The following is a 256,195-nucleotide window of genomic DNA, read 5'->3' as shown; positions in this document are numbered from 1 at the left end:
TGGTTGAGTGGTTGAGGTAAAAGTGGTATTTATAATTTTGTTAGGACATTAATTTTATGTAATAATTCTACGCCGACTAATAAATATATAATTATCGAGTAAAAAACAAAAATAATCACTTCCGATCGGAATATACTAAGGAAAATGAAATAATACCTCAGTCAATGAAATCCAAAGTAGTCGGAACTTCTTATCAGTAGAGTTTTTCCGGTGTATTATCCGACCGGACGGGATTTTTTCAATTTTTCTTCGATAATTATATAGGTATCAGTCGGCGTTCAATTGATATCCAAAATCAATGTTCTATTATAATTCTAAGTACCACTTTTACCTCAACGATTTTAATGTTTTTTTCTCGATAATTATATATGTATTAGTCGGCGTAGAAACTATATAGGCCTATGTATAAAAGAAAGTCGTGTTAGTTACACTATTTGTAAGTCAAGAACGGCTGAACCGATTTGGCTGAAAATTGGTAGGGAGGTAGCTAAGAACTGGGAAAAGGACATAGGATACTTTTTATCCCGTTCCCGATTCAGGATTCCGTTACAGAAATAGCCGTAAGAAATGCATTGCAGCATTTTATTATAATTTTAAATTTCTTGACACTTATAGTTTGAAAGCATAGAGTAAGCTTAAGAGAAACAGCAAATTTTGTTTCAACTGTTTCTGCATATCACTGTTAAACATAGACTTTACTATCCAGATAATACAATTCAAATTTGACGTAAAAGTTCACCTTTAACTGCAATATTTATCTAATATAAACCATGCTCGCGCTTGATCAGAAGAGCAATGCAGATATCAAAATTACTATCTTACGTTGGCTACAAATATAAAGAATGTTATTAAACCAACCTTAGTTGTTTTTTTGACAGAAGTATGGTTCTCAGAACTGCGTGCGTACATATTCTCTCGATCGAGACAACAAAGCAAGCTCAATCATGACATCGGAGATTTAACTAATTCGACCCAGAAGGCGCAAAGCCTAAAATAAAAACCATACGCGATTTCGCTTAACATCTGAAGCTCATAATCATTAGACTGTAATAATATGTCCCTAAAATATGCCTATTTTCGTTTCAAAATTACATTGAGCGCCATCATTTATTACATCGTATGTGCGCTAATGAATTCCGACTTTTTGACTCCTGTCCACGCTGGGCTAATAGTTCAACTGTATAAAAAAATCATAAAATGTTGGAGAAAAATTCCAGTTATTTCTCAGGTGTATATTGAGACTGTTTTAAAATTTAAATCTTAAATAGATCATGAACTTGGAGTATCTTTCAGTCACTATCATTTATCTCAGAAGGGTAATAACGACGTTCAAAAGAAATATGCCTCCTATGTCCCAATTTTTCTGTAGGAAATCGCGTGCGAAGCCGTGGGTAACTGGGTATCTGGTTGTAATTGGTATTTTATTGAAAATCAAGAGTTTTCGTTATAAAATACTACAAATTTATTGACGAACTAGCTGTTACCCACGGCTAATCGCGCATAATTACTTTTACTAAGTAATATAAGGACTTCGGTTCTAAAGATTGCGTGCGAAGCCGCGGGTAACAGCTAGTTAATACATAAAATCAACGTCCTAACATAATTCTAAGTACCACTTTTATTTACCTCAACCACTCAACTATTGAAATCCAAAATCGTCAAAACTTTAACCTATAGAGAGCTATTCTTCGGTATTTACCGACAGACAGAAAGTGATTTTTTTCTCGATAATTATATAGGTACAGTGTACAGTTTAATGATAACAAAAATCGTCGTCCTAACTCAATTGAAAACACCACGTTTACCTAAAACACTGAAGTCAAAATAAGTTCAGTAGAGTTTTTCAAGTGTATTTTCCGACCGAAAGTGATTTTCTATATTTTTTCGATAATTATATACACGTCTACAGTTTAATGACACCTAAAATCAACGTCGTAACTTAATTCTAAGCTGTCATTTTACGTCCCCAAGACGAATTTGAACGAAGTGGTCGCTAATTTAAACTGTTCGTCGTGTTACGGTTCAGGTTTTAGAAAAACTAAAATATCACTGAACCCCATCCTTTTACCACACCCTGTACACAAGAATGTGTCGTCATATTAAAAACTTTGTCATTTAATAGGCTTTAATGGTATGCCATATGACCAGAGTTAAGTATTCTGTTATCTACTTTTATCGGTTTGAATATATTAAAAACACGCAAATTACAAAAAGATTAAAACAATTTAATAACAACTGTACTTAATTTTTATGTTTTATAAAATGCCTCATAAAACAAGGAATTGAAGATTACAAAAAAGTAAAGCAGTTTAAAATAATTGTGTGGATGCTAGTTACAGATTAATGGTCACATCCTTTATCAATGTTTTAATTCCTTATCTTATCACTTTATACAGTATTATTCATTCCTTATCTTGTTTTGTAAGACCAGTGTCCGCATGAATTACTTCTACCTCCAATAAACTATTTTTCTGCTCAATTTAGTCAAGTGTAGGCTGCCATGGAGTTCACTACTGGAGAATACGCTGATATGCACTTTATTTACGGGTTTTGTGATGGAAATGCGCATTGAACTGCATGACAGATTTACGTACAAAAACACGGGTTTTTTAGAAAAACTGAAAATAATTAATTTTAGACCTAATTTTTGGAGTTAGACTTTTTTATAACCACCATTGTATCACATTTACATTGCATTATAACCCAAAAAATGTTGTCACACCAAGAGCCACTCATCCTGTATATACTCAGTGTAATATACTCAGGTAAATTTTTATCCTATACAATTTGCTAAGTAAAAACTGTAATTTCTCTCATGTTGGTCTTGTGATATTTTGCTTGATTGTAATTTTAATGTCTTGTTGTGACTTTGTTTTTTGTTGCTGAATTTTGTCATGTTACTATTGTTCAATTCTGTAAAGTTTATTGTTGTTACAAAGTTATAATTACATTCTAATTTGGCAGACGCACAGAGAGTGACATGTAGCTGTAAATATATGTATTAAGTTGTAAATATATGAACTGAGCTCATAAAATATGTAATTTTTTAATATACTGTTGCTGGTAGCGTGGTTAGTTAGTCTTAAAAATCTTATGTGATCTGATAATTCTAAAAACATGAAAGAATGATTATATTTACAAGAAAATGTGTGGGTTTACATTATGTGTCAAAGAATTAATAAAATTATGTTAGGTTTGTTGATAACATTACAATTATTTAAATTTTCTATGGTTTTCATAACAATTCTTGCCTTGCCCAGTTTTTCCACGTATTCCAGATCGGTAGACACTCTGACCTGACAATATCACTGGAATGATTACGTTTCTGTTCGTTTTCAAATATATTTTAAACATATTTTATTAAAACACAACAAAAATTAAATATATTTTACTAAAACGTTTTATTGCATAATAATAAAAGTATGTTGTACCAACGAGTAACGGTAGGAAAAGTACCGGTTAACAGTTTCATACTGATTTAGCCGATCTCCACACTACGTGGCGCGAGTGCGTTGTTACGAGCCGAACGCATTTTCTTTCGGCAAATAGCTGAGATGCTCGTAGTCCCGATACTCGGGTCCCTCGCTCGGCAAATGTCGGAGGCGCTCGGTAAGTTCCGATCCCTTCCACAGCAACTACTCATTGCCCTCCCTACAACCGATTTTGCCAGCGCTCCAAGCGGATTTTTGAAACATCGTACTGCGATTTCTGGCCTGTGGTAGAGCGCACCCTTAACAGTGATTCGTCTCACACCGCTCTGCACTACACAACAAACTGAACTGAACGTTGTAGTTCCTCACTGCTCCGTTGGTTGATTAGCGCTGCCCGCTACTGAAACCTGATTTCCGCACATTTTTATGCTATCCCACAACCTCTCTATTGAATATGTGCTGTGAATTAGCTTGCATTTTCTATCAAATATTAAAAAATGTTCTCTTTGTTGGGTTTTGCCACTATTAATCATGCCTTTGCTGTTAGTAATATACGTACCTAAACATAAAGTAGCGTAAAAGATCACTACTTCTTGTAAAATTATTCATTTCTCAGATAAACTTTAAAAAAATATAGAATAACTAATAGTACGTAAATAACATTCTATGTTGCTATGCCAACAATTTGTTTGACATGACATTCAGGTGAATTTGACAGGAATACGTGAATTGCTTGTACGAAAAGTACAAATTGAAAGCCTTGTATAAAAATTAAAATTACTGTTTCACTCACTTTTAATATTAGAGATTGTATTACTGTCTGATAATTAGCTAATAGTATTTTCGTAGTAAAACACAAATATGTACATTGTATTATTATTCATTACATAACGTTATAATGAATACGCCTGACATGTTATCACTTTAAAAGCACATGTACTCGTAGTAACACCAGTCTGTTACAGTAATTAAACTTCACTATCAGAGCAAAAAAGTGGAAAGAGCGAAAGCACTGTTAATCACAGGTTTAAATCGCAGGTGAGCAGATCGGTCATTGCAACTCGCTCAAAAGAACAGGCAATCCAATCAATGTAACTATATGACACTAGCGTTTTGTACTCGCTGAATATCTAAGCCAATTTTCATTAAGAAATGCAATCATTACATTATGTAGACATTGATTTGATTTCAATATGTAACAGTTAAATTTAGATAAATATTTACAAATAATTGGCTTGCTTGAAATTCATATCATGAATCACATTGAAAGGTATTGGAAACTAAATATTTACCAATGATAACATATGTCCAGGTATAATAAATAGTAAATTAAAATGTCTAAAATGTATAATTTGTAGATCTTAAAGTCCTTTGGATATGAATATCTGTAAAAGACACAACTCTCACTCATCGCCAATTCTTCTTTTACCAAACATTCTGAAATTAGACATAATTATTTCCTAAAAAATAAAAATAACTCGGTAGTGGTTATTACAATGTCATGAGGTCTCAAGAACTATGAAATCCTTGATTTGAACTATCATAATTCATTGCATGTATCACGAAAGAAAGGACGTAGCCAGTGAGGAGTCCAAATTTGTAATTCCTTTTTTAGCAAACAATTATTATTACTGACATTTACCACTGATAGATCGCTCTCAACATTAAAACGAGTCAAGAACTTTTTAAGAACCAAAATGAGATATATGAGTGGTTAACTGCACTTGCCGTACTTTCTGTCCACTTCGGGAAAATATCAGTCATCTTCATCCCGCTTCCCCAAATTTTTTCCTGGTTACATTCTTGCACAGAAGGTCTTGCCTGGATATCTCAAATAAAGTTACAAGTTCCTGAATGGTCTCAGCATTGTATTCATAAAAACAGATCTTTCTGATGATTATATATAAACATATATATATATATATATATATATATATATATATATATATATATATATATATATATATATATTTTTTTGTATAGGTTTCTGCTCTACAGTCACAGGTTTCAATGAGAGCCTGACTCCATCCAACTTCCAAAACCCAATTCTACTCACACCAGCACAAAGAATCCATTCAACAAAGAATTCCAGTCCATCCGAGAGACACCACCCACTATTTCTGTTGGATTGGGAATGAAGAACTTATGTCTGCCATCAGACGTATCCCAATACGTTATCCAGGTATTTTGACAAAATCGTTCCTTTTTGTCCTCTGTCATGTGGAAAAGTCTTGAAAGTTGGGCAATTCAGGGTTTGACAAAAGTGGTCATATTCTCTTTCCAGATGGAAGCACAATATTCAGCTCCAAAGTAGATCAGAGGCAGAGCTGACGTACATAAAACTTGTTCATTGCATCCCAAAATATTACCTAGCTAGGTGCTGTATTATGCTAGTTTTGATTCTGACTTTACTAGATAGTATTTTTCTATGTGGCTTTTAAATATCAGCAAGTAATCAAATGTGACTTCTAGGTACTTAGAATATTCATTGTGATTAAGTTGAACATCTTCAAAACCAAACTTTAGTTTTTACTCTGCCTGGTTGTTATTGAGGTGAAAGAAAGATATTTAAATCTTTGAAAGATTAGGATTTAGTTCCTATTTCTTAAAATATTCTTAGAGAATGGTGAGATTTTAAGTTGAAGTAGCTGAAATTTGATCAGAGTCCTTGTTTTGGGTAGCTAAAGCAATACAAACTGTATGTATGAACTTCCTGGACTGAAAGGGTGGTCAGTGGTTTACACATCAAAAATTGTAGGAACAAGATGTGACCCCTGAGTTAGGGATTCTGAAAGGGTTCTCCCTTTCTCCCAGGAAGACCTTTGACTGTCTGCTGCTCAACATAGAATTGAGAAGCCGCAAAAGAACAGGACAGAGGCATGGTTGTAAAATTTATAAAACAGGCCCTTACACCTGATAGTGGAATAAACTGCTGTAAGAAGGTGGCAGATTTCCTCTCATACTCCCCTTAACCCTACATCGGGCGCTAAACGGAGTTTTCCTCCGTGTATTTTTTATTATTAAAAATAGTACTACTTTTCTGATGTTGGCAGTCGTTTCCCGCAGTGTACTTCACGAGTATCTTTCGGGGAAGCGAAACAATAGCCTCCCGCTTATCTTCGTCAAAATCTGTCAGTATGACGTCTACTTCCGTGCGAGACTGGACGATTCCTCAGTGAGCGCCCGATGTTGTGTTTGTAGGGCTTGGACGAAATCTCCGTGAGCGCCTTATTGTGTTTAGTTTTTATAGAGTAATAATCCGTGTGCGCCTAAATGTGTGACCTGTGATGGTTTCTTTTTAAGTTTTACAATATATTTTATTTGAATTTTGTGAAATGGAGAATGAAGACGAGAGACTTGTCAGTACAGTACCCGTGTGCTAGGGAACATTTCAGTACTGTTTATGGAGTGAACATTGTCGTTATAATAACCAGAAGGAAAATATTTTGAAACTTTGTGTAGTATTAAAAGAATTGTTTAGTAAAGAATACATTTTTATTTCAGAGTAATAATTGACATTCATTGTATAATAACGAAAGAATTGAAGTAAGTTGTTTTTGTAAGAAGTTAAAAACTAAGTTAATTTCCAATTATTATTACAGTAGGTTAAACATTTTTAATATTAATTGCATTATTCCTTAAAGTAAATCATGTTATTACTATACAATAACATTTTTTAAGATTTTGAATTTCTTATTTGGAAAATTCATTACATAAGAGAGTAATTTTTATTTAACTTCTCAAAATGAATATGTTACATTGTAATTAAATCCGTATGAATATTTAAACAAATAAAAACAGTTTACACGACTATGATATCCATTATTCGCTAACCTGGAGGAAACCTCCGTGAGCGCCTGATGGTGTTTCTAGTTTTAAGCGCCTGATGGAGGGTTAATAAAAACTATTAATGCAAGAATCTGGTCACAACAATTACGACAATGTCTGACCCAGCTTTTTCAATGGGGAGAACTGGATTCACAATGGAAATGAATCTAGCATATTATTTCAAGAGAGTTTATTGTATTATTTCCACTGAAATATTTACTTCTGTTTTAGAAAAAGCTGTTTGTAACCATTCCCCAGTATATTCTATGAAACTGCATAGCAATAATATTAATTAGAAGTCATCTTTCCTTCACTTTTCATAAACTGTATTCAATTTGGATTATTTAATTGAATTTAGTGTGCTATACAGAAATAGGTTAATTAAAAATTAAGTCAAATTAAAAAATTTTGTCAATGTTTAGAAAATAAATATTATCTGTCAGGATATTGTTAATGTATGTAATGTAAGTATGTTGTGAAATCCTTTATTATTAAACCATTATTTAACACTAGCATTAAACTCTTTCCTTCCATATCAGACAGAATTTTCTATCTATCTAGTTATTGTGTTGTGTTTGTAATAACTCAATTGCAAAGTTGATGAGTTCAACAAACTAATTAGAATGTAAATAACATACTGTCTTTTAGATGTATTCCTATTATTAAAGATACAGTACATAGCCATCCTCTAGCTGTATTAAGACCCAAAAAATTAAATTGAATACAATTGTGCACACTATTATATGATCCCAAGCATCTCTTAGACAGTGCTTGTTATTTTTAAACATTTCTATATATTTCACTGATACTGTCTTACTGTATAAAATACGAATGCTCAAAGACAAACATCATTACACGTTTACCCAGATGGTCAGATAGTATTAAAAAATATTCATGTATCCGTACCACATGTCTACTCATGGTATTAGGCCCAATTAAGACTCTACATCTGTATCATCAGTAACCTCAATCTGAATAGTTAAATGCCATTTTAGAAATGTAATTAACCACTTTGTACAATAAGTAACCTCAATCTGGACAGCAATATGCGTCTAAACAGATGTTCACTCCAATATCTGCGTCATTAGTAACCACAATCTGGATGGGGAGATGTCCTGATATCAGTAACAGACATAGGCAGAAATCATTTCTCATCCGATCTTGCTGCACCTGGTCTGGAAGCTCCTGACCTCCAATAGGAATATTATTGGGTAACATCATCTGTGATGGCAAAATGTACTTAAGCATATGGAAATCACTGTGAACATTGGAAGGGATCCTCAAATCTTATTTATACCCTCCTGCCACTCCGCACCATGTCTAGATTCAGGATTTTTGGATTCAATGTCAACACCTAATCTCATTTCACTGCAATGAGATTACCGACTTCCAATAGGAACATCAGGCACGTTAGCTTGGATGACAAGATGTCAAGCTTCCCTGAGATCAGTTATGTACATTAAAGTAATCTTGAGACATTCCTCCGAGGGTTCTTAAAAATTTACATGGCATGGTGTCAAAATAGCTTATGGAAAGATTGTGCAATTCTATGGTCTGCATTTTCGCATATGATTTATATATAGTCTTGCCCTTTAGAGGTGGACTGAAACTGTATTTAATGGCATATCTTCCCCACTTGTGGTTAGTGTAAAGAGGGAAGATCTCTACCTGTTGTATTTGAAGTAAACTTGGGCAATCTGCGGCTTCCAACTAGTAAAACCAATCCAGAAATAATTTGGTTTAACCACAAAGAATGTAATTAGATCTAATTCAAATGAGAAAGTTGATGGGTTGTACCTCATCCAATCATTGCATAAGACAATCACAGATCTATGCTATGCGTTTCAGCTGCTTTACACTTACCACAGTATACAGATCAAAAAAGAGGAGTGAGCATAGAGAATACTACTTTGTTTTGACATAAATAAACCAGTTTTAAGAGGTTATTTGTAGTTGTATTTTCATTTATTTATTTCATTTATCGTTTTATAATTCTTCAAGTATGGCAAGATTTAGTTTTAACAGCGATGAGCACATTCTATCATATTCAGATTTGCCTGAATGCATAGTTCTCAATTAGGCATTCAGCATTGTAACTTTTTTTAAATGATGACAATTGGGATGCAGACCTCATTTGACAATGGGGATGCAGTCCTCATTTATCAACCAAAACCTAACAAGTTGATCATGGTAGACAACATATCACCACATGTATGCTATGTGGCATATAGTCTGACTCAACAACTGCCACTTACAGTCTAGTAATTTTAGCATAAAAAAGGGGTAAACCTCGGCATGAGAGATAATAAGCTCAATATGTGTACATCACTTAGGCATTCTAAAAGTCGTCACAAAAGTCTCATATAATCTCGTGTCTGCGTTGTTAGTTATTCACGGTCGAAGGTAAATAAACACAGTTATTTATTCGTGATTATCTCGGTTTCTATTACTCTAGTGATGTTATCATCTGTTATAAAAATTGAAGAGCATAATATTTGGGACAAATTTTATTTGTATCATTTTTTTATGTGAAAAATTGTTTTTGAGATAGAGGGCGATAAGTGCACAGTGCTCAACCATTTGTACCGTACTGTAATGCAAGATCACTTGAATTTCATAAAAAAGGGGTCAACCTCGGCATGAGAGATAATAAACTCAATATATGTACATACCATCACTTTGGCATTCTAAAAGTTATCACAAAAGTCTCATATATTGAATATTATTTTGAAGTTCGAATAGTTTGTATTATTTATCAGAAATACTTATTGTATATCTTAATGTATTGAAAATAGATTTAAGTATATGATATGACCTTCAATTAAGTATATACATTTTACATTAGGGGTCAAGATTGAGTGCAGTTGGCAGTGACCAATAGAATGGACAGGTCCACGCGAAGTTGGTTTGGTTGAAGTTCTGATAGGCTGGCAGACATCAAAATCCAAAAGAAATATTTAAGGATTATGACATTTTCAAATAGAAGAACTTCATCTGTTAAATCTGTTTACATGTCAATCGGTTTATGTACTGAGATGCTTATTGTTTGTAACGCAGAATTTTTAGCTCTTTTTTGCAAATCTCTATAACAGTAATTACTATACAAGAAATAAAGATATATTGCACTTTCCATTTCATAGACTTTGTTTGAGCGTTCACCACAGTATTTTAGAAGAAATTACACAATAGGTTTCCTACTAGATTTAAATCAATTAAAAAAACAATGAATTTAAAACAAATTTTCAGATTTGTTAAAAGAAAAAAAACATTACTCTATTGAAGAGTACCTATGTGATACAATAATTTAATAACAATATGAATATAAATACATAAATTTATACATTTTATTTTTATGACTGCTTTATAATTATAATAACATTGTACATATGTAATAGTATAATATTAAGTTCTATTTCATATTTTGACAATGTCACCCGTTCGTCCAGCTGTGCTGGATTTTAAAAATGTATATTATGTAAACTATGACAATAAAGAATTTGAAAAGTGACCACATAACACGACAACTGTCGTCCGGCACGGTACGCTGCAGTTACAGCGAGGAACAAGTTTGGTAACACCACTGTCCTCATTGGCTGCTCCAAGATCACGGGCCAAATAGGCTTTTTCGTGGTTCTTACTATAAGTATATGTTGAGACGCACTCAAGTACATCAAGAATACATTTTTTTTTAACTTGACTCAGGCAAATGTACAACACAAATCTAATCTTCAGAAAGTTTTGACAAATATCCCCTTTGAAAAAATAAGTTTGTTTTATCCTCCACCAATAAGTACAGGCCCATCAGTATATAAACCATGTCTATTACCAAGTTCAAAAATGTTTAGGGCATGATTTTGAACCCCAGGAATATGGTTGGGATAAATTCCTGGAGCCAATGACAACAATATTAGCGCCAGCTCCCAATGACTTACTAGTACTTTAATTTGTAATTGTAAGAATGGATGTGGTTCACTGTGCAGGTGTAGAAAATGGGGTTTGTAATACTCCTGCTTGCACTAACTTGTAACAAGTGTAAAGAGCAAGGCTTCAATGCTGTTAATTTTGACATTACATAATTTGAAATGATTTTTTAAATAAATATTCCTAATTGTACAGTGTCATGGCATAACATTGGAGACTGCAAAATTGCCACCCATGACTGCAATGTTTAATAACTATCTGACCTAAGCTTCTTTAGCTGCCTCAGGACTGCATACATACCTTTGAATGTCATATTTTGAGAGTGAACAATTAAATTATAATAATTTTCTTAGCTTGAAAGTAAGGAAAGGATAGGATAAGTAATAGTTTCTGTTTTTACCACAAATTTAAAAAAATCTTAGTTCCCTCATGATTAAACAACTGAAAAGAAACGTTTATTTGTAGGGATAGCGAAAAGCTAGTCCTTAAAAGATTTCAGGCATTTTTGTTATGCCTAATGAACTTGTAACTTACTCTGAATCCAGCTTCCATGTAGCTTGATTAAATTACCATTTTACCATCCTCAATAAAGACAACAAAGAAATTAAATCTTGAGATAAACACATTTTACAATGTGAATTTGTATTACAGGCATCAGATTTACAACATTAGTTTCTTGTTTTTGGTTTTGAAAACAGGACTAAATAATAATAAATTGAATTATGTTCTCATTATGATTATTAACATAGTTATAGCTTAAAGTACAGTTTGTCTTTTTACGGCTAAATAACATCAAATCGAGTAATTTATTATGATTATTTAATAGCAACTTATTGTACATTTATACTTATTTTATGGAAAATAGTGTAACATTTTAAAATAAAATATTTTAAATGTTTTGGCAGCTTTTAATTTTCAGTATTTATTGTTGACACAAAATAAATAATTACATTATAATTTAATTCTAAGACAGATATTCAGTCAATTTTCAACAATACAGAAAACTGTTGTTTATAATGTGACACAAATCATTTAAATAAACACACACACAAATCTCCTTTTGCAATATTAAATTAAAGAACCCATCTGAAGTTTACCAAATCAAACAATAACTATACAAAAAAAATCACTTACTGTACCTCAATAAAAATATAAAATAACTGTACAAAACAATATCTATGTTTAAACTGCAAATACAGTTTTAAAAACTGTTCACGTTAATTAAAGCATAAAACTATTTCATTAGGTAGTAAATCTATATTTCTCTAAACGGTGATTATTCATAGACTTATTTAATTACCAAAGTAAAACATGTATTATCAAAACTTGCTGAAAAGAATATACATGAGTCACTCACTATAATGGCTAAAAGGAAACAAATGATAGTGATATCTGACTGCAGATAGGACTTGCCTCTTTCAATCAAATTAAAAAATTAAAATAACCACAGTCCAAAACGATCTCTCACCGTCTGCCAGAAGGGGATCTAGACCTAGAACGCTCTCTTTTCTCTTCACTGTGATTTTTCACCCGCTCATTTCTATCCTTATCTTTCTGCTTATCATCTGGTGCATCTCCCCAATCACTCAAATCATACTTAGATAGATCTCCATCCTCGTCATCGTCTTCCTCATCATCGTCCTCCTCTTCCTCCTCCTTTCGGTCATCCACGTCTCTGTCACGGTCTTCATGGTTTGAATCCTCGTCGGTTCTTGATTTCTTCTTTTTCCTGCGCCCAAACTCATCGTACTCGTCGTCTGAGTCGGTCCGCTCCTTGTACTCCACAACCCCGCGGTCATTGTATCCTCCGCCGTACCCAGTCCGCTCCTCCACTTCTCCCCACTTTGGCGCGTTGCACATATTACACTGTTGGCGACGGGCCCAGTTCACATTTCCACATTTGTTGCAGGACCAATCGTCGGCGCTGAACAAACCCTTACTCTTCTCTGCTGCCGCCTTACCAATGGCTTGTCCCAGCTTCTTCTTCTGTTGAGCCTGATCAGCCTTCTCCTTGTTGCAACGGTTGCACTTGGTCCTGCGTGCGAAATTGATGTTTCCGCAGTGAGGATCCATGCAGAACCAGTCACCCTCGCCCATTTTAAAGCTCTTCCCGGCAGCATCCATTTTGGCACTGACTGCCAATGACTCCACCACTGAAGAGTCTGAAAAAATAGGAACATTATTCAATTTGATAATGAACAGATGTAATGAATAGATTTTCAACTAATTGGTTATTTCCAGTTGGTGTTTCAACTAATAATAATCAATTATTTGTGATCAATGGCAGATGCTTGTACATGACAAACAATGAATTTTGTGCCACTAATCAGCAATATTCAAACCAAATTAGTTTAGTTTAGTGAGTTTAAAATTTTGATTCTCTTAGTAAAAGAATCAGTTTAATTTTTGTATCCTTAACAATGTTAATCACTTTGAATTCATTTCTCAAAACAGCACAATGTTAGACTGACTTTTTACATAGCACTTTACCAAACTGACTAACATTTATTTCATAAAAACATAGTTCTATATTGGACCAAGAGGAACTCTTGTACATTTCAAGGGTCAAGGACCTTTCTATCTTGCACAGACGGAAAGATTGTTCTTTTAATTCCTGTTGAATTTTGTGACAAGATACTCATTATAAAATATGTTACAGTGTTTGTTGAGTATTTTACAACAACATGATTTTCATTGGGCATCTTCGAGTGAGGAAACAACCAGAAAGGACACAGTGCCATATCAGGGGAGTAGAAAGCCTGACGTAATTTACGAGGATACTGTGTTTTGACAAGTTATGAACAAAAAGGAAAGTATTGTCTTGATAAAGCTACCTAGATTTTGAGGTCCACAAGACAGGACGTTTCCGCCAAGATGCATCATGTATGCAATTTACAACTTCGAAGTAGTACTTTTTAGTAATAATCTGACCTTCAGGTGCATACTCATGATGACTACTCCATTGCAATCAAATAGTCACCATAACCCTAATTTTGCTTCAAACTTGACAAGCTATTTTCGGATGGGGCCGTTTTGTGTGTTTCCAATGGGATGACAGAACTTTGGTTTCTGGGTCAAAAACCCCATGCACCTAAGATTCATCACATTGTATGACTGTTTTGAAAAAATTATGGTAATTCTGCATGAAATCCTAGGAAATTTCAAGCCAAAACTGCTTCTGTTCTTCTGACAAATTGTATGGAACAATCTTTGCAGCAACTCTGCACATGGCAAAAATCTTCTGTTAAAATTGAATTTAAACTGAACCACTGTTGATGCTTATCTCTGTAACTATTTCACGAAACAATAATACAACGAATCCTGTCATTAAAACACATGAAATTGATAGATAACTTAATAATTTTAAATTATTCCTGGTCTTCCAGAACAAGTTTCCCTGTCCACTGAAGTGCAGCACTTTTTAAACCTGCTGTACAAATCCTTTATTAGTGTCACACTTCAAGCAGCTTCTCTGGAGGCCTATTGAATTTTTCAAAAGGGTTTCTTTCAATTTAGGAATTGACAAGTTTCTGCAATATTGTTGTCTTTAAATTTTCCGCAATACTGCATGCCAGCGCCTATCTTACTCCTTTCCTTGTATAATATAAAATAAGGTCAGATAATTTTTTATCACAGCCGTTATTTATTAGGTACAACACAAGTAGTAAAGAATTAAAACAATTTTACACATGTGTGCATTATGATAGAAAATTCAATGATTAACCTTGCCATACTATTATTGGAGTGATAAGGAACCATTAGAAAACAATAGTGTCTATTGTATTTACTTTCAAGATTATAATGAATACTTATTACTAGACAAATACTGTCAAATGTATCATTTAACGTGGGAGGAACACAGTTAATAGAGATTATAAATATTTTCTACTGACAAAATAAATCAAAGTAATAATGCACAATGTTTTATCTCTTTACTTTTACCACCATATCCTCCCAATGATGATTATTGCAAGTGATTGCAACATCATAAAATCTCCAAGGCAAACTATATTCTCTTTAAAATCAACATATTGTTCAAATACATCACAACTATGCCTTACTTATTACGGTTATTTTTAATGTTTTGAGATTTGGTCAGACAGGGCATCCTGTGATAGTCTATCAGTCCTATTTCTTGGTCCGAGGGCCAATAATTTTCAATAGCATTCTGGACTGAGGAGTTTTTGATTTGCTTTGAGGAAAAATATGTTCAATAAAGCTCAGATTGTGTCTGCAATATCATTCAAGAGGACAGAATATTGTATTTGTAACACGGTTAAAGTTTCCGATAGAATCAATCTGTAACAGTATTTTGTATGATTCTTAAGAGGTCAGAAAAATTGTTTCGTGTTGGGAATTTTTGTGTGTAAGGATCATTTCTGATATTGACATTGGTGAAGAGATACGTATACTCACCTTTTAATCCATTAAATTTTGCAAGGCAATTTCTGTATGGATGCTGAATAAGCCATCTCAGACTATGGTAAAAATGTTGATGAAATATAATGTAGGCCTACACCATTTTCTTAAGAGTGTTGAATGGGGGAACTTTTTAATAGGAAGGTTAGAAGACTGTCAAAATTTACAAGTACAGGATTGATAAAGTTTTTATTGGAAAGACAGAAAATTGACACGAAAAAGGACAATAAAGTTTGCAAGAAATCGTATCGGACTTGAACATAGGAGGTCTACTACTTCATTTCACTAAAATAGAATGCCTCATTTTACACTGTTATGACAACTTTGGAGTTTACTACAGAATTACTTTGCCATCAAGACAAAGAAAGAGCATCCACAGTATCCATCATTTGATCTTGTCAACTTTTGTTTATTTCTACAGTTAAAGAACACTTGTGCAACTCAGAGTGACTTTCATAAGTATTGGCTTGAAGGTAAAACATCTCACACCGTTAACTAGAGTTCAGCATGGTTGATGTGCGAGCTCAGTAAACAGCAAGCAGCTGCACATCACTACTTCAACAGAAACAAACTTTATAAACAAACTGCCTTGTTTAAACCACAGTATCTAATATCAGGCTCAGTTCCACGTATTTTACATTTGGTTTACATTATGAATAGTAAGTTACTGTTATGTTATTTTTTCAGTTTGAGTTTCACTTATTATTAACAAATAAACATCTTTATTAACATCTACATCTTTATTTTTGTATTTTATTATTTACAGGATGAGTTCAATTAAAGTTAATATTTATTTTTGTTTTTAATGTTTTGAGATTTGGTCAGACAGGGCATCCTGTGATAGTCTATCAGTCCTATTTCTTGGTCCGAGGGCCAATAATTTTCAATAGCATTCTGGACTGAGGAGTTTTTGATTTGCTTTGAGGAAAAATATGTTCAATAAAGCTCAGATTGTGTCTGCAATATCATTCAATATCATTGAAGTACTCCTATTACTTCAGCTGGTTAAATAACAAAAGACTAGTGAATTTTAATTTAATGAAATGAAATAAAAGTAAATTTTCTTTTTACACATTGTTTACCCATTTTGAAAATCGATGAATACATAATCAGCCCAAATACAACTAAAGAAATTAAATCAAAAATACATTTTGATTGGTAAGATAGCCCTTAAATATAATTATAATACCCAATAAAGGCCAAAAATAAATTCTAAACCATTCATATCTTCAAACGCTATTGACTGAAGGATGAAAGTACATGTCTGCAAAAGTTATGTTTAGTTCAAACAACTAAACTTTTGTTTTGTCTTAGTTTAAATATATTAATTTTACATAGAAGCATATTATTTTTAAATTTCATGTGATGCTAAAATATTATTGATTTTAATGAACAGCTCTTGAATCACACTGGGTAAAGGTAAAACAGATGTGTCACATCTGGAAACCCCTATGGGAGCAGAATAACTGCAAATGTTGAAATATTGGGGTAAAGGATTGATCAATAGGTCAGTCAGTTTACTGCGGAAGATGATACTGCTGGACTGGGTAGAGCTCCCTTAGTGTTAAAAGACTGTTGCTAGCCTAAACATGATGAAGAACTGTCCCCTACTCGCTTTGAATGGAAAAAGCTGGAACAGAGCTAGCCTCCTTTTCTTCCAAGGGCACATGACTGAGATGAAATGTCCACAATCCCTCATCATTGGGATCTTGACCGGAATATGGGATCTCCTCTACTCTAACTTTATCCGTCCTGAACATTGTGCCAGTCCAAAAGCAAGAGCATTTCAAGATGGCTGCCGCAGTAACCAAAGCTCCTTAACAGTTGTCCCCATATACAGACACCATTAAAATTCCTTACACCTTTCGACTTGATAGGAGTACATGCAGATTTGGCCTCATCCTGTACAAAAAAATAATGCTCCCTTGAAGGTGGCAAAACAAATGGTATTATAATCTAAATACATATAAATTTTGTCTGCTTACCTGAAGGTTGAGTTAATTCAGACGATCAACATTAGTGTCAGCAAAAATCTGCAACAATAACAGAGCATATAAGGTCTTTGTCACACTGTACATAAAAAGCTCTCACACCAGATTGTTTCAACTACCCTCAATATCTATATGAGTACTAATTTTAAGGGAGATTTCCAAATTTTCATCACAATGTTTCATACGATTGTTCATGTCTTGACATACAATACTCCTTCAGCATAAACAAAATTTTATTAACTCTTATCACCATTCATGTTTTATCATTTTCAAACCAAAGTTTAAATTAAATTTAGTTATTAAAATACACGGGTAGAATTGCTTTACTCTAATTTTATGGCTGGTATTAGACCACTAGCTTTGTCTGTCTATTTTTAAGTCAACGTAAACCCTCTGACTAAATTACCTATACTGTTATTAAGGAATTATTAAAAACCGAACAAACAATTTAAATCATTGCAATTTCACCCTCTCAATGATGATGAGGATTTTCATACTACTAGTACAGTCCTAAAAAACTGCACTTTCTATTTTACTATAAAGTCAAGTTGGATTTAAATCTGATCTTATCAACAAAAACAACATGTATGTAATACTACAAGAAAGACAAATGGTTAAACTTTTTTTTCAATTTCATCCTTTTCCAACATGCAAACAAACCACATTGAACAATAAACTTTAATACTATAAAATTTGTCACAAACCTATACTAATAAATGTTTTTAATTAACAACGTCAGAATTAAAGTATTAATTTATTGTACTTTTTCTTGATAAGGGGGTTCTTTCTACACCATTGGTATTTTAATTTTTATATAAACCGTTTTTAAGAGGAAAATGGTCCAACAAATTCATTTATAAATTTTTATGACATCCTTAGTTATTTTATTTAACCCATGAAATCTCAGTTATAGAGCCATTACTTAACTCTGAAGGTTTAATTTGTCCTGATAAAAATGTATTAGTTTTTAAACAAACTTGAGTAATAAAAGGTTTATATTGTAAAAATAATTATGTAAGGTGTACTAAAATAATTATTGAGATAATTTATTGACAACTAATTGTTCTGTGTGATTTTTCTATATATAAATAAACTGTTTGCAACCTTATATTTAGGATGTAGTGTCATCATTTACTTTTTATCCATAGCATGTTCTCTTAGAGTTGGTTTATTTTTGTCCGAGAGATATCTTGTAATCAAACCGAGGTCCCTTTATACAGGTTTCGGAGAAGAAACCCTACATAATAGCAGGATAGAGGGTAATGATATTAAGGCATTTTGCCAGTATGTCTTAGTTCCTATATTTGATCAAGAACATAATAGTGTATTCAATAAAATATTAATTACATGGTACATGCAGCATTTTAACATTTATTTATTTGCATATATTCTGGTTTTCATTCTTTTAATATCAGGAAGGTTTCTGTGCAAACAATACTTTTACACTAACTAAGCAACAAAAAGATTACACGTTGTACACAATATACAACTCAATGCAGGCAACAAGTACAGTTTTAAGCAGGTCGTTATATAAGTTAAAAATTTTGCACACTGTTAAGACATAATGGCAATGCAATTACATCCAGTCCTTGGACTCTTGTGAATCAACACAATTGTTAAGGAGGGAATTTGAAAATAACTGTATGGATTAAAATAATCTGTCATGGGACAAAAAACTAAATTTAGACCAAGTTGGGAAGGTAAAAGTTGAAGAGTATGAGGAGAATGTGAGCATCTTTGTCAATCTACTCTTCCTGGCTGACTCTCGTTTTAATAGTGTCATTAATTCAACAGCCCAAAAGCCATTGTAGTGTACTTTGTAGTGTAACCAAATTATCTGATACAACAATACAATCTGATGACACTAATAATGGCATTTTAACTTTTGTAGGTCTGTCACTGTACTAGCTCTAATTCGTCTATTTTAATGCAATTTCTTTATAATGTTCACAAGTTGTTAAAAATCATATTAACTTCAATTAATTGACTAAACAAGAATCAGGATTAGCTATGCAAAGCTGAATACTTTATTTCCAAACTATTCTTTGAGTATCCAATATTCTATGTAACTTTCAACATTACATTCACTTCAAAATGTTCCCCTTAAGTGCTAAACGCCTTCGTCAGCTTGACACTATCCAATTCTTGTCACAGCCTGAATTCCACACTCCTGTATTAAGGTTAAATATAGCGAGTGGACATCTCTTGATTAAAAATCTCCTATGCCCAGTTCTGAATACTTTCTTATTTTTCCACAAAATTTTAAGGAATATGTTTGAAAAAGATTGAAATGCATTGTAGTTGTTCAGAAATAATAAGAACAGCCTATTTTGTTCTAATTGAAATACATATTCGTTATGGCCTTGTAGTTTGGGGCAACTAAAAAAAAAGCAACTTGCAAATAGTGTTTTTACAACAGAAGAGAAATATCGGTGTCCAAAACAGTTAAGCTTTTGGGATTATTGATCAATGACCAAGTAACTTGGGTGCAACATACTGATTATTTACGCACAAGGCTCTCTAGAGTGATATTTATCCTAAGGAGACTATGATAATGTACCACATAGTTACCTAAGGACAGTGTATTTCGCTTAGTTTCAATCTATTGTCAGGCATGGGTTAGTTCTTTTTGGAAACTGTTCGAGAGTGGAGGATATTCTACTACTAATTCAAATAAAGCTTTTAAGAATTTTGTATAAAATCGAGCCTCTAACGCATTGTGGACCACTCTTTATTAACTTTAATATTCAAACTGTAATAAACCTGTATATTTTTGACACAGTAAATTATGCTTTTAAAAACCAATTTTTTATAAAATCTTTCGATCATGACCATAACACACGGAATAAATCAAAATAAAAAATTGATTTCTGTTAGTTGACTTAAACCTTAAATGGCCATATTGTGGTATCCTTAAAAATCTACAATGTATTAAAAGAAAAAATCTACTCCTACTCTATATAAAGTTTTCAAACTAAATTTTTTTACTAGCTACTTGTAAACCCATTTTACAGTTTGTATGTTTTTTTTTCTCATCACTGTTATTATGCTATCATATCCATAGATATACCTCTTCTGACTTTGACTTGTCTTAAAAGACTTAAGTGCTTATTTGACTTTGTCAATTACTGTAAAACTGATACGAAAATGAAGATCGGTTATTATTATTTAGAGCTGTGGGCAATTTGAAACTGTTGGAATCTTGCCTTGACGTAATTAAAGAAATGAAAATCCTTCAGCAGTCTCACTAAACATCTTGGGAACAATTCTTCATGCTTCAAAAATCACTATACCCCTGTGAGAGCAACAGACAAGTACCTGCATACCATTTTGCAACCTTTGAAAAGGAACCCTCTTACACAGGAGTTACATTCTCAAACTACCAACAGAGCTCAAGACTGTCATCAAGATCAAACATGGAAGAAGTGCAATCACCACAGGCTACAAGACCACCCATTCTACAGCATTAAAGAGTTCATGATACAGAGGAGAGTGAACATGAGGACAATGTCTTACTTCTATTCCTATTACTTGTTCATATTTATTCCTAAGTTTGAACTCTTGATTATTGTAACAGTAACTACATAAAATTAACTATTGTAAATCTCTTTCAAACTTGATTTTTATGAAATACAGAAATTAGATTCTGATTCTGGAAGTTTTGTTTTGTCGAATAGCAATTTTCCCAAATTATGAAGTGGCTCAGCACCATTTGTCTACTTGGCACAGTCACTACTTACTCCTCAAGACTGCTATTTCTCCAACCCAGTACCTTTGACCAGTCCTCTTCTGCATTTTGAGTTTTTCTGTCTCCATTGCATAAAAACACAAAACATTGCCAACACAATCCTAAGTTATTTTTTATCCACTGTATGCCGATACATCTTCAATCAAGAGCTGTTTCAGTGAAACATAGTGTTTAAGTAATGATGATAACAGTTTTACATCCCTTAATTAAAGATGATGCTCCTCAGAAGGCAAAATGTCAAAATCATAAATTTGTTAGCAAGTTTTGATACAGTATGAATCAGATAACTTAGATCACACAACTTCACCTATTCTTTAACACCTATCTTCCAATAATTAATTACAAATAATAAATTACTACAAGGCTGAGACTGGGAGATGACTTATCAGGCTGTCTCCCAAAGCTCTGATTTCTATTCCACATCTTATAAATTACAAAATAAAAATTTGGATTCTTCTGTTCTTTTCAGTGAATTTATATCCTTCCACAGAATAATTGAGTTCTCTCAAAATCATTGTCACCATTGTTTGATATCAACATTTTAGATATCCCAACATAACTTCTTTTATGTTTTCTTGTACTTAAAAACTATTATAACAAAGATCCAACAATTAAATAAAGTTTGTGTCCAAGAAATGACAAAATTCTATTATATCTAAAGATTCAAATAGCCCATTGATTATTTACATTCACAATGACTGTTAATTGTTCAGTTTCTTTCATTAATCAGTACATTATTATAATTATTATTAAAAAAATTTTTGTATGTGTTAAAAAATAAAACAGACTACAAATTGCATATCAAGTTTTTATCTATACTCATGATGAGATAAAAAAAAAACTAATTAGCAAGTCATTACGATCATTCATTACGTACAGCTAATATTAAATAAATGTTTGAAGACCTTAGAAAGTATAAGATTCAATACACACTGTAGGGATTTAAATAAACAATGACAAAATAGATTGCATTTAAGCCAAGATTTATTTTTACTACATTTCTACAGGTCAACAAATTCAACACTTCACTGTGTGTCTACATATTGATATATTTGCAGCAAAACATAAGAATTGTATTTTTGGCACAAAACGCTCAATAATTGTATTTGTTATACGTAAAATAATTACACAGAAACTAACAAGTTTTAAGTACTTAAATATCTAATTGGTGTAATTTTGCGTTTATACAAGTATAGACGGCACCATATTCAAACGCCATGAATCAACATTTTCATTTAACATAATGTTCTACACAAGTTTGATACCAAGAGTTTTGTATACAAAAAAACACACTATTCACAATGGTTTTTCAGAAAGGATGTTCAAATTCTTCTAGAATGGGAGTAATGTTGCTACATACATGCATTCACATAACCTACATCAAAATACGTTTTGGTAGTGCTTACTATTAAGTTAATCAACCACTTTACTCATTCTTAGGCTTTTAAAATTGTGAATTAATTTCCTGTAAAAAACTTTCCAACACTCCTCGTATCCACTGTGAACTTTGTGAGGTATATGTGGAAAGCAATCCTACTGTGAGACGAGCCACAAGCTATGGCAACAAGTACTCAATTTGTACTCAACTGAACAGTTTTAAGTGTGAGCTGTTTCAAAATCTTCAGTAGTGTCTCCTAGTGTTATTTGTTTTTTTTCTTTTTTAGAAGCCAATCATCGGAAAAAATGAAAAATAGCGAGCCAGAATTTTGAAAACGACGAGTTAAAAAAGATCATCATAACATAACTCACAGGCAACATTTGAGATCTTGAAAACCCGTTTACCAATTTGACAAATACATCATAGCTGTTTATGTATTTATTAAAATATACAGTAAACTCTTGATTATCTGTGGCATTAACCATGAATAAACGAATTTTGCGGGGTATCCGCAAGAGAGGCAATAATAGGTGAAAAACCAACTTGATCTAATTCAGTTAAAATGTATTGCGTTCTGTATCAAATCTGGAAAATTGTACTATAATAATGCCTATACTGAACCGTAATAATACTATAATGAACCGTACTGCAGTTTATTCTTCTATTATATCTGATCTCCTTTAATAAATTACAGCATTTAAAAAACTTAAATGGGTTTATTATTTCTGAGGTATTTTTAAATTTTAAAAGTTACATTTTTTAGAATAAAATACTATTTCCAAAGGATAATTTGCAAAATAGACAACCACCCCATGTATCATTGAGAGCTTACTGTACTAATTAAGTACAGTTAATAAAGTAAGAGTGAATATGCATTCCTAGTCACATACAGTAAAAAAGCTTTCAATAAACTGGTGCTTTTTAATCAAACAGAACTTGATTTCCAAACAACCCTAACTAAAACTCAATAATATTAAGAGTGTTTCAAAAGTTTAATATTGCGCTATAAAAAGAGGAAACTAGTACCAAACAGTTTCTGTTTAATCAAAGAGAAAGGAATTTAGAATTATCAAAGCTTTTAATTGAGACACCACCTAAAAAATATAAATGACTTAGAGATATATTTTTGAACATTTCAATGATCATTTCACTATTTAAGTTACTGCTTAAAAGCTTAACAATTATACTAATAAATGATGCATGAAATCTGATATATGTCTTATCACAATCCTTTCACTAACTTTAAACAAACACGTTGAAAGATTAAATTATTAAAGGGTTAATAAGTATTTTTGGGGAAAACTCATATGCAAAGACAGTTTATAGTCTTTGCATAGACAGTTTTAAGTGTATTGAACTTTAATTCAAATAATTTACTATACACAAGTTTATAGTCTTTGCATAGACAGTTTTAAGTGTATTGAACTTTAATTCAAATAATTTACTATACACAAGTTTATAGTCTTTGCATAGACAGTTTTAAGTGTATTGAACTTTAATTCAAATAATTTACTATACACAATCATTTAACAAAACAATTGCAAAAGTAAATTATAATTCATTATTAACACGTTCACGATGATGTGGGCCACCCGTGGCCTACGAACAACTTATATCTGTATATTACCTTTTTAATGTTGGAATCTTAGTTAATATGTTCAAAGAACTACACGGTTCTGCAAAACAACTGTGATGGGTCTTTTTTTACTGAAGAAAAAATACAACAATTGTAAAATATTTTCATGTCATATGTAATGTGTGGGTCACTATTAGTTGGTTGGTTATGGTTGGTATTATGACGCACCATAAAAGAAGAAAAAACTATTGAAAATGTTCTCTTTTTCAAAGAAATTGTGTAGATACAATACACATGAAAACTCATCAAATGCCAGATATTTTTAGGTTAAATGCATTTAGGTTTTTTGACATTTATTATGTATAATATTATACCCGTACTATGAAAGAATTCTTAAAATCATCGACGCAGACAAGTTAATGTGGCACAAAATGCATGTTTCATTGTTCAATATAACATTTTACTGTTAAATTAATTTACTGCACCTCAAGAGTAAAAAAAACTCCCTTAACTAAACACTCTTGAGCCCCAGATAATAGTGTGGTTTGTGAACATAGAAAGTTACAATGTTCTGTAGCTTAGTTAGAAGGGCTGCAGAGGATGGGTTATCAAACTTGTGTTTGTGTTATTTAAAATTAATACTAAAACATTGATTCAAAAATGGCTCTGTCACTTAATATTATCACAATGAGCTTAATGAAAGACCTGTACTGCAGACTAAATAAAACCACTTCACATAACACATTTGCAAGGCACAACAGAGTAAGTTCAATAACAAAACTCGATTAATCAACTCAAAATCACACAATCAATTCAACTAATCAGTGTATAAATACTAACACACAAAAATAAGAGAGCAAATACTGTTTTGAACAATACTATAAACATTTACGGCCAAATCTGATTTTTAATTAGCAAAAAATTCTGAAAATTTGGTCTTTACAAAATAAACTTGTGTATAATTAAAAAATCCGTAGTAATTGTGAAATAAATATAATATGAAATATTTAACTAATATTCAGTTAATAATAAAAACGTGAGAATATAATAAAACTTGAACGCCTAAATTTGTTGAATATCTATGATAACAATATATTATTATGAAGAACATCAAATTTATAATATTATTGAATATTTACTCACTACTGAATATTTGAATCAGTGTGAATATTTTAAGTAATAAACTAAATACTCCTTACCTAAATAGGAAATTAAGTTATATCAAATTATTGCATTCATTTTTTAAATTAAATTCTTCAACATAATATTATAATAATTAATAGCATAGAAACTTACAAATTCCTAAGGGACGACATTGATTCCTGGTGAAATAAATTTGGATTAGTAAGGTAAGCAATATATTAAATAAAAACTGTTATCTCCCCTCTAACTGTATTTTTATATCACATATGGTACACATATCATTAACATATCAATCAATGTTTAGGTTAATTTAACTGTAATATAATACCAAAAATAAACTATACATTAACCTACAATTATAAATACTTAAACAATAAATTCTTCATTTTATCATAGTAATATGGCAAGTATTTGATATTTTAGTATGCACTGATAACATCTTTCAGTAGTTGATTAACTTTTTACATTATTAATCCACATAATTTCGAGACTGGTGGTTTCATTGCTTGCAACTAGACTTAATTGTAATAATGGATATTATTTACAAAAAAATCAATTAAATCGAAGCAATTAGTTTTATCATCACAACTCCTAAAACTAATCTACTACAGTACGACTAACTAAAATGTTACATTATTTCTGTGAAAGACCTATCCAAGCATAAGAACAATAAATGAAAACTCAGCAAACTTGGCTTTAATTATCTTCCATTAGGTAACAATTACATACGTAATTTTTATATAGTTTAGAAAATTTTATTTTAAATTCACTGTTACAGCAAACACTCTTTTAGTTGGTATACGGCAGATTAGAAAATGGTTGGGCCAACGAAATTTAAATTATAATTAATTATTAACATGTAATAAATTAACAATCAATACAATCTATTATAAGATTATTTAAGTTATAGTGTTAAGAATATTTTACATAGCTTAATTAACCACAAACAAGAAATCATGATTCTCAATTGTACGATCGTTCCTGATCTGTAGTCTATTTGTTCCATCATATTACTTTATAAAAGAAGTATGACCAATCCGTTGATAGTATTGTTCTTATTTATTATTAAAAAATCTTTATAGTACTGATCACTGTATATAAGAGTGGTAGAATAAAATGCTCAAAAACAGTTATCCGTCAACAAATTAGAAAAAATTTCTGACTTTACATTTTGTAATAAGAGTTACTGCTTAATTTATTTGTTTCGTTATTATGTGTTTTTCTTTTTTAATTCCATAATGTAAAATAATGTTAATTCCATAATGTAAAATAATGTTAATTCCATATATATATATATATATATATATATATATATATATGCATATTGACATTACAGATAACTGACATCCGGACTAGGGAAGAAGATTTACTGTATTACAAATACAATAGTATTTCCTGCAAGAGTTAGATTAAAGCCTCAATACAAGATGTTATGGTTAATTAACTACAATGTGGATTTTAGGGACCGGCAGTGAAATAGTAAACAGAAGCTGAACGAGAGATTTAGGCCACTTTAGTAGCTACTTAAGTGTTAATTACATTCATAAATAATCAATAAAGCAGAACTTTATAGTAATAACTAACTTGGATTCCAAACAATTCTTTTTAATCTCATGGAAACGATTAGTATAAGGATTAGGATTAGTAATGGGGGAATATTAACAGTTTTATTTCTATCTGATGGCAAGATCCATCATTGTAAAAGAAAAGTAATAAAAATACCTTACATTTAAGAAGTCTTAAAGTGAGCAACTAGTCATCATAGAATGTATTAAAAATGCAAGAGGCTACGAGTCCACAACCCTACACCATACAAATAATCACTAATACTATGGCAAATTAGGGCAATATCAATTATATATTTAAAATTACTGTTTGGCAGTATCACTTAAATCAACAAATGTACTACATTTTTACTGGAGCGATTCTAGAATTAGAAAGTTTACTAAAGTAACACTTCTCTACGATTCCTTTTTACAAAAGTAATCAAAACCCAATAATGAAATGCTTCTGCAGTAAATACTGCATGTATTCACATTAAAATGTTTGCTTAATGTTATTTGTCTGATACTGTGTTGAAGCAAAGAAATAAAATGTACATAATTACAAATTTAAGAAAATTGATTGATTTGTATTCTTTTATTAAGTTAACACAAAAAATTTGTTTCATATGTAATAGTCTTAGGCAAAACTTTTTTGTAACTAGTTTAACACATTGTCTGTGATCATAAAACATTAACTTACTTTATGGGATTTGCATTTTATTTTATTTTAAGTAGAATCGACTCCAGTTTAATAAAAATTTTAGCAAATTATTTTGCCTAACGAGACAAAACAAAATTAAATTGAAAATTTATATGCCATAAAGCTCTTAGTGAGATAAGATGAAGCACTAGTCTTGTTGTTGGGTAAACAATAATTGACCGATAAAAGCACACACACCCAAAAACAAAAAATCAATCACAAAAGTGTCATTCAAAAATAAAATATCTAAAACTGATTTATGTGATGGACAAATAACAATAGCCTTATTGGTCGGAAGATGCATCGCTGTCTACATCAGGTGGTGCATGTATAACATGAATCTCGTTTTTCAGCAGGGGAGTACCCTTTCCTTTTCCTGAAAATAAGAAAATATTTTATAACTACAACAGTCCGGACCAGCTTTTTACGTTTTGTATGAGTTTATAAAAGGAAAGCTCTGCAAATCAACATAGATCTTAAAACAAAAATTGTTTGTGATATCAAAAACTCTTTCAGACATCCAATGAGACTGTGGTGGGACATCTTCAAAAGAAGGAAAGGTCAATTTTCATATGACTTAAAAAGAATTGATAAGACAAGAACTAAATTGTGAAAAATCTAATTCGAAAAACTCTGAAAAGATGATTATTTTATTTAAATTGTAAGTTGTAAGGTACACTATTTACAACGTATTCTTTTTAACACAGATTCTTCTTTCCAAAATTCATATTATGAGTTTGTTTTATCACTAATTACAGGCATAAAATGATGTAAGTAATCTGGTATGAAACATTGATTACAAATTTTAACTGCAGCCATATTTCAAACTAGCCAAAATTGTATATCACGTTCTCGTCCCTTCAAGATCATTCAATTTAAACAAATTTGATCTATGCATGGCTACTTTGAGTTATTAAATTAAACGGAATACATTTCTGAATTATGTAACCATTTTAGATAACACATAAAGAGTTAACATAATTAAATACTGATTATATAAAATACTACAATTCCTTTCCTATAAATAAAAGTAACTCTCTAGCCAAGAATGTTACCTAATGGAAAATTTCATCAATATGCCAAGGATATAAAAGTATCCATAAAATCTAATTCAAGTGAAGTAAATCTAAAAAAAATTGTTTAACATACAGCTGTATATTAAAATACTATCAAACTATAACATACATAAACCATAAGCGCTGACGAAAATTTTGACTCAATTCAATCAGTATATTTAGATTGTAAAAATTCTGTTTTTGTCAAAGATAAATTTATTTTCTGTTTCTTTGAAAAAGAAATAACAACATAATGTTTTTATAAAAATCTCTATTGATTTTACACGTAGACGCATGTTTGGTTATATCCGCATGCCACATTAATTGACGACTTTAATATTATACCACATATATTGCTTAGTTATGGCTAGTCCAATGATAAGTGTTAGAGGGCTTCTGATCCCCAAATTCACCAGATAAAATATGACATCCTTCAACCCTTTTGTTGATTCTAAGATTCGTTATTTACTATAATACTAGAATAATAAAACTAAGACCATTTTATTGGTGTACACAGCTGAGACAGTTTTGACTAAGTTTAAATTTTAAATTAATATGAAGCATTTTATACAGAATTATTAACAAGCTGTATTTTCCAAGTGTTATTAGGGATAAATATATTATTAATTGTAATGTAATGATGTTGAATAAATTTTGATCAGGCTCTAAAACCTTTAATGCAGAAAAATATTAACAACAGAATTCTACTAATTGTACATTGCCGCATTTTACATTTATATAATTTCTCGTTTCTGTTATAACTACAAATGAAACTTACATGCAATTTCTTTCCCAATCAAAACTGATGATGACAAGATTTAGTTTACTTATTAATTTTTTCCCCATGTGTAAGTTATGGGTGAATATACTATGGTGGCATAAGATATTAATTTTTAATTTCTAGGGTAAAATTTAATTTTTAAACTCAGTCTTTTCAGTCAAATAAGTGTATTTGATATAGAAATATCTGTTCATATATTAATATATATGCATGTAAGCATCAGCTGTTACCAAATAAATGGACAGATTTTAATCAAATTTAGAATGTGGATCTATTTTGTGAATACCTAAGGCAAAACCATTATTTTATTTTTAACGTTTTCATACCACTGATACCTCAAAAACATGTTTTGAAAGCCACAAAAACAGTTGAATTATTTTGAGTAAACTCTTTATTAATTTTACCCTTTGGTTTTTTTTAGCAGAAATTGTATCCCTTCAAAATGTATCATCATTCAAATGTTATAAAAGGTTTCATTTTCTTAAAAAATTTGGACTATGTATGGATATTCTTGATTTTTATGAACTCTGACTTGTAAGTATAATTATTATATATATAGAAAACCTTTCCATATTTACATTTCATTTAATTTTGTAAGTTTTAAAACTCTTTAAACTTAATAATAAATTATGAATTATGAATTATACCCCAAAAAAAATTTAGATTTTATCTCCAGAAAGCTGAATATAAATGTCTATACTTCCCTCTAGTGTGCTAATACCATAAAAAAACAAATTTTTAGTTTTACAAATTAAAATGCATAAAAATTTCAAACATGGAATTTACTAATTAGCGGCCCGGCCCATTAAAAAGTTAAACTAGGCACAGATCACACCAACAAATGATTTTCTTTAAAAATATTCCCTGTCCATAATTTGTAGGAGTGATTGAAAATTATGGAAACTGAAGAGCGTAGCGTTCCTTCTTACATAATTATTAAGTCTCTCTATAGTGTGCTAATTGTAGAATATAATGTCTAGTACAATATACAGTGTATAGTTCATGCCGTAATTACTTACAACTTACATATGACAGTGTCCAACAACTCACCCAGGACTCTAGCATTCAACGCCACTGTTACCGGATCTGTCACGTCTGTCAAGTGGAAACTGAACTCCTCAACCATCAGTTTCTCCTTGTGAGCGTAAAGCTCGAGATGCAGGTCTATCAAGTCCTGCGAACTGGTAGCACTGATCACTTGCAGGTGCGGGTTACTGACCCCCTGCAGTGACACCTGGCTACCAGTCTCACTCTCGCACAAGGACTTGGGGATTGAGAAGTTGATCTTATATCTGTGGTTTATTTGTAAAAATCCCAAATGAACATCAATCTTGTCTGCCTTCTTTTGGACAATGATCTCATTGTCCTTCCCAACCAGATCATCGTCCACATCGAAGTGAACTTTGTGGTTATCTGCAAAAACAGAAACAAAAATCAATGTAGCCATTGGAATCATGAGAGGGTAAAATTTTCATTTTAAAAGGCATGCAATCCAATTATTTGATTTCCTTTAACACTAAAATATATGTGGCTCAAAAATAAACTATTGAGACTAATAATCTACACCCGGGGGATATATTTCATCAATGTTGAGTTTCAATTTTTCAAAACCATCCAAATAATGAATCAAACATTTCTTAGAAACACTCAATAAAATATCTTTAACACAAGCAAAAGAATACTCTTTACCTTGTCAATGATATGCTACTACCAGCTGTTACATTCCAAAAAAGCAACCTCACTAATGTGGGAGCTGGATTCTAACTAAACAATAAAAATAAAGTTTCAAGAAAATCTCCTTAAAATACTTTTTACTGCAGTACTTTATTTGAGATAAAGTATACACAGTATATTGTATTCATGATATTCTAATTCTAACACATGTAGTCTATAATCCTCATTGTATTCCTAATTAAACTTTTTGATCCAAATCTTTCTTTATAATTTATCTAATTCAACATTGTAATGAATTTTTTTTTTTTTAAGTATCTATCGTTAAAACTTTAAAGAGTTACATATATTGACCACAAAACCCATTCTTTATTAATTTTCTAGATTTTTGTGTAAATGTTAGTTATTTTTTATTTCTCGTATAATAAATATAAATTTATGACTTCATACTAACAATTTAACAGGTTATGCATATTTCACTTACATTTACTAACATCCGAATAGTAGAATAAAAATTCCCTTCCAACAACAAAACAAAAGTGTTTATGAATTATTTGACAAAACCTACAAGGAAAGTATAACATATATGGTATTGAAATCAGTGAAAAATCTTTTTTGTACTGTGTAAAAATAGGTCGTTGTGGTTTAAAAATTTATTCAAACACTACAACCTCCCGCTTGCTGGTCTGGAAAGCTTTTTCATTATAATACTCAAAATCTAGAAGAAATGTCATGTAGATTTCATGTAAAACATGTTTCATTACAGGTACTAATAAGAGAGCTGTGAAAGCAAATTTTTACCAGAAACAGTTTGGTGAGCGCAGCGAGTGTACATTGCAACCATTAATCAACTTAACCACATTAATTTGTTGGTCTTGTTATTACGCACATCTTTTTCCATTTAATCTTTACTGTATCTCTTAGTCTCTAAGATCCCTTTAGTATGTATACAATTTGGAACATCCTGCAGATGATAGTAAAAATCTGTATTTAAAATCTACTTTTTTAAGTTCTTTGGGACCTAATTACTTGCACTATAATCCTCATTCAAGTATAGAATTCGGTTTCTTTTGTTTATTTTGAAAATAGTAGAAAGATTTCACAGATATATGATATCTTATTACAAATTTGACTAGATTTTCAAAATATCCCAAACTTTTGATAAAATATTCAATATTTCAATATTTGCTTTGCATTCTGTAAAGGTTAAATCTCCAGTGAGTAGAATATTTTATAAGTTTTGCAAATGACCCATATGTGTTTGTTATTTTAGAAAAAACCATAAACACCGTCTGTTGAGTCACTGCACTTGCCAAAAACTCAAAATTATAATTTTGTTTCTAAGAAACTATTTTGAATATAAATTATAAACCATTAGTATTAACATATATGCATATTTTTAACAGTGCATTAACATTGTTGAGACACTAACATTTCAGTTTCTGAGGTGAAGCACTTATGGATGCGAGAAGAGTTCCTAATTTTATTATAACACAGTTTTAAACTTTAGCCCCATTAATTTTAATATTCTTGAAGATATTTCATATGAACCAGAAGAGGATTTTGGTTTCAAAGAATCTAATACTTGAATAATTTCTTTAATTGATGTAGATTCCATGGGTGTAAATAGAGAGATATTGATGAGGTTGTCCTGTTGAGTTAAACAATAATTGGCTCTGTTGTAGAGTTTCTTCAGTAACTATTGTTGAGAAGAAATATTAATAAAGTATTTGGCAATATCTAAAGGGTCTTCTACTCTTTTTATTTTCATAAGTAATGCAACTAAATCCTAAGATTTCTTCATTGTGTGGTTTTCCTAAATGTTATTAATGTCCTAGACAGCCTTGTTTTTGTTAGTGGAGTAGATAATATAAAAGCATTAATTTCTTTTCTGAGTCCTTAGCTTTGAGCCATAGGCCTTCTTTAGTTGTATAAGTTTGTCTTCCTCTCTGCCAGAGAGACAGCATGCATCTGCTTTAAGAAACTCATTCTTTAAGCAGAGAACTTCGTCGTATTTATCTTATTTTTTGGTACCTTTGAATTTCTTGATCAGACAAGTAAGGTCTACGTAGTATGTAATTAATTATGCTTTTATATTTATTGTAAGCCTCTTCCACATTGTTTTGCCGGAATACATCAACCCTTCCATAGCCAAATATTTTTTGAGGCTTGACAGAGCACTCTGGGTTAATTAGTCGCCGGTGGTTAATTGCCAAAGGTCGTCGATTACACCAATGGTTATAAATTGTACTTGATATTCTTGTACCTATTTCAAAGTTGAGAAGATAAAATTCTACAACCAAACCATTTCTTTTGAAAATATTTTAAAATAACATAAATAATACATTCCATTAAAAACAGAGTTTAGTTAAAGTTCTTGTGCAACGCATATAAATTTACATCTAGGCTTTTGTTTCATTTTTTTAATGATGATTATATTCTTCTAATATTTTACCCCTAAAAGTATCCTATGTACAATTACAGGAACACACATTTAAATATATTTAAAGAGTTTAGTCCAAATTCTGAATATCTTCTTTGGAGGTAAGTCGAGATAACCATTTTTTTTTTTAGCTCCTGAAATATTCAGTTTTGGGTTACAGTCACAAATTGAAACACAAGTGGATAATTCACATGTTTCGGTATATTAATCAATAGGTATACATTTAAGAGATAGATTAAGAAACTTTGGATATTTTAAATGAATATGGCAGTTGTTTTAACTAAAAAATTATCCTTAAAAATAGGAATTTTTGAATATTGTCTGTAATTTGAGATCAATACACAGGCATTATACAATTGATGCCATGTTTCTTCAGTGCTAAATGCCTAATACTTGAGTCTGTGTATAAGGTCATTCAGCTTGATCCCAAAATATTTGTTTCAGAATATAATGCATGGAATAACTGAAAAATATTCATAATTATCTTGCTGAATGAATCTGTATAAAAGAAATTTAATTGTATCCATTTGGAGAATTAGGGACTGGTGAACTAAAGTGGGAGACTTCATAATTACATATTATTTTAATCAATTATTTACCATAAGTATTGATGAGACTGCTGCCAACAATGCTGGACACAGCAATAGTTGAGAAACCGATGTGCTTCCAACTAAACATTTACCATCCTTATTAACTTGTACGAAATATCCTTTATCAGGAGATTCAAACTTCTTAAAGGATCACTTTTCTTATAGTGATCATTAATGATCTTTTTTAAACTTCTGTTGTACAATACTTTTGTTGAAAATTGAAAATTCTCACTGCAATAGATAACATTTTTTGAGCCATTTGATACACGGAAGGTAGACTGTACCTTTAGCATAATGTTAAAATTATTTTATTTCAGCTTTTCACTAAACATTTTGATATTTTAAAATTAGAACTTTTAATATTTTCAGCTTGACATTTTGATATTTTAAAATTATAACTTTTAATATTTTCAGCTTGGAATTGAAAACTTTATTTAACTTTAATATGCAATAGGGTTCCAAAACAGTGTATGAGTACATATGTCAAAAACAGGCTACTTGACCTATAAACATATTTCCAAAAATATATCAAAGCGGACCTTATTGAAGTTGATATGAAAAGGTTCAAGAATAGATGAAACAAGAAAGGCTCTTTTTACTGAGCACTGAACGAATAGAACTGCTACTTGAGATACAAAACATTTAGATTCAATCAACACTCAGTTACACAATACGTCATTAGTAAGTTTAACACTTGTAAGAACATATGGATATCCCATTCATTAAATGACAAAGTTCCAGAAAACTAATATTGTGAAGATTGTGTCAGACATTACAAGTTATTTGAAACTCAGGAAGAAACAGTAAACCAGATAAAATAATCGTCCATTACAAAATGCATGTATTCACATTCAAAACCTTTTCACCTAACACTTGTACAATTCTTGCACTAACAATGTGGCATGATAATGAGAGACTAAACTGATAACTTAAGCAATAGTTCTCCTTTAATAAAAATGCAAATCCATTGCCATTGTGACACCTTTCTTATTTTCAGGTTTAATATTGCCAAGAGAATATGTAGTTTTTCATTAAATAGAATTCCCAGATGAATGATTTAACAATGGCAGAATACAACACATTGTTTTAAAAGAAAGAACTACCAAACCTGGGAAGCATCAGAATGACATACTACTGCAGATAGTGCAATACCAAATCAATGATACATAAGAACTATACCATAACTGTGAAACATCAAACTAAATTACCGAATCAAGATATTGCCTTGTAAGTGGTGGTCAGAATCAGTAACACCTCTATAAGACATATGAACATACTATATAACCAAGCCATTAAATTACAACATGGTAATCACAAAACCAGTGATGAATAAGAGTGAACTACCAAACCTGTAAGGATCAGAATAAGCTACTATAGCAATAGATCCCTGTGAACTAATAAACAAATGATACATCAGAACCTCCACCTCTTTGAGACATACGGACAAACTATACTACCACGCCATTAAATTACAACATGGTAATCACAAAACCAGTGATGAATAAGAGTGAACTACCAAACCTGTAAGGATCAGAATAAGTTACTATAGCAATAGATCCCTGTGAACTAATAAACAAATAATGCATCAGAACCTTCCACCTCTTTGAGACATACGGACAAACTATATTACCACGCCATTAAAGTACAACATGGTAATCACAAAACCAGTTATGAATAAGAGTGAACTACTAAACCTGTAAGGATCAGAATAAGCTACTATAGCAATAGATCCCTGTGAACTAATAAACAAATGATACATCAGAACCTCCACCTCTTTGAGACATACGGACAAACTATATTACCACGCCATTAAAGTACAACATGGTAATCACAAAACCAGTTATGAATAAGAGTGAACTACCAAACCTGTAAGGATCAGAATAAGCTACTATAGCAATAGATCCCTGTGAACTAACAAACAAATGATACATCAGAACCTCCACCTCTTTGAGACATACGGACAAACTATATTACCACGCCATTAAAGTACAACATGGTAATCACAAAACCAGTGAAGAATAAGAGTGAACTGCTAACCTGTGACTCATCAGAATAAGCTACTATGGCAATAGATCCCAGTGAACAACCAAACAAACAATGCATCAAAACTTTCATCTCTATGAAGCATAGGAATAAACCACCAAACCAGCAAAGCATCATAATGAAATACTAAAATGAAATAGAACCAGCTTCAACTACCAAGCCAGAGGGGCACCAGGATTAATTTACCATGCCAATGAAGGTAGGTAGCAGAAGGAACATTGTTGGTTGTGGAGAGTTCTCTTAAAATAGTAAAATCTGAGTATTAAAAAATAATCATCAATATATTAACAATACTGTCTACTATCAAATAATTTGTAAATGGCGTAATGCTTGTACACACTACGGAAACAAAATTTTTTTTATTTTTTTTATTTTCATAACTCAACAAGTTATAGCAATTACAATAACTACCACTATTGCAAGAAAAGTAACTAATAATAAAACTACAGTATCATGCATTATTCTAAGAATCCCTTACCTTTTAGTTTTCCAGATGAACCAATGTTACTCTCGTCTCAAAAATCTTCAGAACTCAAATCATCTCCCAAAAACCGGCAACTATGCACTGATGATTAAATTTTTACTGATATATCATAGTAAGTGAAAATTGTACAATACACGTTTTACAATTTGATAAATTCTAAAAGTGTATTCCTGAACTATAAGAACAAACTATAGGATCAATAAAATAAAATTTGAAGATAGCGGCAAAAGTTCACCAATAATGTTGTTATTACAGATGTGGAGTTTTACTGTTGACTTCTTTGAAAGAGAACAACATATCACTGTCAACAAAACAGCTGACTTCAAAACAAACACAGATGTGGTTACACCTTAGACTGATGACCATTGTATTCCTTTAAATGAAATTGATCAATTTACCCAAAGCCACCGGTGGTTGCTAAGAGGTCACATTTAAATCATTGATTCTAAGATTGTAATACATAGGGAACTTCTTAGCTCTAACTACAATTAGGTCTTTTTTAGCTTCTTCTAAACATTACAAAAATTAAAGTAATAATCATGTAATCATAAATAGTCTGTAGCTCATCCAAATTTTGAAGCAAAAAAATTATTTCAAAATCAGCTTGTGAATAAAATTAGACTGGAATGCCCAAAATTAAGTTCATGTTTAGTGACACTTATTTTTTAAACTATAACAGTAGGCACCCTCTTTACTGCCGCCCAACAGCCCATTAGCTTAAATGTAGTTGTTCCAGGAAGTGAGTTAGATCTCTGTTAGCCGCACTCAGTGTAATAACAATGAACAAGTCGCTACAGTCAGTTGTTTCTAGTATCTTAATAACGAGTTATCTCTTTACAATAGTGAGTACTACATAATATAGTTTCATGTGGTTACTCTGTACAATTAATTCATGCAATGAGCAAAGCGAAATGTAAATGAGTTGTAGTAACTATGAAATAAATATAGTAACAGTTATAAATAACACTGGTTAATTATGATATTTTGTACTCTATGGATTGAATAATGGTTTTATTTTTGTTTTAACCAACATTTTCCATATGTCATCACGCTTCAGTAATGTAGGCGGTTAGATAGAGGATGTCTACTGTGACTTAAACTTTGAGACTTTTTAGTCGTATTAGAAACATAAATAGCACTTTAACTTTCTCTACATGTAAAACCAGCTGCTTAAAAAAGTGTTTAAATAAATATGATTTCCAAATTATTGCAAAAGTGTAACTTAGGTGATTTTAATTATAATTTTCTAGATTTACCAAACGCAAATATCTACAAAATAAACAATGAGATTTAGTCAAATAATCCAGTAAGCTAATAATCCAAATTTACCATTTTTCGGAAAACAACAAAATCTGAATCTACGTTGTTAAAAGGAGACTGATTCTAAATCTGACTACTAACTTAATATAAGTTATAACATGTTCTTGTTTTATATCCTTTCAGCAACATAAATATGGAATTCACAAATAAAAGGACATGAAAGGATTGATAGGAAGAGCCATGGTAATTACAATATTTACTTCGCTCTGCTATATATGATAACCTGACCACATTGGAATAAAGGTGTTCTTTACTTTCTAAGAACTCTTACTGTGCAAAATTGGGAATATACTCAAGCACAGTTTCAACTTGAACTAATGCATTGTACAAAGCATCTTAACACATGAAATGGCCACTAAGATATCAGATAAATATCAATACTTAGCAACTGGTCCAGTACTGAATATCTAAATGCAGCTTTCCCTTAAGGAGAAATATATATTAACGATGCTATAGCATGGCGTTGGTATGGCATTGATTTAGGTGTACAGAATACAATTCCTACCAGAGACTGAAACAAAGCACTTGGTATATTTCTGGAACGATCCAATCTGTTAGGTTACTTTCTGTCAGGTTACTTTCATTCATGCTGAATTGGTGTACTGCCAGAATGATCCACTTTCTAAATTGTCACTTTATCTATAAAAAACTGGCAATATAGATATTCAAATTTTCTAGCATCGGTTCTTTCAGAATCCTTTGTTGTCCAACAAATATGGGAGAGAATTGTCAATCACCCTCTACAGTTTCAAATAGTATCAAAGACCATGCAGAAAAAATTGTCTTACACTTAGGAAATAAATGAACCTGCACCAAATGCTTACAGTCAGTACAAAATACATTACACTAGCATTGTCAGATTAGAGGCTCCTGCACTGATTTGTCTCTATTACATAGAGTAGTCAGAGAACTTCAACTCAGTAAATAAGGACATAGTGACTATCAAAGGTCAAGAATTGAAATTAGCTGGTAGAAAAACTCAAAAAGCCAACACATTTGTACAGAAAACTAAGAATAACAATAACAGACTAAACCAAAATCGACAGCAGATTACTTGCCTTACCATATGATGAACTTGTAATCTATCACGTACCACTAATGTAAAACTAGATTTAAAAATTTGCAACATGATTATTTCGAAATTTCAAAATGTCAATTCCTTACTCAGTCAAAATGGTAAAGAGACTCATACTGGCAACCCTTTGAAAAATCTGAAGCAGGCACTATTTTGATCGCACTTTCATTAAAATATCACATTTTTACATTTCTTGCAGAACAATTTTCAAAGTAATGATTAATAAAAAATACAAAAATAAAAAATTGATTAGCTCACCTTCTGAAGGAGTACGCTTGAATGATGGCTGAAGAGTACTCCAAACTAGCCAATGTTTGAATAAGATTATTAATGTCAATGACCAAATTTTTAATAAGAAGTGATAACTTTATTTAAAATATTTACTAAATTTTAAAAATATCTCTCCCCTGTGTATAGTATTTTGAATTTTCTTATGTGACTGGACTAACCACCTAGGTGTACTCAGTCAAACATGTTCACGTGATTTTTACCAGGGAGTACTACTCAACAGTGTAGTGTAAATCAGCAAACAGCTTCCACGGGCAACGGTTCACTTCACTTTAATGTCTTGTAATGGAGTAAAGGAAAATTAATGGCTTAAAGGAATATGACAGATTGGTCAGCTCACTAACCAAGATCTTCAGGCTATTAGCACGTCTACAATGAATTGCATTTTTAAAAGACTCGATGAACTTTGTCATTCATTCTTTTATTGAAAAATCTCTTTAACTACCAAAATACACTTAGTAGAATCAAAAGAAACCCCCTATAAAGGCTATTATGTTTTTCAGCCCGACTCATACTGATTTGTACAAACTTTGGTTTCATCAGTCCTAGTCTTCGAATGCCCTGAATATTTTATTTTACTTTAAAATTTATGATAGCTTTAATTCACTCTTGTTCAATCTATGAATCAAGGATTTCAGATATAACTGAATAAAATCATCACAAAAACAGTGGCAACAATCTTTTTGAATACTACTCACAGTAACTAAAATAAAATACTAAAAAAAAGAGTATTAAGAAGACCACAAAAGGCAACACTCAACATTAACAATATTAAAATTATTACTAATAATAAATACGACATAAATAACCAAGAACTTGCTTCTGGACAGAGACAAGAAAGGACTATCACTTCTATGATTTATCAAGTATCAAACACCTACCCTCTCAAACAAGATGGTACAGAAATCACTCACTATTAACCAAAAAACAATTACTCGATTGTTTCTGAGATCTAAAAAATGAGCAGAATTTTGGAGCAGATTGAGCATCTTATACTCTGAAATACAAACAGACTAAAGCAATAAACAGCCAGACTAAAAATATCCTAAGCTGGAAGAAATGAGTGTGACCAATGGGCCAAGTGTGAGAAACAATAATTATTATAACATGCAAATCAATTGTCTTAGGGCAGTGACTCAAACTCCTCAGTGGAATAATAAGAATTAACTTTGTTTTTTTAACAAAACTGCCACAAATAAATTGTAACACAACAAATATTCTGTTCTGTTTTAGGTCATACCAATCTTACCGATCAAACTGACCTTCAGAAGTAACTTAAATCATTCCGTACTTAGAGCAGCACCTCACTGGTGCTCTCGGACTCAATACTATAACCAAGTGATAACACTTTGACTCTCTAATTGAGATATCATGTGTTCAATTCTAGAGGAGGTCAATAATTTGGATTTGGACCATTTTCTCTTAAAAAATTTAGTATAACTTATTACAATGCCATTGTTGTGGATAGAATCCCCTTATATCAAACACATCACACTAATGTCCTTCTTTCTACCTAAGAAATTCATTTATTTTATTATGACTACAAATCCATTTCTGCATTGCAACTCATGAACTTCTTTTAGTGATTTTGGATACAGTAGTAAGCAGATGATGATGTAGAAAGTAATAGCAACTCTGAATCAGATATCTATTCTGGTAATAAATTAGATGATCCCAACCTTTCATAATTATAAATCAATACTTATATGAGCAGGACCTTTGACTGTTTGGGACATAATCTTATCTCCAAAAAAACTTGCAGCCTTGGAAGTAAGAGCCTTAGAAAACAAGTGGTTTGACAGCTACCTAAAAGGAAGATCTCAAGTTGTGGAGATTAAATCTGTAAAACTGCTGGGCATAAACCTGGATTCGAAGCTGAATTGGTGGGTTCACATAAACTCTCTTTGCTCTCGCTTATCGAGGGTTATTTTTCTATTGAAAAAATTAAAGTCCTGTACAAGCAAAAATCTAGTTATGAACGCTTACTTTGCTTTTTTTAATGCTCACATTACTTATGGCACTCTCTTGTGGGGCAACTCTGCTGGTGCAAAATTAGTTTTTAAGACTCAAAGAAGGGCATTACGAGTTATTGCAGGTATTGGTGAGAGAGATTCTTGTAGGCCTGTCTTTGTTGATCTAGGTATTCTTACCCTTCCATGTATATTTATTTTGCAAAGCCTAATTTTCCTTAAAGAAAATCTTAATTTATATAAATTTAGAAGTTATGTCCATAACTATAGTACTAGATCTCAGAACTTGATAGACCTCAAATACTTTAGATTAAGTAAAACCCAGAACAGCTACATGTACATTAGTGTAAAACTTTTTAACCTCCTACCACCAGATGCAGTTACCACTACTTTAAGGAATTTCAGAAGTTGTCTTGTGAAATGGCTGAAGCAGAAGGCTTTCTATTCAGTAGAAGAAATACTTTTACATGATTTAAGTGACCTTAAATTTTAATAATGCTATGTTTTAATTTTTAACATATTTATTATTTATTGTTTTTATTGTTATCTGTTGTTTGTTAATTCTATTATTAATTTATTATTATTTATTTTAGCATTAAGTTTTAATTAATAATATATTTTGACTATTTTTTAATTGTATATTTATTTGCATTTCTCTATAGAGATGGTGTTCTTGACTGTTGATGTAATAGTACATTATTGTAAACCTTATCTGACTTTGTCAATGCATACAACATATGTGGGACGACAATAAATGATTCTTGATTCTTGAAGCATACAACATCTAACCTCACTAGCATGTTAAGATCACACCCTAAACCAATTACAAGAGGAGTCCCAGAGGGATCTGTACTACAACCCATCCTGTTCATTCTACTGACTAAAAATCTCCCAGCCCTAATTTTTTTCTCTACAAAATGCCATCGCCTACAGCAAATTAAATGACTTGGCGATAAATCCTGACAAAACTACACAAGTGTATTTTAGCAAGAAAAAAGTCCTACCTGCAAGCATCCCCAATATATCAGTGCTTAATCAGACTAAGTTTTTAGGTGTAACTCTAGACAGCGGCCTTGGACAGATCACGTAAACAACATTTGCAGAAAGATCAGTACAGGTATCTATGTTGTTCAACGTATGGGTTGGCACTCTGGAAGCAGCGAAAGTAGCCTACTATGCTTTAGTAGAGTCTCACATTAGATACAGCCTCATAATCTGGGGAACCTCGTTAGGGAACCTTAAGAGAGAGCTTGTACTACAAAAGAAGGCAGTCAGGACCCTTGCAAACCTTGAGCCGCTGCAAAGCTGCCGACAGGCCTACCAGACCCTAGGCATACTTACAGTACCTGCACTCTACATCTATGAAGCGATCTTACACGTCGACAAATTACACCTCATGGACGTTCACAATTACCCCACATACCATGCCTCAAGGCTTACTATTCCGCAACACAGAACAGCCCTCTTTGAAAAAAAAAAAAACTATCACACTCGTACATAGGCCGAAAATTTAAAAACCTCCTTCCAGACTTCCTCCGAAACCTGACAGGCGACAGACTGAAGAACTCGCTTAGAGAATTTCTGCTTAAGAATCCTGTCTACATTATAGAAGAGTTTCTGGAATCTGTACAGTAAATGCAAGAACTACCATGACCTTCAATATTTAAACACCAACTTTTAATTCACAACTATTATATTACAATCATATTATAATAACTTTGTATTATAATCTGACAAATTACTGTCCTTAATGATCATGTAATAAAGATAATTTGACTTTGAGTATAATAAAGTCAAAACTAAAACCCTTTTTAAAATGTTTCTATTGCCATACACCTGTTTCGGTATTCAACCATCATCAGTGTACATTAACCTCTAAATAAATAATAAACAATTAGATATATACATGTGGACCATTTTAACATATATTAAATTTAAATGACATAGTTGTAATTTTGATTAGTAATCTGTATTTAATATTTTAATTTTTTTCAAAAATTGGGTTTATCTTATTTTTCACATTACTATTTAAAACGTTATGAGGATATTTATTACAATCTTGATAGATATGTAATTCTTCTTTTGTGTTTAATTTCTCTCCTTTCCTTTCGATATCTAAAATTTCCATGTTCTTTTCAATATTTGTGTAGTTATGATCAGTTTCTAATAAGTGTTCAGCAACATTTGATTTTATTGTAGACATGTTATTTATTTTCAAAGCTTGTATATGTTCTTTAAACTTTTTATTAACATTTCTACCAGTTTACCCAATATAATAGCTTTCACAGTCAGTACAGTTAATTGTGTAACTCCAGATTGTATATATAATTCTTCTTTGTTATCATTTTGGTTCACTTTGTTTTCAATAAGTTTAAATAAATTATTTCTTGTTTGGCATAACTGATGGAAAATTTGGAATTTTGAAAGGTTTTTCAAACAGCTTTGTTTAATTTAGTATTGAAAGGTACACATATATTTCTGAATTTCTTTAGTATTAGGATTAGGTAGTATTATGTTGGTTTTATTGATTTTTCTTGTTTTCTTCTTAATCATTTTGTCTACAATATAGGGTTGATATCCATTTTTGACAGCTAGATATTTTATTATTCTCATTTCTTTAGTTTTATTCTCATCACTCATTGGTATATTTAACATTCTGTTTAACATTGAGTGAAATGCTGCTAATGTGTATTTCCCAAGGATGGTTAGAGGATGATGGTATTAGAAGATCTGTTTGGGTTGTTTTTCTATAAATTTGAAATGAGTGATTTCCATTAAGACTATAAATGCTTATATTGAGAAAATTAATTTTGACTTTTTGGATTTCTTATGGAAACTTAATTTTTGGTGATAGAGAATTGAGGAATGTTAAAAAGTTCTGCTTAGTTCTCATCTCCATTGAAAAGCCATAAGATATCATCAACCTATCTAAACCAATAAATGATTTTGTCTTTAAATAGATTAATTAGTATTACTTATTATATTGTTTTTTTCTAAATGTTGCATATATATATATATATATATATATATACATATACAAGTTAATGGTACAGCAATGGGAACTAGGATGGCACCTTCCTATGCAAACCTATTTATGGGTAAGCTCGAAGAGGATTTTCTGAAATCTCAGCCACACAAACCTCTTGTTTGCCTTGAGATTTATAGATGATATTTTCGTGATCTGGGAACATGGTAAAACTTTATTGCAAACATTTTTAAAACAACTCAATTCATTTTAATTTTTAAAATTTACTTGGAATTTTTCTTCTAAAACTGTAACCTTTTTCGACTTAAGACATTTTTATACAATACGGCTATCTAAGGACAAAAATTCATGTAAAGGAAACTAATACCATGCATTACCTACACTATAACAGTTACCACCCTGTTCACATTAAAAAATCCAAACCAAAAAGCCTATCAATCCGAGCAAAACATTTATGTTCAAACAACTCGGATTACCATCATTATATAGAAACATTATCTAAAGCTTTTACTGCTAGGAACTACCCTACCAAGATTATTAGAAATCAAATTCAATAGTCGAAAATAAATAACAACAACAGCAGGAACAAAAAAATTACACAGATGATCCTAAATTTATCACGCAATATTTCCCAGGGCTACATAAACCTAACAATATATTAAAAACGGCCTACAACATTTTAGAATCATCCCCCTTGACAAATAGTTTGTTTTCAAAACCCCCAAGAATTATTTTTAGTAAAGCCCCTAATCTGAAGAACCTTCTGGTAAGACCTAAATTATTGCCTAACCAAATTCCAAATTCAGATGCTGATAAAAAGTTTTTAGGTTGCCATTCTTGCGAAGACAAGCGTTGTACTACATGCAAAATTCTAAATCCTTCTAAAACTTTTACAAGTAGCACAAGTAATAAAACGTAGTACCAGAAGATTCTTCCAAAATTCAATTAGAAAATTTAGAACAAGCATATCAATTAGTCTAACTAAGTCTAAATTACCTTTTGGATTAAATAAGAAATGATCTGTTAAAAATAGTGTTAAATTAATCTAGCAAATCTAAAAAAATGTATTGTCTATATTTTAATTATTTTTTTTATGAATGTACAACTCCAAAACAACAAAATTGTTAATACTTAATTTAATTTTAGCTGTTAGAACACCTTTTTATATTATTAATCTAAATTTTAGTATAAAGCCCTTTTCTTATAATATACCAAGGAGTTTAAAAAATTATACTATAAATCAGAATATAACATTTCAGCTGATTCTAAAAATTTATATGTTTACTTTTAATTCTTTGCTTATATAAACTTTTTGTATCCTTTTTGAAAACGACAATATTAGTCGAAATATTAAAGGATTTATGTGAAGTCTTTTTCTTTTATTGTTTAAAGAAGCCTCTGCGCATTTATTTTTTGCATACAGTATATACAGTAAAAGGAAAATGCATAAGGTTAAATAAAAACAGCAGAAACCAATTAACTTTTGTAAGACGAAACATAAAAAACCTAATAAAAGAAACCAGTAATTGAATGGGCTGACAGTAATGCGTCCAGCCAACAATTGCTGTCCGTTCTGATGGCAGATGATGAAAAACATACCTGGAGACAGTACCGATCAGTAAAATATAAAATTTCAAAAGGCTGACCAGAAATGCTTATCAGTTTAAAATATTAAAAACTCACCTAACCAAACCTTATTATTCTAAATAGCAGGGCATTGACCGATAATGGCTGCTACTATAGAAGTACACAAAGAATTTAAATTTTCATTATGGAGTTAAAGAAAATTCAACAAACGTCTTTGAATCTGTCTATTCTGACTAAACAATAGTTTTCTTTGAAATGCCCCTCACAATACTCTTATACACAATTTAATATAAAGAAAAAACTTACTATCACCACTAAAGTGAAAGGATACCTATATATTTCTTTAAATGACTGAACAACCAAATTTAACCAATCAGAGTAATCTACTCTGAATTGTCATAAGAAAATCACATAGCCAAACAGAACTGAAATAACAAAGGAAAATCAATGAATAAACTTCACTATGGAAGTAGAAACTGTGCCATAAATGTATAAAAACAGAAAAAGTACTGAACAAAATTTAAAATTATCCTCAAATGTATTTGGTACACCTAATCTTCCTGCCCTTTACACTGTTTATGTTGATAACTCTGCCTCTTATACCTATCCCTCCTTAGTTTGTTATCTCACCCTCCAACCCACAAACCATGATCCCTTCCAGCCCCCTAGACCAGTGGATTAATTTAGATATAACCTAAATTTCACACATGTTAATAGTCTGTATACATGGACCTCTCATTCTTTTACTGGATGAAATAATTTTGTTTTATTTTAAAATTAATAAATAATCACAAACCCGGTCAGTTGCCATATCATATCCTGGAAAGGCTATTTTTAATTAAAATTTTTTAGGTGAACACCATCATTCTTTTTCATTTTAAATTCAGTACGAATGGAAAGTTCAATACATGTACAATATACTACAACACTGTTGCCTACTTTTTTTCTGGCAATAATACCTGGCAACTAGGTGTGAACAGGTAAATGGGTGTGAAAATTCTCCATCATTCTTTTATCAAATATGAAAATGTAGGTATTTTTATTGTGAATTCAATGGTATATAGTTGTCTTTTTTAATCGTAACAAGTCTTAAAGTTGCCGCAATTTAAAATTTCAATAATTTTATTTGAAAAGAAATGCTGACAAAGAGCGCTATATATGTTGATATGTGCGTTAAAGAGAGCAGCAAGAAACAGCTGCAGAGGAGAAGACGGCCCAATAAGAGAGGGGCGAGCGTTCAGTTTTCCATTAGTTAGAGAAAGATGCCTATACTCTCCCACCAAAATTCTGTTTGGTGAGACCAGGTGTTCAATGTATGTTATATTTTTCAACTTGTTCCATTGCGTGTAATATTTGTGAATTTATGTGTGAATTTCGTTGTTAATATTTACAATTCAAAATGAAAAAGTGTTTTTTATGTGGCCCTCTCTTATTGGGCCGTCTTCTCTGTGGCTAAAGTAAACGTTGTCCAAATTAGTTTGTCTCCACCCTAAAAATGCTCAAAATACATTCTAGACATAGGCCTAGAATAGTAAACAAAATTGGGTAGTTTGAACTTTTATGAACCCTAACATAATACGAGCTTGAAATGGGGCAACTATATTGAGGGATGAGTTTGCTTTTCAACAAAAAGTACAGGGCTACTGAATCCCACACTAATGGCGAAGGGGCATTTCCGATTAGTACTTTCTGACCTCAGATCATGTGCCAAATCATCCAATGTGATCTGATGTCACAGGAATTAAAACAATCTGGGATGTGATCTGAGGTTTGGTAAGAATCGATTGGAAATGCCCCTGACCATTAGAGCCAGATTCTGTGGCACCTATCCGCACTTCTGGCATAAAAAGAACAACATCCCTTGAGATGGTACTTAAATTCAAACTCAGATCACGTGAGCGCTTGTTTTCTATTTATAATACATTATACATATGTCAATACTATATGTTTGATTTACATGTTATCTCAAATACAAATAAATGTTATCAAATTTACCTATATGCTGTTTAAGGTCAAATATCTAATGATGTTTGGTTATTACCACGGATTTTGAAACGGATCAGTAATTTTTCATACACATTTAACTGGCAATAATGTTAGACAGGGGTATAAGTTAAAGGTAGGATTGAAATGAAAGTCACCATCAAGCTATTTTGGTGCAAGCAGCTCTAGTTTTTTTTAGAGTAGAGCACAATAAGCAGATCCGGTTTTTATATCAATTAATATAATCATTGATACTAAATTTCATATATTGAATACAAGTCTATCAATCATATGAACATATCTATAGTTAAGAACAATCATATTTGAAATTATTACAATTAATATAATACAAATAGTGACAAATAACAACAAAATAAACATTTATAACAGAAAATAAGAATTATGCTTAAAATTTATGTTTTCTCCTGGGTAGTAATTATTAAACGCTTTCAAGTAGTTGTTGAAAGCATCCTCTCTATAAAACTGTACTTCTCTTCTGTACAAATACCAACATAGATGATCTGCTAGCAGATTGGCTGATATACTACTTTTTACACTTTGTTTTACAGTCCTTCAAGAGCTTCGACTGTGTTATTGTTTATAAAAACAATATGTTTTTTATATGAAAAGGTTTTAAAGTTGATACAATTGTTAAAAAAAATCAGTAGATTGGTTCATTATATCGATAATTATAATTATTAAGTAATATATAGTTTATCAATACAAATATAAAAAAATAATTCTGCTCATCATACTCTACCCTTTTTTGATGATGAAGTATGTTTATTTTCAAAAATTCAAAGTGAAGAAAACAAAGTTAAGATAAAAATTATCAAACCTAATATTTTTCACATTTTTTAATAAACAGTTATTTTAGCAGTGGTCTTCTTTGCATATCCCTTTTTATGACACAATAAATGACCGTCAAAAAATAACAAAAAGTTTTGGTCAAAAAGGGTTAGCTTAGGATCTTGTTCACTATCTTAGTAAAACTAGGATAAGGATCATTTTCAAATTGAGAGCAAATATGATGTAGTAAACAAAACAAAAATAAGTAAATAAAAACTATTTTAAAACACACCAGCAGTGTTCCTTAGTTATTGTAGTAACAGCTCCTGAAGTAGCAAAGCTTAATTTTTACAGTTGATATATATTTTTTTATTTGAATTTGAAGACGCCTGAAATGATGTTCCCTCAACGACAATATTAACATATTTATTTTTATAGTTTTATTACAAAGTTAAACAAAAAAAATGTATACTATTTAATGAGTTAATGTCATTAGTAAGATGAATATATAAGAAAACTTAATAAATTGTAAGAATTAAAGGTATTTTATTATAAAACCATATGCTACAATGCGAAAAAGTTTTTGAATCAGAAAGATTTTTTTTAAATACTAAAACAAGATATAAATATTGGTCAAAAATTAAGTAAGATTGCTTTTAGATGTTATCTATCTCAAAAAATACCAACACAACTTGTAGTTTCTATTACTTATGTTTCAATGTAAAAAAAGTAATCATCTGCAAGGAAATAAACGTCAGCTGGGGACATTGGCCATCGGTGAGGAGACAGCAGCCATCGGCAAAAAGACAACGGCCATTGGCATGTATCGACAAAGGGACCATTGCCATTAGCGAAGAGATGAAAATTGTCAACAATCCCTGACAATGTGATAGCTGTTCCTTGAGTCATGTTTTAACTTTTTATTTCATTATTATAAAAATAAAACAATATAGAACAGTGTTGTAACTTCCTGTACCAAAATCAAAAGTCGAAGTTGTGATAGGTTTTTTTTCAATGATTTAAATAATTTATTTACATATGAAAATTTCATAATATTTGTGAATTACAACAAAATAACATAACCTAAACTTAACATGAGTCTCATAGTTTGGTTTATTGACCATGTGCAAAAAACGCAAACAAAATTATCTATTTAAGGAAGAAAGAACATGCTAACCCTACGAATAAAATACATGAAATTTTTATGTTTGCACTTAATTGCAACCAAAGTCTAGAAACGAACAAGTTTTTCAAATTTATAATACAGTGATCTGACTGCAATATAACAAGCGGCCACCAACACAATCGAATTGATTATCGTATGATTTGAATCATCGATACTCATGGCCATCCAAAAGACTGAAAGTAAAATGTCGGAACAAATAATACGTAATATATCATTCAAAGAACAATATGGTTTTACTAGTTTTAAATCGTAGAAGTTAATGTATAAAAATATTAATGTAATTTACAAATTATACCATAATATAGAATTACAGCAAAACATAACATTTACTTACTTTATGTATTTTCAAGTATAAACGTGACTGCTTGTGAAACAAAGAAGACACGTACATCACTGTTCTTGCCACCATTAGTCAATAGTGAAACACATAATTTTAATTTTGAATTTATTTTCAAACACGATTTTACTTTGAACTAATTTTAAGTTATAATGTTAAACAGAACTAAGGTTTTGGCTTTTAAAATCGTATTATAGTGAAACTATACTTTTATATGTAAAATAAACGTATTTGTTTCAGATTACATTTAAAATAACAAAACTTTATTTAAATGACATTTGAGCAGTGTATATATAACATTATTACTCAAAATTAGTTCAAAGTAAAAATGTTTGGAAATAAATTCAAAATTAAAATTATGTGTTTCACTATTGAGTAATGGTGGCAAGAACAGTGATGTGCGTGTCTTCTTTGTTTCACAAGCAGTCACGTTTATACTTACGATTAGCCAATCTGAAATGGTATTTCTGCAGGTACTGATACCATTAAAAGTACATTCATTAATAAAATTAAAAGTATAGTTTGTTTGATTCCAACTAAAATAGAACAAGATTTTTCATTATATTCATAATACCAAATTTAGAATGTTCAAAACAAGTCTTCTCAAGATCGTTTTTAGATATGCCATGCTTGTTCTTACTTTTCTTGCAGCTAAACACTATTTGATTTCCACCTACATAGATATCATCTCGTCAATAAAATGATGTACAGTTCGTACTTAAAGGATCAAGGTTTCGGATCTTGTAACCATTTAGAACATTGCTCAGTGATTATAAAAACATGTTGAACCAATATCTGCATATTCATCGCAATAGTTTTTGTCATCACTAGCCTTCTCCTACATAAACGAAATAACAACAGCTGGTAATGACATCACTAGCAACAGTTGGTAATGATCAGGGTGGCCACTCAAAATCTCTTTTCAAATTCCTAGTTTTTTCCAGTCGAAAATTTCCGATTATCTAGTCTATTTCCAAACCAAATAGACAACTGTAGTACTATATTCAACCCTTACGCCAAGTGCAACAATGACGTTTTATCATCATTTTATCGTCACCATTAGTATTTGCAAGAAATGCCACAAAGCTGTGCGGTGCTCTAGCATTTCGTCACTAGCAATGTGAGAAATTCTGTGACAATTTATCTTATATATTTATTTATAAACTATTTAAACACCTTAGTTTTTATTTCTGTGTCTTTCGATGTGTCGACATAACATTGTGTATACCTAATAATTCTCTTTCTTGTAATGTTTAGAAAATACATCAATCCAATTCGGAAATACAAAGATAACAAATAAATACCAACACAGTGCTACCGTGGGGCAGACTGCAGCCCAGTATTGAGAATCAGAGATCTGGCGGGGGACGAACTTTCCGGTACACAAGGTCGGTTCAGTACAATCAACAACTAAACCAAATACTTTCATCGGAACTATACTTAATTACTTTATCTTTTGTAGGAGAGGGCGAAGCCTAAGAATACCACGTTCAAAGGAATTAGCAGAGATTCAGGGAAATGAAAATATATTTAAAATTCAAAGTCATTTTTCCTGTTAAGGAATAGAAATGGTACGTTATAAAATGAGCTTCCAGAATATATTACATTTACGTAAAGATGTATGGATGTATAATAGAGAATATATTATGAAAAACTACACATGGTACACAAAATATTATTTATTAATCACAATATTCTGTTGCTATATATTTCTAAATAGTTTTATACACAAGGAATTAGAAAAACATGTTTCACCAATCGGTAATTTGAGTACTGCTAATCTTTTTTTGTCCACGAATAGACAGTGCAGACTTTTGACGATGTGCCAAAATAAATAAACAAAAACTAATTATAACTCAAATATTATTTGTTAACTTATAGTAGTTTGTTACTTTGGTTATTTATCTACATATTTTCAAACAGAAAGTACAAAAACGTTTTAGCAAGACTTATTTTTGGATTCAAGATTTAGCTTCTCCATATCAGTAATGTTGTGAAATCGTGATCTTTCAAGCATAGTTAAGCACTTCTGGTGTATCAGAGTCGAGTGAAAACAGCCACAGTATCGAGTATTAGAAACGATCCATTAATACATTATAACGATCCACATTTTAGGCCTATGCTATCTTTTCAAAACACTTTTCAGACCTCACTTCCACGACTGAATAATACTTAAGTACAAAAACCTGTTTGTATCGCGGTTACTACCGCTCTGCCAATTTACCACTTAAAACGTACCCTTGTCTAGTGCCGAAGTCCGAAACGATCGGTTGACCGATTGTGTTGTCCTATACATTGTTACGTTTTTTTTTTGGGAGGGTGGAGGCTGGCCCCAGGAAAGGAGTATAACTAACGAAGATAAACACTACATTAGTAGAGATAACCTTAGATCAACCGGCGTCAGATGTAGCTCACGAACATATGTCGATCTTCATTCACAATTTCAAGATTCCCGTCGTGTAAAATACAATGTATCGAGATTAATCAGTTCTTGATTCAAGAAGCTGTCAAATTATGTTTTGATGTTATAAGTTCCTGGAGAAGGAAAAATTATTTTTGAAATTTTCCCAGTTCTCAGAAAAAGTCCCAGCTTATTCCCGGTTTTACGTCACTAGTCTAAATAAAGAAAGCTGGCAATGATTATTTATGAATATCTATAGGTCAAATGTCGTATTCAATAGTTAATGATATTTAAAATCGAGAGATAATCATAATCTGATTGTGTTGGTGGCCGCTTATTATACTCTACTGAAGCCATCGATTTCCTTGAAAAACCATACTTGGGATAGGCAGAGAGTCCCTGAATTTTATCACAACTAATCCATGCCGTATCATCTTTATCAGGTTGAAAGTCTTAGAAGTCATTACTCGGTTTCATAAAGAGGACTTCTAGCTTCCTATCATCAGAGACTTTCCCTTGAATTGTAGAAATAAAGTTTTTTTTCTTTTTTCCGATCAAAATAAACAAGAAAGCTTCAGGTTTAAAAGTAATAGTTTACATCATAAACTATTTCTTAGAATGATCCTTAATTTGTTTTCTGAACTTGAGTAAACATCTACCACAGAAGTTCAGGTGAGTTTTCCACTGCAGGGACATCAACTGGCATTAAAAATTCAATTAAAGTAATGAAAAGTCTGCTCGCCAAAGTTGGGAAATGTCCCTACGGCGACATCAGCTGGTAGATTCACGGACGTCTATGAAAAAAATATCTTAAGAGGAGACAGTCCGTGAGAAGACATTGTCAAGGTTTTCAGTTAAATAGAACAAAGAAATTTATTAGATGCGGTAAGATTTGAGGCCCTATTCTGTGACGGCTCACCACACCGATAATATGAACACAATTGTTTTAAAAATACATCGTTACATTAACGTCGGCGAGTAGACTTCCAACTAATGAACACCTGGAAACGAAAATAATTACCTGGAATTGGTTTAAAAGAATATTTTTAGAATTTGTCAAACTAGAACCATATAACCCTTTAACACTGAATGTCAACAACCCATCATAACATGTAAGACAGGGAACACTGGAACTGTATTCATGTTTTTGTGGAATTCAGAAAAATGGTTACTGTTTCAGAGTCGGTTCTAAGGACATAAAATAAAAGGAACAAATCCTTTTTTGGAAATAATATTGATTTATTCATAGGTTATAGTCAGATTATTATTGAAAGATTACTTAATCCTTGTATTACAACTGAAGAATGGTGATTTATGTTGAAGATTTGTAGATATATTCTCATGGCAGCTATTTGGGACCATCAGTTAGGGGTGCAATATGACATTTAAAACATTATTTATTGGAAAACAACAAATAATTGTTTTATTTTTAAATTGGTTTATCTAACTACTTAGCATACTTTTGATAATCATTAACCTATTATAATTGATATTTGTATATTTGCTAAAATGTTGTTAGCCTGAGAAGATATTTGCTCTCAGTTTGAAAATGACCCACAAGCATTAACAAAACTTAAGCTTACTTAATATTTTTAGATTGGTTCCATTCTTATTACAACTCAAAATAGATAGCTCAACTTCCCCTAACATTGCCTTCAAGCAATATTCAACAAATATACTAGTTAGTACGCCGATTCTAGAATTTCACCAACCTTTAGTATCATCCATGAAAGCTGCAATGCCCAAGCCCATTACACACCAACCATGAAGACGAGATAAACCTTATTTACTTAACTCTTATATACGTAAAGTCTATTTCGTATATTCGACACTAAAAATTTGAAGCCAACTTAGACAAATTCTACAAGAAACAACTGTTTATATTGATATATTCAACATAAAATACGTTCAAATAAAATTTCTTGCAAAATAATCATAAACTTGGTATACACTACACAGCATACGATACGACGGCTTTCCGGACCCCAATCCACGTCCAACTAGATAAACTAAAATGCAATTTACAAAAAAAAGTGTAAAGGCCATTAAGAGTACTATAATAAAGAGTAATGATAAACCATACTAACATAAGAAAAGGACGTTAATTTCTTAAATTTAGGAGTTTTAGTTAGGACAGCCTCTCACTATTTTCTACAGAATAAAGGTTATCGAAAATTATTGTTTTTGCCTTATAATGTATAAAATGATTAGAATATAAGATAGGAAATGTCATAAAGTTAAACTCACTGAAGTAGTACAGTGGCGCACTCAGAAAATAATTAGGGGGGGCTGACCTGGGGTCCCTGGGCCAACACACGGAAAACCTTTTAAAAAAATCTTTAAAAACCGGTATTTTAAGGCGTTACTTTAATTTTATTTTAGACGGTTAAATGCAAGTTTTGAGTAGGGTCTGTAGGAATGAATAATAAAACCCAGCAGAATAAATAAGATTTTAGGTTTTATTTTAACAATTTTTTTTTATATCAGCTGTCTTACAAAACAAAATTGAGTCTTCTTTGGGTCTTAGTCAGTATGGATCACTGTCTGTATCAACTGGAATTTCTCTGTGGATAATGAGATTGGCTAAGCCACTTAGCCTACTCTCAGACATCGTGTTTCTTAGGTATGTCTTAATTCTCCGAAGACTGGAAGAGGAACACTCTGCTGAGCTGGTCGATACAGGAATAGTAATGAAAATCTTAAGTAGGATATGGATGTTTGGAAAGATTGTTTTATAACAAATGTTTTGAAAATCAATTTCATTGACGTGGTGTGCCTTGTTTCGTTGGAGAAAAGCTTGCCAAACTTCCATTTCTGCCATAAACACGTTTAAGTTGTTGTTTTCCAAATCTTCTTCATAAACTTTCAATCAACTAAAAAAACGCCTCTTTTATCTCTTTAATTTCTTCAATATTTTCTGGCTAAGTATGAAGTAAGCAGTGAAACCCTTTCAAAAAGTTCTAGTGCTTTAAGAGACGTTCTTCGATGCAGTAAATAAAACTTTCAATCCAGGGGATACAAACGTTAATTCTATAAAATTGTTCTGTGCTTTCGGCTGAGACATTGCTTCTGTGTGTCTACCTCTCGACAATCAACTTTTTCTCTTAGTGACTTCAGGCTCTGAAGTACATAGTCAGCATAGTTCAAAGCAGCCCAGAGATCCTCATCACTTGACAGTAGGTTTTGACACAATTTCAAAGTGTAGCTGAGTAGCTTTGTAGCTGATACTAGAGCTACAATATATTCTGACCGACATATAGCTGTCAAAAGGAGCTGTCCCTGAATATGTGTCCTTATCATCCAAACACTTGATTTCTTCTAAGGATGAAATGATAGGGTTGTATAGCTCCTTCATGACGAGGACAGCATCATGACTTTGAACCCATCTGGTTGGACATGGCTGTTTGAGTTTTTGTTTCTTACTTTTTGGTGCTAGGTTTTCAATTTTTCCCTGGAGAACATTTTGCCTCTTTGGTGTGTTAAAAAAGACCACACTTTTAAGTAGTGTCAAAACCATTTCTGGTAGATCTGACATCTGCAGCATTTTGTAATGGCTAAGTTAAGACTGTGTGACGCGCAGTGTACATATACTGCCTTCGGGCAACGTTTCTGCACAACAGACTGAGCACCTTTGACCTTTCCTCTCATGGCTGATGCGCTATCATATCCTTCCCAAAAGATATATTACTCTAAATAACTTACTACTTATAATATGTACAGGCTTATGCCAAACTAACTTACTATCTAGAGTTATGCCCAGTAGGTTAACACTATCTTTAAAAATATTTACATTACTCAAGCTAAATATCATTCTCTGTGTTTTATTCATGTTAAGTATAGAAAGGTTAGGTCGGAACCAACTCAAGACAGAGTCAAGTGAGTCCTGCATCGATATAACCAACTCATGTATCCCAGCATTAACATCAATCAGAGTGGTGTCTTCAGCGTAACAAATTACATCAGAGCCGGTGTTACAAGATATGTCGTTTACCATAGCAAGAAAGAGTAATGGTCCAAGAACGGATACCTGTGAGACTCCGTGCAACCCAGCACCTACCCGAGAGCTACGACTATTTACTGTGACAATCTGATTTCGGCTACGCAAATAAGACCTGAAAAATTCCGAATTGGTGTGATTTACACCGTAGTGCCTTAATTTTTCAAGCAAAATACCATGTGATACTCAATCGAAGGCACTTACTAAGGTTACGGAATGTTACCCCCGCATTTAGACTATAATCCAAACCATCTAGTACGCCAATAACCAGGTGAGAGACTGCCCTTACTGTGGAAAGGCCTTTCCTAAACTCGTAATGGGCATCCGAGACTAAACCACCATCCTCGAGACACCTCTGGAATTGAACATTAATAAGAGACTCAAAATCTTTCCCAAAAATGAGAATATTAGAAACAAGCCTGTAGCTCTCGGGTAATGATTCTTAAAAATTGGAGTCACCCGAGTTACCTTTAACTTACTAGGAAAGATACCTTTATTTAGACATGCATTGAAGCAGGCTATCAATGGTCACAAGATATACCCAACTACTGATTTTATAAGGCTATTCCATAAAGAATAAATGTCCTTACTTTTAATGCCCTTCATCCGCCCAACCGTGTGAACAATCTGGTCCAACGTTATAAATGTCCACTTGATGTCTTCCACTGCAGCATTAGCTCTTCTGACCATGTCAAACGGATTCAAGGGAGCAGCCTAAACATTCTTGAGGGCCTCTTCCGCAACACCAAGGGGATATTTATTGAATTTATCCGGTGTAACCGAAACTGTCATTATATTTACACCCAACCTTTTTGCCTAATTATTACCTTCCAGGTAGCAGAACACTTGTTCACTGCACCTTCAATAAAAGCAGCACAAACTGAGTCATGGTCACTGAAACCATAATCAATTATTTCCGAGTCAGTCGATTTAGTCGCTAGGTCGGTTTTTATACTATCCAGACACGACAGTCCTCTTGTAGAATTGTAATTCATAAAATACATATTTAATGCTTTAAAATGATTTTCTAGCCTAACTGTATTAGTATTACGCTAGGCGATATTTACATTAAAGTCTCCATCTATAAGAAAGTTACATTTGTGTTTTTCCAAAGACAGAATCATTCTTTCGATGTGCTAGACATAAACAGATCCAGGTTACCACTAGATGATCGATAGATAACTATTACAATGATCTGAAATGTACAGAGTTTTACTTGAGCAAATTCACTATGCAATTCTATACAGTAATAGGAAACATCGATAGCTTCATAAATACACTGGAATCTGTCCGAAAAGAACAGAGCAACCCCACAATGTTGTAAAGTACTGCGAGCAAAAGCGCTTATAAATGTATAGCCACTAATATTAATTAGGCCAACGTATGATATTCCCAGGCAGTGTTCCGAGAAAGCCAATATATCAAAGGTACCCACCTGCTACAATCTCCAATTCCTGAATTATGTTATTCAAACAATGTATGTTACAAAAACGCATCTTGATTAAGTGTTGATTATTGCTAAGACCAGGTTGTGAGATATCCATTTTACTTAAACTTACGTACTTACTACTTACTTGTGTCATTCTTTCAACTTCTTGCCCATAGCTTTGGAGTTTATATTATACCTAAAATATTCAACAAAAGCACCTCTAGGTCAGAAGTCTGGCTGAAATGCCTTGTCACAGTCTGACTCTGATATACCGACCTTCAAAGATGAATATTCTGATGGATATTTAGATTTAAGTTTCTTTACCACAACATTATCACATTTATGGGTGTCATTTAGAAACAACTTAAAGTTATTTTCGGATATTTCAGGACTTACTCTGGACACAAACATGAACATTTTCTTGTCCACAAATGTTAGGTTATGGCAATCGGCAGAATTGCTGACCAAAAATGTTTTACTCTGGCGTGCACCACTGCCCTTTCGTACTTCTTGATAAGTACTGTTTTCATATTTGTTCAGCGCCCTTCGCCCATTAACAGCAGACATTCCCTGTTTGATAGCTTCCACCTGACTTATATCCTTGGCTTTCTCCATGACACTTGATGCCGTTTATTCCTATCACCTGTTTCATTAATTTTCCTTCTCTGTCCAAGAAAGTCATTATTCGAAATAGTGTCAAGTAATTCTTTCCCCACCAAGAAAAAGATTATTTATTTGATTTGCTACCGAATTTAGTGATATAGAATCCAACACGCAAAGCGTCTTCAATTTCATGGCATCAATTTTAATGCGTGCATTCCACAGGGACATTTTCCAAGGTTTGTAAGCATGTTGAAATTAATATTCTCTACATACCCAACAACTTAATATTACCCAAATAGCTACCGTCCGATCAATTTCTATGCTTTCGTCTATTTCTATGTTGCTTGACAAAGTTATACAGACAAGAATGTTGAAGTATTTAGTTAGGCTCATCCAATGTTATTCTTCATCAGAAATCTGAATCTTGGTTGAAGCATTCAACGACTCATCAAATATTAAGAAATAGTGAAACCATCAATAAAAGCTCTGAAAGAACACTTGATTCTATTGCAATATATTTACATGTTTCGCATTTTACAAAGTTTTGAATAGTGGTTTACTTTATAAATTATACTAACTTTGGTTTCGATTGTACCTAAGAGTTCTTTGACAATATCATTTAACTAATCTCATCTTTTTCTTGAAACTTTAGTGTAAGCTGTCAACAATTCGTCCAGTAAGAGCAGGAGTTCCTCAAGACTTAATTTTGAGGCCTATGTTTTTAAATATTTTGTGTCTGGTACCTATACCTATTTCCCCCCAAACATCTCTAGCTCTCTACTCTGATAACACAGCTGTCATAACTCAACACTATGACATAAATGAAGCAGCATTGTTTTTATAAATTAGTGTTACAACTTTGACAAATCGGTTTATGAGTTGGAGACTCGCTCTAAATCGAACCAAATGTGGGACTAAGGGATTTTCTTTGATATACGTTACGCCACAGAAAATGCATTAGTCCAGTTAAGAGACAATACCATTCTTCGGTTAAAATGAACAACGTTTGTTTATGTTTTTTTGTGTGAAAAGTTGATTATTATTTTTCTGTTATTCTAAAGCTGGACTCTTGTATCATAATGCAATGATGAAGCCTGCAACCTGGTTTAGCCTCGGAGGTTCTATTATTTCCTGAATAATATTAATACCATTTTCTATATTTTTCAAGATATTAAAGTAAACTGTCATTGTGTTATATTGATAAATTTAATTTAAATTTATTCTTAAATGCTGCTTATATAGCCTACAATAAACCTGGCAAAAATTGAACTTTATTTTTAATTTTTGATGAAAAATTAATTGCATGTAATTAAAAAATGAGGAAACTAATAAATTCTAATTACATTTTCAAAATTAACTATTGAGGGTTGCAAATAATTGTCCATGAGACATTAAAAATGCCTACACCCATGAAGAATTACGACTTCATTTAATTGGGGAGTTTATTATAATATTTCGCTAATTTAGACCGTGTTTCCGGAGTAGTTACATGCCATATAGGAGATGTAAGTTTAAGATAACTTCTGAAACTAAGATTTCATCCTGTGTTAGACGTACTGAAGGACATTCCTCGAGAGAGATAATGTTAACAAATTTTCTATCAAAATATGTATTCTATCAAAGACGATATTCCCCCCAAACTAAATGTTTGGTAGTTGTTTTTAAGTATTGCAAATATAACGAGAAATGGTATGATTTATGACTATTGATCGAAGATTTTGGTCAATGGTTATGTCGTCGGGCCGCACTCGACACAATGGCCGGTCTAGTTGTAGCCATTACCAATGTGCTCAGGCCACAACATCTTGGTAATCTGAGCACCTATTTAATGTATGCTGATGATATTACTCTTGTAGTTAGCGGTGAATCAGCTGCTAGTTTAAAGGAAAACTCTTCCCAAAGTTTGAATAAGGCCTATCAATATTGCAGGGAAAACGACTTGGTTGCAAACACTACAAAAACCAAGCAGATAATTTTTGGAAGGAGAAGTGTCACACTAGGTATAGACAATGTAGTACAAGAAGAGAAAGTAAAACTGCTAGGAATGACGATTGATGCAAAGCTCACTTGGACCCCCACATCGACAACTTGTGCAAAATAGTTTCCTCTGGCCTATACGCTGTGCAAAGACTTAAACAAATAGCTGATATCAAAACTGCCAAAACAGCATATTTTGGACTAATTGAGTCACATATTATATATGGTCTAATTATTTGGGGTGGAACCTCAATCTGTACCATGGAACGAGTGTTGATCCTGCAGAAACGAGCTGTGAGGATACTTGCAGATCTGCAGCCACTACAGTCTTGCCGTACATCTTTTAAAGAGCTGGGAATCATGACAGTGGTCAACCTCTACATACGAGAAGTGATCATGTATGCCGAAAATCAAGATCCACCTTGTAACAGCAACGTCCACAGCTACCCCACCAGGAATGCTTCATACTTTGCAACACCACAACATCGGCTCACTCTATCCGAGAGACAACCACTCTACATTGGCTGCAGACTCCACAACCATCTTCCAGATCAACTGAGAAGAATAAGAGGACAGAACCTGAAGAGAGAGCTCAGTAAATGGTTGGCGGAACGGCCTTTCTACAGCATAGCCGAGTTTTTCAATGACAATTAAACAATTGTATTTTGTGAAATATTTTTCATTGACTTAAGTATATTTTAACCTCTGACAAGCAATTGTTAACAAACTTCTTGTTATTCTGTACTTTTTGGAAAACAGTATTGACGCCTTTGTATTTCTCTACGATATAACAAATAAAGAGATTGATTGATTGACTGTGTCCGCAAAACGGTGCGGACTATCAATTGATTCGTAATTAAAACTGTATTTTCATGTAATTAGCTGGTGCAAGGCCTAGGCCCCATCGAACCGCCCTGAATAACCGGAAGGGAAGTACACAGAAAAAAATTCACCGACAATCATCGGCGTATGCACAGAGACATTGAATATTCATATAGATCTTGAATTGCCAGTATAATTCGTTGATGTTGTGACGCTCCGGCCGCTAGATATACGCGTAAATTTAGTTAGATTACTAGTTAACTTCATTCTTCTCCATTCAATTATCTAATTCTACTTGGTAGCAAGGACCGTTCAACGTCGTTTAGCTATGAATAAATAATAGTCATGATGACTGACCTCGTACTTTTCCTTTATACTTACGATAATGTTTCAACTTGTTATGTAAGTAAGTCTTATAGTATACGTAAAACAATGTTAATTTGGTACTCATTCTTATAACGAATCGTTCTGCCAAAAGAACGATGCACAGAAATGAAAAACAGTTAAGTCTTGTTTCTGTTATGTGAGTAATATTTTATAGTAGTTATCAATCGTCAGCATATGTAACATACCGCTGTTCTTTACTCTTTGCACAGTGCAGCTGCTGCAGACAGACCAATTCATTTTACTTCCACCCAATGAGAAACGAAATATCAATCTCTGATTCTCTTCTCCGTGTCTGTGCAAACTGCAAACGCCAAGTCAAAGTCGGAGTTGCTTGGAGTCAAACCACGGTTGGACTGTTTCTTCATCTGATATTTGACCCTCAACATTGTTGCTGTGTTGGAGACTGTGTTTAGTCCATATTGAAATTTTGTTTCATAAGTTTTCGATATATTTTGATTGAACGTGTGTTTATTTTCCGAATTTACATAGAAATGGCAACGGTTTTGTGTCAGCGTCCACGATCTACTGTGGGAATGGGAGGAGACATGAATGATGGTAAATTATTTTCAGGTTTTTTCTTGTATATAAGTTTTAATTTATTATTTTACTAGTTTGCTTGTCCTGCAAATAAATTAAGATAGGTGTTATATTTTTCTGTAAAATATTTGAATTTTATTAGCAAAATCAGGCCTAGCCTAAATTTTTTATTATCTTTGTTTTCTAATTTTATGTCAAGTTTCCTAGTATTGTCTTCCTCATTTGCCAGTTAGCTGGTTAGACTGTTGTCTGTTTGGTTTGCCAATTATGTAGTTAGGCTGTTAATGTATAACTTATTATTGATTAAGAAATCCAGGGAGACTAATAAGCGACCTAGGCCTACATGATTGCGGCGTTATTCAATTGCTATTATCGAATAGTTCTGTACCTATTATCCAACTTCGATATGTAAAAATTTTACATAATAAGAGTTATAATAAAATTACCTAACAAGAAGAATCTTGTACTTAACAATTTTAAAAACAAATTTAACAATAACATTACAAAACAACAAAACCAACTACGGCCTAGACTTAGATATCAAGGAAAATGTTTGTAACTTGCCCAGCTTGATATCAATGAATAACCACTTTTGTGAAATGGAGGAAAAAAAATTCTCCCCATGTTGAAGACATTTAAGCAAATTTTGTCACTTGTCAGAAACACATATTTTCCTCATATTCATCACCATTTTCAAAGTCTCAAAATATTGGTTACTTCTTGTTGTTTATTGTGTACATTAAAATTACTATAATCGATTAGTTTGTCACATGCTACGTTAAATAAGTTGTAATATCGAATTATTCCTTCAGATAAAAACAACCGAACCCTTTGATCAGAGCAATCGGATAATGAGTGTAGGCTATTTATTAAACCCTTTGCTTGTTGCTAATAAATTCATTGATTTCCCTATAACGCCAATACATCTACAAGTATGTTTTTGTTCAAAGCTAATTTTTTTATTATAAATATGATATAAGAGGTAAATGCAAGAAATAGGCTATTAAACATGGAATTTTGGCTATAGTTAGCATATATTTATTGATAAAAATGTAAAATAATGATTGACTATATAGGCTATACTGTGAATTTGATCTAAATTTAAATTCTTGGTACAAACTAATAAAACTGCTAAATTATATAAACTACTAGTTATTAGAGCATTTTCTAACCTAATGTGGAGGTGGATGGTGCTAGACAAAGGGCACCCCCCTTCCCCTGCTGCGGTGTGAATGTCGTCTATAAATACTTGGAGCATGCACATGCCATTTCGAAGGTCTTTTGTGAACTATAAAACTGTCTAAGAGGCACAATGTGTAATAATCGGTTATACTCATGGTTGGTTGGCGTTTTGGTTGAAGTCTACCATTCTGACATATCCATCTACAGCGTGGGAAGGGTTAAAGTCTACCCAGAAATTCACTAAAAGTGTCGAGCAATGATGACCTAAGAGGTTTTTTTTCCTTTAAAAATCACTGATAATAGATGAGAAAATTGAAATACGGTTACCTTAAATGTAGTGGAGCCCCTACCCTAGGTTGTGGATACGTTTTTCTTAATTGTAGTCAAGTCCCTTCTCTAAGTTGACAACCCTCTTGAACCCTTCAATAATAAGCATGGACTCAGATTTCTTTTGGTACTTTGGGATTATACAGACCACACCAGTATGAAGAACACAAAAATATAAATTTATAGAAACAAACATGATAGAACGAAAAAACAACTCTTTAATTACAAAATTACAAACTTACAAGCATTTCCAGGTATTGTGATCGGTATTGTTGTCGCTGTTATCTTATCTTTCTCGAGAATCCCGATTACGGCAGGCCGCGCGGCATCACATGATTTACACGGTAGGCTACATAATTGCCTTTCCATTACAATTCAATTTATATTTCTGATCAGCCCCTCTAGAATTTGATATTATACTGATAGGTACTATCTTGAGGGATGTTTTTCTTTCGTCAACATCAGCACGGGGCAGCACCGTGAAGCCCGCGCTGATGGCCGGAGGCACTCGCATTTTGGGTGGCGGAGTGTGATCAAGAATAAAAACAAGTTTTGAGTGTTTTTTCAATAAATAGTTTAGTTTTAGTTTGGTAATTTTTTTTTTATTGAATTTTTGTGTTTGGAGAAATGTAGAGGTACAACAAAGCGACGCACCAGCTGAACAGGCGGCGAGACTCTGCAATCACGTTATCTACTAGACCGCTCGACTTTGACCTCTGTCTGAGGATGGGGAGGGGTTTGCGATAAGACAATTCCTGTTTTATATTGACGAAATATTCTTCTACGCTAATCTAGTAATCAGTAGAAGCAAAATGTCAAATAACGATTCATGTCTGGGTGTGGTCGGTATAATCCCAAAGTACCTTTCTTTCATTTAGATAGGCAATGTTTGCTTTTTTTTTAAGAGTTGCCAATTTCTTCTACTTTATGTGTTTTAATGAATCATCAGGCCAATGGGCAGGTTCTGTGCTGATTTTCTGGTAGTTATTTTACTATAGCCACTTCCTACTATTTGTCAAAATTTGAACTTAAAATGAGAAAATGAACGTATAGAATATTGGTATAATAGGTAAAAGAGAGGGAAGCCTAAATAATAACAGAGATTAAAATGGAAACGTCCATGGCCATCATTGTGTTCTTCACTGGTGCCAGCGGTAGTCAGGTAAAAAGAAAGAAAAACATCCTCGTGATAGTACCTATCGTACATTCGAGCTCAGATTACATGAGTGCCCGTTTTCTCCCTAAGTTAACTAAAATTTATTAATCATGATCTGAGGGTACCCAGGAGCCAGACAGCCAACACAAGAAATACAGTAATAAAACAAAATTTTGAACATAATGAAAGTAAAAAATAAATGAAGAATAAAAATAATAGACTTACAAAATATTGAATGAAGAAGAGGATATAACTTCTCGGCTGCTCTTGGAAAGTTATGAAGCTGGTTTATCACACAAGGAAAACCGTTCAAAACTCCATGTCAGACTGAAAAGGATACAATTTATGAATTGTTCATTGTAATGCAGTCAAACTTAAAAGAACACCCACTGTGCTTATTTATCACAGTTTGTATGACTTTACTACTTGTAGAAGGTAACCTCATTGTTCTACTTGGAGAACCAAACTTCACTGAAAAAACAACCAACACAAAATGCTAATGGCAATGCCAAAATACAAAGCAAGGCTGCAGTATAGTAAGTGTCCAACACTCGAGTGATCGATAATATAGAACCATTGATATTCATGAGTAAAGGATCCTTGCTAAAGCTACTTAAACTAAATTATATTTTAATTACAGTGCATTTCAAATTATAGTATAAAAAATAATAATGTTGTGGTGAATAAAAAATAATGTAGGATAAATTTATAAAATAGACTATAGCAAGGAAAATAGTATAACATTTATTTACTTTTTATTATTTTGAAGGATAAATGTGTCTGACACAAATAAACCATGTGCATAACCACTGCACTTGCTGCCATTATAGATCTGCAGTATTAGTGTCAATAACAGGTAATTCAGTAGGATACTATTGTTTCAGTAACAGCTGGGCTGAATGAGTTGTTCTCATAACGATTATTTGGTTTTGGGTTATTAGTTAACTAGTTACAGCCCAGGCCATTTCGTATCAATCAGACACATATTAGCAATGGAAATATTACTACACTATGCAATGTTATTACGTGATCTTAAATCACATCCAAAATCGCATAATTGCATATAGTCAGAGAAGTTGGACAATCTGGGGCGTGATCTGAGGTCAGATAATACTACTCAAAAATGCCCCTGGCCATCAATGCGGGCTTCGGTGGTGCCACCCCACGCTTCTGGCAAAATAAGAAAAACATCCCTCATTAAGATAATACCCAAATTAAAGCTCAGATCGCATGTGCGCTTCTTAAGGTTATTTATATATTTTTTATATTTATAATACATACGTATGTATAGTCAAATTTGAATTACCCTGTTTATAAATTTATTAGTACTAACATGCTACCACGGCAACAGGTTTTTTTTTCTCTTAGGACAAGAAGCTTATAAATTGCACTTAGTCCTGTAAGAACCTTTGAGCTGCTTCTGGAGTGACAGGATATTCAGGATGGGTAAGGTTAGGGAGTAGGGGTTGCCTCCTATCGAGATCCATGAGAAAGAATTAGGGCACTACATCTCAAAGTCATGTCTCCCCGGAAGAAGGGAGGCCAGCTCTCAACCAGCCTCTCCAGTCAAAGTAGGCAGGGGATGGCACACCCTTGTTGAGGCTAGCAAGAACCTTTGAGGTTAGGGAACAAACCCCACTAACTCCAACAGTCATCTCCCACAGTGGACTAGACCTATCGAATTGCCCATGAACCCCAGAATCTTGACATTTGTAGTTAGTGATGTGCCACTCCTGGACATCCATAAGGTTGCCCAGATTTAAGTGACACATCGGTTTTTGCTGTGCCCAGAGGTAGGTTCAACTGGAAGGTATAAACCAGTCAGAAGTGAACCCTGCTGGGATACGGTAACAGGTTACTGGAATGTAATAACTGAACATGTTATTTTGTAATAGCTAATGACAACAGTATTAGTTAATTATCAGTATTTCCCGTCTCTAGCGGCCAGTATTCAAATACCATATATAGTTTAACTGTGTTTCAGTTACTTTGCAACAATAATGTCGAATTGAATTACATTATAGACTTTTATGATTGTATAATAGTGAAGCTACAGTTTTATATCTCAAAAGAATTATATGCATTTGGGTTATAGAAAATAGAATAACTTTCTTTGTATTAAGTTTGAGAAGTTTCAATTACTTGAAAGGATAAACAAACATGTCTGACAGCATTTAAATTGTTCTAATTGATGATTCAATATTATCAGTAATTCGGGTGTTTGACGCTTATTATACTGTATTTTAAACAGGATGGCCACCGGACCGGGAATTTATCGGACCGGAAAAAACCCGGGAATTTTTCTGACAATTGGGAAATATTACAAAAACAAATTTTCCGTCTCCAAGAACTTATAAAATCAAAACAATTTGACAGCTTCTTGAATCGAGAATTTATCAACCTCGAAACATCGATTAAACGCGACATGGATCGTGAAATTGTGGATGAAGATCGATCAACATATGTTCGCGAGCTTTTCATCTGAGAGTTACCTCCACTAGTGTAGTGGAGTATTCTTGGTTAGTTCTACTTCAGTTCCGCGGCATCCCCCTCCGCCCAAAAAACACATGACAATGCATTGGACAATTTAAAATCGGCCGATCGTTCCGGACTTGGGCACTAAACGAGCTATACGCCTTAAGCGGTAAAGCGGCAGAGTGGTAGTGACCGCGATACAAACGGGTTTTATATATTTAAGTATTATTCAGTCCTTAAAGTGGGGCTATAAACAGACTTAATTGTTCGGTTTGTTGAATAATATATGTTTTGACGACCGGTTTTTTTAATACACCAGAATTTCAGTTGAATGTTGCCAGGCCTGATATGATACCTGTTGGAGAAGAAAATAGTGGTTAAGCTATAACAAATAACGACAAGAAAGGTGCGCTGGCGTCCGACATGTTGCACAGCAATGACAGGATGAGCTTAGGGCTGAACGGCAGGAGAAACATTTATTGTCTGGAATTGGTGGCAGATAAGCGGTATCTTGTGGTACTGCCCTGCCGCTCACGTCTGTTGTGTTTCCCATAAGTACAACACAAACATTAAATTGTATTGCGCCGCTCGATCCAGCGCTCACCGCCCAACGCTTACCACTTGTATCGCGGCCGAGACCTCGGTTGGTCTACGAGTGATTGCTCCTCGCACACGTTCTGATTGGTCATCAGATTACACAGGTTAAAACAAAGAAAGTGATGTTATGTTTTGATCTCACGGTCACATCCAAGCCTTGACTGAACTGCGTTTACACCGGCAAAAGATTGCAAGTTTTGTTTCAGACTGTAAAAATCGTATCTCAACGGGTGCAAGAGCTCTCGCAAGCGCTGTCGAAACCAGTGTCGGACAGTTGTTTGCAAGAACTGGAGATCAGTCTCGACTATTTAAATTTCAATAATAAACATTGCCGAGACATCACTGCCGTGTGTAAACAGACTTCGTATTGACTCCCGGAACAACCAGCGGTACAACTGTAGCAAGTTGTACAACAAACACTTGCGACAGTTTTCGTGAGTAAAATTGTTTATCTTGTTCACATTATGCGACAGTAGTTGTGCAAATTCTTTCGCAACTTTACTTGCAAGTGTAAACACAGCTTGTGTTGTCGCCAGTCTACAGACGGCAGATGGCCAGCTGACCGAATCAAACATGCATGTCAGTGTCGTCGTCAGAGCGGGATTGGTTGGACGACAGCTGAAAATCCCGTAAGTTTTCCGATCAACTATTTACCTGAACGACTTCGCCGCACACGTGACGATCGGTCGGACGATTCGAACTGTTAAACCAAATAGTCCAACATGTATAAGGAGCCTTATATTATGTTGTTTCGTAGTCCATGACTACAGTCTAACGAACACGTGACGAACCAAAGTCTTTCGTGCGTTTATTTACTTTGCAGTTATGTTTTGTGATGGGGTGATTCTATTCTTGCATTATATTAAAGACTGACACAAAATATTTTGGAGCCAGTAATTGATATCATCAATTGTGCTCGTATTCTGGGTGCAACTGTAGAAGGTACTGGTGTCTATGTACTTATTCTACAGACTGTGAACTAACCGCAACTCTGTATCTTCCGTAGCAGATAACTTTCTGATGCATTCTTCATGTATTGGCCATTAGTGGGATGTATATTGAGAGCCACGATACTTTCGCGGGACTCTAACCAGGGCTACCACCAACGATTAGAATCTGGAAAAGCGTGCACTACGCATGAATTTTGGACTCCGGGAAACGTGTGAATTTTTATAATGTCCCTGGAATTTTTAGTAGGGATGGATTGTTTTCGATACTCGATACCGGGGTTCTTTTTACTCGATTCCGATACTAACAGAAGTACGCAAATACGCTTGAAAAATCACGATTTCACAATATACTAACTCATATGGGAAAGCTGAATCTCGAATCTAAAAAATCTATTCCCGGATGACTACTGATCGGCTGTAATCAAATTACCCATTACTAAAGAATTTTCGTACTTTCCGTATGAAGAAATGTAGATATACAACCAAAGTAAAAACAAAAAACTACTGTAGTTTAACAAATAATATTTTAGCTATAATTTGCATTTTTTATATTTATTTTGACGCATCGTTGAGAGTCAGCTCTGTCTGTTTATTTGTGGACAAAAACGATCGGGAGTGCGCAAACTACCGATTGGTGAAACGAGTTTTGTAGTACTTGGTGTATAAAAACTATTTAAAAACATTAGTAACAAAATACCAGGATGTATTAATATTATTTAAATGGGTGTTCATATTTCTATGTCTATATTTGTCAACGCCATTGTGTCTCAGCTGGTTCTATGCGCTGACATTAGCTGCTCAGTGGAAAACAGGCGATTGCTATTTTTTATTTTAAGTATGTGTCGTACTTCGAGTTGTTGTACATAAATAGATTCTCTATAAATGTAAATATATCCATACATTTCTATAATTTAAAAGGAAAATCTCTGCAAATTACTTTAAAGTAGCGTGGTATCCTCCCTCCCCAAAGATATATTAATTAAGTAAGCTTAGAGTTCATATGAAAGTATTTGATAAAGTATTAGATGGACCGAAAGTTGTCCACCGCAGACCTCTGACCCGCAATGCTGGACTGCAGTTTGCCCCATGGTAGCGCTGTGTTGGTATTTATTTGTTATCTTTGTTTATTCCATATTGGATATGTATTTTTCCAAACATCACAGGAAGGGAAGTTATTAGGTATACACGATGTTTCGTCAACACACCGAAAGACAGACATAAAAACTAAGGAGCTTAAAATAGATAATAGCGAGAAATCGTCACTGAATTTCTCGCATATCGCTAGCGGCAAAATGTTAGAATGTTGCAGCATTGTGGCATTTCTTGCAAATATTGCTAGTGACGATAAAACGTCATCGTTGCACTCTGCGTAAGGATTAAATACAGTACTACAGTTCTCTATTTGGGAAATAGATTAGTGAATCCGACCGGGAAAACCGAGAAAAAACCGGGAATTTGAAAAGATGTTTTGAGTGGTCACTCCGAGACATTGTAAATTGAAGGTATAAATATTTACACCAGATAAAGTTATTTAGAGACAAAGGGGCTAAAGTGTTTTATCTAAATAAAACATGAATTGATGGAAATTTCCGAAAGTGTTTGAAGAATAATCCTAGATGGTGTTTTACCCGATATAAACTCATTTAACTTATAGTTAACTCAATAGTTGTAAACTACTTAATAGTTGTAGAAATAGGGTCAGAAGATGGATTTTTTGGCTTGTGGACATCAAAGTTACAAGATTAACACTGCATGCAGAGAGTATTACATTGAATGAATCGGTCAATTTTGGTAACAATGACTTTGACATAAAGTTCTTGCAAATTTGCCTCCAAGCTCTGAGCCGATCATGGACAACGCTTCATATTCCGTGCAAAATAACAAAGTACCAAATAAATCGCCGGCAAAATAATACATCTGGCTGATTACATGGTTAAAGCCATGAGGAACTAAGCACCAGTAAAGCAACAGTACATGAAGCAATCCAATGTTTGAAATCCCTCGAAAAAAACCTTCAAAATTGATATCATGTAAGGGAGCCTCACAGTATTAGATTTCTTCGATATAAACGCAATTGAGTTTATCTTGCCTAAAAAGAAAAACCATATTTTATCCAACAATACATTTGGCAACAGTTCTACAGCTAGTACTAAATGAGGTTTTGATTTCTGTCAGGCCCTCAGACTAAAAAAAATGTATTATGAAGATGTAATAACAGATTTGAGAGAATTCTGGATGACAGATGTAATTATGTAGGATGCTGTTGATTCAAGTTTTTACTATTGAAACATATTTTAAAGTGAATGGTTTTTTATAACATTTGAAGCGATTACAGGTTTTAAAAAGATAAAATAAACTAAAATAGTAATTTAAAAATATTGAAAGAAAAAAGTAAAGATAATTCTTTATCTCTATCTATTATTTGTAGCACTAAAATTTTATACTTACACAATAAGGTAGATGTACATGTTATAGATACAAGCGTAAATTAAACCTTACATTATTTATTTGATGCAATACACATTGAGACTGTAGCTTGAATGTAGTCTGAATTTGAATTTAGATACTACCTTTCTTGCCAGAAAAGTGTAGGGAGGCACAGGCTCCAAAGCCTGCACTAATGGTCAGGGGCACCTTTGATGTGTACTTTCTTAAGTGGAAAATCGTTCAATGTGATTATCATGGAAAAGTACCGACCACAAATGCTTGTGGCCATAAGTGCAGGCTTATAACAAAACATCTTTTGATATAGTATCCAAAAATCAAGCACAAATCCTTGAGCGTTTGAACCCCATTTTAGATAGGACGAGATAAGATGGGAAGCGGGATGTGGACAATGAACATCTTATCGCTATTTGTATGTCAATTTATCTTATCATCTTCAGTCAAAGTCTGGTTTTTCTTTACTTTTATTAGAAACAGCAAGTTTGGGGTATAATAAAAAACATGGGATAGTTTATTCATATAAATAAAAATAAATAATGGAGGTGTAATACTATTTTATACTTTGTATTCCTTTGATTTATTTCATCTTTGTGACAATTAAAATGATCTGAAATATAATTTCACACGTTCACGACGACATGTACCTCATAGGGTAGATGCAATCTTTCATAACTGCCGTTGTGTACCCAATCAGGTACACACTGGGCTTTTGTAAAGTGCCTCATGCACCCGATGGAGTACACATTGCTATGCATTTCCTTATTGCATATTTATTGTTTGTCTGTCTTGGTGGTTTGTTAAATGTGATGCCTGTGCTTAAATAAATACCTTATAGACTATCTTGTATCCCGTTGGGGTACATGGAGAAACATTGAAAAAACATATTGAAACAATTTTTTGTGCAGAACTACGAAGCCTATATACCATTTCTCGTTATACATTAAAATTTGACGTAAAAACAGATTACGGTTTTTTACCATTATTATTGATGTGGTATTATTGTGTGCAATGTATTGCAGCAAATAAAAAAAGTCCGCAAACAAGCCGTTGTCGTGAACGTGTTAAAATTTTAATTTTATAATATATTTCAATGGTTAAAAAACTGAAATCCATCCCATGATTGCACAGTTATATGTACATATCTTCAATACTAGTTAAACATTTTGTTTAGGGTTTAATTTTGTTAGTTTGTTTTAACCCTCCAACTGGCAGTGTTAACAACTGCTTAGTGGTAGACATATTTTAGCTAGAATGCAAACGTATAAAAAAATATATTACTGGTAATAAATAAATACTAATGCATAATAAATACGGTTTGACATTTAAACATGTAGTCATACATGAAAGGTATCATTATTTAAGTATATAAGGAGTTATGGTTTTGAAGAAATAAAATGATTGGTTTTTGTTATCGTACAATGTGTTTTAAAGTATGTTATTAGTAGATTTATAAGTAGATTGTTTTGTACATGGAAAATTAGTAGAATCATGGTTATGTTAAATCACTTGTTATTCAATGCATAGACCTAATGATTTTTTTCTCACTTAAAACACCCAACAAATCTTTATTTTTGCAGTTATTTGAAAAAAATACTATAAATATAGCCTATATAATTCTCATGTATCAGCAATAACTTATATTTTTAGTTGATAGACTTATAAGAGACATTCAGGAATAATCTTTCAAATAGGTACAGACTTTGTGTATACTTAAATTTTAAGTAAATTAGGTAGTTATGGGGTAGTTATTTGGTCAAATTCAATTTCTTTCATATTTCATGATAAAATAATAGTTAATAAAATAAGAAACACGTAAATTAAGTGTGGGAAGTCATTGTTGATGTTGCCAAGCAATAAGAAGAGAGTCATCATTGGCATCTGGTTCAACTTCAATTTGTTTTATAATTTTAACCCTTTTAGTCCCTACATCGGTATATACTAATGTTCACACAAAAAAAGTGCCACGATAATGTTTAACATATTATAAATTTGTTAATATATAATCAATCAGACTGAAACAAAAATTACTGTAGGGATCACCAGAAAGTGCAGTTGAAGGAGAAGCCTATTTGGCATTTCACCTTAGAACATGAACAAGATCTTAGCTAACAAATTAACTACATTAGTTTAAGGTTTGTACAGTGCAACACTGATAAATGGTTTGTGTGGATCGCAGCATATGACAACTGCACTCTTTCGTTGCCCAGCAATATTGTAAGATCAGTTGTTTGGTTTTAAATTTTTTGTAGAACAACACAAATAAGTGAAAATTTAGTTTTCTAAAAAACTGTATAATTATTACTTTTACAGTTTTTAAAATGTGATCCAAAACTTAATTAAATGTTAATTGTTAGTTTAAATGTTTGTGTTGAGTCTTTTTTTTATCTCACTCAAGTGATACTATGTTTTATAGTGAAATATTTTTCTAAGCACTGTGTATGTATATAAATTTCTCATGTGAAACTGGAAAAAATATTCACTATAAGTAAATATTGTAAAAAGTACATTATGTAAAAAAATAATATTAATTTTTTAAGTATAGTGCAGAATTAAAAATTTTTTAAATTAAAAAAATGTTTATCTTGTAACGAGTAACGAGTTACTCATGCCGCACTTTGGTAATAGAATCAAGAACTTTATTATCTTTAAACACAATTTGTACAATGGGCAGTCAATATTACATTGCATAATAAAAATAACAATAATAATAAACAGTCAAAAATTTAATAAATAAACTGTTCAAGATAAGGAAATTCTGACAGTGGTTTCTCACTACATTCTGGCAGTGATTTCGTCTGCCTGTAAAAATGGACTTCAAAGACTTGCTGCTATTCATCAACACAATACCAGATTTGCCAACAACTGGAATCTTCCATTTCACTGCACAGCATTGTACACAAAGAAACCAGCATACGCTCAGTTTTACAACCTTCTCCCAGATGAGTTGAAGTGTCGAAACAACCATAATCTCAGAGTCTATTTGAAAAAATGGCTTACTCAACAATCATTCCACACAGTGGATGAGTTCCTGTCCTGGAGAAACTTAGACAGATATATTTAATGTGTTCTTGTAAAAATGTGATGTAATGTAATTTTTTGACGCCTTTAAAATCTTAATGATATTTAATGAAGTTATTCTCTCTCTCTAAATCTAAAATAGTCAATATTACCAACAAGTCCAGTTTTATATTACTACTTTAAAGCTATGTAAAGATATAGACTAAGCTTTCTCAAGCAACTTATTAAAAAGCATTATTTTCATGAATATGTGGCTGCTTTTTTTTATTAAAAAATTTATATCTTCTGAAATAATAAATTAAATTTTACCAAATTTGGCTCAAATGTTAACGATACCAAGACCAGTTACTGAAAAAAATATTAAATTATCTTAAGTATTTTCAAAATGGCGGCCATTAAAACTTTTAAACTTTGAATATCTCAAAAACCAGCAATTTTACTCAAGAAGTACAAGAATAGCAGTCTTTAGAGGATATTATCACAAATCTAATGATACCAAAATTATTTAAATCGAATAATAAATAACTTATTTAGAGCAGATTTACTGTGACAACACATGGTCCACATTGATAGCTGTAGTTATTCAGTTTTGAAATTAGCTGAGAACCACAACGTGGGCCATGTCTTGACAGAGTAAATCTGCTCTAAATCAGTTATTTATTATTTGATTTAAATAATTGTGGTGTCATTAGATCTATTATCAAGGGATACCCTTAACAACTTAACAAGTTTAATAATTTATATACAGTATTGCATAATTTAAAGAAAATGTGATTTTTTTCAGATTTTTTAATCATTTACTAGTAAATAGGTGGCTTTGAACCATTCTAAGGCTCATTTTAATGCATGATTTTCATCTTGGATAAGTTTATCTAGACTTTATTACAATTTATAAGTGTCGTATCATATACATACAATACTGAAAAAACTCCACTTAAAAAGCAAAATAATTTACTGTAGTTACAAATAGGAAAGGTCAAAGACCAGATCCCTGTGGTACACCAATTACACTATTTTCTAAATTAGACTTATCTGTGTGCTGTGCTACCATTTTTTTTTCTATCCATTAAATAGGATATGAAAAGGTTAGGTTCATTGTATCTGACTCAATAAGAAACCAATTTTTTTTACAGTAACTCATGGCATATACAGTCTACAGGGTGTCCAGAGTGCGGGAAATGGGAGAATTGTACTTAAATTTACTATGTATGGAGAAAATTTAGGGTATATACAGGAATTTTGAGCAAAATGTGTAAAAAAATCCAAATAAATGAAGCACGCCTAACGCTGATTTTTTTGTGTGTGATCAACTTCAAGGATAATAGATGTCGTCTTCGTGAAAGAGAGAGTAAAGGGTTGAGGTGAGTTGACAGTGAAGGCCACTTGCCACTTGTAAAAGTGTCATGATTTCGTGCTGGCCCACTGGCCATCATATCAGTAGTGATCCCCTGCTTCTACCTGCTAATGTGACTTTTAATAAATGAGATTTTTATATGCTACTCCGCAATTTCATGATTTGACTTGTTAGGTTTATTATGAGCTGTTGGTGTGAATAATGACTTTGTATATATATATATAGAGAAAGAGAGAGAGAGAGAGTCTGAAATATGACACCAAATTAAGTCATACTTGTAAAATTATTGAAATTGCAATAAATAGTGAACAAACAAAAATGTAGATACATAAGCATGTATGTATATGACTACCATCTTTATATTCATTTACTAAAAAGTCCTATTGACTCTGAGAGAACAAATAAAATAACATCATTTTCTTATCTGCTACTTTCGTTCAGTTAATAATAACGATAAAGTCGCAGCTGCAGTTCGCGATCACTGCTGGTCTATCAGCTACCGCAGTTTCTTACTTGCTACTTTTGTTTAGTTACTAATAGCGATACTGCTTGTTATCATGTGCTTTCACTATTTATACTAATACTTATTTATTGTTATTATTATTTGGGGATTCTTACTCTAATTATTATGTTACACATTGTTAGTAATATTTGTTATGGAATTTGTTTTATAAAATAGCTTCTTTACATGATCTTTTTTGTTTAAGTAATGAGAAGTGTAAGATTAATTATTGTTGATTATCTTATTAATTTTGAGCTAAACAAAAAATTAAACTGTGTTAAATTGTTAAAAAATTGTTTGTCCGTAAATAAAGAATGATTTGTAAAATCTTTGAAATCTATTGACCACTTAAAAGTCACATGCCAGCTTTAGGTTAAAAATTAATTATTTTCTTTTTTGTTATTGAGCAGAGGTTTACCAATCATCATATTAGTTTTTACAACCTGCTATATTTAGTATTTTGTAATGGATTTTGTTATTGAAATAAATCAAATTGAGTAATTAATTATAGTTGTTACTGTCTCACAGTGATTAAATTATTTTCAAGACTGTTTTCTCTCCAGGATTCTCGAGCTCAAGCCAGACTGGAAGTGAGGATGGCAGTAGTTCACTATCGTCCCAGGTGTCGAGCTTGGTAAGTGGAATTCTTATATTACTGTATTAAAATGATAATGGGATTTCTGACATTTCCTACTGTTATATGTTACAAAAATTGAAATGCTATCAGAACTTATATCTGTCCTCTTCGTCTGGGGCCAAAACTGTCCAAATTTTAATGAATACAAGTCAAGCTGACTGATTGTTTGAGGACGTAGAGGAGTAGTAGGAAGCAGTTTTTATTGTTGAGACATGCTTGTAAACGGCAAACTAATATTGGGGCTTTTTAAAACACAAAATGGAAAACTTGCACTGTATTATCATATAAACTAAAGTTAAATAAGATTTCTTTATAAATTCAGTAAATCCAAGTCACAGTAAGAGACACATCAGATTAATATATGCTCAATATTCCAAATTGATTTTCAAATCTCGTACATTTTCAAGTATTTCATTTTACTAAATAAGTTACAGCAATTCTCTGCAGGTTCACTCTAGTCTAAATCTGTGTAGCATTTGCTGGTACTAATATTAATAAAATCAGATGAAAAGTTCTAAAAAAACTGTTACAAATTAATGTTATAAGTTACAAAAAATACTAAAAGATTATCAATATTAGACAATTATCATATCATTTAATAAAATCAGTTAAAAATTTCTAAAAAACTAGTACACATTCATAACCATATAAAAAATAACCTTTTGTAATAATGAATAATGTATATTTATTGTCTTTAAGCATTCATTGCAATAATTGACAAGGTAAAAATTGTAATACATAATTCTGTACATCGTTTTTATAGAACTTTACTACCTAATTTACCCCTGGAACTAGTGTTAATATTTTTTCAGTTGGCAGGCTATTTAATTGTTTTTATCCGTACTTTGTAAAGTTTTGTAAAGAATAAATTTGTGTTATAAACCTACGTGTGTAACACATTATTTTGTAAAGAAGATGTGAAGATAATCGTGGTATCTGCATAAACAAAATTTTTGAAAAGTTGTTATACTGTAAAAAGTGGTATAAAAAGTATTAGCATCTAAGATAGCCAATCTTTCTTCATTTTATCTAGTTTGAGAAAATATATAATGGTATACAGGTTTGAGTACGAACATTTTCAAAAATTATAAAACAATATATGACACTAAATGTTTACAAAATATACCAGAGAATTATGTGCACTACAAAGTAATCAATAAATTAGTAATCATTACCTGTAAGTGTAGGTTCATAGGTGCATAGGCGTAAAGTGGTGGTGAGAGTGATTAGTTTCAAAGAATCTAAAGTTTCTCATGTAAATTTTGATGTAGAAATATTTCACTGACTATTAATTTTGCAATAAATAAATACTAATTTTGAACTTTTGCTGAAATATTGGCTTAGTTTGGAGTTCCAGAAAGTATACTGGGAAACCTGAATGTCACTGTCAAGGCCTAGGTTGTCTGAGTCTGACAGGTCAACAAGTTCTCTAAAGTCAAAAATCAGTAAAATTTTGGGACATCTTTGAAACGAGAGTCGAAAACAAAGTTGTAACAAGCTGTAAACAAACATGATGACCATACCCATGATATATCACTAATATTATGGCTCCAAAACACTTTCCCTGCACTACACAGTAGGTGTACTAATTACACCAAATCATGTATAAACCATGAAATTACAAACAAAAACGCTATATATTGATTTAAAAGCATCCATAACAAACTTGTATATAAACAATAAAATATATAAACAATAAAATAATATTGTTTATAAGTAATTAACAATATTTTGTGAAATAAATACATTTTATGACTAAATATAAGATTAAAACATACAGACACTAGCGTCAAAATGACTAGACGAAGATGAATGTTTTGGCAATTTTATGACTCACTGTGATATCACTGTTTCCAAAACAGCAAAAAAATTCACCATTGAGATCAACAGTTCTTTCAGTTTTAAATGGTATATAAATAGTGGTGGTAATGTTGATATATGTATTATATGAACTGTCAAAACTGGTGTGTGTCAGATCAGTATTATAATGTTTGATTGCCACTACAGAATGATTTGGATTGACATTATAATGTCAATTGCCAGTTCCAGGGTTAACAGCAACTGTAGTACATTGGTTTTGATGATATTGTCATCATCATGGGACTGACCCTCAAGATACTTCTTCAATTAGAAAAAGAGTGGTAGGGTCATCCATGTCAAATTAACGAATGATATGAACCTTGACCTCTCAGATTTTGACACTATTGTGGAGGTTGTAATTACCAAGACTAGCTAAAATGCAACATATTTTTTCTGTCTTTTGGTTATTGAGTGATAGATAGATTTTTTAATTCCATACAAAAGCAGTTTTTGGTCATGTCTCATTACGTTGTTTATAAAGATAATTCTTCAAAACAAGACAAGACAATTCTTTATTTTCACATTCATCAAGAAGGAAATGGCGTCAAATACATATTATCTTAAAACATTTTCCCAGGTTTGTTGTCATTAGCTGCCTAGGTCTTCATATTCTCTGCGAGTCGGCTCTCCAATTCAAGAATTCTTTTACTGAGTTAAAGGGTCTCTCTTGGAACCAGGAGTGCAGGCTTTTCTTCAACTTCCTTCCTTCTATTTTCTTCAGCTCATCAGGAAGATTATTGAAGAATATTGCTCCAGCATAGGTTGGTTTTGTTTCAGAGAGAGTTAACTTGTGGATCGGCAAAGTAAAGTTATTGGCATGCCTAGTATTGTAAGAGTGAATGTCGTGATGCTGTTGGACATTATGAGTTGTAGCTATCATGATACACTGTACAATATAAAGGCTGACTACTGTTGATAACCACTCTTTGAATACCCCTCTACAGCTCTCTATAAATCCCAAGTCTTAGAGGCTTTTTTTGAAGAAGGAGGATTCGTTGGAGATTTCTTTCAGTTGAACCACCTCAAACCGCTAAGTCATATCTCATATGGCTTTCAAACATAGCATGATAGGCTGTTATTGTGACTTTTGTCGTGCTTATAGCTTTCGCCCTTTTTATGGCATAAATTGCTGAGCTAAGCAGGCATAAGTTATCAATATGATTTAGCCAAGAGAGTTTGTCATCAACAATGATTCCAAGATAATTAGTTGAGCTGAGAGATTGAAGATTTGGTAGATCTGAAATGTCATCCTTCTTGTTCCCAAATGAAATTTGTTTCATCTTTGATTCATTGAAAACCAGGTCATTGTTTCTACAGTAGTCCATAGCAATGTTAACAGCAATGTATGAATTTATTTCTAGATTTTCCACTGAGCTATTGGCAGTTAATAGCATAGAATCGTCAGCATACATGACTAAATTACTGTAGAATGTAAAACCTTAGGAAAATCATTAGTAAATAATATAAAAAGTACAGGCCCCAACATAGATCTTTGCGGTACACCACGGTCCATTGACAGGACCTCAAATCTTGAAATTGTAGTAACTCTTTTTATGGTCTGAGTCACTTCTACAACCTGGTGTGTTCCTTCGAGGTATGCTGAGAACCATGAAAGTGCTGTTCCTTGGATTCCTAGATGGAATAATCAGGTCATGGCTTAGACAATTAAATGCCTTACTCAAGTCAAGTTGCACTCCCACTACATTATTTCCAGCCTCGAATGTTGTCAACAATGTGCTCAAACAGATCTACTATTGCAGTCATGGTGGATCGTCCCTTAATAAAACCATGCTGTTTCTCTGTCAAAAGGTTGTTTAGTTGAAGATGCTTGAAAAGTCTAGAGGGTACAATTTTCTCAATAATTTTTGGTTCAGTTAGAATCAAAGATATTGGCCTAAAATTTTCTATAAATAACTTTGGAAATTTTCATGCTTAAGGGGAAAGTACATATGCAGAAGAGACAGTTGTGTGATATGAAGAAGCGGTACCGCTACTTCATTTTTACAAAATTTTAGAATTTTTGAGGATATTTCATTTAAGCCAAAAGAGGATTTTGTTTTTAGTGAGTCTATTACTTTACTTATTTCTTCAATTGATGTGGGTTCCATAGAGGTCAGTGGCATTTCAACAGGTGGGTTCTGAACAAATTGTATTGTTGGGTTGATTCACAGGTTCTGTTTGAGAGTTTCATCAGCAATAGTTGAGAAATAGTTGTTAAAATGGTTGGCTATATCTTTAGGGTCGTCAATTTTGTCTCCGTTTTTAACTATGAAGTCAAATCCAGAAATTGTGTCCTTGTGCTGATGATTTCTCTCGCTGTTTATGATCTCCCAAACAGCCTTATTTTTGTTAGCAGCATTGTCAATATGAGCAGCACTAGCCTCTTGTCTTAAGGTCCTTGGTTTTAAGTCATAAGCCTTCTTTAGCTGCATAGAAGTTTGTTTATCCTCTTGGCTGCCAGAAAGACAATATCTCTCATTTGCTTTAAGAAAATATTTCTTTAAGCGGAGAGCTTCTTCGTCATAGCACGGTCGAGCTTTTAGTTTTGCCACAACTCTGAATTTCTTGATTGGACAAGTGAGATCTAAAACGTATGTTATTGTCATCACTCAAAAACCCAAGGCAGAAAAATGTAAAATTTGGTATTGTAACTAGTCTTGGGTAGGTACAACTTCCATACAAAAAAATCATCAGAATATGAGAGGTCAAGGTCAAAAATTATTTGTTCATTGGTTGATTCAAAATGGAATAACATGGTAGTCACTGGGCACTAGATTTGGTTTGTATGGATAATTTATTTTCCCCAGCCAGGTATTGTGAGAGATCATAAGTTCATTTTGCCATATTATCATGGGGAAAAATTACGTCATGCTAACGTCATTTTAAAATTACTCAGCTGTCATAGAACAATAAAAAAAAAACGAGTACTGTGTTCGGCAACTCTTTGCCTTTCTAATGGTGTATGAACCACGTTGATACTTGATTGTTTATGTACTATAACAAATGAGATTAAGCAGGGGATCCAAATCATTAGGTATCCAATGATTGGTATTTAAGGAACAAAAATAAACAACGGATATCTGTTGAATGGCAGTTGGATGGTTAAAGCTCTTACCCATTTGTGTGCCATTCCATCACTCATGTCCGTACACTTAATAATTAATTTTCAACTGTTTTCATGCCTTTAGAGTCAAGAAAACAAATAACATGTATTTCACAGGCAGAGTGATTCTCAGTTGATGGAGACATTTTACATATGTAATAAACAGATATAAACAAGATTGACTTTTGGATGTATAGAAAAGTTTACTATACAAATAAATTAAAAATTCTAAGATAACCAAAATGTTCAAAATTTGTGTTAGGTTTAGAAAAATATATATATTTGTTTTTTTCAATATGGCACAGTACATAAACTGGAAATAATACATGAAATTTATAATTTGTTACACTGGAAACATAGTTTTTAGCATGTAACATCATATTATAATATATCTTTTATCATTATAACATGTTCTTAAGTACCTAAAATTATATCAATAAAGATAAATCACTTGACATGATATATTTACGTCAAAACACCACATAACAAGGTCAAGTAGTGCCGGATCTCTCAATGAGTATAAAGGAACAAAAATAGAGATCCCGCTATTACATGTGACAGAGAGACAGGCAGGTACACGTGAGATAAGGATTGATATATATATATACATATATATATAACATGTTTTTTTTGTATAAGTAAACAATTTTGGTTTGGTTTAAGTTGTACCTGAAAATCAAGAAAAGGTTTGTTAACATTTATATATATATATATGGAAAACATCAACTAACACAATAACTTCTCTCCTTTACTGAAAATCCAGCATTGCATTCCTCAGGGATCTATTTTTCCCTCTACTTTTTTCTTATGCTACATAAGGGAATGACCTAGTTTGCTGAATGGAAGCCCTCATAATAAAATATGTATGTATATTTAGAGACGAGCAAGTGTAAATCTGAGCACTTAAAATTTAAGTAAAATAACATTTTTCTTAATCAATTTGCAAATCAAATTAAAACCAATTTTATAGTATTTTCAACTATTTATTGTAAGACAGTGAACCTCGTATAATATTTAAAAATAAATTATAAAAACAAGTAGATTTAATAAAAACTAACATTTTTTATTAAATGTTTGTTAAACATTTAACTTGGGATCTACATATTGACCAAGTTGTTAACCTTTAGGATGCTAACGTCTGATTGAACGGACCATCAAAGTTTAGTCGAAAAATACTAATGTCCGGGCTGCCAAGGTCCAGTGAAAACTGTCTACAGCCAATTTATCAGCCTTTCAGGGGGAAAAAAATCTTTATAAAGTTATTTATGATAGGAACTTGAAAAATTTGTTTAAACTGTTTTGGATGATTTTTGAAGTACATAAGACTATCTGTACTCTATTTCAAAGTTGGTAGTCTAATGACCTGGACATAGCTGTTTGTTCTTATTTGTCTATCTCACCAAGTAAGTTCTCAAAAATGTGCTTTTAGTAGCCAGCTGATTGAAAAAGTCTCCCCCAAAAAAATGTTGAGGCCAAAAGTGAATTGAAATATAAGAAAAAAAAGGAAATAAAGTGTTTATTACCAGTGAGCCCTCTATCATCTGTGAGTACAATATTCCTTTATCGGTGGAGTAGACATGTCAGACCAGATGTTGTATTAACTGTATTTCAATAATCATGAACTTGTATTGAACAAGCGTCGTACACTTAAATATTGGCTGAAAGTGCCATTTCACATTTTTTGAAGGATGATTTTAAAATTATGTATCTTATATAAAAACAACACAAACAATCCTCTATCAAGACTCAATTGCACTGGTTGATGGACTTGCAGCTGAGTGGCTTGGTGACCAAGTGCCAGTTCAAGTGTAATGTGCTGGTGATGAACCCCTTGACAAATTGTCGAATGGGAAGGAACGGAATTGTTTTGTGTACGGTAGTTAAGTGCAGCCCAAGGTGGAAAAAGAAGAAAAGTAAGATATTTTTGTAAAAATTGCAAAAAATGTTTCCACTCATTGTGTTTTCCTAAACACGCATGTTGGAAGTGATGTAAACAAATATATATACATATATTTTTAAATAATTTTTTGACACAGATTTACCTTTATGGTAGTGAGAAAGCGTCTCATTTTAATACTATGTAAGATTTCCTAACTTATTTCCCATTGTAAAAGTAATTTTAGTTATATTACATTTGTTCTAATGTCAAAACTAACTAAAAATATATTTTGTGAATTTTTTCAAATTTCAAGTTCTTAATATTTGTGAGAAGTCTCAGATATAATACACTACCACATAAAAGTATTACTGATTGACAAAATTTTGTTTACGTAGCTATATTTTGGTCTAAAGTGAACTCTTTGTTTTAATACAAATGTTTTGGTTTGCCATTACCACATCATAAACACATTTGCCTATACAAAGTGCTATTCATATTAACACTATTCAATAGTGCATATAATCTGCTACAAAATGTTAAAAATCATTCAATTTAAACATACAAACTAGGGATAATACAGAGCAAAGCATAATAGGTTGCAAATATGTCAAAACAGGGTTGGCGGTTTTTGGCTAGGACAGTTTTTTTCAGGCGGGACGGGTCAGGTCTTAGGCTTTGGCGTCCAAAGGGTTGAAAGATTTAATTAGGCCTAATCTGTATTGTTTGTAATTCATAAAAAAAGATTCTCGACTCCGTAATGTTATTTGAGCTATGCATCTATGGAAGTACTTCAAAATTGTATCTAAATAGAATACTTTTATTACTAAAACATATTGTACATCTCATTTTAAGTCTGAATTGGAATGAGTCAGTGAGTTCCTCGCTTGGGAATATTGACTGTGTACAGTCATAATATTTACAAGCTATCTTATACTCAAAACGGTTATGTATGTATTTCAAATAAATTGCCCATATTGGGTGCTAACCATGGGTATTCGGCTCACATCTATGGAAGTACTTCAAAATTGTATCTAAATAGAATACTTTTATTACTAAAACATATTGTACATCTCATTTTAAGTCTGAATTGGAATGAGTCAGTGAGTTCCTCGCTTGGGAATATTGACTGTGTACAGTCATAATATTTACAAGCTATCTTATACTCAAAACGGTTATGTATGTATTTCAAATAAATTGCCCATATTGGGTGCTAACCATGGGTATTCGGCTCACATCCATGGAAGTACTTCAAAATTGTATCTAAATACAATACTTTTATTACTAAAACATATTGTACATCTCATTTTAAGTCTGAATTGGAATGAGTCAGTGAGTTCCTCGCTTGGGAATATTGACTGTGTACAGTCATAATATTTACAAGCTATCTTATACTCAAAACGGTTATGTATGTATTTCAAAAAAATTGCCATATTGGGTGCTAACCATGGGTATTCGGCTCACATCTATGGAAGTACTTCAAAATTGTATCTAAATAGAATACTTTTATTACTAAAACATATTGTACATCTCATTTTAAGTCTGAATTGGAATGAGTCAGTGAGTTCCTCGCTTGGGAATATTGACTGTGTACAGTCATAATATTTACAAGCTATCTTATACTCAAAACGGTTATGTATGTATTTCAAATAAATTGCCCATATTGGGTGCTAACCATGGGTATTCGGCTCACATATGGAAGTACTTCAAAATTGTATCTAAATACAATACTTTTATTACTAAAACATATTGTACATCTCATTTTAAGTCTGAATTGGAATGAGTCAGTGAGTTCCTCGCTTGGGAATATTGACTGTGTACAGTCATAATATTTACAAGCTATCTTATACTCAAAACGGTTATGTATGTATTTCAAATAAATTGCCCATATTGGGTGCTAACCATGGGTATTCGGCTCACATCTATGGAAGTACTTCAAAATTGTATCTAAATAGAATACTTTTATTACTAAAACATATTGTACATCTCATTTTAAGTCTGAATTGGAATGAGTCAGTGAGTTCCTCGCTTGGGAATATTGACTGTGTACAGTCATAATATTTACAAGCTATCTTATACTCAAAACGGTTATGTATGTATTTCAAATAAATTGCCCATATTGGGTGCTAACCATGGGTATTCGGCTCACATCTATGGAAGTACTTCAAAATTGTATCTAAATACAATACTTTTATTACTAAAACATATTGTACATCTCATTTTAAGTCTGAATTGGAATGAGTCAGTGAGTTCCTCGCTTGGGAATATTGACTGTGGTGTACAGTCATAATATTTACAAGCTATCTTATACTCAAAACGGTTATGTATGTATTTCAAATAAATTGCCCATATTGGGTGCTAACCATGGGTATTCGGCTCACATCTATGGAAGTACTTCAAAATTGTATCTAAATACAATACTTTTATTACTAAAACATATTGTACATCTCATTTTAAGTCTGAATTGGAATGAGTCAGTGAGTTCCTCGCTTGGGAATATTGACTGTGTACAGTCATAATATTTACAAGCTATCTTATACTCAAAACGGTTATGTATGTATTTCAAATAAATTGCCCATATTGGGTGCTAACCATGGGTATTCGGCTCACATCCATGGAAGTACTTCAAAATTGTATCTAAATACAATACTTTTATTACTAAAACATATTGTACATCTCATTTTAAGTCTGAATTGGAATGAGTCAGTGAGTTCCTCGCTTGGGAATATTGACTGTGGTGTACAGTCATAATATTTACAAGCTATCTTATACTCAAAACGGTTATGTATGTATTTCAAATAAATTGCCCATATTGGGTGCTAACCATGGGTATTCGGCTCACATCCATGGAAGTACTTCAAAATTGTATCTAAATACAATACTTTTATTACTAAAACATATTGTACATCTCATTTTAAGTCTGAATTGGAATGAGTCAGTGAGTTCCTCGCTTGGGAATATTGACTGTGTACAGTCATAATATTTACAAGCTATCTTATACTCAAAACGGTTATGTATGTATTTCAAATAAATTGCCCATATTGGGTGCTAACCATGGGTATTCGGCTCACATCTATGGAAGTACTTCAAAATTGTATCTAAATACAATACTTTTATTACTAAAACATATTGTACATCTCATTTTAAGTCTGAATTGGAATGAGTCAGTGAGTTCCTCGCTTGGGAATATTGACTGTGTACAGTCATAATATTTACAAGCTATCTTATACTCAAAACGGTTATGTATGTATTTCAAATAAATTGCCCATATTGGGTGCTAACCATGGGTATTCGGCTCACATCTATGGAAGTACTTCAAAATTGTATCTAAATAGAATACTTTTATTACTAAAACATATTGTACATCTCATTTTAAGTCTGAATTGGAATGAGTCAGTGAGTTCCTCGCTTGGGAATATTGACTGTGTACAGTCATAATATTTACAAGCTATCTTATACTCAAAACGGTTATGTATGTATTTCAAATAAATTGCCCATATTGGGTGCTAACCATGGGTATTCGGCTCACATCCATGGAAGTACTTCAAAATTGTATCTAAATACAATACTTTTATTACTAAAACATATTGTACATCTCATTTTAAGTCTGAATTGGAATGAGTCAGTGAGTTCCTCGCTTGGGAATATTGACTGTGGTGTACAGTCATAATATTTACAAGCTATCTTATACTCAAAACGGTTATGTATGTATTTCAAATAAATTGCCCATATTGGGTGCTAACCATGGGTATTCGGCTCACATCTATGGAAGTACTTCAAAATTGTATCTAAATACAATACTTTTATTACTAAAACATATTGTACATCTCATTTTAAGTCTGAATTGGAATGAGTCAGTGAGTTCCTCGCTTGGGAATATTGACTGTGTACAGTCATAATATTTACAAGCTATCTTATACTCAAAACAGTTCTGTATGTATTTCAAATAAATTGCCCATATTGGGTGCTAACCATGGGTATTCGGCTCACATCCATGGAAGTACTTCAAAATTGTATCTAAATACAATACTTTTATTACTAAAACATATTGTACATCTCATTTTAAGTCTGAATTGGAATGAGTCAGTGAGTTCCTCGCTTGGGAATATTGACTGTGTACAGTCATAATATTTACAAGCTATCTTATACTCAAAACGGTTATGTATGTATTTCAAATAAATTGCCCATATTGGGTGCTAACCATGGGTATTCGGCTCACATCCATGGAAGTACTTCAAAATTGTATCTAAATACAATACTTTTATTACTAAAACATATTGTACATCTCATTTTAAGTCTGAATTGGAATGAGTCAGTGAGTTCCTCGCTTGGGAATATTGACTGTGTACAGTCATAATATTTACAAGCTATCTTATACTCAAAACGGTTATGTATGTATTTCAAATAAATTGCCCATATTGGGTGCTAACCATGGGTATTCGGCTCACTATAAACACAACGTAGTAGAGTTTCACAGATTAGTGTTCTTTAAGAAGACATCCCATTTGGGAGCTAAATACTTAAACAACGGTTACTATTTATATTGTGTTTATTAATAACTTGGTGTAGTTAAAAATTAAGTGCTCTAAAAAATATTAACCTTTGCATGATTTTTCAGCTTTTATGAGAAATAGGAAGTATTAGTTATTTTAGAAAGAAAACTCTTAATTATGTCTGTTGATTATTGTTATGATTATAGATATAGAATATAAATGTTATGAATATGATGCCATACAATGTATAGACTATGTACTTTTATGTGGTTATTAAAGTGGTTTTGAATTCAATTCTCTTCAATTTTCAGGAATCGTCTCAATCATCTCTTGAAGGAAACTATTCAGAGGCAATGGACACCGCAGAAGTCAAACTGAAGGAAGAAGAAACAGCTCATGGTCACAAAAGACCTGCCCAACTAATAACTGCTACTGGTAAGTTGCATAGTGTTTGCATTTTAGAGAATTCGATTTAGATTGGACATAATTAGATGCTTGATGAATTAACAACACTGCTGATTGTAGTCTTGATGTGTTTGTATTAGGATTATCTATTCTGGTATGTATCATATGTTAAAACTATTTTCCGTTTTATTACGAGTTGTATGCATCACCACTAACGAGTTGAATGCTTTGTTTTATTTTTTGGAAAAGTTGTTTCAGATTTGTCTATTATCAATTGCTATATTAGAGTAAATACAACAGGTACGGTTATTAATTTTGGCATCTCAATGAAATAAATACTGTAAAATATGCTGTAATATGAAAAAAAGTAATAGCCAGCCATTTACGTGCCATCAATTAGCAATCATTCCAGGGAGCGAAATGTGAGCTCTGGTTTATGGAACACTTAACTGTGACATTTTCCCAGTTAGTGGCACACGGATATTATTAAGGTGTCGACTTAACTATATTAATACCTTCTGTATCTTGTGGAGTTGCTGTTTGATCGATCAATCAAAGTGTTTTATTCCCATTTGAAATAACCTAATAATACAAATTTTTAAATAAAAAATAAGTCGACAAACTAGTTAGTACAAACTACTTTAACTTAGAGGCAGAATTCTATGACAGGAATTTCAAAGGTTGTCCACCGCTATTATAAGTGCCTAAATTTGTGTGATGATTATGTAGAAAAGTAATATTTTACTTCATCTTTCACATGTATATAATAAAATGTTTTTCTTGTACTAGGTTTTTTAAAATTAAAAAACTGTCCTAACTTTCTGTATAGCTCTCGTTGTACTGTAAGGTTGCACAAGTTCAATTAATGGGGTGGGAAGTCAATCTGGATGGACTACATGAATGGCTGGAATTAAACATTCTTGTTATTGTGAAATCATTCTTAAAATCTAAGTGTTATATTGTAAGCTTTGTAATGTCTATATAAGAATTTGTATTTAAATAAAAATCATTCTTGGAAATAAATAAAGTTGTTTGATATTTATAACTTATTTAAATAGTAGACCTATTCATGTTTTACAACATGTTTATTTATAACACTTTAGGAATATCATACAACTCATACAATAGTAGTTCATTTTCAATATCTCTTGTTTAAAATTGGTGGCTGTTTAGGGTGTTGTTAGGTCTCAATTATTAAACTTAATAGAGGAAAAGAATATAGAGATTTGAATTCTCAGGTCAATAGACAATAGACTTGAGACTTTATTTGCACAATTCATAGAGAATAACATTAGCGTCAAATATACAATATTGAAAAATTAGAAAGAAAAAATAATTTAGTTGGACATTTATCAAAACTTGTTTATTTCGTGTCAGGTTTCAAGGTGTTCTTATAATGTTATTGACTGGTAGAATATAACAGCAGTAAAACGAATGAAAACTACAACACTGTCATAGTTGTTTATTTCGTGTCAGGTTTCAAGGTGTTCTTATAATGTTATTGACTGGTAGAATATAACAGCAGTAAAACGAATGAAAACTACAACACTGTCATAGTTGTTTATTTCGTGTCAGGTTTCAAGGTGTTCTTATAATGTTATTGACTGGTAGAATATAACAGCAGTAAAACGAATGAAAACTACAACTGGCATAGTTTCTAATTGATTCAAACTGGACTTGGTTTGAAGATAGTTCTTAGAAGTATTTTAAAAGTTTGTGTAAAACTGGTATCAAGGAAAAGATGGCCTTAAGATGGTGTCTATTTGCGTTTCTACATTTTTATCCCAATTATAGACTAAACCTAAACCAACATAGCTTACATATGAATTTTTTAGTAAATACTGAACCATCTAAAACTATTTTGATATTTCCACTTGTTTATCACTTAATATTCCAAGATGTCAGCCATTCAAGTTTGGAAAAGGAATGGTTGCATCTTAATTATTATGCATCATAGAGCAAAATGGTAATGGGTTTAGGATTTTCATATAATTTATAACAAATTTTGTTATTACAAGTATTTGAACCCCTCAATACCAGACCATAAGATGCGTTGGTTTTGTGCAGCTTTTAAAACATTTTCCTTCCTTTGTAGCCTTGGTATATTCTTCTGGAAATATGTGTTATTTATCCTAGACCTAAGCAACGTTATATTCAGAATGGTTACTCTACAATTTAAGTACAATTGTTCTAATGTATCTTGAAAGGTGAAATTTCAGTCATTTTGTAATGGAATTTCCTCTTTTGAATGGTAGTATGATCTTACTAAGGCTAATTTTTACCAATACATGACATGGCAATGTCGCGGATCAGGGCTACACATCAGTTGACAAATAAATGTTGGCTTAAGAAATTAATGGAATCTGGTTTGATAAGCAGTTAGTCTAATTGTTAAAAAAGTAAACATCAGTAACATGTACAAAATGTAATGTTATAAATAATATTTTATCATATTTACAAAATGTTACAGTAGATACCAAAGTAAACCCACCACAGATCTGGAATGTCAATGTAGATTGAACACATTTTGATACAAAATACTTGTTAACATACAAATAAAGCAGAAAGTGGCCTAACTCCTTTCCCATTGATGAAAGAAAAAAAGCATATCTGAATCTCTTTTGAATTCATATACTTGATTTAAAAATGTACAATAGTTCTAACCTTCTATATTTTGCATTTCATGTATTGATTGTGTTTCCATAAAGTATTGGAAATTGGCTTGAAAACATTGTTAGTACAAATTAATGGATGTGTCTGATAATAGCAATCATGAATTCAAAATGCATGAAGGTTTATTAATTTAAAAAAATAAATTATACAATTTTCTAAAATGTTATGAATTGAAGCACACAGTTTGAATTAATATGTATCTCTTTAATTTATTCATAACTTTAGTTGAAATTAACAAATGTAGTGTCTCCAGATTATCAAGACCTACCATCTTTGTGTACTGTTAAGTAAAGTGCTACTATTCAAGTCAGTTTTCTTTACTTTTACATATGAATTAAGTTAAATTACTGGAATTAATTTGTTTCTTATTAATGGTAGGATACGATTCAGCTTTATTTGTGTGATATTAATTTTATTAGTGGTATGTATTTGCTTTTTATGTTTAAAAAATAATATTAGATACTATTGCAATATTGCTATCATTACACCTGATTTCTTTGTATCCCTGTCCATTTATTTGGGTTGTTTAGAAGATGAAGTACGCATTTGTACCATTTTTTCTGCAAAAATATCACCACAGATAATTGCTTGTCAATCAGATTTCGCTTGTACTGAGTTTGTTGTGTAGCCTGTGAAATTTTAAAATAAATATGAGAAACTTTGCCCAGTCAAATTAGAATCAGAATCTTTATTACTTTTAGAGCATGTTTGGCAATCAACATCGTCAGGTACAGTACATACTTGATAGTCGCAATACAATCAGTGAGCAAAAGGAAAACAACAATTAATTTGTTTAGTGACAAATGCAATTTAGTAACATTGAACAATTTCGGTTTTTATAATTTATAGTTTTCCCATGTGATGCTGCTCAGATTTTGAATTGGTTGTAGCATATGCTCCGGTTCAAATAAAGTGTAGTGCCTCACGTTGGTTACAAGAAGTGTCGTGGGCCGGTTACTATACCGTGGGTTGAAGTCGCACCGTAGGTGAAATATATTAGGGTTGGTGTCATGGTTCGTGATCTAAATTATTGTCATTCAATGTAGGTTGGAATAAATGTTGTAGTTCACTTTAAATAATCTCAGGATCCAAGTAGCCTAAATCCTTGTGTAGATCAAAAACTCACTGTGTTGAATTTTGAAGATAAAGGTGATTGATCAATTGTATGTTTACAAGTGTTCACAGTACTTTCTGGATTTTCGCTGATTTAATAAACATTTAAATTGTATCAAAATGGCATTTTAATGTACGTCTTTGTCTTTACACTGAAATTTTTCAATCATCTCAGATTTGTCCAAATCGATTAATTTACTTAAAAGGTTTTAAATTTTACGAGTCTATTAATGTTTCCTGGCTTTAACTTATATTGACACTTACCAATTTTCTCGGCAAATGGGATAGATATTAAGTAAAGAAAACTCACTTTGTTATTTAGATTTATTTGCACACCATTAATAACTTAATTTCACTGATTTTGCTTTGTTTTTTATGTAACTTTATTGAATACACGTTATATCCCATCACCCTGTTGTAAATTTTTACTTTAAACAGATAATGTGTCCATGTCACTGTCAGGAGCATCTCTCCTATGTCTGTTTCGTTTGAGATATCCAGAAGGAGAAATATGAGATTGCAGCGTAGTGTCTAGGACAATGCCCCTCTCCACTCTCGTTCAAATCAGCGCCTTCACGCTTTAATTTAATCTAATTTGTTGTTAATAAATACGGAACTCCATTACGTCCACTATAATTTATCAATTTGAGTCTTTTCTATTTACCCTAATTATTTATCTATTAATTTTTTATTTTAATTTTTGCAACATGTGCTTTCTGAGGTCATTGCCCCTTCAACACTCAATTTGTCTCAATCCTCGAAATGAGCATGTTTGCCTAATTATATTTAGTACTTTTAATAAAAATGAATTTTACTTGTGTTTCACCCAATTTAATTATTTGAATTTGTTCCCATGTAAAGTTAATTTATTTTTCTACTATTAATTAAATAAAGCAAAATTCCGACAACACATGTTTTTCACTTCACCCTTTGCCAATTCCCCGTGAATATTTGAATATCGTAATTTGATCTATCACAACATAACTTAACAACAGTAACACACAAAAAACAACAGAATAATAAAATTTAGGACTAGTTTGAAATACATTAAACTAACAACTACTTAAAAATCTGAGTTAAAACCTTTTCAAAACGAAAACAAGGCAAAGAATAACATAGTATAAAGAGACTATTTTTAAGGAAATAAAATCGTTTTCTAAGAAATAAATAAATATACAGCTTTAAATAATTATTTTGGTCTCTTTTGGATATTAACTTGTTGCTTCAGTCTCAGCTTATGATTTTAGCTAAGATTTGTTGTGGACAACGTTAATTAAAACATATATGAGAAATCTTTACCTAGTCAAATAGTTGTCTCTAGAACATTGTGGATATTACTTTTTGTTGTCAAACTAAACAGGTTTGCTATGCATGTTTAATGAAAAAAAGCAAATCTGGATAAAAAAGAAAACAAAGTATTTTTTATTGCAAACAAAAACATAGTATTTTTTGCATATGTAAGCAATGAACACATTTGCAGCTCGAAGTAAGCTGGCATGACTTTGTAGTACTTTTCTGCACATACGGGATATGCTGACACGCAGCTGACCTATTTGATATTGTTTTGCTGTGGGTGGCAGTGTTAGTTCATTATTTACTGTATACCCTTCTCTTACGCATTTTGCCTCCCTTGGAGACATTTATTTAGATGTCCTTTGTAGCCACGTAGTGTTGGAAAATTGTTGTATTTTGAATTTGAATAACGTTGTTTTTAATTTGAATTTGAATTTTGTTTGTAATAGTTGAGTTACTGAGTAAATATTACAAGTTGGTTAGGAATTGAATCATAATGAATCAGATGATGAAGTGTACGGGGCTGAGAGTGAATCAGTCTGGTGGCTAAAAAGGGCTTACTCTATGCAAAAGTCCGCATTGTACCCAGGAAAGATGTAGTTTTTCCCATTACGATTTAATGGATTATTTCATATAGACTATTTTAATCAGTAGAAAGTGAAACGTTGTATTGGGTTGTTTACAGACAGTATTTTTGTCTTTCTAGAAAGTTTTTTTAATTCTCCATCTACAACTAGTGATTAGTCGCTAAAAATGTTTCTCCGATGTTGAATGACTAGTCACTAGTCGATTTTGCAATCATCTATTTTATCAAAATTTTTACACGTAAAAGTATTACAAAATACCAAAAATATTATTTTTACTTATAGAACTTTTATGCTCTACAACATAGAAAAGGTCTCAAAATATAATAAGCATACAGAAAATATTTTAAAATGTTAGAATATGACTTGTCATCTAATACGTTTAAACAACCAATGCTTTTATATATATATATATATATATATATATATATATATATATATATACGTTAAATTGTATAAATGGCAATATCCTTATTTAATTTCAATAAACATTGAATCACAAAAAGTACTTGCTCCGCTGGGAGTCGAACCCGGATCTCTCACTTGCCGGGTGAATGTGCAACCATTACACCACAGAGCGCTTACTTTTTCCGATTCAATTATTTTGTATTTGGCCGTATCTGTCACATATGCGTTTAAATAAGCAAACTAACATATGATCGGAAGACCAAACACCTGTCAAACGACATTTATTTACGTTAAATTGTATAAATGGCAATAGCCTTATTTAATTTCAATAAACATTGAATCACAAAAAGTAATTGCTCTGCCGGGAGTCGAACCCGGATCTCTCACTTGCCGGGTGAATGTGCTACCATTACACCACAGAGCGCCTACTTTTTCCGATTCAATTATTTTGTATTTGGCCGTATCTGTCACATATGCGTTTATATATATATATATATAATCTGAATCTTGGAAACGGATCTAACGATTTTCATGAAATTTAGTATGCCAGGGTTTCAGGGGCAATAAATTGATCTAGGTTTCATTTGTAGAAAACATTGTTTTATCCATGTTTTCAAGCAATGAAAAATTGCTACAAAGTCAATATTGATTTCTTTGTTTAAATTCTATAAACGTATGACGTATCATAACAAGAGTACTAAGCCAATTCTTACAGCTAATATGTCATCAGAAATGCCAAAGAGAAAAAATACAAATTTTGGTAAAAATTAATGAAAGTTCAAATCGAAAGTAAATTTTGATTGTAATATAAGCTGATGAATAATTTCACTTCTTTTAAAATAAAATCTATTTATCTATTTCATATACTTTGTCCCACACATACTGCTAAATTCAAATGCCTGCAAACCTTAACTAACATTATTCAAGCAGAAAGGTCTCATGATGTTTCAACGTCTACAAGATTTGCGGGAGCGTGAGTCACAGCATGTAGCTACTGAAAATGATGAGCAACAAGAGTGACGTCTGCAAGATATGTGGCAACGTGTGGCAAAATGTGAAACTACTGAAAATAATGAGCAACGAGAATACTGATTAGAAGAACAATGACGTCGAGACAGAAGATGTAGTAGGGTTTTAGAACTTACTAATTATTTACTAACACATAAATGTGCTTTTACTGCAGCTGTGCAATATCACGCCTTAGGACCATTTAAAATTTTGTGTATCCGTTGCGGTGCATTGCATTTCCCCAAGGAGTGGGTTTCTAATCGCATAAATAGAAATTCTTTTGGTGACTGTTGTTTGCATGGACAAATTTTAATGCACAACCAAAATTTTCAAATGAATTTGTGTCTTTTTTAAACCGTCACCCTTATTCAGAAGTTTCATAAAACAATAATAAACATAAACGCATATTTTGCTCTAGCATCCTTTAATGCAGAAAATGACAGAACAATAAATAGCCATGGCATTTATAGTTTAATCGTTTGCGGACAAGTATATCATAAAATGAATTCCAAAACACGATTTAGCAGAAAAAATACCGAGCAAAGTTCAGTTCTTTATATTTGTTTGTAAAAACAACACTTTACTATTTACCAAAAACAATTTACAAATTTTGGTAAAAGTAGAATTTTTGTGATGTTTCACATACAAAAACCTTTTTAAAAACATTTTGTGTACTTTGAAAAGTAATAAAAAAATTATTTATATTTGTTATAAGGCTTTACTTTTGGATATATTTTGTTTTACTTTTTGTTTTTTATACTTATAATGAAAAATAAAAATTTAAATTTAAAAAAATAAGCCAACTGTATTTAAATGTTCCTTGTTTTGTACTGAAAAATAAAATATGTAATAATGTATAATTTACTGCAATCATATCAATCAATATTCTACATAAGTTTGAATGAAGGTGTGCACAACTAGCAAAATAGTGCCTGCCATTATAGTAATTTCAACTGCCAGATCCAGTATTAAGAAGTCTAGCTATTTGGTTCAGCTGTATATGTAACCACAACCTTTTACGATTTAAAAAACATTGGGTATCAGAAATTTTCCTTTACTGCAAGTTGATACCCATTCAAATTGGTAAAAAAACCCATTTCATAAACTCAATAAATGACTAGCACCGATCTCAATACTTTATTTAAAATTCAATTAAAATTAATAATATCTTCATCAGTTTTGGTCATTTTATCCAAACAAAGAAAATAATTGCATTTTTTTAACCCTTTCATACATATTTTTGAAATTTCACATTGACTCTACATTTCTAGAGTTATCAAGATAATTTATTCACACAAGTCCAAGTAGAAAAGCTCTGCAGTGAAGGAAGTGTAAACATGCAAAGAATTATTTATTAGTTGGACAAGATAGTTGTTAAGATCACCACATGTTGGAGTGTCCATTGCAGAGGCATACAAAATAATAGATCAGGCAAAAAGTGAATTTTTTTCTGGTTGCTATAAAAAGCCATAAATATACAGTTTTTCTTATTCTTCAACCTAAAAAACACCTAGTTGTAGTGTCCGTTTTTTTTTTTTTAACTAAAAGTAATAACATTTAATGAGTATTTTGAATGAAGGCATATAAAATTGTGGGTTAAATCCAATGGTACAACTTGATACCAGGTAATAAGTGGTCTCTGAGTCACTTAATAGGCTGAACTAAATAAATTAACGTCAGCTGCTTAAAATTAAATCATGTCATTAAAATAACCTATGAGGTCACCACATAACGAATCACAGTCCATTCACCAATGTGTACTGTAGACAGGTCAGTTTGTTAGTAGTACCAACTGTGCGCTGAGACATAAATAAGAGAATGTCTTTCATTTATACTATTATAATGCTAGTACAATCTACTCTTTGTAGAAAAAAGAAATAGAATACTAGCTGTTACCCGCGGCTTCGCACACAATTTTCAGAACCGAAGTCCTGAAAGTCCTCCTTATATTACTTAGTAAAAAGCACCTATGATGAATTTTTCTAAAAACTTAAGGCATACATCAGGTAGATATTATTTAAGTTCATGGTGAATGGTATCAGATTGTAACTTAATTATTATATTATGTTTTGCACTAGGAAGAGCATTTCTGGTTCAAATTAATTAGTTATGTTTGCAATGTCACAGCTGAGCCTGCATTATTATTCTGATCAATAAAATACAAATACACAGGTCTTGGAAACCTACTTCGGTCAAAAAGTGTCTATTTCTAGCCTTTATCATATATTCTAGGTCTAAGATGTTTCCAGTACCATAGTAGAGTTTGCCTTGTCCTGACGAAGAAAAAATATATACTTACGTAGGACCGAGAAGTCTACTTCGGTTAAAAAGTGCCTACTTCAGATCGTTTAAATTCACTTAACATGTTACATTTCAGCTTGCAATATTTCCTCGATCAAATTCTAGATACGTTCGATTAGGCAGTTCTCAGAATTCTACTTTGGTAAAAATCATCTACTATCGGCTTCTGTAATCTATTATCAGTTTAAAGTATTTCCAGGGACATAGTTGTTTGTTTTGTTGTCCTGATGAAGAAAATATACACATAGGTAGGACCTATTACGGCCAAGGGGAAGTAATACCTACTTCCTATGTACTTTCGGTATAAGGGGGAAATCCTTATTAAGGTTATGCAACATTCCAAATTAATCATTATTAAAGTTTTGCATTACACTTGTTTTTATGGACTGTAGCCAGGGAAAGAATGAATCGTTGAGGCATTTTAGTGTTCATTTCTCTGTTTTTCCAAAAGTCACTGTTAAAATGCCATATCACAATGTCAAGGAAGCCCACCAGTTTAAAGTAACTTATGTGAAAACATTCATAACCTTGTTCATTAAGGTTGGTTACGTAACAGTGTTTAAATAATATTTCAAATGCATTAGATTATTTAAATCCATCACTGGCACAATCTGGATTAAAATTTATATATTAACTTCATATTTACTATCTGCATTACACTACTGATCAATCACTGTTTACTTAATATTTCAACAAATTTAAATTTAAACAGATGTTTCAGCCAATTTGTAGACATGAAACTGAAGGTTTGAACAGCTGTTTAGTACCAGTTTAATTTGTATTATGAAACGTAAAAACCACATTTTTTCTGAATTATGAAATATTCTGAAATATTCAAGGTAACTTTTCTTATATTTTGCTTGATAAAAACCTACCATGAATTTCAATGAACATTAAAAAAAATTGGCCAAATTGGTCCAGGCGTTGTTGAGTTATTCACTTACCAACACTTTTTGCTATTCATTTTTATATTATAGATGTCTCTCATATCGTCTGGGCAACCTAATTGATGTTAAGAAGTGGCACATCATTAACCACAAAGTGAGTTAGGGATAACTTGATCCGTAGTTCCAGTTTACTATGGAGAATGATTGTTGGAGTAGATGGGGTTCTCTTAGTGTAAAAGATTGTAGGAAGCCTTAAACGTAAGAGAGACTCTACCTTTGTTCACTTAATTGAAGCTGAGTTCTAAGAGCTGGAATTAAGTTTGGTCTTTCAAGGCGGCATGACTTATTTATAATTACCCATTGTCAATTTATGGTGGCAGTAGCATGGAATCCTAGCTTTTGCCTCCTCCCCCCACATAACCATCCTGAATATCTTATCACTCAAGAAGCTGTATAGAAGGCCTTATTGCTTTAAGTATTAGTACGGTTTTCCTAAGATTCGTGTCATTGTGAATAAAATTATTGCTTTGATCTCTGACAAACTTTCACAGTGTTTGCTCATATTTGATTGATATCCCTAATTTTATTGAGATGAATTTGAGAAACAAAGCCAAAACAATACATGTTTAACCCTTTGACACATTAGTTTTGCACAGGGATTTTCATGGTTTGGTTTAAATTGTTTCCAACACTTAAAAGCTACTATTATGGTCAGATAACTATAAAATAACGCAAATCAAGCTGTTTTCTTTTGTTCTTTTTCTCAACATGCAAACCATTAGACTGCCGAGGGCGGTATTGCCATGATCATCTGCTCTCTGTAAAAATATAATTTCAAGTTTTTAATTTTTGATATCCTCCAATTTCAACCAGCTCATGTCCTGGATTGCACAAAGAAGCCATGTCTCGTTGTTGACCATCTCTTATGAGGACTTTAGACCTACAATACCAGGTTTAAAGATGAATTGGTTTCTATGAAGCCATTTAAAAATACTTACATTGTTTTAAATATTTATTTTAGATTTGATTATGTGGCAGTACTTTGCAACCAGACAACAAACAACCTTAATGAGTAAGTTTTGATGAAGTAATTGACAATTTTGCCCAAGATAAAAAAAAACCATTATTCAAAGTAGTTTAAAGACATTTTAGATTCAAATAGAAATTTTTTTTAAATGTTTTTTTATGTATCACCTTTATCATTATTAATGTTGTCTGTAATCTTATTGAAATAAATAAGCCTGATTTTTATTTCCATGTTATAAGTATGTAAACTTTAAAACTGACAGTGGATTATTGAAAATACGACGCTTTTGTGAATATTAACCGGGCCGACCATACTGATTGGCAACTGTTTAGATTAATACGATTGTGTGCTATTACTTCAGTGGGATAGGTAATGTTGCTGGAGACCTCCTTATAAGTGTATTTCACAAGTTAAACAAGAGCCTGATTAGTTGGTAAAATATCTTTCACGTAAATAAAATTTATTTTAGCTTAATCTCAAAAATACATAAACTTGTATGATTTATAGTTTAAACAGAAAATATTGTTTGCCTAGACTGGTAGATGAAATATCCTCCTAGGAAAAACTATATCAAAACTTTGAGTATCTTGTATGAAGTCAAAATTGTTGGAGTATCTCATTTGAAATCAAACTGTTGGAGATTGAAGTCGGTACTCTTGAAGTGTCTAATTTGAAATCAAACTGTTGGAGTATCTCATTTGAAGTTTTGTTTCAGATATACAGGCTAAATTCAAAGTTCTGACTGAAAATAATTGTAGTGTGAGAAATAATTTTGTTGGGAGGAGAGTATCGCTTTGATGACAAACATAAAAAAAACATTTTTAAATAAAAAAGGAGCTACATGGAAATGGAAATTTCTGCAAGCTGTAAGCTGTTTGGATATCATGAAATTCTCTATCGAGCTATTCACATGCTTTATTGGGTGCTTTTAATGGGATTGATAACATCTCACATCACATGCAAAGATTGTGTAAGGACATTTTACCAGTTAGTAGCAAGCACTCGTACCAATACGTGAGCTATTATAAGAACTTTTGTGAATATCAACTTTACTACCATATAACCTGGCTGGCCGTATTGATTGGCAACTGTTTAGATTATGTTTTTCTGGAATGTGCTGTAATCTGTGGTCATTTTGCTGAACTATCAGCCATTTGCCATGTTTTTTGTGTTCTAAGGAATGATTCCCTTTGTGGTCTATTTATTTTGGTGTGCTAAATAAAAACTTCTGACGTTGATATTGTCAGCTAGAATTGGTTGGTAGAATTGGCATAGTTGTGGGATACAAACCTCAGTAGATGAAATTGATGTGCAGAAGTATGACAGAAGACAGCTGTTTAAGTTAGTTGGGGAGGTGCATCACCTATTGCAAGTTCTAGCAGACAAATTACTTGACAGAATATAAGAAATAAGCAGTGGTCAGATTTAACCTCTAAACCCAGACAAAGTTTCAATTAGTTTTTATCCACAAATGTCAAATCTTGTAAGGAATTTCAAATGGATGAGAATCGATCTTTTAATTCAGTTGTTATTATACTGAAGAATAATATTTCAAACTACAATATTCTTCTTGATTTTACTCATACCAGCAAGCAAAATTCAATAATTATTCATCTGGATGATTGTGAATTTAGTTTTCTTAGGTTACACTTCTTTTACTCTCTGAACAGCCCTTAATTTAAACTGTAGGAGTAGAATGTATAATATTGTGAAGGCACTTAATTGGTTGAGGGATAGTCAACTTGGTGAACACCTCGAGGCCCTCCTGGGTTTGTGGAATTATAACAGTGGATCTTCAGCTTTCAGCTTCTACGAAGAGTCAAAGAATGGACTTCTGATCTGCGCTATTTGTGGAGAATCCCTGTTCAATGAAGGATTAAATCAAAGAATTATGAAACGCCCTGTAATGCAACCATCGCCATCAGAATCTCCACCTCTCGGTGAGTTTCAAAGTTCATTCCTTATTTTGACATCTTATCACACAACAGTCCTGGAAAGTAGGAAAGGGGTTGTGGCATGAATTTAATTCCGTACTAGTGTGTAATTTGAATTGAGAAAAACTTCCTCACAATAGTCGGAACAGTAGATGATTAAAGAGCAAAAGAGAGAAGATTATAGGTGAAAACTGTTATCTGAGAATAAATTAAGACCAACTTAAGCTACATTAAATTTAGTTAAAGCAGAAGAACAAGCCTTAAATTTTAATGATACACGTGTCCATTAAAGATTGAAGAGCATTTATTGCAAAGAACAAGGCTAACTTTTGCCTTCAGGAAAAAGTGAAAAGACAGCTGAAATAGAATCTGTAATTATTTTAATGTTTAATTATTCATCGTTATGAAAAGAATGGAAATGGAGACGAGAATTGGTAATGCAATCATTAAAATGATACACAAAACTATTGGCTAGTTGCGGTTTGTGTTGGTAGTAAAACAAATGTAGCTCAAGATAACTCTCACACAGGCAACAGAAATATATGTGCTAATAAACTGTCTTCAAGTGTTCTTCTCAACTAAATGTATTGATCACTTATTACATCATATTTACTGTTAGTCCAAACACACTGCAGTGTAAAGCACCAGAGTCTTGTTTAGGATAACAAGTTTATATTTCGGTTACATTTTGTATGGTACGAATTTTTACAGATTCTAAATTAGTGTTGAACGTTCCAAAGATTCTAAATACCGTTCTCTAGATGCTTACGTTTTATATATGTGCGATAGGTTTCCAATTATTTTAAGTCTCATTTGTAAGTTGTCATTGTTATTTATTTGCTTTTTTCATGTCTTCGCTGTGCTGAGTGCCGGTCTTGATTTGTTTAGTATTTTTAAGCTATATTGTTATTTGTGTGTAAAGAAACGGTAGAATTGCTTAATTATTTGTTATGGAGTGTGACTATTTTCATCCTTGAATGTGTTATTAATTTGTAATAATGAAATTTAGTTATATATATACAAGATAGTAACAATTTAGTTTCTCTTAATTTATTGTCATAAGTCTGGTTTATAAATACTGTATGTTAAAGTTGTATATATTTCATAAGTTAATGTTCATTTTAAAAATGTTGTTTTTAAGAGAAGTTAGTAGTAATAATCATTGCAATAAAGTTACATTTATTGTTTAAGTAATAAGATAAGAATAAGAAAATAATATTAACAGTATTAAAAATCCAGTATTATGCTCTCATCTTAATTTAACGTTCCATTTTATTTGGAAGCCGTATCAATTGTATAAATATAATTTTTGCAGAGTATGTTATTTGAGGATGACTGTACTGAGACAAAATTGTGTTGCAGAACATTGGAAAAGAGAAATAAAGTTTTCTGTTATGTAAATTTCTTGATTTGAAGTAAGAAATATGTAGAATATACCTTAAATTCACTGAAAATTTCCAAGGGTCTATTCCTGGTTCTGAAACAAAACATTACTCGTAGTATCATACATTCTGTATTTCATCCTTTCTTAGTCCTGTTTTAACACTAGTGCAAATTTTAATGAGAGTACTAAACACTTTAGTAGAAAAATGTTCCAAATTTAGGGAAAACCAAGCATTTTCAGGGAATTTTACCATCTCTAGAAACCTCAACAAATTAAAAAAAACTCAAATTTCTCAAATTTTGTTGTTGCTGAATTTCTCCAGCTTACTAGGCAGGTTCAAGACAGATTAAGAGCAAGACATCATCAACCATTAAAAGTAGCTGCCGTGGTTGTTTATGTGTTGACAGATTTCGTTGAAAAAAGTACCATTGGAATTGTAACAAAAATAGCAAAATAGTATCTTGAGTTAGCTGTCGTGCTTTTATACTTTGATTCTCAATGTATAAAAAAGTTGTATTAGAATTCTTTCAAAAATAGTTACTTTTTTACACTTTTATTTAAGTATAGAACCATGTAGGAGTATACCACAACATGTGTCGTTTAGCAGGCTTTGCTGAATTTGCATATACAAGGGCTATCCAGAAAGAAACAGACGTTTTTAAATAAACAAATTTACCAACTGAAATAGGAACATTTTACTATATAAATTTAAAAGCTATACTCATAGGCTATTTTTTAACGTAATCTCTGTTCTATTGATACATAACGTTACACAAGTTTTTCGATTCCAGCTTTGTAGAAATCTTCTGCCTGAGATCACGCCACTGATTAACGCCAGCGTAATGTTCAGTGTCACTATCAAAGCACTGCATTGTGAGTCAGGTCTTCATCGCTGGAAAGAGGAGGTAGTCGCTTCTTGCCAGATCTGGGCTCAAACACTTAATCAACACTTCCCAATCAAAATTATCCAAGACTTGTCGTGTACGATTGGCTGTATGGGTATCACTCGCTGTAGCTTCTGCGTTGTTTCACAGTACCTCTCTGCGTTGATTGTTGATCCTCATTCAAGGAAATCAACCAGAATCACACTCTTAGCATCCCAAAAACAGTTGCCATAATCTCTCTTGCTGACAGGGTTTGGGTACAAAAGTTTGGTATCCAAGCTTCCCTACAACAATTTCATGAAGTAAAAAAAATTTCGTGAAATTTGTGGGAAATGTTCTGATAGTTCAGTCGTTGTGGGACGGCGATTTTCATGAACTTTGTCACTGATTTTCAACATCAAATTTTCAGTCACTAGGCTAGGCCGATCGCTATCATCATGAACATTGGTGCGGCCAATTTTAAAGTCAATACACCACTGCCTTACTCTGCTTTTACTCATTATTCCATTTCCATAACATTCACGCAGTTGGCAATAGATTTAAATTGGTTTGTGGTTTTTTCAACAAAAACCTTATTGCTGAACGCTTTTCACAAGTGGCTTGATTTTCAATTGCAGCACGCATTTTAATTAATCACAGTGAGAAATGTAAAAGAGATATAGACCGCACACGATTACAGCTCTATCGAGTGTTTTGACACCAAGATGGCGGTTGTAGTCCCATCCACAACCGCACCATTCAAAAACATCTTATTACTTTCTGGATAGCCCTCGTAAGATTCCAAATTTATAGCTCATTTCATTCTCGAGATGTGTTGTGGACAGATAGACAGACAGACACCTCATACAACCTTGTATAGGATACAAACAAGTAATGAACTGTTAGGCAAGCTAATCAGCTGAAGCAAACAAATGCTGTAAACCTTATAGTTGAATTACATTGTTTACAAAGGTGGTTGATATGTTTCCCACTTAAGATCACAATCAAGATGGTTGATTGTGATAGTAACTGATTGGTATTTTGTTTGTTATGGAATTATAACGTACATCTCTGAGACAGACTTTGAGAGCTTGTATAGTTTTTATTTTGAGATTGTGTATACATTTATTTTAAAGTTGCCATATCACCGGATTTCTCTGCAGACTACTCGATTTTGAGGGTAAAGATATGAATCTGAAAAATTTCTTCAAAATAAAAATAAAAAGTTTTAGTTTTATTTTCCTACTATAAAGCGGAAATGTTTTGTTTAAGTCATATTTGACAACAAAAAGAATTTATGTTCAGAATTTTACTGTATCTGTAGCCTAACAATTGCCAAAGCTAAACCTATCCTCCATTTAAATAAATGATTTGTTACTTTTTGGTTTTGTTTTGGTGGGAAGCTTTGTTAGCGTTCACCTAAATTAGTGTTGTCAAACACTGAGTATAAGAAGATTTACATTGCCACTGGCAGAAGTAACTCAAGTGAAGTAAACCGAGATGGAACTGTTCTGCTATCAATTCTGCACAGTTGTAGAGTATTAATAGTAATAGCGTTGTAAAAAGGTACGGCATTATGTTGTTTATGATGGCAATTTAGCTCACGTTGTAAATCTTAGTAATGTTTAATATGAGTTAGTTGTGACTGTGAAGTAGATAAATAATAAGGCAAAAGTAATTCATTTAAAATATTTAGCCTATTTTTTATCTGTAGAGTGGGTGTTTTCTTTCATTTGCTCAATGGACAAAGGAAAAAAAAGAAACTAACAGTAGAGTAAATTAAAAGAATTATTTGTGTCAATTATATCCTCATATTGTATTTTTTCAAGAGTTATATAGTATCTTCGTTAAATTTATTTTTTGAAAAAGATAGAGCCCTAAAACAAGTAGTCACTTGCCACTACCCATCATCTCTTGGATCTAGTACTACAAGTATATTTATTCCCAAAAATAAGTGGTTCGTCTTTTCAGGTAAAAGTAATAAAAGTGATCAAAGATTCAAAATTTTGTATCTTTACATTTGTTGGTAAGTTCATAAAAATAAAAATTACACAAAGCACCTTTATTGTTATATACATTTAAGCTTTTACTCCTTATATAATGTTTGTGCGGTTTGAAATTTAAATAGAAAATCAATTATTAAAAACTAGTTTGCTGAGGAAAAAAAATAGTTGTCTGTCAAGAAGCTACTAAGTGTGGGTTTGGTCACAACAGTGTCAGGGTCTGTGGCAGTTAGGTACACTTCAAGTGAAGTGCTATGATGGTCAATAACATGAGTGTAGATGAATAGTTGTCTGTCAAGAAGCTGCTAAGTGTAGGTTTTGTCACAGTAGTGTCAGGGTCTGTGGCAGTTAGGTACACTTCAAGTGAAGTGCTATGATGGTCAGTAACATGAGTGTAGATGAATAGTTGTCTGTCAAGAAGCTGCTAAGTGTAGGTTTTGTCACAGTAGTGTCAGGGTCTGTGGCAGTTAGGTACACTTCAAGTGAAGTGCTATGATGGTCAGTAACACAGTGTTATGATGCTGGCTCTTATCTTATCAGTTGTGTTGACATGGATCCAACTGTATTTATCACTGTTGTAGACATTTTCCCTCAGCTCACAAATCCCTGTTCACTAAGGCATTCCAAAGAATAACCCATAATTACTCAGCATGTCTAGTAATTTGGTCACCAATAAAAATGTACCATTAACCACTTTATTTCTGTCTGTAGTAACTTTCCCAAGTATCAATAAAGATGTCTTTAACTTTGAGTGTCTCACTCATGGTGGTTGGTGTATTACCAATAATTAACGCTTTCTTAGAATTCAAAAATTATTTCTTTTTAGAGCTACTTGTATGTTTGTCATTACAACTTCCATGCAAATATAATAATTTTACTTTATTTTCAAAATATTTTGGTTAAAGAATACTTGAATTATTATAAAATTGTGTTTGTTCTTTGTTGTTCCCATCCTAAAATTTAGAACACGTTGAAAAAACCAACCGAAGTGGTAAGGATTCAAAAATTTAGTTCCATGTCATTCCCAACTGAGTTAGGGTAATTTTTTTTTTGTTGGTTAGAGTGGCTAAAATCAAGATATTAAAAAATTAGTGAGGGTAACAGCTGTTGATTAAAAATATTTTTATTTTACTTTTCTTAGTTTGTGTGGCTTTTAGTGCTGAACATTAGAGTTTACAATATATCTTTTTTTTTTAAACAGTTACATTTTGACATTGGTTCTTCTGAAATAAATGAAAAAATCGTGCTAATAATCAATTTTGCATGTAAAATCAATTTTGCATGTAAAATCAATTTAGGTCATGGGGAATTTTCAAGTGCATTTGACTGAAACTAACTTATGTATGCTTATCTATGCTTAAACTTGAATTTAGCTTCATTTTCAAAGGAAAGAGTAGGCTAAAGTGTTTTAATGCAAAATAATTATTTCATAAAAATGGGATACACATATTTTGCCTTAGTTTTTCAGTTTGTTTCAGTAACTTCTCCGATATCTCAGATTCAGTTACGTTCTTGTATCCTAACAAACATAAAATAACATACATCGTGAATTTCTCATATATTACTGTTTTTGTAAGTATCTCAATCTCATGCAATTACATTTAGTACATCAATTAAGTGTAATTATTATACACTCTAACATCTGAAATTATGTCTTTATTACTTTTTGCAGTAAGGATAACAAAATATTTCTATTATAAACTACTGCTCTATTATAAATATACAGGTCATGTATATTTATGGAGCTTTCTATTGGCTGTTTCATTAAGTTTGAAGGTTGTTCACTTTACAGCTGCACTAAACAAACTAACTCTCAGCCAAACACAAGACTACAAGTTACTTTTTTCTTTTTTTTTTACTTACTATAATATTAGCTTAGTCTCTGTAGCAGTTTGCTGTTACTTTTTTTTTAAATACTAACAATTGGCATTTAATCCCTGTTCCAGTTATATTTGCTAAGTTAATCATAGCCATGTTTAGTACTATAGAATGTTTATTTTAATAAATTGGTCTCATTTTAAAACTTCTATTTAATATATCTACAACTAGGTCTCATTCCCTAGACTAGATTCAACCCCCTACTCTCTTTGACCCTTATTTAAAAAATAGAAAGAGCTACTTTTTAATAATAATATGTCAAGCATATTTTATATGGGTAAAGTTATTAAAAATTGCATATTGCCATGAAAATCTTAGCAAAAACTATACTGAACCACCAGAAACCTCAGCAGTTTAATCCAATTATGTATAAATATATTAACATTTATAACTAAAAATCTACTAAAATAAAAGTTCTATACTGTTTGAAAAGTATGTTTGTATAAATATATCGGTTTATATTTTAATAATTATAAATTAAAACTTAAAAGCCATCTAAAATCACAAGAAGCTTCAAGAGGTGTTGTTTGCAAGGTAACTATTTCAGAAATCAGTTACTTCAAAATACACATAACCTTATTCTCAATAAGAAATTAATTTCATTGTTATTATATCTTTAAAGTCAAAGTCTATGAACAATCTTGTTTGAATAAGTACAATTTCCAAATATTGAATTTTATGATATGATTATATTTTGTATTGCTTCCTGAGACTTAGAGTTGTACATTAAAACAGTATTTTAAAAATGTTTTAGTTTTATTTATAAAAGAGGTATTTAAAAAAAATATTATATGCAGGATAAGGTATTTTATAACAGACAGAAAATATTTTAAATATTGGTTTAGGACATTAAAACTCAATGGAATATATGTCCAAAAATGCTTTGACTGTCTGCTAATTGATTTCTTATTTACTTTGTTAAAATATATATATATAGGTTGGGACAGAACATTCACATTTTGTACGTATGGTTATTTACCAATATTACTACACGTAACAGAAAGTTTCCAACTTTAACATCCAACATGCAAGTCCTTCTGCTAACAGGGCTGCTAAACCGATCGTAGTTTTGTTTGTTCTTAGAGCTGAGTGGAAGTAATAGTAAAAATATCACCTGTAAATATTGAAATATTTTCGTTTCTAAACCTAAAAGTTCATAAAATGTAGAGAAGCAGATTGAATTATTATTTCTTGAGTAGGCATTATTATGAAGAGTATGCATATAGGAGATGTGATTGATTCATTGCTGGCACATTGGCCACATGATAAGTGGATGTCTAGGTGCAGGCTTTTTTTATCACTACAAATGATCTCATACAGTTTTCAAGAAGGACAACTTTCAAAAAAGTATGAAAATCTATGAACAATTATAAGACTTACTGATTCTGGTACTTGCTAAACTGCTAAACAATCAGAAAAAAATCATTTGGTAATGTGCCTGAAATTCAATAACATTTTCATAGTCCTCAACAAGGGATTAGAAAGGAAAATTTCTACATTCTCAGGGTTTTAGTGGTCTTGTGTGTAATGTATAATGGTTCTAATAGATGGGTGGCCCTGACTTTTATCTTATATCAGCAACAAAATTTATTGCTTTGTACCTGAAATTCACTTTTAGAGGTAGAGATGTAAGGGAAATAAAAGGCACTTCACTGACCAAAGAAGTAGGGTTTCTTCATTAATGGTATCCACAGCTCATAAAGGTATAAATGACTCCAGAATATTTCCTTTTTATTTATTGTTTTTATCTAAAGCTCTACCTCTAGCACAAAGCTGTTTATCACGTTATTTCAAGTTGGGCACAGATGATTATATCTTAGTATATGAAAATGGCATGCCAAAACATATAAAACATCGGAAACCGGAAATATTGGAACCTGGCCAGATCTCTTGAGATGGTAAAATCGTTTACTAGGGAATCTCAGTAAATTGGAAATCTCTTTTAGTTTATGGATGTCTTGATTGAGTACTGATGTGCTCATAATGTTCCAGAATGAAGCTGTTTAATTAATTCTTTTAGCATGGGACTAAAGAATTCTTTTCTAATGTTGGTTGGTAAGGATGATGTTCTTCCACTGGATTTACTTAGTTTCGTGCATGTAAGGCAAAACATGCGCTATTTAAAATAAATTTAATACAATAATGTAGTAAACAATCCAAACAACGTCCACTTGTACAAGCTGAGTGACGCGAAAGAAAACTTCTCTTACAACCGGTGGGTATTCTAATTCCTTGGTAATTAGGTCTATTTATTCTGATGACTCTCGATGTTCTTAATATTTATTTTATCTTTATTTAAGAAATTCTATAAATGTGTTCCTTAACATTAAATCCTTAGTTTTATTATGTTTGTTTTAGAAACGGACTCACCTGCAAGGAAGAAAAAGAAACATTCTGGAATTACATCGCTTCCCCGAAATGCTGTTTGTGTTTTGAACGAGATGAGACCGGGTTTGGAGTATAAGCTGGTATCGCAGACCGGTCCCGTGCATTGTCCCATCTTCACGATGTCAGTCAAGGTGAAGTACTACAAATTTAAAATATTTTCCAAAATAATCTAATGTGCTGGACATTTTTCCTTCCTCACATTGTCAGTTGTATTAAAGTTTTCTGTGGAACTATCGTTTTCTCAAAAGGCTTTGTCCATTCTAAATCAAAATCGAGATTTCTAAATTAAAATGTAAGTTGATAACACAGATCAGTTTCTTGCAGCTCGATCCTTACAAAGTACTCAGTCCAAAAAGGAGTATTATGTACTTTTGTACCAGGGTCAATGATGTTCGTACGTTTTAATTTTAGTTTCGCCAGGAAACAATGTTAGTGTGACAGCTGACTGATGTTTCAGATGGACGGCCAAGAGGTGATGGGTCAAGGACGCACAAAGAAGCATGCCAAGCAGGCGGCAGCTGAGGCTGCACTGCGCACGATCATACAGTTGCCTGAAATGCACGTTATGACGCTGCTCAATCCTCAACTGCAATCAGCTAACGTCGACTTTACCTCCGACTCCATGGAGTATGACGGCAGTGAGAACAAAGATGCAGGTTGGTATAGCGTTCTCTTCTTAGTACCACATATTTGTTCTATCGATTGCGTAAAAGTTTAGGATATCGATAACAATTGTAATGATTTCTGAATGTTGGTACAGCATGGGATGGGTCTTCCCATTAATTTGAAAACCCCATTTGTAAAACAAATCACGTAATTAAAACAATTAGAATTATTTTGTCTAGTAGATTTAATAATATTGGTTTTTAAGTTAGTTATTAGAAGATTTTTTAAAATCTCATTTAAGACTCAACATTAGCTATGCCGGCTTCAAAGTGCACTATTGGATCTCCCTGGGATTTGAACCCATGATCTCTCGGTTAGTGAGCCGAGACTATGACCATTAGTCTACGGAGGAGGACAAATTAGAAGATTTTACAGTTAATTTCTTAGTACAGGATATATATTAATATTAATAACAGTAATAAATTGTGAGTACACTTTCTGGTGGTTCTTTCTTTCAGAATTGTTGTTACGACATATTTTGTCAATATATAATAATATCACAATGTTGACAAATTGTGCCATAACATCACAACAATAAGAAACCATTGTGAGGAAAATTTACTATGTAGTACAAAAATTATTGTGATCTACAGAGAAATGTGGAATCCAACTCCCTCTAGGTATTAATCATGTGTTATTGACCAAAAGGGTATGATTTAAAGAAAAACTAATACTGAATTCCATTCCAGCCATGCTAGAAGCGAAGACAAACGCTTCTCCTGGCCTGAAGGTTCTCTCCCGTCATATGCTCGGAGTGGAGAAGAGTCCTGTCATGATTCTGAACGAGATGCGTCCTGGCCTCAAGTATGAGTGCACCTCATCCTCTGGCGAGTCTTATGCTAAATTCACCATGAGCGTATGCATAGATAGCAAGACCTTCGAGGGCACAGGTACTTAACGATTTAACGTACTCAATTTTGTTATTAGGGGTGAAATTTATAAGAATTATCGAGCATCATGCGGATGTGAAATATTGTATAACTATACCAAATGTTTTAAATTTCAAGGTCATCAAAATTAGTTATAGTAAAACTATAAATGGCTTCTCTTTTTAATACATAAAAATTATACTCTGTACTATGTTAATAATAAAAATAATTGAATAAATTTAATTGTAAAAATTCAAAAAGTGTTTAGTACGTAGAGGTGGAAACATAACTCTTCCCTCGTAAAATAGTCAAATTCTGTGAGACCTTCTTATTTGGTTTATGTATTGCTTCCATAACATGCTATATTCAATTTCTACTAAATGCATTAAGATTCCCATCTTTCTAATGATTTACCTCTTCTCCACAATTTACTCGATAGTCTCTAACAGATCTCCTTTCTTAAACACATAGCACATTGAAACCTTCTTAGCTTTGTTCTGATTTGAAAAGCATTTATTTTGAGGTTTAAGTAGATGTATTTTAATTATTATATTTTTCCCAAACATCATCCTCACCATTTTTTTATATTTTAAGGTAAACAAAATAAGTAATAGTAGGATAATAAACATTTTCTCATTTAAATCCCAAAAATACATATGTTTAATAAATTTAAATATAAGTATTCAAACCTTATACAAAATGTTACAAGTGGTATAAAATGTTTCTCAACCCTGTCACTTTTTTTAATATGCCAAAAGGTTATCACTGCTATTGTAAGCTTTTTTTTTTAAATTCATTAAAAAATATGTAATTTAATATTTTAATAGTTTTTTATGTGAGGTTTTCAGCTAAAGATATAGATTTTAATAATGTTTGTCTCATACCAAAAACGTGTATTAAAAAAATATTTTTTTTTTAAACATATAACATAATTTAAAAATCTTTAGTTAAAGTTTCGGTTGCCTCAAGGGTACGAAAGATGTGAAAATCAAAGATCCATTATTAATAATCTGTAAAATTCTACAACATCCTGCCTCAAGTCGTCAAGAATGAGAACCCCAGAACGCTAAAGCTTCATCTCACCAGGTGGCTTCTTGAAAACCCTTTCTACAGTGTGAATGAGTTTTTGAACTGGCAACACTTTCATCACTAATCATGGATTCAAAACCGAAATTGATTTGTGAAGTGTGAAGCAAGAAAATTGTTGTAATTAATTGTATTAATTTGTAACGCCATTTCAGGTCTTTGTGATTTTGAAATAAAGCTCTCTCTCTCTCTCTCTCTCTCTCTCTCTCTCTCTCTCTCTCTCTCTCTCTCTAATAATATTATGTGCTTTTTGGATCATTAATATTCTACTCTTTTACACATATTAGAAAATATTTTTTAATTTTACATTGTTAGCAGCAAAAAAAAAAATGAGTTACAGGCACAATTGTAAAAGTAACATAAAAAGTCAAAACTAATTTTTAATTAACTTAGTTTTGGGTTCTAAAGATTTGAAACATATTTACAACATTAATAAGACAACGTATTTAATATTTGGCTTATTTTGGCACTTAAAACCTTAAAGCACAGTATGACCAATTGAATGAGTCTCAGACTATGTGGCGTCACAGCTGATCAACCATGGAGCTTGTAAACACGAAACTCATGTCATAAACAGTGGAATAAAAATTTTAATACAAGAAAGCTGTAAAGTATGTATATACTATACAAAATGTCATGTGAAAATTCCAACTTACGTTTGAATAAATAATAAAAACTCATAGTGGTCCTAGGCAGAACCAATGGTGCTGATCGGCAGCTCCAGGGTTAAAGAACTCATTGAGTGAGTTTATTTATTTGATACAATTTACTTGATGAGGAAGATGTCTTTAGTGGAATATTTATATTGATGCTATAGATTTTATCTGTTATTTGCAATGTAAGAAACCTTATTTAAAAAGGAAAAGAAGGAAGTTTGGTTCAAAAACTTTCAAACCTTACATGCTTCAAGTCATCAAGTGTGCTAGGTGTAAACAAATTAAAATTATTCCCTTTTTTGTAATTTGTTACAGTGTGACAATTCACAAAGAATAGGATTATATCCTTGTGATAAAAACTTGGATATCCCAATGAACCTAAATGAAATCACTTGATCAGAAAAGAAAATATTGATCACGCATATATAATTTGGAATTCTGATATAACAATTTTAGTAAATACAAATATTGTAATAACAATATACTGTTACTTTTAAATTGTTCGATATTTCACATTTAGGTTGTTTAAGTAACTTATTTATTTTGTTTCTAAATGTATAATATAAATTTTAATTTACAAATGCTTGTTACAGCAAAAAAGATTAATGTATGCAGACAGTTTTTCACAAAATTTATCTACTTCAATCATATTTTAAGTAACTGGAAATTTAAAAAGTGGATACTAGAAGCGATTCGGATCGATGAGAGGTCGCTGATTACTCAAGCAGATATAGACTCAAAGTTATATTTTCAAAGACATCCTGGAACCTTCTCTATATAATCATGACATGATATGATATCTATGTCAATCTCACAAAATTGTTGTATCAAATGTAATTATTGTTTTAAAAAAATTGTTACAAAATGAAGTTTATTCAGAAAACATTTTATTTGCATACCATTTTAACATTCCTTAAGACATCACACTTGGAGAGAATTACAACTAATACCCTCTCAGCAACTCACATCAGGGCTGACTCGATTATCGCTTGACTGGTAACTGTAATTTGTTCTTTATATAGTGAAAAGTTATTTATCCACTTTGACAGGACCTAGCAAGAAGCTGGCCAAGACGGCCGCTGCCAGGGCCGCCCTCTCTACACTCTATGACTTCAATTTCAACATGCCCGTGATGCCAGTGAACAGTGCGCTCAACCCCCCACCCCTGCCGTTTACTACCCTCCAGTCCCACCAGGCTGATATCATCGCAAAGTGAGTTGTCTTGCCAAGAGATCACTGTTTACTGACGTATTTTTTTATTTAATTGACAAGTTACTTATGTTACTCTGATCAATGTTTTATTATATTATATTATTTGAGTTAATTGAAAACCAATCTAATTTAAGTAGAGAGACTTGTTGATCATTTATATTAAAACGTTTTGATTAGCTCACTTTCTTGTCTACCTGTGAAGTACAAATTTTGTAATCGGTTTTAACTCTCGAACCGACAATAAATTCTCTATAACTGGTAGGCAGTAGTTTGGATATGGATTTACAGAACTTTTTTTACAAAATGTGTAAATAAATCTTTATTTATTGTAAATCTTTCAATATTGTGTATAATTTTGTTCACAATATTTTGTCATTGGCAACCAATGGGTTAATTAGACAATACTAGTTTGTATAATTCTGTCCGTTACGTAAAAAAATTATGGAAACTGGTTGTAAAAAATAAAAAGAGTATAGAGATGTATCTAGGAAAGACACATATGAATAAAGACAAATTTTATAATAACTAAAATATTCCAAATTTATTCTAGTTTTAGAAAACGTTTTTATGTTTTGTTTTTAATACTAGCAGTTAGCTGCTTCACACACATTTCGTAGGCTTTGCACATGTATGAGCGCTCCTGATTCAAGTGAATTATATTTCTGATGCCAATGATGAATTGGCCTTGTTGCCACTATCAAGCAAATATGTCAAAAAGTGTATATTTACTCCAGTCAGTATTCTTGTATCATAGTGATTTTGCCTTGTTTCCCCAATAAAAAAAATATATATATATACACAGTTCTGATAAGCGTACTTCTATCAAAAGGCAACTAAGATGGTTTTACAACAGTCATAATACAACAGTAAATTTACAGTAAAAAATTAAGTAACAATGTATTTGATATTTGTGTTGATCAAAGACTGCATACTAGATATTTGCTCAAATGTATAATTAAAAGTATATTTTTACTAAAAGTTTTAGTTTTGTTATCTGGATATTTTCTTACTATATGCTTTCAAGACTATAAATGTAAAGAAATTTAAAATAGTGGTTAAATTAGTTAAAAATAGGGTTTCGCTGTCATAAAACAATGTTTACTCAGAACTTTCCAGAATATGCTTCCAATCTTGAAATCAGGTGACAGAAAAAAATGGCTGATATATTATATATATCATAATATATATATATATCAGTGTTTGATCAGCAAGTCATAATTTATATACATACTGTAATAAATTTATGTTGCCTTAATAATATTCTTCTTTAAATGACTATAATTCTTCATGAAGTGATAAAAAATATTAAACAGTTTTTTTTGCGTTTTAGAAAGTTATCTTTGAGGGCTATAACTGGAATTTAAAAAAAAAATTAATCTAACTAAAAATACATTGCACCACCTTAATAACCATTATTATTAGTGAATGTAACTATATTACGCACACAGCAATGCTAAGTGTGTTGTGAATACTATTCTTTGGCTAATTGTATGGTTTATATATTCACTTGCCTACCAACAGGCTGGTGTTGACCAAGTACAGCGAGCTAATGGAGGGAGATGCGACGCACGCGCGCGGCGCAAGGTGCTTGCCGGAATGGTTATGACACGAGGAGAGCTGACAAATGCTACCGTCATCTCTATCGGCACCGGCACCAAGTGCGTGGGTGGTGACCACATGAGCGTCAACGGCGCATCGCTCAACGACTCACACGCGGAGATAGTAGCAAGGCGGGGACTCTGTGTCTACTTGTACTCTCAACTAGCCCTGCATTCCAGCCCAGGTATTGGCATATATGGTATATTTAATATACAGTAATTTTTAGATATTATAGTCAAGAATGCCCAGATTTAGATGAACAGTGGATCACATGATTATCCCTAAACTTCATGTTCTATAAAAAGGTTAAGTTATGAGTTTAAAACTCTTATTCCATCTGTTGCCATAAAACATAGACTTGTATGAAGCTTTTGTGAATTTCTTTTATTGCTGGTGCTAATAGAATGTTTGTGAGAGATGTAATAGCTTAATATTTATAACTGTCTCTGTTATCTCGGGTAGCATTCAGATTTTTGGTACACAAACCATTATCCAAATATCAGCAATAACTCTCCTAGTGGTAGTAAGTTATTTTTTATATTAGCAGACGATTTTTGAGCTTTGTAAAGGTATTTTTTTTATTGATATAAATACATAGAATTAATATGCCTTATTTTGTACTTAATCGTACTTAAACTAAAATGTAGATTATGTATAAATAAAAAATAATTTATATTATGATGTTATATTCTGCAGAGTGAGGAAAATCTACGAATTTTGCTATGGAAATTAAGATAGTCTTTTGATTCCAAATTGTACGCAGTATCTAAAAAATCAATGGTTTATTGTTGTATCATGAATGTGCAATAGTAATGAACCATAATTCAATTGGTGTTAAAATATGTGTGAAAATGAGTCATTTTAGTAATTTACAATAATTCACATTAATACACTGTAAAAATCTTTCTTACAATGAGTAAAATGAAATTTAATACAATTTTACAGCTGATAATATGATGTGATTCCATTGACAGAGGAGAAGCAAACCTTGTGCAAAAGACAATCTAGAAACTGATGTTTGTAATGGTGCCAAAATCAATTCCCTGTTTCATAATCGAGCTTTATATCAGATAAAATACTGCTCCAGCTCCATCTAGGCCATTTGCCACCAGGAAGGTTAATAGGTTAATAAGGTTAATAATGCATAGAAATGAAGAGGGGGTTAGTGGTATCAGTCGAATTTAGTGGTGTGATAACGGTAGTAATAATGTAAGAAAATTATAGTTCAGAAAGATGAGTTGTCAGTACTACAAAACAAAATGCTGGAATAAAAGAGTTAAAGAATAATATTTAAAAACTATCAAATGCAGATTAATGGTAGTTATTAATGATAAATACAAGAATGAAGTTGGCATGGTTTTCAACAAGTTGACTCTGCAGCAACTTTGCTGTCCAAAAATATTACTGACTAATTATACACTTAATATATTTCACTTTGTCACAGAATCAACGAGAACATTATGAATCTGAATATTTTTTACTATGATTTATCATGTGGTAAATGAACTACATTATGTTCAGCTGGTCAACATAAACCTTTTTTCAAGAAAAAATATTTCAAGTGATGGAGTGCACTTGAAAAACAGAGGCAAACAAAACCTTTGTGATGTGAACTGCTTTATAGAGGTTACTCCACAAAATCTATGCATGCGAGGAGAGGTAACAAGTAAAATGAGGACCTAACCAGCCTAAGCAGAAACTGCAATGTTCAGAGATAATATCCAATATCTGGAAAATTAATCTCTGCAACACAATACTAACATCAGACCTCATCTATCTGATTTTAATATTGATCTTGTAGAAAATTAATAATTCTTCTAACAATTTTCACAATTTAATCGAGCAGTTTGGTTATAACATTAATAATTGACTCCAACAATAACACCTACAACTAGAAGCTTCATAGATAACATTTTTAACTAATGCTTGTTTTGGTCACACAGCAATATTTATTTATATTTATCTTGACCCTACACTATCTGACCATAATGCTCTTCTGATTACATTTCCAAAGCCCATTCCTCAGATGCCTAAAGTACAGAAAAAATGGTTTATCAATACGAGTAAAATTCCTTCATTACTAGTAAAGATTCATTATATTTACAATATTTACAATTTATTTATACTATTTACAATACAACATTTAATGGGCCAGTAGAAGAATACTAATCAAACTTTTTTTAATATTTACCTTGATATTAAATGATTTTTTCCCTAAGTAATCTGTGAATTGTGCTGTAAATAGGCATTAAAACATTAGATAACAAGAGATAAAACATTTCAAGCTGTATGTTTAGAAATATAAACATATTTTTTAAACTCTAGTTACGTGAGCAAGAATAGCAAATGATAGTTTCATATTCAAGTCCAACAATAAATCCAAAAGCCACATGGACGACTCTAATTGGGTGAATTAAAATCAAAATTGGGTGAAAATAATAAAAAAACAGGAAAAGATCATATTAAATGTCTAAAGTGTAGAAGTTTAAAATCCCATAGATGTCATTGAATAATTTTTAATTCACAGTTTGTTAATTTAGTTCAAGTTCCACTTGTAAAATACAAACAAACCTGAATTTGTGGTCAACGTAACTGTGAAAAAACTATGTATGAATTTAAATGTGTTCCTGTTAGTGAACTAGAACAAAATATTTTAAAATTAAATCGTGTGGCTGGGATGAAATCCCAATTATGGTGTTGAAAGCTTCTCCTAAATTAATTAGTGCAGTTTGATTTGCTACAAAATGTTTGTACTTCGTATATTTCTACATCAATTTGAACTGTCTTAAGTTATTCTAATTTACAAAAAAGGGTTCATAAACTGATGTCTCTAACTATCGTTTGATTTCTATTCTCAGTAATATCTAACAAATTATTGAAAAGGCACTGTATAATAGACTCAATAACTTCTTGGAATCTAGTAAATTATTTTCTAATTCATTTGGTTTTAGGATAAATAAAAGTATTGAGACGGTTCTTGTAGAATTTGTTAATGGCTCGTTATGGCCTTGGATGGATCACAGTTTATTGCTGGTATCTTCTGTGACTTGTCCAAGGCTTTTGTGTTGATCATAGGTCTTACTAAATAAGATTCATTAAAAATGTTTAAAAAGAGGCAAGACTTCCAGGATTATTCACTCCTACTTCAGGGATAGTTGAAAAAGAACTATAATAAGAAATGCCAACTATACTTTTCATCTCATCTTTGGTCTAAGGTTTCTTTTGTAGTCCCACAAGGATCAATCTTGGAGCCAACGCTATTTTTAATTTATATCCCTTTAGAAGTACCAAATAATGTTGTCTTCTGTGCTAACGATACAAATGTGTTGATAATTATATCAATACTTTTTTATTTAGGCTTGAATTCAATGGATACTTCAATGACAATCTTGATGACCTACATGCCATCAACCCTGGTTGATATAGTTTTACTTTTGTAGGTTTTTTATTTATAGTTGTGTATGACAATTCATCAGTTTGTAATATACAATATATATTTTATCAAATGTTTTGATCAAACAAATATTATTATTATTATAAAAATATTTTTGTTAATAGCTGTTCCAGCCACACTGACATTTTAAAAGCTAGTTGTACCAACTTGGAATTTCTCTGTGGCGATAGTCAGTTGTATGGAAAATTGAATATACTATGCCTATCAATTTTATGGCTAATTTTGGTTTATTTTAAGCTTTCAACTATGAGCTCAGAAAGTTGTGTGAAACCTTTACCATGAATGTTTGGCTGTTTTTGTTTTTAGAGTAAATATATTAATGTTTTTCATCAATTGCACTCGTGTCCTGGGAAAGCCAAAAATATTCTTATTTTCCATAAAATCTTATATTTTATATAGCTTTTTAAATCTCATAGCTGTCTACTTGATGTGTGGATTTATTGTGAAATAATTATGGTTCTCTAAGAGTTAACCCAATGTACTATAGCTAGTGAGGTATTGTCGTATAACGCTTTCAGTACTACCCTCAGTAGTATTGACTACAATATCGGTTTTAGAGCAGTTATCACTAAATTAAGAGTATCACATCATATACTAAAGCAACTGGGTATTGGTATAGTATGTTTCAGTACTAGGAGATTGTGATATCGATTGCAGGGATGTCACAGCGCCGTATGTCACTAAATTAAGGGTTAATACATTATATAGTTAATTAGGTATTGTTGTATAACCCTTTCAATATTACATCTGTCAGTAGTGTAAACTGCAGTATTGGTTGCAGAACAGTAGTAGAACTATATTACCACAGTAATAGTAAACACACCGTATACTATAGCTAATGGGGTTTTGTTCTATAACAACTATTTGCATATTAGTTATACCTGTGATGATATCAGTTGCAGGGAAGTAGCTGAATTATAAGTGTTAACACAGATTAGTAATTTTTACTATGTTTTCCAACTCTAATTAGTTATTCAAACCAGTAGAAATTTTATTTTTGTTTATTCATTTTCTCTTACAAAATTTGTGTCTAACCTGAATGTTAAATCAAATTTAATAATCCTTGTGTTATTTTTATTAGTTGTAAAATGAATGTTTAAACTTTTTCTACCAAATAAAACGTTTTTTTCTGGACATAGTTGTTATGTTGATTGTTTAATCATGTTCAAAATGTTTAATTTGGATTTTTTTATTCTTTAACATGCTCACATTGGCAGATGCCTTCTGGCGCAGTGACAGTGTGAGACTGCTCTGGCTCCCTCAGTATAGACCAATAGTGAAGATTTTATTAGTTTGAATAAATCAGACAAGTAAAATTGTACCAAATAAATGGAAATTAATATACATGACTTTGTTATTGCTAATTTTTTCCAATTAAACAGAATTTGCAGGTTATGTTTTTGATTTTTTTTATGGTAGACAGTAAAGTAATGTCATTAAGCTTTATCCATTATCATCTTTTTACAGAAACGGCAAGTGAATCGATTTTTGAAGTGAATTTGGAAGGAAAAGGATTCAAGCTTCGAGATGATGTAAAATTCCATTTGTTTATAAATACTGCACCGTGTGGCGATGCAAGGTTTGTACTTATTGCACTAGACCGGAGGTACAACGACACTGGAAAAGTTAACTAACTGAGTACGAAGGAGCATAGAGCCAAGCTTACAGCGAGAAATTGTTCAGAAATCTGGCATTGACTTATGTTCTAGATTAATAGCATATTGCAATGTTTAGGAAAACATGTTACTGTTCCTTTACCTTCTGTACATGCATCATATGCTGAATAAATCATTTAGACCCATAGATTGTGTCACAAAAGTTGTGAATATTGTAAAAAATAGTTCTGTAGTTTTAGAAAATAACCATTCTTTTTCTCTAGCATTACAAAAATAAAACTGTTACCAAAATATGATTACAAGAATATGATCAATTGTATATATGTAATATAATAGGCTATGCAGGCCCAGACTAGGTCATGTAATATTTTTTAAGTAAAACATAGAATAAACCCTCAAAATTACTGTAAATTAACTTTTTTTACAAATTTTTATTAAAATTTACAAAACAAACTACAATTGTATCTATTACCCCAACATGTTGGTGAAAAACATTGTTTTGAACATGATACCAGAATAATTACCCGCTTACCCTTTGGTAGGAGTCATAGAAAAAAGGTAGGGCAGTCTAGACAACGGGATGGTTTAATAATAAATCATTTAGCAAACTTCATCTACTGAACATTTTAAATTATTCCCATTAAAGTTTGTAAATGTTAGCAAAATAATTACCAGTAAACACAATTTCAATGCATAATAGCATATATCAAATTGTTAATTATTTTATTTTGGGATCAAAATCAATCAATAGAAAATTATTCAAATATTTGTCAATCTTGATGTGATTCACTTGTAAAATTTACCAAGGTCTTTGACAAAAAAATTCATTTATCTTTTAAACCTTCCCAATCGGTGAAGGGAGTCTCAGTATGTGTAATTTATTTTTGAGTTGGGGTAAAATAACTAATTTGTCTTTTTTACTGAGTTTTTTTAGTATATTTGTGGACAACAGATGATCTAGATTACTCGTATTATCAATTTGATAAAACATGTTTTTGTTATACTTTCTGTAGCCACTTCACTATTACATAATTAAAACTACATATACACTGCAGAAATAACTTTACAAAAACAAAATAGCTATACGAGTTTTAGCAGATATAATCGCTCAGTGCTTCGTAGTTTCAAATTAAGTAGCAGGGAGTTCACCACTAGGAGAAAGGTAAATTTGCATTTTCACTAATTGACAATTATTTACAATTCAACTCTCATTTTACGAAACATTCTACAACAGCTGTATAGCTTTTTCCATTGAATTCTGATATTGATTTTAATAAAGTTATGTATTAATGTTAAAAAGAAACAGCTGTAACAATTATCCAACCATTCATGATCATCGAATGTTCTCTAAGTGTTAAATTATCGAATCTACATTGAAGATGTAGTTTTTTTTATATTTGAGACTTGTTACTAGGATCATGGTGACAAATTTTGTAGCTTATACAGCAGTAATGCAATATGATACTTTAATAAAAAAGAATCGGAATAGAAATTTTACAATTTAATTCCTGTGCCTTCAAAATAAATTATCTTCACTACAATAGTAAATTAAACAAATATCTAACATTTAATTCATACCAGTAATTGTAAAACCTTTTTTCAATCATGACAAATAATGTTTACATGAATTACAGACATACATAGACTATTTTAAAAGACATTAAGTTTGGCAGTAACTTGTTATTTATGTCCAGTTTTACTTAAATACCAATATAATAAAAAGAGGTGGAACATTTTCTGAAATTCAGTTGTGGTAAATAATTAGCAATGGAATTATAATTAAAACCAAATTTAGAGGATCTGGCTTTCTTAAATAAAAAATGAGGTTTTTTTCTTTAGCGTTTAGCAAAATTAAACTGTACTGAAAATTGTGGATATAAAAACTTGTAATTGTTCAGTATTTAGTACTAAAATGTATGTAACTTAGATACTAGCTTGGCAAATAAAAAATGTTAGGCTCACTGTTCCTTTTTATGCAGGTGGGTAACTTTTCTAGTGTCTCTTGTATTCAGTTCAATGGGGGAAGCTTGAGTTCCGATGATGCTCCAATGAGTCCACCATCCTTGCTCAAGCTCCTCATGTTACTGTAAGTGAATGTAAATTTATTAACATAATCTTTTTTGGGTGTTACTTTCTTATATTTCTCTTGAATTTTATGTTGGGTTGGTTGTTTATTGTTGTATATTTAAACTCAAGTTTTCCATTTTGACAAGATGTTATTTATTGGTAGTGATTCATGATTAGTCTTTTGGTTAAATTTTGAACTTTTCTAGTGTGTGGAGTGACAATCATAAGGAGATTATGGCAGTGAGAAGTGAGTGTACATGCCTGTTGTAATCGTGTTAGTAACTTCAAATATTGTTTAACCCTTTGAGTGTCTAGCAGTTTTGGGGGAGTGGTGCTGAAATAAACAGTGCCAAGTATTTATGTCAGGTCACCTCTCTTAGTGCCAACCACTCTTTTGATGTTTGTAGTATTCCGCCAAATAATTCTTTTTCAAAATTAATCAAAATGAGATGATTTTTCTTTATTATGTAGGGCAAAAGTAGGCTATTGTAACTGAGTTTTTATTTTTTTTATATTTGTTATTTGTGTAGAGTTAAACAAAATAATTAGCATTTTTCAAAAATAAACGTTATGGGATGTTTTTCAACGAAATAATTAACATTTTTCAAAAATAAATGTTATGGGATGGGATGTTTTTTTTTATTATGTTAGGGGCAAAGTATAACATGTTGTATGTAGGCTATAAGGCTAGGTATAGTAGGCTATAACTTATTAACAATTTATTTGAATGACAATTTTTTAATTATAAAATTATACAAACCTTTAACTTTTTTTATGTAGAAAGATTTTAAATTTTTATCTTAATACATTTGTATGCACCTTTTCTATTATTCTCTATGTAAGTAGGAACAAGCATAACTTACCTAGTTTAGAGAAATTAACTATCTGTAGAACTAAGTTTTTACTTTTCTTATTATTTTCTTATGCAAAATATTGAAAATCTACTTTTGCATAGAAGTTGTCTCATATTTTGCAAATACCTTTGACTAGCTGTAACAAATCAAATCAAGATATATAATCTATTTTTATTTAATTTATTATGTATAAAATGAGACAGTACAATGTTATTTGTCAATATTTAGTAACAGAGTAATAAATATTCAAAAAGCCAATCTAGTCGGCTCTAGGCACTCAAAGGGTTATTTAAAATCAAATGTTCCTGAGGAAGAGTATGTATAATTGGCCAATAAGTCAGTTAGTGCAATAGGTTTTTGTGTTAGTTTTTTAAATTTCAGAATCAAATCCCTCTAAATTAACCTTTTGGAAAACAGCATCAAAAAGATAAATTTTTTAACATGTAGTAGACACATTAGTGTGTAGTGTACTGTTACGAGTAGTCATGATCACTCTACAGAGCCACAGTGAAGGTTTTAATTACTCCTTAAGGAATTATATGTATTTAAAGTAGTAATTTTGGGTAGTTCTGTAATCAGACTCAATGAAAAGCTGCTGAAAATAAGTATATAAACTTATACATTTTTTATATGAATTATGACTAAAGAGAAATATATGTTTTATAATAAATAATAACCTAAAGAAATTACATTTAAATATTAAATATCACTGAAGGAAGTTATATTTTGTTTAATGAGCTGTTGTTGCTGGGGAGAAATAAATACAAAAATTGTTATTCCATTAATTCATTATATACAGTACATATCATAAAAGGTTAATTTAATTAATGTCAGCTGTTATTGTGTGCGTATGATTTCAACATGACCCAAATTACTACTGTAAATGTCTACAATTCCATGTGGAATGATAAAACAGTTCTGTTTTTCTTGTCTTAACCCTTTTAACCCCGGCCATTAAATCAAGTGATGTGCCAGAAATCCCAAGCTATTTTCAGACAAAATGTAAGGGTTTTGTAAAAAATTCATAACTCAGTTATTTTTTAAGATATTTAGGTAATTCTTTTTTTGTTTTACTTCTTTATACATGTAGCTTACAGACATATACAAATAAAATTATTATTTTGAAAGTAATTTTTTTTTACATACATATACATATATAAAAAAATAAATAAAAATGAAAAAAATTCAAGTTTGATCATGGAAACCATATAGATAAACAAATATTTGACACAAAAATACCCATTTACTTTATGATATATTTAATCCTTAATAAAAGGAAACAAAAATTATAGGCCTACCTTATTTACAAGTGGAGTGACATCAATTTTTGTAAAGCTGTGTAAATTTTTCTTTTTGCCATTTCTGGGCAAGGCAATGTAACAAGACCTTTGAAATTCACAGTACTTAAAATAAGCATAAAAACAAAGTTATTTCTGACAAAATAACTAAAACTGTTCATAATCTAAATTTTAAAAAAAGTTTTAAAAACAATATTTACATCAGTACAAAATGTTTTAGCACTTGTGGTCACCAAAACAATTGGGTGCACATCCACACCATTTGCAACTAGGTTACTAATTAGTGTATTTTCCCTTACGGGAGACTTTGAACAATGTCTTTTACTCATTTTGAAATCAAACAAATAATAAACTAAACTTTAACTGCCGTACTTTACACTGCTTTAACCTAAAACTGTGAAGAAAACGGAATATTTACAACCACGTGATATACAGCTGTCTGCAACAAGCGTGAGCAGTCAGTCGAGACGAACTGCAATTGCTCAGTCACAGACTGACAAAATACGAAGTCAAACCATTACAAACTAATATATTTCGATGCAAAATATCTTTGTGCACAAGTCTGTGAAATTTCAAAGCATTTGGTGAAATAGGTGGCCAGTAAAGTAATAAAAAGTGCACGTCCGCACTATACGGACGTCGGGAGTTGACGCCATTTTTACGATGTCCGTATAGTACGGACGTCGGGGTTTAAAAGGGTTAAAGAGAGTGCTGTAACTGTGGATTTAAACAAAACTAACCCCACAACAACTGATCAGTAAAGATTTAGAACAAAAGGTTTAATATAAATTTACGACTCTTCCATTAGCCACATAATCTGAATTCTCCTTTAGATGAAGTTAGGATGAAATAGAAAGGAACTAAGAGATGAAAACAAATTTAAGGCTAGAAAGAAGCAATATATGGAAATACATTTATATTCTGTTGATGTAAGAGATCTGCTTGAGACTAATTATGTATTTTTATACTGCAAATAAAAATATTTTTAAATTAGGTAAAACCATAGCTTAAATTACCCACTACTTGGTACGATTAGAAGAAAAGAACAAAATAATTAATTCAAATAATTTAAACAAAGCCAGTAAACATAGTAAATATTTGAGAATTTCTTTTAAATCCTATTCATTTAAAGGGTTGAAGCTCAAATACTGTCAAGGGTTAAGGGACCCTACATTCTGAATAAACTTAGCTTTAGTAAATAAAAATATGGATTTGTTACTTTGCTCCAGGTGCTCTAAAGTTATTTTAAGTAAAGTTATTTATGATATCAGCCAAACAAAGGAAAAGTGATGCAGTTGAATGTTGAGCAGATGTGCAGTGAAATGCGATTAAGAAAAAAGGAGGAAAAAGAAAAGAATTCATAGGGTTTGGTAATTGAGGCTTTCTGTATAAAAGTTAATAATTTTGAATAAAATTTTGTAATTCTTACCAAAAGAATTTACGTTCAACTTAGACTTATTTCAGCGTTGGATTAGAAATAATGTTTCTGGGTGTCATGTGGTGATTGTGATTTTAGATGTATAATAAAGAAATTTGAGTGTATGTAGTGAATCTTTTCTACATTTAATAGTCTACGCAGGCATTTGTGTTATGTTTGTTTATTGTCTATCTGGATAAGGCTAAACATAATTATTTTACATTGTTCTACAGTATTGCAGGAATAAAAAAATTATGAAACAATGAAATTAACAAGCTAATAAGACTTCAAACTATTAAGATTCTGACAGTGGATGTGAAATGGACTTTGTTCATGAATATTCTAAAATCTAGGCATAGATGAAAAAGTGAATGAAATTGAAGTTCTGTTCCTGAATTAGCACATGGGAATGCAATGAATATGATGAATAGATGGGAATGCAATGAATATGATGAATAGATGGGAATGCAATGAATATGATGAATAGATTGCTGGGGCCTAAGCGATGAGTATGTGACCACTGCTTTTGTGATGGGCCCCTCCACAAGAGATGACACCACCTAGTAGGCACATTTTTTTGAACTTTCACTTATGCGACATCAAGTGGATGTCATGTCCACTATGCGGTATTGCCCACTATTGCCTTAGAGGCATTCAGGCATAATCCCACGGTTGGTTAGCTTCGCATCACATGCCATTCAACTGAGTGCATAAACTTGATGTATGAACCTGTGGTTTCTTTGTACTGAGTAGGATTACTATTGCTATAACTCGTTGTCAGTAGGGTAAAATTAAACTTTCTGACAATGGTTTAACTTAGCCAATTCAGACACAAGTAACCATCCAATTGTTACACTATTTACAATGTTGTAATAGACATATGAGGGGTTGATAACGGTAAATATGGAATATGTAAATGATTGGCTTCAGGCAGACATTAGCATTGGTGCGATGACTGATGTAGAAATTGTATCAGCAGCTTGTTCCAAAACTGTAACAGAAAACAGTGAAATGATTCTGATGATGAACCAGACTAATTCTTTAATAAAGAACCCATTAGCGTTCTGGAATGTTCAGATAGCTAGAAGAAAGTGTGTACAGGTTCAGATTATGATTTCAAGAAACATTAGAATATACTAAGAAGTCCCACAGGGATCTCTTCTGAGTTCTATCAAAATTCATGTACCAGTCTCAAGCAGGAAAATTTCACAATACACAGAATTACAACTCTGTTTCTGTTTCTGAGCAGTTTCTATGACTTCTTTAGGGAATTCAAATCTTTATCAATCTCAATTCCAGTAATCCAAATTTTCTATAACACCACCTAATGTAAGGGTGCAATTCCAATAAAACCCAAAAATTACAGTGTATAACATTATTCTGGTAGATATCTTTACTCCAGTATTCAAAATTTCAAGGTCAACAGTCTCAAAACTAAACATGAAAAGTACAATTCTAATAACTTTTGTCTATGAGGGCGGAATTCTAACAAAATATTATCTGTGGATGTCGTTATTCTAAGGTCATTATTCCACTAAATTTCTATAATCTCACCTAAATTAGGTTTGCACTGGTCACTCCTCATTAAAACTATATGTGCAGAAACAGCGTCCAGAATTTCAATTCAACATTTATCTAAGCACTGCATCTCTGAATCCTGATGATAGCTTATTATGGGTTATTTTCATGCTGTCCTATAGTATTCTCTGTGGACTAGATGTGTCATGTCCTACTTAAAGCCATTCAAATCATGGTGAACTTAAACTATATAATGTCAAAGTACTTTCATGGAACTGAGCCTGCTAATTATACCCTGTTTGTAAATCTTAGAAATTACTTTGCTGTAAATTTAGGTATACACAGTAATAAATATGAGACAAGTTTTATAGCTCACTTAAGAGCCCATCATCAGCCTTGAATAGCAGTATAGTTAGTGCATAATCAAGCTCATAAACAATCTCTTGGGCCATTAAAAATCTAAATCAGTCTCAAAAAGTTGATAGGTTGATTAATATATTAGCTGACATCCAAACCTTTTCACTCAATTTGATTCCTCAAGTGTCTGTATGATCATATTGTCTACATACAACTGTATGAAACGTTGAGTGAATGAATTTAGTGTATTAATATTGCTGAGAGTGGTGTTATGACTATCAACATACAATCTAAATGTCAATTGAATGGGTATACAGGGTGAAGTGGTTTGGTTGCTCTATAAAATTCGTTTGTGCGTGATCGACCGAGCAATAAGGTTCCTGTCATTATGGAAACGCCATTTGCTACTACTACTGATTGTAATATTTGATGATTAAAAAAAGTAAAATTCCAATTGAAATTTAATTCTAATTATGTAGGATTTATAGTGAATATATTAAGTTAGGACCAGTGATTTCTTGTTAACGCCAATCATTAAGGGAGAACAATATTACATGACGATCACAGAAGTATCCGCCTCTCCGCTCTCTGACTGTTAACAAAGATATCAGAAGGGTCATTGATACCAATCAGTTCCTAACACTTGATGAAATCATTTCTAGACAGTCTCCAAATATACAAACAAGCCATGTATCACTTTACAGGATCATTTTAGACAATCTGCACCTCTCAAAAATGTGAACACATGACAACTGAATCCAAAAGGCAAGAAAGTTTTGTGAGAAGGTAAAGACGAGCAAACACCCAAAAATAAGAGTTGTAAATTGTGCTGAAAAGGTCATGGCAATGGCTTTTTGGTTTTACAAGGGAGTATTGTTGACTTAATACCTGCCCCGTTTGTTCACGATGATGGCTGCAGCTTATTATGAGGTGCTGTAACATCTTAAGCTATATTGAAATGCTATTTTTAAACTGATAAGAAAAGTTGTGAGAGAACTTACGTGATTACTGTTGTTACATATGAACAAGGATATACAATTTTAACAGCAAAAACTGTTGCTACAGGGTGCGCCAGTGAAACGGGCGATTTGTAGACGAGTCCGGCTGCGTGATGGGAGGGGGGAGAAGTGAAGGTCACCGCTATTCTTGTCCTCCCTACTGGGAAGTTTAGTCGCTATGCAGCGTTGGTCCGGTGAAGAGCGTGCGTTCGCTGTTAAAGCCTTTTACACTGGCGGTGAAAGTTATGTCGGTGCTCAACGTGCTTTTCGCTGTCATTTCCGCCTGCCTCCTCGTGCTCCTGTGCCATCAGCCTACGCTATTAAAGGCTGGATTCAGAATTTTGAATCGTCAGGTTCAACAACCAAAAAAAAAGGCGGATCAATGAAAACAGTGCGAACACCTGAGAATGTGAATGCAGTGCGCACAGCAGTGGAAAGAAGTCCACGTCGATCTGCCCGATGCCATAGCACAGCATTAGGGATTTCCTTCACTTCGGTAAGAAGAATTTTGCATAAAGATTTGAATTATCATCCCTACAAATTACAAATTGTGCAAGCTCTAAACGTACAATATTGTGGTGTTCGGTTGCATTTTTGTGAGCAAATGTTACAGTTTGATTGAGGATGAACCAGAGCTCATCCATAATCTTTGGATGAGTGATGAAGCGCACTTTAATCTGAGCGGGTTTGTAAATAAACAAAATTTCCGGTATTGGGCACCAGAAAATCCTCAGTCCATGCATGAAAGGCCTCTCCACTCAGCTAAGGTCACTGTGTGGTGTGCGATATCGTCAAGAGGAATAATTGGCCCATATTTCTTTGAGGACGATAATGGGAATGCAATTACAGTTAACTCACAGCGTTATCTGTATATGCTGCAACACTTTTTTGTTCCTACACTTCAAAACTTTCCAGTGAATGAACAAACGTTTTTCCAACAAGATGGAGCTACCAGTCATACGGCAAGAGTGGTTATGAATGAACTGTCAGCTTTGTTCCCGAATCGTGTTATCAGCAGGAATGGGGACATTTCTTGGCCACCACGATCGCCAGATCTCTCCGCATGCGATTATTTCCTTTGGGGTTATTTAAAAGCAAAAGTTTTTGAAACCCGACCAGCATCTGTAATGGATCTGAAGCAACGAATTCGTGATGAAGTGAATGCTATTCCTTTGAGAATGCTCCGAGACACTATGGATAACTTTTGTTCAAGACTGGATCAATGTCTAAATTCTAATGGGCATCACCTAAGTGACACAATTTTTAAAAAGTAAACTGTAAATCACGTTTCGGTGAGTTTAAACTAAATTTCCAGTTCTGTACTTTAGATTTTTAGTATTAAATGATTTTTCCAATATGCAGGTCAAGTCATTACACCTCATTAAAAATCGCCGGTTTGACTGGCTCACCCTGTAGTAACATTTGCTCAAGAGTGTTGCAAATTCCTTCAATAGCTGTTGTTGCTGAAATTAATGAAGTCTGTTAACACACAAAAAATAGCTAAAATAAGGTGATCCTAAAGAAAATGAGAGAAAATTTGACAAATACTGACTTATTTCAAAACAATGTAGCACACATTGTGCGCATCTGACTCAACACCTGCTTTAGAATATTCGATTGAATGTTTTCACTCAAAATTATATTTTACTCCCATGACATATTGATAGCGACACAACTAAGCAGAAAATAATCTTTTGTCAATTGCTACATTTCATAATGCTCACCTCATGTTTGATGTAGAATATTTTCTCTCTTAGCTCTCTGTAATATATTTGACATACAACTCTTTTTTTAATAGTTTACAAAAAATTGAAGAAGTGAGGTTAAATGTAAGGATTAAAGAACATAAAGAAAACATGAGAAAGGGGCAAACAGAAAAGTCAAAAACTTGCTTGTTGGTTCAAAGACCATCGTATGAATTGAGATAAACCAATATATTACATCGGGAACCTCATTTCTTTAAAATAAAATTAATTAAGGCATCATACATTAAATTGGCAGACCAACCGTCGGTCGAGATTAGGCTGCTCAAGTTATCAATCCTGAAAGATGAATTAAAAAGAAAACCAAAAGTATCAAACAGATGAGTTATTTGTAATAAACCAATGCAGAGTCACAGTATGGTTTTAAGAAGTTCATCAATATGAACCAACAATAAAAAGCTCCACTCTTGTTCCCTCCGTCATTGCCACCATCTTGTTTCTGATGTGACAATTGCTATTTACTATTGGCCTCTGGTCAGTCATAGGTGGTTAGTCGGATGATGCAGACCTATTGTGACCTGTATTCTGTAGTTCAGTTTTAATAATTATTGTTGTGTTTATATTTTATTAAGTGCATATTTTAGAGTTAGTGAAGTTGATACACAACATGGGGGTTGTGATTCCTGACTTGTGCATGTCATAATGCTCTGGTATGATTTATTTATTTTAATGTAGATTTTTAATTATATGTTGGTTAGTTATTTACCTTATGAAGAGATTAGATTGCAGATCTCAAAACATAGTATTACAGATTTTTTATATCACTGAATGATAGCAAATGTCCGGATAAATCCTGTTTCCTTCACAATCCTTCCATCGTCAAAAGCAATAATACTAATTTGTTTTGGGAATTCAAAAATTGTTGGTTTGTAGAAATAATAGATTTATTTCTGGTCAAAAAGCTATCTTCTAAATGTACAAGAGAGTTTGTTACTCTTGGGTGCATAAAGAAGTTGTCAACAATTTTAAACATGCCTTTTACTTAGGAAGTCAATTAATACTAGGTACTTTGCTGATCGATGGTGCAGTTGGTGGGTGGAGTTTGCTATTGTTACTTTGGATCGTGTTTTAACTCGTACCAGACATGTTTACACAGTGAGTTCCACCGGCTACAACTGTTTCTCACATCTATACACTCCTTGACTATACAGTTTCATACTCGATCCACACAATCAAAACATTATGTAACCTGATCAAAAGACTTGAGAGATATCCCTTAATCAGTATGTGCAAAGTAGTCTATCTTCCCGAAAGCTAAACTGCAGGTGATTTAAAAGATTGTTGAAAGGTAAGCATAAATTTGTTGATAGACCAAATCTCTAATAATTTTCTTAAGACTGGAATATTGAATAGTAAACTTTGCTCAACATTGTATTTTCTTAGCAACTCATTTGAGCTGTTAGAAGTATTACCTCTATTTTATTTTATTTTTGTAACACTCAATTAAGTACGGATTGAAAATGTCGGGCTCATTCTAGTGTACTGTGTTTTACATTAAAATGTAACCTAAAAATGTATTCAGTTTTGGTAATAGGTTGAAAACAACCATAATAAACCAGTAAAAGAATGTTAGTATTTTCTAAACAGGCCACTAAAAAGTAGTAAGACAATACTTTTATATATTTACCATTAAATTTATCAATATGTTTTTAAAAGTTCTGATTTTGTCAACACTGATGGAATCGACAATATTTGTGGGCCTAAACTCTTTACATTCTAGAATAATTATTTAAAAAAGTACTATCTGGCTGGATTCTGATTGCAAAATGAACAATCTTGGTTTTGGTTGTGTAAACACATAGAGTGTACTGTTAATTAGAAACTACAGTGGAATCTTATATACACTTAGCTACATCATTCACCACTGCAAAACCTAAAATAGTGTAGAAATCAGAGTTAGTACTTTAAATGTAAGAAATTGCGATCAGAACACCACATCAGGAAGGAGTGCAAGTGGACCTATCTTCTGGATGTTCTTGGCAATTACAGCTGAATATGAAGTAATATAATTTGTGTTTTATCGAGTGAATTTACTGATTTGAATAATTTCTGGAGTTTTGGTCTGGCTTAACATTCTGTAAGCTTGTGTTCTGTGCAGAATTTTCTCTCCGCACGAAGTTGAGTGCAGCGGGACAGAAGCCCAGGACAAACATCCCAACCGCAACTCGAGAGGTCAGCTTCGGACCAAGATCGAGTCGGGAGAAGGGACCATTCCGGTCAAATCCAGCGGTGGTATTCAGACGTGGGATGGTGTCCTACAGGTAACGGCCATTAGAGTTTTCTTCCACTATATAGCATTCAATAAAAAATTAAAATGTTTTACTATTAATTGGTAAAGAATGCCTTTTGATGAATGAATTCATTGCAGAGATTTGCTGATGGCTTGTTTCAAGATATGCAAACAAAATAATTAATACCTAGATTATTTATAGATTTTTAAAGAGAGACAATCATGACATGGCACTGTCTTGTTGCAATGAGCACAGAATTTATGAACTCTACAAACCTTATCATATTATATCCACAGACGCTTTAGTACTATTAACAGGAAAACTGCACTACTAAGTAACAATAATATTTTGAATGAAACAACAATTTCAACGATATGCTTGCACTTGTCAGAAACCAAACCAAATGTTTGATATGTCAATTGTATGATTGCCTTCAAAGATTAAATATTTATACCTAACAATAGCTAATATTCTAATAATTCATAACTAAAGTATCAATCAGGTATATAAGTTTGTATTTGGATCTAAAACAAATATAAGAGTCAGTGCATGTTCACTAGATATTAAAGAATTGTTGCTGTTTGTACAGGGTCAGAGGTTGTTGACGATGTCCTGCTCAGACAAGATAGCTCGCTGGAATGTGTTGGGTATTCAAGGCTCTCTGCTCTCACATTTCATCGAGCCCATCTATCTGGAGAGTATCATTCTGGGCTCTCTCTTCAATTCGAGCCACATGTACAGGTAATAGTCATATTTTACAGACATATTCACTAGTGTTGAGCTGATTCTGAATCCGATTCCACAATTGTATTGTTTCTTACCAACAAATGTGAATATAACCCAATTCTGATACAACAATTTGGTGTTAATCTGAATTGGTACCAACTCCTATAAGAATAATAACAGGGTGGCCACCCGACCAGGAAATTGGGAATTTTACACACCTTACGTCTTGCCCTTAAAACTGTTCAAAGATTGAGAAGAATAAGTTTTAAATTAAAGTACTTTAACATATTCATGACAGGTTGTATTATGTTATGAAGGGACAAGCTTATGCTACTTGAGTTAGATAATTTATGGTATATTTTTCTTTTAGGTATTTTATTTCTGATCTGTATTCACACTGAAGTACGTTTGGTATGTGTTACACAGAGCGGTGTGTGGCCGGATAGAGAGCACGGTGCAAGGACTTCCACCTCCATTTCGATTCAACAAGCCTAGCCTCGGAGTCACCAGTTCACCCGAAACCAGACAACCGGGCAAGGCTCCCAACCACTCCGTTAACTGGGTCATTGGTAAGTCAGAAATCTCAATGGCTTTTGTTACAGTATATCTCCACACGTAAAATATAACTGTGCATATGTTAATCTGATTTGTTACCTACAGTTATCCTTTAAAAAAAAAAAAGTATTCGGTGATGATGTACTTGAAATGTTTTAACAATTCATGACCTGGTAGCTTATATGAACATTATATAAATAAGTACATTTGAGAAAATTTGTATTTAATAAGCAAATAAATATTTAGTAATTGAACAAGTGTTAAAACCGTGTTGGAGTTTGTGTGAGCCTAAATATAAGGCAATACAGTCCCCTGTTTGTATTTACTGGAAAATGCTAGCCATAGAAGACCTCTCTGTCTTCCAAGGTGACATGACATAGCTATAGTGCCTCTTTCTGGTGGATGTAATATTGAATCTCAAGAGGAGGTTGTCCTTACCCCCCAATATTACTCACCCCGAATGTCTTATCACTCTGGAAGCAGCTTAAAGGTCTGGTCTGTTGAGGACTAAATGCAATGAGAGGTCTCCTCAACTTCTTGTTCTAAATGAAGAGAAAACAAATATTTGCATATTCTAGGGCAGAATGGAAGATTAAATTTAAATACAACGTTTTAGGTTACTAAGAAACTAATAATGTATAAATATTATTATAAATAATATAAACATCATGTTTAATAAAATAACATGAAATGAATCATAATTAGTCATTAGTCATAATTTTTTTATTTGTAGGCAATATGGCCCTTTCGTACATTTAACCTCAAAAACTCAAACTACTAAACCAGTAGACAACCCCAGTAAAAACATTAATCAACTAAAATCTGTTTATAATATTTTTAAATTATTTACAAATTAAAATAAAAACTAAGACTAATATTACTTTGCATAATAACATATATTACATTACAAAGAAAATATATTTTCAAACCCATACTCAGTTATCATTCCGCCCGCTTACACCATGTCCACACCATCGATCTCGTCAGCCATGGTTGTCCCATCCAAGAAGAGTTTTTTCAAAACGAATCATTCAAGGATAGCATCAAATTGCTCAAAATGTTAATAACAAAACTAACTTCTGATTTTATTATAAATGTTTCACACAACTCAAGACTGAAAAGATGGAATGACATAACAGCATGTAATTTCAAAGCTTTCCGTGGTGTAATAATAAATATGAGTCTGATTCCAATTACCTCTATTGAAGAATACTTCAGTCCAAGATGGGAATCATGTATGAAGTTTATTAGTGATGTATTTTCTAAAACGAATTTTTCAACATTTTTTGGCAAATATGCACTTCAACCATGATCAGGGTGAGTGAAAACAAAAGACTTCCTCATAAAACCTCTAATTGATCGTATGAGGCAGATGTGTAAATTATTTTACAGTTCCAGTAGTTCTGTTGCTGTGGACAAGAGCACCATCTCGTTCAAGGGTACAGTAAGTTTTAGGATTTACAACCCTCAAAAACCAACAAAATTTGGTATGAAAGACTTTGTCTTATCTGATTGCTCAAATGGCTATATATATATATATATATATATATATATATATATATATATATATACGATTTCATCCCATATTTTGGAAAGCAAGAAATAATACCACATTCGACTCTTCTAAAAACTATACAGATGGTCAAAACTCTATGCGAGTCTGTAACTTTGAAAGACCTATCTCATCCTGCAACTGGCCTACATGTGTGACACCGACAGGTATTACAACCAGCCCAAAACTAGCCAGGGAGCTACTGAAATCAAATTGTTTCCTCACAGATATTGTTATACCAACTAGAGTGGGCATACCTCCTAATCTAAAAACAATAACTAAAAAAAATGAAAAAGTGGAATATTATTTCAAAGAGAAATGATAATATATTGGTTGTTTCTTGGCAAGACAATAGTTGTTCATTTACTTAGTACAAATAATAAAGGCAGCAAGACGGAAGTTACTGATGTACTCAGTAAGTGACCAAACAAACTTCCAACAGCCAAACCAAATGTAGCCTTAGACTATAATAAATACATGGGAGCAGTGGACAGGAGTAACCACTTTATATCATCTTATAACTTTTTGCAATGAACACAAAAGTGGTGTTGCAAAACTTTTTTGGAATCGTAAATTCCTACTTATTGTAAAAATGTATTAAAAAAACCAATAACAATTGCACAGCTTGGTGGGGGATCTCGTTGCAAGCAAACTGGCACAACCAATGTGCAGACACGCCTGCTGATGTCGACCCAGTCAAGGTCAAGGAGCGCCATCTGCTGAACAGCTAAACAAGAAGCTCTCTTCATCCAAAAAAGACTAAAGGAGAATGCGAGGTGTGTTGTTTGTCTGAAAAGGGTTTGAGATAAGAAACAATATACTCATGCAAGACATGCACCGATAACCCAGCCCTACATCCAGAAGTGTTTCATTCCATGGACGACTTTTATAAACAGAAAACAAAATCTGTACTTCATTACTTCTCACATAATGTTTTGTCCACGTATGTTTTCGTAATAATTATACTGTTTAATCAAAATAACATTGTTAAATTATTTCATATATCTACTGGTACTTAGTGTAAAAAATGCAAGAAATTGTTTGATAATACCCATAAACGCATTCAACGGGTGTTTTTATTCTTCAACTATTTAACTATGTTAACTATTTAACAAAAACGGCTTTAAGAAAAAAAAAAAAATATATATATATATATATATATTCTGTAATTTGGTGTTAGGGCAAAATACCTATATAAGAATTTGGCGTTTAAAGGCTTAAAATACAGTAATAAGGCGTTTAAGCAATCTGTAATTTGTGTACTGTCGATCAGCCTATAATTAATTATTCTTCGAATCTCTGCAGATTCTAATGTTGAATCTTGTCGATCATTTCTCGAATCCAAATCTTTGTTGATGATTCAGTGGATTCGGTATTCAGCTTTGACCCGTCACTAGTAGGAAGGAATCCAAACTTTTAAATTATAGCTGATTTAAATTGATTGCCTAAGTTCTAAAACTTCACAAATATGTTATTACACCTTCAAATTCGCATAATGAATTTTATTTTGTTTTGTCAGTTTACTCCTAAAAGCAACTATTTTTACTGTAGTCTCCAAACACGGAACATTGTAAAAGTATTAAATGTTATGCAGTCTTATGGGGACATCTTACAACAAGCATCTCACGTCACAGATATTCCTTAACTGATTGATCTTATCCCTTATTCTCCTCTCACTTGAATTGTCCCTACAGTATCTCAACTAATCAGAGCTGATATTACTTTATATGGACTTCTTTTTTCACTCTAATATGATATAAAATCCTCCAGTGCTGTATATTGTATTGTATTGTATATTTGCGGTGGATAATATTTTATTTTTATAGAATTAATGCGCTTTTAAGCATTATTGATTTAAATTATTTAGATTTAATTCATTACTGCTTTAGTTAGCTAAAAATCTGTTAATATAATTCTATTACATTATTAACTGTTACACTGTTTTAACTACTGTTCTTCTTTCTACAGTGTATTCAGTTTTTTTAAATACTTCATTTACTACAGAATAAAGACTAAGAATATTGTGACTTTCCAAATTAATTTTTTTATTATTTTGTAATTAACCCTAAAAGCGCTAATTTAAATTACTGTCAAACGCTAAGACATAAAAAATATATTTTTTTAAATTTCCCAATGCTAATTTTTGTTTCATATTCCTTGGTATTACCTTTAGAATAAATCATAATAGACATGTAAATTACACAATTTTGAGAATTTTATATGCACGAAAACATTTGAAATTGTGAATAAACTGCATTGCAGGATAATGTATATAGGAACACTATTTGGCAGATTACATTAAATTTATACAGGTTATTTATAATGAGTAAATTGTAACTGAAGTTTCTGTATAATTAGGACATAAAAATAAATAAGTTCAGTATACGGTTTTGAAATGTAATAATATGAAATTCAACACAAACTTATTTATACGATAGCCTACAAGGGAAATTAAACAAATATTGCACTTATAAACCTTATTTATTTAGAATAAATAAACTGGACTTGTATGGTGAAACAGGTATAAAATACAAAACAAATAATAGAAAAAAAATATTACACATAATATACCAAAAATGCGCTCAAACTAAGTTGTTCGTAGTAATCATTTGGATCATCTGGATTAGCCATTATAACAAACAATTACACTAAATGTTAGTAAAAACAAACTAAAACACTATTAGAATAACAACGGACTGATTCACTTTGTTTAACAATATAACCAACGTACGACCAACACACACGTAGTTAAACAGCTGAATGAAACGAACGCGTCTGTAGGCGTATGCCGCTTCACAGTCCATACAAAAAATGGCGGCGATTACTTTCAACCCGAGTAGATACCGTTAAAACGTCCACCAACGGTGACAAAGCGTTTTTTCTGGTCCCGACAGTCGAAAGGAACATCGACCTGCTCTCTTACGGAAGTTTTAACAACTAATTCTTCGCCATTTCAAAAGTAAAGCTTTTGCGTTTGTAGACGCTATCCGCGTTTAAAGCATCGGCAGTTCGCGTCTATAGGCGTTAGCCGCGTTGGAAGGGTTAAAATACTTTGAAAATATTGGTATTGCTATTTAAGTGAAAAGAGTTACAGTATCAAGAATTGTCAGTATTTCTTTATCACTAAGTATTGAGGTATTAGGTTATCATGTATCGGAATCAACCCATCGCTAATTAGAAAACATTATCCTATTTTAAAATGGGGGTTAGATGAGATAGTAAAAAAGTAGTATGCAAGACCCTTTGACAAGGTAATGAAAAGAAGGTTTTTAACAGTGCTTTTAATAAGTCGCCTTTGTGCTCAAACAACTTAATTAATATCCAAGAATAAGTCCAATACCTAACATTAGAACATGCAAGAGATAAATTCAGAATCAGTGATATTGTGATTTTTCTGACCACCAGGAGAAGAAAGGGTAGAAATAATCAACGCTATGACTGGTAAGGCCGAGCTGGGAGCTGCTTCCCGACTTTGCAAACAGAGCATGTTCCGGCACTTCTGTAATGTGGTGGACAAGCTACCGCAAGCCTCCAAATTCCTGGGGGAGGTCAAGGACAAGCTCTACAGTGAGCTAAAAGCCAAAGCAGAGGATTATCAGGTCAGTGGTTGTTACCATTTTATAATGTTCAAGTAAACTGTTAATAGGAAGGAATTTGCCAGATTGGACTCTCATCCATTCAGGTGGAGAAGGGGGGTGAAGAGTTGCACATGTGCTTTCTTCTAAGAGTTTTACTTAATTACAAATAATATGGTAATTTACAATAGGTCATATCACTCATTTTACTATATAACATTTTGGAATACCGCTTATGCTTAGTTAGGTTTTTCTTTTTCCAGTGTTGAATAGTAATGCAGTATTTTATTATGATAGATTTCTGTAGTAACTGGCATTAATTATTCACTCATTCACTGCAGAAAATCTGTATTAAGGTATGTACTCTAGATGTTAAGCAGTACGTATGTAAAAAACCTAAGTATAGCTTAAAAATTCAGTAGTACAGATTAAGGTTCTTTATTGTATTTGGATTGTTCTTTTTTTGTAGAAATAGGATTTATCATTTGTCACTGTACTCTTTCACATTGTGCCACAATCATACTGTATATGCTTCAATATCACATCACAGTCATAATGTAATATTCTACACAACATAATTAATTTGTAATGTCCAACAGTTCATTTTACATAGCAATTGATTACTTACTATTTATAACCTAATTTATCTCATAGCACAGTTCACATATTGGTGTGATGGTCTGGACAATTCACAATAATGAACAGTTTTGATTCTTTTTAAATGTATTTCATTCCACCTCATCCTTATCTTGCAATTGGCTACATGATACTGAAGTTTGCAGCTGTTACTTAAACTCTCTCCATTGTTAGAGGTTCTTATACCAGGTACAAACCCAGACAGGATTTCCAATCCATGGAAATTGTCATGTGTTGAAATTTAGTAATGGTGTTACATTACTGATGCTAGTTTTCTACAAGGATGACTTGGGCTTCAGGCTGAAGAAACCACTGGAAGAAGACTAGTTCTGTCTGGACTACTCGGTGTTTAAACTATCTATCCAGTGACAAAAGTTTTGTTCTAAACAGCAACTGATGCAGGGGTTTTCAAAGCTGACCTAGGCTCCTGGCTGAAGAAACCACTGGAACAAGACCAGTTTTGTCTGGACGACTCAATGTTCAAGCTATCTATCTCATAACAAAAGTTTTATTCCAGGTGGCCAAACAGCAACTGATGCAGGGGTTTTCCAAAGCTGACCTAGGCTCCTGGCTGAAGAAACCACTGGAACAACACCAGTACTGTCTGGACGACTCAGTGTTCAAGCTATCTATCTCATAACAAAAGTTTTGTTCCAGGTGGCCAAACAGCAACTGATGCAGGGGTTTTCCAAAGCTGACCTAGGCTCTTGGCTGAAGAAACCACTGGAACAAGACCAGTTCTGTCTGGACTACTCTGTGTTCAAACTATCTATCCAATAACAAAAGTTTTGTTCCAAACAGCAACTGCAGAGGGTATTCCATAGATGACATAGATTCCTTGCTAAAGGAACCACCGGAACACTATCTCATAACAAAAGTTTTGTTCCAGATGGCCAAACAGCAACTGATGCAGGGATTTTCCAAAGCTGACCTAGGCTCCTGGCTGAAGAAACCACTGGAACAAGACCAGTTCTGTCTGGACGACTCAGTGTTCAAGCTGCCAATATCACTGAGTCTCGCTCAATGAGTCCAACATGGATCAGTGTGAAAAATTAAAATCTTGTAGTTGATATGTATAGCTACTGTTCAACTGGAAAATAAGTACTCACCAAGTAATGATTTGCTTGGAGTGTATAAAACATGTTAAAATTTCACATTGTAAAGTATAGTTGTCCAAAAGAACTAACAAGATTATACATGTTAATCAAACCTAGTGAACTTGTTTCAGTGATTTTATGGGAAACTACCAAACTTAGCAATAGCTTTATTTAAAAAGTTTATATTAGTAGATAGAAATATAAATATCAGCTTATTGACAACATGACTATTCCTGTTATAGTCTGTCTTCAAATCCTCTTTGTCTGTTATGTCCTAATTAAATTAGGTATTTCTTTATTGAGTTACGTAACATTTCTACAATATTCTTGTGATACCCAAATTAATTTTTAGCAAGTTTTTCTTCAATATTTACAAGAAACTGGGAAAGTTTTTGTTGATTATTTCATTTCAAACAAGTAAAAAAAAAAAAAAACTACCTACTCAGTAATGTCAGCTACAGTAATTGTTGACTTTAGCTACACATATTTTAACATAAGATTTTAATTTTTTATAGCAAGACCTTGTGAAATGTTATTTTATTGAGATTAATTTTGGTATTAGTAGTGTTGATTTAGTTGCATTGTTGTTACCACTTTTGGAAAAGAAAATAGTATGGTTCCTCATCACTTGTAGCTCCCTAAGCACCGTAGTCATATCTCTAGTATCAAATACCATAGTCGGATAGTGTATTTTATCTCTTTCAGTTCATGTGGACCTTTCCATGTGTTTTTAGCCACATGTGGAAGTATCAAGTAGTACATGCTTGTATTATGTTAATATACCTTCAACTTGTCTTGAGTCAGAATATTCTTACAGGACAGCAGGCTGTTTTCAATTGTGTACGTAGATGCAAATTTGCAGTGTTATATATCTAGTAGTTTTGTGTAGAAATTGTATATATAAATAAATTATTTTAGGATGATATGTCTTTTTTAAGATCTCGCTTACGTTTATAGTTAAGTAAGAAAACATAATGGCTAGATACCTACTTGTATAAATTCATTTATGTACTTTTCTATAATTTATATAGCCGTAGTCTATTGTTTATTTTTAGAAATGATGTATTTAGTAGTGTTATGCTTATGTTTCTCTGTTGTTTACTGTTAATTACATTATCATTCCAATTCGCATTTTTCTTACCGAGTATACTTTAAAGTTTGGAGAAAATGCTTGGTGCTCTCTCTTATTCTGTGTGAAACGTTAACATTGTGTATTAACGGTTTGTTTATCAGAATTTGCAATAAAACACATCAGTGCCATTAAATATTACTTGTACACAACTATGTGACCTGTGACCTCTTTTGTGGCCAGATTGTGATAAATATGTGGTTAAATTGTTTCGTTATTACTTTGTCAGGGTTATCATTGGGTTGTATATGATAGTGCGAGGATCGGCTCATATTAAGAAATGTTGTATTTAAAGTGTTACAATTAATACTTTTTGTAAGTAAAATAATTATTGAAGATATTGGTTTCATAAAGTTGTTTTCAATATATAAGCTGTATTAAATATACACAATTAGTAAAAGAAGTAGTTTCCAAATGTAAAAAATGTCAAACATTTATAAGGATTAGTTTAAGATTTTTAAAACTGAAAATTCAAAAATGTTCAAACTGTTTATTAATATTTTTAGAAAAATTAAGTGAAAGTTATACCAATTTTTGGAGGTTTATTACAACATTTAATTTGTTTTAATGAGTAAAAATTGCAGCTAAATAATTTTTCTTTAAATAAGTTAAATTTTTAGGATAAATCAACTGCTTACACACCTGGAATGATGAGTGAAAGTAGAACTACTATAAGCTTTATTGTATTGATTGCTGTAAAAATCTTGTTTATGATCAAGTCAAACTAATCTAATGCTTAAGAATTGTTGTAAAGCACTTACAGTACTATGCACTTCATCTGTTAATGTGAATTGTCCCCATCTTAGATATTGTTATTCGTATAGATAAACCTGTAAGGTCTGTGTGATTGCTCTGCTCCAACTGAATTCAAAATTGTTACAAACCACTCTTGATCTGAGTTACCCCACACTTATCTATCTACACTTGCATCAGTTTTGCTGATGATGGCAAATGAAAACGATGAAGTAAAACTGATCTGCTAACCTAAAATTTATTTCACAACAGCATTATACTAATTTAGGCATTATTGTATTTGCTGTAATTGGTTGAATTATTTGTTCAATAAATATTCTGTAACATAAATATTTTTTTTTTCTTTAATATATATATATATATATATTTTTTTTTTTATCAAAATTCCTCATTTTTGTCACTCCAAGTTGCTTCTGTGATCCGAATTTTGTAGAGCAGAGTAGACAAATGGATCTTTTATTTCATCTGCTTAGCAATATTTCATTATCTTCATAAGCATAACAGATTCATCATCCACAATGTAGATAGACTATGATTTTTTTTAACTGATAGTGTTCATTAATTTTAGCCTGTACATATTTTGTGAATGATTTCTGATTCATTCAGAAATAGTCTTTAATTCTACGAAAGTTCAAAATAGTCAATGTCAAAATATTTTACATTTGAATTGTTAAGAACCTTTTCTTCATTTCTAAGTTTTAAACTACATATTATTGTGTAAAAATTGTACTTTTAATCATTTTTGGTATTTGGAAATCTAAAATCTTTGCTTAGATCTGTTATTACATATTTTTACACAATACAATTTCTTAATTTATAAAAGTTTTATAGCTTTGAACTGTATTTTTTTCTTTCCTAATATTTTTTTTCATCAGGTAATATTTAACCAGTGTCAACTGATTTTGTTGAACATTTGTTGGAAAACCACTATCAGTATTGTTCTAGAAAGTGTTCAAATTGTGTAAAAAGATCTAAATAGTTAAATAAATGTTAATACTGTGTTTGTGTTACTTTTATCTTTACTCATCCTTGTCCAGTTGAATGAGTAGAATAGTTAGATCTTGTTTCTAGGAGTGGTAAATAATGAACATCAGGATTGAATTGAATTAAATGCATTCAAATTAAATATTGAATCATATTAAGTGGTCTGCAGCTAAGGTATCTACTATTCTATGTACAGTTTTAATAAAAATAGGCTAATTTTGATTATTATGACTACGAGTTTATTTTAATTAAGTTTTAGTCAAGTTTACATATCCAACAGTAATGAAGCTTTAACCCATTAGCAAGGTTTCACTGAACACAATGTTTTTATGTAGACAGTATTCCAATGTAATCTACCGGTGGCAGTTCAAACTATTTCAAGTAGTCATTTATCTCACTAGTATACAGGCTGATAAGCCAACTTTAGTCATGAAATCCCTATACAATTCCTGTATTTTTCAATATTTAAAATTCCAAGACGATCGAACCAAAAATTGTAGTCCTTGCGAGTTTCCCAAGGCTAGATAATGTTTAGGTACTGCCTTGAAATATATCTGGTACATTAAAATGTATTCTTTTTTAAATTATGTTCTACTTAATTTTGATTAAACAAAATAAAATTTAAAAAATTTTGTCACAATAACATTATTAGCATATATTAACATTTATTTTGAACAAGTAAGGGATTTGAAGGAGTAAATTAATTGTCCTGTAAAACTTTTTTATCATCACAAATACAAAATAGCAAATGTATTACACCCCATACATTAAAATAGAAGATTTATTTATAGTAGTAAAGAAACACGATTGTATGATATTTCTTTTAAAGCCAGTAACAAATTATATCAACCAATGATTGCCATACACCACCATAAACTACACTTTACAGGTAGGGTGTCTAGCAATGTTGTTTGAAGAAATTCCCCAACTTTTCTAAAAGAATTTCCAGATCTTATTACCGATAAAATCAATGGTTTTTTAAAAGTTAGTTTTGTTTATAAATAATGTGAGTGTCAAAATATATAAAAATACAATAGTAAGTTTAAAAGTTGGTAAAAATCTAATATTTACTTGGACAAAGTTACAAGTAGATCAGTCAAATTTAAAATAATGATAGGCCATACGTGCAGTATATTGGGGTGTTTCGAATTATAACCCGACACCAGAAGATCTCAAAAACTTGTCTTTGATAACCGTTACAAACGTAAAGTACAAAAGCAACATCTTTACTAAGCAATATTTTAAGGCATATTTTGTTTGTTAATCTGGAAAATATATGCATATATTGAAGAGACCCATTTCACAACAATAATATTACTTACATATTGACACATATTCTGTACTCGATGTATATGAATAAAGTTCTCTTTGATTGATTTGATTGATTGATTGACCTTACTATGTGTGTGCGTGCATGTGTAAAATTCAGTTGGCCTAGCAATTTTAACACATAGCATTTTATACTTGTAAAAATCAAGATCATTTTGAAATTGCGACAATAACACATTTTAGTGATAATAAGATTACCATTATTTGAAGATTCCATGGATATTAGATCCAGCTTCATAGGTCAGTACTTGTGATATTGTAAAGACTTTGAAGTGTATTTTAACCACTTCTTTTGATTTTATTTAATACCTTTTATTCAAATACTTTGAAAATATTTGTATCAGAATCAAGGTAAAGAGTTTATCGATGCCGCGGGGATGTTTGGCAATGGAGCCATCCCTATTTGTGTGTAATGTAAAACATTATAAAACAAATGTAATGTATTAAGATTCCTTTCATTTTTACAGTCCCCTTTTTACTATATCTATATAACCTCAGAAATGGTATTTAACAATGAACATACGTTAAATAACGATGTCAGTGATAATAGATGAATAATTTCTGTGTTGGCTGGGAATAAGGAGTTTTCTGAGTAAGGTAATTGGGATAAAAATGAAACAACAGTTGAAATAAATGTGCTGTAAGTTTATTGGTGCACAGGTACATAATATTGTTTATCCGGGTAGTTGTGCATATCATTAAACATATCTGGTTGGAGTAAGGCAAGATTCAACAGAAACCAACAAGTTTTTACTTCAAACAGTAACAGTATTTAAGCATCTACATTCATTCCCAACAATAAAGAATGATGTACTGACTCGATCCCTATATTATTAGTGTTTGTCTCTAAAAGGTGTTTATATCTTTTTTGAGGTGGAGTTACGATTTTAAAGTTTTCTCAGCCTTGCCTCTTCTGAGGTTTTTACAGTTTAATCCAAACAAAACAACTTTTAACATTGTATTAATGTACTGCAAAATCAGATTTATACAATTTAAACTGCAGTGGTTTCTTACCATCTAATTAGGAAGTTAATTGTTACAACATACTGTAGAGTCTGTTGGTACAAAAACAGCATAAGTCCATTTTTGACAGCTGTGAGATTGAATAGATTGAAAAACGCTATAAAGCTTAACACTTCTTTGTTTTACTGTTGAAACGAATCTTTTGTTTACACGCAAACTATTCTCCGGAAGTGATTTCTTCCAAGCAAATTTTAAGATGTGACAACACTATTGTTTTATGTAGTTCTATTAAATGGGCATTTATTGATAGAATTATAGTTTGCAACAATTTTTCAAAGGAACATTCCAGGTAGTCAACAATTAAACAGAATACCTTAAAGGGTTCTCATTTGAATGTTAATATAATGTTGTTATTGCATGTAATTATAGTATTATAGAATAAAGTTTGTAATCTTGTATGTATACGAGCAAGAATACATAACAAAATGGATAGTTTGATCGAATTATATGTTTATTTTATAATGAAGCATAATTTAAATGATAATACAATAGACATGTACTACATTAGTACATTTTATAGTACTGAATTAAATAAAAATCACTAAATCAATCAAAACACTGCATTTCAGCTTGAAAACTACAATCATTATAAGAAGTGTAAAATGGAAAAAAATGCAAGACTATCTATTTACTAATAGATTTAATTTTATTTCATCTGTTAATTGGTTTATTGTGGTATTTTTTGTCAATAGAACCAGATTTTAATTGATGTTAAATTGGTTAATGTTGCTCAAACCAAAATAAGTATTACTTCTACTAAGGACTTTTATCACTGCCATTTTAAATTTTACAGAACAGTTTGTATGTGATGTTAAACTAGTTTGTATCTATTTATGGACTTATGATATCTTCATTCCAACTGCCCCAGTTGTTTTTAAGTAGGTAAGAAAAATGCCATATCAATTTTAACAAATAACTGATTTAACGATAAATGATTTTTTTATAAACGTGTTGTTATGTAGATTTTAGTTATTTTTTCAAATGTATGTTTTGTCAATTATGTGGGGTGTAACTTTTGATGAAATAATCTGGGATGACCAATTTCACTTTGTTTAGCATCTGTTTATATTTTTAAATTTAATAAATCTTGGTTCTGAAATGGTTTAAGTTACAATGTTGAATTTTGCATGTTGGTATGTCTTATTAGGATGTAACTTTCAGCTTAAAAATTCCACTGTTAATATTTTCAAAATGACAACCTTTTCAAAATTGTCAAGAAACATAAAAGATATGTTTCTACGAGAGTAGAAAACATATGTTTTAGTTATTTTTCATATTACTACCTTTGTGCAATACCATTTTACACTTCAGTTAATACAGTGGATTACACAAGAGTAACAAGGCAATACAACTTTTGTATGTTTACTATCTTCTTTTATGTTTCTTGAACATTTGTTCTCTTCTCTTTGGTTTTCAAACATGCCGTTTCTGAGTTAAGATTTATTAATATTTAAAACATAGACAGACGCTAAACAAAGCAAAATAGACCATAGTGTTAAAGAAACTTTATTGTTTATTTCCATCTATTAAACCATATCCCAAAATATTTCTCTACATTTATACTCTATATAATCGAAGAAAACTTATATTTGAACAATATCTAAAAACTATATACCATCATTAAAAAGAATTGCTTATCATTAAATCTGTTATTTATTAAAATTTATATGGATAACATATAGGTATACTATCTTCAGTTTAGATTGTATTGAGTACTCAGTTAATATGCCTTCTTCATGAAAACAAGGAAATATATAGTTAAAACGTAAATATAACTTGCTCAAAAAATTCACAAATCAATTTATTTTTGAGAGTAGCAATATTATTTGTATATTTGTTTTTTATGATTGAAAACATGTATTTTCCATTCATTACATTTGTATAAACATTTACACCAAAAGAAGGATAAAACATCCAAGGATTTAGGATTAAACAGTTCTTCCTTCCTATAACAATGCAATGTAAATGTATGTTACTTAAAGTTAAATAAAAGTATTTACCAAGAAGATAACATAGATTCAAACTTTGCTTGAGTATTTGTATGTAGCGATTCTCCTATTCTACTTTATTGTATTTACACATTTAACAGTTTGAACACTTTATTTAAAACTGACCACTGAAAGCAACACTTGAGGGCCTAACAACATCATGATGCGGCAGGATTACAAATGTCTTCGCATTTAACAGAGTTCATAGTACAGTCAGAGGAAACCTATAACATATTTCAAACATCCTAATTTATTTTACTTATTTAAATACTTTTAATTAGCATTAAAATAAAAATGGTAACTAGTTTAACCCAGGGAAGTTTTTTTATTTACAGTGAGTCTTGTTCACAAACTTTCCACTACTCGTTACATATAAAGTAACTATTTCGGTTAAATTGCAACAATAACAAGTGTATGATTGAAAACTAGTCAGATAATATTACAGCAAGCAAAAAGAAGAGATACAAATAAAAACCAAACGATTTAGAGTACACTGAGTGATTAAATAATCAACCTTTCTATCCCTTGAACCCATGACCTTGAAAGGTTTGTTAATTACATTACTGAATTTGCTTTAAAAGTTTTACAATTACGCTTTCTCCCGAAAAAGGAAGTTAAAAGACCACAATAATTGTAGGTATGAAATAAGAAAGGATTTAGAAAGATATCTAAAATTGATGAGGATGGTCTTGATGGAATCAACAATTTGTCATAGTGTTTTAAAATATTTACCATCACAGTTATTACCTCATTAAGTAATTTAATTAGAGGTGTTAAAAGATCTGATTACTCTTTGTCTTGTCATTTATTGGGGTTTTTGACTCTCCAAATAAGTTGGGGATGAGAAATTGTTGTAGGTATTTTGAAAACAGTCATTAAAGTACATGCTTAAAAACATATGGTGAAAATTGAGTAACTTAAAAATGGGGGATTATTGAATCTCCCTAATATAGGGTAAATTTTGTTTTATTTTATTACAAGACCATATGAATACATCTGAAAAATTGAAAAAAGGATCATGGGAAATGGTTATACTCCCAGAACCTTCTTACTTGAAATGTATTATTTGACCCTGAATTGCTCTTTACATTGTGTATTAGTTACATATACATTTTGCTCTGCCCCTTATTTTGGGGGGGAGGGTAATTTTTAAACCAATTTATGAGTTAAAAACTTCAATTCATATTTTTACTGATCCCTGTCTATGTAGAGTCAAAATGTTTATTCCAAACCAGTTGTTGGGGAGATTGGGGGAATTCTTCCTTTATCTTAGAACTTTGAGAAAGATTGCAGGGGTCTAAAAGCAAACCAAGTTACAGACCTTGGAGGAAGGGGACTTAGTTGATAATAGCCCATAACTGTGTCACTCAATTCAAGTAAGGTTCAACCGTTTGTCTGTCAATTCGTAACAAGCAAATTAAAAACTTGTTTGAAACAAAAGCTAAAATGTCAAACAACCAACAAGTAACACAATACTCAGCAAAACATTTCAACAAATTCAACAACACTAGAAATTACTGATATGTGCCAATAAGGAATCTATTTAACAATGCAACCCATCAACTAACTGCACTGAAATACCAAGAAAACTTTATTATACAATTATTATTATTTAATCGACAATTTATCAAAATTGCATTTGCCAGTTGCATTGCTAAACTTCCCACTTTTAGTTACTATCACAAAAAATATATTATACATATTCACACAAAAGTATTTTTATATTTATTGTTCTATAATAAACTAACTATAGTACATAAACCACTGTTATGATTAAATTAAATAAACCTAGTTTTAATCTTAACCAATTTTCAATTGGAAATGTGTGATGAAATCAATGTACAAAAGAAAAGCTAAATGGGATGAATTAAGCAATAGCATAAGACTATTGTTGTAATTATTATAGTACTTTATGCATCAGTCACATTATAACAGTCATAATGCATGAGATTGAAGTACATTATGGCACAAGCTTTTGCGAATGCTGTGAACTATAATATGTTATAGCGCGTTGTGGGTTATAACATGATAGATTTTTATTTTATTTTTATACCTTGTCACATAACACCTTATAAAGGTAACACCTTATGGTATATAACATGTCAATTTGTTAAAAACTTGTATAATTAAAAATATAAACGAAATATAAAATATAACATGTATAGATAAAACATAGTATTAAAATTTAACATAACACAATGAACACATAGCATTAAATATAAATAATAAACAGCAAACAGTAAAATCCCTAACTCAACATGATCATCTTGATTTAAAACTTATTGTTATTCAGTTAAGAATCCACTTATGCTGTAAACACACTCTCCCAGCAGATAGTCCTTCACATTTTTCTTATAAACCTTTAAACAATCCTCTGATATGACTTCATTAAGCAAGTTTTTATACAGAAAAATTTCTGTATTCTCAGGCCAATTTCTCAAAGGCTTGTGTTTTGCGTAATGCATAAATAATTGTCTATTTTTTTATCTGGTACAATAATTATGTATATTGGAAAATGAATTAAAATTTGCTGTTTTTCTTGATTGTAATCAGTGACTGGTAAATATAAATTGATGGAAGAATAAGCAGTTTTAAATCTCTAAAACTGAACTCGCAGAATGCATTATAATACAGTTTTTTTACAGATTATCTTTTCTGAATTATTAAAAGCTTATTTTTCTTCAACTAAATCACCCTAGAATTTGATGCCATATGTAAGGTGGATACATATGCATAACATGCTGTTAGCAGTGTTTTTATATCTACTTTAAAACACAGGAAATATATCAGATAATATGCCTTACTAAGCTTATTCAACAAGAAATGAACATGCTGTCTCCAAGTGAAACTCCTAAGAAAGTTGTAGTTTGTGTTATGTTAAATGTTTCTTTACGGAAGATGTCAAATCTAAAGCTATCGCTATAATTAGGGTGAAAAATTACTGTCTGAGTTTTTCCAGTGTTGAGTAATTAATGCTTTGAGCCAATTATTTATTTATAAAGAATCCTGAGAAATAAGCCTCTTCAGTAAGATTTTGTTAATATTACAAATGAGAACAGTAGTATTATCAGCATGCATAGCTATATTAGATGTTATATGTGCTGGTAAATCATTGATGTAAATAAAAACAACAGTGGTCCCAAGATAGAGCCCTGGGGTACACCAAAACTAATTGTTTCATATTTCTTAGATAAATTACTGTTCTCAAGAGTCAAATTCGTCTGTGGTTGGTAAGATATGATTCTAACCATCCCAGTGCACCATATTTTTGTAGCAATATTTTATGTTGGACACACTCAAATGACTTTGAATGATTACAGAACACACCAGTAGTGAACTGTGATTCATCAAAAGCACTCGCCACTCTAGAGACCATCTCACGAATAGCATTAAAAGTACATCTTTCCTTTTTAAACTCAAATTATTTCAAAGGATGTAAAAATTCATTCCCTTCAAGATGACTGGAAAGTTTGTAGATGTGTGTACATTATTTTATGCACAAGTGTACTACATAGCATAATCCAAAAATTATTCAAGTACAGTGATTAATATTTTCAGGAATTTAACTTTTACTATTGTAGGTTTACTACAGTTGAAAGAGTTAAAATGACTGTTTATAGTAATAGGGCCAAACTAAACTCGTCTTTTCATCATTTTCAACACATGGTGTATTATAATAGGTAATGTGGTATAACCTCTGTTTCAGATCCTGTTAATAAAGTCGTAACATAATAGTCAAAGATAAAAGATTACCAGATCACTTCCAATAAACTTTTAATTACTTTATATAAATTATGTACTTTCCCATTTCAAGTTTTCATCCTGTTATTTCAATAAAAACATTTTCAGTATAAAATATGTACTTTAATTTTTTCCCACATGCCACAAGTAGATATTGTAACTGTTATATTAAATTATACTTTTCATATCTCTGTTCTAGATAGAATTTATATCAGTATTATATGCTGAAAGACAGATGCAACACATAAGGCTCTTTATAGATAATTTACTACAAAAAAAGTATAAAGTAGTGATGTGAGCAAGTTGCCTTTGCATGACCTCTTATGTTCATAATTGTGTCTTGCACATCAGTCAATTTTCCTTACAATATGTGAAACTTGAATATAATATGAATTGTTTGAGCAAAGCAATCAAGTGATTAATTTTAACTGGTAATAGTAGCAAACTACATGGTACCATTTAAAACAATATACCATTGTTAGAATATCGCCCAGCACATCCTGAAATCCAGCGATAGCAAACAAGGACTATTGAAGTTTTCAATTAATATCAATGATAAAATATTAAACACGTCTTAATCTTCTCTTCATAATCTATTTGTTTTTGATTTTTAAAAGTTCCTAAATATAAAATAATCCATTAAAGTTGTGTAGAAACATTGTTTCAAAAAAGGAAACAAAATTAAATTAAATAATTAGAAGAAAATTAGCCATATTCAGTATTTTAGATGGTGCAAGTTGTTTATATTAAAGCAAAAATTTAAGCTAAACTAAATTACTTATATAGTACCTAGAGAGAAATTTCACAGCATAGAATATTAAACATTACAAATAAAACTAAATGCACTAAATTAATTAAATAATATATTGAGATCTAAAATTAAACTAAATATATGCATTTTAACGCTGTTGTTCATAAATTGAACCATTGTAATCTTATATTCTAAAAAATGAAATCGCTAGAATTCACAAAATATAAATGAATGATTAATTAAACTAATTAGTACATAATACACATCACTTTGAAAACAACTTGTAATACATTTACTCACTATAAAACAAAACAATATAATACTGAAGCACAAAGTATAAAATATATTTCTAACAATCATCTCAATCGGGGAAATATTAGCTTTTTCAACAGTCACCCTGTATATCTATAAATTTATAATTAAATCTTTTTACAGATTCATCTAGCACAAAAATATTTATTGACTGATTAAGTTAAGTTACAAACAGGGAATAAACGGAAAATATAATACATATAATTAGAAAACAACAATATATACAGCAATAATCTGTACATAACTTCACCAGTCGTAGGTGCGCTGCAGGTTGCTCTCAGGCTGCTGAGTGTGGAGCGATGTCAGAGGGGGGATCTTGGGCTGAGTACTGTCATACTGTGCCAGCACTTCACTGTACATCTGGAACAATATCATCTTTATTATACAGCACAAATAACAGCTGTTGTTGACACTTAAGTTGATATATCAAGCAATTGTTTTTCGTTACCTTACACCAGAGGTCTGAGAAACTGAGAAACCAGCTGGTGCACAATTAAAGTTTTTCAATGCCCTAACCTCAAACTTTGTTATGGTTTCAGTACATGTGAATGGAAAAAACACATAGCTGTTTATGACATGTAAACTTGACAGTATTACTATTTTGACTGATCTCTATAATAAAAAGGTAAAGCCCTTACTCACTCACAAATAGTTCTCCTGATATCACAAAAAACTGAAATTTGGCACATTTATGCTTCATGACTTCAATCGATAAACTAAGGATTTTCCATTTTGATCAAACATCCATAGGGGTTGAAATGGGTTTACAACACATAAAAGAACTATACTATGTTTTTCAACTTCTCAATGTCCTAGAAAAATTAAATTAAACACATTGTGTCATGCGGTCAAAAGGCAGAAAAATTCTCATGGAAATCAATCACCCATAGGAATGGGGTTTCAACTTATATTTATATATTTGTTTACAGGTTAATTTTCAGTTTGTTAACACAAGTTTTTATATCTGTGTTAAAATGATTTTTGATAACACAAATGATGATATATTAAAGGACTACTTACAAAAAAGAAGTCTACTTGTAAGTTTTAATTTTGTTTCCCATATAATGAAAACCATTGTTCACCACATGAAGCAGAAGTATTTTTAAGCACTTAATTGTATTTCTGACCTCGGCTTCGTTCATTCATGTAACATGATTTCGCACAAAAAATAACCAAAATCCAATACGTTATATCCATAATTTGAGATGTAAAATTATGTTTAAGTTTATAGTATGTACATATTTAGTAAATTACATCATTCTGTTCATATTTTGAGCCTTATGGATAAACCTGTTTTGCTAATTGATTGAATCTTATATTTGGGTTTAGCAGATCTTTAAAACAACTTCTCGATGTTTCATTTATCTTTTTCTCCTTACACCTATCTTTTTTCCATTTCTATTATTTTTCACAAAATCAGGAGGACCTTAATAATAATAGTTGTCATCACTAAGTTTAAAAGTGGTTATTTTTGGTGCGAAATAATTTTTTATAAATGAACGAAGCCGAGGTCAGAAATACGATTAAGTGCTTAAAAACACTTTTGCTTCATAGGATGAACTGTGGGAGCGATCTTCTCCCTCTCAAGTGAAAGATGCCTCTGATGAAGCTTTATAAACTGCTTTATATTCAACCTTTCCAACCTCAACTCTTTCAGGAATAAAGTTGGTGGTAAACCTATCACAAATAAATTATTAAATATTAAATAATCACCTGGAAATGTTTACGAATTGTTTCCTCTTCACTTGGTGTTCGGTTATTGGATTGATAATTATTGTAATCACTATACTGCCTGAATGGATTTGTGTTTCCACCTGAAAAAGCATATGTTAAATTATTATTTTTGGAGAATTGTACCAAAGAGTAACAAATTAACTTTTGGTGTAGAGAATGACAATGGTGTTGTGCACTTGTTGGATGTGGATCTACTAGACTGCATATAACGATCCACCATCACTATAGTGTTTTTAGTAATAAAAAAGAAAAGATCAATAATATCTCAAGACTGGTATTAAATGAGATGCCTCATTAATTAATGTTTCAAGAGTTTATTTTTATAGGGTTTGGTTAAAATGAGTTGTGTCACAAAATAGATTACAGTCATTTTGAGAGTGGAGGTAGATTCAAATAACATATTTAAATAACCAAATCTGTATGCCATCCTTTTTTTACAGCACAAGAACTTGTTTTATCAATAACTTTGAATCGACTTGACAATTAATAATTAATTCTTTTGTTTATACATTGTTCTATCTTGAAGTTTTCACTGTAACTCATTGCTATCATGTACGTAAACATAATTTTATAAATGACAAACTTCAGAAAACATATTAACCACTTTCTGAATGTTTAAAATGACTTTCGATGATAGGTTTGTCGTCAAATTTAGTCTGTTTCATGCAATGTTTAGAGAATACTTTCACCAACACATTGGTAGTTTCCTATTGAATAGGAAGATTGATCTGTCTTTTGATAATGAGCATTTTGACAATTGTTGTAGTTCTCTTTGCTACATAATTGCACAACCTGTAGGATATATTGCATTATTTTATTTATTACCAAAGACATATACAATGATAAATATGTATATCTCACACTTTTCCGTCAGCACTTTTCTTATTGATTAGCCAAATTTACTAACAAGAGAGTTTTGCTCCAACTAAAAGACAGTAATAGCCAGAAAAATTGCAAGAAAATCCTTGAAATTTCTCTTATTATAGAAAAACTGTTGTTGGTGGTGACTAGAGTACCTGAAGTGTTTAAATATGAAGAACCAATTGATTTTCTCTGTTTGGTTATTTATTTTCTAAGTCAAAAGAAAAAATTACATTTTTAAGTACATTCTCTTAAGACCAGAAATCTTGAGAAAGTTTTTTTTAGGAATTATTACCATTCAAAGTATAATTGATAGAACTTTGAAACTGGACCCATAGAAAAACGGCTTACGAGAAGAATATGAATTTTGACTATATATGAGAGATGATGATCAAAATCTCTGTTAATTCATAACTATTAAAAAGCCCTTTTAAGTTTGTAAATTTTTTTGTCCTTTTTGTGTGAATGAAATTCTATCCATAGCATAATAGTATGGTTTGGTGGGGTATATTTTGTAGTTTCATTATTAGTTGTTTTCAGGGTACTGCAGCAATCCAGTATTTGTTATATTTTTGCTTATCAATAGCAAAAAAAAACACCATTTTGAACTTTCTATTGCTATTCTGATGATTCTGTAGTGAGAATTATGTTGTTTGAGTGCATTAACTAGTGAAATGATACCAGTTTGTACAGATGATTGGTACTCCCACTAAAAAGGATGGTCATTGTTTTTAATTGTAGGTCTGTTTCTATTTCTACTGTGTGAGTTTTGCTTTTGTAGCTGTATTATAACCAGACAAAGCAATACAAAATGAAAAAAATCTTTAACTAAATATACCCTGGCTACATTACAAATAGAAATTACAAATTTACACAAATACCTACTTACAAAAAATACTGTTACCTCTGTTCTATTAAACATAATGAAGCAGTTACAATTTCTGTCAGCACTCAATTGGCCATTCGTTACCGTCGGGAACTCTTAGAAGTAATCAAAGGAATGTGGTCTAAAATTAAATGATTCATGGACATTATTAAAAATGTTGTATATCTTACTATTTACTGTAAACATGTAATTACATAGTCATAAAGAAGAGATAGGTTCTTTCAAAAGCACTTGCTAATAGTCAACATTATGAGTTTAATTTAATTTTTTAAATCAAATGAGTTGAAAAATAATTAGTGCTGTCCCAGGGCAGTACCTACAAAACTATCCTTTCTTAATCCTAGGAAATGACTTTACTATCTTTTTTTTCATTTCTTTATTGCCAAGAAAACAATCATTACATAATTGTACAGGCAGAGTCAAAAATACAATAAAATAATCATTAACTAATTATAGCATAAAATTCATCAACACTATAAAAACTATTGTCTGTTAACAATCTTTTAATACAGCATTTAAAACTTTTCGATGGTAGATTTTTAAAGTATAATGGCAGATGATTATATAACTTAATGGCAGTATATTTAAAGCTATTTTGTGTTGTACTGTAGGATACTAAATTATTTCTTAGTTCCTGCCTATTTCTAGTTTCATAACTGTGGTAATCACTATTAGATTTGAAAAGATGTATGTTCTGTTTTACATAAATAAGGCACTGATAAATGTAGATACATGGAATTGTCATAATTTGTAATTTAATAAATAAATTCTTACAATGGGATCTAGTTGGAGCTTTACAAATCAATCGAACTGCCTGCTTTTGCAAGACAAACAGACAATGAGAGTAAGAGCAGTTGGCCCAAAAGATGGCACCATACATTAAAAAAGAATGTATATAACTATAATAAATTAGAAGAAGAACATCATTAGAAACTGTGTAATTTAATTTTCTTAACATAAAGATACCTCTAGTGATCCTGGGTAAAATATAATTAATGTGAGAGAACCATTTTAAATCAGATTGCAACAGAACACCAAGAAACTTAACAGACTGAATCTCTTTACATCTATTTAAAGACATTGCTAAATCTTGTGTCTTTTCTAAATTTAAAGACAGACTATTAACATTGCACCAATCTGAGAGTAAACCAATCTTAAAATTAAAAATATCAGTGATTTTGTCTTCACAAGTAACATTTAGGCAAATATCATCAGCATACAAGTGACACTGTGTATTATCATCATCTAAAATAGCTGGCAGATCATTAATATATATGATAAACAAAAGTGGTCCTAAAATAGATCCTTGCGGAACACCATTAACAACATCCCTAAAACTAGATAACGACCCATTAAAAAACACACACTGAGTTCTATTACTAAGATAGGACTCAATGAAAGACAAAGACATCTGATCAAAACCCATATGTTTAAGCTTAACCAACAGTGATTTATGCTGCACTGTGTCAAAGGCCTTTGAAAGGTCAAAGAACCTTGATTCCACACAAAGCCCCTTCTCCATGCCATCCAGACAAGCCTGAAGAAAGGCACGAACCGCATCACAAGTGGTGCGATTCCTTCTAAAACCAAACTGCTTGGCTGAAAGCAAACAATTTCGTTCCAAGTAATTAATAATTTGTAGGCTTATTAACCTCTCAAAAACCTTCGAAAAAACAGGTACAAGGGACACAGGTCGAAAACTATGATACTCATCCTTACTGCCCTTCTTATAAACAGGAATCACCTTACTTATCTTCAGTTTATCAGGAAAATAACCTACATCTAAACATGAATTAATAACATTACATAAAACTTCAGAAATATAATAACTGCTTATCTTTAAGATTTTAGAATTGAGATAAAAGACATCCTGACTATTACTGCTACTTAAAGAATTTATAGCTGAGAAAACATCTTCAACACTTACATGAGTAAACGAAAAAACAGAAGTCACATTATTATAAACATTTGACAGATAAAAACTAACATTAAAAATACTATTTGGTATATTACTGACTAGATCATTAATACTGTTGATAAAATAATTGTTGAAACCTGTAGCAGTTAAATTAATACTATTATTGGTATTGGCTTTAGCCTTACTATTGACAGAGAGGTTATCTTTGACAATGTTCCAAAGTTGTTTAGTTTTGTTGGAAGAGTTAGCCACCAATGAATTATTATAACTGAGTTTAGCTAATCTAATCTCCTTGCGGTAAATGTTTTTCAACCTTTTATATGCATCCAGGAAATATTGAGAATTTGTATCCTTACTTAAATAATAGTAATAGTAATAGTAATAGTAGTAATATCTAAGAAGTTTATTTTGTGTACTAATCCACTATACTGTTATTGATGACCATATCTTATACAGAAGCAAACTCGCTTTCATTTTTGAATATGCTTGAATTTGTTTGGTTGTGGCCTCTTTTTTTCTATTTAATATCAGTGTTAAAACTTTATATTTCTGTCTAAACTACAAATCATAGCAAGCCCTAGTATGACACAAATAGCAGCAATACAAGATAAACTGGTAAAGGTCTTGTTAGTTCCAAACTTGTATTGGCTTGACTCCTTCACTATATAGCATTGCTAAAATATTCATTTCTTATTCAAGCATGGATATTGCTGTTTCAGAAATTGAAAACTATATGTATTTCTACCAAGACAATTTAAAAGTTACTAAATTATGTTCAGATTAAAGAATTAATAAAAATCCACTTGCATAAATTTAGGAGAGAAATAGAATTTATGGGACATAATATGACAAGTGGGGTGATAATAATAATTCATATTTATTTAGGAAACAAAATTGTAGAAATTGTCAAGAACTGAAGTTAGTAATCTAGTCTGGCCAAAGTGAGGTGTACAATATTATTGCATTATGCAGTCTGGTGTAACTAAACAAATTTTGTTGATGTAATTAAATCACTTCTACAGTATTCAGCATAGTCCCACATAATATGGAACAAACACATACCACCCCCACCTGCTACTGAGCGCAGAAACATGAGCAACAGAAATCTGCTTAACTTGAAAACTTTGCTCCGTCAGCAAGACTGGACATCAGTCTTCCATACGAATGATGTAGAAGAATCATACAATAACATTAACAGTGCCCTTTCTTTTACCATCAATTCAACTTGTCCCATAATAAAATTGAAAAAGAGGACCAAGCGGGCCATACAAACTTTAACTGACCCCATAGCAGCTCATCTGAGGAGGCAATTCACTGAAGCCCAAGATTTGTACAACACTACAGGAGATGAAACTGACAAAAGAAATGTAGCCCTTCTAAAAAAAGAGTACGACCTACGACTAAAACATCTTAGACGCCAAGATAACATAAAAACAATTTCATCAGCAGATAATAAATCCAGTGCAGTCTGGCAGGTTATAAACTCAGAGAGAAAGCCAAAAGAGGAAAAGCACCTTCCCCCAGCACTAGACGTACAGGGAAAACTCATAAGAAATCCCACAAAAATTGCAGATTATCTCAATAAATTTTTCATAAACGTAGCTGAAGATACTATACTAAACAGTAAACAGCAAGAAACCACAAAATCCTACCAGCCCCAAACCCAGACATACCAAATTTCACACTGCACCACACAACCCGAAAAGAAATACGAGTAGATCAAATTATCCAATCATTGAAAACTAAAACCTTAGCTGGATATGATAATGTCTCAACAAAACTTTTGAAAGTTTGTAAAGAAGAACTAATTGGACCTTTAATTAACATAATAAATAAATCTTTTAATTCTGGAATATTCCCGACAGCACTTAAACTAGCCAAAGTGTACCCTAAATATAAGCAAGGATGCACTACACAAGCAGCTAACTACCGCCCTATTTCATTAATACCCACCTTCTCCAAAGTTATTGAAAAATTGGTACTAAACAGATTGCTCCATCACATAATAACTAATCAACTTCTGACACCCCACCAACATGGGTTTTTGACTGGAAGATCAACAACAACAGCTCTTATTAGCCTGGTGGAATTTTTAACAGACCAATTGGAAGAAGGTAACACAGCCACTGCCATTCTAATTGACTACAGTAAAGCATTTGACTGCCTTAGTCATGGACATCTCTTATAAAAACTGACGACTTTTGGAATAAATGGAAAATCACATGACTGGATAAAAAGTTACCTGACAGGACGAAACCATATGGTAGAAATAAACCACACCTCAAACAATTTAACACGTCAAATAAAGTCAGTACCACAGCCCATCACGCGTGGTGTACCTCAAGGCTCTGTATTAGGACCGGTCTTATACATTTTATACACAAATGACCTACCTAGCTTCATGCAAAATCTCGGACAAACGCTGATGTATGCAGACGATACAGTGCTCCTACTAGGTAAAAAAAGAACCAGATCAACTTGAAATAGCTGCTTACACTGCTCTGAATATGGCTTTTCAATATAGTCATGGAAATGACCTTGTCGTAAATGAAAATAAAACTAAACAGCTGGTTCTAGGAAGACACAAGGAAATTGCAGGGAGACTACCACAGCTGGAGTTAACAGACACTTCAAAGTACCTGGGCATAATAATTGACGACCGCCTTACATGGACAAACCACATAGACTCTCTGTGCAAAAAGTTGAGCACAGCATTATATGTAATTCGCAGGATAAAAAGTACATGTGACACAGCAACAGCCAAGACTGCTTACCACGCCCTATACGAAAGTCACCTTCGATATGGGATTGCTGCCTGGGGAGGCACCTCAGCGAATAACATGCAACGTCTCGTAGTCCATCAGAAGAGAGCAATCAGAATTCTTAGCAACCTCCAGCAAAGGGAATCCTGCAGGCATCCATTTAAAGATCTAAGAATTCTCACTGTTGTCAATCTCTACATCTTGGAAACTATCACCTTTCTCCATATTAAGTCACCTGAAGCAGCAAGAACCGGTGCACAATATCACAATTACAATACTAGGCATGCCACCAACTACCAACTCCAGTACACCGACTCACTATGACAGAGAAGAAACCTACCTACGCAGGAGCAAAGTTATGGAACGCCCTCCCAGAACACCTTAGAAAGACTGAAAAACAGCAGTTTGTACGAAGACTGAAGAACTGGTTACTGGAGCATCCGTTTTACCAACTGAAAGAATTTTATGAGTGGACTAATGAATGTCAGCAGTGAAACAGTTTTATATTAACTTGACAAAATATTCCATACTAGACTTCCATGACCCTTGTTCTTATCTCTATGATAATGTACAACAGAATGTAAATAAATAAAATAAAAAAATAATATTCTATAAATTTCCAATTTCCTTCTTGGAACAAATGTCATAATTAAGAAACCCAGCAGTTGACCTGTAAAGTCATATATAACAAATGAAAAGATGGAGAGAAAGTTGCATTTCTGTCAATACGTTCTTATTTTAGTTCATTTTCCGCAATAGTTAAAAATACAGGTTCATTACACATTATCGTGAAAAGTACAAAACGTATAATTTCTTAATTGTAACACAATTACAACTCTGAACTCTAAATGAATTTCTTATTCATCCAATATATTTCTAGATAGTTTTTCATATTATGATAGATAATGTTTTTTAATTATATAAATTTTTATTATTTGGAGTTTTTACATAAAATTGTCATTGTTTTTACTTTTTTGGGTTAGTCTAATTCTTGGACTAGGCTGTTAAACACAACTAGTAATTGAACGACATACCGCCCATGTTACCACCAGCTCCAGGAATATCCAAGTTGCCCCCAGTGGTATTGTAGGTAGCCCCGTAGCCCTGGTCCGAGGCGAGGTCATGTAGTCGAGAACTAGAGAGAGCCCGGGGCATGGGGTTGCTGGGGACACCGTGCGGAGCTAAGTGAGCCGTTTCCTCAGCCACCTGCAGTCATCATGGAAACTCATGAAATCTTATCATTCAGTCATTAAAATTGAAATTCTTGAACTAATTTTAAATAAAAGATATAAATTCTGTTTTTTTTTTAATTAAAACAAACAGAAACTACATCCCTCGTAACTTGTTAAAAAAACAAACAAAATAAGCAGTGGAGGCAAGAACCCAAACCAACTAATATTCTCATAATTTTAATAAAAATACATAGAAATCTCTTTAAATTTATGTAATCATATGGCATTACTTTCTAAACAGAAAATAAAAGTTTTTAAAACATAAGACCTACTCTAATAAACTCAACAGATTATCAATTTTGAGAAGAGAATGTTTGATAAGATTCTGTAATTTTGAGCCAACTGTGTTAGTTTATTTTGACTCTCAGATCTTACTAAATCGTATACCATTTTACTTCCTGTTGTTGGGTCATAGATTTTCAAGATGTCTAATTTTAAATATATGTATACTTCGTGTTTAGTATCAGCTAATACAGCAACTGTTTTTAACAAATTTAAAAATAAAAACACTTTGTTTTTATAATATACCCATTTTACAAAAACCTTAATGTATTTTGATGAGACACGTCATTAAAAAATAACCTAAAATACAAGAATTCTTAGACCTAAAATAAGAGAGAAAACGGCTTAATATTTACTCTTATGGGCCAAAACTTTCATTTGTTTCAGTACAGCTCATTTAAATAAATATTTTCGTTAACTTTACAATATTTATTATGTAATGCAAGAGAGGCTTACATTTTGGTGGATCTAGACATTTGAGTTTGTTATTTGGAATTATTTACCATGTTAATCAAATAAGTGTTTTAGGCTTTTAAAAATTGTTTAAATATCGTTGCAAGATCTGAACTTGAATTTCAGGGTGACAATCTGAGAACTACAACACAAGATGCTGTTAAATAACTACAAAAGGATATTATTAATTTAAAAAATTTCAGAACGACTCATAAAATAAATAAATATATAGTGAAAAACATGAATGAAATATTCTCGTTTTTATTTACAGTTTTGTGAGTAACTTAAGGTTATGAATCATTACCTGATGTGGATCTTCAGTGACAGGAAGCTCAGAGACGAAACCAGTGTCAATACGATAAAAGTTGATGAAGATGAAAGCTGCCAACACGACAGCACAGCAGAGACCATACCCACGGAATGTTGCTGTTGTTCCTGAGTGGCAATAATAAAATTTATTTATTGTAGTATATTTTGTATTTCAAAGATTATAATGGATCTGCAATCATATATTTATGTTTAAACTACCAAGTTTTCTTGTTCATTAGTTAAAAAAGTGTTTGTGATTGAAATTTGGAGAACCTTGTTGAGGAAAATATTTAATAATTTTTATTATTCTGCAAATAATCCAAATTCTTTTTTAATTAAATATTTACTTAGATTAATTAAAATTTATTAATGTCTTCAACGTTTATTATTAATTTTTAAATGGTTTTTATAATTGTTATTGTGGCATAAGAAAATTTTTGTAAAATAAAATTATTCTTATTAATACTAATTCCTTCTTATTCCTAACATTAAGTGAAGATGTTATTGGTTTCTTACACTTTATTACCATACAACAATGCGTGTACAAGTACAATGTTTCTAACATGATCTTCTATAAATAGTAATGGCTCCCATAGAGAGCTGTCTCGAAGCACTTCATCACTTGTGACTCAATTTCGATCTTAGAACGACCGGCTTGAATGCAGAATTGATGGTTTGATTACATCGAGTATTGATGATTGTTTTGCTCAAGCAGTGGTTGTACATGTGGTTTGGCTGCAGCTCTGGGCAAGTCTGAGCAAACGATGTGAGTGTTTCCATTGAAATTTGCATCTTGGACCACCACATCATTAGAAGATATTGCTAGAATAAGGACAGATGAGTGAATAATACTTGGCTCGATTTGTAATGAGATCTGAAAGACTGGTTCATCTCAAATCTCACTTTAATCAACTAAAATGTTTCAAGAAGATTAGAAGTATATCTACCAAAGTATGTGACAAAGAGTCCGCCTATGACGGCACCACAGCCACGACCCAGACCATGATGGATTCCTTGCAGAACTCCCTGGGCCGAACTGCGCAGGTGTTGTGGCGTGTTATGTGCAATATATGAGCAGCAGGCAGCCCACACAGCAGCATGTGTGATTCCTGCACATCAGCAACGTTTACATCACTTAGAATGCCGTTATATGAAACAATTAAGTATAAACTTCATCTTTATTTAGACATAAATCCCCATTACTAGAAATATTGCATGAACCCAGCAGGGATCACTTTTGGCTGGTTTATACCTTCCAGTTGAACCTACCACTGACCACAGTAAAAACCGATGTCCAGGAGCGGCACATCACTAACTGCAAATGTTGAGATTCTGGGGTGTAAGGGTAATTTGATAGGTCTAGTCTACTGTGGGAGATGACTGCTGGAGTTGGTGGGGTTTGTTCCTCAAGTATCAGAGGTTGTTGCTAGCCTCAACAAGGGTGTGCCACCCCCTGCCTACTTTGACTCGAGAGGCTGGTTCATTCTGGAGGACATGACTTAGAGATTAGTGCCCTAATTCTTCCTCATGGATCTCGTTATGAGGCGGCCCCTACCCCCTAACCTTACCCATCCTGAATAACCTGTCACTCCGGAAGCAGCGGTAATGTTGTTATAGGACTAAGTGCAATTTATAAGCTTCTTGTCCTTAAATATTACATGAAAGCCTGTTTAAATGTATAAGTTACAAATGCAGGGAATGGCATTTTAAAACAAAGGAATTTATAAACTACAGTATAATATTGATTTTCCTCATTTCCTTTGAAATTTAATGACATATCTGTCTATGTAAGTAATGTTATAAATAATAAACAGTAAAAGTAGTTATTTATAGCTTTATTTTGTATTAGAAACACCCCTTGTGTTTTAAAAATAAGGAGAATTTAACGTGACTTGGTTTCATGAGTGGAATAGATGTCTTAAAATAGATGTGAGCCTTAAATAGGTAACAAGATTTAAATTGGAACTACCTTGAATGCAGATCAAAAGGCTGTTTATTTTCTATTTTAATCTAATCCAACGTTCCTTATTTCTTTGTTGTTCACTTGGGACAAGTAGCTGAGAAACCTCTCACTGTAATTATTTGTAAAAGAACCTGTGTGTTTGCTTGCAGAGTGACAGGATATTCAGGATGGGTTAGGTTAGGGGTAGGGGCCACTTCCTGTTGAGATCCTAAGAGGAAGGATAGTGGGCTCTGTTTTTCAGTCATGTCACCTTGGAAGAATGGAAGGCAATTTCTGTTCCACTCTCTCCAGTAATAGCAGGCACAGGTCAGCACTCCCTCATGTCCAGGCTAGCATTTAGTGTGACAGTCTTTAACACTAAGGGAAATCCATCCTTCTACCCCCAATATCTTAACATTTGTGGTTAGTGATTTGCCACTTGTAGACATCCATAGGCTTGCCCAGATACAAGCAACACAACAGTTTTTTTGCTGTAGGATCAACTGGAAGGTATAAACCCTAACTGGATGTCTAGATTTACCAAGGCAAACTGAGGTGTCATCGTAATAATGATGGCATCTTTTAGCTTTATGATGGGTTTCCATCTTTGCACCAAAAGCCTCCAGACATCCAATAATGGCATTCAGACATCCTCATATTGATGATGAAATGCCTCCTACTCCTTGAGGTTATTTACGAATAATGGGAGAAATTTCTATATCAGATTCAAAACCTTGCAACTCCAAAGGAGTTCATCGAGAACTCTTAAGGCATCATTTATTTCCCAAGATTGGGTATCAGAGCCACTTGACCAATACATGTAACAAGTTTCATAACTCTGTGTACTCATTACATTCTTGGATTTTCCGGTAAGAATATCGATATTAAATATAAATTATAAACAACTTGCATTAACAGATAATCATATATTTAACTATTTATTAGCACTGAGATACTATGATCTAAGTTTCTGAAGTGAACATTTATAGATATGAGGGGTTTCTATTTATAACATAGCTTTAAACTTAAGCCCCATGTTAGATGTGTGACAAACTCCTATAATCTGTGTGCCATCTTAAGAGTAAACTCAAAAACTGAGCTGAGAGTTTATTATAAAAGTAAAAATAACTTTAAAGGAGCAAAGATACATTGACAAATCTAGATGTCTCCTGATGATATAACAAGGTGTCTTTGTGATATCACCTGTATAACCATTATAATGGTTGAAAGTCTTTTAAAAATACATTGTTCAATAGTGTTCTTATACACTCATTTTTACATACCTTGCATAAATTCAAATGGCAAGACCCACCATGGATTTTTCAGATATGAGATGTAAAGGAATCTCAACACATTACCAGCCAAACCCAAGCAGAGAACCTGCAAAATGATAATTTGAAAATCACTAGGAACAGTCATATTATTAACAATATTTTAGTTCATATGGAAATAATAATGAAATGGTGTAATTATTTATATAAATTAACTTATAAAGTTTAATGATAAAAATCACTTATAGATAAACAAAATAATTGAAAAATGTTTCTGTTTATCTTTTATGTTTAAATTAAAAGCTTTAGATAATATTCATGTTTAGATAAAAAGCTTTAGATGATTTTCAATTTAATTATTGTAATATTACAATGTTTTGAGAAAGTGGAAAATGCAAGCTCCAAAGTATCCAGAAACTATAGCAGTTCTTTAATACAAAAATAACATGCATAAGTGAAACAATTAGACTAAAGTACATACTTGTTTTCTCTTTATATGGATTAACATCTAAAGTATCAGAAAACTAGTGACTATTGACAATAAAATGTATATTGTATATATCTAAATTTTATATTAAAGTGTGATTCATACATAACACATCATTTTATATTTTTTTGGAATTTTTTTTACAGTAACACCTTTTACCTGAATAATAACTGCAATTTTCTGAATAACTACTATTCCCTGTACAATAAATTCTTATGTAATTAAATGTTAAATATTCATACAGATTTAAAATGATTTCATACCTTAACATGGCCCATCTGCGTAATTAGACGAAAACTAAAAAAATATGCAAATATTTCTGAGATATGATTGATCACTGAAGCAACACCGAACAATGTTGGTGAGCCGCCATAATCCTGAAAAAAGAAATAAATACATTTGCATTGCAAAACCCACTGTGAAATAATACAAACTTTTAAATACAAGTAATAATATTAGAGCTCAATAGTTTCATTACGGTAAAACTAGGAAAAATGTAAGCGAGAGAAAAGGTACCTGTAAATGCCAGAAAAGGAAGGTGAAAATGAGACCGATTCCAAAACCCATGAACCACGAGACGAATAAGAATGATCCACACTTTACGTTTGCAAAGTATTTGAGAACAGTCACCCATTCTGGTATCTCCCGAGTAGTCTGGGCGAACATTTGAGTCTGTAAACACAAACATATCATCTGACTTGTCTGATACTTCTGTAGTACATTATACATACAATGGAACTGTGACATTGTAAAACTCTAATTCAGCTTTCTAGAGGTCAGGTTTTAAAGACATATTAAATTAGAAGCTTTCTTCCCTCCAACCTCATATCTTTATTAATTCTTCGGAAGTTTAAATAGAATTTAAGTTATAGTTTAATGGTAAGAGAGAGATGCAGTGGTGTAACTAAGATTTGGCTGTGGGGAGGATGAATCTGCTTGAAGAGCACACCACACAGGGTAGTATGGAATAATTCTGAATAAATATAAATTTGTATTAACTAGGTAGCTCTAATTCAAGTCAGTACATTTAATAAATGCATTTCAGACATGCTGGAATGGTGTTAAATGAATATTTAATTTATTTATAGGGTTTTAAGGGGGGGGTTGTATTCCCCTCATACCTCCTCCCGTAGTTACGGCACTGGAGAGTTGAATTTGGAATTGCAAACAGAGTTTTAACACATTAAGAAGACAATCACAACCAATATTCACTTTGCTTTGCTTCCATGTAAAAATGAAATTATAATATACCTATATTGGTACTTTAAAAAGATGTATTTGCTCATTTTCTTCCTATTGAATATTTTTTGGATTTTTATATTATTCTTCCAATAATATTAGTTATGATAGCAACTATACACTATGAGATTAATTTATAATTTAAGTATCTATAGTCCACTTAATTTTTATATTAAATGTCCATGTATTTTATTTTACAAGAGAAAAAGTTGTATACAGTTCTTGTTAAATTCAAGTAACCTCAATATAATACTGTTTTAATTCAATTATTATAAAATTGGAATTAAAACTTCTTTGTTTATTGCATAGATTAATTTTGTTTTACTCATTAGTTGTAACTTCAACCTGTTTTAATTTTTTATGGTATAGAATAACCAAGTTTGATTTTTTTTTTTTAATTCAGTGCATTCCTTTAACTAATTAAAACAATATTATTCTATATAGAAGCTGTACATTTCTTAGCTATTTATTTACCTATAGTTATTTTACAACAATGAAATTTGTTATATACTTTTGAAAACAGATAGTTTTTAATTTCTTTAACGTTTTTTAGAAAGATGTGTCTAACCTTAATTAGTAACAGTTCATTTGGGATATCCACTGTAAAATGTTCCCCAACAAGAAAGATAATGTAGGTGGCTATTTAACTACCTAAATTAAACATTTTGAAATTATATCAATGGTTTCATCACTGTTTCTCTTGAAATAGGTCCTCAGCATGCTTGCACCTTAAATGTATGTCTCTACAAAAGTGTTACTGTAGAGCAAGGAGCTCATTACCTTAGGGGTGGGAGGAGGGGGTGCATTGATACTGTTAGTGGCCAGAGCAGGAAGATTCAGCTGCTGAGCCAACTCTTGCTGAAGGTAGTCCTCCCTTGTCGGCTCAGGAGGAGGCTTTTCGATTTCAGGTACCTCACTCGGGAACTCGTACTTGAAGTTTATCTGCGTAGCACATATCAGTGCAGCACCCATGAGGACGGAGAACGTGGCAAAACATATCGTGTAGTTCTTCTCCCGCTCATCAGGGCCACAGGGATGATCAGGGAATGCAGTCGAGTGGTCGAGTGCAATACCCACGAAGAACATGGCTAACCCCCACCCCAATGAGCCAAACATTCGCTGGTGGCCGTAACGGTCTGCATCCTCGCCAAGCAGTGTGATCACAGCCGAGTCCGCCAGAGTGATGGCTGGTGCACTGAAGAACTCCCCGATGATCACAAGAAGAATCAACAAGAAAAAGGCCTTTTGAATGTCCTGGAAACAACCATTCATTCATTCAATACACAAAGTGTATAAGGAAACAGAACACATTTTTTGGCATCTTTTTAATTGTTTATTAAAAATACAAGTTTTCCTTCTTAATCCTTATAAACTTTGTTAAATTTTTGTCCTGCCTTGATGTAAATCAAGAAAGCCACAAACTGTGTAATTAATATGTTCAGTGGTTTTTATTGTAAGATGGATTGCTGTTTGGGCATGTAAGTGGAAGTAAGGTGATAGTGCTTAGTTGGAAATTCCAGAAATTCAACTTGTTCTTTAAATGTATGTTTAGTCGTAATTGAATACATTTTATTATTGTTTTAATTAATGTTAAATATGACTTATCAATAAAGAATCCAGAAGCATTGTATTATGTACCAAAGTATCCTTACAGAAATAATTTTTAAAATAAATATATACTGATTAAATGCAGTTCTTAAGTATTATGACTACATTACTCGTACCCTTCATGCTACTCTGCAGACACTTTTGTTGATGGTGGGAGACCAAGTTTTACAGATCTGTATGTCAGAACTATAGCAAAATACAGTAGGATGGGTACATTTTTTGTCTAAAATAACTGATACTGAAAGATCAGATCTTAAAAAGCCTTTAGTAAAAGAGCTTTATCTTTGGAATTTATACAACCAGCTTAATTTAATTTATTAAATTATTATGAATAAATTCATTTGGTTACTTTTAGTGGACCTACAACTATCAAATCTGTTTTAATGGTAGACTGAATGGCTGTAATATAGTTAGAAACAATACTAAACAAAATGTTTTGTTAAAAAAAAATAAATAAAATAAGCCAATAATCATTGTCAGTAAATATCTGCCTTTCTCTGTAGATTCATTTTTTCTATAGCTTTCATCCTAGTTTAAACAATATATATAGAACCAATATTATAACTTGCAGATGCAGAACATCATAAAAAAAAAAAAAACAGTTCTACTTAGTGGTATAACTATAGTAAAAATCATATTACTGCAAGCCTGGTTTGTGGCAAATAAACTGTTCTTTAATACACTCAGGTCTGTGATATATTGTTTAAGCTTTGCATGAGTATAGAAGATCAGTATCTTGCGATTACACACTATTAAAATTATTAATTGAGATCTCTTTACATTATTAATAAGTAATGAAGCTAAACAGTAGGCTTGCAATGATATGTCATGTACCGTAGGATATGGCTATGGCGAAGGAGATGAGTCTGATTAAAGAGTCCACCACACCAGGGGATATGGGATAAATCTGAATAAATCTAAATTTTAATACATTAGATAGGCCTAAATCAAAGTTAAACATCTAACTGCTGTATTTCAAACAGACTGAATCGCTGTTACACTTTTTTTAAATTTTTAGAGCTCTTGGAAGAGATGCTCTTTCCCCCACATTTCCCCTATATAGCTATGCCACTGTGTATAGTAGTTAAATAATTGAGCATTATTTTTAATGCTTTGCTCTTTCTACATTTAATTCTGGATAGATTAAGATCTCTGAAATAAATTAATGTTGTAATAAAATAAATTATGTAAAATACATAAATAAAGATTAAAACATAGCTTTGAAAACTAAAACAATTACAGGGGTTACCTGGATCTCTGTAAGTTTCAAGTTAAGTGGCTTGGAAGTTAATAGTTTCTCAACTGTGTCCGTAGCATATGTTTCACTTTCACTAGATGTTTTACTAGAAGTTTCTGGAATCTTATAGAAATTAACGTGTTACATTTATAAATTTTAACTAACATGAAACATATTTCTTTGTAAAAGTGGTTTTTATAGATTGTACAGTAAAGTAATGCATTACATTAATGGAAAACTTCTTGCAGTAATAAAACATCATAATGGACAGCAATTAACTTATTCTGTCAATCATCAATCAAATTTTCATCTACTTTGTTTTGAGCTTCATTCAAAACTAAATGTCAAAATAAAAGGAAAAACTAAAATGAATGAATATTTAACCAAAATAATAATCTGAATTTCTTGTAAAAATTAACGGTTCAGCAAAATTTGAGAGAAAGATTTAAAGCAGGTGTTCCCAAACTTCATTAATTGGTTGCTTCCTTATTGTACATACCATATTTTCGGTGTTCTTCAAACAAACCTGTACAGTCTTATTCCAAAAATGCTAACATACTTTATACCACAGACTGTGATGTATAAATTTAGTTATTATTAATAAATACTTTAACTTCTTGTAGTAAACTTTGGCGGCATTTATTGAAAAATGTGTTCTTGATAATAATAAGATGTTAAAGAAAGGAAGAAATCAACTTAGAAACTGAAATTGAATAAGAAATTAAAAATGTTTATAAGATAAAAGAAAAGGGTTTACTGTTACAGAAATAATAAATGAAATCCATTCTAGAGCAGTTGTTGGTTCACAGCAGGAAATATTGTGCTTTTTTGCTTCTTCACCTTAGAAGCTCACAAAAACCTTGTATTTGGTGTTATTGTAGTAGTTGTAATTTTAGAAAATTATGGAATGTGTATCATACTAAAAATTAATAAACAAGCATAAGTAGAATATGATTTACTAAATTGATATTTGTTCCTTTTTTTTATTAATTTTGGCACGACTATTATATATTTGGTGGAGTCCAAGGCTACCTCTGCATATACTTGGGGACCCTAATTTCCAATAAAAACAATAGTTTGATTAAAAAATGTATTCTTCAAAAGGATTTATGTGTTTTGGAAACTTTCAGGTTCATTCTATAATATCCAAAAAGTTTCCCACGCCATTGATACAGGTTTATGGATCCCATATCCTTTATAAATATATTACAGGCAACATCAGTGGCATGTGGCACCAGGATTACCTGAGTGCGGTAGACAATAGAGCTGAATATAGGTGACACCCAATTGGCCTGCTCCTTTTCATTGTAGCCCTTGACAAATCGTATGTCGAGAGGTGACATGCCTGCGTAGACGTGTGGTTTCGCTGACCGGATGTTCCTCACCAGTGGCTCTTCCTCTTCCACTACGGGGATAGGTACCTCTGGCTCAATCCAGTGGGGAACGTCTCTCTTCAGAGTGTTATGTTGGGCAGCATGCTCTTGTTCGTGGAGGTTTGTCCGGATTGCCAAGGGAGTGGGGAGTGCAGGTTCAGGTCCTAGCATGTCCGGAGCTTCCCTCTTGAGTATCCGTGGAACCTTCGGTGTCTCAAGGACATACTCCGTGACATTCTTTCTCACCAGGCAAGACGTGGCAGGAGGCTGAATGAAGCCAAGTGGAAGTGTAAATATTATCCAACATGACAGCGATGCCAGCAACAACATTTTCCCTTTCTGCCACCTGTGAAACATGTACGTCTATAAAACTGCCAAAAATTAGGAATGTAATAGGTTGAATTCAAACAGGACATTTACATTCTAAGTCATGTATAAATATGATTAGTTGTTTTAGTGAATAAACTTTTATGCTAGACATCATAATTCTTTGTAGTCACATCAGCTTGTAGTTCTAGGCCATTACTTTATTGTGTTTTGATCTTTTATATATCGACAACATTCCAAATGTATATTTGGTCTATCAGTTTACTTTAGACAATAATCACATATAATAAGAACATTGTGATAATTTCATCATTAATTGAAATAAACATTACTTTATTGATTAGAACATATTTTGTACATTTATTACACACCTTGTACACCTTTATCTCAATAATGAACTAAGTTAAATTAACTTATTCTGGAGAGAATTGCAGAAATGCATTCCAATGTAGCAAAGAATCAGGAGTGATTCTATTAAGTTGGATAATTTGAAACCCTCAAATAAAAAAACACCATACCAATGTCATAGATATAACTAAAGTAATTGTTTCACGATTTAAATATCAGCAAATAAAAATAAATAATTGCAACAAAACCAGAGGATCTTATGAAAGCCTTTTATATATAAATGGTTATTAAATCCCAAGATGATATGTTGAATATACAGCCCATAATAAAACCAAAGGTCGCATGGGCAACTCTTATATGGTGGTCATAAACAGTTTGAAGCACTGCTGTAAAGTAGTTTCAATTCCTGTTTAGAGGTTTAGTTAATATTAGTATCAGTGGAGTAATGATTTCCTGTCAAGCTGTGGCACTGGAGGCTGTCCTGGATTTAAACTAATTGTCTTGGTAGACATATTGCAATAATAAAAGTTCTGTTGCCTAAATGAAAACACAGTATTACTGCATTGTAAAGAAATGTGTCTTTGGTAAAACATACAGTTTCCCCATTACAAGTTTTAAGACGCCATTTTCTTAAAGGTTGCCCTTGACTTTTACACTGATGGGTCACACATGGATTAAAAGGCATATTTTAGAGTTTATGATCAGGAGTTAGACTGGCGGACCCTTATGAAAATAAGCCACAAACGGTGTTTCTAGCAGAAGTATGACAGTTGAAATGTTTACCACCACCAGAAGCTTATCCAGGAAAAGCCTAAAATATGCTGAATAAATAATATTATATAATAGTCAACCTGCTCTAAATGCGTTGCATGTTTTCATTGAAGGTTAGAATGGGAATGAAGGAATAGTCTAAATGGTCTACAATAGAGTAAGAAAGTGGTCCTTGGTTTAGTGTCGGGTCGTTCCTTGAAATGAAATAGGAGATATTCTGGCCAAGAAAGGTTCTGAGAGTAATTCGGTAAGGCCGATTCTGATTGTGGAATTTTCCTTTTCATACAACAGAGCTCGAGTAGATAACTGAGAAAAGAGAGATCATATTTGAGGAGTAGAGAAAGACTTCAAATGATAGAACACCAACAATTTGATTTCCATCCTTATTCTCAAGTCTGAGCTAGACCTCTAGACCTACAGGTAAGTAGGATACGACTAATACTTGGAATTGTAACAGAAAACTTACCCTCCTTGGAAAAATCTAATAAGAATTGGTATAAACCAGACTGATTTATGCATATGTGAGGAGCAGAAGGGGAATCAGCAGAACACACGGTGTGGAGTATAGCCTATACTTTTAAACGCCAATGAATAATACCAGATTTAGATTAACGTCCACTTTTTACTACAGATTTCTATTGTTTTCGTTCTAACATATTTATAAATAAAAGAAAGGGGACTTTGAATTGGAATCAAATATACAAGTCTAAATTATCTGACATTGTCTCGAAACAATACGATTCACCGCCGCAGGAATTCGCCCGCAGCGCCCGCCTTTGAACCCTGGATTATGAAACCGTAGAAAGCTCCATAATCCAGGGTTGAACCTACCGCGACTACAGTTATCAGCGTTTTCCATTCCGGTTGGGTGGACATAAACAATGTAGATCATTCCGAATCAAATTTTTATTCGAAGTCCTGTAAACGTATGAAATGAACACTTGTTTTTAATGCTGAAGTTGACTTATTAGTAAAAACACTGTCTTGCCAGAGAATTTTACTATTTTCTCGGTTTAGGGGTCAGCCCACTACCATTCCTGAATAAACCGCTGATGAAATATATACACAAGAAATTACATGAATGGGAAGTTGCATAAGCTAACACGGATTGATTCACAAGCACTAAAGTATAGCGTCGAGTATTGATTTTGCCTCCCCTCCTCCATAGACTCCTTTCTCGGTATCCATTTAACCCCTAGCTAACTCATACAAGTCAGCACTTCAACCTTGGGAGGGGAGAGGTCAACAGCGGTTTCATTCTTTTTAAGTATACCAGGCTTGGCCTCACCTTTATTACTCAATATTTTCAGACTTCTGCGGCTTCTCTAGTTAAGAGACTGAGGCTGTTAAGAAATTAATTTGACCTCTAAAAGATTTCCCTAGTGACAATATTCACTAGATATAGGTAATTTCTTCTTAAATTATTCAAGGTATGAACGAACTATAGGTATCGTACTGTTAGAACTACAATTATCAAAATATTATGTGCTGACATTTTCCAAACAATAACACTTTTCCAAATAGAGCATTGCTCAATTTATAGGATTTTACTTTTACTTAATTTGAAAAAAGAGTTTACATAAATACTAAAAATATTTTAAAATAGCACGTTCCTATAGCCCATTTTGACCGTCTGTTGCCAATTTTACTTGCTTATTTGTATTAATATTTTAAGTTTTAATTAAATTGCAGAAACTGTCTTTTAAATAGCTTAGTAGAGAGACATATAAAAGTTAGTTTTAAGCTGCCATCACGAAAATTTTGATCCTTCCACCTGTTGCTTCTAAATTTTTTTTTTCTTTTTGGAGGTTAAGTGGTAGAGAGGACTTTTAAGTCCTAACTTCGCCTCTGTAAATAAAGTCATTTTTCATTTATTCTATTACGATTCCGTTCATGTCTCCGTATGTCTTGACGGGTTTGTGTGTTCGAAATTCCTAAACACTGTCACAAACAAGACCTGAGTGAAAATCGTTGAAGAGCACGTCCTGATACGTTGAAGAGATTCGTGCTCCAGAAAGTGCCAGAATTAGTTTAGACCCAGAAAGAGACTTGTTTTATTTTGACGCGATTGCTTCACAGGAAGTTGTTTGGTTTCTAAACCAAAATCTTGTTGAGATTGTTCCTAGCAGATCTTGAAGCAACTAGGAATGTCCAACGAACGACTTGGCATAGAGTCCTCCTTGGAAATATCATCTTAGGATCTGGCAACGCTCTCTCAGACATACGCCATTTTCACATCAGTCGTCTGAATAGAATGCCATGTACATTGTATAATGATACTCGCTCTAGTATCGACTATTTGTTCCGGGAAGTTTGAGTATCCATAGTTTATTTTACAGAATCTTGTGTAAAAAGTGATGTCTTAAATGATCTTTGGCAGAGAGGATTTCGTATACCGCATTTAGCTAGTTTTCTTGGAGTCCACACTATGTCATGTCATCCAACAGTACGTTATCCTTCTGTAACTCCTCCTACTAAGATGGTTTGCTATGGGGGTACGCAGAGTCCAAAAACTGTAAAGAAAATACATGAGCATAGCTGTTTGAGAGTTGCCTATGGCGTAATCAGATACAAGTAGATGCCTGTAGATGGCAAGTAGATGCACATGTGATGGCGAAATGATAGGGTCCATTTGTTGACCAAACATCAAACCCTGTAACATATCAAATTTATCCATTCCTTGTAGGCGTGGTTTGTACTAACTCTCGGATTTTTTGACCTAGAAGGGGGATCTCACAGATAAGATCTATCTCTCGTATACTAGACTTGATGTAGTAGAACGCAGTTTCAGTATCTGACAAGCCCTTATATTGAATCTTATTCTTGGCACTGGTAGTTTCACTGCCAATCTTTGTTGGTAGTGCTAGAATTTTCTGTTCTGCTCCGTAAGCATTACAGTCGGGTATCTTCGTAACAAGGATGGGTGTCGAAGGCGTCTTTAAAACATCATTAGAGCAATTCTCAGTACAATTGATGGGCTTGAACTCATAGTCCGTTACCTCAACAGCATGGGTTAACTCTTATTCTCTTGGAATCACAGGTTGGGATTTTGTTTAGTTAGGTCACGTTTAAACTTAGTGCCTCCCATCACGAGTACTATAAAAAAGGAGTGTTATCTGTCACCTTTATCAGGATAGCGAGATATCTCTAATAATATCTAAGGTCAGTTACATTGATTTAGAAAAATCTATATCTCGTGCATCATGATGGGACACTAGGAACATTCAACAAGGGCGCTGACTTCTTCATCTGGACGGTAACATCTCTGCGAAGATTCCTTAAGGTGAGTCACGAACACTGGGAGTAATCACCCCACCTTGCCTCACCAGGTCGGGAAGTTTGGAGTATCCAATACCTTATAAGAACAATGTTTTCAAACTAATAAGCTCAGTAATAATTACTAACCACTACATTGCCTAAGGGCTAATTAAGATCCAAATTAAGGCACTCTTAATAACATTGGCACCTCAATTTTAGATAACTCGCCGCTGAAGTTCATGAATTGGCTAGTGTTGCAAAATTGTAGGGTTGTTGAAAAGGACGTTCGTTTCAAGAGGAGGTGAGAGCTTTTCTTGTCCCTGTACTATTTAAGTGGGAAAACACTCTGTTTAGGTACCCGTTTTTCATTAATCACTAAACTTCTTCACTATCCTTAATATATGTCTTAACGAGGCTATGATTATACATTTAGCAATTGCAAACCTGGGGTTTAAATTGCAATATATTATAAATTTTATGGTAAAAGAATTAAATACATATTTATTTAGTTCCTAACAGCTCATAGGAATATCATAACTATGTGTAAGGCTACTGTACGCAAGAACATATATTATACTATGTCTAAAAGTACTTAAAAAAGTGTACTTATATTTGAATTTGTTCTTGTATATTTTTACACGTGACTGTTTTTACACCTTAATGTTTATTACTGGTGTCGGGTTTGCTTGAGTACTTTTCATCAAGCATACAATAAAATCACCTTAATATTTTACGGTAAAACGAGTATTATTATAATATAATTCATGACTTTAAATTATACATGTATTGGAATCCGTTCAAATGTTCATAACCTTCTGGAAATGCATAATTTATATTCAATGTTTATTGATTACATAATGTCGAAATGACATTTCTAATACCAATTCAAGTTTAATTGACAGTTTTGTATCTTTAGCAATGTAGGCTTTATTGCAATTGTTCAGAATTAAGGCTAATTGAAAACTAGCTACCGCCTCCTTTGATTATTCTTATTACGTTTGATATACTATTTTAAGCAGACTAAGTTGTATGGTGGTCTTTAAGTGTTTAATATCGTCTCCCTAGTTTATTGTATTTTATAGGAGCTCAAAGTTGTATAATGACTATTGGAGTGTTGCCAACAATGCAGTACTTAACCTACATATTCATTCTCTGTATTGATTGATCTAGTTTTTATCATTTGCGGTAAGAAGATTAGTCTTGTATTTACACTTTTGGTTTTTGTTCATATTTGGATTGTAACAAAAGACACAGTTAGAGTGGTTTAGACTGTTCTAATTTAAATTGCTTAAAGGTTAAATAATAAGGTCTTAAACATAAAATTAATGGGTACCTAGTTAGTTTTGGGATCAACTAATTGAAAATAGCACTAGAAAATTCAAAGAGGTACGTGTACGTGCTTCAGAAATGTACGAATATACTGATAACGGCCAACGGAAAACTAGCTTACATCTTCGTAAAAACTCTGATTAAATTAGCGATATTTTAAAACAATCTGATGTATGATGCCCTCAAAGGTTTTAAGATGCTCTCCCTAGTTGACGGGTTTTTACAAGAGCTCACAGTTTGATCACGACGATTGGAGTGTTGCCAACTATACGGTACTTTACCTACATATTCATTCTCTGTATTGATCGATCTAATTTTTATTATTTGCGGCAAGTAGATTATACAGTCTCGTATTTACAGTTTCTACTTTTATTCGTGCTTGGGTTGCAACACGAGGCACAGTTAGTGTTTTAGACTGGATTGAAATGACTTTAAGTTTAGTTAAATAAGGTACAGTAATGTTCTTAAACATAAATTGTGTAGGTAGTTTTGGGATGAGCTACTGAAATAGCAATATCAAACCATATTATCTAGGTACTTTTTGTGGTTTAGGAATGTATAAATAAGATAAGTAATTAGATAGTTTGCAGTGTTTTATTTAAAATTAAATTATTCCATGAAATTATCCTTACCTGTCGGCGAGACTACCCCAAAATGGCGCTGCCAAAAATTCGACAAACGGCCTGGACCCGATAAGTAAGCCGCACTGTCCCGGATTCATGCCCATCTGCTTGAAATACACTCCCATGAGGGGAAACAGGGAACCGAATGCGGAGTAGAAAAAGAAATAAAATGTCTTGACCGTCAAGAGTTCCTGGTCGACATCCCCGCACAAAAGCTCCAGAATGTCCGACCTGCCGCGGATCTTGTGAGTGGCCTCCTTGGGTTGAGGATAGAGATTGGGGTCGACTTCACCCAATGCCTCAGGGTCCACCTTGGGGCGGACTCCTTGCATGCCGTGGGTTGTAACGCCGGGATGTCCTCCATAGCTTTCGTAGCCCTCGTTGCCTCCGTAGCCGTCCATGGTCGAGGAGACACTGAAATCGATAGGGGCGTCCCTGCAGGTGGACTCGCCCGATCAATAGCGTCGTGGCGCGGCGCGGCGTCGGAACTTTGACTCCACTCACAGTCGCCTCTGGAACGGGATCAACACATGGATAAAGTGGTTTATTGATTAAACTAATCAAGGTTAATAGAATTCACTTTAAATTATGCATTATCCTGCTTCCCTTGTGTTGTAATGCGTGTTTATTTTTACTAATACTTTATTCTTGTTAGACAGAAAAACGTATGCTATCATAAGGTATGCATTAAGACAGCAAATTAAATTTAGTTTAAAAATTTCAATGTTAACGTAATACTCGCAAACAGTCAAATGCATTTCTAATAAAAAAAAATAGAAAAAAATAACCAAATGCAATGTAAAGACCGAATAATTTTTATCGTTATTGCTAGATTATTACATCAGTTCCGTTATTGAGATATTTTTACTGTTAAGATATTTAGAACTAGATTTTTTAAGACAATTTATTTTGGCCAGACATTTTTAAGACATAATTTACAGACCTAAAATATTTAGTAGGAAAAAGCGATTCGATCGTGCTGAAATAATTACGTAATAACGGCACACGTAAAAGGAGACATAACTCAAGATATATTGTAATCCATTTCAATTTGTATACTGTAGGGCAAAGGAAAACATTATAGTTTTTAGTCCATAAATAACGTTTCTTGAAGTAATAATTCGTTTAATATTAAGATTTCAAAACTCCTGACTGTTTTTCGATATGTTCACGTTCGGAAAAAGTGGATGGAAGGACATGTTAAAGGAAAGAATTGGGCGAAACGTGAGAGGAGCAGCATTTGAAATAATCATTGTAAATTTCAGTTAATACTTGTCAGTAAAGTATTTAAATAATTGCAAAGACGGTAATAAGATATAATAGCAGCACGCTTTCTTTACCGTCAACATGGTTAAATTTAATAAATTAATATCACTATAATATAAAGTTAATATACAGATTTCAAAACTTCTGAATATGTTTTTTTTCACGTTTTGAGAAAGTGGATGGAAAGACATATTAGATGAAAGGATTTGACAAAACGGGGAGGAGCAGCAATTGAAATGGTTATTGTAAAATTCAGTTGTTTTGTTTGTCAACAAAGTATTTAAACAATTTTAAAGGCTGTAATAAGATTTAATAAAATGCAGCGGATTTTCTTTACCGCCAGCACGTTTGAATGAAATAAATTAATATCACAACAATATATCGTTAACATTTTCTAACGGCTTTCGACCTATTGATTCTGTTATGTAAAATTTAGCATCTCATTTACAAAAAATAAACTTATGATTACATACATACCTTGACAGTTCATGGATTACAACTATTTACAAATAAATCTTGAGATTGTTCGAAATCTTTCATTCATAAAGATATACAGGCCTACTTTTTTATTATATTTATATTAAAAAACAGTTTTACTTTACTTAAATAATTTAGCTAAACGATAAAACCAAGATAAGTTCGACTCCAGAATTTATTTACTAAGCGAATGTTTGTTTCAAATAGCTGATGACGTTAAAAAATAAAAACACATAACTCAGTAAAATCATATGTTTGGTTACGTTTTTATTTGTAACAGCTATTCTAAGTGACAATTATCTTTACTGTCAGTGAATATAAGAAAAGATAGAGTAAATAATTTTAATTTATTTCGAAATAAAATTAATTGCTAGAAGAGCTATGGTATCCAATTCACACATACGTTGGGTAGTTACGTGGTTTATCTTAACACATACGGCTCCTGCAACCATGATAGTCATCTTCTTTTTTCTATTTAACATATAGAAATGCGTAGGAGAGCCCTAGTTGAAATTCTTTTAAAATGCTGCTATTGGTTTTCTGTTGGGTTAATTATTATAATTTCAGAGCTACATCTGCTCAAGATCCCCCTTTAGGCTAGTTGCACACACACCGATTTTGGACGACCGATTTTTTACCGACCGTCCAAATACCAATAGTGAACTGAATGATGGAACGGAACCTGGCACACACGCCGACAGCTGATCGGCGCCAGTTTACTATTGGAATTTGGACGGCCGGTAAAAATCGGTCGTCCAAAATCGGTGTGTGTGCAACTAGCCTTAGTTTTATGAAGTCCAAACTCATATAAACTTTGGAGCTGAGAGACGACCAGCACACAGGTCACGTGATCATGAGGTTAAAAGACCATGTTATTACTCTATAACTCACAATACTGAAATTTTGAGAGAGACTTGCAACTGATACCTGGTTATCTTTATCTGATCTCCTTCGTAAATATTTTTAACTGACTTCGTGATGTATATTCGCTTACAATAACACGGACCCTCATAGCCTTCGAACTTAGGCGTAAATCATAATGTTGAAGTATTCCTGTGCAAATATCTCTGTGGTCTGAACAAAATATAATTCAATTGTTAAAACAGGCCTGCAATAAATTAAGTATTCAAATCTCTAGACACCAGTGGGGTTTTCTGTATACACAACTACTATATTTATAATATCACCAATTCCGTATGAGTAAAATTACAGAATATGTTTGTAAGCCATACAATGCCAAGCGACAGAATAACCTGCTCACATTTATGAAGGAAACTCTTTGTTGAGTCTAGTTAAAACAAATGAGAAGGGTCTTCTATGTTTGACCCTCTGATTGATTTATATTATTTACTTTACATCCTTCGGTAAAGTTTTACTAATATTTCCAGAACTTCTGTTACAAAGATCGATATATCTATCGTTTCCTGGAGAAGAAAGTATGAAATGAATGGTTGAATGATTAATAAGATATGTTAGAGATGTAGCCTCGAAAAGTGTTTTATAAATATAAATGAACCTTATTTTGTACCTGAAGATGAAATCACTGATTTCGAAATGTACATCGTAAGAAAAATAAAAGTTTAAAAAGTGTTAAAGGTTTATTCATATTGTGTTATTTATAAATAAGATATGGTTACTCATAAAAATGTTTAGTCCTTTACATTGAATTGACAGCCAAACATTGCTTTGATTTTCAATATTGTTTGATAATGTAAATGCTCTTTAAAACAATAATCCGTTTGAATGTCGGTTCCTTGGTTCACAATAAACTATTTTATAATTATTACAATCGAATATTTTTACGCTATTGTTTTTAAAAATTATCTTCAATTCTCTACTAGTACATAATTTCTTACATACATTATATTGCAAAGAATTATAGAATTAACGCTTAAACTTTTCTTGCAAAGTTCTCTTTTCCTGCTTACTATAAACGTAAATTGTTATTAAGATATGAACTTGACTTTAAAAACATAATTATTAATTTATTACCCCTAGACCAAGTTCACTTATTTAAGTATCTTTATATACATAGTGTGTAAAAAGTCTAAGAACACCTAAATGTTTTAAAATCATAGCGATTAACATCTACAAACTTCGCGCATAAGTTTACAGTATTTAATTTTAACTTTGTGAAATCGGAGCTTTTGGAAAAAATAACAACAAACAAGACCGATGAACAATGTGTTTATATGCAGTATGAGAATAATTTGTAGGTTTGAAATTAATGGTTTAATTTGCATTGCGATATGAATTAAAGAAGATAATTCGAACATAATATTACATTTGGAGCAGGGTTAAAGGTGAGTGGACCGATTAGGGGGCGCAAAATTGAGAAGTGGTGGTGGGTGCCAACATTATGAATAAAGATAACCTTATTTTATCTGACAATTTCGTTCGGATCTCATAGCTTTGCCATGTAAACTGTTATTTGATATGGTTATCAGAACAATCTAAGAGGAGAATAGTTTTAAGAGGTTACAACTAATACACCTGAAAAGATGGTGGTCAGGTGGTTACCAAAACATGTATGCCACCAATTAAGCAGTAAATTATTATACTAAAAATAGATTAGATTCCAGAAGAAAATAAAACACAATATTTTGAAATATATTGTTACACAAAATTATTATGAAATCGACTAATTTCAGAGCTCGTTTGACATACACTATTGATTAAAACGGCACTGCCTATGGAGTTTAATGGGTGCAATTCGAATTGATTCAATCATGACGACTCTTACTGTATCTCTCCTATTGAGTGTTGGTGTTTATCTAATAAAAACTTTTTAGAATCTGATTATTTCTATTGATTATAGTCCAGGAATCGAGAACAAATTGGCATTTTTTTGAGTAGATTTTTCTTAGGAAAGAAATCGATCGTCAGCCGCGCTTATTTTTCCTAGTTTGTCACACTTAAAACTTTCCTGCTTCTTTCATTATCCAAGAACTCAGAGGTAAGCGTAAACGATTCTCCATATTATAATCTATAAGTACGTCGAATTTAATTCTTATACCTGAAATGGTGAGGTTGCTACTTCTAATTGATTGCAGTTATGTTATACGCCCTTTTTCAACAGAACATGCAGCAGCTGAGTCGCCATGCCTTTTGAGATATTGAAAAGAAATCTTTGTTATTGTATTCAAAATGCAAAGAAGGCTTAATGGGTTAAGGCTTAAAACAAGAACAAAGTTTAAAGAGAAACGTGGCCACCATGGAAACAGGTCCAATGAACTAGATGTAAAAATTTGGGAACTTGCTCTTAATAATCTCAACAGCATTCCAACTTGCCTGTCACACTATTCAAAAAAAAGCTATGGTAGGAAAGTTAGTTAGCTTCAGTTCACCTTCTTCTTAATATAGCATCTAGAATCTGACACTGTCATCTGAAGAGATACAAAAAAGTCGGTGACGCAGGAGGTCAGAACGAAATTATTACATCGTTTCGACGTCAGAGACATCTAGACTACAAAATACAAACATATAGTGCAATCTAGGTGAAGAGGTCACTCAATAAATAAAAGTTACATATTGAAATCTCAAATTAATAGATTCAGTTTGTTTGATAATTATTTATCCTACCTATTCTCGTTGTCATTATGATTACCCATGATAACGATCTAAAAGTGTTCTTTAACGCTCAGCCACATCCTATCGAGTGACATGCACCATCAACGAACTCATTGTTGCTAATATATCAATGAAACTTAATAGCAAATTTTAAGTCTATGTGTTAGTTCGTTTTCAAGATATCTTCGGACAGACAGACAAAAATAAAATTTTCCAGCTCCATGAGCTCTTCGCTAAAGCGTAGCCAATTAGAGAATTTGAAATAGGCGCTACAGATCGGTATCGGAGCATGGAATATAAATTTTTAGATGAGGTAGGAAGAGTACTAAATCGCAAGACAGCGTTGACATGTAATCTTGGCACCGATCACTAACATTCTACCATGCTTTCCATTCAACATTTTCTTTCTTTTTACTCTATTGTTCAACCCACTCTATCCATAGAGAAATGTTTTTTTTTGTTATTTATATTTAGTTATGTTATTGTTATTAGTATTTGCTACATATTTATTTAGTTATAATATTGCGTGTGTGTGTGTGTGTGTGTGTGTGTGTGTGTGTGTGTGTGTGTGTGTGTGTGTGTGTGTGTGTGTGTGTGTGTAATTACTAGTCTAGTGAATATTGCATGTTTTTTATTTTTGTTAAACTAGTTATATCCGTTGAAAAGTAACAAAAAACAGCATTTGGTCTTGAACTTACCAAAGAATATACCTTGCATCTACATGGGGATTGGTGGTAGAAATGTTGTTCAATAATATAGTTTTGCTCTTTAACCATGGACAACGCTACATCTTTTGTTCAGAGTTGTAGCCCCTTTTAATTTTATAATAATTGCCTTATTTGTATGAATTAAATTTAAAATGTTATTTTTATATTACTATCAGGGTTTACTCAATATGAATATAACATGTATTTAACAGTTTCCTGTAATATATTTATAATCACTGTTTCCTTCGCTAGATAACGCCAGGGGATCAAACATTCCAACATACCTAGTGGATCAGATTGTAGCATTGGATCGAATATCTTCTTTGCATAGCCTGATACATAAGCAAAAGGGAGTATATATAGTGGATTCCTTTATTATTGATTTTGTCTAACAGTCAGAGAAACAACCATATAAAAAATTGATAGAAAAGATTTTACAGTTTTTGTTGTAGTCCTAGGTGAACGTTTTTATCGAGGCAAAGTACGATCAGTGATATAGAATAGAATACAGAAATCGTGTTCAAAATATCTAAACTGGTAAGGAATAATTCGTTGTTTAAGTCAAAGATCCACGTAACCTTAATTTTGATCTTTCTGAAGCAGTGCAGTTATCTAAAATGCAAACATGGTGTTTTCTTCCAATGTTTCCATTTACACCAGTTATGCTAAGAAACTGATTTAGAGTTTGATTATATGTTTCCAGATGATCTCCGTTTAGAAGCTAAATGTATTCCATTCTAAAATAGCGATATATAGTGAAGCGATAGGGGTTTTTTTTAGAATGTTCTTGTCACTTATCTTAGGTTGTTAGAAAACATTTCGCTACTTTACCTTACGTACGAAACACTTCGATATTTACGTTAAAGTTCCAAACTTTTCTTGGGAAGCCTTATCTAACCGTCTTAAAGTATTGGTTTATGGTGGCATATAGAGAACTAATCAATTTTAGAAATTATCTTACTTATTTTACAGAATAATTTGCTGTATTTATTATGACCTCTATTTTGGAGATCATTAATGTACGTTCTGGAGCAGCAAGATAGCCTAGAGTCCAGATATGGTGTTTTCCATTGTTTTCAATTAAAGCAGAAATGATAAGGAATATTAAGAATTTTATAATATGTTTCTGGAATACTTCCGTTTGGAGGCTAAATGTCCATCCTGAAGTAACTGAGGTGAGATAAGTGAAGAGATGGAGGTTTTCTTCCAATGTTCGTCACTTATCTTAGGCATTGTAGGGACTATTTAAAACTTTATATTTTTCCATCGTCAGAGGTCAGTTTAATGGCTAAGTGTATTCCATCCTAAAGTAGCAGGATACAATGCAGTGATGGGGTTTCTTCTAATGGTCGTTATTTACCTTAGGTTGTTAGAAAATATTTCGCTGTTTATGTTATGGTTTTATGTAACATCACTTTTGGAAACAAAGTATAATCTGTATCCAATCTGTAAAGCAATGATATAAGATGAACGGGGTTTTCTATCGAATTGTACTTACGAATGTTAAGGAATAGTTTCAAGTAACTAATCAATTTTAGAGACGTCTAGAGGCATCTTATAGTCTAACGTGCAGACATGGCATTTCCTTGTATTGTCTTACTATGTTATTGTGTGTTACTTCCACAGAGATGCTGAACAATGTATAGAATGTTATAAATGTTATAGAATGTTCCTAAGTGGACCTTCAAACATTACATACCTTCGAAGTACTAGGAAACATTTCGTTGTTAAACTCTGATCCCAAGTTACCTCAACACAGTTCTTAATTGTGCGGGAATGGTTCTTATATATTTTCTCTATGCGGGAAAACTGGATAGTAAGTTTTAATAGAGTTTTCTTCTTATTAAGAATAGTGCTTTAAGAATAAAATTGTGATAACTTTGGAGTTCTGATTCATTGCATAATGTAGAAATGAGTCGTATAGTTCCAAAACGTGCTTTATCATCCACTTTTCTAAAATTTTCAGGAGAGGCAAAAAACAGTTTAGGTATGAATCCAATATAACATTTTATATGTTTAGTTATTGATTGGAAGATAAGTAAAACTTGATCAAAGTGCAACAAAGTATTTTAATATTGTTGAACAGGGAAATTACCATAAAATATTTTTAAAGTGGATAAGGAACGTTATGGAACAAATTTTGGATCAGACCTGTTTTGGAACAAACCTTTATGGATAAGGATTCATTTGAAACAAACGAGCTGAAATGGATAAGACTTTATTTGAAACATTATTATTCTAATGTACAAACAGTAAAAAGTGAAACATAAAAATGTTATAGCTAATACGAGAGTGATGGTCAATTACTAAATTAGATTAACTAGCTAGTGAAATTATCCAACTTACATCACGATGCTGACACTATATTACACCCTCATTTCTCGCACAACTTCGTCTTCTCCTGGGCATCCGCTCACATCTCGTTTTCTTCCTTATGATTTCCCTCTTCATCTACATTTTGGATATCCAGCACCTTAGTATAAAATGAGAGGAAAGGAATCTTTGCCCACTCGTTACCATAGTGTTTCCCTAGTAACGATTTCACATCCTTAAGTTTTGAAGCTTTCAGAGCGTGACCGAATGGAATAATATCTGGTTCAATGTTGAGTGGAGTTTTTCCAGAAATCATTATTGACCTAGGTTTACAACTTTCACTTCGGTAAAAACATTCACCCCTTACCAAAACTTGATTTTTCTTTGTATTTCAAGTAAATATCACCCTTTTGCTGGGATTAAGCCTGAAATGCCATTTTTGAGGTTCTGCTTGGATCTTAACAATTCCTGATTTCCAGTCATAAACTGGGCAACGTTCGCTACCAAGTTTGTTTATTGTAGCGTGATTTGAAAATATGTCTAGATATTCATTTGGCAGAGCAATGGTATCTCTTTTCTTTATTTCTTTTTCCATAACTGCAAAAACACGGTCAGGGTGTATGAAGGAGTGCCCTGTAACCGGGAAAACTAGCTCAACTCTTTTTACACTTTCTGGAGCTTTTTCTAAGAGCCATTTTGAAGCCATTGCAGCCATCATAGAATTTTTGTCTTGCTCTCCGCAGCCATCTGCGAAGATCCTTACTTTAGTCACCTTCTTATCATCAAATTGTGTGCTATTTAATCTGTGATATACAGCACTAACGACTTCATTAGACCCCTTAGCCAAGTCGTTCTCAGTCCAGCAATAAGAAAATACATTATCTTTCGTCAAGGGATCTGTCGAAGAGCCTTCGACGATACAAAATTTATAAATATAAATCTATCGACTATAGTACGTTGACTGATCGGGGATCTTAGGCAAAACTTGATTTTTTTGGCAGTCAAATGAAAAACATACAATATCCTCGGATTTCTCACCTAGAAGTTGGAAGAATGCTTTGGCTCGTAAGGAATGGACTCGCTTTTGCTTCATTAAAGATGTTTTTTCATGTTCATCCTTCGTCAATTTAATTTTTTCCAAGAACGACAAACAAGTCGAACAAACGTCAACTGCCGGGGAACCAAACCCAATATTAAATTTTTTTGACATAGTTCCTGAAAAAAGACTTTTTAGTTTTCAGTTCTAAATTTTCACAATTGCTATTGTACATTCTCCAGAGTTTGTTAATGGATAGATGGCTTGGTAAATACTGTCTTTTAGATTTTCCTCTGCAGTAGTGAGTTTCTAGTGTTCTAAGACTGGTCATAAAAGTAACAACTGCATTACATTTATCCACAGAATGTCTTGATCTCGTATCTCCTCCTCGGTTTTCTTTTAATGGTTCCCCTTTTATCCAGTACTTCTTACAAATATTTTGTATTCTAGTCTTAGAAACCTGAATAATGTTCATAAATGTCTTTTGACAAACTGTTACCTTATTAGGCCTGCCTTTGGCTAGTGTAGCCTTCTTGATAAAATATTTTATCACCATACCTTTGCGTGAACCGCCTTCATTCTTCTGGCGATTTCTTTTAGGGCGGGATACACTGCAGTATTTTAAAATGATGTGGTCCTGAACAATATTCCGGTCACTATTGAAAAACATTTTATGGAAGTGGTTGACGTCGCGCACAGTCAATGAAGCACACTGGTAAGCCTCCGTTGCATGGCCACATGTATGAAGGGACGGTTGACCCTTTGATGAGTATCTGGAAAAAATACAAAAGTTAAGCGAATCAGCTTGTCAACATTGTCAAACAAGCAGAATTAAGTAGACTGAGTAGAGTTTAGGCCTAGTTCGTTTCATTTGATTTCTTAACTCTTCATTTGATAAAGGCTACTTCCAGCCTTTTTCCTGGCAACTTTGTTGTAGTTCTTTCAGTACCCTTAATTAAATACTAGTTAAGTACCATGTATTACCCAGTTTTACTTCTTTTTAATCCTTTACACAAGTTGCAAATTAGTCCTACATGCAGAGCCAACTAGGTTAGGTTTGATTAATGTCCTCTTATTTTAGAATTAGTAGGCTTATAACTAAACATAATTAGCTTGTTCTTACCTCTGCCTTTTCTTCTTAGTTTTACTCCATTCTTCCACATTTCGAACCCTTTTTCTACCCCTTTCTTGGGGAGAAACAAACGAGGTGCTTTCCATTGCTATCCCAGAACAGAACACACTAAACAGAAACTTGAACACTTGACACTAGAAGCATAAAATTGGCGGAAAATAGCTAAACTATCAGCTGGTTATACGCTTTTAAAGATGAAAAACATATTTCTCTACAGGTTGTGTAACTTTGTAAAACCAAACTGTTTCATTTATAAACTGTAAAGAATAAAATCATCATAAGAGTTCAGTAGGCTCTGGATGTGACTTTGTTTGGAATATATCTTTGGTAATGGCTGACCTAATTGAATTGGATGTGGCAGCTTTTGGAACAGACATGGATGAGGAATGTTTTGGAATAGAACTGTGATGGATAAGACATTTTTTTGGAATAAAATTGAAATTTCAACAATCAATTATGATGGAATAAGAATTTTTTTGGAACAAAATTTTAGCATTAACAGGTGGAGAATCAAAAACAGAATCCAGTGATACCAACAACTCAATTTATATTTTTGGTGGGTAAGACATTTGGAACTATACGACTCAAATGATCATTCTAAAAATAAGCATGAATTATTTCACTGATGCTAGAGAACTTCAGCGAACATATTTTACATGAAGAGGAGAACTGATTAAGAAAAGGTTTGATAATTTTCTAACTTTGGTGACTTATGGTACATTTTCTGGAGATAAGCTATATGTACCTTAAATGAAAGCAAGGTTTAGACGAGTATAAGCCATCTCGAATACACAATCTTACCAAAATTATCTCACCTTTAAGTAATATTCTTTTACTGCATTATTAAAAAGAAGTGAATGAAACCCAACAAAAAATTAGTGAATGTGCCAACTGTGTGTGTAAGTTAAATTTCAATTCTCGTAATGTTATATTAGTGACACAAGAATTCGTGTAATTTTAATTTACGCACACCATGTTTTCAATAACAGCGTGTATATGGCCAATTACACTGCGTAATTATAGTTTTTTTAGACGTATACATACTTTATTATTTGTAATGTGTTACTCATCCTGTCACGAGAAGAATAAATTCACTCTTTATGATAACATGAAACAAAATTGCAATTGATTATATGTACGTCGAAACTTGTACTAAAAAGGTATGAAACACAGAGGGATTACCCCTCTAAAAGATTTTGTCTAAAATTACCAGTTCTAAGATAAATCTATGTTTATTAAATGTAGGCTTGGACTCAGCAACTCAATTTTTAGAGACGATCTGAGATGGACCAGGACTAACGATAAGCCTCACCTAGTCAAATTCGAGCTTCTAAACCATCCCTTAATCTTTGTCGATCTCATTTTCAAATTATCAATAAGATGTTTCTCAATCAAAAGTCCCGTACCAACGTGTGTTATTCATAGAGTTATACATAGAAAGGAAATAACCGGATTTATTATGTTTAAATCCATTATATTATCATAGTCAATATATTTACTTTCGTTATTAATCATCAAACTACAAGAACAAATACTTCCTGTATTTCACATAGTTTTGTGAGAAACGCGCAGTAGTAATTCATGGTATAACCTACCATATGCTGCTTCCTTCTCTATTCGGCAGCCGGGATGGGGTTGAGAATCGAAATATTTGCTAAGGTAAATCTTAAAGGCTGAATGCTGACATATACAGTGGTGCCTAAAATGCCGATGCCAAATCAGAGGAGTTGTCGTTGTCATTGTCAAAAATGAATAGTAGAACTATTTCTAATTCAACGATAGGTCACTCTTGTAAATTCTGTGTGGTTCATTTTGTGTGTATCTTATAGATTTACAAAAATCATCAATATGTGGTTTTTATATCTACTTAGTTGGATAGCTTTATTAGTGCAAATTTCATTTGTTACAGTTTCTCTAGGTAAGTTGAGGTTATGTTTATTTTCTCTATATTTTGTTTGTAATTTCATTATTCCAAACATAGATTTTGTTAAACTGTTGATAAAATGTATGTGTAAATTTAATTTTATGTGAATATGTAGTTATAGAATTGGTAAATATTTATTTTATAGGCTCTTATATTGTAAATCAGAAATTGAATAAAATCAAACTTATAATTAAAGATGGTTTTCATTCTCAGTATTACAATGAATACAACATTTCCCCTAGAATCAGTCAATAAATTTATTTGGTATTTATTTACAATACCGTGACCATGAAAAATGGACTTTTTTTTCATGGGTTGGGCATTTATAGCCAAGTATTATTATCACAGGTGCATATAAACTGGGGGGAAAGTATATTATTGGGTACTTTGGGATTATACCGACCACACCCAGACATGAATCGTTATTTCACATTTCGTTTCTACTGATTACTAGATTAGCGTAGAACAATATTTCGTCAATATAAAACAGGAATTGTCTTATCGCAAACCCCTCCCCATCCTCAGACAGAGGTCAAAGTCGAGCGTCTAGTAGATAACGTGATTGCAGAGTCTCGCCGCCCGTTCAGCTGGTGCATCGCTTTGTTGTACTTCCGTGTTTTACCTCTACATTTCTCCAAACACAAAAATTCAACAAAAACAAACATTTACCAAACTAAACTCTTTATTTAAAAAACACTCAAAACTTGTTTTTATTCTTGATCACATTCCGCCACCCAAAATGCGAGTGCCTCCGGCCATCAGCGCGGGCTTCGGCAGCACCTTTGGTGCTGCCCCGCGCTGATGTCGACGAAAGAAAAACATCCCTCGAGATAGTACCTATCAGTAAAATATCAAATTCTAGAGGGGCTAATCAGAAATATAAATTGAATTGTAATGGAAAGGTAATTATGTACCGTGCAAATCACGTGATGCCGCGCGGCCTGCCGTAATCAGGATTCTCGAGAAAGATAAGATAACAGCGACAACAATACCGATCACAATACCTGGAAATGCTTGTAAGTTTGTAATTTTGTAATTGAAGAGTTGTTTTTTCGTTCTATCATGTTTGTTTCTATAAATTTCTATTTTTGTGTTCTTCATACTGGTGTGGTCGGTATAATCCCAAAGTACCTATTATTGTATTATATTGATGCCTTTCGGGCATTATTGCGGTAAGGATGGAAAATAACCGACAAAATTTTGTCGAACAACACTTGGAGGGTTAAGGATCAGGGGCATCACGTGATCTGGGATTCGACTTTTGCAAGCTCGAGTTATTTTTTTTTCTAAAAGAGCAAGCAGTGCGCAGCACTGCGCAGCGGGCAGGCATCGTTGACAGGATTAACGTACTAGTCAGCATCATTTCAGTAAAATTGCCAGAGGTACTGTCAAAAACAGAGTTTTCAGAGGATTTAAAAAAATCGTAACTCCTTTGATTTTTGTTGCCGACGAATTTTTTCTTCACTATTGTTTTCAGGAAAAATTGTAGTTTTCAGGGAAAAAAATGAACATACCTTTCCATGGTCACGTTATTGTAAATTGATACCGTTTATTTACCTTTTAATTCATTTCAAAATTGTACCTGATCTGAACTCCCTAATTTTACTTTAAATCGCATAAATCAGTACTGTTGTTTGTTAGATAATGGAATTGAGTTAAAAATGATGTTAAGGTATTTATTTACAATAGCGTGACCATGGAAAATGGACTTTTTTTCATGGGTTGGGCATTTATAGCCAAGTATTATTATCACAGGTGCATATAAACTGGGGGGAAAGTATATTATTGCGTACCAGTAAGATTAAACGCCGGGGTGGCAAATCACGAATTTGACGTTACCAACGTATTCTGCTCACCCTCCTGAACAAAAAATATATATAGTACTATGGGGTGCAAATGACAAATAACATGATTTTAGGGGGTATATTGATAAGTGGTTAAGTTCCTAATGTTTTAATGTTCAGTTTGTGTGCTGTGTCTGGATAATCTGTTTACTTGAATATTATCTGCGGCCGGGACTGATAGCAGCCTGATAACGTGTGTACCTGTTATCTGAGTTCTCCGGGGCATGGGTCAGTTCTACACAAGATATCGTGTTCAGTAGGTCGGATTGAGTGAGGCGTTTACAATGATGATTCAACCATCCACTAGTTCAACCAACCCTAGTGAATTGTGTGTGTCGGAGTGTTTCGTAGGGCACGTAAAGAGTTTACGTTTTAACCGAAACGAAATTATCTCTTTTTTAATTGAACATGGATTTTTTAAAAATGAGTGTATGTGTTCGTCGTGCAGTCGAGTGGTGTTTTTAAACCGGGAGACTTTGTCGTTTCGTTGTGATAGACGACTTTTTGGTTGCTGCTGCTCAGCTGTATCCGCCAACACACTAATGGTATGTGTTCTCTGATCCATCTATATATTTGAGTTTTTCATGATTTATTTAGTTTTTTAACTTTACATAATTGCCTTTGCATTACATTTCAATTTATATTTTTGATCAGCCCCTCTAGTATTTTATATTTTACTGATAGGTACTATCTCGAGGGATGTTTTTCCTTTATTGACATCAGCGCGGGGCAGCACCTTCGGTGCTGCCCCGCGCTGATGGCCGGAGGCACTCGTAATTAATTTTTTTCTCGAAATTAAGAAAAACATTATTTATTTTGATCTAAATTCTGCTCATTTTTGTATTATTTTTCATTTACGTTTGCAAAGATGGCGGCGCAACCGATGATGTCATCACGAGGTTCAATCATTGGCCACAAAAGGTCACGTGACGCTAGACGTGGATGTAGAACATGGAGATATTACTGAAAAGTTATTTAATTTTTCATTTTCTAGAACTTCGTTATTTCTCATTTCCACCCCATCAAACCTTATACTTTTTTGTTCTATATGACGATTCCAATAAGTTTTTAACGCAAAACTCGTATTTTTCCGCCCCGGCCGTTAATATGATAATTACAGTACCCTAAGAGGTTAAGAATAGACACGGAGGAACAAAATAGTTCAAAATGGCGTCCCTTCTTTATTTGAGAGAGCCGCGGAGTAATACCAAACTGTCAAATATGGATATTGTTGCCAGAGGTACTGTCAAAAACAGAGTTTTCAGAGGATTTCAAAAAATCGTAACTCCTTTGATTTTTGTTGCCGACGAATTTTTTCTTCACTTTTGTTTTCAGGAAAAATTGTAGTTTTCAGGAAAAAAAAATGAACATAACTTTCCATGGTCACGTTATTGTAAATTGATACCTATATTAAAAATTGATTGGAATTGCACAAATTTGTAAAATTATTATTATTAATTATTAAAAGTAACGAATATTAATAAATATAATACAATAGTAATAAAAGATGGAAGGGCTGTATACAAATTTTCCATAGAGGAAGAACATGCCTTTTGGGTAGGGTGATTAACTCCTAGTTAGAGTGGTTGGCTTTTGATTAGGGCATTTAGCTCTCTGATTGGATCATGAACCCTCTGGTAGTCGAGGATGGTAAATGCTCAGGTAGGCATCAAAGGGTAAATTGTTTGTCAAATAATGAAGTTAAAAAAATTTCACGTTTGTGAAATTTTTATTTCACAATTAAAAAGCAATTCCATGCAACAATATAAAGATGTAACCATTTAGGACTTATTTTAATGAACGAAGTAGCAACATATGCATCTCGTTTTTATATTGGTGCCAGTAAATGACATTTCAAACTAGAACCATCGATATCATTATCAATGTATATTAAGTTTAATTAGTTTTACTAAATAACTTTAAATTATCTTTATCAATTATAAAAATTTAAAGCTATAGAAATAATATGAATTCTAAAAGTGATTATGATGTAAAAGGAATAGTTAGATTTAGAAAATTAAATGAAGTAGCTTTAAAAGATGATAAACTGTATTTTTGTTCCCATGTATTGGTAATGAAAACCATATTTTACATTTTACATATCTCGTTATTAAATTATTTTGTGATTGGTCTTATTTTACTGTGTTGTAAATTTAAAATAAAGACACTTTTTTGTGTTTTGTTGTTGCCATTAGCCATTTTGTAAGTTGTTTTGTGTGATAGAAATACTCTAGAACTGTGTTTTGTCTACAGACAATATGTGTAGTTGGTACTCATATCAATTTCTTTGGTTGTGTTTTTTTTCCTGAGGGAAGGAGACTTTTGTCTCTGCACTTAGTCCTAAAAGGCCTTTGTTCTTCCCTAACTTGTATTTGTGTTCCCAAAATCTGAGACTTTTACAGAAACCAGTCAGATTTGAGGGCTCCTGCTCTCTGATATCCTTGGAACTTAGGAGGGTACTTTCTGATTAAACTGAGGCCACCCGTTTAACGATTAAAAAAGTAGGTATTTAAGTAAAATTCGATTATGAACACAAAAACCATATTTGTATTAAGTATTTTACAAAATTATAAACACACATTTATATTTGAGTATTCAAAAGGTCAACGAGGCCGGTTAAAAGTGTGACGAAGGCTATTGCTTGCACCAACAATATAGAAATCGGACCATTGTGACAAATGGCAGCCTACTGTGAGAAAACCATGTATCCACAAAAAGTCCAATTTTTTTGGCACAGTCTAATGTTAAATTGCCAAAATGGATTATTAGCAGTAAAATACAATTTCATGTTATGACCATGCACACAATGTTTCACCGACTGCAAATATCCTTTACTCTGTAAATACGTTGCTCTTTGGCAAATCCCAAATCAAAATAACATTACTAGAACAGTGTACAGTAGGAAAACAAAGATAACATTGAGCTACAGAGTTAGGTTATGTATGATAAACCAAGAAAGGAATCTAATTCAATCTGATGAGCACTGCAGTTAGGTTGTATCTGAGCAGATAACAATTCCTATAACTTGATAATTGTGTATAGATGATAAACAAATACGTTCCACAGTATTTATTGTGTAACTGCCCACACAAAGTTGCTAAATCCCGTTTATTATTGGTGGCCTCCGTTTAAGCAGAAAGTACCCTTAGGAGATATGCCCCTAGGAATCTTTTCCGAATTGTAGCCATATATGTTCCGCTGATTCTTCTGCTTCTCCGCAGAGTCTGCGTTCATGAGTCAGCTAAGGCCCACCTTCATAAGGTGGTTTCTAAGGGGCCGTGTGCTGTCAGCATTCCTGTAACCTTCCTTATATCTCCTCCTTACTCCGATCTAGGAGAGATGCCCACCCTTTAGCATAAGGAGAGATAACAATTTTTAATTGTCTTAACCCTGAGGCCCCACTCCAATTAAATTATCTTATTCTCTCTTCCCAATCTTTCACAAGAGCTTTGCTGTAGGAGAATGTTACCTCACAGTCCGGCTCTGGCCCTATTATAAGGGACTCTGTTCCTTTTTTGGCGAGGATATCTACTATTTCATTACCATGGCCCAGCACCCACCCAAGTGTAAACTATTCTTTCTATTTTATTCAGTTCTAGCAGAACATTTTTGCATTCCCAGACTGCTTTCAAAACAAAGGTACAGGTGTCAAGTGCCTTTAGTGTAGCCTGGCTGTCAGAGAGTATTAAATACGAGGGTCGTCCACAAAGTAACCTCCGTTTTGAAATAAAAAATAAACTAGTTGAGATAAAAAAATTGTATTATATAAATGTTAAAACTGCAGCTTTTCTCTACTTTTCTACATATTCACCATACAAATTCAAGTACTTATCATATCTTTTAACAGTTTTTTAAATTCCGTCTTTAAAAAAATCTGCCGCCTGAGAACGTAGCCAACATGTTACAGCGTTTTGAAGCTCTTCATCACTCGCAAACCTCTGAGATGCAAGCCACCGCTTCATGTACGGGAAAAGATGGAAATCACTGGGAGCCAAATCCGGGCTGTAGTGGGGGGGTGGTCAAAAATGTCCCATTTGAACTTTTTCAAAAGTTCTGTCGTTCTTTGAGCTGTATGAGGGCGGGCGTTGTCATGGACAAACACAACACCAGATGTCAGAAGACCACGACGCTTGTTTTGAATCGCTCGTCGTAGCCGTTTTAAGGTTTCACAGTATGCTGCAGCTGTAATGGTCGTACCACGCTCCATAAATTCAACGAGCAAGATGCCCTTAGCATCCCAAAAAACTGTAGCCATCAATTTTCTCGCTTAAAAAGATTGGCGAGCTTTCTTCGGCTTGCTTGGCGAAGCGGTATGACCCCATTGCATTGACGGACTACACCTTCGCTCATAATGTTTGGGCCATACACCGCACTCAATTCACGATGAATTTCAGCTGTTGTGTAACTTTTCGACCACAGAAATCTTATTACACCACGCACTTCACCCGTGGCGGGATTTTCTATCACGCCGCTCATGTTTTTATGTTGTACCAAAAGAACGCACGATCGCATGATGCTCTCCCTTGCACAGCTAGAAGCGTACTGAACGGCTGCGCACACCGATGTGAGAATGGCGGCGCTACCCCCACTACTTATCGTGCCACGCCCAAACGGCGGTTACTTTATGGACGACCCTCGTATTATGCTCCTTTTGGCCTCATTTATATGGGTCTTCTGGCGCATGATTCTATTGCCACGACATCCGCTTGGAAGATCGTGGCATGTTTTCGCAGGGGCACAGCTACACTAACTCCTGGTCCATATATTCCGAATCCCACCCTAGAGTTAAGGCGCGAATTATCTGTAAACAATATCTGGACTTCTTTATAGGCTATTCCTCCTTTTTACTACATATCTACATATCTATCTTTCTTCAGTTGAGACTGTAACTATATGGTTTTTCAAATGAGTATTTCTTAACCATTGCTTCTGACACGTTGGTTAACATTTCAACCTCAGGAAATTCCTGAATAATTTTCATATGGCCTTCTGAGGAGGTAGTCTTTAATACATGTACCCATGCGCTTATAGAGGCTAGCTTCATCACCTCCTGCTCCAGAGGTGTGTATCCCAGGACCACTTCAAGTGCCACGGTTGGACTGGAGGTCATTGCTCCTGTGATACTTACGCAAGCTAGCCTTTGAAGACTCTGTAGCCCCTTGGCAGCTGTTTTTTGTTCTACATTCGACCACCACTCTAATGCAGCATATGTGACCATTGGTTTTAAAATGGTTTCATATATCCAGTAAATCATTTTGGGTTTCAATCCCCATTGGAATCCAAAGAGTCTTTTACAGATTCCCAAGGTCTTTGTCGATTTGGATATTGTGTTCTCAATATTGAGAGTTCTCAAAACCTTATCATCCAGAACTACACCTAGAAACTTGACTTCTGTTGAATGTTTTATCCAGATTTCTTCCAGGAAATGTGCTAGCTGGAACTTTCTTTTCTTGGAACAGGTTATCATATTTGTTTTTGATGGGTTAATCCGAAGATCTTCCCCATGACACCAGTTGGGTATGAAATTTATTTCTTCTTGAATGAAGCCTTCCAGCATGCCTTTGTTTTTCCCTTTGACTGCTAGGTCATCAGCATAATATAGTATTCCTATTCCCCTCTTTTCTGCTTTTATTAGAAGGTTATCGACCACAATCGCCCACAGAAGGGGAGACAGAACTCCCCCCTGGGGGCAGCCTTTTTGGATTGTGATAGTGGATTATTCATCCCCGAACTTTGCTTTAACTTGCCTGCTTTTTAGGAGGGCTACTATTCACTTGGCAGCATCAGGGGGAACTCCAAACCGTTCCAAAGCTGCCTACATGGATTGATATGCTGCTTGCAAAATTGCACAGTTCATTTGTATGCTGACGACTCGCAGCTGCACTTGTCTTATGAGCCATCGCAGATGGTGTCAGCCATTGATATGATCAATGTCGACCTTGAAAAAATATTGGGGTGGTCAATGGCGAATGGGCTGAAACTTAACATAGGCAAGTGCACTGTGTTGCATACGGCGCCACACAACATTGTGCAGTCCCTCAGTGAAAGAGGAGTGATGGTGAGGCTCGATGGCCAGAGTTTGGCCGTATTTGGTAGGGCGAGGACTCTTGGCGTTGTGCTAGACAGCGGCCTCACGTTCTCTGACCATGTCACGCATGCCTGTCAACGAGCACTCGGTAGACTGAGGGGACTCTACAGATTTAGAGATCTTCTGCCTGAGTCTGCGAAACTACGTATCATGCAGTCACTAGTCCTGTCCGTTTTCACCTACTGTTTCCCAGCCTACGGGAATAGCATTTCTGGAGAAGACATGCATTGCATTCAAAAGTTGCAAAACTCTGCAATCCGTTTCATTTTTAATTTGAAACAATTTGAGCATGTCTCTCCTTATAGAGATGCCGCTGGGATGATGTCGGTAGAGACCGTCTGCAGGGTCATGACGTGCTGCATGGTCCACAAGGCTCTTGTTAATCAGGAGCCTCAGTACCTTAGTGAGAAGCGCTCATTTCGGGATGAGGTCTCTCAGCGCAGAACCCGCCATGGGAATCTTCTTCACTTTCCCAAAGTTAGGCTGGAATTGGGAAGGAGGAGCTTCTCTTATTTTGGCCCGAAATTGTACAACGACCTCCCACCAAACGTGAAACAATGTTCAATAGCTACATTTAAGAATAAGATGAGGCAGAATTTGCTTAATGTATAGATTTTCTTTATTATTTGTATTTAATTTTCAATGCATATGTTGTATGTGACGATAGTTGTTCTGAAAAGCAGTTGTTCTGTATGTAACTGAGAAACGCTTGATGAAAATAAAGACAACATTATTATTATTACTTGGTTGAAAGCTTCTTCAATATCCAAAAATACACTGAAGGTGTCCTCCACTGCTTCCACTAGACTGTAGAGAGCAATGGTAGTTGACTTACCTTCTACACACGCATGTTGATATAGACTGAGTGTGTAAGATTTCATCCCTAATATGTCTATTAATTATTTTTTTCATAGTTTTTACCATGAAAGAGGTTAGGCTTTTGGGTCTGTACAAGTTGGGTTGAGTTGGATCCTTGTCTTTTTTCCGTACGAACACCTCTAGTGCTGCACTGATGGTGCTGGACTCTTGTGTGTTCAAATCCAAACTTGTCTGGGATTGCTATCAAGTCGTTTTTTTCCCTTGCCAGAATCAACAATGTGACTGTTTGTTGGGTTCCTGGTCAGATGGGGGTCCCTGGGAATGAAAGAGCTGATGCCCTGGCCAATCGAGGCTCAGCGTCAATTATGACAGGCCCTCAACCGTTCTGCGGTATTCCAAGGTGTGAATCCTCTGGGGCTCTCGAAATAGGTTCGTGCTGAACATGAGAGAAGGTGGAGGTTACATCCGGGCATGAGAATGAGCAGAATGGTGCTACAGTTGCCTTCCTCCAGAGTAGCGTCTGACCTTCTCTCACTAAATAGATCAATGTCTTCTCGGGTTATAGGTCTGACCATGGGACATGGTCACCTGAGGAAGCATCTTCACAGAGTCGGCATCCTTCAGGAGGATCCGCTCTGTAGAATGTGTGATGAGCAGGATGAAACTGCCGAACACTTGCTCTCTTTGATTGTCCTACAATACTGCTGTCTAGATTTAGCTACCTCCCGACCAGATCTCTCTCTGACTAGAGAATAAGGACCCTCATTTCGAGTCAAAAGACCGCCTTAAAGTGTGTATTCAAAAGCAGTTCTAAAGTCTCCTTTTTGGTAACTGTAAGGCATCCATTGGCCTTTACTAGGGATCCCAGAGGGTTAGAGTGACCTGTTTGGATAGTTTTATGAAGCCTGGTAACCTGTGGTAGGCTATTAATAGTTTTGCAAAAATTCTTCCAGATTCTTCTTTTATTTTTCCTAATTTCTTTTTATATTCGTTTAGGGCATATAGATAAGGGATCCAGTCATCTGTCCTTATTGCCCAATATAATAATTTCTAGGTTTTGTTTTTAAGTGTTTCTAGTCTCCAAATCCACCAAGACACATCTTTCTTTAGCCTGTTTAGTCTGAGGGGGCAGTTTTTCTCATAGGCTATTATGATAGCTTGTTCAACTCATTGAGCTGACCTTTCTAGTTCAAATTCATTTTTCTGATAGGGTTCTGTTTCCTCCAACTCTTCAGCTAGGGACACTCCTAAGTATTCTCGCCAGATGGTGGATTTTGGAACCCTGTGGGTCACACTCATCTCAACTCCTGTCTCTATGTTGAACCTAATGGGGCAGTGGTCCGAGAGTGAGGCTTCCTGTGAAACTTGTCACCTTTCTATGTTTATCTTTTAGAGTCCTTTAGATAAAGTAATATCCAGAACTTCTTGTCTTGTTGTAGTAATAAATTTGGGACTAGACCCTCTATTTTCTAGAACTAAGTCATTCGAGAACAAAAACTCGAGGAGTTCCTCACCTCTTGGATTAATGTTGGTAATGCGCCAGAAGATGTGGTGAGCATTGTAGTCACAGCCGAGGATAAAGGCTGCCCTTCTTTCTCTGCAGTGCTGTAGTAGCCTTTTTGATCATGTTAGAATGACGTTCTGTTTTGTGTAGTTTTTAGTTCAACATGGAGTTTTGCATTTCTTTTCTTTACGCAACAAATGTGGTGGCCATTGTCATCTAGCTTAATATACACTGTCATTTCGTTGTTTTAGATAGGAATAATAGGGTTAGGTGAGTTTGTCCTATTTATTAAACATTATGATCAGCTTCTTGGAATTTGATATTGCACTATATCAAGGGATGTTTTTCGTTCATAACCACCAGCACGGGGCAGAGTCGAAGATGCTGCCAGAGCCCGCACTGATAGCCGGAGGCATTACTGTTAGCACGTTTAACTATTAGTGTTTTTAGGAGGTTTAAAATTTTTAAGAAATCTAATTGCTATCTATTATTTTAATTTAATTTTTAAGCATTTTTCTTTTGAAAAAACAACACATATAATGAAATGGGTAAAATAAACAATTCACAAATTAACTTTTTATAATACCAAGGTCCAGTTTTCCAGTTGTTGGCAATCCTATGCATAAACTGGCAGTGTCTGGTTTTTGGGATGTTTGCAAAAAAATTATAAAATAAGTTATATTGATCACATTTAATGAGAGCAAATTGTGTTAAGCATGAGATACTTTTACGAAAATCATTATTTTATAAAAAGGAAATCCTTATATATGAGTGCAAATATTAATAAATTATAAAAGCATGAAATGTTATAAAAAACTGAATTACCTTTAAAAAATGATTGGTTAGATTTATATTAGTTTCATATTTGTATTCATGAAGGAAATAATTGAAACACTTTATGATAACATCCTCAAAATTGTTATTTATAATGCTATGTCCATGATGTATTTTTTATTGGTTCAGAAATATTTTCTGTTTTAACTAATTATTAAAGATTGAATATTAAGATGGATCCTTTTCTCAAAGTCAAATAAATAAAGACTCCAAATCATAAAGTAAAAATATGTTCATTTGTTATTTCTTAAGTTATAATGTAGAACATGTTAATAACACACACAAGGTAGCAAAGGTGGGAATGGTTGAATCAACGAGAAGGTTGAGTTTAGCTCCAATTACCTTCCTTTAAGTGCAGCATCTGAAATCTGATGTTCTTACAGACTTGACACTTAAAATCTCATGATCATTGAAGAGATAAAAAAAGTTGCCTGCAAAGTTGATTAAAATGAACATTTTACATCGTTTCGACATCAGACACCCAGCCTACTAAATATAGTGTAAACGAATTACTCTCATTGCCTTATCACATGCACAATTGAGTGCACTACGATGTTTTAGACACAATCTTTAAGCACGGTGGATTAACTGCATTTTATACATGTAACGTAACAATGGTGAGAAGAGTTTAATCAAGAAGCTATGTTATGTAAAGATATATCTATTATATTAAAATCTAACCAGAATTCTCTGAACTCAGCAATTTAGGTTCCTGATGGAATTAAAGAGGAACAAATTGTATAAGTAATAGATGTTGTAATAATGTAAGAACATATGAGACATAAATGTTTTGAAAAGGACATAGATGTTTTGATGATCATGTTTGTATTTTTTTAGCTGCTGGGTTATATTACATTGCTGAACTGGTAGAAGAATATACAGTACTATCAAAGAAAATCATATGGTGGATGACAATTGTAAGTTGATTATGGAATGTTTCTTACATTGACGATAACACAGAAAAATACAATATAATTATTATCTTTAGAATTTCATTGCAAAATAAAATATTTATGATTTAAAACTGCATCAAATAAGACCTCTATAGTCTGACAGAAATAATCTAGTCTAAACAATCAACTTTGACTGATATGGCTGTGTTGAAAATCATTACTACTTTTTTAATGGTTGATGGAGTCATGATGTTTAAGGTGACTAATACAGTTATTTTTACTATTGAAAAAATGATATCATCAGATGATAAAAATGTAGGGATGCAAAACATAATTTTGGTCTGTAACTAGCAGAAACTGTTATTGCCAACCTAAAACGTTAGTAATTTAAATAAACAAACAAGTGAATCTCTGATAATATATTATATGTTACGGAGTAATTGATAGTTTAGTTTGTATACCATATAAAACTAAATGAAAGCCACATTAAACATTTAATGTCTCAAGAAATATTGAGAGTTACAGAAATCAAAGAGCAAATGTGAATAAATGTCATAATTACCTTTTTGTTTTGATGCCTATACGTTCCTTAAATATAAAATTTTCAAAATTGAAGGGCTTGGATGATGAAGGAGTTATGTAACAAGTTATAATAAATAAACAAAGTTTAAAGTTTTTTATGTGCTGTGTATTTTCAACATAAAAGTGTTGTATAAAGTGTGTTGGATATATTCAAATTGTATTTTTTTAGATAAGTACCATTTTGAAATTCCTCCACTGCAGTGCCAATGTTGGTGTCGTGCACTTGCGCACTGTCTACCTTCGTTTTTTGGCAAGCTACAGGCATAATTAGGGCAAAAATAAATCGTTTTTACATTTGTAAATCCATATTTCAAATTCCTCCATCAATTGAGAATCCTACGGACCGTGAAGTACGTGCTGTTATTTCTTTTCTTGGCATTAAAAGCGTGAAAACAGTTTAAATTCACCATCAGAATTGTGAAGTGCATGGACAAAACATTACGAGTGATGGAATGGTATTCAAATGATAAGAGCTGTAAGGATTGTCAAAAGAATGTTTATGATGAGAAATGGAATGGTCTGCCCTCAGTGATGACCACCTATTTCATACAGAAACTGAATGATAATGTGGAAATGAACAGACATTTCACAGTTTCTTTGTTTTCAGAAGAATTTCATCAAGTTTTAAGAAATGTTCTCTATGACATTTTATCGAGAAACTTGTTTTGCTGTATGACAATGTCCGTCCACATGCGGGAAAACGAAATTTCATCACTGCATTTTGCTAGGACAATTTGATAATCCCCTAAATAGCTCCAATTTAACGCCCAGTGACTAATATTTGTTTTGTCATGAGAGGAAGCACCTTGAAGGTCAGGGCCACATCGTTGTCAATAGCGTCAAAATGATCGCGTTGCAGTTGCTGTTAAGTCAGGCAATAAGCTTCTAAAACAACAGTGTATGAAAGGTTGTTATTAGATATGAAATGTGACTTAATACTGATGGCAGTTATGTAGAAAAGTAGATAGTGCATAAAGGATTTATGTCCCTGTTTTTAGTCTATGCCCTAGAGGAAGGAGTTGTTGGCACATGAATCCTTCTTCCTCTATGGCCAACACATGTTACATAACATAGTCCCTTCATACTCCAAATATCCAGTATTTGACTATGTGGCGTGGAACTCGGGTACATAACACCTTCATCCACTAAAATAACTCATATTCTCAAAGAATGTAAAATAACCTCTTCATCCACCAAGCCCTTCAATTATGAATAGTATTATGTGAACATTTCCAACTCTCAAGTAATCAATCAATATGATCTTTTAATTGTTACTTAAAGAGCTAAGAATAAGAAATTGGACGTGATGCATGCCTCTGTTTTGGGAACATGAAATCAATTTGAAATACAGATTATTGTTTCTGTTGAATATTAACTCCAGTCAATGTTATTTTAATGACATTTTTTCCAGATCACATTGGGTATCTACCTTGGTTTCTTCCTGTTTGAAGATCTACCGACGGCCATGGTTGTCTGCGGACTGCTCGCCCAGGTTGCCCACCTCCTTATCCTCAAGACATTCCCATATGTCGCTCTCTCCTCACCTAGCTTCATCGTAGCTGTTTTTCTGCTGCTAGTCAATCACTACTTTGCATTCCAGTATTTCAATTCAATTTACCATCCGTTCTCTGAGGTGAATAGTATGACCTGACCTTATATTACATTAGAATTTTGGTTAATTTGACCCTACCTCTTAATAGGTCTTTGTAAGTCACTAAATCTAAAATGAGATTTTTCAAGAAGTGTTATTTTTACGTCTTTTGGTTTCCTTGCCAACTTTTTGTAGCATTTATTTTATCTAAATGTTTAAAATTGATTAATATAAACAAAATTTAACAAGTTAAGTTGAATGGCCCTTATCCACTTGTCATAATATAGGGTATTTTCGAATTGTCTTGAAAATTTAATGGTTTCATTTTTGATGTGTTGATTGTTGATTTTATATAAAAATTAATATTTACTTTTTATTATTAATTTTTCTTGATTAACCCTTTGCCTTGAGTGCCACTGCCATTTTCCATGTCATGTGCATAAGTTACCGTACAATTTCTTAAAAGTTTTGCGAGCTTCTGGTAAAAAATCTTTTAAAAAACTAAACAACCAAATTAGAACATTGTTTTATTTCTTCATAATTAAATAAAGAATTATTGTTATATTCTCACATGAATAACAGTTACAGTAAGATTAGTGTAAGAAGAATAAAAGAACAAAAGAAAAATGAAATGATGTAGCACAATTCTTTCCATGAACAAACTTTTTACGAAATGAACACGTTACAAACGATTAATGCTTTTAGGGAGGTTGCTAAAGGAAGTGCGAGAGGGGTGTGATGGAGAAAGGGAGAAGTAAGATAGCTGGACCTGATTCTTAGAAATACCTCCTTGCACCCCTCATACATTGCTATCTTTCTGCTGGCAGTTGGACAGTACAACTCCATTTGACCGCACCTAATTTCACTAGAGTAGTAATAGTTAGGATAACAAAATCTACTAATAAAAGTCTTTTTAGAAAGATTGAATTGACTTTAAAAAAATTCATAACTGTGTTTAAAACATTTACAAATCTCTTAGTAATAGCAACATTCATAAAGATAAAAGCCTCTTCTCTATGAACATTATTTGATTTTTAATCCTTGTGTGTTTAGTAAATGTTTACATTTTAGTACATCATGAAATTACTCAAGATATTCGCTGAACTTTTTCTTTTCTCTGACAGGTGATGGCATATTTCACCCTCTGCCTTTGGCTTGTCCCATTTGCATTGTTCGTCTCCTTGTCAGCCAATGAAAACGTGTTGCCCACTCTAGCAGAGACAAGGCCATTGCTTGGTTAGTATACATTTTATGAAGTAGAAGTAAGCAAGAATAGATATAAAATAACATCTACTTACTCCTGTAATTTAATATTTTGTAAATAAAAAGTGTAAAATGGGGCAAATTTCTTTTGTATCAAACATTAAATTTTACCAGTGCATACAATTTTTACCTGTGCTGATAGATTAAGCCAGAACACCGATTTTTTAAGTTTCATTGGCATTTTAGAAGAAAGTATAACAAACAAAAAGAAACAGAAATTTCATAAAAATCACATGTTTTTTCTAAATGTAGTTTACTATTTAGAAAAATCATGCATTGTACATAAAAATTATATTAAATTGGCATTACAAGTTTTAAATTGAATTTTATTTTTTAGATATTTAATAATTAAATTGGTATAGCTACCAAATTAAATTAAAATAGTAAATCTCCACAGTTTTTTCAAATGCATTTCTCATGCAATAAAAAAATAGTCTAATAGAAAAAAAATTAACCAACATTTTTGAAAGATGCAATTGGTGTCCTTTCATTATGAATCTCATAGCTATAAATGGCAAAAATCTAATTATGATTGTTAGACCTATTTTATAGATTAAAATATACTTCTTATTAATAAACTATACCTAGATGCCAATTTTGGTCATAATTGGGTCTGTTAGGTTGCAGCAGATAATAAAAAAAATTACTTTATAAATTCAGGTTGGTCTCAAAATAAATATTTTTTCTGAAAACTAAAGTTCATTTATTTTGGACCGCCACAAAACCTTATATATTCAAATAAGAAAGTAAATAGAGAAATTTAATGTTACTGCCCAAATTTAATAATGATGTTTTCTGTTCATGTAGAATTATTACTGGTTGGTAAATTATTCAGTGTTCTAACTGCAAAATTATTGAAATGCATGTACAATCATCTATTTATTGAAAGTAATGGTGATTTCAGGAGAGGACAATGATGTAGTCAGCCACTACTTCTCCAGTCGAAACAAGAAGTATGGTTTGTTAACACTTTTCAACTACGCCAAAGACTCAATTCTCCCTCAGCGGAGCAAGAAAACATTTTAAATTAAACTTAATTTTTAACTTTGTATATACTGAGCACCACCTCTGCAACCCTGTGTGATATACTGTACAGATTTTATTGTATATACGTAATAAGGTAGCTTTAATTTGTGATTGTCAACAATTTTTACTTTATTTAAACAGTATAGGTACACGCTCAATACATTAATATTGCAAAATAAACTGAATGTTCAACATTAAACAATTTTGTTGTCTTTCAAACTACCACTGTTAAAGACAAAGATGGTTTACCGTTCCTAAAAATTGGATTATTTTATCAGTACTTGCAGTATAAGTGCTGAAACATTAATATAAAAAAAGAGAATTGAAAAATAAAATGGAATATGGTTAGGAGATAGTTAGGTGCTGATATTGAAGAACTCTATCCTTTCTTAAAAACGACATCAATCATTTTCAGAACACGATTAGTTAAAGAGTAAATCTAGTGAAATAACTAACCATAAAAAACAATCTATATCGTCAATTAAATTAAGAACTTGGGTCTTCTTAACCAGAAAGTGATGTTTTGTATCTTAATATGAATTAATTCACCCTGAATGAATGTTTTTATTACTTTTATCTTTTTTAATAAAAATTTAAATTTATTGGTCAAAATACAGTGCGTATTTAATATTTGTGTTTGACATTGGAACTTACAAAATAGGATTCTGTTATTTATTTAGCTGTACTCAGTAAAATTTAAATCTCTTGTTATTTATTCAGCTGTACTCAGTAAAATTTAAATCTCTTGTTATTTATTCAGCTGTACTCAGTAAAATTTAAATCTCTTGTTATTTATTCAGCTGTACTCAGTAAAATTTAAATCTCTTGTTATTTATTCAGCTGTACTCAGTAAAATTTAAATCTCTTGTTATTTATTCAGCTGTACTCAGTAAAATTTAAATCTCTTGTTATTTATTCAGCTGTACTCAGTAAACAGTCTGGTCCCAATAACGTTAAATAATAAGTGCCTTCTTTATTGACTGAATTGATGTATTATACACAAATGTAGAAAGGTATAAATAAATATAACACTGGTAGAAAAATAAACATTTAATCTCTAACAAATTTCACATAATAACTCAATATAAAATATTTACATATTGTACATGTAGACACTGAGACTTTTATCAACATTTTACTGTAGTTATTAGTAAACAAATATAATTAGCTTGAAAGCAGTTAAACACAGATACAATTGGCCAAGAGAGACAAGGTACATTATGTAAAATAAGGTAATAAAACAATAAGTGAATACTCGTATAAATATAATCTATATCAGTCTAAATTTATTTTTTGTCTACTAATATAAAAATAACTGGAAAATATTCTTCATGTAATAACACTATACAAGGTTTTGGATCCTAGAAATTGGTAGCTACCAAAGGTAGTATAAAACAATGTAAATTAACAATTATGTTTGAGACATAGAACTTTAAGTAACACATCTTGAATTCAAATTTTGTATTTGCTGATTATTTTCAAAATGATTTCATGTAATATAAATTATTATTAATCCTCAAAGTGCTAAATATTCTCCTGTAAATGCTACAACACGTTTTGCGTGTATATGTTGAAGTTTAACGTATTATATATCTTTTTTCAGCAAAAGCTAGAGTGAAAAAATAATAATTACAGTTAGTTACCATTGCATTTTGAAAAGTTGCAAACTGTTTTTTAGAAAAGACAATTCTTTCACAATAGTACTTCCCTAAACTCACTCAAATAAAAATCCACAATATAAAAAATAAAGAAGAATCTATGACAAATAAAAATATATTCAACTTGCAGATTTACTTTTTAGAGAGAATCATCGGAATATTTGTTGTTTGTGTCTGCTGGAAAAAACTTTAAAATGTGGCAAGGTCAAACAACTACTTCAACAAGTGAGTTTTATAACACGAAAAAAGAGTTCATATTTTTGACCGGTACTTTGGTATCATCCGGAGGCCACTATATTCGTAACAGGGACCTAAAACAACTATGTTATTAGAAAGAACAGACTTTATTTGACGTACTGTGAATATTACATGTCATTATGATGATCTGTTCTTGTTTTTTTTGCCTCCCAAAAGGAAGCTATGTTAGCGAGAAGGAGGCCACTATGTCCCGTACGTGTTATAAATATAAAATGTTAAAGAGGGCCTACATGATCTAAGCTTGAATTTAGGTCTTGAGGGATGTTTTCCTTTTTTCGAAAGAAGTGCAGAGTGGTGCCAATGGTACAACCGAAGTTCGCAATGATGGCATTCCCATCAGTACTTTCTCAACCTCAGATCACATGCCAGATTGTCCAATGTGATCTGGCATTGGAAAAGTTGGATGATCTGAAGCTCAGATCATGTGAGTGCTCGTAAAGGTTTAAATTTGTTACTACTAGTAATGTATTTATGATTACTTAATCTAAACCTTATATAGCCTAATAACAAATGGTAGTGAGGGACATATTGGCCTCTTTCTCGCAGACATTGCTTCCTTTTGGGAGACAGAAAACAAGAACCAATTGTCTTAATGACATATAATTTTTCACATTAAGTGAAATAAAGTCTGGTGTTTCTAACAATGTAGTTTTAGGTGCCCATAAAAAAAACTTTTCCAAAAATAGTGACCTCTGGATAATACTAAGGTACCTTTTGACCTATACAATTAAATAAAAACTAAAAATCTGGAATAAAACCACAAAAGGAAAGTCAAAACTAAATTTAGTTTTACTTAATTACTAAACTAATTGTCGATAACTAATTAGTTAGCAACAACAACATAAAAACTCACGCAAAGACAACAAGCAATGACGATTCCAGCTGACGATATGTATAGCTACAATAATCTGTAATTTAGCAACAACATTTAGCAAGAAATGGAGGCGGTTTGGAGACAAATTAATAGTGTTGTTTTCCTAGTTTATTATAAAATACATTGTGAAATATGATCATTTACGTAATTTGCCGAAAGTGTTGACCTAACCGTGAGTAGCACGATGTTAGCACCACTAAGCAGCTCGCTGACATCACATGGAGTGAAGTCAGCACTTAAGAGAGTTTGTGGATGAAATCTGATTATAATACTCTGCTCCACTGTCTTCAAAAGTTGCGATGTTAATCTTATGGGAATAATTTTATTTAGTTTAAAAGACCTGATAAATATGTTGCTTAAGCAGTTATTCGTTCAATCCTATAAACAATGTCAGCTGATTTATTAACCAACTATAGGTAAACAGCTAACAAAAAGACACTGGGCAATTTTAGTTCACGTAGGGTGGGGTAAACCCCTCTGCTGCTGTGATGCCGCCTTCTTCCAGTATCCCCAGTGCTCGCTCTACCTGACCTGGTGACTGCCACTGCGCAGTTAACCTCACATCAAAATGCAAGCTCCATGGATACGTCTATGACTACATTAGTCTGTTCAACAGGGTTGCTATAGGAGTCCAATAATGAAATTCCCTGACTTTTCCCTGATTTCCAGACCAATTTTTCATTTATCCCTGACTTTTTTTGACGCAATCCCCAGGGTTTTTGGCAATTAATTGGTGGAAAAAAGGGGTGTTGAGGCTAACAGGGTGGCAAATATAAAAAAAGCAAAAAATAAAGTGATATGTACAAAAAGATTGACTTAAATGATCTTTTACAACACAGAAGTAAAATATGTGCCGCGTCATCTGCAGGCTTGGACTCGGCGTGGCGGCAGTAAGTTTATTTGTGTAAAGGGATTTTATATTTTTCCCTGACTTGAGACCGGATTCCCTGACTTTTCCCTGATTTCCAGTCCTGTTTTTTTTTCTCTGACTTTTCCCTGACTTCCCTGATTTCCCTGACCTGTAGCATCCCTGTTCAACTAATATTGTACTGTGACACTTGCTTAGACCTACACACAAAAATATAATATAGTTATAGAATAGGTAAGTAGCTAGCTGGAATGTACACAAAACGGCGTGAGCGAGACATGATCCACAAAGCTCATAAAACAGAGATGGGGAGATTGCTTGTACCCCTCTCCACCACTGGAGGGGAGGCCATTCTTTAGAGTGGCTGCTCAGATATTTGCTTCTGCACAGATTTCTTTGCAGGTGGTTTATCTATAATCTGCTATTTTTTTATGATGGTTTACACTCATGTAGTGTATGTGACTTGATAAAATATCTGTAACTAACTTTAAACTTAATTTAATTGTGTAAAATAAAATATAATTAAAATTTGACTTTTTAAATTAAATAAAAATATTAAATAGTTATCATTATTTACAAAAAATATTGTTTTCAACCAATATTTGAGTGTGAAGCGCTTTATGAGGGGGAGGCGCAGTCAATGACAAGCATTTATGAAGGTCATATCCGTCAGTGTCAAGCATTCTTTTGGTATTTTTACAGTGTTTCAACAAATAATTCACAACTTTTTCAAAAATAGTGGGATGATAACTGTTCAAAATCTGCATCTGTATATTAGTCGATCCTCATAGTAGGTAAAATAGCATTTATCAGCTGTAAAATATCAAATCAAGATAAATGTGCATTTTATTGTAAATTGCTTTGCCTTTGACTTGAGATTAGGTACAATGCCATGTGTCAATCTTTAACAGAATAATAAATATTTGAAAAGCTGATCTAGTTGGCTGTCAGCATTTTTCAGAAATACTGGTGGGCCGACCTCATCAGCTCTCTACACTCAAAAGATTAAGGGACGTAAAGAAACAGACTCTAAATAAAGAATCAAATGATTATTCTCCAACTAATTATTTTTGTATTATTAAAAGAATTCTTTGACAAATTGAAAAATACTTGCACGTAATGTATGTTATAATAAAATATACATTTATCGTACATTGTTATTATTGAATAGCTGTTGCATATGGTATCAACCAGTTAATTTCTTGAGACATTGAGTTTATATACATACCAACTATTTTGTTTTGGTCCACTTTCAACATATATATACAAAAACAAATAAATATATTCTTTAAATGAACAAGAGAAAAGCTTCCTATATATACTTTCCTATATCCTGTATACAGGGAAAGGGTGTCACAAACTTCTGTGGCTGATAGTACTTATCATTTTAAACAAAAAATGTCATGTAAACATAGGTCGAGAAATGTCTTGTTTAGCCACTAGCTCCCTTTTTGTATTGTTTATACAAAAATTACTATCTCTAAAACTAGTTTAGCTAAGGGAATCAAATTTAGCACATAGGTTTGAATAGATAAGAAGAAAATGAAAAAATGTGTCATTTTCTTTAATATTAATAAAATGGCTTTTCAAAGTCAAATAACAAAAGTTATTTGACACACTTTTGTTCTTAACCCGAGTTGTGTGATCCAGTAATCCCATGTACTGGCATATGAAACACTTTCAACAGGTTAAATTATTCAGTGAAGACTATAGGAAATTGGTGTGCAATGTAAAAACGGCATTTGAGCTCTGTACGAGGATCTGATTGGTTCTCTTACTCAGATTGGATAAGAACTCAGTGTTCAAGTTTTGTTTGCATGGGTCACAAGACAGGTTTGACATGACCCTGAAAGTCTCATTTTGTCTGGTACTGTTGGCCAATGGCAGGATCAGCGGGGAGTAAAGGTCAAACCTCCAGACAATTCTCCAGATGGTTCTGTAGATTATCTGGATTTTCTTTAATTTGGTCCTAATATTTTAGCAATTTTCTTTATTTATCGTTAATGAAACAGGTGATAAACCAGTTTATGAGTGCCTCAAAGATTGCCGAACTCAGCACTCAACTCTGGAAAATTTACCACCAATCTGTGGAAATAATATGTTACAATTCTTACAAGTGGTCATTGATACACACTATGTTGTTAAACGATTACCTACACAATGGTAGTTAAGTACACTTGGCCTATTACAACAACGGATATATAAGGTTACAATGCATCAATGAAGATGCCTCTGGTATTCATGAGTTTTCTTATCACCAGGATGTGGTTTCTATTGCCTTGAGCAGTTTGTCAGCAGGGGACACTAGTTCTTTCCTCAGAGTGGCCAGCAGACTTGATGTTACTTCGTCTGTTGAACACTTTTCTTTTACCTAAAAATACAATTGATGTTAAAAAAAATATACTGGTGTTTATTTTAGAAGCAAAGTAATCCTTCAAAATTATCTGATATTATAACACACCTACCAGCATTTAAAAATATACAAAATGGAAATGATGGTATGGTTGGAAAGAAATTTAGCTTTAATTCATAAAATGACAGTTAACCTGATGTAGGTCTGTTGGATAACCTGATGTTTTTAAAAACCTAAGCTATTACATTTCTTTTATTTTTACGATTCAAGAAAGATATCGGCAGGCAGAGTCACTGTGTCATAATATGGTTGGCAAACTGCAAACGTTTCCTGAATGGCAGGCAAAGAGTACCTCTCTTCAGAGTATATGCACTTGGTTCTGGAACATTTCTGCCATTTGCACAGATACCTGTACTTCTGAAGCTGATATGTGTGGGCATAGCAAAGAGATGGAGGAAGAGGATGATACTTTTTCTCGTCCTATTCATAAGACTCCATCCAATCAAAAGTTTTCACCCCTCAGATATTTGGAGTCTAGTTACACAAGGCATTGGCAGGCTACCAAACCGTATACAGAACCTTTTTGTCTGCGAGTTGAGGGAGAAATGGCTCACATAATGGACATGACTAGTTACACGAGAATGGAGCTTGATAGCATAACAATAGATGGTTTGGGTGAAGAATCATTGGTTTTATTTTCAATTTCTATTGAGGATAAGAAAATGCTTTTCAGGAAGAAGGAAGAAGTAGAGGAAACTTTCCAAAAAGCAATGCAGGGTTGATGCCAGGATTGGTTATAGGGTTGATACTACTTAGAAAGAGTAATGTTAAAGAGAGTGGCTGATGAGATTGTATATGACGGAGACAGTGATGTGTGTTGGTAAAGGACCCTTCCCAATTATTCCTTCATAATTTCTGCAGCTGGAAATTTCAAAGAACATTTTGACTTACCAGATGGGAGTAGTGTGAAACTGGATCTGCGGATAATAACAGTTTTCAAGGCTAACATCAAGATCAAGCAAGGGCATCACAAAAGATCTTGAATGCTGATTTGCCGTGTGACTCAAGTCTGTCCTACTTGGAAATGGAATAGAATAGAGAGCCTTGATCTATAAATTTATAACTGTTACTCAGTTATGTAGATAAGAAATTCTTTTCTATCACACTTCGAAATATAATACCAATACCAATTACAAAAAAATACAAATTCTAAATTTATTGCTGTAAAGCAACTTCGTTTTACCTGGGGCTAGTTTAACAAACAATAATAATTTAAAAAAATATGGACTGGTTAACAGTCTCTATAATATAGAGAACTATAACATTATTTTAATATTACTCACCACTAGGGGATCATATACTTCTTCTATTTTGGCTGCAGAATCTCCAGAATTACTGATTAAGATCCGGTATTTTAACCTCGCTTCAATCAAGCCTTTCTGAATTTCGAAAAATAATTCCTAGAATCATACAAAACATTTGAAAGTGAAAGAATCTTGAGAAAAAAAACCTTTAAAACTGATATTCTTCAGTATGAAACAATCCCAAATAGAGAAACAAATCAAGAGTAAGAGGTTAAAATTTTATATTAGAAAATTTGTTTGTTCACATCAACACACATTGAATTGCATGATAATAGTAGTAGTATAGTAGTAGTTCTAAGTTGAATATGATCTTTATCAACACACCTGATAATTTACATTTGCCATAATATGCAATAACTGATACATATAATATACAGTACAGAAAATAATATATATCGTTATATAACATTTATCCTGTTATTGTACTGTGAGTGTATAAGAATTAATCCTTTATGGATAAAATTTGGGCATGTTCTGTTGTAACTGAATTAGTGGACAATCCACACAATATGCGGCTAGTGTACTGTGTTGATATACGAGGTGTTGCTATTAAATAATGATCGACTGACGCTGCTGTGAATCAAGGAGGCATGTGTAAACTGTCATTAATCAACAGTGAACCTTACTCTTTAGTATGCAGCTCTTAAGTCTTGCTTCTTTAAACAACACCATTTAGTCAGAGCTTACGTTCCCGTTATTGTTGTTTGTTTGTTTTGCCAGATAAAATGGTTAGTATAATAGTAGAGCAACGAATTATCATGAAATTTCACTTTAAACTTGGAAAAACTGCTACTGAAACTTATAATTTACAGAAGTGTATGGCAGTGAATGTTTATTACGGGCATGTGTTTTTTATTGGTTTAATTGTTTTAAAGATAGCAGAGAAGACGTTGAAGATGAATCACGGCCAGATCGCCCTACAATGTTAAAAATGGATGAAAATGTCAAAAAGTTTGTAATTTAATGTGGTCTGACTATTGATTAAGTATTTGTGCAATTGGTGAAATTGTAGGTACAGTAGAACCTCGATAGTTCGACACTTTGTGGACTAACGGGGTGTCGAACTATCAAGATGTCGAACTATAGGGAGTATATAGATTTTAACACAAGGAATATTAAAAAGGCGAGTTTATGTTAAGATGGACTGTAATTTAATTAACAATGTACAACTAAACAAATATTAAACTGATGAAACAAAATGTATCAACTTACATTGTTTTACAGTGCTGTACTTCTTCCTCTTAAAATAGTTAATGATTAAATGAATAAATGTAAAAATAAACAAACTCAATTCATAATATAGGCTAGATAAAAAACAAAATGTATATACAAAAATAAATTAATATGGGACAACTATAACTTGTAACATGGTTACATCATGTTTTACTTTTTACAACGCAAAATAGTTTGTGATTTTTAATTGTTTTTCACTTTGGTTTCTTCGCCGAGCCGCCTCGTCACGTAATCGTCGAAGAAACAAAATGTCCATTCCAGTCGTCCCTTGTTCCTGTAAATACTGGATCGCTCCCTCGAAGAATTTTACACCTTCGCTGTGTGTCAGTTTTGATTTTTGAGTGGTATCTTCGTCGTCTTCTGACTCTTCTTCACTATCCTCTCTTGATTTTAAAGCATCAACTATTTCTTCCTCTGAAGTTGGTCCGCTTTCTTCATCTTGTTCCATCCACTCGAAAACATCTGTAGGTGAAGCTTCTTCACAACCTGGGATTTTTTCCATTAAAGTGGCTAGCTTGTCATCTTTAATTTCTTCGTTGAACTCATTTCCCTGGTGGTCCAAGAGCTTCCTCCAAGAACGCACGAGCGTTAGGGGATTGAGTTCATCCCATGCCTGGGAAATCCAGCCAACAACATCCAGCATATCAATTTTTTTTAACTTATCCACTAATTCGACTCCTTCATCTAGGGCTTGAATGAGACATGAAAGGAGTTTCTTCCTATACAACTTCTTAAGCGTTACCAAAACTCCTTGGTCCATAGGCTGGCAAAGGGAGGTTACGTTAGGGGGCAAGAACATAGCTTTAATTTCTCCGTCTTGAATGACATCTACAGCCGGGTGCGTTGTTGCGTTGTCGAGGATCAAGAGTGCTTTCATTGGAAGGTTCTGGGACTTTAGATGCTTCTTAATTTCGGGCACAAACTGTTTGTGAAACCATTCGTTAAAAATGCTCTCTGACATCCAAGCATTTGATTGGTGTCTGTAAAAAACGGGGAGGTCAAAATGGTCACCATTCATTTTAATATTTTTGAAGGCTCTAGGTTTCCTGGCCTTTCCTATCAGAGCCAATTTTAATTTATGAGTTCCTGTTGCGTTACTGCAAGCCAACACAGTAACTCTGTCCTTACTTTTTTTATATCCTGCTGCAGCTTTCTCTTGTTTGAGAGCCAAACTTTTTGTTGGGAGCATTCTAAAATTCAGACCAGTTTCATCACAGTTATAGATTTGCTCTCCACTAAGGCCTAATTCTTCAATCAAAGCTTGAAATTTCATTTTAAAATCATGTGAACTATCGAGATTTGCTGACAGTTTTTCTCCACAAATGCTCAATTGTTTAATACCATACCTCTCTTTCCATCTGTCCAGCCATCCAGAGCTTGCTGTGAATTCAGGCTCTCCCTCTTCTTTAAAGTTTTGATAAAATTTCAAGGCCTTTTCCTGTAAAATCGGTCCTGAGATCGGTGTCCCTTTCTCCCTCTGAATCCTAAACCACTGGAAAAGAGCTTCACTTACTTGTTCATACTCAGACCTCTTCATACTCCTCCTCTTGTCTAACGATTCTGAACACACTCTTTTCACACACCAAGACTCAATTTCATTTCTAGACTTCCTCCATCCAATCACTGTTGACCGACCAACGTTCAAATCACTCGCCACTTTCTGTACACTTTCACCTTTGTCAATCCTTTTTAGAGCATCTAATTTCATTTCCATCGTAACAAAGCACCTTTTACGTTTTTTATCTGACATTTTAAAAAACAAACAAATTACAAAGCAGTTCAGTAACACCAACTACGTATGTCTAACGATCGTAAAACAGTAACGTATCACGAAAGGAACAAAAACGCGTCTTAACTCCCGCAGCGTCACGAGCGAACTGAGTTGACGACTAAGAATAGCGGGTGAGTCAGAGGGGGAGGGGGAGGAGGATGCGCTATACAAAGGGCAGTGGCGCGCGTTCACGGCAACAATGGCGGGCCCGTCAAGGACACCACTTGTCCCTGCTGTCACGTTATGTTGGTCACGGCTGGTGTCGAATGATACGGACTGTCGAACTATCGAGTGTCGAATTAACGAGGTTCTACTGTATTGATAAGAATGTGTACAGCAAATTTTACATGCAAAAAGGATGTGCTAAAATGGTGCCTATAGTTCTAACATATATGAAGCTAGCAAAAATAGTTGTGATGACACTTTATTAAATGACTGAAATTAAATGAAAGTATTAAAGTGAGAAGTAAATGATAGTTAATGGAAGGATATTGGATAAATTTTGAATTTTATTTTACACCTAATTAATTTATTTTATCCTCTTATGTAAATTTATTTACATTTTATTTCCCTTAAAAAATTTAACACTATAAGTAAGCTTTTATTTATTTGTATTCTTGCTAATCTTTAGTTATTAATTCATTGCAAATGAGCTTTTTATGTAACACTGAAATTCCCTTAAGAGTTAAGTAAAGCATGTAATTTATTTTTCTTAATATATTAATTATTATATGATTTAGTTTATTTTTAATTTTTAGTCTTAGACATATTTTGAAGACATGTTTTATTCTTTTTACTTTTATGCTGGATAGAATATATATATTAAATATTATAGTTGTTATACTTTTGAATTTAGTCCATACGCAACTATTTAGTTCATAAAAATAATGAAATATTATTGAATTCCTACTTTTAATATTAAAACATAATATTTGGAATCGAGGGCCTTTTGTGCACCATAAGAGAATGAAAGATGTTTCTTTATTTTATTAATATGTGTGTGCTTGCTGTGTTCATGGTCATGCGTCTGCAGATCGAACCGCCAGTACAGCAAGCACACTCGCTGATAACAGAACCAATTATCATCCTTCTTTGAATTATATGGTTAACAAACTCCTTAATTTTGAACTTGTATAATAAACATCCTCCTGTGGTAAAAAACGAATAAATAAAAGGTGGCCTGTTCATTGGATCACTCGTGATATCCTTACCTTATAGCTCAACGAGTCTCAGTATATCGTAAAGCAAAAAGGACTGGTAATGTGGTAGTCGTGGACCGGTATCGCCGACTTCAGAACTGGTTAAAAATTTGGCATTGGTCATGTTTTGGGGGCTCTTAAAGTTGTAAACCACTCTCTAAATGATTAATTTTTAATACAGATTTAATTGAGCAGGTTTTGTTCATTTATCACAGCCAGCACCTGCTTTTTTCAATGTGCAACACTTCTAGTGCAATACAATGAAACTTATTCCAACACACTATCCTAATTCTAATAATACGCAAAAGTGTATTTGTTTGTTTTGCTTTCACACGGAAACTACTCAACTGATTGTACTGAAATTTTACATGGACATTTTTGTAGTCCCTGGGATGAATATAGGCAGATTCTTGTTTCAAAAATTCTTCAGAGGTACACCCAACTGGTCTTTAAAGTAGCAAAAAATTCCATCTTGTTCTCTAAAGTTGTGAAATATTAATAAAAAGAGCATATCTAATTGTAATCAACTTTTCTGTGTAATCATGGTTTATTATTTTCAATTTGTTAATATTATAGTGAGTACATTCTCAAAGGAATAACAATGATTTTTTTTCAAATTTTAATTTCAGCGATTAGTAAGTACTTGTATCCTTACAAAATGCCCTAAAATATAACATGGTCAGAATTTGACACCAGACTCCCTTTGAAGCAGTTGGCAAGAATTATGCTAGATAAAAGTTCACTGGGCTGTGCTTTTGAACTAATGTACCAATTCCAGTTCAATATAATGTACCAATTCATATTGTAAAAATATGTACAATATTTTTAAGTTTATAAAGAAACAAACAGTTAGTATTATTGTTAATGTACTTTTAACAGTACATTTTTATCAAATATCATGTATTAGATCTAAAAGACAAAGTTACTAACTGAGTTACTATAGATTTAAAAACTTGATATAACCCATCTTAGTTCACTTTTGACAGAAGTTAAGGCTTCTCTGATCTGTGATATATATATATATATATATATATATATATATATATATATATATATATATACAGGGTGTTCTGAAAAAAGGTGCCCATAAGTCAGGGCGTGATTCCTCACATCAAAATAAGAAAAAAAGGTCTAATTAACATAGGTCCGAAAATGCTTAGTTACCAAGTTATACAGGGTGAAAGATTTCGTCTGAATTTCAGTTCCCCTGCTGCAACGAAGCCCTACGGGTATTTGTTGGCTGTTAATTAAGATGTACAATTTAGCGTACTTTATGTAAAATGAACTGAAAAATTGAATAAAACCGTTTCCAGACCTGTAGCTACAGTAATTTTTAAGATATGTGACGAAATACGCGAAACTTGGTCCCGAAAAACAAGTTAAATTTAGGTTTGAAGCAGATTTACTATGTTAAATGTACAATAAACACAAAATATTTTTTCACGGGACTTGTAGAAAATTTAATTTCGAAGAGAAAGATGTAAAATAAGTCTATAATAGACAAACGCAAACTTTAAAAAATAATCCTTAATTACATACAAAACGCATGAAAAATAGACAAAATCTGTTAAGCTCTCTACAAATGTAATATTGAAATTAAAACAGCTGTTTTATTAAAATATTTGATTTGAGAAACAAAATAATTTCTATTTAAAACATATGTTTTAACAATGTAACATTGTTTATAATAATTTAAATAAACATTACAAGCAGCTATTTTTCCATTGCTCATTAAGTGCGTTTGTTGATCTGTACTTTAATACAAGTTAGTGCGAGTGCCGTTGAAGTTAATTTTTGATAGCTAATAATATCTTATTCATCATGGCAGGTAATATGAATATTATGTACACTAATGGTGAAATGGCAGACATGCATTTAATGTACGGTCTTGCACATTGCAACAGTCGTCAGGCTAGACGACTCTATCAGGAACATTTTCCTCATAGACAGTTACCGACTCATAAAATGTTTTCTTCCATTCATAGAAGGCTAAGAGAGACGGGAACCTTTAAATCTGGAAAAGTTGGTAGATCAGGACGGCCACGTACAACGTGTACAGCTGAAATGGAGGAGGGCGTGTTGGACGAAATAGAGAATCATCCTGGAAGATGCTATCAAAAATTAACTTCAACGGCACTCGCACTAACTTGTATTAAAGTACAGATCAACAAACGCACTTAATGAGCAATGGAAAAATAGCTGCTTGTAATGTTTATTTAAATTATTATAAACAATGTTACATTGTTAAAACATATGTTTTAAATAGAAATTATTTTGTTTCTCAAATCAAATATTTTAATAAAACAGCTGTTTTAATTTCAATATTACATTTGTAGAGAGCTTAACAGATTTTGTCTATTTTTCATGCGTTTTGTATGTAATTAAGGATTATTTTTTAAAGTTTGCGTTTGTCTATTATAGACTTATTTTACATCTTTCTCTTCGAAATTAAATTTTCTACAAGTCCCGTGACAAAATATATTGTGTTTATTGTACATTTAACATAGTAAATCTGCTTCAAACCTAAATTTAACTTGTTTTTTCGGGACCAAGTTTCGCGTATTTCGTCACATATCTTAAAAATTACTGTAGCTACAGGTCTGGAAACGGTTTTATTCAATTTTTCAGTTCATTTTACATAAAGTACGCTAAATTGTACATCTTAATTAACAGCCAACAAATACCCGTAGGGCTTCGTTGCAGCAGGGGAACTGAAATTAAGACGAAATCTTTCACCCTGTATAACTTGGTAACTAAGCATTTTCGGACCTATGTTAATTAGACCTTTTTTTCTTATTTTGATGTGAGGAATCACGCCCTGACTTATGGGCACCTTTTTTCAGAACACCCTGTATATACTGTATATATATATATTATTGATTGGGAAATAAGGCAAAATCAACAATGGAACAAAACATACTAAGAACTAAGTAAATTACAATGGCCACAAATATAAATCTTTTGACGTATTTTGTTGATCGTGGCAACAAGGGAAACTCAAATTTGGCGTCATAAACTCAATATGATTCACTCGAACCAGTAGAGGACATACACATGCGACACCTACTAAATTCCATGAAAAGCAGCGGGTAACTTCTAACAGTGCATATATATATATGAGACAATGTAGTCTAACTCTTACTATGCATTTAAAGACTGTTATGAAACCAATCTTAGTTGTCTTTTGACAAATGTAGGGTTCTCAGAGCTGTGTGAATTACGAGGGCTATCTAAAAAGTGGATTATGTTTTGTTCTGTAGCCGTTATGGGCGGGATTATTGCCACTTTGATTTCAGGACGCTTCTCCGTTCAGTGGCTATCCAGCCGTTTTTAGTGAGAGGTTACTGTCACTCCTTGTTGTTTTATAATAGCAGTTTAAAATGTGTGATTCAACTGAAAATCCCACCAGTTATGTTTGTTAATGGTTTATGTTGACTAAGCATAATAAACCAATTAAGATTTATCGACAAATCTTTGAGTTTGTGGGAACGATGTGATTACTGAACATGGAGTGCATCAGTGGGTCCTTAAGTTTAAAGAAGGCCGAACTAATGTGCATGATGATGAAGTGGACGGCCAAGCATTGTGACCGATGAAATTGTCTCTGAAGTTGATGAGAAGATCAAAGAAGACCACCGATTCACAACAGAACTCTCACTTAGTTTTTCTCAAATTTCAAGGAGTTTGTCACACAGAAGTTAGATTACCATACATTTTGCGCAAGATGGGTACTGAAAATCTTAGTAGGTACCCATACAAATTAGTGTGTGGCTGCTTCATTGACATTTCAGGACACTTACGAAAAAGATGGTGACTTGCTGTTCGATCAAATCATTACAGGAGACTTGGGTAAAACACGTGAATTGCTAAACCAATTTACAGTCTATGGAATGAGAGCCCACAAACTCCTCCAAAAAACCAAAAAAATGCATAAAAACATTGTTGGTACGGAAGATTATGACAACTGTTTTTTGAGAAAGGAAAAGAGTTCTTATTGATTTCTTAGAATGTGGCACAACCATGAATTCTGCGAGGTATTGAGAAACCTTGCAAAAGGTAAGAATAGCAATACAAAATAAGCGCAGAGGAAAGTTAAGTTTGAAAAAAATTGTTTTTGCACGACAAAGCCCGACCATACACAGCAAATCGGACTGGATGCTTTTAAGTGGGAGGTGTTTCAGATCCACCTTACATTCCGGACCTTACATTCTAGACTTTTCACCCAGCGACTACCACATGTTTTGATGACGATGTTGAACTGTGGGAGAGTGTAACTACCTGGTTGAAGTCTCAGGCGGCAGAATTTTATAATTTTGGAATTTCAAAACTAGTTCACTACTATAATAAGTGCCTAAACTTGTATGGTGACTAATAGTATTTTACTGTTAAAGTACTGATGAAAATAGTACTTTAGTGTCACTTCAAATGTATGCAATAACATTTTTTCTTGTACTTTGTTTTAGTTTATATCAAAACGTAATCTACTTTCTGGATAGCCCTCGTACATATTTTTTCTTGATTGGGAAAGAGGCAAAATCAGCTATGCAGCAAACAATACTAGCATCGGAGTAAATTACAATGACCATAAATATACACTTTTTAACCCATTGTGGATCACTGACGAGCTGGGCTCGTCACGCAGCGGCCGGGCCTAACTGTATGATGACGAGCTCAGGTCGCAAAAGTGATCTGCTTTTAAGTTTCCCTCCAAATAGTTCTATTAGTGTCTGATAGATCGGGAGATCGTCTTCACTTGTCAACTAAGAGTGTTTAACAACGGTCTATGTTTAGAGTTTTCAAAAGTTTTATAAATATCCTACAGATCGCTGTTGTATGTCGAAGTTGAAAAATCATTCACATGAGTTTACTCTCTGCTTTTTAGCGCTTCTGATTGAGTGTTTTCCTCAGTTGTTATTATAATACTTTTGAGGTTAGTGACACAACTAATTGATGCAGATGTACATGTTGGCGGGTTTAGTCTAGACAATGGCCCGGATGTTGTAATCGCTTCACCTGAGCCGCTTTACTTAGACTATGATTCAGACATCATCCCTGCCACCCCGGAACCTTGCTCGCGTGTTATCGTTCCTACATCATGGATACCCCAGCAAGCCCATGTTCCATCTGAACGAATACTTTCACAGCTGAAGTTTATAGTATACAATAGCGAGCAATATATTGTGGCGCACCATTGCTGTTCGTGCGGCCGCTGCCGTAAATTAATTCGTGCCTGCAGGTGCTTGCGCGCCAAAACAATACGATCCAAAATGGGTTAAAATATTTTCTTGATCGTGAGATGAAGGCAAACTCAACACTGGCGTCAGAAATATAATTCACTCGTACCAGAAGTGCTCATACAGGTGCATAATTCTACGAAAATTGTGTGCGAAGCCATGGGTAACTGGTAGTTTTATTTAAATTGACATAAACCAAACCTGTCCCTTCAAATCAACAGACCCCAAAGAGGAAAATACAAACATGTTGTACCTGTGCCCCATCGTAGCTGAGGACTGCTACACAGCTGACCAAGGAATTCTTGAAAACAGCTTTTCCAAGCCTCTTTCTGTTCGGTCCAAAGACACAAGGGACTCCTTGATTCTCAGCTTCTTTGACAAAATTATTTATCCTCTCATCCAGTCCACCTGCAAAATACTACAATCACAGCTGTCCTTTAAGTGCACACTTCACAAAACAGAAGGCTTATTTGTTGTTAGGGCAGTATTTAGAATGCCTTCAACAGTTGCACCTATGAACAGTTTTGTTGTAACTTTATAAAACCTCTAACTCTAACTTATTTCTTTATTTAATTTCAATAAACATTGAATCGCAAAAAGTACTTGCATTTCTTTATTTGAAACCATAAGTAGTTTTCTGAATTACAATTGTGTGAACGGATTCATAATTACAACAATCTATAGCTTTAATGAAAACTTATTGTGTGCAAGGTGATCTATAAGTCTGTCACCTTAAAAATCTATAATCCAATAATATAAAATATGGTGAACATTCTATCTTAACGAGATTTACTTTTTTGGTATATTCATATTCTGAGAGAATGCTTCCAACTCAAACATTTTAAATAATTATCTTTCTTTTATAATACACTACTATAAAGGAGTCAAAAAAGAAATGAACAATTTTGATAAAATTCAGTTATATTTAATATAGTTTATTTTTTAGATATTTATGGCCAAAGTTTCAAATACACACAAAATATTCACACATCCTATTTAAATATTATGAAGAAGGTACATTATTAGTCTGTAATGATCAGCGTTTGCAAGCACTTTGAGAACTCTAATCACTGATACCATTATTAAGTATAATAAGTATTATTAAAAGTATATAATAAGTAAATAAATAAAGGCTTTAGTTTCCAAAATGGACGTAATGAGTGAAATAGTGTATCAGTGTATATTAGGAAGCTGGGAGAGGGATCAGTACACCCCATCTATGTCAGAAGTTAACCCTCAAAGTGCTGCTATCGCACTGTGCGATATGTTCATACCACTTCAAAGTGCTACTATTGCACTGTGCGATATGTTCGTTTTTTTCATATCACAGACGAACAGTTCGCTCAATAATGACGTGGTTTATAAAGCTACATGTATGAATAAATTCCCTATCTAGTAGCGTAATTAGAACTATGTAATTCAGAAGGTTGCGAAAAAGAGTAAGAATAATAGTCAGCTGATTTCGATGCGTGTTTGTTTGTTACGGTCGTCTCGCGACCGTGACGTTGTTTTGCTTCATACTTTTGATTTGTGACTTATATTATTGTTTATTGAGTAATTATTTGTGCTATGAGTGAACTTAGTAATTCAAGTGCCATTAAGCGCTGTTTTGATGACGATTTGAATGGAAATGATAGCGATGAAAGCAGCACCCCCACCAGAGAGTGACTCAGACTATTTTTTTAAATTCTAATGTAAATATGTATATAAGCCATTTTTTTGTATTTGTAATACTTTATCTGTCATTTTTCTTACTTTTACTCATATCAGTAACTAAATATGTGTTTATTTTGAGACAATACTCGCTATTCAACTACTTACTGACACTTGTTGATGTGGTAAACATTTTAGTAAAATTTGGGCGAAATTTTGTTTTTTACCAATTAGTATTGTGATATGTTGTGTAAAAGGTTATGAAGTGATATTTTTCTTATTCAGCATTAAATTTTGAACATTTTGCATATTTTTTAGAATTAGGACTACTACATTTTGTAAAAACTATACGTCAAGGATTTTGAAAAATAAAAATATAAAAAACTACACAACCGGTTAGAAGGACCAGATTTTTTTATGATAAAAGATAAGCATTTTTATTTTTACTTGATCTTATAGAACAAATGTTTGTGAAAAAAACCATATGTAATACATGCAATTTGAACATATATTTGTATATAAAAAGTTGTTTAAAAAAAGGAAATGTCATATGCTCGAAAATGGCCTAGCACTTTGAAGTGGTTTAGTCATCACTTGGAGGGTTAAACCGATTGCAAAACACCTTATTGTTTAAGGTCTTGAAAGAATATAATGTAGGTTTTTAAATAATATATTTAATTTTTTGTATCAGTCAATTATCTATCTAAATGTACTTCAATTCTTGCTGCGGTATGATGCAATCAGACACAATATTTTTACCTTTTGAATGCGATACGGATACGGATTATCACTTCTGTAAATTTATAATTATAATTATTACAGTAGTTAAAATTAATGGTGCACTATGCTGTTGAAATTGTCACTTTCAACATTTTAAATAATAAAAGCCATATAAGAGTTTAACTTTTTTTTAAAAATATTATTGTAACAACACTAATAAAAATACAATATTAAGTTACATTAGATTATAATATACACACATAAAATATTGTTAGACCTACCTTTACCAGGATTTTTCTCCAGGTCAGGTGCAATCACTAGAAGTCTCACCTTCTTCACTAGAAGGTACTTGTTGGTCTGATTGATACCAGCAACGTAACGCCTTTTGGCGTTGGCCTTGATTGGGTTTTGAGCAAAAGTACGGTCCTGGAATTGAGCCACTTTCTCCAGCAAAGCACAGACGTTTGCTGTCAACTCCTCACTTAGGCAGTTGGTACAGTATCTGAAAAATTAACAAGATGCTTTACAAAACAATGAAATATTCCCACTTAAGATTAGAATTTTCATTAGGAATTGGAGTTTAATTTTATCACACTCTTTCACAACTCATTTCCTTTGGAAACATTTTAGAAACATATAAAAAAGGTTATCTAAATAAAAATTTTTAGGTGTAATTTTTATATATTCACTGCTTTATTGGTCTTGGATGCAGGAATGGATTCTTTCCTGGGTATATTCAAACACAGTAAAAGCTTAAGAATAAGCATTATGTTTTGACCTAAACAGTATTAGTTCTGATGGGGAATTTAGCTTTGATTCCATGCCAAAACTCTTATTATGTATATTTTTGTGTTTTAGTGCTTTGGATTTTTATGGTCTCATAACTTGTGCTGTTACCAATATAAAAAAATTCCATATTCAAATATAGCATTCCTTTATATGCTTTAGTGAGCCCATGTTTCAAAACATTTCGATTCATCAAAAAACTTTGAAAACGTTTTCAAACTGCACTGCACATACCATACGTACAATCATGAAAATATTATCTTTTCTGACCTGTTGACATAACTTGAACATTAAAAATTACCATAAATGCCTTCACAGGTTCAGAAAGGAAATATTCAACTATTATATTTAAGTATTAACAACTTTTGAAAATGTACTAAATGTTGGCTCTTGGTAGATTACATTCAGTGTGTAGAATTTGGAAGTGTGTTCTTCCATGACCCAATTGTTGTAGTAATAAACTAGTATAGTTCAGAAGGGTGAACCACCACTTTATTCAAATGATTTCTAGGATTCGGGATATCAGGTTATTTCCAAAATGTATCAGCTGAAATGACAGTAGCTCAAATATTAAAACCAACATCCACGATATTGGTTTACCATCAGTAAGTCAGCAATGTGTAACTTCCAAGAAGGGAAATTTGTTGATAACTAAAAGGACCTTCAAGACCAGTTCTTCAGCCAATTAAAGCTCAGAACCTCTGTCAGTGTAGGGTCTTGAAAGGTAGGCTCCTCCTTCTTTCTAGGGGAAAATGATAGTCGCACCCTGGTATATAAACTAATAACATAATTTTTCTCTAATGCTGTGTTTTCTTTAAGTATTGTTTTGGTACTTTAGAGGCTATCACTGACTTAGATTGCCTTGTTGTTTTTGGCGCTACTCTCCATTCTGACATTGTAATTCTACGTACACCCCCATTAGGAACCTCAATACTAGGTATACAACAGCCATATATAAAGTCTGTGTCTGTCAAAATTGGTGATGTTCACTCCAGCACTTTATGAGGTGAGTACAAAAAGCTAATTTACCCATCATTTCCCCCACTAGAAACAGATCAGATAGATCTTTTGTTATGCTTTTAAACACAGGGTAAGCAAAGTTTATACTTTATTGGCGTGAGGCCATGCACTACATGTGTTTCACATTTCATGTTTCAAGCTCAATGGAAAGAAGTTCCTACACTTTGAGAGAGTTAGTCAGACTACAATGATTTATACTATAATAATCTGGGTGACAATTAAGTCTGGAAACTCTTTTAATTTTTGAACTACAATAGAAAGAAATACCAAAGTTCACACGTGCTTACTGGTGATAGTAAGGCACACATATGCCCAATTACTGACCGGAATATCCCTTACTTAGCAGAGTACAATGCCGTAAATCGGACTTCAAAAGGTGGATTCATTCAGTAGTTATAGCTATTTGAATTTTAAAACAATTGAACAATGTAAATTATTAAGTATTACAAGTAAACACCAATTTTTAAGTACCTGTGATCAAAGTAAGTGTTCAAAATGTTCTCCTCTCATTGTCTGGCAATGTCCTAGGCGGTTGTAAAAGCCATCCACTACATTTTGAAGGTAGTCACGAGGAATATCTTGAGCTTCTTGGACTATGAGATTTCTTAGGTGCGCCAAATCTCGAGGCTTAGTACGATAAACTTTATCTTTGAGATATCCCCAAAGAAAAAAATCCAGCGGAGATAAATCAGGGGAACGAGCAGGCCACTCTACTGCACCACGTCTTCCAATCCATCTGTGAGGGAATATTGTATCCAAGTATTCTCTAACAAGGAGAGCAAAGTGTGGTGGCGCGCCATCTTGTTCGAAATAAATTCTTTGAAATTATCGACCAAGAGCAGCTTGTAGTGCAGGAATTATCTTATTTTGGAGCATTGCTAGACACGAGTCACCATTTAAATTACCATTGATAAATAATGGGCCCACAATTTGATTTCCTATGATACCTGCCCAAACGTTAAGTTTCTGTGGATGCTGTGTATGACTCTCTTCTTTCCAGTGCGGATTGCTGTTGTCCCAATACCGACAAGTATGTCTATTAACTGCCATTCAACATAAATGTTGCCTCATCAGAAAATAAAATATCGTTCAAAAGGATTTGTTTTCGGTCAGTTCTATCCATCATTACTTCACAAAATTCGAGCCGCCGATCGAAGTCGTCTTCGTTCAGTTCCTGAATCAGATGTACTCGGTACGCCTTGAAAGCTGCCTTCTTTAACACTTTTCTGACTAACTCACGAGACATATTTTCATGAGTTTCTGCAGCAGATCTAACCGATTCATTTGGATTCTCGACGAAAGACTGAAGAACATCTAATGATGCGGCTTCACCCGTCACTGTTGTTGGTCTTCCAGTTCTGACACGATCGTTATCGCTACCAGTCTCTACAAAACGGGCCACTGTCTTTATTACTGTGGACTTAGAGATAGGATATCTCTCTAGAAAAGTATCATTGAATAAATTTTTAACTGCTTGAAGGGGAACATTTTAAACACTTACTTTGATCACAGGTACTCAAAAATTGGTTTTTACTTGTAATACTTAATAATTTAACAATTGTTCAATAGTTTTAAAATATAAACAGCTATAACTACTGAATGAATCCACCTTTTGAAATCCGGTTTGCGGAATTGTACTCTGCTAAGTGAGACCTTTAATTTGATACCAAACTTGACCTATGCTGCTATTTAAGAATTTTGTCTGACTCCTTGTGGACCGTCCCCCAAAGGGATTATCCGGTCGGTAATTGGGCAGATGTGTGCGTTACTATCACCAGTAAGCACGTTTCAACTTTGGTATTTTTTTATATTGTGGTTTAAAAATTAAAAAAGAGGTTCCAGACTTAATTGTCACCCTGTATGTATTTTATTGATGGATGTATAATAATTGATTATTTTTAAGTTAATTCATATAACAGAATAATCTATCGTTGTACATTTAAAGAAAAGATTGATTTTATATCATTAATATTGCTAAAGCCAACTTTAAATTGTAATGAATACCTACTCCCTGAATTTCCTTGAATGAATGCCTTCCAAAGCTTTTGGAATTACATTTGACTCATTATCCACACTTTCCAGTTTAACTACAGGATTATTATCCAAGCCAGTTTCGCAAAGTGCGCACTTGGCTTCTAATATTCCATCACTAATATCTTTAGTAAAATCAGATGCCTGTATCAGAGTAGGTTGAGTTACTTGTTTTGGTAAAGTTGGTTCTTCACTTTCATCACCATCTTCTCCCGTAATTCTTTTCCGCCTTTCCTTCCTTTCAGAAAGAATTAAACTTTTCAATTTTGTTGGTTTCCGCTCTTTGTCTGGTCTAACTTTTCCTTTATTTCTTTGAGGGTTATCAGAATCCAGTATATTGCCACCCAGAACACTCCGTTGAGTCGAGGGGTCAACTTTCTTCACCACTTGTTTTGGTTTCTGCAATAAACACAACACTATAATAAATGACCAGTTGCAGTATGTAATTCCCCCTATTAAATGCAAAATTAGAAGGAAAAATACAAATCTACATAAAGCTCTATATCTAAAACTATTACCATTTACAACATTGAAATCGTAACATTGAAATTAGCAATGAAAGTTAACTAAGCTAACAGAATTTTGGGCACCGATCTTGGATACAGGACAAGCCTGTTATCCTTTGAAATTATTCATCACCAAGAATAAACTTGAAACAAACAAAATAACTAGGCTACTTAAAACTTAAATACAATACCTCAGGTTTTATGGTCTGTAACGCTTGACTTATGTTGATATTTATCGGATCTTTGATTTTTGGTTTCCAAGATTTCTCATTAATTTTAGTAGGAGATGTGAATTCTTCCAATGTTTGGTTTTCAATTTCATTTTTCACAGGTTCATTGGGAATCTTCTTCACTTTCTTTATCTTCTTTCCAGAACTAAGTGCTGGAAAGTCTTCTGCTGCCTGCTCCAAAGAAAAATCAGGTTTAGCCACTTGAACACCACTGACAATTGCTTTTAGTTGTCGCTTCTCTTGTTTTAACATTTGGCGTCTCGCTGCTACTTTCAACCTTCTTTGCAAAACAAGCTCTTCTCTAGTCAGGGGTTCCTTTGTTTCAGAGACTGTTGTATCTGTTTCTTGCAGTGGTCTTGAATCTGTTAAAAAGCTATAAAAGTTTAAATCTTTGTTTTCTGGAAGATTATGGCAATTCTGATAATAATGTTTATTGAACTCCTCGATCCTGTTCCAATATCCACATATATCAACGACAACATTAGATTTTGTAGGTGCCATGTTCAGATTGTTTGTACTGGAACATGATCCAAGGTCTTTTGGAGGTTGGTCTTTCATTGTAGGTGGCAATTCTCTTTGATTATCACTACTACATGGGTTATTTAGGCCAGATTTTTTATTGGTTAAAGTAGTATTTATACATTGTTTTGATGCAGTTTTTGTATTTCTTCCCTCAGATTTTATGGATGAATTTGATACTTTAGTTTGTCGTTTTGGGTAGGCACCTTTAGTTTTTGATGTATTAAGACCTGGCCAGCTACGATTAAAGTCATCATCAAATGAATTTTTATTCATTCTTATATAAACGTTTACAATTTTCAAGCACTAGTACTTCTTGCCTTGCACTTATTTTGTAAATCATCACTGACAAAATCCTGAAACATACATATTTACAGCATTATTTTAAACATGAAAAAAAACCAATGTGTTTAATACACAATGGTTAAAACATTGCTAGATATAAATGACAAATGATAAGAAATAGTTATTCCTTAAAAAAAAAAAAAAAAAAAAATTGATTACATCACAATTTGCACGTAATTATGTTATTAACATCCAACAGTAGATTTACATCCACACAGTAGTATTAACATCCAACAGTGTTTTGTACTTGACATCCAACAGTAGATTTACATCCACACAGTAGTATTAACATCCAGCAGTGTTTTGTACTTGACATCCAACAGTAGATTTACATCCACACAGTAGTATTAACATCCAGCAGTGTTTTGTACTTGACATCCAACAGTAGATCTACTACAAAAAACATTTATGTAATTGATTTTTCACCAAAAAAACCTGGTGAAAAAACTAAATAAATTTACATTACACTCTTTATTAAATTTTAAAAAGAAAGGACACCAGTGCGAATCATTATAAGATTTGTATCCTGCTTGTCTAACTTTAAAATAATTATGAAATGATTATGAGCTGGATTGTTATCAAATCAGAATTAGGTTACATAATTCAATTCAGATATGAATAAAATATGATGATAGCCATTAACAGGTAACTGAGATCGGATTCAATTTCTCATTGGGAACTTAAGGTGATGTACCAGGTGAATGTTGATTTCAGCTCTATTTCACCTTCAGCTTAGTGCAGTGTTTGAAATCTGACGCTGTAACAGATTTTACTCCTGGAGTCTGGAATTACCGTCTGTCTGAAGAGATCCCAAAAAGTCGGCAGTCAAGCGATTTTGGACACGCCACTAAGCAGAAGGTGAAATGGAGCTGAACTTAAGATTCATATTGAATCAACCCATGCCACCATAACTACATTATGTAAATACTAGGTGTAAAAAAAGTTCCACCCTATTAAGTTAAAAAAAATTTATATCCATACGAGAATCATTATAAGTTTAAAAATTGTAATTTTTGCGCTATATGAGAACTTCAAACACAAATCCTAAGTGGAAAATTAGGGCGTTAAGTTAAAATATTAAAATATAAATCCCTACTGATGTGTCTCATTTTAAAGGCCATGTTAAAAGAAGTTTGCCTGTCAAAGTTTTAATTTAAAACAATATCCTAAAACTTCATAGTCAATAGTCACTTATTATTATCAAATGAATTATTATTATTGTTTTAGAAGATGTAAATCATCCATGTTAATTTACTGATACCTGGAGTTTACCTCTACACACCTGATATGGTATTGTAATAAACTGTTGGCGATGAGAGCTGAAAATAGAAAAAAACTACATCCGTTTGCACAGATTGACAATCATTGAACATGCACAAAGCCCATTTACTTCTCGTACTCTCTAAAAACAAGGAAATTACAAAACCAGCACTATGGAACACCCCTGATATTGACAGACTCTAGATATATTCTGATATATTAGAACCATCTCATGATCAACATCAAAAGCCTTTTAAAAATCACTAAAAAAGGCCTGTTGTATTATAATCATTCAAACTTTAATAAATACATTTATTTACATTGATAAATGCATCTTCAAATTTTCTTCATAAATCTGATGTAGGTAAGTATGTTTATATGATAAACTTTGCTTCCAACTTTAGAGAAAAGTGATAGCAACCTAATTGGCCAAATATTGTCAGTCTAGATAGATAGTTTCTTTTTAAAGTTGGTTTAATCATACTGAACAAACTTTAATATATCAGGTAACTATCTGGTATTAAAAATTAAAGTATATAATGTGTTTAAATGGGTGGAATTACTTCCAAAATGGTCTTCATCCAGTAAATTAATCAAAACCACATGATTTCTTGCTTTTGAATAAATGGTTTTATTTTATTATTTCAATCTTTATATCAAGAACTACAAAAAAAAAAAAAAAAAAAAAAACTAATATTATTCCCTAGATTGAGTAATTTAAAAGTAGCAGTTTGGGTTATTTTCAGGGGCTATCTACAAGCTAAACATTTACTTATTTTCTTGCCTACCAGATTGTCTCATTGAGAGTTGTTCTGTTGTCTAAAGTTACCTTATCAACTCTGTTAACTACACAACCCCGAGTTAAACTGTAAAAAATTCTTCAGTTTTTGTGCTGTTATACATAAGCCTTAATTTTATTACTTTAGTAATATCCTAATTCTTTACAATATTTCTAGTTTTAATTTTTGACAGATTTAGTTAAAATGAGCTGCAAAATCCTTACAATTTTTTATTTTCTCTTAGGAAAAGAAGCTTATAAATTGCACTTAGTCCTGTAAGAACCTTTGCGCTGCTTCCGGAGTGACAGGATATTCAGGATGGTTAAGGTTAGGGAGTAGGGGCCGCCTCCAATCGAGGAAGAATTAGAGCACTGCATCTCAGAAGTCATGTCTCCCCGGAAAAAGGGGAAGCCAGCTCTGAACCAGCCTCTTCAGTCGAAGTAGACAGGGGGTGGCATACCCTTGTTGATGCTAGCAAGAACCTCTGAGGTTAGGGAACCCCACCAACTCCCACAGTAGACTAGACCTATCAAATTGCCCATGAACCCCAGAATCTCGATATTTGCGGTTAGTGATGTGCCGCTCCTGGACATCCATAAGGTTGCCCAGATTTGAGTGACACATGGGTTTTTGCTGTGCTCAGTGGTGGGTTCAACTGGAAGGTATAAACCAGCCAGAAGTGATCTCTGCTGGGTAATCCTTATCATTAAATCTTCTATTATAGGCTATAGATTACATATTATTTACAAAAACATAAACAGTTATCTACCCACATAATTTTGATAAATAATTTGAATAAAATATGTGGGATGAATGTAACCATTTATAATGTATTGCTAAACCATGACTTTTATCAATCATAAGTTTCTGCTTTTCTGTAACTGTGTTTCTGATACATCATAAACAAGTCTCCAAAAGGATGGCTTTAAAACTAATAACATAATTATATTCCATTTCTGAGCTATCAGCTACTTTATTATTACTTTGTATTGTAGTGGTTTGTATATTCATTAACATGTTGACTGTATTGGACATATGTAACTCTGCATTAGAGCACATGTAGTCTAATTAATATCTACATGGTCGAATGTAAATCCGACATGGTAACCTATAAACTTTCATTGAAAGTATCAAACGGGTTCTTAGTAAAAATGTTTATCACAACATAAAATTTGATTTCTAATATATTTGTATTAAGCCAAATATAGGATATTAAAGTTTTGGCTGAAATAAAATTAGGTTTATTTTTTTCTTCAGCCAACAATTACTTGGCAGCCTGGATTTTATCCACGAGTCTTAACTTGAAAAGGCACAGATGGAAGAAGACTGGATCAATATTCATGTATTTAATGTAATGTGTAAAATTACATTATGTGTATTTGAAATTACAGTATAGTTCAGCTGTTTTTATATCATAAAACATGCCGTAATATTTTAATAATTAATAAAAAGATATCTAGGATATGTATAATTATCAAATGTTAGGCCTACAATCAAAACGGTGTTACTTTTTACTATTTTGACAACACAAATAACACATGTACATCGCCATTGTACTTGCGGCAGGCCATTAGTAAAATACGGTACACATGATTTTACTTTAATTAAATTAAATTGGAACAATAATGTCGAACCAAATTAGGACGTAGGCTTTCAAGATTATATTAAACAATATTGGGGTGGGGTACGATAAGCGGACCCGGTTTTTTATATCGAAATTGGCAAACGATATTATTTAATCATAACCATCGATATAATCAATCGAAACTGATTAATTATTTTTAACGATTAATTAAATAATCTATATCAATAGTTGTAAACACTTTCAAATAATACTCTTAACGTAATATTTTAATTTTATATAAGTAACATTTGATTATTAAAAATGACAGTCAATTTTAGAAAACTACACGATGGAAGATGATAGACATGTTTTTCATGACTTCAAAATGTTGGACTTGTGCGAAAAACCCATTATGTGAAATTTGTGAAAAAGAAACAACTGTAACTGTGAGAGAAGTAAATATGATCGTCTTCAGTTTTCCTAATTTTGGTTATAATAATTTGTTTGATCACTGTAAATAATAGATCCATATTTTAATTTAAAACATATGATTGTTATTGAGAACTGTAGATACTTTATATCGATTGATAGTCTAGGATTTGAGATGCGAATATTAGGTATCGATGATTACATTCTTCAATATAAAAAACCAGGTCCGCTTATCGTACCCTACCCCTTTATTTGAATTAAATTGGAACAATAATGTCGAACCACATTAGGTAGGCTTTCAACATTGTATTAAACAATATTGTTGTAATATAAAATAAAATCAGCTGGCAATGATTAATAATGATAATGATTAATATCTATAGGTCAAATGTGTTTATATCTGATAGTTTGAATATTTCTAATCTTGTTGATTCAATTGTCATGATGGCTACTTATTATACTGCAAACTTTTTTGTTGTCCGACTTGTTTACATTGTAAAGTAATCGTCGTTGCTCAAACATAGTATAAATAAAGATTAGCTATTTTATATAACCTTAAATACAGCAGTCAAGTGGTAAGGAATCCACAACATCTTTAAAAGCACTTTAGGTAGGTTTAATTAGGTAAATGACTAATTTTTCAAAATAAAGTTGGTTCTAGCTTAAACATAATAGGCTATCTTTATTTCTCATGAAAACTAAAAATAGGTTAGTTAAATATTGTTTTGAATAGGCCTATCAAATGTTAAAAAATTTTAGTACACAATCGTTTGAGTTTTATGACTAACCTTTTAATAATTCATGTTTACCCTCACCGTAATTTCACCGTATAAGCTCCATTATTATTACGAAACAAACCAAACGTAATCAAACTGATAGTACTCCTAAAACTAGCAAAACAAAACACATTGACAGTTGTGAACAAATAAACATTAAACAGCTGATCAGCTGAAATAAAAAGAGCAGGCTTTTTATAATGATAATAAGCAAGTGCAAGTTCTTTTGGGGATGCAATCAAATACTTATATATAATATAATATATAATAAAGTTGCTTTAATATCATGTATAAAATATAACAAGAAAGAGAATAGGTATATTAGTAAAGGTGAATCCCTTTAATTTATTACATCCTATATGAATAATGCAGTCAATGCTAAATGTGCGTTGTTAGTTATTAGCATTTACGTAGAATATCTAACTACTGAGTAGCTAACTCTATTTAACTCCATTTCTCCAAACTGGATTATATTTCCGATATTCAGATGATCTGTGATAGTTATAAAATAGGTAAAGGACACAGCTGTAAGGTCTAATAGAACTGCACAAGTTCCTCCAGATGTGATGGCGAATACTTCACCTAAGATGTACTCATATGTTAATTACCCAGGTCAATCTAATCCAGGGTCGGATTTCCCAATACTCCCGGTAGGCCCGGCCCGTGAACGTAACCTCCCAGGTCGCACGGCCGAGAGCAAAATATCTAGAAATAAAAATAAATAGCCATCACTTAACATATATTTTGAGTTGATTAAAAATCAGGCTAATAAACCATTATGATCTTGAAGTTCATTAAAAAATAATTGTTGGTAAATTTAAACTATTTTTCAATATTATGCATCAACTTCGTTACAACTTAATTTGAAACACTGGAGAACTGGCTTATTAGACTGACGTATTAGATTCATTGCATTCGGAGTTTAAGCGACCTGGTGAAAAATATACTGAGCTCCATAAAATGTTAGGATTTTTAAAGGTATTATAAGGACTGGAACCATCAGAAATCACGAAACAAACGGGAGAATTGTTGCGTGTGTACACCGAAGATCTTGAGCCTTTTACACTGTAAAAAGGATTACTCCGCAGCCAACTGTACAATGATGTTTTAAAACAGTTAAAATCAATATCACAAGCATTTCTAGGAAGTTTGTTGAACGTACTTAAGCCTACATAAGAATAAGAGTTTTGTTGTTTCTTACTAAGCCTAACATGAGGTAAATCAAGTAAATCTCTGAATCTGGTGTTGTAGTCGTGAATGTCATTTAACAAGGAAGAATTAATCCTCAGCTTAACTCTAACTAAACAATAAAATATTTACACAGATACATTCGCCCGGCAAAAAGGAAGAAGGAAGGCACTATAAAAAACCTTAATTTAAATTTATGTCGTAACTGCGATTTTTATTTCTATTATTCATTTTCATAGCCTTTACATACTTGTTTGTATTATTTTAAATATACAATCTCATAATCGAACGGAAAAATGTCATTTTTAACGCTAGTACAATTTATTATTTGTACATACGAAATATCTAGTTTTACTTTAAAACACAGTTTTTGTGTCAAGTTATCAAAATACTTTATGTAAGCTGTGTTTCTGAGATTAAACCTATTTTATAATTTTTATCATGTAAGCAATTAACACATAGGCCTAATATAATTTTTTTTAAGAAAAAATGTTTTTAGGAAAGTAGCCAAAATGCTAAATCCGGACCTGATCTAATCATTGAGTGGGACAAATTTTCTTTAAATTCACCTCAAATCAAATTTGTTTTATTGCTGAGACAATAATTACATCGTATGTAAAACGTCATTTAATAAGGATATTCTAAAATTTCTGTCATTCACACACATACATATAGTCTTTACAATTACCCCTCTTTCATTCATCGCCAATGCAACCCATTTAGAACAGCGGGGTCAGTCTTCTAATTGGGCGACCTCCCAGTTGAAAGCCAAAGACTCACCTGCATTATAAAATGCTTGAGCCACCAAGAAGCGTTTTAGGCAAGCCTTTGGCGTTGGAGCATCTTTGATTGAATTGGGCAGTATGTTGAGGAATTGAACACCCGCTTGTGAGGGCAGGCGTTCATAAACCACCGTTCTGTGTCTACCAGTTCGCTCTGACACGTGTCTCATACATGTGTATGTCTTGGCCTTTGGTTAAGCCACATTTATTCACACAAAACAAATAAAAAGAGTCAACAGCTGCAATTTCTTGATACCTTGCCTGTACAACTCTTTGAATTTGACTTTTGCGATGATTCGAATCTATGTTTTTGTAGTCTGAAAGCTCTTTGGAACTGAGTGTTTGCACAAGCTCCCCAAAGGATCACTCCATACACCAGATGGAGGTATATCAAACCATAATACGCCGTAATCAGTATTATGGGACTAGGGAAGTATTACTCTACAGACCTCAGAACAAAGATGCCTGAGCAGATTTTGGCGCAAACATGATCGATGTGCTTATTCCATGTCAGTCCTCCATCAAGATTCATTCTAAGGATTTCGAATGTGAGGCTTTTGAAGTATTGGACACAGTTGTTGATATCAACACAACGTGTCAGTCCGTCCGCATGAAATCTCGAAAACGAACCGACCTAAAGATTTGAAAATTGTACGGTTAGCTTAATTTCTAAATGAGGCACACTAAGTTCGATTATGGTACATGTCACTTTATGGAATTTAGCTTAACGTAAGCGAATATTTTTACAAAAGTACTATGGGTAAAAATAATGGCAACGACAAATTACAGAATAAATACATTTTACACAAACACAAAATACTAAGAAGAAATTTTAAGTTGTGGCCTATTAAAACATGTAGCATAATTATCCCAACACATGTTGCCAAATTTATTTTGGTACATTTTGCTTTTATATTTAACAGATTTAATTGTGAAAACTGATTTATAAATGAAACAATCGTGATATTATATAGAAGCAGAATATTTATCTTATTTATAATAGAAAAATTGCTGTACAGAACTTATATTGAAATGTAAAAATTAAAATTTGCAGGTAGTCATTTTGTGAACAATATTTCTTTACGAATGTTGTATTTTACTTGTAAAATCAGTTGAATAGTTCGATCCAAATACTTCTTTCGTTATTTCCGGCATTTATCTCTTGCCAGCTATGCGCCGCCGCTGCTACGCACCCAGTGCCTCCCGAGTCACGATAGTCCTCGGTTCTCGTGTAAGATAACACGTTTTTTGAAAGCAGCAGGTGAACAAGGCAACCAATTATTGCGTCTATCAAGACTGCATTGATCTGTTGGTCTTGTTATCACGCACAACTTTGCTCATTTAATATTTGCTGTACCTCCTATTGTTTCCAAGATTCCTTCAGTGTGCATAACATTTGGAACACATTGGATACGAGTAGAAGACATTAAGTATTAAACGTCTACGTTGACCACCGAAGTTTAATAGCATCTCCACAAACTCCGTACAAGATCGCAAAATAAGGGTAACAAAAGGCCGATACCTTCAATTTACATAATAAAACTCACATAGAAAGTTTGTGCTATCAACAGTAAATAGCTACTACACTAAGTAGTTCTTGTAATTTCTATTTTTAATTTTTGAGCACTAGTGTGTATGCTATGGGAGAGCACATGCTCTGGTTATATGAAGGATATCCATGTCGAATGTGAACTAATACACGTGTACAAAGATTAAAAATAATGAAGCCGCAATCTTAGGCTTTAACAAATATATTATTTTTAGTAATTATAAGGTAAGGTGGTTGTAATGCAGTAGTGGGTTGCGAGATCAAATCGCTTCCAATTGTATCATGATGGGATCGAAATGGTAAGATGTTTTTAGGTAAAGGGACCACCTTGAAACCTGATAGCATTGAAAAATTTAAGAACTTAACTTAAAACGAAAAGTGTTACCAATTGCTAGATATTGTTTTGAAATTTAATAGAAAATTTGTTCTTTTATTTATGTTGAAAAATATTCCAGAAATTTTTTTTGCATAAATGCGAATGTCCGGCACCTTGAAACGTTTTGTTGATTGAGAGTAACTTCCGAGTTAATTTAAGCAATGCATAAGTGACTTAGTACTACGTTTAGTTTGAATCGATTAGCAATTACTGCATTTTTCCTTAATGTTACTGTATGGTGTATTATTCAACAATTGTATGACCACGGTCTGAAAAACCTTAAAAAATATAAAAAATCACGTATGAACAAAAATCATTTATTATTAACAACGACCAGGGCATTCGAAAACACATTCTTTTTTAGATCTATGATGCATCTATGATAACTGAGCTATAACTATTCCTTTTCTATAGCTTGAATGGATACCATATTTAACCCTCACGATATTGAAAATTGTGTCAAAATAAAATGGTTCAACATTACCTCATAGTTTTAAAACTCGTTAGAACAAATTCTAATGCAATCATCTTGACACATTTTATTGCTGAAGACTGGTTAAGGAACTCTATAACAAATGTATATGTAAATGTCGTCGGCATAAAACTTTACGAATCTATTGACAATTAAGGCAGTTATGGCGTTTACAATTATTTTTTTTGCAACCATTTTTAAATCTTAAGAGATATTGATTCTAAGATATTAAGAATCTTAAAAAATACGAGGATAAAAGTTATTTATAATTAATTAATATTTTTGTGAAAAAGTGTCATTTTGAGTCTACATTAGAAAATATCTGAGTTAAAATTGTTGCAAAAAATATCTATACACAATGTTTTAATAAACACACAATTTTTTAATAAACACACAAGGTTTTAAGAAACACACATTGTTTTAATAAAGATAGTAGCGAGTTCTCGTCAATGTAGTTTGTAATATCATTAAATCATGCCACAAACCCATTATTAAAATTCGTATAATAGTGAGTCACCTGTATTTCAATCTCGGGTTTAACTTCGGTCTTTATGAAAGCAAACAAGTTTGTTTCTGTCTACTACATAATCTAGTAACTTGTCTCACAGCTCCTCGTCCCCGTCGTTTAGAGACTCTGAAAGGGTTCAGGCTTGCTTGCCTCTAGTTTGGTTGAGAAAACGTTCCAACTTTGATTACATTGTCAACAGCAAACTTTTAATTTGCAAGGCTGTCTCGCTCCCCGACGCTGTCACATTGTTAGTGGAATGGACGACATAACTTTTATAAACTGCTGAACAACCTTTTCAGTTTTGACATTTGATTCCATATTATGTTTTCTTAAAATGCAAAATTGACAAGAAGTTTATTGGATAATTTCAAAATATTTTTGACGATTAATAATGAATTTTTCACAGTATAAAATACTTATTTAATTTATATATATATATATATATATATATATATATATATATAAAACTAATGATTGTAACTGGAATTTCAATCCTCAATGTATTTGAGGATTGAAATACCTAGTTTTGTATTTCAATTATGTATCAGATCTTAGATGATGGTTTTTGGTTGTGAATTTTTTGAAAACGAGAAATGGTGATAATTGAGCATTACACTTCCATCAAACACTTATAAAACGAAATATATTGGAGATGAAGAGCTTTCCTAAGAAATAAAACCAAAGCATTGTACCAAAGCAAATTTGAAGTTAATTATCAAACGTACTCAACGAAAATAATTTAAAAAATACGTTTTATTATTTTACATCAGCTATGGAACTAGCCTTTTGTCAAGTAAATAATTTAACTATTAACGAACAACAATTAGTACAAATCAAGGAACATCTTTATACAATTTTAGAAAGTTTTATTTTTAAAATGCATTTTTCAAAGAAAAATGTACGAAGATAAAAAATAGAAAAGGCGTAAGATGAATTGAGCTATGATAAAATCTATAACCTTATTATTATTAGGTAAATAAATTCATATCTGGTACGGAAATTTGTCTAGAAGTGTAGGGTATAAACAGCCTTGTAGGAATAACTGTTTATATTGTATTATGTCTGTAAAATACCTTTTTAATAGAGACAGTATGAAATATACAAATAATAATCGTGGATCTCCATAGCGATAAGATTGTATTTGTGTCCATCAAAAATATAAAGGAAGGTTTTTAGAAAGTCAAATTTAACCAACTGCAGCTTCACCACGGTAAAATCAAATTAATGTTATTATCATTATAGTCGTAAGTGGGTTGATTTATATTGAATCATTAATTAATTGAAATTTACTCTAAAAATTCGATTGACACAAACAGCCATGCCAACTCGTGTGGTGACGTATACTGTAGGCAGAGCGTATGATTTACGACAGTAATAAATATAGATTTACAGTCGCTCTGTGGAAGCTATTTATTACTGTGGGTTAGTTAAACAAATGGACATATGTGATTGGGCAGTTTCAACGTCCACAAGGCCATTTATATAATAGCGTTGTACAAGTAACTGCTATCCATTCTGTGCAATCATAACATTTGGTAATTTTAGCAATATGACTGAATAGAAAATAGTTATGTTTGTTACTTGTTGTTAATGTAACAGATTAAAAATAATATGGAACCAAACATCTATATATGGTCTACCAAGTTGAATTCATTTTGTTTGTTTCAAAGTTTCAGAAAACACTCTGTAATTGCAAAGAGTGTAATGTAGTTTTCTCGCAGTAGAATTGAAAGTTGCCTTCTTGATTATTCTCCTAATGCAGCAAAAATTTGCCGCAGCACTTGTTAATATTTTAATAGAACGAGAACTTAGAACAAGTGCATTTTTTATTGAATTGCACAAATATGGGGCAGGATAAAAAACTGAATGTTCGAAATATAATATACAGGTTGATGTTAAATTAAGCAGTGTCAAGACCGGAATAAATTACAATGGTAATAAAAATCCAACATTTTATAGACTGTGTTGATCGTGACAAGGTAAACTCAACATTGGCGTCGGAAATATAATTCACTCAAACTAGAAGTGCTCATACTCGTAAAGAGCTTACGAATTTGCGTCTGAAGCCTTGCATATAATAAATAAATTATTCCAAGAAACCTTAACTAATAATTTATAATAATGATTTCTACCTTTGTAAAAAGCAATTAAGCATAGAACATTTTTAAGTTTGACTTAAATTTCCCACCATACCAAAACTATTGTTTTGTCAATGATAAATAAACTGTCATAAAAACTTATAAATAGATAAATAATTTTAAATAACACGTTTTTCATCAAAGTATGCAAGTAGTGGTAGAATTAATAGATTGAATGGTAAAATTCTTGTACGCTACGCCAGCTTAAATATTAAAATACGGAAAGTATTTTTTTTATTTATTACCTAAAACAGTATACTTTCCGAGTAACATTTCAGCCAGTGTAGGAAACTAAACACTACTGCTAAAACCTAGCGTGCTAAACTTAACTTGTTTTTAATAAAAGATTACATGAACATCACCGAATCAGGTACAAAGAGTGCACATATATTCTTGAGATTTGTTAAGATACAATAGCCCGATACTCCCTACCTATAAGCTACAAACTTTACGCGCTTGATAATAAAGCGTGCCTGTATAATTGGAATTTAGGTGAATAACATAATTGACCAGTTAAATGAATACTAGGAGTAAAGTTTAAATTTAAAATATTACAGTTTGTCTCTGTACAGTAGTGCGTAATAATAGTGTTAAACTCGAAAATAGAAACAACTATTCAGAATTCAGAAGAGTAATAATTCTTTTTGATTCGACCTACATGTTGTGGTATTTGTTACTGACTTCGTATGTATACTATTTTTTAGTGGTTTAAACTATAAAAATATGATAACTGAAAATGTAACTGGTCATAATGACATTCTGAGGATATGATTCTGGAGATTTCAATTTATCCCTCCACCCCTCTACCCCTCAACTTCCATCTTATATTACTGTATGTATTATACTGCTTTCCCGTTTGTAGAACAGGATAGGGCTTCTAATCACTACTTTTTCCCAAATATAAAAATCTAGGTGAGACAGTTCTAATGGTGATTCAGGAAACTTCATCAAATCATGCGATTCTGCATTGATAAACGATTTTCCATTAACAGACTTCGCTGTTTGTAATGGCTCGTCATAAGCTAGACAAATCAGTCCATCAATTGATCCAAACCGGCTGTCAAACTGATGAACTGCCGGTCACACCCCGTCAGCTGATGTGTACTTAGTGATTCCAGTAACGGTTAGTTAAAGCTATTAATTGCATCTGTTTGTTCAGAAATGGCTTAGCTGTGATGTATTGAAAAGGAACATAAATGTATTGTGCTTTCTATATTTTAAATGGAAGTGAATTTGGTGTTTTGAAATAAATATAGTTCTCATAGTATTTGCATATCAGAAGTCCATTTCGTTAGTAATATGTGTGCGTAAGAAGATATAATATCTTAGTAATAATTGGCTGAGCGTTACAAAAGTCTATTATTTAAAGGGCTGGAAAAATGTCTTTTCTGTTTTCTTGTCCGCACGATATATCAAGAACCGACCTATAACGTGATCTATAGGATCACTTGAGAAGCCGGAACAATCTGTTTTATGTTTGTATGTCCGCATAATATGTCAAGAACGAAATGACCTGTATACTTGAAATTTAGCGTAAAGCTTTTTTTATATACAAGCATTCTTCATCTTCTGAGACAAATATTAATGACAATAACGATAATTTATATTGCAATAAAAAATTCTAACAGCTTTTAGGATACTGTTAAAGAATTAATTGTTAAAGATTTAAAAAGAAAACATTTGTCTCTCTCTCTCTCTCATATGCTCACGACGCACTGCTGATAGTCAGAGGACAGAGTACACAACAGTTGGCTGATAAGGGTAGCAGGGCCGTAGAAAAGGTAATAGCATGGGGACATCAAAGGAAGCTGAAGTTTTCAAAAGCAAAGACAGTGACAGTGATGTTGAAAGGAAAGTTGGTAAGACCACCTAGGCTGTTAGTTGAAGGAGAATTTATAAGTTGCAAAAAGGAAATGAAGTACTTAGGAGTGGTAGTAGGACAGAGAATGAGTATTGAGAAACATGTGGAGGAGGTGTGCGAGAAAATAAAAGGAGTCTATGCCAAACCGGCAGGACAGGCAAGAGCCAATAGGGGTATGACAGGGAGGCACCTAATGATGCTATACAAAGGTTGCATGAAGCCGGCGATGTTGTACGGATGTGAGTTCCGGAGGAAAAATGCCCGAAAGATTGCACTGAAGAGGAAATTGCTGAGCATCCAAAGAAGAGTTCTACTGAAGGTAGCAAAGGTATACAACAGGGTCTCGCATGACGCAATCAGATTGCTGGCAGGAGTGACACCGATTGACCTGCAAATAGAAGAGAAGGTGAAGAGGTGGGAGGATAAGGAAGAAGGAAGGGACGCCGCTGAGAGCAACGCAGCGAGACGGGAAGAGACTCTGGAAGAATGGCAGAGGCGCTGGCAGGAAACCGAAAAAGGCAGGGAGTCCTTCGAATACATGCCGGACATCAGAAGGAGACTGCAGCAGAAGTGGGAGATGGACCACTACCTGACACGGTTCGTCATTGGTCATATATATATATATATATATATATATATATATATATATATATATATATATATATATATATATATATATAAATAACAACTTTATTGGTGTGTGGGTGTGCGTGCGTGTATGTAGCAATAAAATTTAAGTCAAGCCTATGATGACGGACAATGAATACTGGGGGAAATATACGAAGCAAATATTGGGAGATAGTAGCGTACACGTCTGACTCTTCATTCCACCTCCACTGTTTCTTAGCTGAGATAAACTATTTAAAACTGTAGCAGCCGATTTAGCCTAAAACATTAAAATGTTTGATTTAAATGCTTGAACTGGAAAAAGAATTGTATCACTGCGACAGCTGAAGGAATTTCAATATTTCCGTTGATGGATTGTTTGTTGAAACGATTGCGGAAAACCGTTTAACCTGACAGCGCCCACAAACGAGAGGTACAAGTGTCAGTCAGTAGATGTCATCGGGCGGGATGGATACTTCTAACTTGCTTTGTATTAAACGATTTCACTGTAGCATACATATCGAAATCAAAATCAAAAATAGTGTTTGTTTGATACAACGGCAAATGTATATGTTATCAAGAGCGCTTAAAAGTGTACGAAACGTGTCATCTTGTGCTTTGAGGTAATCTTTACTTGTTGCAATCGGTATTATAAAATATCTGGTTGTTTTTGTGTTAGTACAAATTGAAATACTCTATCGATTATTTTACTTGTACGTTTGGTCTTTGGAGACTGGCTCGTTGTACCATTTTAATGTCCGTTGAGTATTTTAATGACCGGCCATCATGTAGGTAAACATGAAGTGAAAAACATTTGACAATATGTACTCATTTTCAATTAAGATATTTCACATAATTATAAATTAATAAAATATTTAAAGATTAAGACAATTCTATTCAATGGACACGGTATGTGTTTTAGTTATATACAATACAATTGTGCGATTGAATGTGATCTGGTCATTTGAAAACGTTTTATACCAATCTCAACGAGGTTCACTGACGCACTACGAAGTGTTGAAATCAAATCTAAGAGTGCTCTATAATGTCAAATGTTTAACTTAAGGACAGATTTGTTGACAAAGTAATTATGTTTAAAGACCACAAAGACTTGTCAGTCTGTCTCAAGCAGCTGACTGCACACAAAGTAGACTCAGATCCTCACTGATACGAGTTGATGTAAAACTTTACAAAGGTTAATCACGTACTTGGATTTTCTCTGTATCGGCCCTCCCATTTTAGTTGTGATTTATTCTTTGAGTAATAACAGAAAATTTGAAACAATTATTGTTTTCCAATAAATATTTTAACGCAAACGTATCACAACGCATTTATACACATTCTAACATATAATCTTATAAACAGCGTAGAAAAATTGTTGACATCAAGTCAATGACATTTTAAAAAGTACACAGAGCACAAACTAATTGCTGCATAGTGATTTAAATACATGAACACTACCTACTATGTATGTCATACACTATGTATGAATAATGTAACACAGAAACAATCAAATCCTGTACCCATATAATTAAGGCTTGTTTTCATCTCTTTGGATTACAGGAACTTGGTTTATAATATATATGTTGTCAAACAATGCTCGGTAGCTTTTTTTGTTGTATTGGATAACAATATTAATTCCCATTAACGGGTTTTCTCTCACTCTTTCCGGATGGTATCTCAGTGTCACACATTTGCTATTTTATCTTGTGCAATAGGGATACCCACCGGATTGTGGACTTCTACCTGGCTGTGTTAATTTTGATAACCCTTTTATCTAACATATGGTCTATATAATATGAGTATCGTCATATCTGTTGTAGACTCTTCCTGTGTTACACTAGTGCGACTAGATGGAATGTGTCATGCTTATTCATTAGTAATGCGGTTTAAGTATTTTGGACGTTTAACTGATACTGATGTTATGTGACCCTTCGTGGAGCATTGAAATGTGGATTTGTTATAATCTGTGAAATTACAGAATGTTACAAATGGACATTATAAGATGGACCTATGATATTATTGCAATGGAGGAAATTTTTAGAGATAATAACTTAAACATATTATCTCTTTTATTCTGACACCTAAGCTCTATGACGAACTTCACAAATATCCTAAGATCGGATGATGTCAGCCTTGTAGACTAATCAGTGATTGACGTTTGAATATCTTACTCCACGCAAATAAATGGGCTCTCTTCAGAAAGTTTACCAGTTACATAATAGAGGATGTAATAATCATTGTGTCTGGGCACTGCCAGTTATTCACCATCGGGAAATCGCATTTTTGGAACATTTTAATGCTATGTTACAAATGGACATTATAAGATGGACCTATGATATTATTGCACCGGAGGAAATTTTTAGAGATAATAACTTAAACATATTATCTCTTTTCTTCTGACACCTAAGCTCTATGACGAACTTCACAAATATCCTAAGATCGGATGATGTCAGCCTTGTAGACTAATCAATGATTGACGTTTGAATATCTTACTCCACTCAAATAAATGGGCTCTCTTCAGAAAGTTTACCAGTTACATAATGGAGGATGTAATAATCATTGTGTCTGGGCACTGCCAGTTATTCACCATCGGGACATCGCATTTTTGGAACATTTCAATGCTATACAGCGAAATATGTGTTTTCATCTTTATTCATTGTACATTATTTTATATGTGGTAAATTGAATATGTCTATATGCAGTTAATCATATTACCATTAATTTATTTGTACTTCGTGGGTAGGTACATTTTATTAGGTTTAATTTTTTAATTCTTTTGTTTCCTCATCCGTCTAAGAAGATAAAGTCATATAATAGTGTTGAAGTGGGTAAATATTGAATACTTAATTCTATATTAGTAACTTGGGTAATTATAGTTGCTGTATTTGTTAATATGTTTTTTTATCTAGTGACTATTAATAATTCTTATACATTGTATACATTTATTTTTCCAGTACATATACATTGTAAACATATCCAGTTGTAATTAGCATTTGCCATTTATGGATACTTTAATGGATAGTCTATTGATATTCTAGTGCTCGCTGTGCTATAGCATATCTATCCTTTTATGCTTTTTATGATCTATACCAAATCAGAACGAGCGTTATTTATAGGTTGATTACATTTTTTAATAAGTTACTAAACAAAATTGTATTTTAGAGATTAAAATGTCCTAGATAAATTGGTGATTATATTATTCGTCTAAATAAGTAGCACGGTATTGTGATGAATTTTAATCAAACAATTTGTGAAATATAAATCTTCAATTCTTGGGGAGTCTAAATTGAAAAAAAAATATTTTTTTTCAATTTTGGGGTTTTTATTGAATATTACAGTTTGAATTTTCCTCTTTCCAATGATATATAACACTTTGTAATACATAAATCATAAAGCCATGAAAAAAATCAATAAAATAAGGCCTGCAACTCAGTTTTAGTAAAAAAGCTCCTTGGTCGTGCAACTGTATCAATCTGAATCCCTACCTTATGGACCTGATGTAGTAATTAGAAAACTAGAATGCGTAGGTCATGTACAGAAGCATATGGGGACTCGCCTACGCACTCTAAAAGATAAATATAAAAAAGAAAAATTGTCAGATGGGAAATCTTTGTCTGGGAAAAACCGACTAACGACTGCTGCGGTTCAAAAGCTTCAGACGTTTTATGGATTATCAATTGGGAGGAACACCCATAGTAGTGTAGTTGAGATGAAGAAAGCTGTTTGGGCAACATATTTTCATGTCCAATCTACAAATGAAACGCCAACACATCAATTGTATCCGAATGATGAAGTGACGTAAATATAAAAAAGCAGAACTCGAAAATAAATCCTATGACCATGGCAAACATTTCCATCTCCCTGAAGCCATTATGTTGAAATTAAAACCAATTTTCAAGAGCCTGTCTGATCCAGAGTTATTATCAAAGTGCCTCAAAGGGAAGTCCCAGAACCCAAATGAGTCACTAAACAACCTCATATGGTCTCGTATTCCTAAAAGGACTTTTGTACGATTGCACACCTTGACATTTGGCGCACATGATGCTGTGCTATCATTTAATGAAGGGTTTTCCAGCAAGTGTAAAATATTAGAGGGGTTAGGGTTGGAAGTAGGATCTAACATGCTTGCCGCTATGAAGAAGATGGACTTGGACCGACTCCGAAAAGCAGAAAAGGCCATGACTGACCTTGATAAAAAATCCGACAAAGCAGTACATTAGGCAAAAGAAGACTGGAAGGCATTTACCAGGAGTCAGAAGACCCAGAGAACCCATCTTATGGTGCAGGATTACACTAAAGGTAATATAACTTATATTTTTGCAGTTTTCCGCAAAATAACATTTTTGTACATTTGATGTGATATATCTCAAGAAAGGTTATAGGTAGGATAGCCAAATTTTTTCTGTAGCTGCATTACTATAAACACTAGTTCCTCCTAAAGTTTCAAAATATTCCAATTATAAATAAAAATTTAGCAAATAGAAAAATATAAAAAATAATTTACAAAAATCATATTTTTTTTTAAAAAATCACCAATTTTTTTATTTTTTACCAATAATAACAATAATTTACGTGGAACTAACTAAAGAGCTGTTCTTTCAAACAAACAAAAATGTAGGTTTCTAGGTTACTTACTTCCAGAGATATGTAACATAAAGTTAACATTATCGTTAAATGGAATTTAGACTCCCCTTGTTGAACAATGAAAAGTTGTTAAGAGAAACTTATTGAAGAGCATTGGTTCGTTTTATATAAGTTAAAATTATGTTTAAAATTATCCAGTTGCATGCTAGTCATAGATTTTTCAACCGATTATTCGATAAAATCAGACGTAGAAATATACTCATCTAATCCAAAGTCAAAATGAAGTAAGAAATGTAATTATTAATTGTCTTGGTCCTAATTTTAACGATCGGGGTGAGAGCCCAGAGGGCCTGTCGAAGGCCTGGTGTTACCTGGGTTATTTGATGCATCATTGTCTGAAGCCATATTTTACTTAACAAAAACGACAAGAGTTTAATCGTCAAATTTTCTGATGTAAATAATCGAGAAAAACGTCAATAAAGTAGGAGGAATACTGGAGATACCATATCCAAACATGAAATAACTTTTAAAAAGCTATAAATGAACTTTTATAGTTAGAGGCTGTGTTTTCTTGTGAAGTCAGCTACTTCAGACATATTGACAAGACTGTGTAGTTTGAACATAATTACTTTGTGAACAAATTCGACATTAAAATACCTTTCATATCATAACATTGCAGATCACTTAACTGAAATTCAGGAAGCTACATTGATCATTGTCAGTTGTATATAAATTGTATTGTCCCATAACTTTGTAGAGTTTAGCAAGTTTTTTGCAACAAAGCTTTTTGAGATCGAATCAAACAGTTTTTAATGACTAGATCCCGACGGTAAGATCTTTGCGTATAGTTATCAAGTGTTGATAAACTCTTTGTATTTAAAATATTTAATAATACACTTGTAGACTTTTAAAATCCTAATCAATACACAAACTTTAAGTTCTTTTGACAATTAAATTCTTTTTGAGCGTTCAAATGATTGCCACTTTCAGGATTACAATAAAATGAGCTATACAATTCAGACCTCATGCCATGGCTCATTGTATTACTGATGATTGAAAGAGCTTCGTTAATTTCGTATCCTAAGTTTTGGCACTCTGGTCCTTTATCTTGTTTTTTTGGGATGAGACAACCAACTTCATCTCATATTTAATTTGAAGCATAAGGACATTTATTCCGTCTTACAAAAACATAAAATGCTGATTCGTAAGTGTTTTTGATTGACTCTGAAGAATCCTCTCTCTGTACATGAGATCAGACCTACAGATCTTATTTCGAATTCTGATCTTTTTTATCTTCAGCTCCACAAAGACTACACAATCAGAGCAGCTTTAAGTGCTCGTAATTATTAACATGCAGCAGGACGACGATACGTTTACTTGAAATAGGTAATACAGGGATTCTTTGTATAAAGTTTGTAATTTTATAGCAGTTTTGGGGATGATACGTGTATAATGTATGGGGAATAAGGATATAAAAATACCTAAAAGACCGCCAAAGGACAAAATGAGGGAGAATCTCAGATACTTTGTGTGTGACATCGGTCACCCACTCCACCACCTTCTAAGTGGTACTTGGACAAGAGCTCTATGCTGAGCTGTAGATGCACATCTTTGACTGTGTGAAAAGTATGCCTAGGAACGATGTCGAATGAAAATGAATGAATAAATTTCATTTCTTTCCCAAATAAATGTACAATACTGCTATCTTAATATATGAATTTTGTAATTGAAAACATCTTTTTTTAATAACAGAAAGTGGTTTGACAAAACACTATAAGGTAAAGCGTTGTCCTTGTGAAATTAACCTGGATTGGCTATGATACCTGAGCGCAGAATAGAGTTGCTCTTGCTAAAATTTATAACGGACTGAATACATAAAACTTATAAATTGAAATAATATTGAAAGAGGTACAAATTATGTGAATTTAATGTGTAAGTGTTAAAGCGTGAAATATTGTTAGTTAAAAGTGATTTACAGTAGAATATGCAAGCAAAAGGGATAAAGAGGATCGCGTCACATTAAATTGGGCCTGTTAAAGTAATAACGGATGATGAAGGGAGAGATGGCCGAACACAGGTCAGACTGTCCGCCCGTAGTTGTAGACAACACTGTCTATGCATTCTCAATAGACATTAAAAACAACAGTTGGTTAACTTTACATTTAAAAATAATTGTGCATATTTCACGAAAGCAACTAAAATTTGGAAACTGTTTACTGATACTTATAAAGTAAGCTACGTCGTAAGTGTTAGGGTTTGAAAAAGACTTGGTTAATTCCAGACGTGGAAAATGCAATGAGATAATTACTGTGAAATATAAATTCTTTACCTAAGAGAGCTGAATACCTTTAAAGTCGAGTAACTAGCATTTGAATAATTACTCAAATTGTTACTGGAGTCAGCCGACTGGCGAACTAGATCCTGTTGATCAACGGATACACAGAATTGTATATTCGGTCAAGACGATTCGGTTTTGCTATTCGCAGACCTGCACGGTGAATACGACTAATCACGGAACGGATTCGCATTCATGTGATTGTAGGGATATTGTACTCGAATAGACACTTGATTGGCTGGTTTAGCTTTATTTTCAATGTGAGGATGGAAAATAAATAACAATTTTCTATAGAAATGAATTTGCACTTTTATAAAACGAAGTGATAAATTGAAAAAAATTTAGTACAAGGTAGGATTACACCACACCATATATCGTGTAACAGGCTTTGCTGAGGTTGTATACAAAATTTAATGTTCACAGATAAAATATTTCTCTACTTATCTAGCTACAAGAAACCCTCACATTTTTTAACTTAACTTAGGTTTTAAAGCAGTGTTTAAAAGTTCCGGTGTTGGGCTGGGAGGGTACTATAATATAAGAGTGCGCTGAAATCAATTCTTGTCTTCGACTTCTAACATTTATATTCAAATATTTTTATCTAGTTGTGGCAGATAGGATATATGCGTTACTAAATCACATGTTAAAATCTCCCATGATTATGAATGACTGTACTCAGTTTATTCTCCTAATCGTCGTTGCAATTATGGTTACCCATAAAACCAATGTAAAAATATTCGCTAACGCTCAGCCCAACCTAATGGAGTTTCAAGTATCATCATGTCCATTATTAAAGGTAATATAAAAAATTATCAATTAAGTATTAAATACTTTTCTTATCTAAAATAGTAATAACATACAGAATGTTTTATAAGTTAAGCAAACTTG

The 256,195-nt window shown here is 32.6% G+C and overlaps 5 protein-coding genes across 10 annotated transcripts; 2 read left to right on the top strand and 3 right to left on the bottom strand.

Moving 5' to 3' along the window:
- Nucleotides 1–11,900: 11,900 nt before the first annotated feature.
- LOC124353012 (zinc finger Ran-binding domain-containing protein 2) lies at nt 11,901–54,657 on the bottom strand. Of its 3 annotated transcripts, XM_046802799.1 has the most exons (5): nt 54,381–54,657; nt 36,741–36,827; nt 34,229–34,450; nt 30,566–30,928; nt 25,673–28,055 (listed from the first exon to the last, which is right to left on the bottom strand). In XM_046802799.1, the coding sequence occupies exons 3-5, from the start codon at nt 34,305–34,307 to the stop codon at nt 27,964–27,966; spliced, it is 534 nt and encodes a 177-aa protein (XP_046658755.1). In that variant the 5' UTR covers nt 34,308–34,450; nt 36,741–36,827; nt 54,381–54,657; the 3' UTR covers nt 25,673–27,963. The 3 variants fall into 3 exon arrangements, with proteins under 3 accessions (XP_046658753.1, XP_046658754.1, XP_046658755.1); XM_046802797.1 differs by lacking the exons at nt 25,673–28,055; nt 30,566–30,928; nt 34,229–34,450; nt 36,741–36,827 and adding exons at nt 11,901–13,342; nt 17,585–17,632; XM_046802798.1 differs by lacking the exons at nt 25,673–28,055; nt 34,229–34,450; nt 36,741–36,827; nt 54,381–54,657 and adding exons at nt 11,901–13,342; nt 17,585–17,632 and having other exon boundaries at nt 30,566–30,588.
- A 7,503-nt stretch (nt 54,658–62,160) lies between these two features.
- Nucleotides 62,161–145,229, top strand: LOC124354604 (double-stranded RNA-specific editase Adar-like). Its single transcript, XM_046805195.1, is given in 16 exon segments — nt 62,161–62,438; nt 76,990–77,060; nt 88,707–88,830; nt 101,894–102,034; nt 110,515–110,675; nt 111,002–111,200; nt 111,900–112,100; nt 114,871–115,033; nt 116,555–116,603; nt 116,606–116,816; nt 121,554–121,665; nt 134,073–134,235; nt 134,795–134,946; nt 135,358–135,500; nt 140,444–140,637; nt 142,139–145,229. Coding segments are annotated over 16 exon segments (2,286 nt in total). The 5' UTR covers nt 62,161–62,374; the 3' UTR covers nt 142,277–145,229.
- Nucleotides 145,230–147,165: 1,936 nt separating this feature from the next.
- LOC124353010 (major facilitator superfamily domain-containing protein 6) lies at nt 147,166–182,548 on the bottom strand. Of its 3 annotated transcripts, XR_006921562.1 has the most exons (14): nt 182,350–182,548; nt 180,616–181,118; nt 173,822–174,296; nt 172,590–172,700; nt 170,513–170,986; nt 169,010–169,165; nt 168,757–168,870; nt 168,019–168,115; nt 165,741–165,902; nt 164,789–164,919; nt 163,552–163,723; nt 157,856–157,958; nt 156,070–156,170; nt 154,675–154,716 (listed from the first exon to the last, which is right to left on the bottom strand). XR_006921562.1 is itself a non-coding variant. In XM_046802795.1 (13 exons), the coding sequence occupies exons 2-13, from the start codon at nt 181,005–181,007 to the stop codon at nt 154,603–154,605; spliced, it is 2,499 nt and encodes an 832-aa protein (XP_046658751.1). In that variant the 5' UTR covers nt 181,008–181,118; nt 182,350–182,548; the 3' UTR covers nt 147,166–154,602. The 3 variants fall into 3 exon arrangements, 2 of the variants coding, with proteins under 2 accessions (XP_046658751.1, XP_046658752.1); XM_046802795.1 differs by lacking the exon at nt 157,856–157,958 and having other exon boundaries at nt 147,166–154,716; XM_046802796.1 differs by lacking the exons at nt 157,856–157,958; nt 172,590–172,700 and having other exon boundaries at nt 147,166–154,716.
- A 10,237-nt stretch (nt 182,549–192,785) lies between these two features.
- Nucleotides 192,786–209,674, top strand: LOC124353009 (protein TEX261). Its single transcript, XM_046802794.1, has 5 exons — nt 192,786–193,025; nt 204,958–205,037; nt 207,007–207,228; nt 208,311–208,422; nt 209,354–209,674. Exons 1-5 carry the CDS (start codon nt 192,956–192,958, stop codon nt 209,473–209,475), a joined length of 606 nt encoding a protein of 201 aa, XP_046658750.1. The 5' UTR covers nt 192,786–192,955; the 3' UTR covers nt 209,476–209,674.
- Nucleotides 209,675–214,167: 4,493 nt separating this feature from the next.
- Nucleotides 214,168–239,066, bottom strand: LOC124353008 (selenocysteine insertion sequence-binding protein 2). 2 transcript variants are annotated; one of them, XM_046802792.1, is made up of 7 exons: nt 238,918–239,066; nt 233,195–234,108; nt 232,475–232,896; nt 228,942–229,162; nt 226,541–226,695; nt 216,830–216,946; nt 214,168–215,504 (listed from the first exon to the last, which is right to left on the bottom strand). In XM_046802792.1, exons 2-7 carry the CDS (start codon nt 234,026–234,028, stop codon nt 215,388–215,390), a joined length of 1,866 nt encoding a protein of 621 aa, XP_046658748.1. In that variant the 5' UTR covers nt 234,029–234,108; nt 238,918–239,066; the 3' UTR covers nt 214,168–215,387. The 2 variants fall into 2 exon arrangements, with proteins under 2 accessions (XP_046658748.1, XP_046658749.1); XM_046802793.1 differs by lacking the exons at nt 233,195–234,108; nt 238,918–239,066 and having other exon boundaries at nt 232,666–232,853.
- Nucleotides 239,067–256,195: the final 17,129 nt, after the last annotated feature.

Source organism: Homalodisca vitripennis, chromosome 1 (assembly GCF_021130785.1).
Source record: "Homalodisca vitripennis isolate AUS2020 chromosome 1, UT_GWSS_2.1, whole genome shotgun sequence".
Classification (NCBI taxonomy): Eukaryota; Metazoa; Arthropoda; class Insecta; order Hemiptera; family Cicadellidae; genus Homalodisca; species Homalodisca vitripennis.
This window is presented reverse-complemented; position numbering and strand designations above follow the sequence as displayed.

Coding starts and splice junctions, on each gene's coding strand:
- LOC124353012 (XM_046802797.1), bottom strand. CDS start 13,304: ATGGATGCTGCCGGGAAGAGCTTTAAAATGGGCGAGGGTGACTGGTTC.
- LOC124353010 (XM_046802795.1), bottom strand. CDS start 181,007: ATGGACGGCTACGGAGGCAACGAGGGCTACGAAAGCTATGGAGGACAT. Junction 170,987..172,589: donor TGAAACTTACAGAGATCCAG/GTAACCCCTGTA, acceptor GGTTGTTTCCAG/GACATTCAAAAGGCCTTTTT. Junction 169,166..170,512: donor CCCCTCCTCCCACCCCTAAG/GTAATGAGCTCC, acceptor TTGTGTTTACAG/ACTCAAATGTTCGCCCAGAC.
- LOC124353009 (XM_046802794.1), top strand. CDS start 192,956: ATGTGGTTTTTATATCTACTTAGTTGGATAGCTTTATTAGTGCAAATT. Junction 205,038..207,006: donor TCATATGGTGGATGACAATT/GTAAGTTGATTA, acceptor CATTTTTTCCAG/ATCACATTGGGTATCTACCT. Junction 208,423..209,353: donor AGAGACAAGGCCATTGCTTG/GTTAGTATACAT, acceptor TGGTGATTTCAG/GAGAGGACAATGATGTAGTC.
- LOC124353008 (XM_046802792.1), bottom strand. CDS start 234,028: ATGAATAAAAATTCATTTGATGATGACTTTAATCGTAGCTGGCCAGGT. Junction 226,696..228,941: donor GGAGAAAAATCCTGGTAAAG/GTAGGTCTAACA, acceptor AGTATTTTGCAG/GTGGACTGGATGAGAGGATA. Junction 216,947..226,540: donor TCAGCTACGATGGGGCACAG/GTACAACATGTT, acceptor GTATGATTCTAG/GAATTATTTTTCGAAATTCA.